The 268,583-nt window shown below is 32.6% G+C and overlaps 23 protein-coding genes, 2 non-coding genes and 2 pseudogenes across 38 annotated transcripts; 14 read left to right on the forward strand and 13 right to left on the reverse strand.

Moving 5' to 3' along the window:
* Positions 1-2,275: 2,275 nt before the first annotated feature.
* LOC125829571 (nudix hydrolase 18, mitochondrial-like) lies at positions 2,276-4,097 on the forward strand. The gene is made up of 5 exons (XM_049508785.1): positions 2,276-2,485; positions 2,603-2,711; positions 2,793-2,882; positions 3,010-3,138; positions 3,375-4,097. Exons 1-5 carry the CDS (start codon positions 2,406-2,408, stop codon positions 3,753-3,755), a joined length of 789 nt encoding a protein of 262 aa, XP_049364742.1. The 5' UTR covers positions 2,276-2,405; the 3' UTR covers positions 3,756-4,097.
* A 5,275-nt stretch (positions 4,098-9,372) lies between these two features.
* On the forward strand, positions 9,373-12,741 carry LOC125830792 (probable inactive receptor kinase At1g48480). The gene is made up of 2 exons (XM_049509969.1): positions 9,373-10,840; positions 11,798-12,741. The coding sequence occupies exons 1-2, from the start codon at positions 9,505-9,507 to the stop codon at positions 12,406-12,408; spliced, it is 1,947 nt and encodes a 648-aa protein (XP_049365926.1). The 5' UTR covers positions 9,373-9,504; the 3' UTR covers positions 12,409-12,741.
* A 538-nt stretch (positions 12,742-13,279) lies between these two features.
* Positions 13,280-32,858, reverse strand: LOC125828019 (probable serine/threonine protein kinase IREH1). Its single transcript, XM_049507325.1, has 18 exons — positions 31,955-32,858; positions 28,652-28,722; positions 28,385-28,567; positions 26,922-28,292; positions 24,818-24,990; positions 24,046-24,289; positions 21,358-21,450; positions 21,140-21,280; positions 20,964-21,056; positions 19,492-19,696; positions 17,277-17,362; positions 15,727-15,815; positions 14,998-15,049; positions 14,839-14,895; positions 14,456-14,629; positions 14,228-14,305; positions 13,608-13,776; positions 13,280-13,516 (listed from the first exon to the last, which is right to left on the reverse strand). Exons 1-17 carry the CDS (start codon positions 32,601-32,603, stop codon positions 13,693-13,695), a joined length of 3,843 nt encoding a protein of 1,280 aa, XP_049363282.1. The 5' UTR covers positions 32,604-32,858; the 3' UTR covers positions 13,280-13,516; positions 13,608-13,692.
* A 21,233-nt stretch (positions 32,859-54,091) lies between these two features.
* On the forward strand, positions 54,092-58,414 carry LOC125830356 (protein TIFY 6B-like). The gene is made up of 6 exons (XM_049509546.1): positions 54,092-54,199; positions 57,295-57,547; positions 57,648-57,738; positions 57,832-58,039; positions 58,140-58,197; positions 58,306-58,414. The coding sequence occupies exons 1-6, from the start codon at positions 54,130-54,132 to the stop codon at positions 58,412-58,414; spliced, it is 789 nt and encodes a 262-aa protein (XP_049365503.1). The 5' UTR covers positions 54,092-54,129.
* Positions 58,415-61,093: 2,679 nt separating this feature from the next.
* Positions 61,094-65,289, forward strand: LOC125829300 (protein C2-DOMAIN ABA-RELATED 4-like). Its single transcript, XM_049508546.1, has 4 exons — positions 61,094-61,243; positions 61,755-62,080; positions 64,484-64,579; positions 64,716-65,289. The coding sequence occupies exons 2-4, from the start codon at positions 61,970-61,972 to the stop codon at positions 65,004-65,006; spliced, it is 498 nt and encodes a 165-aa protein (XP_049364503.1). The 5' UTR covers positions 61,094-61,243; positions 61,755-61,969; the 3' UTR covers positions 65,007-65,289.
* A 5,711-nt stretch (positions 65,290-71,000) lies between these two features.
* LOC125830766 (phosphoethanolamine N-methyltransferase-like) lies at positions 71,001-77,595 on the forward strand. The gene is made up of 12 exons (XM_049509941.1): positions 71,001-71,233; positions 71,646-71,767; positions 74,263-74,400; positions 74,562-74,699; positions 75,357-75,500; positions 75,779-75,889; positions 75,979-76,120; positions 76,325-76,605; positions 76,699-76,860; positions 76,958-77,011; positions 77,131-77,205; positions 77,292-77,595. The coding sequence occupies exons 1-12, from the start codon at positions 71,215-71,217 to the stop codon at positions 77,388-77,390; spliced, it is 1,485 nt and encodes a 494-aa protein (XP_049365898.1). The 5' UTR covers positions 71,001-71,214; the 3' UTR covers positions 77,391-77,595.
* A 1,768-nt stretch (positions 77,596-79,363) lies between these two features.
* Positions 79,364-81,050, forward strand: LOC125831895 (calcium-binding allergen Ole e 8-like; annotated as a pseudogene). Its single transcript, XR_007443211.1, has 2 exons — positions 79,364-79,389; positions 80,334-81,050. The product of XR_007443211.1 is annotated as a calcium-binding allergen Ole e 8-like (transcript).
* Positions 81,051-86,832: 5,782 nt separating this feature from the next.
* On the reverse strand, positions 86,833-87,285 carry LOC125831904 (uncharacterized mitochondrial protein AtMg00810-like). Its single transcript, XM_049511031.1, has one exon. It carries the CDS (start codon positions 87,283-87,285, stop codon positions 86,833-86,835), a length of 453 nt encoding a protein of 150 aa, XP_049366988.1.
* An 8,120-nt stretch (positions 87,286-95,405) lies between these two features.
* On the reverse strand, positions 95,406-98,016 carry LOC125829059 (uncharacterized). Its single transcript, XM_049508335.1, has 9 exons — positions 97,931-98,016; positions 97,779-97,848; positions 97,043-97,110; positions 96,672-96,733; positions 96,476-96,557; positions 96,134-96,367; positions 95,856-95,984; positions 95,712-95,773; positions 95,406-95,637 (listed from the first exon to the last, which is right to left on the reverse strand). The coding sequence occupies exons 1-9, from the start codon at positions 97,979-97,981 to the stop codon at positions 95,532-95,534; spliced, it is 864 nt and encodes a 287-aa protein (XP_049364292.1). The 5' UTR covers positions 97,982-98,016; the 3' UTR covers positions 95,406-95,531.
* Positions 98,017-99,433: 1,417 nt separating this feature from the next.
* On the reverse strand, positions 99,434-109,375 carry LOC125828967 (probable serine/threonine-protein kinase SIS8). Of its 3 annotated transcripts, none has more exons than XM_049508270.1 (14): positions 108,869-109,375; positions 107,073-107,510; positions 106,316-106,416; positions 104,294-105,285; positions 103,967-104,158; positions 103,832-103,872; positions 102,478-102,546; positions 101,611-101,711; positions 101,370-101,448; positions 101,175-101,273; positions 101,014-101,082; positions 100,562-100,611; positions 100,205-100,381; positions 99,434-99,938 (listed from the first exon to the last, which is right to left on the reverse strand). In XM_049508270.1, the coding sequence occupies exons 1-14, from the start codon at positions 109,358-109,360 to the stop codon at positions 99,788-99,790; spliced, it is 3,051 nt and encodes a 1,016-aa protein (XP_049364227.1). In that variant the 5' UTR covers positions 109,361-109,375; the 3' UTR covers positions 99,434-99,787. The 3 variants fall into 3 exon arrangements, with proteins under 3 accessions (XP_049364227.1, XP_049364224.1, XP_049364230.1); XM_049508267.1 differs by having other exon boundaries at positions 103,967-104,185; XM_049508273.1 differs by having other exon boundaries at positions 103,967-104,185; positions 107,073-107,529; positions 108,869-109,067.
* An 8,797-nt stretch (positions 109,376-118,172) lies between these two features.
* LOC125830777 (mitogen-activated protein kinase 9-like) lies at positions 118,173-124,815 on the forward strand. Of its 2 annotated transcripts, none has more exons than XM_049509949.1 (11): positions 118,173-118,705; positions 119,597-120,005; positions 120,090-120,217; positions 120,314-120,373; positions 122,075-122,224; positions 122,441-122,596; positions 122,707-122,844; positions 122,928-123,004; positions 123,406-123,507; positions 123,868-124,108; positions 124,333-124,815. In XM_049509949.1, the coding sequence occupies exons 1-11, from the start codon at positions 118,421-118,423 to the stop codon at positions 124,402-124,404; spliced, it is 1,818 nt and encodes a 605-aa protein (XP_049365906.1). In that variant the 5' UTR covers positions 118,173-118,420; the 3' UTR covers positions 124,405-124,815. The 2 variants fall into 2 exon arrangements, with proteins under 2 accessions (XP_049365906.1, XP_049365914.1); XM_049509957.1 differs by having other exon boundaries at positions 118,204-118,705; positions 119,606-120,005.
* A 1,389-nt stretch (positions 124,816-126,204) lies between these two features.
* Positions 126,205-128,795, forward strand: LOC125829309 (uncharacterized GPI-anchored protein At4g28100-like). Its single transcript, XM_049508551.1, has 2 exons — positions 126,205-126,899; positions 128,275-128,795. Exons 1-2 carry the CDS (start codon positions 126,240-126,242, stop codon positions 128,599-128,601), a joined length of 987 nt encoding a protein of 328 aa, XP_049364508.1. The 5' UTR covers positions 126,205-126,239; the 3' UTR covers positions 128,602-128,795.
* A 1,537-nt stretch (positions 128,796-130,332) lies between these two features.
* Positions 130,333-133,019, forward strand: LOC125828050 (guanine nucleotide-binding protein subunit beta-like protein). The gene is made up of 2 exons (XM_049507356.1): positions 130,333-131,294; positions 132,736-133,019. The coding sequence occupies exons 1-2, from the start codon at positions 130,416-130,418 to the stop codon at positions 132,835-132,837; spliced, it is 981 nt and encodes a 326-aa protein (XP_049363313.1). The 5' UTR covers positions 130,333-130,415; the 3' UTR covers positions 132,838-133,019.
* Positions 133,020-135,490: 2,471 nt separating this feature from the next.
* On the forward strand, positions 135,491-147,206 carry LOC125828486 (uncharacterized). 4 transcript variants are annotated; one of them, XM_049507790.1, is made up of 18 exons: positions 135,565-135,703; positions 135,883-135,954; positions 136,913-136,978; positions 137,931-138,083; positions 138,823-138,934; positions 140,775-140,820; positions 140,931-141,002; positions 143,171-143,233; positions 143,443-143,597; positions 143,682-143,746; positions 143,925-144,075; positions 144,365-144,470; positions 144,555-144,690; positions 145,749-145,813; positions 145,913-146,077; positions 146,403-146,475; positions 146,569-146,649; positions 146,854-147,206. In XM_049507790.1, exons 1-17 carry the CDS (start codon positions 135,616-135,618, stop codon positions 146,625-146,627), a joined length of 1,647 nt encoding a protein of 548 aa, XP_049363747.1. In that variant the 5' UTR covers positions 135,565-135,615; the 3' UTR covers positions 146,628-146,649; positions 146,854-147,206. The 4 variants fall into 4 exon arrangements, with proteins under 4 accessions (XP_049363762.1, XP_049363747.1, XP_049363741.1 ...); XM_049507784.1 differs by having other exon boundaries at positions 135,604-135,703; positions 135,880-135,954; XM_049507805.1 differs by lacking the exon at positions 136,913-136,978 and having other exon boundaries at positions 135,491-135,703.
* Positions 147,207-147,710: 504 nt separating this feature from the next.
* LOC125829785 (uncharacterized) lies at positions 147,711-150,294 on the forward strand. The gene is made up of 4 exons (XM_049508986.1): positions 147,711-147,967; positions 148,613-148,795; positions 148,895-148,954; positions 149,745-150,294. Exons 1-4 carry the CDS (start codon positions 147,749-147,751, stop codon positions 150,039-150,041), a joined length of 759 nt encoding a protein of 252 aa, XP_049364943.1. The 5' UTR covers positions 147,711-147,748; the 3' UTR covers positions 150,042-150,294.
* A 178-nt stretch (positions 150,295-150,472) lies between these two features.
* LOC125829796 (probable glutathione S-transferase) lies at positions 150,473-151,787 on the reverse strand. The gene is made up of 2 exons (XM_049508995.1): positions 151,421-151,787; positions 150,473-150,995 (listed from the first exon to the last, which is right to left on the reverse strand). Exons 1-2 carry the CDS (start codon positions 151,727-151,729, stop codon positions 150,624-150,626), a joined length of 681 nt encoding a protein of 226 aa, XP_049364952.1. The 5' UTR covers positions 151,730-151,787; the 3' UTR covers positions 150,473-150,623.
* Positions 151,788-175,538: 23,751 nt separating this feature from the next.
* Positions 175,539-175,619, reverse strand: TRNAL-CAG (transfer RNA leucine (anticodon CAG)). The gene has a single exon. It is a non-coding gene; the product is annotated as a tRNA-Leu (tRNA).
* A 9,674-nt stretch (positions 175,620-185,293) lies between these two features.
* On the forward strand, positions 185,294-191,498 carry LOC125830406 (protein NPG1). Its single transcript, XM_049509601.1, has 5 exons — positions 185,294-185,494; positions 186,264-186,519; positions 186,618-187,828; positions 189,159-189,306; positions 191,071-191,498. Exons 1-5 carry the CDS (start codon positions 185,321-185,323, stop codon positions 191,388-191,390), a joined length of 2,109 nt encoding a protein of 702 aa, XP_049365558.1. The 5' UTR covers positions 185,294-185,320; the 3' UTR covers positions 191,391-191,498.
* A 1,364-nt stretch (positions 191,499-192,862) lies between these two features.
* LOC125829212 (40S ribosomal protein S7-1-like) lies at positions 192,863-195,368 on the reverse strand. 3 transcript variants are annotated; one of them, XM_049508460.1, is made up of 6 exons: positions 195,267-195,368; positions 194,703-194,787; positions 194,531-194,604; positions 194,295-194,418; positions 193,413-193,595; positions 192,863-193,158 (listed from the first exon to the last, which is right to left on the reverse strand). In XM_049508460.1, the coding sequence occupies exons 2-6, from the start codon at positions 194,775-194,777 to the stop codon at positions 193,039-193,041; spliced, it is 576 nt and encodes a 191-aa protein (XP_049364417.1). In that variant the 5' UTR covers positions 194,778-194,787; positions 195,267-195,368; the 3' UTR covers positions 192,863-193,038. The 3 variants fall into 3 exon arrangements, with proteins under 3 accessions (XP_049364417.1, XP_049364424.1, XP_049364431.1); XM_049508467.1 differs by having other exon boundaries at positions 194,703-194,794; positions 195,267-195,359; XM_049508474.1 differs by having other exon boundaries at positions 194,703-194,815; positions 195,267-195,336.
* Positions 195,369-196,378: 1,010 nt separating this feature from the next.
* On the reverse strand, positions 196,379-196,452 carry TRNAN-GUU (transfer RNA asparagine (anticodon GUU)). The gene has a single exon. It is a non-coding gene; the product is annotated as a tRNA-Asn (tRNA).
* Positions 196,453-201,653: 5,201 nt separating this feature from the next.
* On the reverse strand, positions 201,654-202,604 carry LOC125829757 (VQ motif-containing protein 20). The gene has a single exon (XM_049508957.1). The coding sequence runs from the start codon at positions 202,602-202,604 to the stop codon at positions 201,654-201,656; it is 951 nt and encodes a 316-aa protein (XP_049364914.1).
* Positions 202,605-204,495: 1,891 nt separating this feature from the next.
* Positions 204,496-206,831, reverse strand: LOC125831910 (NAC domain-containing protein 92-like). Its single transcript, XM_049511036.1, has 3 exons — positions 206,651-206,831; positions 205,635-205,903; positions 204,496-204,990 (listed from the first exon to the last, which is right to left on the reverse strand). The coding sequence occupies exons 1-3, from the start codon at positions 206,829-206,831 to the stop codon at positions 204,496-204,498; spliced, it is 945 nt and encodes a 314-aa protein (XP_049366993.1).
* A 5,532-nt stretch (positions 206,832-212,363) lies between these two features.
* On the reverse strand, positions 212,364-213,166 carry LOC125830346 (non-specific lipid transfer protein GPI-anchored 14-like). The gene is made up of 2 exons (XM_049509538.1): positions 212,816-213,166; positions 212,364-212,709 (listed from the first exon to the last, which is right to left on the reverse strand). The coding sequence occupies exons 1-2, from the start codon at positions 213,129-213,131 to the stop codon at positions 212,480-212,482; spliced, it is 546 nt and encodes a 181-aa protein (XP_049365495.1). The 5' UTR covers positions 213,132-213,166; the 3' UTR covers positions 212,364-212,479.
* Positions 213,167-229,168: 16,002 nt separating this feature from the next.
* Positions 229,169-231,077, forward strand: LOC125828991 (uncharacterized). The gene is made up of 4 exons (XM_049508283.1): positions 229,169-229,309; positions 229,460-229,680; positions 229,775-229,841; positions 230,341-231,077. Exons 2-4 carry the CDS (start codon positions 229,496-229,498, stop codon positions 230,638-230,640), a joined length of 552 nt encoding a protein of 183 aa, XP_049364240.1. The 5' UTR covers positions 229,169-229,309; positions 229,460-229,495; the 3' UTR covers positions 230,641-231,077.
* Positions 231,078-234,151: 3,074 nt separating this feature from the next.
* LOC125830425 (kinesin-like protein KIN-14C) lies at positions 234,152-242,253 on the reverse strand. Of its 5 annotated transcripts, none has more exons than XM_049509630.1 (23): positions 242,159-242,253; positions 240,786-240,926; positions 240,529-240,686; positions 240,330-240,440; positions 239,882-240,110; positions 239,422-239,549; positions 239,242-239,325; positions 239,061-239,138; positions 238,892-238,984; positions 238,758-238,787; positions 238,236-238,577; positions 238,075-238,156; positions 237,863-237,958; positions 237,597-237,776; positions 237,388-237,494; positions 237,126-237,305; positions 236,739-236,902; positions 236,381-236,634; positions 236,126-236,289; positions 235,451-235,575; positions 235,053-235,187; positions 234,510-234,580; positions 234,152-234,423 (listed from the first exon to the last, which is right to left on the reverse strand). In XM_049509630.1, exons 2-23 carry the CDS (start codon positions 240,889-240,891, stop codon positions 234,353-234,355), a joined length of 2,988 nt encoding a protein of 995 aa, XP_049365587.1. In that variant the 5' UTR covers positions 240,892-240,926; positions 242,159-242,253; the 3' UTR covers positions 234,152-234,352. The 5 variants fall into 5 exon arrangements, 3 of the variants coding, with proteins under 3 accessions (XP_049365587.1, XP_049365580.1, XP_049365595.1); XM_049509623.1 differs by having other exon boundaries at positions 240,526-240,686; XR_007443137.1 differs by having other exon boundaries at positions 234,342-234,423; positions 235,053-235,122; positions 240,526-240,686.
* Positions 242,254-243,638: 1,385 nt separating this feature from the next.
* Positions 243,639-253,153, reverse strand: LOC125831928 (uncharacterized; annotated as a pseudogene).
* A 1,117-nt stretch (positions 253,154-254,270) lies between these two features.
* On the forward strand, positions 254,271-255,143 carry LOC125829713 (uncharacterized). Its single transcript, XM_049508908.1, has one exon. The coding sequence runs from the start codon at positions 254,271-254,273 to the stop codon at positions 255,006-255,008; it is 738 nt and encodes a 245-aa protein (XP_049364865.1). The 3' UTR covers positions 255,009-255,143.
* The last annotated feature ends 13,440 nt before the right edge of the window (positions 255,144-268,583 follow it).

The raw sequence follows: 268,583 nt of genomic DNA on the forward strand, positions 1-268,583 counted from the left end.
ACAGTTTAATAAGTTGTAGAACTTATTTATATTTTTTCTAATTCTATAGTACTTTTCACTTTTACCACAAAAAGAATAATTGTAATTGTTTCCTGATAATCTGGTGTTTAGATCAGTTCGCACATCTTTAACTAATTTTATAGGTATTTGACACATCTAATCGATCAGCTACATCCAGAATTTTAAAGTTATGATTGGTGGTTTGTCTTTAATGTATAGTTACTACGGATAATAAAGTATAGGCGTAATACATAAATATGCCCTTCAATTTAGCTTCAACTGATATCTATGTCCTTCAATTTTGGGTATGCAACAGTAGACACTTAAACTTGTATAAAATTAAACAAAAAAACACATTTGTCTTATGTAGTGTCATGACAATTTTGTATGTTATATGCATCCTACGTCTTGTTCAATTTTATATCTACTGCAAATTAAAATTAGGATAATTTGTTTTTACCTTTTTCAATTAACTAGCATCCCCTTTTAGTAGCTCGATTTATGTGAGATTTGCAAGAAATATATAATTGGTCTCAAATGCGACTAAAGAATAAGGGTTATTATAGATTTATGATCAAACGATCAACATATAAAAAATCAAATTATGATAAATTAATCTTTTGAGCAACTTGTATATTGTTTATATAATCAATGACTAGTTGTTTGAAATTAAATAGTTAATTGTTACTATACCTTTGTGCTTGATTTTAACGCGTATGTAATTTCAATGTGCTCACTAACGTGTGAACATTGGACTGAGTCGAGTCCTAGGTTTGGGTGACCTTGGTCAAAACAAATATTCTATGATTTGATCATGCACTTTTGGACTTTGGTACTATATTATTTGAAGAGCGCCATGACCCGGGAAATGTGTGGTGTAGTGGATGAAGCTGTTCTATCTTTAGTCGGAGATCTCGAATTTGAAATTTGGATATGGAAAAAAAATTTGGTAGGAAATATTTTTCATGAATAATGGCCCTATGTAGCGTGAATCTGAAATAGTTGGGATTCAGTACGGATATCAATGAGTGAGAAATAAAAAAAAGACATGTGAAAGAAAAATCTTCACTTTCTAGAATGAACAAATATTCAAGCCCACTTTTGTTAGTTATAGGATAAAATTGAAACTTTCATCCTTTAGATAATCGGTTTGAGTCCTATATTCCTGTAAGATTGACATAGTAATAAATTTTGACTTTTGAACAATTAGCTTCCTTGGTGCCAAAGTTCCTTTTACCAAACTGGTGGACAATTTTAAGGTGAGTACAGTTGGGTTAGTGCAAGTGTTTTCGATACATTTTATATATCTTTAATTTAAAATTATAATATTCAAAAGATTTTATGCCTGATTTGACAATCAAATTGAAATGATGGAACGGAGAAGTGGCTTAGCCAACAATGGTCACGCAAATTCAGATGTTTTGAATAAAAGTATGTCACGCAACTTTGATAAACCCACCTTCAGCAAAATAGAAAAAGTTTGACACACTTCAAATTTCCAAATTTTTCTATTTTGTAAAACGGCCAAATACAAACAACCTTCCTAATTGAATGCTTTGAAAGGTTCTCCTCAATTGGAACTTCCAAACAAAAGCATCATTGGCCTTTTACTATTCCTTTATTCTTATCTTAGAAAATACAAATACAAAAGAAACCATCCCCCTTTTCTTTTTTAATCTCAAAGATAATCCGCGGTTGCTATAATCTCGATCACAACCTCTGCCCTTCAGGCTTCGGGTGAGCACGGGGTAAATCATCCACTGTGTAATAGCCTACAAACCACACAGACACTAGGCAAACCCAATCCCTTTATTCTCTATGACAGTGGCTTGTGACTTGTGAAGAGCAATGTCCATTGGTTTATTGTTGACTCTTGTTTGTTTGGTCCGACGTATTTTATTTTATTTCAATTACGGTTGCAAAATAAGATTTATAAATTCGCTTTTTAAGTCGAAAGATGGATGGACGAAAGAACAATTGGAACTTGTTAACGGACAATATGATGCCACCTAAATTAGTGGTCATAAAAATTCTGGATATGCCAAAACGGAGGAATTTTCATAAATAACTATAGTTTATCTTATCTTACTCGTAGATACAAAACGTCTTATTTATTTCTCTTATTTATTAAAAGAGAGGACACACACAAAAATAGCGTACCATTCCCTGTATTTAGCTTCTAGTATGAAAAAAAATGAGATGTAACCCAATAAAATAGCTATCTTTTTTCCATATTTAGGCAGTAGACAATTCACAAAATTATTTCTTCTTATTTTCTCTTTCTATAACCGCCAAATTATAATAATCCTACATATAATTGACATTTCTTCCATTCCCCTTTTTTTTGTTTATGAAGAACAAGAAAATTATAATTTGATTTTATTTACTTCTTAGAAAATTCGAAAATGTTCAAGACATTTTCTATGTCCTCCCGTATGGGAAGAGACTTACAGAGGTACAATGAAGGTTGTCGTCAAGTTGTTGGGTACGTTATTAAGTGAATTATCTCGATATAAAATTTGAAATTAAGCCTATCGTGTGATTATTTGTTACATGTATGATTTTTATTTTTTAATTCTCGATTTTATATATGGTGATGCAGATGCATTCCATACAGATACATAAATAGTTACCAGTCAGGTTACAATATTGATGATTTGGAGTTTCTATTGATCAGCTCACAGAAAAGTCCAAGATTGATGTTCCCTAAGGTACTTTTTTTTTTCTATTGATTGGATAATTGTTTTTATAATATATATATTGATATTATTCGTTTTGTAATGAAATTACAGGGTGGTTGGGAGATTGATGAGTCGTTAAAAGATGCAGCTTTACGAGAAACCTTTGAGGAGGCTGGAGTTCTTGGCGATGTTGATGTTCAGGTGAGTCGATGAAACTTAAATTTTTATAGAATCAAAATCGAAAATTATTGCTTTTTTGGAATGGTACATGTAGTCGATTCCAATTAATTTAAGATGTGATGGAGTTTTGTTTGTTTATTGGATGCAGGACTATTTAGGTACCTGGAGTTTCAAGAGCAAAAGCCAAGGCACATTTCATGAGGGACACATGCTGCCTTTGCTTGTCACTCAGGAATTAGATGAATGGCCTGAGAAATCTGCTCGTCGACGTTTATGGGTTTGTTTTTTTTTATCTCAATTTCTAATTACATCAGAGGGGGATTCAAAAAATTTAACTCAATGTTGTATTTGCCTCATTGTAAGAATCATGTGTTATTAATATCGGTGACTCTGTTCACTAAAACTTAGGTAAAAAGCAATTTATTTATATTTGTCTAAGTCGTGGTGAACAGAGTTAGTTGGTACCTATGTTGGTGGAAGGTAACAGAGTGTTTGGTTAAATTTATTTTGCAGATGAAATTTAACGAAGCGAGGGAAATATGTTGGCATCCATGGATGAAGGAAGCTTTAGATGTTTTTGCTTCTAAGCTTGCTAAGAGAAACAAAGAAGAGCCTCAAACATTATACCCTTTCAAGGAATTGTCAAATGAAGCAATGCCAAACATTGATACAACTGCAGTAGCTAACCAAATGTACAACATTGAAGAACCAAGAATGGACAATGTTGATCAAGCTAATCCTTTGACTTGTGAAGAACCAATTATCAATCCAATCTTTGTAGACGATTCGATGTTCAACGAGACATTGTTTAATGAAGATCTGGGAATAAGCCATATAGCTACTACATCATTGTTCAATGAAGATACAAGAATAAGCATTGTTGCTCATAGCTAGCAACTAAAGGAAGGAGAAACATCAACAAGCTTAGGAAGCAACAGTGGCGGATCTAGTATTTAGACCCTAGTTGTGGATTTCTGAAATGTATCTCTAACTCTATATATACACTTGTTTTTTTGCATATGTATATTTAGTTTGATCCTAAAGTACTACTGAATTCTGTTGAACCTGTAATTAGATCCGCCGCTTATAAATAAAAGTAGGCAGGGGATCAAGAATTGGGGATGCCTATTGTAAATAGATTAGGGACTTAAGGCTACATATAGTCTTTCTTTTGTTGCTTGTTGTAAATACTCCTTGACCAATATATTATGAATGTACAGACTGGCATTATATATACTCATGTTTACGTGAATACTTTCCTTTTTAGTTCATTCCGAAAGGAGTGATACACTTTTAATGTAGAGATTGTTCAGTTTATGTGCATACTTCACAAGTTCTATAAGTTTTATAACCGGGCAATGTAATGTCATATTTTATACCACAAAGCTCAGAAGTCTTTGTTTCTACCTGACTTTTATGTTAATTGAAACTACGTCACATAAATTGAAAAAAAAAAAAAACCTCGGAATCCACGCTTTCAAACTGTCTATTCAAATCGAAGAAAGAGGAGTTTAATGTACAAAATTGGCTTTGCTTCATTCTTTAGTTCATTGAGATTCATACATTGTTTGATTAGTTTAATTGTCTTCAAGAATCATATGATATGATTTCTCATACATGTTTGGTGGGACAAAAATAATCTGTTAATGTACCAACTCAAGACATGGTTGATGGGAATAAAAGAACACCTAACAAAAGAAGAATTATTTTTCCATAATCATGTCACTTGTAAGGAAATTATAGGTGAATTTCATTCATAATCATTAGTTGGTAACATAGTAAAATCAGTACTACTAATTAACTTGCTATCACATATTAACTTATATTAATAGTGTAAAAAAATCTTTACGCTATCAATGTTATGCAAAATCCACAAGTCTTAATCATACTGTTCATAGCAAAAGGTAAGAAGACAATTTACTATCCTTTAACAAAATCAATTTTTCTTTCTTTTTGTATCGACTCTACAACAGCTATATTACTCATAATTGAGGGCCTGCATGACAAGTGAAACACTGTCTTATTATTTGGTACTGTCCCAATCTCGTTATACTAATTACTATCCCCCTTTGTGGTAATTTTATCTTTTTATTTTATTTCAAAATAAATCGTATTTCACATAATCAAAAAGAATTTTTTACTTCAATTCTAGTCTTTTTTTCAAAGTCGTTTAGTAAAAATACATCTTACTTTTAAAATTGAGTAATTTTCTTAACAACTATGTCCAAACTAACACCATATAATTAATAACGTGCATTAAAAGAGAGAGAATTTCCTCTCATGACATTAGACAAAGTGATGACACTATCGTGATTACAATTAGGAAGTGAATTTGTTAGTTGTAGTGCTACTACCATTTTTTCTAAATCTACTTTTACCATATTTAAAGATGGTTTTTTTTTATTATGTTAATATAAAGAAGTTGCAATTTATAGCATTTTTAATATAATTATTAAATATTTAAATTATAATTTTGAAATATTGAACTAGTCTAATGCAATTTACTTTCGAAATTAGTTGAATATAATTCACACTCGAGGTTTCACGAGGGAGTAACATTTTTGGAACTAACTAAAACCTTCACTTTACTACTCCCTCAGTCATTTATGTGACTTACTTTCCTTTTTAATTAGTCTCCAAAAAAATAACACAATTTTATATTAAGTAACAATTTAACTATAAAATGTTTATTTTATCCTTAGTGAAATGATTTACAGCCACACAAATTTCTATCATTCATTTTGGACCACAAATTTTAAAAGTCTTCATTTCTTTCTTAAACTTCGTGTGAAGTCAAAGCACCTCACATAAAATGAGACGGAGGGATAAAAGAATATTTACGTTAACAGCTGTTAAATTTTGTTGCTCATTATTTGCTTTGTTGTATCCAACTATCATTATTTTATTAGTTGGTAAATAAGACACTTCATCCAGTACAAGAATCATCTTGTCTTTCTTTCTTTCTCTCTTTTATAAGAAATCAATTAGTTGGATTTCTTGTGCTTACCATAATACTCAATTGAACTAACTAATTTATAATAATATTGTCAAATTAACACCTTAGAAAATGTCTCTTAACCACAAGCAATTAATATATTTTAATATAATATTGAGTGCAGATAAATTTTTATCATCAATGTCTAAGTGAAGAGAGCAAATATTACTTTTCCTTGTAGTTCTTTGAATATAATTGGGGGTTCAGAATTCTCTCTTTTTTTCATTTTTATTCTTTTTTGGAGTCGTTTAGTATGCTGGACAAGCATAAATAATTTTTGAAAAACTATTTGGCATCAAGACTAATTATCCCTATCAAAGGATGAAGTAATGACAAAAATAACTCTAAGATCACTCAAATTCTCTTTCTATTTTTAATAAACTCAATCAAACAATCAATAAAAATAATAATTAAAATAACTAATGTCAACATAATTTGTCTGAAAACTCAATCGAACCCTTAAAAGTTAAAAGACTTGGGGATGGAATGTGAAAAAGAGTATGAATGTAACCATGCAGAGTTTAGGGTTCTTTATAAATATTTGTTTTTATATTACAAACAAAGAAGGGGGAAAAGGCAAAAAAATAAAAAAATGCATGAGAAACAAAGAATTAATGATGAAATAGTATATTTACTGATTCCTATTTTTGGACAGACGTATATAATAGCACTTCCCTTGTGCAATAATATCCATGTGAGAATGTACTTTTGTTCCCACATTAACTATTCATAACATGATTGGGCATTTTCTTCCAACTCGATATTCATATTGAATTTCAACTAAAGTTGAATTTGCATGGAAAAAATTCATATTGGGAGTAAAACACTCATTAATAAAGACGACTTCATATCTAAAGGGACTTGAATTCGAGACTTTTGATTAAAGATGAAAAAGATACTTATCACTCTATCATAATCCTTTTTCGGTGAATTTTCATATTGATTAGTGCATGAGTTATGAAGATCGTTTTTGGATTTGTTGGGTCCTTTAAAGGACAAAAAATGCAGAATTGGCTCCCACTCCTTTTTATATCGAACATGTCCTAGAATGATAAAAGGTTTTTAATATCTTCTAATATTTGTCTTCATATTTATTTCACTAGAATTTTATTTACCGTGATATGTAATAAAAGTTTATCTATTAAAGTGAATGATTAATAGGTAATACGATCGATAATGCTATATAATGAAAAATATTGAAACAGTAAAATTCAACATATATCCATTATAAGATAAGTGTTATAGAAATACAAATGCTAAGATGAATGTACTGATCAAATAATTAAATGACACGAATTAAGGATAAAATAATGAAAAAATTACAAGAGATGATTTCGTTTGAGCATATTCTAAGTCGATCTGTCGATGCATTGATGTAGTGTAAAACTATTATGAAAGGTATTATAAAGGCATAAGATATAGAACTAAAATCACGTAGTAGAAATTGTCTATGTGAAATCAATGCAAATTTAGCTAAAATAAGGATTCATTGAAAGAAGAAAGATAATTCATATAATTGATACTTGTTACTAGTTAGGAATAAATTTTAGTCTTGCTAGTGCATTGATTTAAACCTATTATTTTTAATTTGAAAAATAATTTATATTCAATGCTTAATCCAGATTCGTGCTAATAGGGCTCCATTTTGGGGATAGAGCTTTCATCAATAAATACATAAATTATACTCACAATTCAAATCTAAAATCTCTGATTAACGGAGGAGTATTTTGGTCTTATTAAACTTACATGCCAGTAAAAATACGGAGTACTATGTTATATACACATTTTATTTAAGATAATGAGACTTTTTTATTTTTGGGAAAATGGTCTGATTCTGATATACCCTTCAACTTTGTCATTTAGAGCTGATATACCCTCGTTAAGTGACTCATATATATCCCTACTTATATACAAATGACTCACATATACCATTTTCCTCTAACTAAATGAAGAAAAAAAAATTAGTTTAATTTTCTATTATTTTAAATATATATATATATATATAATCCCATATGAGAATAATTAATCCTCCTTAAACATTTTATTTTTTTTTACTTTTTTTTGTTTCAATGACTAATTTAGATTTATTATTTTGATGGTCAAATTTATTTATGTTTCACTAATATTCTTGTAAAACTTATTATAGATGACCAATTTTTTTTCTTCAAATACAAAAATTAAATTACAATATAGACAAAAAAAAAAATAGTTTTAAATTATAATATAGTCACAAAAAAATAGTTTTAAATTTTTTTCTTTACACTAAGGAATGAAAGAAAAAATAAAATAAGAATAAGAAACTCAAATAATTATAATCAAAGAAGTCAAAAAATAATTTATGTATGAAAAAAATTAAAATATACCTTGAACTTTGCTAGAAGAATCATATATACCCTTAAATAATTTTAAAGAAAATTAAAAGTCAAAAATATAAATTTAAAACTAATTTCTTCACTTCCATTAAATGAAGGGTATATGTGAGCTCATTTTATAACGATAGGGGTATATGTGAGTCATTTTCATAATAAGAGACATATCAGCTTCAAATGACAAAGTTGAGGGATATATCATACCCTTTTTCTCTTTATTTTTTACATTCTTAAACATTGTGTTATTTGTGTACAACTAAATCAAAGACATATTAAATGAACTGATTGAGATATGACATTTTTTTGTACTTTAGCTCGTTTCAATCTGTATTGTTTTTTACTCAAAGTGCAATTGATATTTTTGTTCATTTAAATTGTTTGACAGATTTGAGAATTAATTTAATAGGAGAGAGGAGATCTTATTTAAATGTGAAGAGGAAAGAGTAACGAGAGTGAACAATTAACCACAGTAGGTTATCTACAACATTTATTTGTTATTGGGACAGGTGTTGCAATTTCAACGGCCCACTGGAGGAAATGGAGGGATCAACTACCGGAGGTGATCCGCTCTACAAAAAGAGCAAGAAAATCGCAAGACTTTGACACTTTCTCTTTGAGAGCATAGACACTATCATGACACCCATCAACTCATAGGTCACCATAATTATTACCTCATTTAACACCTAAGTTTTTCTCTTTTCTTTTACTTGTAGGATGTGCTCAAAATATATTTAATAAAATAAACATTGTTTTTATTTATATTTTTCTCTTTGATTCACAAAAAATATATTTTATATATAATCTAGAAAAAATACAATAAAAGGTAGGGATGTGAAAATAGGGGATACGACATAAGTGAACAAGAGTTTTTAGTTTATGAGTTTTGAATTAAAATTTATTTATAATTGTTATAAATCTGTAACTCAAATGCTGGCTCCATCCCTATGTTACGAAAATGAGTGAAGATAAAGTGTGTTAAAATAACACAATTAAATATGAAATGTTATTTGAGAACTTTTTTTTTTTAGTTGTCAAAAATATTGACCAACCAATACGATAAAATTTAAAAAATTCGTACCAAACACATCCTATTACTACTATACATTTTTCATCACTCCTACAAAGAACACCATTCTTTCTTCTTACTTCTGCTACTACATTTCTCTCTGCTATGAATTTCTAGCAGTTCTTGGTTCTTGCGCCATATTCAGCTAAAACAAGTAGGCACTGCCCATTTCAGTTGGCTAGTTCAATTTCAGTTTCACTGTCAAATTTGACAATGGTGTTGTTAATCATCTTCATAATTCATGTTTTCATGTTTGTAACAGCTTCGTCGGATCTTAGTTCCGACCGTGCTGCACTTTTAGCTTTTCGCTCCGCCGTGGGTGGCCGTACATTTCTCTGGAACACCACCAGTACCTCCCCATGCAACTGGGCTGGTGTACAATGTGAAAACAACCGTGTTACAGTTCTCCGGCTACCGGCGTCAGCTCTCTCCGGTACCCTTCCGGTGAACACAATTTCCAACCTCACTCGTCTTCGTACACTTAGTCTTCGACTCAATCGCCTTTCGGGTCCTCTCCCTTCTGATCTCTCAAAATGTGTTGAGCTCCGTAACATTTATCTCCAGGGTAACTTTTTTACCGGAGCTGTTTCTTCTTCCTTCTCTGGGCTTCACTCTTTAGTTCGGTTAAATCTCGCTGAAAACAATTTTTCTGGAGAAATTCCATCTGGGTTTAACAGTTTGACCCGATTGAGAACATTTCTACTTGAGAAAAACCAGTTTTCTGGGTTAATGCCTGAGCTAAAGTTTTTCCCAAATCTCGAACAGTTTAATGTGTCTTTCAATAGATTAAATGGGTCTATTCCGAAAAGTTTGGAGGTAATGCCAGTGAGTTCTTTTACTGGGAATTCTCTATGTGGAAAGCCTATTAATGTTTGCCCAGGAAGTAAGACTCAGCCTGCTATAGCTACTGATGGAATCGAAATTGGGAATTCAAATAACAAGAAGAAGAAGCTATCTGGTGGAGCTATTTCCGGTATTGTCATTGGGTCTGTTGCTGGATTTTTCATTCTTTTGTCGATTTTGTTTGTGTTAGGTAGGATGAAAACCGGTGATAAAACAAGGTCTCTTGATGTTGAGACAATTAAGTCACCGGAAACAGAAGTTCCCGGGGAGAAACAAATTGAGAAACCCGAAAATGGAGGTGTAAATAATGGGAATTCAGTTGCTGTAGCAGCACCTGCTGCTGCAGTATTGAATAGTGGTGAAGAGAATTGGGGAGAAAATGGGGTTAGGAAAAAGCTTGTGTTTTTTGGAGATTATTATAAAGCATTTGAATTGGAGGATTTGTTGAGAGCATCTGCTGAGGTTCTTGGAAAGGGGACATTTGGAACAGCTTATAAGGCAGTTTTGGAGATTGGTACAATTGTTGCTGTTAAGAGATTGAAAGATGTGGCAATAACTGAAAGGGAGTGCAAGGAGAAAATTGAAACAGTTGGAGCAATGAATCATGAGAATTTGGTGCCTCTCAGAGCTTATTATTTCAGCAGGGAGGAAAAACTTCTTGTCTTTGACTATATGCCAATGGGAAGCTTGTCTGCTCTTCTTCATGGTAAGTTTTAGTACACTCTTTTACTGTCAATTCATGTTGTTCGGACTCTCTAAAAATGTTACCGCATCTGTAAATCATCAAAAAATGCATTACTTTGGAGGATTTGACACGCACTCAGTGGTATGGATCCTCTAACAATACACTACCTTTTTGGAGGATCTCACATGCACTTAGCAGCATGGGTCCTCAAAATATGCACTACCTTTGGAGGATCCAACACACACTCAGTGGCATGGATTCTCAAAAAAAAAATCACTATTTTTGGAGGGTCCGACATGTATTGGTCGATATTTTTAATGAGTTCACGCAACGTAGCTACCAATATCTGGTGTTTTACTTGCTTTTCCCTTATTCAGTAGATACACTATATTTGTTCCAGACTTTGACATTTTGTTAGAATAATTAGTTTGACTTGTTGCTAACAGTGTAACATGCAATGTCTGTAGTATTTGGCCCCTCAATCCAATGAAAATGTGATCCTAGAATTAAGCATTAATTTCTTATCATTACCTTAGTCTTCATTATGTAAAGCATGCTTCTAATATAAGAAAGTATGTTAAATCTAAAGTTGTTTGTAATTAAGAGCAATAAGTAGTACTCCATTTCATTTAGTGCTTTCATTATAGCAAAAGGGTCCTTTGTTCTTTATAGATACCCTGTCCATATACAGGGGAAAGGTGAACAAGCACACATATAATCTTTCACTTGGCCCTACAGTAGTAGGGTCTATCATTATATGTTCTTTTTCTATCTAGAGCATCTGTATAGGACTAGAATTTTGAATCTCCGAAACTAATTATTCAACTGGTGATTAGTTTCCTGGCATGTGAATCTTGCATGAACATGTACATTTTTCGCCTTTGGTATACTTGAAACTTGTTAAGTGACTAAGAAGCTGTAATGAGCTGTATGCTGCAACTCTACTTTCTATTCACTACAATTTCTTTAATTTACTAGGAAGCAAGGGGGCTGGCAGAACACCATTGAATTGGGAAATCAGGTCCAGTATTGCCCTCGGAATTGCACGTGGCATCGAATACCTTCACTCTCAAGGTCCTGATGTCTCTCATGGGAATATCAAATCATCCAATGTTCTTCTCACCAAATCATACGAAGCACGTGCCTCAGATTTTGGCCTGGCTAACTTGGTTGGATCGCCATCCTCCCCTACTCGAGTTGTTGGATATCGTGCTCCAGAGGTAACTGATCCTCGCAAGGTTTCCCAAAAGGCTGATGTCTATAGCTTTGGAGTATTACTCTTGGAGCTTCTTACTGGAAAAGCACCTAGTCATGCCCTCTTAAATGAAGAAGGTGTTGATTTGCCAAGGTGGGTTCAATCTGTCGTTCGTGAAGAATGGCCTTCTGAAGTATTTGATATTGAGCTCCTCAGGTACCAGACTGCTGAAGAAGAGATGGTCCAACTCTTGCAGCTAGCAATAAATTGTACAGCTCAATATCCTGATAAGCGACCTTCAATGGCTGAGATCTCTAAACAGATTGAAGAGCTTCGACGCCCAACCTCACATGATAAACAAGAACTCTCTGATCTTGCCAATGCAACAAAGTGAAGTGGTCATTATTAGTCCCCCTCGAGATGTGCAGTAATTAAGCTAAACTCAGATTCATCACCAATCTTTTTTAAGCATATTAAACTTGTTGTTTGTTGGGGGAGGGGTGTCTCATCTTCTTTCAGTTTGAATTAACTGATCATGGCCCCTTTTTCTCTATGTTTCTGTAGTAGACTAGTGGTTACCCCTTTCATTTTCCTTTAGATGAGGGGCCAAAGCCAATATCTGTACCATTTATTCTTGTTGGATGTATAATGCTTTCTGTAATTATTACTGCTTCTGCTTTTACTTTTGCTTTTTCAGTTGCAACTGTCGATGGCTATTCTGTGTGTATATGAGGCATGCATGCATGTGGTTCTTGATATGCTGAAGCCAGCAGGGAGATTGCATTGAGAGTTTTCATAGATGCTGAGTTGGCCAAATATTGTTCCCACTCGACAATTGGTCTGTGTATGCCAACTCATCATCGAGTTGAGTTGTGTTTTAATACAAAGAAAGAAAGTGATAATTTAATCAAGTACTAGTAACAACAAATGGTTGAGGTATGTTTGACCACTAACTCAAAAGAAATGTAGATTTATATCATCCAAGAAGAAACAGGGAATCCTTAGCAAACCATATTATGGTACCAACTCTTTGTGGCAATATCAATTATTGCTGATAGATTTTAGTTGTGTTATTTTGATTTGATATCTTTTCTTTTCCATTGTTAATAGGCAAACAGTCGAGTCTCTCTGAAAAATTGGCCAGTACCAAGAGAGGACCAGCAGAATTAACAGATACTTTCACAAGAGAAGAGAAACAGAATTAAGGGAACGGAAAAGAGTGATGTAAAGTTGTAAACACCAAAATTTGAGGCAACAAGTCCAATCCCTTTCAAACAGGAGATGTGTTCTCATTGCTGTGGAGGGACAATTACAAAGCAAATCAAAAGCCTGAAGTCAAAAAACCACAAGGCATCTCATGGCCATACATGAGAACAAAAAGAGAATACACAATTGTCACACTAAATAAAACGACGATTCAAAGCACAACCTCACAGCATGAGATTCGAAAACACATCACATCCCCAGTGGTCGCGATCATGATCTTTAAGCTGCTTCTATATCTGTAAGGGAACAAAAATAGGAAAAATAGAAACCGTGAAGAGAATAGAACTATTTCTAGAAATATTGCATTAGACTTGGTTGGATACATACATTTACAAGGTATAAAGACAGGGAGATGATTGGCGGGCGTTCAGTTTGTTTCTAACTTCTCTCACAGGCCCGGTTAACTGGGGAGCTATACATTAGGATTTGACGGATGATCATCTTTCCAACCTTTTGTAAGCAAATCATAATTTATTGATGCAAGCTGGGAGAGATTCTGTTGAAACAAGTGAAGAAAATTAGTGGTAGCATTGTGAGGATTAACTCATGAGACGAATAGCTTTCTAAAATCTAGTTCCATCAACTTTTTTGAGTACCGAATAAAGAGAAAAATTTGGTCAATCAAAGCAGGGAAGATTATGTTGGAACAAATGAGAGAACAAAGTTAGAGGATGCAAAAATTTCATGAGTTCTTTATTAGTGCAAACTAACTTAGTAAAGTGATTTAAGAATGCAGATAATCGATTTAAGAATGCATAAACAGTTGCAGTTCCAAATGTATTATTTAGATTCAAGGCAACATCTGAATCCAATGAAACAAAAAAGGCAGCCATAACCTGACAATTTTCATGTACTCAATCAAGCCTTAAGATCTTCATCATACAAATAACATCCAGCCATCAAAAAGTAGAAAATCATGAATAGGAAGTTGTAAAGCAAAAGATTACCTTAAAAGAGAAGTTATTGAAAGGATAGTTGACAGAAGAGCCTGACTCGAATTCTCCAATACCAGCACATTCATCACCCTGCGAAATATTTCGTCAAAACTAAACCTATTTAGTAAAAAATCAATGGAGATCCGCCAAATATATTGACTTACAACATGTTAAGAGTTAACACGCCAGTCCTTTATTTTATTTTATATTTAATTCATTTTGTGGGTATAACCAACATACCAGTTCATCTTGGCGATTATCCAGACAGCTGCTACTACCACTAACACTACCATCATCGCTAGAACCCTCATATTCACTGCCTGCATATACATGTTCATCTGAAGGATTCCAAGAGAAGCGACTAGTGAAGTAACTAGTATCCAGTGCACCTTCGGATGCAGGCACAAATGCCGCCTGAGAAAAGAGTACAAACATTGATGCGACACCAATCAGTAGAAAAAACAAGATAGACCCACCTATTTATATAACACAACTACGCCTCAATTCCAAGCTAGGAGGGGTCGGTTATGTTTTCATGGCTCGGCGCTAGGAACCATCTGCTAGTACAGACACAGTTAAATGAAAATGAATCACTTCTATGAGTAAAGTATATTGCAGCCAACCTTCTGTCTAGCAAGTGTGTCCCAGTTAATATCTCTAAAAAATGGATGCTGCTTCACCTGCATGCGGATCATAGTCATTCTACAATCTATTCTCAAAATCTCAAATGAACAGATGTAAGAAGGCCCAATATTAAAGTACGTTGTGGAAAAAAACATCACCTCTGATGCTCCTCGTGCTCCAAGTCTCATATTAGGATCTTCTGTCAGTAATCTGAAATTTATCACGACAGCAGCTTTCAAAAGTTGAGGGACATAAACAAACATGTTCTACAATAGATGAGTTACAAAGAGAAGAATAGTTTGTTTATATTATTGCTAAAGCCTGATGATACTAATCTTTGTAGCAACACCTGAAATTCCAGAATCAATTCAGCATCAATTAATTACAGTTCAAAACCCAGCCTGCTAACATTTTGGCAGAACAGATCTATTCTAAATTTATAATTTTCACCATTATCCATTTCATAGCAAGATTCATTTTCTGTTCTATCGGGAAGGATTTGTTTTTCTTCAGGGATCGATGGACGTAATGTGTACTCTTTGGAAATACAGAAGAGTTCCTGAATGGAAACAATATTAACTAAAAGCTTTTGTCAACTAATTGACGGTCATTATTAGATAACCGATTTTGGAGTATTTATAGACAAGTGCTTTTTCGTCAAAAGTCAACTGCATTCTAATGATCCACTGCCTCTCTCAAATTCATCAAACTAATTCCTCATAACTCAAGCATGCCTACTAACATAGAGTCTCCATCTACATTTCTTTATTCCAGGAGTTAAATGAGAACTGGCTAAAAGCTGAAGGTTCTTGGAAAAAGAACTTGCCAACTGAAACTTGAGAAGATAAAAATGGGACTTGAAATAACAACCAGAATGATTCTCTTACTGGTCAATCAGATCTTGTGCGTCACCGCTCATTTCCTCAGAAACCATTGGCCAAGGTATCTTACGATTGAGAATATTATCGAATATTTTCTGAAAATGACCCCAAAAAGAAAAAAGAGAGAGAAACATGACATCAGGAGTGCTTCATAAAACAGTTACTTCACCAACATAGTAAATAAGGAGAGAAACTGCTCAGATAAAGCTACTGTAAGCAAAAAAAAAAAAACATGAAGGTATCAGAATTGCAAACACTAAATTATTTAAACTTAGTGCACATACATTTTATATTATGGTATTAAGTGTTACGTACATCAAACTGCTCGACATCAGAAAAAGAGCTAAAACTACAGATCTTGTTTTAAGCCACTCTTTTTTATTCTTTACTCAAATCAAACAATCCCATCGAAATGCCAGATTTGAGTCAACATTTTCCCTTGATTCCTCTTAAAGTGTGTTGACTTTACTAAAGATTCCATTTCATTGAATTGGTCGTTCACCATGTACGAGGTTGCCATCAAGAATCCGTATTCAGTGGTTTAAGCACACGCTGCAGATTCACAAGTCAATTCCAATTGGTCTTGCATGTAATATCCAAAGCTATCTTAGTACCTGACTTAGTTTATACGAAAATTCTTACAGAAAAAATCTAATTAGCTTGGGATTTAGCTATAGTTGATGTTTTCAACATCGTCTTAACTCTTTATAAAAAGAATGCCCAATTCTAATTTTGGGTGCATACCAGCACAACCCCTCATTGAGTCGTTTGGAATCAGCTCTGTATCAATGGAATCTCATAGCCATATCAGGAATCAAGGTGGTACTACTTTTAGATCCCGTTTGGCTTAACTTTTAAAATATAGCTTTTTAAAAGTAGTTTTTAAATAGTCAAACTTTAGTAACTTTTAAGTTAAAAAATGAAAAGTAGGGAGTACTTACTTTTAACTTTTTTTAAGTCATTTTAAACTTATTTTAAGTTATTTTTAAATTTGTCAAACACTCCCAAAAGCTAAAAATGACTTAGAAGTAGATTTGACCAACTTTTAAGTCAATCCACACATCCTCGTAGTCATATAGCCTTCTGCATAAAAATAAAATAATTCACTCTATAATCGTCAAGTAATCCACACATGCAAAACATACGCATATAAAGAACTGTGTCACGTCCAGAAAGAGTTAGTTTGCATAAATTAGTAACTAGGATATACAAACATTAATACTTTTTTTGAAGACTTCATATTTGGTGCAGTTGCAGGGAGAGAACTTAGACACAGTACTATCTTTTAAAACATTGTAAGAGAAAAATCCTTAATATTAAGCATAAGCAACATTAGTGGCCATTTCTGTACCTCTTGGTACTTATTTCAATAAAATATTTCCTTATCAAAAAAAAAAAAAGCACTAGCAACTTTAGTGACCATTTTTCTTTTACTTTTCATATACAAACTAATCTACAGCTAAATGGGTAGTGTAGTATTCCTTATGACCTGAGGGATAACAAACTACATAGAAGAATAAGGACAAAACATACAAATAAGAAGACAACATATTAACCTGAGGATGCTCTGCATTAAAAGGAGGAACACCAACAATCAACTCGAAGAGAATAATGCCCACGGACCACCAATCAGCCGTGAAACCTGAAAAGAATCATGTAGCCTATGATTAAGAACTAAATGAAAAACAGAAGGGTGCAAAAAATGCTCTCAAATCCAAATTGTTTTTATAAGAATGTCAGGTTAGACATATATTCAAGTTCCTATCCAAGGAAAAAAAGAACAAAGACTCAATGAAAGCATGTCCAGAATTCTAGAAAAAGCACTAATGTGGAGGGAACTCCCAATCCGTATGCCAACTCATCCTCGCTCCCATCCGCATTCTAAGAATTTTAACATGTGTTAAGCATGAGTGCATAGTACCATATTTACTTTCTTTCACCATGGCAAATAATTTTACTGATGTGAGAAAAGGCTCACATACAAGCAGTTCACCAAAAAGTAGAGCCAACTGAAAAATATGGCTCTCCAAAACACACCATTCTTCTACGGTATGCATGAGTGCATAGTACCATATTATTACTGATGTGAGAAAAACCTCATATAGAAGCAGTAAACCATAAGTAGAGTCTACTGTAGAATATGGCTCTCCAAAACACACCCATTCTTCTATACAAACCGAGATCTCATGAGTGCACCAAAATTAAGAATAGCAAAAGTCTATTACTCAAATGTACAAAGTCATTCTCTAAACTTTCAGAAAGCTCTCAGATTTCTCTCCTTCCAACCCACATGAGCTCTCATATTTCCCTTCTGTATTCTAAACACCCAACTATGTATAGTACGATATCCATTTTTATCAACCAATCCCAAGCCTTTTTAAGGCTAAGTAATTTGTTTTATTGAGACAAAGGATTCTTTAAAACTAGAGATTATGAAACCACGCCTATCTCTATCATACAAGTTTCTGATCAGAAAGAAAAATACTTTAGACAAAAATCAAATGTAATGCAATTGTAACAATTAAGGGTAATACAGCAAGTCTGCATTAACTATACAAACATTTTAATTGGATTGTGTTTTTGTTAACAATTAAGTGCACATTGATTCCAAGAGATCACAAATCATTTTTATAGCGGTACCAAGAGATTGCAATTCGATTGAGACAACTACCCTCCTTTAGATCTAACTTATTATCTTTTTTGTTTTAATCATATTGTTATCAACCATATTGCTAACTATAGGTTAGTGAGATCTTATAGGAACATAACCAGACCACCTGATCTCTCACTTTACTTCTAGGCATGCTACTTGCATGCTCCATCAGATGTGATCATTTCCAATCTCGTTCAAATCTGTATGGTATTTGCACATCGATCTTAGCATTCACACCTGACATGTACGCACATGTCTCTTGGACCGACATAACTAAATCATCCTAGGATTTAGTGTCAGTTTTCCTACTAGTTCTATTTGCTGAGCATAAACACTAACAATGTTGATTGTCCCCCATCTCTCCCAATCAATCTTGATGGATCAGTCCTATCACCTATTCTCCTTACATCTACAACTTTATCTTTTAAGTCTTGATCTGCAATGGTTTCCAGCCACGTTTCTATTATAATCTATCCCGCAATATCATTAATTATAACCAATCTCCCTAATATGTTTTCATGTACACTGAAGTCTCTTGTGGACAGGCAGTATTAACCCTTTTCCTTTTTAAGCTATCCACCAATTCTATTGGCTTTCCTGTCCTGTCAATGAGTTCCTACCCATCTGAATGGAAGTCATTTTAGCTTTCTACCCCATCTGAGATGAGGAAATTTTTTTCTATCTAGCACCACATCTAGATGATGATACTAACTATTCTGCACCCTCCACTTTCTATAGTATGAGAACCTTCCTTATAATCCCTCAGTCACACTCGAGTGACAATGCAATGGAATTCCTCGTATATTTAAATTTACACCCAAGGAGCGATGTAGTATTTGCCTAGGTAGACATTGTCACAGCAATTCAGTATTCAGAGAATTCATCATCTTTAGATTATTTTTTACATCAACCTACTGCAATCCTCCTTTGCTGAATTGGAAATGGTAAAGAAAAGTTTAAAAGGGATTTTAAAAAATGATAAAGGAAAAGGGAAAAAGGGAATTTATTTGGTAACATTATCAAGTTGATCATTTAAAATGATTGCTTCATCTGCCAAGTTCAAAGATAATCAGCTATTCATTGTAAATGAAGATAGAAGGGTAAAAACGGATACAAACCATGCCCTGTTCCTAGAAGAATCTCAGGCGCCAAATAGTCCGGTGTACCTACTGCAGAACGTTTCTTCCGCCTTTCTTCCTGATGCTCAGATGCAGATAGCTGAGATTCATCATCTTCCATCATGGATGTTCCACTGACAGCTGGACCAGATAAATCATCTGTGCTATTGATAAGACCAACTTTAGAAAGCCCAAAGTCTGTCAACTGAACAAAATTACACAAATTAAAACTAACTCATCAGTGTGAAACCAATGTGATTTAAAGAAAAAAGCCCAAGAAAACAGGTCATCAACATGTTAAACCACCGCAAGCTCGAACAATGCCTTGAAAATGCTAGACTAGAACCTCAACAAGGAGAAACATCAATGGATATACAGTCAGGGAAATTTTATCCAATGATGAGCTGCTTCGGATTGAGGCGTAGTTGTTGTATGGGCTGCTTTACAACCACGGCAAACAATAATTGGGGACATTATTTAACAAATTGCCTGTCATTATGTCAACATGAACCACAACAAACACTTCTACGATTTAAGCTTGAGGAACACATTAGCAAAAGCACCCATCACATTCCCCAAGTTAAATAGGCAAACAAATGATGGAACAGAAAAAAAAGGTTGCAAGTAGAAACATAGCGTAGGCAGGTTGATTTCTAAACCCCTAACACAAGCCTCAAGAAATATCTTGCCTAAACATTACATGCCCATCTATTTTTTCTATTACCTATTTGTCGATATATATTACATTAAACTGTAGACCTTTTTGTGTAAAACATAAAACTCCTCAAGTCATAATGCAAGGTCTCCTTTGATATCCAGTTCACTGTTGTAACCATCTCAGAAAACACAGTTATATTCATTTGAATAAATAGTTTATTTCACTATAAAATTATCTGAACCTACAATAGTATACTGAAGCTCTATAATCTCTTTACATATCTGCAACTATTATCCAAATAAAAAGATGACCTTTTTTCTTTTCGAAATGGCTATAACGAAAAAGCTAGGCGTTTTCATTTCATTGTTTTTAAAATTGTGGCCTTCATTTACTCGAATATGAAATTCAAAAAGCCAAACTAATGAATTTAAAAACTTTTTGGCTTTCATTTTTTCATATGTAGAATTAAAAAGTTACAAACCTGGCCCTAGTCACTCTTGAAATTCCATAATAAATGAAGGATTCTAAATCATGGACCAACACATTTCCTTTTTTGATCAAGTAAAATATTTCATTGATAATATCAAGGCCATCTTGGACTAACATTTTTCCTTGAGCTATGAAAGCTTATGGCAACAACTTGATTCCAGATATCTAGTTATAGAGATAAGTACGAACAAACATGGTGGATTTTAGAAAAAGCCATCACAGCTTACCTATTAAACGTTGTATCTAAAATGCCCCCACCTAAAACAAGGAATTTGACTATTCAAAATACTTTATGAAGAAGACTCGTTTTAGACACAACTTTTACCTTGATATGACCATCATGTGCAATCAACAAATTGTCAGGCTTCAGATCTCGATGAACCACATGCTGAGAGTGCAAGTATTCCAGGGCAAGCACCTGGCACATCAGAACTTCAGATTTAGGAGTTTCACCATAATGTACAGTACTTTTGAGAGCAAGACAGAGACATAGATACTCACAACTTCAGCTATATAAACACGAACGACTTCTTCATCTAAGCAGCCTAGATTTCTCAACAATGAATATAGGTCCCCACCATTCAAGTATTCCATCACAAGGTACAAGTTTTCACGGCAAGTAAATGAGTAGAAGAAGCGAACCTAATGCAAAACAAAAACCGGTAAAAGAGGTATAATCTTATCTTCAGTAAAATGCTTTGCCATCTCAACATGCTCACCACAAAAGGATTGCGAACTGATATTAAGATATCACGTTCGGCCAAGATACTCTCAACAGCATTCTTGCGTATCATGTCTGCCTTCTTCAGGACCTGCAACTAAACATGTAAGTTGGACTGCCACAAAGAAGCAAGACATAGCATACCTAAGATTAGAACTTCACCACTAGGATAATCGCTACATCTTTAGGTTAAGACTATAACTCCATAAAATTCAAGAGTCTTCTCAACTTTCTTAAACTCTGTGTTGAGTCAAAACCAGACAAACAAATTGAAAAGGAGGGAGTATATCCTTATGTTATCGCGCACAGCCATGAGATGTCCTGTGGTTTTTAAGTTCAGGGTTTCGATCAGTTAGTACGTCTCCCGCTATGGAAATGAGAATACATCTTCTGTTTTGAAAGAGATTTGAGTTATTGCCTCAAATTTTGTTGTTTACACTCTCTATCATCCCCTTAATACTAGTGAGGGAAGTTAAGTAGTCTACTCCGAAAAGAATGAACTTTATTATATTTGTTAACTCACTTTAAACTTCCATTTTACCTTAATGACATACTTTTTCTATAAGATGAAGAAACCCTTAATAGCATACTCTTGTAGCCATGAAAATGTCATCGCATTCTTTTTCTTCTAACAACTGAAAAATTCCGGAGTGCCAGTGTAAGGTTCGAAACTTAATGGATACGGGCATGATCCTCTACCGTTTTTCACTTAAATAATGGGGTTTTGTTGGAGCGAGATTTGAACTTGTGGCGTGCACCTAACCCACACATTATGAGTTGCACTTACCACTACTAAGACACTTTGATCTAGTTTTTACCTGATCAAAAAAGTTAAAAAGGTACTTTGGTATGTATTAAAAGTCTTTAGGAGTCTTTTCGGAGGTAAGTTAATCATGTATTAAATCTTGCATAACTAATAACTTGTTCGTCAACATTCATTTACTATGTTTAAAATTAATACAGGTATAAGTTATGAGGGGATATATGTATTATTTTATGCAAGATAGAATATGAAATACTAAACCCTGAAAAACTAATCTCAACATGAAATAATAAATAGATTTCCTCAGAACTAATATCTGCATGACTCTAACCAGCTACCAAACGACCCCTTATTTCTAAAATATTGTACCTGGTTAATACCTTCACATAAAATTATACCGACAGAGCACTATTTTGGCTCGCATTATGTCATTACACAAAATTCATTATGTTGTACACTCTTTTCTAAAGGGAAAAGTCCTCCCAATCCTAGTAAAACACATTGTTGTTCTTCACTTCCCATAGAGGCATTAATAAAGCCTCAATTAGAATTAAAGTAAATAATCATAAAAGGCCAAGGCATGTTTATATTTACTTGACTAGGATTTGAGGAGGTAAGGTAAGGTATCATATCTCCCTTCTTTATGTACTATGGGATATTCATACGAGACAGACATTAATGTCTTAACCCTCTGGCACCTCAAGGCGGATTCTTCAAAAAAAATTTATAAAAAAACATATTGAAGTAGACTGCCTCATTCACAAACAATTGAGTCAAGATGTATCACTACTAGTCCAGTCAATTCGACTATCAGTTAGAAAACTTACAAAATCATTTCAAGGGCCTAGAATTGTTCATATATTTAAACAAGTTAAGTGGAAGCAATAATGCACACTTCAACTTGAGGGAGAGCTTTAAGAATGTAGATATATCAAGTTCTTTTTTATTATATATATAACAAACCCCCAGAAACATAAACCTTCCTCCTCAGGAGTCTGACAGGACACACATTTCCTGCATTTGTTCCCTTGGTGACTCGAATCAAGGTGGAGGTTAGTCTTTTTTTCATATAAGGGCTGGCTGGTCCTTATCACTAGGATATCCATCCACTGTAAAATTCATACATTGTAAATATGGAATGGATCCCGAACTCCCATTCCTGCTGTAAGGTGATTAGGAGAATTATAGGAATGTATTATATGGTTTTTTTTGTGAAGATTCCTGTACACTCTGTTTAGTCCCCAATAATTTAAGGGAATAATCAAGTTGTGCATTATACAAGCTCCGCTTCTCTTCTCTATACAGGAGGAAGAGCAGAATGGTCTGGTTTCTTACTTGATACCTGAGGCTAGAAACCTCCCTGAATTAGATGATGTCATAAGGAAACTAAGGGACATAATAAAAGAAGCATTTACCATGAAAGACAAAAATGGGAAACCTACAGTTAGAAATGGAGGAATCCCACCCCTCTTTCTGTAACCATACATAGACATCCTTATCAGAAAAGTACATGTAATACACACGTCGATATCCAAATATAGTAAATTTATCACAGGAATAAATTGCCAAAAGCAATAGGAGATCGAGGTTTCATAAGCTCCTTTGGTAATTTTGTTTAAGTAATGTTGCAAGGTAACACAAAATTGTAACGTAATCCTTATATACGAACTCCCAAATATTACATGATATATCTGTTTGCTAGATATGAGACATGCACAGAAACAGATGTTAAAGACATGGAGCAAGGAGCTATCACTTAAAGACAGATATTGTTTTTCGTTTTCTCTTGGACTGGGACGAGGATGGTGGAAGGGGGTTCTCGATGTGCGATCACAGATCAAGCTAAAATCGCTTCAAAAAGGAAATCTGAATGATTCAAGGAATGTTGATCAATAAAACTCAATCACCAAACTACTATAGTACCTTAATTGCAAAGAGATCTCCAGTTGTTCTCTTTTTTGCCAAGAAAACCCGACCAAATGCCCCACGACTAATTGGTTTGATAATCTCAAAGTCATCAATAGACGTACGATCTTTGGAATGAACTGGGCTAGTTCTCAAGCTACGTACAACATCATCTTCCAAGGGAGCATCTTCATCAATGACAGTGCTCGTTAGATCAACTTTGTCATCATCAACTAGCTCACACAGTTGCAAATACTGTTCCCTGGACAGTTGTGAACTTAAGTTAAAGAAACTTTCTGAAGATAGAGCAGAAGCAAAAAAAGAAAAAAGCAAGATTCCTTCCTTTGTTTTCTCCCCTGAGCCCCCTCAACGTTTCATGGTTCTTAGTATTCATCATTTTCTTTTGAGAGTACCCCCAGCAGTATATGGATGTTAGAGTGGGTTAGAGTCTCAAATTGATTGGGTAATGGATTGGTGGTTGCTTATATGGACTTTGGGCAATCCTCCCCTCATGAGCTAGCTTTTGGGATGAGTTAGGTCAAGTGTAATATTTTACATGTATCAGATTCAAGTCCATACCCGTTTGGGCTCCAGAGCCCCGCTCCAGTTGGGCCTGGACGTGAAGGGGGGGTGTTAGAGTTGGTTAAAGACCCACATTGGTTGGGAATCGGCTGATGGTCTACTTATATGGACATGGGCAATCCTCCACTCATGAGCTAGCTTTTGGGGCTAGATTAGTCCCAGGTGCCATATCTTTACAATGGATATAACACAAGAAAGGTCAAATTACCGAATCAGCTTTTCAATACGAGTTCCAAATGTTTCCACGGTAAGTGCATCTAACTTTCTGCGTTCAGTCACAACTTTTAAATCTTCAAGGCAAGAGAGCAAATAAGGCAAAGAGCGATCATCATCTATAGGCGTAGTCGCCACACATCGAGCAATATCGGCAAGTTCAATCATCTGTAATATTAAAAAAAGTCAATACCAATTACCTGCACCTATTGAAGTCAACAGTTAAGCAAATTCATCCCTAATAGAATTAAAACCATCCATGAAATATAATTAAATAAAATGATGTATGCTTGAGTTGTATATTGAAATTGGGATATAGAATGCAGCGTACACTAATCTTTTCACCTTTTGTCAATTTACCCGTCAAACAGATTTTTTTGGTATTGAAAACCTCTTTAACTATTGTAGGAAATGCTATTTCATTAGTTTTTTGGGCAAAAAAAAATTGAGAGATCTCTGAAGAAGGAATACCCAACTTCTGGGGTCGGCTTCAATCATGAGGAGAACTCCACAAGCAAAATGGGAACTTAAAATGTTCCTTCCCCACAAGCCACAAGATCATAGTCAATGAGGTAAAACTAGAAATATGTGACTTCATTCCACTCTACTTGAAAAGGCACAAATATTCACAGCGCCACAAAGATCAGTCTATGAGGTAATATTAGAAATCTGGTAATTTCATTCCCCTCTGCTAGGAAATCCATCAGCTCTTCCCTAACAAGAACTTGCATTTCTCTTAAAAATGTATCACTCCTATATATGATTATCGTAACGTGGAGGAGAGATGAAGGAAAAATGCAAAAGAAGAAGGAAGTATTTTCATCACTGAGGCCATACAAATTGAACATTCCAGAAGCTTAACAGTCCAGAAGGTGATAGAGACCAACAGTTGGATTAGGCAATTGAGGTTTCCTCATGCTATAATTCAAGGACTATCATCAGAAAGGTCTCGAGGAGTAGTTAAGAAGGCAGGAGGTAATAACAGAATTTTGTTAGAATTGATGAACCTAATTCTTATGTACCCGATCTAACGTCCTCTTTCTCATGTGCCCTCTCTCTACTTCTCACTTTTCTTCCCTTTCTGTTCTATCAGTACTCACTCTCTTCTACCTTCCCTCTCTAGCCGAATGCTATAGTTCTTTCGTACATTACCTTCCGTTGTTTTAAAAAAAAAACACACAAAAAAATGGAAAATTAAAAATTATTATATTTTCCTTAATGGTATTTGGGCTGCTAACATGGAGTCTTCGATAACTGACCAACCGGCCGAAGCATGACCAAACCCATTGAAACCCAGCAGTGAGCCCAGTACAATTAAGCAGACTCCTTTTCTTGTTCATGATTCTCTTTGTTATTCTCTATTCTTCTTTCATTCCCCATTCTTCTTCCTTTTATGCTCTCAACCCGGCAACATGAGAAGGAGAGTGTTTTTTGAGCACAGTACTATAACCAGAGTACTTTCTTGTTCATGTTCTTTATTATTCTTCTTCAAATTTTCCTCCTTTCATATCTCACTATGCTGTCATGCAGTGCAGCATGGGACGAAAGATACAAATATGATTAATGGTTGAGGGGGTAGAAGGTGGAGGAAAAGGAGAAGAAGAAAAACTAGCACCAGTAAAATCTTTTTGTGGGAAAGGAAAAGAAAAAAGGGGGAAAGAATTTAACAACTCCATAAGTGAAACCTAACAGAAAGGTGTAAGCTGCAACCTTCTATAAAGTTCAATGGAGAGAATGCCGCCAAAAACAGTTTCATGGCAAAGTTGCCAAAATGCTAAAAACTTTTGAGGCCGCTGGATCAATTTACATTATAACGTCATCAACCTTCTACAAGAAGCACAAGCTTCTCAACCTAAAGGGAAACAAAATCTGTGACTGAACCAAGAGCAAAGAGCACAATTTTTAAAATTTAAATTCATATTATTCACATTACATAACATTTTTAAGAAAGATTACACCTACCAACATATCCACAACCAAAGAAAATACATGCAAGTGCATGCAAACTCTGCTAGCAGCAACAGAGCTCTTTTAGTCGTATCCCCAAAAAAGAAGTGAACTGAGAGGCAAACATACTGAAGAATCATAGTAGTATCTACCTGAGGAAGATCATCATGCTCAGAGGCACAACCTTTTCCTGCCAATAGTAGGTCGATTGGGCTGGTCTTTGGCGTCAGCAAGGGGGACCTAGGTGTCATGCTGCCAGCAGATGATGTTGTCATCCCCTGATCGGATTTAGGTCCAAACCGGGTTCTACATGACATAGAAGGTAAACCTTTAAGTTCATCCATGAAAACAGAGTTATCCACCTCAGGAAGACAGTCAAGCATATCCTCTGAACCTCTGCAAGACCCGTCACTAAGTTTTGGAGAGAGAAGTTCAGATTCCTCAGTTAAAATACAGTTTGATACTTTTGCACCATCTGGACTTCCAACAGCATGCGGGATGTCCTTATGTGCAAATGACTCCATGAGCTTCTCAAGAGTATCTGCAACCCTTAACAAGCGTTCATTAACACTTAGACTTTTTTGATCACAGCGATCAGCAATTGCACAAATTCTGGAGTGGTCTTCTACATGTAATGTAGGGACCTCCTCCTCACAAATGCGACACATTATTGAACTCTCATCAGAAACACTTGGTTGATCACCCCAGTAACCCCAGGAAACATTACGTTGGTGTTTGGAAGGAGGAACTGAAGAGTGTGCAATTGAATCCCTAGCAGAAGAAAGATCAGGATGCTTGACAGTAGCTAGATCTGAAGCAGACGGTCCTTTTTCATCACTAAATAGTTTTGAAGCTTCAATGCCTATATCAATGTTCTCCTCCTTGATTGGAGATGCTTCTTTGGGACTTTTTGCAGGTGGAGTTGGAAATTTCTTCCAAGATGCCATTCGATTCCTACTGCCCGGAGAATCCAATGTTTTTGCAGTTTCAGCTTCCGAGGTCGGAAGGTTACCTAACTGTACAGCTTGATCTCTCTTCCATTCAGAGCCATGTTGTTCCTGACTGTAAGATTTTTTTGTAGGAGGCAACTTTGGGAACTTCAGAGGACCAGACATCTTTCCATCTCTCCGTCTTTCAACGGGCTGCAATGATTGACGAAGCTGAAACAGAGGTTCATCCTCAGCAAATCCACTTTCTTTGTGAAACTGAAGCAAACGTGTGCACCTTGTAAGTATAAAAAGCATTCTAGTGTGCAGCTGCTTTAGTGTACCCATGGGGAGTTCCTGCCGTCTATCATCCAGTTCCTGGACGATGCCCTCACACTGAAGCCAAAATTCCCCAGGAGATGTCATTGCACATCTTCGAGCCAAAACCAGCAGATCTTCAATTGTTTCCTGCCAATCTGGATGAGTTTCTGCATTTTTTTCTAGAACCCCAACCAGATCTGCTGCGAAAACACGCAAATCATTATCCACTTCCTCCTTTGCTTTGTCAAACTTTGCTCTAATCATCGTTAAAACCTCCTGTTGAAATTGCAATATACTGATCAACACTTGCAAAAAGAACACCGATCATTTACAAACTTCAAGAACATAGCGAAAAGGTTGAATTTTACCTCCAAATTATTCAAACCTCGAGGTTTCCAGAATGGAAAAGGCCGTACACCTTTGGAGTTCAGTTCATGCGAAAAACTTTTTATATCTGCAGGAAACCGTTTCCTTGGAGCACTAGTCACCCGGAGTAAAGCTTGAAAGCGCGGAGATTCAGACTCCTTTGGGTTGTCGCATTCTAAAGATGTCTAGAAAGTACATCTAGCATTAGAGTAAGGATAATGCAATAGCAAGAGAAGAATCAATTAATGAAACAGCTTAATCCTCTGTACCTTCAATTCTGGAGTACAAGCATCTGAGCTCCTCAGACCTCCAGAGTAGCCCCAAGATGAACTGACTCGGCCTGCATAACGATCAAAACATTAGAAAGCATAACAAAACTTACACCCCAAGCAACCACGTGAACTTCACTAGTGCAGTCCACATATATATCTTGATATCTCCCAAAACAACTAAATGCAACAGAAGTCTTTATAATTACAAATCAAGTAGAAGTTTTTTTTGAAATAGGTAACTACAAATCAAGTAGAAGTTAAATTCTAGGATGATATCATCCATTGCCCTCAAAAGCACAATTTGCATAAACCAAACTTTCAAAGGCCAAGCATATTCATCAGAGTTCCCAGAACACATAACCAAGCCAGTGACTTCTTAGCAGTCCCACAAATAGCTTTCTTTTTTAAGCTGAATGAAAGAAAAGGAAGAACGCTTGTTGACCTTGGCCAGATTTCCGCATAAAATATTGCATATAGTTAAGAGCAAAGCCAGGTTATCCCAAAAAAAAATGGTAAGAGCAAAGCCATTCATACAATTCCTAGACTGCATGCTGCAATAGAGGAGAACTAGCTCTTACTGGACTTCGGTTGTTAAATGCACAATGATCAATTTACATATCTGTCCATAAATGCACTGCTAAATACTTAGTAGAAAAAGGTAATCAACATTCAAGCATCCCTAGAAAGGGAGCCCCAATGCATAAGGTACAACTAGTTAAAATAGTGAAGAACTACTTCCATGATACTGTATGGACGGAGAAACATAGGATTACCAGACTTATCAATAGGAAAAGCGAGAGAGAGAGAGAGAGAGATAGAAACCAGCCATGTTTGTCCTTTATCAAACCAATGCCAATTTCTCGTCAGAGTTGTATCTATAGGAAACAAATATAACTTTGCATATGACTTCTCAAACTTTATAAATCACGCCTACTAATGGAGATTCAGTATGCTGCAGGGCGAAAGAGAACAGGTCCTTGGCAACAGAAGAGATTTTTGGTAGAGCCTACTAAAGACAATAAAATAACAAATAAGGAACAAATACGAGAGAAGAATGCAAAGCTTTTAGCACTATTTAATCAAGGCAATGGTGTTTTTCCAATGCTTCCTGCTTCTTTGGGTATCACAGAAGACTAGGAAAAACACCAAATATGGATAAACATGCAAACCAGTGTAACTATGAAATTAATCCTAAAAATTGAAAACAATAATGTATTAATCTAATGACAATAAAATAAAAAAATTGGAACAAATACAAGAGAAGAATACAAAAGCCTTTAGCACTATTTAATCATGGCAATGGTGTTTTTCCAGTGCTTCCTGGTTCTTTGGGTATCACAGAAGACTAGGAAAAACACCAAATATGGATAAACATGCAAGTTAGTGTAACTATGAAATTCAAAAAATTAAAAACAAAAATATATTAATCTAAACTCAACATGCAGTTATTACTTTTGGATGATAATTCCATGCACCTAAAAGGTGAAATGTACTGAGTATCACTGTTCAGCCAATGCTTCACTCCTAACTTTGTCATGCATCTTTGACTGTGTTATCATTCTACAGGGACAACTGAGACCTGCGAGGTTAACTATTTTATGTTTTCTTATTACTATTATGTATGCATAATTTAAAAGAGACATTATGCATGCTAAATTTCTTAAACTATTGATACAGGTGTTTTATTGGTTCGTTTATTTCTTTTTATCCAGAGAACTAGGAACAAGTGCCAAAACAGAAGCCAAAAATATTCATAGCCATCATTTCAATTTTACCATACAGTCTTATTGGGTGTTATCACTTATGATGGCACAGGGGTGGGGCACCATGTAAGCCACTTAAAATATCAAGGACGTGGGCAGGACCGTATGTCAATGGCACAGCTGGGGTGAATACCGTCAAGGAGACACGCATGGGAAAGCCCATCGCTGCTCGAAAGAGAGACAGCACAGGGCGAGATGCGACGCAGCACTCAACCAAGAACCGACCACAGCAGAGCAGCCTGTGCAATCAGCCAAGAGCGACAGGGCTGTGTTGGTTCACAGAAGGCTACCCCGTCCACTTAGCCCACTGATTGTAATAGGTTTGAAGATCTTTTCATGTACATGACCATTCTAAACTCCCCCCCCCCCCCCCAACCCCTTTTTATCCCGAAAGAAAAATGGGCCCAACTAAGAAACCAATTATGTTTTCTAGTAGAATCTCTAAACAAGAAATACAGCTGTTTCATTCCATGTTTCCTATTCCGTGAAATATACTTGGGAAGCAAGTGACAAGGTAGAAACCAAACGTATCAATGCTTTGTATTAGCAACCCTCAAAAGTTGGGTTGTAGGTCAGACTTAATTATCAACCAAGTCCTATTCCTCAATAATTTTCCTTCAATCTCAATGGCACTAAGAAAACTTTACAAGGTGAGAGGCACTGCAGCCTCCATCTTCTCCCCATTCCTGAAGAAAACTCACTAAAAAGAAATATTATTGGCACTCCAACTGTCACTATTACCTGACAGATCAATAGATTCACAGAAAGCACTTCAACAAAACTATCACCAAGAATAGCGTGGAATTCTAAACCAAAACCAAGTTACCCCACAAAAAAAGGGTCCCATTTTTCATCTATTAGACTCCAATTAAACATTTAGTCATTTGGAAAATAGAAGCACAACGCACTGCATAACTAGATATTTATTCGAAAGTAAAACCCTCTGAGAATTTCATTAAGCCTTAGCTTCTACCTCATTGTCTAACAGCGTATTGTTTGATTTGATTTATTTTATTTTAGAATGAAAAAATAATCAAAATAGAATTATACACTATAAGTCGATTTGATTAAAAGATTGATATTCTAACAATCAAGATCTCCATGAGAAACCATGTCGCGCCACTGCATGGTTCAGTTTCCTAATGTGAGTCAAAGAGTAACCTAGTAAATCACACAGTCCAAACATAGTTTAAGAACATCTCTCTAGTGTTTCAGGCGTTAGATCATCTAATGCCAAGAAAGTTCAACTGATTTGGAACTAAGACTCTTGTATTGAATTTTTCAGTTGGATCAGCATTTGAGTACTATTTACTTCCCCTGAGTGATAAAAAGTGACCCTTTCAAACACAACTTATTAGTATTCACATTTTAAGCCAGTGGGTGTCTTGAAGTACCACAGCACTCACCAATCTTTGCGAGCATAATCAGATATACATACATTTTAGAAGATCAACTGTAGATATAGCTCAAGCCAGTTGCCAAATGACTACATCCAATACTGTAAATCCTTTTTGTAATAGAAAGACAGCTACTTTACCTGCTTCAGAAGATGATTCACCATTCTGCAGCCTTGATGGTCCAGGTACACGTGGGCTTTGATCCCTCGAACGACCGCTCTCGGAGGACATACTATCTGAATTGCTCCGGTTATCTACATTTTCCGCGGAACCCACCAGTGACCTCTTCTCATCCTTCTTCCTCAAAACAGAACTCGACAGCCCTTCACCACCGCCCCGTCCGCCTGCTACATTCTTTGATAAATTGCTAGCACCTAATGAATTCACCTTATCTCTGCTGGCATACCCAAAAAAGCTCTCTTGTGGCAAGGGCCCAGATCGAGTCTTTATCTTATTTAACCCCAATGATGATGCTACTATCGGCGACACTGATACAGACGTCGGCCTCAGTTCCGGTTCACGGGTTCTCACCGGATTCTTAGCCGAATTGGGACTCGGGCTCGAACTCGGACTTTCTTTACCTTTATCATCTTTATTCTTATCTTTGAAAGTTGAAATTGAAGATGGAGTGATCGGAGAGTTGTCTTTGGAAGTAGAACCTGACTTTGCTTTCTTCTTGTCGGATCGGATCGGGGAATTGGACCCAATAGATCGTGGACTGTTGGAGGATCCATCTGGGCTTGATGGGTCGGATTTCTTCGATGAGAAAAATCTACCTTTGAATACCATCTTCGGAAACTTAGCTGATATTGATTCCTAGGGTTAAATTAAATGACTCTTAATTTCTCTTGTTGTTGTTGTTGAACTGAATTACAGCCCCTTGGGGCTGTGAGGTTTGACTAGAGCATTAATGGAGATTGACTGATTGCAGAGTTTGGTTTGGACTGAAGAAGACACTGTAGTCCACTGTTGCTCTGTAGAATCGGAAATGGTGACGGTGACTGCGTCGAGAGACAAAGAGAGAAAGTATTGGGGGCTAAAATGAAACAATCAGGAAAAGACTTGACCGTCTTGGAATTCTCTATTTATAAGGGGGGATTTCGAAATTGTGAGGTTTTTAAATCTCAAATTACACCAAAAAGGCAAATAAATGAAAATAAAAATGAAAAGATGAAAAAATATGTCCATTTTTTTTTTCTAAAGAAATTAATACTTCTTCCGTTCATTTTTATTTATCACTGTTTGACTTGACACATTCTGTAACGACCCGGAAAATGATAGAGTGAAACTAGAGTCTCACATGTGAGTTTGGAGTCGAGAACTTAATGAAATGGTTATAATTGAATTTGACCCAAAAAGTTCTTAAAATGTGCTTCGGAAGTTATCGAAAACTTGTTTAGCTGTATATAAAAAGATCCGTTTCGTTTTTCGAAAATCCGACTTCATATTCTTGTTTAGGGGGTCAAATTGAGTGGGAAATGGGTCTAACCCAAATTTTAGAGCAACCGTATCAAAATCCGAAATTTCCAAGTGAAGCCTTTTTCGAGGGTCTACTTTGGAGGGTCATATCTCCTAGCACACAAATAATTGGGTGGCCCATAACATATCCATGGAAAGCCCTTTGAGTTAGCTACCTAACGCACTTCGTTTCACCTCATTCGGAGTTCGGACGAAGAAGTTATGCCCATTTTCGTAAAATCTGTCCGGCAGGAAATGCAAATTTCCAGTGACCGAAATTACTGTTCACCCGCCTCATTTTTTTTCTAAGTGTTGGACCATTTTTTCCAAAGGACATATATTATTTCCTAGCAATTATAAAACCCTTTTGACCAAAATTCTTCCATTTAAATCACTCCAATTAGGAAGAAAAAAAGAAACTCTCCCTCTCTAAAAAAAAACTCTCTCAAAACCCCATGGAAGCTCAAGGTGAAAGATGGAGCTAGGGTGGATGGTGGCTGCTGATTTCTTCTCTAATTTCGTTTGGTTCTTGAAGAATAAGGTATGGGGACTCTTCATCTTTGATTCCTTCTTCAATCAAAGAGTCAATCCAAAAGATTTCAAAAGTTGTTCAAAAACTCAAAATCCTAATTTCGATTCTAGCATGGGTTCTTGCATTAAATGTTTTTTTTTAATGATGATTTATGTTATTATTGATGGTTTTAAGAAAGGAAATTCCATGAACCCATGTCTTTGCAAATTTCCAAAAGTTGGCTTATGAAGTGGGGTTATTGTTTATGATTGAATGATGATAGAATTATGCTTAAATTGAGTTGAATAGTTGATTTCTATTATTATCTATGTTTATCTATTGTGAATTATTGGAGAGTTGAGGAATGGTGATTGTGGCTTTGGAAAAGGGTAAGTTGGCCTAACTTCATTGTTAATGTAGAATTGATATAGAATTTTGATAGATTGATGTGTGATCCACTTATGGTGGAGGTGTCTACTTATGGAATGTATTATGATTGAGGCCATGAAGGGCATTATATGAGTGTTATTGTATTGTTATATTATTATATATAAATGAGGCTATATGTAAAGTCCTATATGAAGCTATATGTAAAGTTTTATGTGAAGGTATGATGTGAATGAGTTTTATGTGAAGCTATATGTGAAGGTATGATGTGAATGAGTTTTATGTGATCTTGTGATGATCCTATGTAAAGTGGATAGCATTGTGAGTTAAAGTATGATTTCTCATGATGTATATATGAAATGATGTTGGATTATGAAGTATCCTTAAATGAAAATGTGTGTCTTGAATTGGTAGACTTAGGTGCCTCTTCTTGATACATGAAAGCTATGGAATGTGATCTCTTGACTTGGTAGGCTTAGGCATCCTTCTCTTGAGAAATGAATGTATCTTGACTTGAAGTCTTATTGTATTGAATTGGTAGACCTTGAGTTGGTGCCTCTTCATAAATGAATGAATGTCTAAAATCGGTGAGACCTAAGCATGGTGCCCTTTCTATGAATGACTAATGGGGCATTTTAGACTATGACTTGAACCGGTAGACCTAAAGTTGGTGCCCCTTCATGATGAAGTCTAGAACCCTATGTGAATGTAAAACCATGAAATCGGTAGACCGAATGGTGGTAGCCCTTCTCATGTGTGAAATGATGAACCTTGGACCGGTAGGCCTAAGGCACCCTTCCAGGGGGATTTAATGAGCTATCCTTAATGAACCTTGATCGGTAGATCCTTGTGGTGCCCTTCTTGGTAGATGTGCTATGGGTCGGTAGACCTAATGATGGTGCCCTCTCTAGCACATACATGTGAATGAAATTACTCTATGGGAACTAAGGCTAAGCACCGAGTGGATATGGTTAAGATGGTAGCTCTCCCGAGTATGAGGCAAGAGTACAATGAACATCTTTGGATATCCCCTAAACCATGTGCCTACATGGGATGTGTCCTAGTTCTACCCTTGGCAAGTAGAACACCTTCCACGGTGTAGGGTTTTATGACACCGGATTCCATGTCTAGCTCGCATGGTCTATGTCGGTTAATGCCTATTCCCATCATGTGGGATGTGCACTCTAGTTATTGGATAAGTTCTACAACGTGTAGGTAGTAGTATGGGATGCTATCTACACATGGCACGAGTAGGCTTTGAAGATGCTAAAGTGAGTTCCCTAAGCCTTAATGGCTAGTGTATGAAAGTCCTCCAAATACATGAATGGCTCCAAAATGGTTTCTTAAAGAATGTTGGTCTATTGATGTTATGTTGTAAAGGAAATGTCCTTATCTAAGGTAATCTTGGGGAACACTTAAGTGTGCTTGAAGAGGTTGTATGGGCGGTCACTTCTTGTCTCACTCAAGTGTGTCTTAAGATTATATTAGGTAGAGGTCCTATGGTAATGAAATGACATGTGTTCTTTTAAAGTTAAGCATGGATTGTATATGGACATATGTTGAGTATATGTATGGTTGACTATGGTCTTATATGTTAATGTTGACTTGTATTATGTCTCTTATACTTGTGAAGTGAAGGTTTTATCAAAATGATATGAAAGCATTTACTTCCTTGAAAATGTCCTTTTTGGCACGTTTTTGCATGGTCTCCATACTTAGTACTTAATTGTGCTAACCCCTTTCTTTTCCTTTTTGGACTAAAGTGTAGGGATTTGGAGATGATGACATGTCATGGCTTTGATAGGTTTCTAAGTGTTGAAGATGAAGACTTGGTGAGTCCTCATAGATTCGAGGACAATACCCAATATGTTCTTTTATGTCTTTTTAGTATTGTTTAAGTTGTGTACGGGATTAGTCCCGAATTTTGTACTCTAAAGTATTAGATGGTTTGAGACATCATGTATAAAGTCTAGAAAGTCTTCCGCTTGCTATTATTTTTTTTATGCAATGTTTTCTTGGTAAAGAAAGTTTTAAATTCCTTATGGTTTTAGTGTCTATGCGATGAATGAATGCTAAGAGGCTTGTATTAGACCTCTTCGAGGTCGAGTACGCCGGTTACGACTAGGGGGTGCTCCCGGGTCGTGACACATTCATTAAGAAAACAATTACTCACTATATAGGTATTTTATTACACTATCTTTGTAAATGATATTTAATATTAGGTCTTGCAAAATGATTTGGAAAATAAATATTATCTTCTCTTAATATGTCAAAAGTGACAAGTAAAAATAAAAATTATTTTAGAAATAAGTGATAAGTAAAAATGAATTGGGGAAGTAAAACCAATTTCCCCATTAATAAAATATGGAGAAAATAAGAGATAGCCGTCAAGCTTATTTTAAAAAAGGAAGTACTTTTTTTTATTAAAAAAAAGTGAGATATTAGTCAAATTTTTAGGAGAAAATAGGTATATATGGAGAATAGCAAAAGTTATTTTTGAGATGCTAAAAAAGTAAATATTTTTTTCCTAATAACAAAGTTTATTAAAAATTTATTGCTTAAACACATATTATTTACTTTTAAGAAATACTTTTTTAAAATAAGTTAATTTTAAAAACTTGACAATAGGCTATTAATTTTCTTATTATTGTAACAAAAAAAGAATCAGCAAATAGGTTTATTGAGTTAAAGTATTTTTAAAATTTAAATTATATAATATAATTTAATTCGATACAAAAACTAAGTGAACAAGGGATATTTAAAATTTTACGGAGATGCAAATTATGAAAGTTAATGTACAATTTAATTACTAATGTAAATTGAGACGTTACTTTATTCATTTTTTTTTGTAATTAATATGGATATTATAAGAATGTATTCATATTAATTATTATTTTTTGAGAGACGTGTATAATCCAAAATCAACTAGTAAAAAATAACTAAAGGAGTACTAACATTTGCAACATGCTTGTCATTTGTAGTAAAGAAAAATATGTTAATAGTAATGAAATCATATGAAATGAGACCAAAAAAAGTTGACCAACTTTCACGTATAGAAAATATAAAAATTATATTTGTATGTTATAACTATAATTTGCATAATTACGTTTCATAGCAAAATTTATGTTTGCTATGGAGTTTTTGATTTGTATAATTCGATACAAACATTCAATTTTATACAAATTGTTCAGTTTTGTATAAATTCATTTATACATTGTAATTTGTATAATAAGATCTATATTTGTATAATTATAAGTGTATAAGACGAAAATATATGTATTTGTATTTGTATATACACTTTTCTCTCATTTTATACAAACACAAACGCATTTTATACATTTTATACCGAAATGTATAAAATGACTAATTGTATACCGAAAATGACTAATTGTATACCAAATTAAATGGCAAAAAAAGGGGATGTTTGCTGCGAATTACAATTAAAATAAACTATGGTTATAACATTTAATTTGAATTAATAATTTGCTATTTCATACAATTTTCCCAAAAAAGTTTGACAAAAACAAAATTAGACAAATTTTAAATATATAGTATTTGTTTGCCCCACGTAAAGAATTCTAAAACTGGTTGTTTTTTTCTTTAATGACTTCACCTTCTATACGTTTTGATTAAATTCCCCAACAGTTTTGCAATAACTTTGACATATGTTCGTGTAGTTAGGTTCAAAACCTCACAATTAGGTGAAGTAGTTTTGAAAAATAAATTCTAAGTTATAATGTAATTTAATAAACGACATTAATGGATGATTAGTATTTCTTCATCATTAATTAAAGATTTTATTTTTGAACGTTGAATGAAACAACCTTTAGAAATAAGTATTTTACTTTCAAATAATTTTTTTCCGACATAAAGATAAATTAGTCAAGTCTCAAAACAAATACATAACATCAAAGTGAATTAGGAGAAGGGCTTTAAGAAAAACATGCATAAAACATGTAAAATTAATGTACTACTCCCTCTGTCCCTAATTACTTGTTCATATTTATTTTTTAGTTGTCCCTAATTACTTATCTATTTTGACAAATCAAGAAAGGACAATTTTTTTTTTACCTATTATACCGTCAATTAATTATTTTAAAGAAGGTAGAACTTATTGAAAATCTTAAGTTTTTAAATTCTCCACTTTATAATTAATATGAGTAAAATGGTAAAGTCATTATGTCAATTATTATTTTCTTAATATATGTGTCAATTCAAAATGGACAAGTAACTAGGGACTGAGAGGGTAATAAATACACCAACCGCCAATAGTAACACAAATGTTAAGGAATGATGAGGTTTAGGTATTAGGAGAACAATTAATACTAAGAGAGAATTAATTGCAATATTTAATGAATCAGATACTGGTAATTGAATGTTATCATATGTACTCCTTCCGTTCTTTTTTATATGTCATTTCTTTCTAAAAATAGTTGGTCCATAATATTTGTCATTTCATAGAATCAATGCATAAATTACCATAGTGTTCCCTTTTTACCCTTGTGAGTTATTAGTCTTGAAAATATACATTTGACCAATTTAAAAAAGCTAAGTAAAAGATTCATGTTCATTGGTTAAATTAATTAATCAAAATAAATTAATTCATATTCATTGATTGAAAATTTGAGTTCCAAGAAAATTAAATAAGGATAGAAGGGTAAGTTACATAATTTATTAATACAAATGCAAAGTAGAAAGGTGATTATATAAAAGGAACGGAGGGAGTAACTTTTAAATCTTTAAAATCTAAAATCAATGCCTTCCTAAATATAAGTAACTCATTATGATACTAGTTTTTTCAATTTAGATTTATTCTTTTAATCTCTATTAGACGCACGTAACATCGAGATAGGAAGGGTTTATACTAGTGAGAATCAAACTTAAATATATCGTACATGATACTTCTACTTAGGGGTGTACAAAATCGAACCGAAAATCGAACCAAACCGCAAAGCGAGTCAACCTGAAAAAAAACCCCGATTAGTGATTTGGTTTGACTTGGTTTGGTTTTGAAAAAAAAAAACCCGACTATATTTGGGTTGGGTTGGTTTGGTTTTAACTAAAAAAAACCAACCCGACATTATATATATAATTTTAAAATTTTATTTTATGCATAAAAATATTTACTTTGATATAATTTTTAAATATTTCTTATACTTTTTCATAGTTTTTATCTTTTAATATATTATTTCAAGTTTGAAACTTAGAACTATGAATGAACCAATAAAGATTATAGTCCACAGATGTTGGTAATTATAATAAAGCTTAAATCAAAATCAAATTAATACTAATGCAAAAAGAAAATCAATTCAACACTAAGAATGACAATAATATTGAATATTTGTTCTTTAGTTTTACATTGGTTTAGACAATTAAAATACATAATCTAATTTTAATTTCCTTTAATATTTAGTCATGTAATTAATACTTATTAAACTTAATTTTAGCATGATTTAGTACTTTTAAATTATGATCATTTTCATTATGACTTGTTAATTTGCAATCTTTGTTTTACGCGACCTCATTATTATTATTTTTGTTGGATATTTTAGTGTCATTAATCATATCATATTGTGTTATATTTTTAAGAAATATCTTAGATAGTTGTATTTTGGTAGGACTAAAGAAATATTTGAAGTACAAGTAAATTATATGTTTGTATGAATACTTTACTGGAAAACCCGAAACAACCCGAAAAACCAAAAAACCCGAAAAAATCTGAAAAACCCTGAGGTTGAAAAACCTGAGTTTTATTGGTTTGGTTTGATTTATAAATTTAAAAACCCGACACAAATGATTTGATTTGATATTTAAAAAACCCGAACCAATCCGGCCATGTACACCCCTACTTCTACTGATGAAGATTATAAGCATATACACAACATATGTTTGGATTTCCGAATGATTGTCACATATATCTACTTTTAGAATGTTTTATTTTATAAACACTTATTATATTTTGAGTAATATATAATCCTAAACAACCTTTTGAATTGAAGTAAATAAATAAATAAATCTGATGACTGATCCACAAGCCAAGTCAAGAAGGGAAAAAATTTGGTCCAACAGGGATTACACACTATAGGAAGATATTCCCAAATAACCACTTTATGGCTACTACTTGAAATTTAGCCTTAATTACAAAACTAATCAAATATAGCCACTTCTTTATGGGGGAATAATAATTGGACCGGAAATGAGTGGTCTTAAATTTTTTATCTATGCTTACCGATTGACACATGTGAAAAATCTTTAAGGTCAAAAAAACAAAATGTGAGGACCATGAAAGAGTTTCAGACAAACTAATTCAAAAGTTCAAGACTATTCGCCTACAAAATCGTTTGGATAAATCATCCCTTTATTTCTTCATTCCATAGTTATATTGGCCTGGGCTAGCCCATGATGCTAGTAAACATGGCCCAAATGTTATTAAAAACTATAAAATGAAGTTGAAAGGTGTGAAGTAGACCAAAAAGTCTGAAATTACTAGAAGGTCAACCAAAAGTTAAAGAAAATTATAATCCTTTGTTTGGAGACCAACAATGAAAGAAAGTGTAATAGAGAGGAAAAATGGAATCCTTTGGGGTAGTCCAGGGGTTTGGACTTGAGACTTTCATATTGGAGGTCTAAAGTTTGAGATTTCTTGCCAACGAAAGCAAGAGGTTTGCTTTCTGAGTCGAGCTCGTCGCAACAGCACATAAATTAGACATAAAACGTCAATCTTGAACACCATTACATTACCGCTATGTATTTATTGCTTTCAATAAGGACCGTTCGAAATCACTATGGCTAGAATGTCTCCAGCTAGGACTAATTCTTTACTTTCTAATTTCTTGTAAATAAATAAAATGTCGTCTTTAATTTCTTAGCTAAAAAATAAAAGTTATGTTAAAGTAGCTTAGTTTCTAAGTTATGTAGAATCGACAAACTCAGAATTTGAAGACTTCAGCTTAATTTTCAAGTTATGCACAAATCACAATATATACCAATGCAAATATGAACCAACATTTTTTTTTGGGTACGTAGTGAATAGTGATGAAATCTAAAATGTGTTAATGGATCAGCTATGAGGGCATTGTAATTCAAAATTGATACATATTGGCTATAAACGGCGCAGTAGTACCAGTGTAGCCACTTTTCAGCCATGCAATAAAAAAATACTACTATTATCAGGAAGTTTGAAATTTTATGATAATGTCATGGAATTTTACCCGTGGAATCTCAAATTCCATAATCGTAATTATATTACAATTTCATAAATTAAAAATAGTAATTACTTGTAAAATTTACAAAAAAAAAATGACATCTTGATTTTCAATCACCAACATGATTTTATTGTCTTGTCACTGAAAATATAAATAGGAAAATAAATTTACAAGAACAATAATACTCCACATGTGGCCATCATGTTCATTACAATATTGGGTCTGCACCTAATCATAATATTTAAATTAAAGTTCGTGGCTTTATTTTCATATCGTTGTGACCAGTGATAATAACTTGACGTACTTGAACATATCTGTTTTAACAAAAATAAAACTAAAATGACTTCCACTCAACTATTATTACTCAAATTGTCGTTCTTATAAATCCACATAATATTAAGAGCGAGTTACATATTTGATGTCAATCAAACATAATTAATTATATTCATTTGTCAAATATATATAAATTCTTAATTATATATATAGTACTATTGATTCCTTGGTGCTTCCACGTTACTATTCGCCCCACCGTTTTTGCTATAATATATAATATAAGAATTATTTGCACCAAAAAGAATTCATTCTTGTGGAATTAATTATTCTCCAATTAGCTCATTTCTATTGATCATATATTGAGATCTCTGTAAGAAGCACACACTTTTGCCAACATATAATTCAAATATTGTTGATGCTAAAATTAACAAAATGAATATGGAAAAGTTTAGGCACATATATACGTAGAATAAACTTTTATTATGTAAACATCTAATTCAAATATGTTATTTTATTGTTGAATTGATGCCAACATTAATTAACAAAAAGAAGATTGAAAAATTTGGAGATAATTAGATATAAAAAAATGTTTCAATTTTACATACTTAAATTATTAGAATTGTTCGTTCTCCTCATCTTCGCAATCATTTTAAAAATAATTTTTGAGTAATTTTTGTAATAATCATGAAAATATCGTTTTTTTTTTATGTGGTGATTAGACATGATCACCTAACAACAACTTTTAAGAATGGGAATCATGTAATATTATTATTATCTTTAATATAATGCACTTTTCTTAATTAATAAAATAAAACACGAATATTAAAGGATAGTCATGGGTAGCGTGTATGAGATATTTTAAAAATATTTTTGGTGGTTAGTGCTCATGTAGTCATGTGGATTCATTATTTTATACGTTAGTTTAAAAAATAATATTTGCTTCTTTTGGAATGGTCCTTCCTAGAATATACTACTTTGGGCACGGCTGCTGTTCTTTACTTTATTTAAATAATAAAAATAATAAATTAATCCTCTCTAACTTGCACGGTCGAATTTATTTATTTTTATTTTCATGTACATTATTCATTCATCCATGTTGGGTTTTCGAATAAGGTGTAGTGTAAAATTGAAAACAAATGAAGGTAAATAAAATTTATTTGTCCTGAAAGAGGAAAACTCTTATACTTATTTATAAAGCGCATGATCTAATTTTTAGAGGTGTCAAATGGATGGGTTGAATTAAAATTGAAGATATTCGAAAAATGTAAATTATTTAAATGAGAATTGGTAGGGTGGAGGATTAAAAAGTCTATCTACTATCTAGTGAATAGTTCAATGAAAACTTTGCCTGAATTATTATTCTAATGAATACCAAATACATCTACGTAAATCAAATCTTAAAATGATAGGCATTTTTTAGTGCGTAACATGCTATTTGTAGTAAATAATTCCTCCTTGCAATTTTTAAAGCAAGAAATTATTTGTCAAATTAATAGATGATTATATAATTACAATAATTAAGTGAACCAGATTTTGACACGCCCTATTAGTATATTAAGAACTACTTAATTAGATCTATAAATATTACTAGTATCTAATTTTTTAATTGTACATTAAATCGTGAATCTTGCTACTCCCTTTTTGTCCACTTTACTTGCCATTTTACTTTTTACATACTCCCAAATAAGAAAATAGTAATTAAAAAATAATTAATTAAAATACAATTATTTATTTTGAAATCTTGATGATATAATTCTTTATTTTTTGATTTCCCACTTGGTGTTCGAAGCCAATATTGAAGCCGCAATTAAATTCAAATTGCATATTGCAGGGTCAATGACTCTCCTAAGAGAATTATCTCGGTATTTATTACATGTAACTAAATTTTTTTAAAATAATGAGTATTTTTAGTGCGTAACATGCTACTTGTTATAAAACAACTCCTATTGGGCAAATTTAAAGCAAGAAATTATTATATTTCAAATTAAAATAGATGATTATTTAATCAAATGATCAAAATTTTGACACGCTTTATTAGTTTATTAAAAGCTACTACTTCGTTAGCTATATATACAATGTACTATCTTACATCTATAAATATTATAATATATATACAATGTACTATCTTACATCTATAAATATTATAATCTAAAATTTAATTAGTTTGACCTTCCACACCACTTATTAAAGAAGATGGAGTAGGATAAGGATTCTCATTAGCCATCTATTTATAATCTAAAATTTAATTTTTAATTACATTTAAAATCGTGAATCTTGCTATTCCAATCGTTTTGTATTTAAAAGAAGAAAGAAAAGGGGTAAAAGTAAACTCCTCGATTTTATCGTAATATATATATATATATATATATATATATATATATATAGATAGATAGATAGATATATAGACTTTGAAAAATAATTTGAAATAAATAATTAATATGTAAAGTAGAACGGGTTGTTTATGTAACACCTCGGGTTTCAAAACGAAAAAAATCCTAGTTTTCAGAAAATTTGGTGTCAGTACCAATGGAACCACCCACGGACCGTAGGTGGGACCACAGACCGTAGGTGGGGTTCCGTCGTTAAGTCCCAAATCTTTATAGTCTCTGATCCCACCCACGGTCGACCAATATGATTCGTGGTTGGACTTATGGACCGTAGGTCAGGGTCAGCAACCAGCTAGAGGGAAATTATTGTTGGGTCAACTTTAAACGGTCATAACTCTTAAGGGTCGTTTGGTTTGAAAATGAGTTATGATGGGATAAGTTATGTTGGGATAAATTATGTTGGGATTAGTTATGATTAGGGGTGTTCATGGTTTGGATAAAAACCGATCCAAACCGAAAAATCAAACCAAATCGATTAAATGAACCGATTTAATTTGGGTTTTGGATTGGTTTGGTTTTAGATTGTTAAGAACCGATAGTATTTGGTTTGGTTATATGGTTTTGTTCGAAAAAAATCGAAGAAATAACCGAACCGAACCGAACCAACAAGTTATATACAGAAATTTTATTATTATACATACATAATATATTATATTCATAAACAACTTTAAAGATTTTATATATGTTTCATCAAAATTTATTTTTAATTTACTTATGAAAGAAAAAATGTCCAAGGTGAGAACATTTTTCTTATTGGTTTCATGTATATGAGTGTCTATGAAAATTCTTTGTGGGACTAAAAATGTCATTGTCTCTTCCTTCTATGCCAAGATAGTGAATTTTGAAGTTTTATTCAGTAAATTCAATGATCGAAAGTTCTGTAATGCCAGTCATTCTAACTATTTTTTTGTTTGAGTGGATTGTTGTCACTTTTTTCACGTTTTGAATGAATTGTTTATTTTATTTTTATGTATGGTTAATAACCGAATAACCGAACCAAACCAAACCAAAACCGAAAACAACCAAACTGATAAATGTATATTATATTTGGTTTGGTTTGGTTTTGATAATTTTAAAACCGATTAAGTTGGTTTGGTTTTGGTTTTGACCAATAACCGACCCAAACCAAACCGTGAACACCCCTAGTTATGATGGAATAAGTTGTGTTGAGATTATTTTTTATTGAGTGTTTGGTTTGTTGTATTTAAAATAATAAATTTTAAGAACAATTTATTTGTTTACCAAAATGTTCTTCATTAATGTAAAAAGTGATATAACAAAAGGGTTGAAAGAGACATTTTTGTCATTTACCTATTTTATCCCGGGATTACTATACCACCCAAGGAGAGGGATAACTTATCCCGGTACTAATTATTAATCCCGGGATAAGTTATCCCGATCGAACTTGTCAACCAAACAACAAAATAAACGGTACTATAATTTAATCCCGGGACTATTTGGTATTATCCCTCACACCAAACAACCCCTTAGTATATAAGGATTTAGGTGGCCCATGACCTATCAAATGACAAATAATTGAATCTTCTTTCAAACGCCACTGAGTTTGCTAAAATCCCATCTCCGAGTTAAAATTTATGCTTGTTTTAGTAAAGCCCTGTCGGGCAGACTTGACTGACGACCCCACCTAAGGTTGGTAGGTCGACCTACGGCCAGTAGGTCCCTCCGTGGGTGGCTTTCGACAACTTTTAAGTTAGGCCATTTAGTTCATTTTTCCATGCGTTGGGCACTTAAACTTCGTCGTTTTATGTCTAAACTATGTTGTTTTACTCAGTTTAAGCCTAATAACTTAGTTAGACTTACCCAAAACCCTCATTCACCTAAAATCATCCAAACTTGGAGCAAAACGAAGAGGAAAAGTCGACCAAAACTCCCAAGAACAAGCAACGGTGTTCTTCAAAGTTTCACCCTCGAAATCGAAGGATCTCTCTGTAGATTTCGTCACCAGGTATGTGGTATTTCACTGGTGAATTCCTTTCATCCACTAGGTCCCTAGAATTCAGTCAGATTCTTAATTCTCTATATCATGTTTAGACCTAGGGTTTCTCAAACCTTACAGAATTGTTGTGAATTAGTTGTTATAGTATCCTTAATCAGATTATCATGGTTTCGTAACATTGTTGTTTAGTTCCTTGTATGAAATTCATAACCCCAGTTGTGTATATTCGTTTAATTCATGAATTACACTTGCTAGGTTAGTTTAAACAGATATACATGCTCTCATTACAAAAAAAAAGTGCTTATTGCGACGGTTTTTAAGACTTATTATGGCAATTTTGAACCGTCACAAAGTACTATAACAACGCTTTCTAAAAATGCTGCAATCCCGTCTGTCACAAACATATTACGACGGTTTTTTGAAAAACGTCGTAATATCCCGTTGTTTATGCGACCTTTTTTGTTTTATAAAATGGCGGTTAGAAACCGCCGTAATTGTAAAAAGAGAAAACTTGCAACGGTTTAAAAACGTCGTAGTGTTAGTTCTTGACTGCATAATTTTATTACAATAATTAATTTTTCCAATTTTGTCCATCCAAGTTTACATCCTATTTATTGAATCATATACATTTAAACTCTTATAATTAGTATTTTTAACCAAGCATAAAAGATCAAATAAACAAAATATTCATCATATAAAACAAAAGTACTCTAAAATTACACCATCAAAATACTAATGTTTTGGAGTGTTATTACTTATTCGATGTTCCAAAATTACATCATCTAAATATTAGTTTCAAAGTGTAATTCAACAAAGTATTAAAAAAAAGGGTCTAAAATGATTTGCATTCGATGCTTTGTCCATCATCTTTGTTACTTTCTAAAGATTTCTAATTGATGCAAGTTCATCATCATCATGCCTGAAAAGGGGATAAAAAAGAAGAGAAGCAAGACTTAGATATGTGTTCAAAAGAAAATATGAAATTAAGAGATTCCTCCAACTTGTGACAATAAAGTGACATTCACCTGAAGCATATTTATATAATTTAAAGTGACAAAGAGTACAAATCTCCTAGACAGTTTAAGCACTCGTTCAATTTGTTTATCCTGCTATCTTTCTTTAGTCCGCTTAATGTCTCTTTTCTCTTTTGGTGACTCTTTAATTCTAACCTTTTACGTGACATAATTTAAGATCACAAGATTCATGAGCATTGGTTTAAAATCACAAGATTTGAAAGTATAATTTAGTTTCTTAAACTTGGTGTCATATCAAAATGAGACAAACAAATTGAAAGAGAAAACTATTATATATGTTGAAGCCAAACCAATGAACCATCAGCCTATTTTTGGTTAACTGCACCCTTACACTCTACTTTCTCCTCTGCTACACAATTTGTTACCAAAAAATTTACAAGTTAACCATTTAGAAGGTGAGTAGCTGGTCATTTTGAAGAATAAAGAAATGATGCCAACAAACTTTGCTTTAGAAAAAGGTAAGTTATGAGCTGGCAAGTCAATCTTTTTAAAAGGAACAGAAACGTTTGAGAGAAAGCCTAGTTGATTTGGAAGAGAATATTGATTCCTTTCTTCATTTAAAATATCATTGCATCCCATCATATATACACACTAAAACTATAGGATATTAGAAACCGCATCTAACTAATTACAGTTGTGCATATGATTTGCACTTTATGGTACACTAGCCCATCTATTCCAATCTTGTCTAACTTAGACAACTCTCTCATTTTCAATCAGTATCTTGTTTGTTTCGTCGACACAATTTGCTATACAACTACTAGCTAGTTGATAGTGTTACTTCAATGGCCTTATGTTGTTGTAACAATTCTGACAGAAACCATAGAACACTACAAGAAGTTGCACTTTCAGATATGGGAAGGGACATGTTCAAAATAAGTATCGATTAACCATGAATATGAAGAATACTTACCCCAATCTCCCTAGCTGCTTCAATTACATAACTTCCATCTTTTCTCTTATGAGTTTCAATCCACATTTTACCTTAATCAACATCTTTTCCCTTTGCATTCTGAAATTTTCAAATTGTAAAACATTAGTAAGTAATTAAGAAAATGCGCTATCACAACATAACCAGATCAGGATATTCAGTCGAACCTAATTGATCTTATCAGACTTGAGAACCAAGCGTAATGAGAATTCCAAGTTTCCAACCAAATAAAGGGACAAAGAGAAGGGAAAAAGATATTACCAGAAGACTCCAGCCAACGAGACAATGTTCATCAACCAAATGTCGAGATACAATTTGATCTACTTGGACATTGTCTTTAACCTGCGAGATGAATTTCATAAGTTGCTCAGAACTTCAACTTTTCAACACCAATTAGTGCTCTTTTACTCACCTTCGAAACGTCTGGCTTAATATATAACATTCAATTAATGAGAAATAACCTCCCAACCCCAGACTTATTTGGCCTTCTTCTCTGTTACCAAAGGCATGTATAGTACTCCTTTTATTGGAATGATTATTGAAACATTAGCTAACGATTGAAGTATTTATTCAAATACACATACCTCCACTCTCATCACTTATTTACTGAAACTAAGATAAATTATCTGAAAAAAGCAACTCAAAGCGTGTAACCATCATTAACCTTTCCTATTCTATAAACTTACTAATATTGTGAAAAATAGGTAATAATATTTTATAAACTTCTTTAAATTCTTCAATGTGATGAAGTACTACTGTGTTAGAAACAATGAACAGAGAATAAAGTTTGGGTTTGTTAAAGAAGAGACTAAAAATTTATCAACTTTTTAGGAAAAAGGATGATTATAGGTCTAAAGCCAAAAGTAAGGGATGATTTTGGGCTATTTCTCGCTACAACCACATCTCTGCTCAACAAACAACAAAGACTGGGAATCCTCTGCCTATTGATAAACAATTAACTCTCAATGCGGAGAACTGAGCACCACATATCGATGTGCTTGACATTTCACCATCAGGAGCAGTAAAATATAATGATTAATATCTCAGTAGCTCAAACACTTAATAAAAAAGAAAGTTACGTTAATAAGAGTTATATACCTATCACACGATTTACTATCGAAGTTGATCTCAACACCTTCACCAACAGGTTTTGATGCCTCAACAACCTATCAAGCTCATATATAAATTTAGATTAATAACTGGATTATTCAACAACAAAAAATTAACAAAATGTAACTCAAATCTAAAAGAAAGAAAAGCCCTAACAAAAAACTTGAATCCTACATGCATGAACTGTAACAAATCTCTACAATCTCAAACATGCATGAATTCTAACAAAAAGCTTATCTATCAACTTAGAACCATTTCAGATTGAACGAACAAAAGCTTTGCTGGTGAAGAAATAGTGATGACGGCTTCTTTTCTAGTGAGCGATAAAATTCAAATTGAAAAGTTTTACAATGAAATTGAGAAGCCTATCCTTGTAGATATGAGCTTATCACAGTACACGCCATGGATCGAGAGCTAATTTGGGCGATTGATTTGGAAGATATAGATATATACCATACAAAGACTGATTTGGGGATTGATTCAAAGTGGAAGAGAGAATGAAAATCGTTTGACTGATTTGCTAAATTAACTTTGTAATTAAGGAAAATAGAGTAAATTAAGGAAAATATATTGACATATAAAAGAAAAGAAAATTTGTTGGGAAAATTAAAATATAACTGGCGTTTCAAAACGCCGCAATTTAGGTGATAACTGCCGCTATTGCATATTTAATATGACGTATAAAAAACCATCGTATTATTTTACATTAGTGACAGTTCTGTGAAACCGTTGTAATATAACTGTCGCAATATTTCCCTTTTTTTGTAGTGTCTAGTCAAGAATGTTTCATTGTCAATATTTAAATGTTGCATTCTCAAATTTGCATGTCAGAACATTGAGCTATCCAGTATGTCGATTATGTTGTTTATACATATTTCATTTGGGAGTTGGCTTAGACCGAGTTGGACTAGGGTTTAGCGTACCCTCATAGTTCCAGAACTACGTGTCTCGTAGGTTTATTAGTCTCCTCTGTTGGGCATCAGCTTTAGTGATCACGCCAGTCATGCCTTTATACCCCTGGCAAGGTGTATTGGGTCCTATCGATGGGGCATATACATCGAATAGTCATGCCTTTATACCCCTAGCAAGGTATATCGATCCTGTCGATGGGGCGTATACATCGGACTCCACGTTTAGCTCACGTGATTTTATGTCGGTTAATAGTAGCTCACATAGTCAGACTTCAGTGCATTTGACTAGGTCTCCAGTTATATTCAATATTCAATCTCAGTATGTCATGTTCAGGATTAGTACTTGGTCATTGCATTTAGCTCAACCTTCAATATATTTCAGCATTTACATTTAGTTCAGATTATGCTATTACTCATTATGTTTTGTTCAGTTATGTATTTTATTCAGCTATACTCTATATCCTGCATGCTCAGTACATTTCAAGTAGTGACGCATACTCTGCGCTACATCCTTTCATGATGTAGGTTCATGTACTCAGCATCCAAATCACGCATAGATCTGTTCTCGATCTCCAGTTCAACAACTTCAGTGGTGAGTCCTCATACTTTAAGGACAATAGACATGTTTTACACTTTAGTCTTTTTATTCAATTTTCAGTTTTGCTAGAGTTAGCTGGGGCATGTCCCAGCAACTTTAATCAGTTAGAGGATTTTTCAGACATAGTACTAGATTCAGTTTTAGTTTTGAGTTTGATCCTCCAGTTGTTATTAAACTCATAGTCTTTTATATATTCAGATCAGTACTGGGTATTTCCCACTTTTAGTTATCACTGTTTAAGCTTTCGCATAGAATTTAGTAATCTTTTAGTATGGTTATGATATGCCAACTCAGGGTTAACTTGGGATCACTCGTGATCCTAGGTCCCGTGTTTACGCCCAGGGGACAGCCTCGGGGCGTGACAGTTTATCCAAAGAACAAAGAAAATTTGGATAAACAACAATTGTGTGTTCTTTTTATTGATAGAGAAGAAGAAAAAAGTTTAAAAATCAATGTTTCTTCGTGAAAGTATGATTTAAATTTGAAAATCAACTTATAGCTTGTTTTCTAATTTATTTTTAAATTAATATATAGTACACTCAATTATAAATATTATTCACATATCATAAAAAGTATAATTAATTATTATAAATATTAATATTATTAGATTCGTATATAGCACAAATTATCGTCACTAGTTATTTTATTATATTATATTTATAAGGGGTAAAGAAGGACAATAACTCCATAAGTGATGACCTTATTTTTTATTTTTGTTTAACAATTTTTTTCTAAAATGATCTTAACTTTTAAAAAACTGTCGGCAATTTTTTTGTTGCTTATCAAGCAATCAAGCGTAATATAAGTTTTATTAGTTATTATGTGCATAAGTTAGTTTTTATCTGTGATATCAGAGTTTGAGTGATATATAACTAACTTATGTGCATAATAACTAAAGTTATTATGCGCATAAATTTGATATGACAAAACTAACTTATGTGCATAATAACTAAAACTTATGCGCAGTTGAAGCTTCAATATCATTTGAAAATATAATTTGTTTTGTCATATCAGATTTATTTTAATGGTAAATATAGTTGAGTGATTTTTGAAGATAAAACTTTAAGTTAAATGATTTTATTGATACAAAACATAGTTCAATGACTTTTCTAAATAATTTCTTATAGTTCAGTGACCTTTTAAGATATTAACTCAGTTCGAGTCCATTGGAAAATTTCAATAATATATTGGTTTAGTTACTTATTTTAAATTAATTATGATCAAAGTCAATATTAATTTAGCAACTCGTTATTTCAATTTAAAAGATATATATATATATATATATATATGCAACTTTCACATTTAGCAAACATAAAAATCTTATTTGTATGTTATAACTATAGTTTGCATAATTGCGCTTTATAGCAAACATAAAGTTTGCTATGGAGCATCCGATTTGTATAAATCACTGGGGGCATCAGATTTGTATAAAATTGTTGACAGCCTCTCATTTGTATAAATCGCTGGCAACCTCTCGTTTGTATAAATCACTGGCAGCCTCTCAATTCAATTTTATGTGTTTGTATATCTGCATAAAATTTGAATTTGTATACAATTGAATCGAAATAAAATGCTGGTATATCAAATCTCTCTCTCTCTCGCTTTATACAAACACAAATTATACATTGTATTTTGTATAATCTGTGTTTGTATAAAGCGAGAAAGAGAGAAAGGCAGAACTGACAGAGGAAGATTTGTATTGTATAATTATAAGTGTATATGACGAAGATATATGTATTTGCGTGTGTATATACAATTTTCTCTCGCTTTATACAAACAGAAACACAATTTATACATTTGTGTTTGTATAAAGTGAGAGAGGCGAGCGACAATTTCATGACAACAGTTTGCTACGGGTTACAATTAAATCAAACTGTGATTATATCACTTAATTTGAATTAATAATTTACTATTATATACAATTTATAATGATTAATACTAATAGTTTTTACCAATACATCATAACTTGTAACTAAGGTAAAATACGATAGAGATAGAACAAATCAAGTTTTATTCGTCTTATAACGATAGTAGTCAATTGAGTAGGTTTATTACCTCGAACTTTTTAAAATATTCCGAACTTTCAACTCATATACAAAATCAATTTATTCCACAATTTTTTCAAATAGAATAGCTGAGTTGTAGAAGCAAAAACTATTTTTTTAAAAAAACTAATTAAGCGAGATTGAAAATTCAAGATCATTGCATAGACGCAGAGTCATTCTCGTAAATCACCCGATCGTGGGAAGCACTGACTCACTGAGACGAGTCGTTGGCATAGAAGAAGTGAAGTCGAATGAAATGGCCACACGTGGACAAGTTTAATGGATACTTACGTGCCACAAATCTCGTGTTATCATGGAGCACGTGCTTAAATGACCTGTTTTCATACTCCTTTAATTTCAACATTTACGTGATTATTTAATTGATTACGGAATATTAAAAATATATTCGTATAATTTATTTTTTCCAAATAAGTAGTAGTAATAATTATGCGATTATAAGTTATCTCACTAAAATAAAATAAAAATAAAAATAATGTTATTTTTAAATTAAAAATATAGTAATTATTTGTTGAATTATCAAACTTCTTCCTGAATATCCATCAAACTAATTGTTTGATTATTATTTTAACTATCACTAATCTAAGAGGTGTATAAATATATAATTTTCTAAGATCTATGAAAAAGCTAGTGGATTCGTCCGAACACATTAACCCCACCTAGCTCCGCCTATTAAAAGTCAAATCAGTATATTATTAAATCTGTTGATCTCGTCTATAAGATTAATAATAAACAAATGGAGTAATTTTTAGGGCTATTTGCATGTGTCGTGCAAGGTAAAATAGTAGTAATTAATAACCACTATATTACAATTCCAAATTTTCTCAATTTGCTTATTAAAGCTTATTCTAGTATACTTTTTGCAAATTATTTGTTGAAGACATATCTAATTTCATAATAATAGTATTAAATGATTTGATTGCGTAAATAGTTTTTGCACCGAGCACTTTAACATATATAAGTTGACTACTACAAATTGTTTTAAACTATTGAAGAATATTATAAAATTAAGTTGTCCTATACCATTAATCATAAATCTGTATTATATTGTACTTTCAATAATCAAATATAAAAGAAAATTAATGTACCTATTATTATTATTTTTTCGAAAAACATGGTGCATGCATCAATGTTAAGTACAGCTGTGTAAATCTCTATTTTTTATTTTTATTTTATAAAGTATGAAAACTTCATGAAGAAGACCAATTATAATACGTTGAAAATTAGAATTAAGAATAGCGTGGGAAATTTTCCACGAATCTTTATAAATGAAGCGAGCTTAAGCTTTAATTTCATTTATTTCCTTCTATAGTTCTTATTTCTCTCATAATTTTCGCTTCATCCTCGCAGCACCAATCTCTCGATTAATTATTCTGATAAATACAGTTCTACGCCATCCCCCGGGTCACGTTGAAAGCCTCACTACCTCCCTCGATTTTTCTTTCATTTAAGCGTTTCAACTTTGAGTTGCAGTGAATTAATTAGATCGAATGGAGAGAGATTTCATGGGGTTGACTGTAAAACAAGAAATCCTTGAAGAACCGGCCACGGATCCAGCTGGTATGTAGATACTCCCTTCATTTTAATTTCGTTTTCCTTACTTTTTTTAATTAGTCTGCTAAAATGAAAGTATCTTTCCTTTGTTTTGGTAATTTTTTAAACTTTGACTTTCCATGTAACATGTTGAAAATTATAAGAATATCGAAGATAAAGCTCTGTATCAAGTCAAAAACAGTGTCATCATTTATGCTCCTTCAATTTTTTCTAATTTATTTTCGTGAAATCAATATGAATCTGTTTGACTCCATGCATGTGGATTCTCAAGAAACTAGTTAAACCCAAAAATGGGTATTTGCATGTAGGTCAAAACATATTGTTTAAATCTTGGTTTGTGGAATATTGATATTAGAAATATTGTACTGGAAAATAAAGAATGTATTTTTATTTTTATGATGTTTGTTGTGCTTGTGAATACTATGTTTTTGGTGTTATATTAGAACGTTGGATTCCTTTCAACGTGATTTACTTTTGTATTTTGGCTGAGTTGGGTATAGTACATTAGTAGCATGCACCTCTGAGCTACCTTTTTTTTTATAAGTCTATATAGTTAGGTTACACAAATTATTATAGGATTTAAGTTATATCATACAAATATGTAGTGCATTTTAAGGATTGCTATTACTAAGTTAATCGGTTAAAATTAAATTATAGGCGATTACGGATTATCTCTTTTGGTATAATTATTCATGAGTAAATGCCATTTTTTTTGTAACTTATGAATCCTTTATTTTTTTGTTGAACAAATTGAAAATTTTATGAGAAAACATTAGATAACAGGTTAATGTTTGGCTCATAAGGTTGAAAACTATGAGTCTAACATAAGATTCAATTTAAAAATTTATGTGACACTTTTCTTTTTTGAGAGTCAAACTATTTAAGTTTGACTGGGAATTTGCATATGAAAATCTTCATTTTTTAAAAATGAAATTTATATATTTCTAAACTACATAAAAAATTCTATAAGTCACAATAATTGAGAATTCAAAATGTTTAAAAGATCTATGAAAAATTTATGGTCAAAGATAGACTTGTTTAAATCTCAAAATTTTAAAAATGCTACATAAAATGAAACTTAGAGAGTAATAAAATACATGTCTCCTTATGTTCCCCTTATTTCTAATATTCCCTTCTATTTCTAAAAATATCTAAAATCTCTTATTTCTCTCCTAATTCTAAATTATTTTATAATGTATCCAAGCTAATTTTTAATGTATCCGAGCTACATATTATGTATTCGGTTTATTTTATAATGTATCCGAGCTAGTTTTTAATGTATTCGAGCTAGTATTCGGTTTGTTTCACTTTTCAAGGATTAATGTAATTACGAATTAAATAGGAATAGATTGTAATTTCATATAATTTTATATGTGATTCCTAAAATTTATACTTAAATAAACTATGGTGCTATACCCAAAACAGGAATTAGCAATAAACAATAAGCAATTACGTCTTGGCCACCAGTCCACCACTAGATTTAAGAATGCAGAACAAACACATAAAATATATTTATTTCACTCTTTTGACCAGATCTTGCTTTAATTATAATTTATTATCTCCCATCAGATGCACTTAACAGGCTAATTTTAAATTCCACTGACATGTTCAGCCCCTCTTCTTCAGCCATACGTTGACAAATATTATAAGAAAATATAGAATTAGCTATAAAATTTATCGGTAATTTTAAATTAATTCGTCGTTAAAAAGTTTTGAAATAATTATTTTTTCTTATAATTTGTCGTTCTATATGGGATTTGTATATAATTTTTGTTATTTAGCTATAAATTTTTATCTGTGCCTAATTCTTTATTTTCAAATATCAAGAGCGCATTGGATTATTATTCATCTGAGTAACATTTATCAATATTGATTAAAAGGGAAAAGGACATAGAGATGATTATATAATAACATTAGTATATTGTTTGATGGGTTGGCTCTTCATCTATCTATTCTTAATGTGTATTGTTGGCTGTTGCCCGATTTAATTACTTAACTCCTGTTTGATGGAATTTTGTTCAACTCTATGGAGTTCGGGTTATTAATTTTGTGAGATATATGTTATCTTTCATCAGTAAATAATTCTATCAATCAGAGGTTGGACACATGGAAAGAAATCACTTTGCATACTTTACCTTCGTTAAGATTTGAACCTACCATAGGTTACAGTTACACCCTTATGTATGGTTGTGTTTAATGCAATTAGTACATTGATTCTCATGATAAAGAGTTAAAAATTTGATATTGGTATTTCTACAATAATTAGTACCTTTTTTTGTTTTTTAAAAAATAAAATAATATCAGGTCACTTAAGAGTGAAGTATAGCCTATATACATAATCTTCATTTCACAATCTAAAAAATAAAGTATATATTAAGATGGTATCTTATTCTATTGTGTTACCTATAAGTTAAAATTGTTGTAAAAATAGTTTTGGTTTTAAAAGGTGTGAATGAGTTTTGATTTTTATGAAAAATTGTGACTTTTATGAAAAAATGTGATTTTTTTTTGGAGAGTTTTGACTTTTTATGAAAAATTGTGACTTTTTTTTGAAGAGTTGACTTTTATGAAAAATTCTTACTTTTTTGAAGAGTTGTGACTTTTATGAAAAATTGTGACTTTTCTGAAAAGTTATGGCCTTTTTGATGAAGCACAATAAACATCCGTTCACACTATCCTTTGTTGTCTATAAATAGAAGAATTTCTTCTCATTTTTCAACAACAAAGCAACCAAATTCTGGACTTCTTCTTCTACTACTAAATCTAGTATTCTAAGTGTACTTTACTATCATTGAGTGGTTTGCTGAAATAGTGGTTTTAGGTACCAATACACCGGTGAGTAAGATCGTCCTATCCTGGGAGGATATATTCCATTAACCTTGGGTACTTGAGGGAAATAATTTCCTTATGGACACACTGTATATTCAATGAACTCGATTTTTTTCTTTGAGAAAAATATTTTGTATATTATTTCTAATCTGTTTCAAATCCTCTATTTTCTTTACTAGTTTTAAGTTTCTGGTTTTGTAGATACTATTTAAACGTTGTTGTTTCTTATCAAATTCTTCAAAACTATTATTCTAAGTATCTTAGAAATACAGGATCAACAAGTTCGGCAATGCATTGGTCATTTTCCAACAAAGCTCATCCTCAATACCACCTATCTTTCAAGGGCCAAGAGAATAATAATAATAATAAGCCTAAGATTGGTTTCGAATCACTTGCATCAGCTGGATTGGTGACCATAACCACAACTACTGATATTGTTGATACAATTCATCGACCATATAGTACTCAAATTGGTGCACATCATGTTCCCACACGCAATGATGTTGTGGGCACCACTGAATTGAGGTACGTTAATAAACTCGATTTAAGAAAGTATGTTTCATTTTATATGACACAATAATGACATATTTTTTATAGTCGTAATTAAAAAATGTTTGTACTGTAGGAGTGCACCTAGAACTTCACCAGGACCTGCTCAATTGACCATGTTTTACGCTGGTTCTGTCTGTGTTTACGACAATATTTCACCAGAGAAGGTATATCCTATAGACACAAATCATCAATTTTTTTTGTTAGTATTTGATTTTAATCAGAAATTAATTATTCTTCGATCGATATTTTAATTTCAGGCTCAAGCCATTATGTTACTTGCTGGAAATGCACCAATTAGTACAACAATTCGAAATTTTCCTTCTCTTGATAATAATAATAATAATAAGAATGAAACAACACTTATCAGATCAATCGGAGTCCTAAAATCACCTTCTAACACAACAGAGCTATCCAAAATCGTTACTTATCAAGAATCTCGTCAATCTCCCAGCCATAACTTATCAGGTACGTACGTACCTACATTTAATTTAATTTGGGCGTGATTTATGAGGTAAAAGATTTTTTCGGGCACAATAATGATAGCCTTTTTGTTTGTTTTCTATAGCTGTTCCTCAGGCTCGCAGGGCATCCTTGGCTAGGTTTTTGGAGAGACGCAAGGAAAGGTTAGAGTTTTAAGTTTTATGTACTGACGTGTCAACAATAGTGATAGCATCAGAAAGTGCTGATAGCACTATTTTAATCGTTGTGATATCTGACAAAGCATATTTCAGGGTAGTGAGTGCATCACCATATGGAAATGGCAAGCAAAGTTCACAACATATGATGAACTTTACAATAAACTCCTCAGGCTCCAGTACTCCACTTCCTGCTACAAATTAGTGTCTCAAACATTGAATACCATGCATCACAAAATAATTAATGTTGAAGATTGTAGTAATTTTCTTTCATTTTACCTAGATATGACATTGATTATTAATTATTATAGATGTTTTTGTCCTTGTAATTGTGATAGGTAGGGAGCCAATTTCATCCGAAAATACTATATAGGTGTTTAATTTGTAGTTTTTTTTGCTAGTGTAATTAAGAGAAGTTCTTTTTTTCTCTTTCAAAGTTATGTTAATTATATTGTTCTTTATCTTTTTTCATAGGAGCATGTTTGTGTAAGATAACTCAATTCTAATATCACCGCAAGTTAAAAGAACTATATATTTTTATCAGATTATCAATTTATGTTTATCAAAATTTACTTGTAATTACCTAACAAGTGATCTGGTTATTAATCACCTTCTATAATAATTAAGTTCATTTTCTTTCTATAGTTTTTTTTTTTTTTTTTAAGTCAAGATGTAGGAATTAGGATTTTCTCTCTATAAGTTATTATTTGTTCAAGAGGATCTTCTTGAATTTTATTTCAATGTTATAATTAGTTACACTATCTTAGTTATGACTTATGAAACATGGCATTGCAATCTAGTATATGTCATTTTTTTGTTAAGATGAAAATAATATTCCCTTTATTTTTAACAAATCAAGCACTCATCAGAAGTGAATGCTTTTCTATTTTTTTCGTATAAAAGTTTGAATAAATTTCTCAAATGATCACTCAAGATATAAAATAATAATAAAGTATTAAAATTGTTTTGTTTTAAAAAAAAGAGTCATTCAACGTATGACATAACTTAAAAAATCACGATTGGTGGAGTGTGAACTAAGATTCTCCAGAAAGTGGAAATTCTTAATTGGCATTTTAAATTCTAATTTTTGATTTGGTTGATGTCACTGTAGTAAGATATTTCCAGGTAAACTGCCATCAATAAAATAGTTTGACTTGGACGGCAAAGATTAATATATAAATACAAAAAGTCATGTTGATCTATAGTTTTTTGTCGATATATTTGTGGAGTTAATTGTGCTTGTCTTTTTTTCCCCTTTGATCACTCCGAAAAATGCGTTTCTGTCAATGGTATCTCCTTTTTTTCTCATACTGAGAATATTACTTTGTACAACGTTCAGAGGCGAATCCAAAATATTAACTATATGACTATCAAATTCTTACGTAATTAATGAATTTTCAATATAAATACAGAATTCATGTAAAAGTTACTGAATTTCCGAGAATTATTTTAGTTGTTGGATTCTCAATGTAACAACTAGTTTTAATGGATCCTCAATATAAATATCTCCCTTCTATTTTAATTGTCGATTTAGTAGTTTTTTTAAAAATATTTCAAAATGTGAACAGTTAATTGACCATATATACAGACGACCTGGTCTATTAGAATATCTAATAATTTTGATTCGTTTGTTAATGCTACAATCAATGTAGAGCTAGATCGTAATTCATGATGCCACTAAGATTAACAAATAAAACTATACATATTCCATTTTGGACTTATTCTATGAATTTGCTTCTATATATGACTACTACTTTTTGTTCAAAGCTACTTCAAAGTAATTTTGACTTTTGACCAAATCATTATGTTTAAAATCAGACCAACTTATTGAGTTAAAATATTTTGAGGTAATTTTATGTTTTGATTGATCAACTACTTGAGATGTTGGTGTGGTTCAATTAGATAACAATCTCCACATAAGATTGTAGAATTTGTTATTTGATTGAGCCGTGCCAATATCACATGTAAGGAAAATAACATACCTCTTTTTATGATAACCTTTATATATTGAGGTTTTGGTTCATTTTTATGGTGCTATTTTGATTCAATATAACATCCTTTTCTTTAGTTTCTTTCACATTTTATATTTATAACACTTTTTGTCTTACGTGGTTTGTGAAAGGGCTAATTTAATTGTTTTGGATGTACGTAGGTGCGACCTAATGTATGCTTATTTGGCGTATGATGCACGTGTAATATATGCACAAAAAATATTTTTAGTAAATATACTTGAGATCGATTATTAAGATTTTGTATTAGATCACTATAATTTCATCAAACCGTTTGGTTAAGGATAACATGCATGATTATATTCATTTTTCTATGGCCCTTAATAATATTACTTGTTCATATATATATATATATATATATATATATATATATATATATATATATATATATATATATAAAAGTCTCTATAACAAAAATTGTAATATTAGAATATTAGGGCAGATTGATCCTAGACTCGAGGCTATCGGCTAATCTGTTCGAAGACCAAGTTATGTAGGGGGACTGTGATGTCAGAATTTTATTAGGCTGAGGTAAGAAGAACCAACGTCTCTTCGATTTCAATTCAGCCACGTATCATAATATAATTTGTCTGTTTATCAAGCACAAATTTCACCTCATACAAGTAGATCTTGTTCAAAGAGGTTTAATTCAGTTTTTCCCCGTCTAGATGTTTTTAAATTCAATATTATCATTCGTTCTTTTAGAATAATAATAATAATAACTATAAATAGAAAAGACTCACGATAGGTAAGTGTTATAAATATGGCTAAAATCATTTGCCTAATGGACTAGAATTAAGCACTCATTAAATCATATATAATTAAGAACCACAATTCCTATTAACAACATATTTTCGAAGTTGTTGCCTTGCCTTAAAATTCATCATTTTTCCCCCTCTTTTGCATGTAATACTCCATATCCCCCAAGAAATACACAAAATAGGCATTACCTTAACAATTTCCTCTCTTTCTTCCTCTCCTAATTAGGCAGCGCTAAGCTCCTTTATTAAGAAGATCATTCAAATGTAAGTATTAATTATCAACTTTAATTTACATATGAAAATAGATTTTTTTTTTCCATCTTCTTCAAATAATTGAAATTAAATTTCTTTTTTTTCTCTACTTTTTGTCAAGAATTTTTCTTAGAATTGTAATTGGATCCAAGTCAATTTCAATAACAAATTGGATTGGATTCTTTCTTATTAATGAGGTTCCTAATTCCTTTTACATGATTTGTCATTCGTGATAAACAATGGCGAAATAAAAAGTTCTGATAATCAAATTCAAAGAATTTTAAAATGTCACACATGGAATTCTTTTCTAATTTTTTAAATTTATGCAATATATTTTTTAAATCCCCTTCCTCTTATTTGTGTTAAGAAATTCATTGAATATGTATAAATTGTTAAATTTCGAATCATAAATTGTAAATTCTAAGTCAGCTAATATATATGAAATTCTTCTATTCATACTCCTAAAATATCTAAATTGTGACTATTTTTTCTAATATATATACTTGTTTTTCCATCTTTTCAGATTGACTAGAGGAAGAATTTCACTTGGTGGGGAAGGTGTTAAGGAAAAAAAAAGTAAAAAAAAAGATATTTTTTTCTTATTAATTAAGTAACTGCTATATTACTGTAATCAATAAGTTTTTTTTTTTTTTTCTTTTTGAAAAAAAAATAATATAAAGAGGGGAGACTATATTTTGTTTAAGCAGCAGAGGAAGGAAGAATAGAGCAAAATCCTTAATGGACAATCTTTTTGGACTTTTAAGGATCAAAATTAAGAGAGGCATAAACCTCGCTGTACGTGATGTCCGCAGCAGTGATCCCTATGTTGTTGTCAAAATGGGTAAACAGGTAGGCAGACCTTTCGACGAAAAATTACATTATTTATATATAATTTTTTTTTTATGTATATCAGTATATATATAGTCGTACTTTAAAGCCCTTATTAAAATTCTGGATCCGCTACCGGCTCATTCCCAATTAGATTGGGATTGAATGTCTTATGTTTGCTTGCATTTGATTGTTTCCAAGATTGAGTTTTGTTTCCTCTTTTGTCCAATTTTTTTATAATTCTATCTCAATATGTGTATTTTTTGTATTTCTTGGGATGTTGGGTTGGTTTGGTTTCTTCTGGTTATGATTATCTATGAAATTGCTTTTTTTTTTGTTAATCTTATGAAATCATTGTTTATATGGTGATGGAGATGTATTATATATGATGGTTTGATCACCCCATAGCTACTCTGTTGACTGTTATAATATGTTGTTTTATGAGTGGCAAATGGATTGGTTGATACCATGTTGTTCACGTATTAGTTGTGTGAGACTTTTTTTTTTTAATTCGAAGTTTAAGAACCCAAAAGTGTAATATTTGGGTCTATCAACTTGTACGACAAAAAAAAGAAACCTCAAACAACTAGTGTCAGGTGCGGGAGGTATAAAATAAAGTTTTTCTTGTTACTTTTCTGAAGAGATATTTTAATTTACTTACTTTTGGATCTTTGTGCACTAGAGGCTATAATCAATTATGTGACATTTGAAGATGTTAATTTTAAAGTCTTGTATACCAATTACATGAAGTAAAAGATGTGATTTTTTACCATATGGTAGTTTCGATGTTACATTAACATTTATGAGGATGACCTACCATATGTGGTTTGATCGTGCTTCAACATTGTTTTCTTGTCAAAGTCCGGTTAAGATGGTCCTGTAAGTCATGACTTGTGAAAAAGGGGTTGAGGAAGGATTGTTGAATTCTGTAGTGTTTACAACTTTACATAATTCTATCCACCTTTAGGGTGAGTTAGGTAAGAAGGAGAATGTTCTCTTGAAAAACGTTATCTAGAAAACTTTCCTACTTATTTTCTTGTGTTCGGTAGGCAAGCAAAAACTATTATTCTCAAACCATTTATATATAGTTTAAGCAAATACTATGGGAGATGGGGATGAGGTCTATGGGGGGTCGGGGTGAAGATGAGGTATGTTGGAGGGTAGGGAGGACACAATCAGTGTGGATTGTCACTAGTAGAGCTTGTTTTTCCTCATTTCTAAGGAGCTTGTTTTCCTAGAGAACATATTTTCCAAAATATTTGACCAACCGAACATGGAAAAATTGAAAAATCGAACACACCCTTAGTCTTTGACTTCTAAAAGGTGTGGCAGAGGGGACTAGTAATCATACAAAACTAAGGGCAACTTTCAGTGTGTTAGTGTGCAGTCCCTATTCCCAATCCTTTTGGTTTTGTAGATTTTAGAACTTTGGTGCCATAAGAAGTGCTTGAGTTTCGGAAAGTAGATAAAATGGACTGGATGTAGTCTTTGTCTCTGTATTGTAGCCAATTTTCGGCAGGCTATAAGCAAACAGGAAAACGGGATATGTTCTTCGCGGATCTATGAAAATATTCTGCTTTGTAAACTAGTAATTTTAGGTGATTGCTTATAAAAACAAAATGTACTATGTAATGTTTGATGTTTTTGCTCTTGTATGATATCTACGTCCTTTTTACTTTTGGAAACTGCTATGTAATAGATTGCTTCTAGCTTTCACGTGTCTTCAGCGATCAGTCCTTGAGTTTAACAAGTATAGTACTCCTGAGATAGTATAACAGTTTGAATGATATTCTTTCGCGCTTGGAGTGAGGAAAATATGTCTGAAGGTAAGTAGCTGTAGTTTTAACCCTTGCTATTTTAATATATTGGGATTCAGAATGATGTTAAAAGGTCCAGCTTTCTTTTTCATGATGAGAAAAGATGGGATATTTTAAATTAATTGCTATAAACCATTTGTGGACTGTTTAGAACTTACAAAACTGCTGTAAACATGCAACATAAGTCACAAGCCCCAGCAGCTTGACAGCTTAACCTGTTTCGTTTAGATTCCTCTGATCTTCCAAAAAGAGCAGCTGTGGTTTTATTGATTACATGTGTCTATATTAAGTATCGGAAGGAGTTATGTCCTTAATTCTCAGTTTACTAGTACGTAATGCATGCTTCAGTCGAAATATTAAGCTTTATCAAATGAAGGATTATAATTTATATAGAAGCTATTGTTGTAGTGAGACAGAATCAGATCACACGTACATGATGCAATTATTTTTATTCTAGGCTCTTGATAATGTATATTTCTTGTGAGTAATTTCACACAATCTCCCACTGCTTGGGATATGATAAGTAACTCGGATTTTGGCATTAAATTGCAATTGTTTTTTCCTATTCTGTATAGTCTTTATTGATTACTCTTGTCAACTTATGCAGAAACTGAAGACGCGAGTTATAAAGAAGGATGTTAATCCTGAATGGAATGAAGATCTTACCCTTTCTGTTTCAGACGCAAATCTTCCTGTTAAGCTGGTAAAGTTCATTACTTGCTGGTGATTGTATAAGATTAAACCTATATGTTCCTTTTAGGAGTGCTATAAGATAATCCTTTACGCGTGCAAATTTTTCACTTGTATTGTCCTGATTGTGCATTTATGTTTGCTTTCAGACTGTATACGATCACGATATGTTCAGCATGGATGACAAAATGGGAGATGCAGAATTTGATATCAAACCATTTTTAGATGCTCTGAAAATGAACTTAGATTCCCTCCCATGTGGCACAGTGATCACAAGAGCAACGCCGTGCAGGGCAAACTGTCTGTCTGAAGAGAGCAAAGTGACATGGCAAGACAACCAAGTTGTGCAAGATATGTGCCTGAGATTGAGAAACGTGGAATGTGGAGAGGTCGAACTCCAACTTCAGTGGATCGACATTCCTGGCAGCAAACGTTTATAGAATGCATACATCCAGTTGCTGTCTTCTGTTGTTTATTGTAAGCTGCTTCGCCCCACATCCCTTCTAACTCTTCATGGATCAATCTGATATAATCGAGTTTGACATATATAAGCCAAAATTGATAAATATGCCTTTGTACTCCACACTACAGAAGGTCTGCACTCTGCAGCTTAGTAAAATGTGATTTGAAATGAAACATTCTATATTTTGTGTAGTAATTTGCTGGAATTGTTTTAGTTATATATATGGAGCTACAGATTATATAGTTTAGTTATACTGCTTATACATATTTAGCATGCTATGTCATTCTTAAACAAAATATCATCATATACATAGTTATTTACAAAACAGACAAGTTAAATACCTAAAAGATATGGAATCTAAGGAATAATCACAATTTCAAAAGTGAGTCTATTGTGAAAGGTTTAGAGGCATTTACATTCTATAACACTAATAATCTGTGTGGAATGTCTTAGAGCCCGTTTGGATTGACTTAAAAAAAGTAATTTTTAAAAAGTAACTTTTTAAAGTGCTGGAACTTATTTTTAAAATAAGTAGTTATGTGTTTGGATAAAAATGCTGCAGTTGAAAAAAAATTGTTGATGTGTTTGGCAAATAAGTGCTGGTAAACACTTTTTTTTTTATCAAAATGTCTGAAATACCCTTTAAACTGTTAACATGATAAAAAGTTGATTAATTTAAGGTTTTTATACTTAAAAAAAAAATTAAAACAAAATTAATTTATGTTTTACATCTATAAGTAATAATATTTTTCTATCATTCACATATTTCTTTACCACCTTATAAGAGGAATATAAATTAATATTTCAGAAATAATAATAATAATAATAATAATAATAATAATAATAATAATAATAATAAAAATAAAATAATAATAATAATAATAATAATAATAAAATAATAATAATAATAATAATAATAATAGTACTAGTAATAATAATAAAATAATAAAATAATAATAATAATAAAATAATAAAATAATAATAGTAATAGTAATAGTAATAGTAATAATAATAATAATATTTATAATTATAATAATAATAATAATTATAATAATAATAATATAATAATAATAATAATAATAATAATTATAATAATAAAAATAATAGTAATAGTAATAATAATAATAATAATAATAATAATTATTATTATTATTATAATTATAATAATAATAATAATAATTATTATTATTATAATTATAATAATAATAATAATAGTAATAGTAATAGTAATAGTAATAATAATAATAATAATAATAATAATAATAATAATAATAATAATAATAATAATAATAGTAATAGTTATAGTAATAATAATAATTATAATAATAATACACATAATAATAATAATAATATAATAATAATAATTATTATTATTATAATAATAATTATTATAATAATAATAAACATAATAATAATAATAATAATTTAATAATAATAATAATAATAGTAATAGTAATAGTAATAGTAATAGTAATAATAATAATAATATAATAATAATAATAATATTTATAATTATAATAATAATAATTATTATAATAATAATAAACATAATAATAATAAAATAATAATAATAATAATAGTAATAGTAATAATAATAATAATTATTAATACTATTATAATAATAATAATAAAATAATAATAATAATAATAATAATAATAGTAATAGTAATAATAATAATAATAATAATAGTAATAGTAATAATAATAATAATAATAATAATAATAATAATATAATAATAATAATAATAATAATAATAATAATAATAATAATTCAATATGGGCAATTTGGAAATTGTATAAAAGAATTAAGGGCAAAAAGGTAATATACTTGGTCAACATAAAAGGGCTTTTAAGTTAAAAAAAAAAAAAGCTCCCCTCCCCTAGCTTTTAACTTTTGGCTTAAAATAAGTCATTTTTGATTTAAAATAAGTCACTTTGATAATTGCCAAACACTCTAATAAGTCAAAATCTGGTTTTTAAGCCAGTTTGACCAACTTAAAAGCCCATCCAAACAGGCTCTTAGATTGTTTAGACTCTGAAAATATCGGCTTCTCTAAAAGCAATGCGTTTTCAGAGTATTTGATATGGATGCACAGCATTTTTCAAGAACCGAAGAACATAGCTAAATTCTGTCGATTGGACTAAATCATATATAGTTAAACTTTTCTATAACAATATTTTACCAGGCAATATTTCCTTTGGAACCAACTTTTGATATATATTATAATTTATGTTCTCTAAAACAATATTTCGTTACAGGAGGGCAAAAAAATCAAACCTAAGCATCAATTATTGAACCTATGCATGTAGATGTAGGCCACTATTTTTATAACCAAACACCGCCAAAAAGCTGCTTTAATATGACTTTTATATACAACACTATGTAAATAAACAGAAAAAAGAATCACTTTGTTGCAACTATGCTTTTTTTTTTTTAAAATGTGGGACAATGGACAAACTTTTATGGTGGATGAGTGACATGTTAAGTGAATAATATAGAGTAGGGGTGGATCCAGAGATCGATTACGATTTACATGAATTCAATAACTTTTATTCAAAAATAATAAATATGTATAATAAGAAATCTATTCAATATATGTGACTATTTGTTTGTCAAACCAATTATTATTATTGTACTAACTAGAAATTTTTATAAAAACTCATAAAACTTCAAATTTTGGATTCTTTTCGGGGAAGTAAGGGCAGAGATTATGCATATAATAAAGAGATTCCCAAATCGTGTATAATATAATAATTTGTGTCCAAAGGGTTGGTTTCTTGGATCCATCCAATCGTCTCTTATACGTTATATATATATATATATATATATATATATCTGCACCGCCTTACACATTTTGGAAGGGCTAGCAGATATAATAATATAATATATAAAAGCAGAATATTCCCAAAAGATAATGGAGAAATTTATAAGTAGTGAGTGTGATAAATAAAAATGAGGAAGAAAAATATATTAGTTTTCTTGGATCTTGTTTTGTTGTTTGTGAAATTTATCTTTTTAATATTCAAAAACATGAATCATCAGGGTGTGAGGGAACAACTATTTTTTTTACTTTTTTTTTTATCATTGCATTTTAGTGTTTGGATCTAAACATGAACAACCAAATGTTTCCAAAAATATAGTATATGATACTCCCTCCGTTCACTTTTTGACTAACATTTTACGATATATTTTTTCATCATATTGATATGCAAAAAATATAATTTATAGTACTTTTCGTATAACTTTTGAATATCTAAATTTTTTGTTTAAAATATCTAGTTAATATAATCTAATTTAGCTTTAAAAATTAGTTAAATTGATTTTCAAAATGCGCAACCTGACAATTAAAAGTAGACGGAGAGAGTACGTTTTTCAAATATTTGAACATATAGTGGATTGCACTCTGGAATACTTGGTTGATTTACACACATGTTTGATTTTTAAAGCTACTGTTTAGATTTCATTTCTTAAAATTATGTGAATCCAAGTTATCTTTCAATTCACAGAATGATTGGCACTCTTATTTTTCTCTTTCAGTAATTTTATTACATATACTGACATATTTTGGAGTCAAAAGAAAAATTTTTATCAAAAATTTAAATCAATATTTTTTTCTTACGAAGCGATTTTCCTCTTACACAATATTGATGTTGTTACTCTGTTAAAAATATGGCATCGAAGCACTAAGACATTTGTGAAGACGACAAACAAATTGAAAAATCTCAATTGTATTATTTTATTTTAAAGAAAAACAGAAATGATGATAAAAATGTATGACTCTTTTGTCATTGGAATATGTACCCAAGAAAGAAGACCACAAATATAATATTCTCTTGATCCAATGTTAAGCTTTTAAACTAAAATATTCAGCCACTAGCCTACCAATAATGTAGGAAAGAAAGACTAAAAAATTCAAAATGAACATCACTCACATTTCTCCTAATAAAATAAACAAAAAATACAATCTTTCTCATGAAAGCTGAATTTTACTCATAAGAGCACATGGGGAAATGATAATTTTTTTAAAAAAATATTAGAGATTTAATAAATATTTATGATTTTTTTAATTTTAATTTATGTGATGTTTGAATGAAGATGAAGTTTAACAATGAAAAGACAATCTTTAAAATTTTATAATCTAGAAAAAGCTATAAATATTTATGTGACTATAAATTATCTTATTTAAAATAGAATCAAGAAATATCAAGTTAGAAAATAACTTTTTATTTTCATACATAAAATTACTTCTTTAATACCTGATACTACAATTTTGGACAATAGATTATTCAACTAAATGCCACTGACTTAAGTAGACATGGTACGTCTAAAGTGCAACAAAGTAACTTAATATTTTTACACTATGGGCTCTTTAGGGTGAGGAAACACAATTATTTCAAAATTGTTATTTTTGTTAAAGAATGACAAATGTCCCACATCGGTGGTTAATGAGATGGTTGGACTCTTTATAAGGCTTGGACAATCCTCCTCCCTTTGAGCTAGCTTTTGGGGTGTGAGTTAGGCCTAAGACCCAATTTAACTTAGTATCAGAGCAGAGTCTATCTCACTCGATGTTGGGGCCCCAAAATCAAAATTGCCCACGCACCAAATTCTAAGCACTGGGCGTGAGGTGGGGTGTTAAAGAATAACAAATGTCTCACATCGGTGGTTAATGAGATGAGTGGACTCCTTATAAGGCTTGGACAATCCTCCTCTCTTCACATCGGTGGTTAATGAGATGTGTGGACTCCTTATAAGGCTTGGGCAATCCTCCTCCCTTTGAGCTAGTTTTTGGGGTGTGAGTTAGGCCTAAGACCTAATTTAACAATTTCACCGCACTAAAATGATAATTAGTTTCATAATCAATCATTTGTCATTTATTCTTGAGAAAATGGTCTAAACTCCCCCCCCCCCCCCCCCCCCAACCTATACCCGAAATTCAACTACACGCTTCAACTTCACGGGTGTCCTATTACCTCCCTGAACCTTTTATTTTTGATATTTTATAACCCTTAAACGCTCAACTTTTGTCATTACCAGATATACACATATGCTTGTATACACGCGCTAGGTGGGCCCACTTTCTTCAATTTTATTTTCCTATTTATTTTAGATGCAGTAGACCCCACTTTTTTTAACTTATTCTTTTAATTAGGTTAAAATTCTCAATTCCAAACATAACCAACAACATGTCTACTCTTCAATTGAATATCAACCTTTCTTCTTCTTCTTCTTCTACAATATTCTTAGCAAGTAATGCAAGTCACAATGACCCAAGAATTGTTCTTTTCAAGATTACTTGCTCCGCCACCCAGATAATTTTAACAATGTCATTTATCATGTGATATAATCTTTTAAAAAATAAATAAAATTGATCTTTAAATGAAAAAATGGATCTTGCAAATTGGTATTTTCTAAATCAGTAAATCTTGAAGTTCAGATGTAATGGTGAAGGAGTTGGAGGAAGGTGAAAAAAATGGGTGTACATACGTTGTGGTTCTATATTTATGAATTGAAGAGGGAAATAACTTATTTTTGGGCATTGACATGGAGAAGAAATCTCAAGCTCCATAGCTAGATCTAGTTGACTTTGCAATTTTATATTTATGAGTGAGGAAAATAACTTTGAACCTTAATTTTAGGTTGATTTGGACTTACACGTGGATTCCAAAATGTAGATAATGTGTTTTAGATACATCCTTACGCGCCTAAGGGAGGTGAGAACACCTCCTATGACAGGTCAGCGTTTAAGTGCGTAGAAAATAGAGAAATATGAAGTCAGGGGGTAAAAGGACACTTGTGAAGTTGGAGTGTGTAGTTGGAATTTCGGATATAGATTAAAGGGGTTTTAGACCATTTTCTCTTTTATCTTTATCAAATATGAGAACTCTGTCATAAAATTAATTTCGAGATTATTTATTCCTTATCGAGTATTACTAATTTATAAACCATTTTTTGCTTTCCGCTTGACAACAAAAAAATATCAGGAGCGTTGTGTTTCCAATGCTTTTGTCGTGGTCTATAAAGTGGCAAACCCACAGCAAAACAAATTGCTCAACATATTTTTGTTTAGCTGATGCAGCAGAGAGGTAGAATTAGTAATTGTAAATCAAGGTCCTTTTCTAGATCTCGTCTTGCTGTTGAAGGTTTTTAACCTCTTCAGCTGCTTCCATTTCAACCTTCTATCATGGCTGCCATTGCTCCAGGTAATCAATGTTCTCTAAAAATAATGCGCGCTCTTCAACATGATATCAGAACAACTAAATGTCTCTATCACCAGAGTATCCATATCGGGTTCATCTGAACTAATACTTTTGATGAGGAACATAAAACTCAAATTTAACACTATAACAAGTTCAATGCTAAGAACCTTGAAAATTAAATTAATGCTGGATCCGCCTCTGTCTATGACACTCATCAACAAAAATAATGCTCTGTTTTTGCTACTGAAATAGTCATATCGTGCATAAAGGGAGTGTTGTAAATTGTAGCAAAGTTAATGTGTCACCTATCTAATTGTTATGTTTTTTTAGAGGAGAGAGTGCACTATACAGTTAAACTTTTTGATTTTTCTGTTTTTGTTTATTTGATTTGGACATTTTAATGTGATGTGTATAGGGGTAGGACAAGAGCGTGAGATTCAAAAGAGTTATTGGATGGAGCAAACTACTGAACTCAATTTGGAGGCAGTGATGCTTGATTCTGCAGCATCTGATCTTGACAAAGAGGATAGGCCTGAGGTATATATATATAATATATGCCTCTTTCTGTATAAATTGTTTCCTTGTTCCTTGTTAATGTTATAGTTGTTGGAAAACTATATGCACAGCGGTAGAATCTTTACTGCTTACATGAATAATAGATAATCAATATTGTTTATGCTATAACGCATAATCATGCTAGAACACATAAACTTGCTGAAATTTAATTCGATAAATACCTCTTGAAGATACTTTCAAGCGAATCCACAAGATAGACAGACCTTTAAGCGAATCTACAAGATAGACAACAACTATGGTCTTCTACAGTGATGCCAAGTCACATCCGAACTCTCTCAATACTTGGGTGGGCAAGTATGATTGAAAACTAATTCATCTAGGGCTAGAAGAATCCCTAATTATAGAGATTTCTTCATAGTCCAAAGAGGAGAACCAAAACACACGTTATTTTTCTTCAACCGAAAAATACACGCTAGTTTTCATTTTATAAGAAAACTAACGCCTCTCCCCTCTTCCCTTTAGAATTAGGATTCTGAGTTCTAGTTAAATATGGGCACTGGAGGAACCACATAATTAATTACCGAGGCTTCCTATTATGGAAATAATTCCAAATAATTAATTTGAATTATTCTTACCATAATAAATTACAAATCATTCTACTATAAATTCGTAATTGCACTCCTCTATTTATATTTCGTGATTCCCCATTAAACACTATGTAATTCCCCATGTTAAGATTTCAAATATTAATCAATAAATTAAATTACTGACGAATTTAACTTAATGATTAATTTCCTTTAGAGCACTATTTAACTTATTTCATGTGTTGGATTCATAAATCCACTTGCAAGGTTTGACACGATGAAAACTTATAAGTTTCTCAAAAAGGCATATCAATCAATCTCTATAACGAGACATGGATTACATCAACTAACTTATTATTTCACCAATATATATTATTATCATCCAACTTACCAGGCATATTGACCCATCTTAGAATCTCACATTTTAATAAATCAAAACGATAATTAATATACACAGATCATATTAGTTATATCAGGATTAAGAATATAAGTACATTTTATAGTTTAGAGAATATGTTTTGTCAGTCAGTCTAAAACAACTATCTCTACTCGGTCTCGTTCAATACATACAAAATGCACTAGCACAAGAAGTTAGGAACTATACCATTCCCATAATCAAGATAAATTACCTATAATCTTTTGCTACAATCGTACCGATGACATGTCCAATTTCCATCCTAGATTGTGAACAAAAAACTTTATACTTATAAGAACCGATGATTTAATCCTCTGTGTATAAACTAAAACTCTACACACTAAATCATCTACTATATAAGTAAATAGACATTATAAACGAATATATGATCTATTAAAATTGAGCAAATATTTATTCTATAATAAATATTATTTCTTAACACATGGTTAATAATATATATCCCAACAATAGTTTCAGACTTACTTAAATTGAGTGTGAAATCTTATTAATATACACCGGATTGGTGTCTCCCGTTTACCATATGTGTGGGGGTGCTGCGCTTGTGACCCCTTAGTATAGCAATTCTTTGTCCTCTCGAAAAAAGGGTAGTCCAGTGCCGTGGTGGAGCTAGGATTTTTAATAAGGGGTTCAAAATTTGAAGAAGTAAACCACGAACTAATCGAAGGGGTTCGACATCTACTGTATATACATAAAAAATAATGTTAATCATGTATAAATAATAATATTTTCCGCCGAAGAGGGTTCAGATGAACCCCCTAACTCTATGCTAGCTCCGCCTCTGGTCTGGTGCACTAAGCTTCTGTTATGCACGAAATCCAGAAAAGGCTGAACCACAAGGGTCTATTGTACACAGTCTTATCCTGCATTTCTGCAAGAGGCAAGTGTTTGTCCTCTATACTAGGCACAAATCCTGGATCAAGATTGGCTATCTATTACTTTCTCATGCATGTTACTAGGGGACTTATTTTTCATTAGATAAAGGGTTGTAGAATACCGATGGTTAACTAAAGAAGAAGAAATAACACAAGGATTTAAGGAAGTTCTGTCAAGCCTATCCTCGAGGCTGAAGTAGAAATAGTTTTCCACTATGAAAAAGAAGAAACAGTACATCATCCTCAAGTACAATCCACTTTAAATATCCCAAGTGTTTCCTAAACCTACAGAGTTGGGATGAAAACATACTAGCATTTGGATTCAGGTCGTGTGACCGTGCTCAAGTTGAGCTTCGATCAATAATAAGAAGAGTGATTTTGGTCCAACACTAACTTACATTAACAAAGTTTTGTGGTTATGCGTGGTGGTTTGTTATAAGTTTTTATTGATGTATTTCACTTACTACGACCTCTCTTTTGGAGGTTTAGAATCTTTGACTTAATTTTGTCCAAAAGGTTGTATTATCACATTTTATTATGGTTCATTTTGTGAATTCACAAGATTTGCCGTAAGAAAATGTATTGGCTAATACACTCAAATATTGAGATTTGTCATGTACGTAGGTGCTTTCACTGCTCCCCTCATATGAAGGGAAATCCGTGTTGGAATTGGGTGCTGGCATTGGCCGTTTCACAGGGGACTTAGCCAAGAAGGCTGGGGAGCTTGTAGCAGTGGACTTTATTGAAGAAGTGATTAAGAAGGTTTGTGGCTTTTTTCCCTTTGGGACGTTTGATTATATGAACCGCTGAATGAGTTGGTTCTATGATTCACTTGTTGTTGCTTCATTTTACATAAATATGGTGACAAATCTAGTGAATAGGTTTTTATATACTTGCTTATCGATTTATTTGCTTCTTTGCAGAATGAAAGCATCAACGGGCACCACAAGAATGTCAAGTTTGTGAGTGCTGATGTGACTTCACCAGATTTGACGTTTTTACCTGAATCTGTGGACTTGATATTTTCTAACTGGCTACTGATGTATCTTTCCGACGAAGAGGTAATGTTTTCCTGCTTCCTACATGAAAAGTTCAATAAGGTTCCTCACAGTACAAAATTTATGACCAGTAAGTTATTTCTAAGCTCAAATCCAGGAGGCATGACACGATGCCTAGGCGGACTTCTGCTAATTAAATGCCTATCTTACTAAGAGGATTGTGTAAAAGTCATGGTTGAACTAAAGAAAGAAGTATGACAGACACACACTAAACTATGTCAATAACACAAAATATTTGAATTGACATGATTCATCAATATCATTTTAGTATTATGTCCGATATAACTTCTGTCGTAGTGTCTGCATCTAACAGTGACATGCATAAATCATCATCAAAATGCAGCCTCTTTGCCAGATCATGCTTGCAGTAGGAAAGCTGAAAAGTAAATAATGTTGTATAGGTTATACCAAAGTTTTTGGAACTGGAAAGTATCATCCCTTTAGAAAACTGGAGAATTTGAGTAAAAATTTTCGAACAAGCCTACACTCTATAGTCATTAGACTACTTTCCAAATGTAGATAGGAACATCTATTATGGATGATGATTATGGAAAAATAAATTTCTTAGGATCTCCCTTGCTCTTCATACATGTGTCTTGAATTTCGTATTTGACCGATTACTATATAACATTTCAACCTACTTTTTTCCATTTTTTGCAGGTTCAGGACCTTGCGGAGAGAATGATCAAATGGTTGAAAGTTGGTGGCTATATATTTTTTAGAGAGACATGCTTCCATCAATCAGGAGACCACAAGGGAAAGAACAACCCAACCCACTATCGAGAGCCTCGATTTTACACAAAGGTCATTCTAAGAGTGTTTTTGTCATTCTCACAAAAAATTAGCGCATGAGTGACTAGAGCTTTACATTAGTTCTATGTGTATTGTGATATTTTCTTTTTTCTGAAAGTGAAGGATGAACATTCAATTACCAATATGTCTAGTAATGTTTTCATTCAAGTCCTTACTTTACGACGGCTTAAAAGATCACTCTAAAGTAATCACAAGTTTTTTTTGCTCAGTTTAAACTACTTGATTCTGTTGTTTGATTATCTTCTTCTTCTGATCGTAACTTAATGCAGGTTTTCCAAGAATGTAATTTAAAGGATGATGCTGGAAAATCATATGAACTTTCTCTTATCGGTTATAAGTGCATTGAAACTTATGTAAGAAACAAAAAGAATCAAAATGAGGTATGACTTTGCCATCATCATTACTATTCTGTTAGTTACTATTCACCTGACGTTAAAATCAATGTGTTCTTGCTGCTTGCAACTTGCAGATTTGCTGGATATGGCAGAAGGTTCGTTCCGAGGATGACAGGGGATTCCAGCATTTCTTGGACACTGTTCAGTACAAGTCTAATGGTATACTGAGATATGAACGTGTGTTCGGGGCAGGCTTTGTCAGCACAGGAGGAATTGGTATGCCTCTTGGATTATCACTTCATGCAATAAACTATAGGATCTTTAGTTTGTTTCTCTGGATTATCACTGTGGTTAGGGCTTGTGCACATGTTTCTTCGAACATTTCTGTTTACGAGTTTTATTCTTTCTTTCCAAAAACAATAAGTAATTTAGTACAGAATTAAACTGATATTTGGTTATTCTGTATTTGTTCTTTAACAGACACCACCAAAGAATTCGTTGCCATGATGGATCTTCAGCCTGGCGAAAAAGTCCTTGATGTTGGCTGTGGAATCGGTGGAGGTGACTTTTACATGGCTGAGAAGTATGATGTTCATGTTGTCGGCATTGATCTTTCAGTTAACATGATCACATTGGCTTTTGAACGTGCTATTGGTCGCAAATGCGCGGTTGAATTTGAGGTTGCTGATTGCACAGTGAAAACATATCCTGAAGAATCATTCGATGTGATATACAGCCGTGACACTATCCTGCACATCCAGGTAATTAGCAGTCTCTCATTTCATTTTCTTGGTTATTCTGCAGTCACAATTCTTCCTCGTCCTAACGGTTGAATAATTATCGAGTATTTGCAGGATAAGCCTGCATTATTCAGATCTTTCTATAAGTGGCTGAAGCCTGGAGGCAGAGTCCTCATAAGTGACTACTGCAAAAAGGCAGGACCAGCATCCGAAGACTTTGCAGCGTATATCAAACAAAGAGGTTACGATTTACACGATGTTGAAGCATATGGACAGGTATACATTTATCACATACAATGAATGTGTCCCAATCCTCTTTCTTTGCTAGTCTTTTTTTTGCATGACAATGCTACTTCATAATTTCACATCACAGATGCTCAGAGATGCTGGTTTTAATGAAGTTATTGCTGAGGATCGAACTGAGCAGGTATGTAGTTATCTTTTTTACATCACATTTGAACTTAAAACTCGTATTCTTTCACGTGCTTAATTCTCTTGGAAGATAGTGATGATATGAATCTAAAATGTCTATTACTTGCCTTACAGTTCATGAAAGTTCTCCAGAAAGAATTGGATATTGTGGAGAATGAAAGAGAGTCATTTATCCAAGAATTTTCTGAAGTGAGTGCATTATTGTCATATAAGTATAATTGAAATGTCTAATTATAAATTTCATCTCATTTTGTTTCTGATATTTGTGTATACAGCAAGACTACAATGATATAGTTGGAGGTTGGAAGGCCAAGCTAGTTAGAAGTTCATCTGGTGAGCAGAGATGGGGTTTGTTCTTTGCCAAGAAAAATTGATTTGTCTCATTGTGTGTTGTTTCATTGAAGATAATAAAAATGATTTAAGTTAGATGCTGTAATGATTCGACCTCTACCCTCCGGAGACTCCACTTGTAGGATTACACTGGATATGTTGTTGTTGTATTGATTCGCCCTACTCTGTCAGTTTAACATAATCTGTGAGTTAGTTAAGATCATGTTATCAATAAAAGTTTGCCATAAAGATTTAACTACCTTAGCAATTTAAATTTCATATATTTGATTGTGTAAATTTTTCTTATATTATTAGAGTGTTTTAATTTGTTATAACAAGTAGCCTATCTAATTTTCTAGGTTATTTGACAATGTAAAATTCTTTTTACAAATGCTAAAAGCTCAAATCCAAGAACTTTTAATTTTTTGATAAACAATGCATCACTTTCCTCTTGATTAGCATCATCGATACAAGTGTTATTTGGAGTGAAAAATAAACATACTAAAAATTAACATATATATCAGCAAAATGGAAGTATTAGAGGTTAATAATATACTATGAGCCTTTTTCAGTACAATTCTTTTTGTTTTCTGCCCGATATCCGGAACTTACACTGGAATGTGATTAAATCCAGTTCATGCTGAGAAGTCCCACATTGGAGGGTAAAGTTCTTTCTTACAAAGATGACTCCATAGACTGTATCCAAAAAGACTCAAACCAAAATATCTGATCATAATAGGCTAGGTTGTGTTAAAACTTCAAAATTTTAAATCAATTTGTTATATTCTAGGTCCAATAATCTATTTTAATTTAAAAATTAATTGCAGAAATAAAAAAAATCCACGATAAAGTGTTCAGCTCATTATGCAATATTTTAATCAAATATCTAGTAACATAATCAAATCGGATGATCATAATCTATATCCTCTATCATGATCTTTATAAAGAAGATAATAATTCATTTCCTCTATCAATACTATATGCTTCTTAAATATTTTTCCGCACGCTCAAAACTAAATATATAAAATATGAACATCACAAAATTGAGTAAATCAAGATTATGAATGAGTCTAACTATAATATAATGAAATTTATTGAATTATTAAGTTGTGTTCCTCCACTAATTATATAGAAGAGTTCAGATGAAGTAAGATATTTTCTCTAGTACATAGTTGATGATTTATTATTTATTGCAGACAAGTCAGAGTAATAATATGAGACATAGTACTGTATGAATAAATTATGCAATTATGAGTCGTCAGAAGTTTAGTCGGTTTCGTCAACTCTTTTACCTAAAAAAGGCCGCAACACGCCCTACACACGCCTCACTCCGTACACGCGGCTCACTCACTTCCAACTTGTCACATAGCCCCCACCTCCCTCTCCCATCGATATATTCGGTGTAATTTCACGAATAGTTTTAAACAATATAAGATATACAATTAGGAGCGGTTTAACGTAGTTGGGAGCTTAAAGCGAAATTTCAATTTGAGGTTTAAAATATAAACAAACTTTGTATACACATTTAATCAAATTTTATTTCTATTACTAGTAATAAGTTAACAAATATTGAATAAAGATAAGAGTTAGAACCATAGAATCTCATGAAGTTGATGACTTGTTATATCCCATTTTAATATATTTGTTGTAATGCTTCAAGCTAAATTTTAAAAACAAATAAAAAAGAACTTATAGTTCACTTTGTTCAACACCTTTAAGTTTTCATTATTATTTATTTTTAACAAAGTACAAAAGATGTTAAAATGGGTAAAACAATATATTTTTAAAATATTATACTTTTAAACATAAATAATCAATTTTTTCTATAAATTTTTTAATACATAATTTATTCTAGATAAAAATTTGGGGACCTAAGGCATAAGCCTTATTTTACAAAGCACAGAGCCTCCCCTGTATACAATAATTTTAACAGCATAGCCAATGAGTCATATTCATCCTTCGAAGTTCACTGTCGATTTGGAGGTTGGTCATCCAGACCTAGGATCGATTTTCGTCAATGCCTTCTGAATTGAGGCTTGCTTAGTATTGTTTATAGCTATTATGTAATTTGCAGACTATTACATAAATAGTGAAGGATTTATCCGTTGCGTTAAGTGTATTTACTTTTCTTTTTAATTCACAAACTTTACTCTCCGTTTCCAATAATCAATTACTCTCTTAATGACAAATACAAAATCATTTACTATTTTACTCCATTTTGATTTGCATTAACAAAAACCGAAAAGATACTCCCCCCTCCTCCAATTTTTTGATAATTCCTTTTTTTTAAAAATTGTGGCATTCATTTATATATAATCACTAAATTTCAACTAAGAATCTTTAGGACAAAAGTTATTTTATGGAAATTTAACAGCATTATAAATAATACATATAATCACTTTGACCTGAGCTATCCGTAAGTTTCATATATTAAAAACAACTACTTTAGCACTTTGACGTAACTTTAATATCTGTTCATATTTAACTAAAGATATTACTTTAAAAAGACGATTTATATTTAAAAAAACAAATTCAAATGAAACAGGCAAAAACTACCGACTCATATAATTGAACTTAATTAAATTTGTGTTTTTTTCTATTTAATTTCTCATTGGGTACTCCATACCCTCAACTCAACTCAATTTGAATTTGCATGAAAAAACGTCATATAATGTGTGTTAAGGTAATTTTATATGAGATTCAAATTCAAAATGTCTAAAATAATAACATATTTAATGATTTCATAAATGGATCTGATTATTCCTTATAAGATACATGTAGATTTTATTTTAATTTTTGTTAGGCTTTAAATCTCGAAATTTGAAATGTGGCTCATAAATTGAGATCGAGGGCAAGGTAAATTTGTGTTGGGATGTACTAATATTATCATAGTAGGATTAATATTTTAATGTAAACACTTAAAATAAAAATAATATTTTTAAATGACAAATTAAATCCGTTGGGTTCAACTGGTCACGAGTAATCAGCTCTCTATCTCTAACCCTGCACCTCTCATTCTCTCTCTATATAACTCCCTATATAAATCTCCCTCCATTTCTATAACGTATTTTCTCCATTTTTCTTATACACAATCGGAAAAAATGGCTACCGAAGGTTCCAAGCCCAGCGTTTACCTTCAAGACATGGAAGAAGTGAAAAAAGTATTTGCACGCTTCGACGCCAACGGCGACGGAATGATCTCCGGCGATGAACTTTCCGGCGTACTCAAAGCCCTAGGATCCGACACTTCGCCGGAGGAAGTTGCACGTATGATGGCAGAAATCGATACCGACAAGGACGGTTGCATTAACATAGATGAATTTGCAGATTTTTGCAAAAACGACGATTCCGTCGACGGCGGCGCTAAGGAACTGAAGGAGGCGTTTGATCTTTACGATCAGGACCATAACGGAAGGATTTCTGCTACGGAGCTTCATCAGATCCTGAACCGTTTGGGCCAGAATTGTACAATTCAGGATTGTACCAGAATGATCACGTCCGTTGATGCCAACGGTGACGGCTACGTTTGCTTTGAAGAGTTTAAGAAGATGATGGGTAATAAATAAACCATTTTCTCTTTGTTGTAACTTTTTCAGTTATTTGAGCGGCTGATAACGGTGAGGTACCGGATATTCGTGCGTCCTTCTGTAGTGTATAACTTTGTGGTCTAATAAATAGCAAGACCTTAGCTTTCGATCGGCTTTTATTTCGCCTGTAATATCCTGTTCGTCTTAATTTATGTGATTATTTGTATTTTTGAGTATTAATTTATGTTAATTTAAATATCTAAGATTATATATAAAAAAAAAGGGAAAAGGATTATATTTGCCCTTTAACTCTTAGAAAAGGGTCATATTTACCCTTCATCATACTTTTTTGATATATTTGTCCTTACCATCCAACTTTAGGCACATATTTATCCTTGTACAGTTAAGTATTGTGTCATCATTTTTAATAGTCTATGTGGCGCCTATGTGGCTCTATTTTTATTATAATTATAATTTTATTTTCTATTTAGTATTCTATCTTACCCATTTAGTAAAGTTCGACCCAACCAAAATAAAGACCCATTAACCCGATTCCAATACCCATCCTTTCACATTAATTTAGCCATCAAAACATGATAATATAGAGACACCGACCTTCAACTTTCTCTTCATAGCTTTACACGATCTCAGAAGAAGCACCTTTTTATCGTAGAGAAAAACTTGTTGAGAAGATAAAGTTTTACCAAAGCGTCCACAAGCACACAACAAGCTGATGTATTGCATATGCTATCAGTACTCCATAGCACAACACATTTGCTCCTCTGTTTGGGGTTCTGCATAATTGTATCAAACGGTGTTTGTGTGGAAATAAGCATGCCAATTAGTGCGCGAAAAAAAATAACAGAGACAACTTATAGATTGAAGTCTTCGATAAAGAGAGAAAAGTCATTCATGTTTTGATTCTGCTAATCGATCGGATTTCTTGTCTGTCGCTTTAATTTTACTTCTATAGTTATCGAGTAAGCGTGAATGAAAAGTTTGAATTTTGATGCTCTTCTTAATATCACTATTTAAGTTTTAAGTGACACACACAACAGCTTAGGCTTCCATAAAATAACAATTGCATTAAGCCAAAAACAATCAGAAATTCAGAACTCCTTATAGTACTCAGCAAATTCACACACGCTCTTTGAAATCAGCTAGTTGTTGTCATGTTGTATAAGATGCAACGAGCTAAAGGACTAACATTCTTGAGAGTTGTCAATATCATATACCTGGAAATGGTACCCTTGGGAGTTTTACTGCAAAAGGTATCCAAAATTGCGTTCTTGAAGATTCGTGCAAAAGGATGCATAAGGTGCCAGAATATGTTTCTTATAGAGATCTTTTGTCCAGATTTTGAAAAGATTCAAAGAAACAAATACTAAGGATAAAACTCTTACCTATTGTTGGATCTTCTCTCTCAATCAAGACATGAATGGCTTTTCTCTCTATATGAAGCGTTGCAAGAATGACGAGTATAGAAATTAGGGCTAACAGGTATTGAAATCGGGTTAATGGGTCTTTATTTTGGTTGGGTCGGATTTTAAGAAATGAATCGGATAGAATACTAAATAGAAAGTAAAATTTTAATTATAATTAAAATATATACACATGGAGCCATGTAGGCGCCACATAGACTAATAAAAATGATGACACAATACTTAACTGTACAAGGGCAAATATGTATCCAAAGTTGAATGATAAGGGCAAATATATCAAAAAAGTATGACGAAGAATAAATATGACCCTTTTCTAAGAGTTCAAGGGCAAATATGACCCTTTTCCGTAAAAAAAAAAATGCTATAAAATCGATGAGCATGCTTTCAATGAAAATTCATACGAAAGAAAATGTTCCTTCCTATTAAGAATTCTTTCATACTAAACTTAAATTTAAAACTTTTGATTAAAGAAGGAATAACTTTATCCGCTCCACCATATCCTGTTATAAAAAGTGATAGTTCCCACAAAACAAAAATTTGATGTAAAGGCCATTTTCACAAGTATGTCTGCCACAACGAATTTGCCTCTCTGAGAGATCACTTACCTTCAATACCACTAAAAGTCACCAACAAAATTTTCAATGGAAGAATCATTCCATTTTATTTAAGTTTTACATAAAGTTATTGAATAATTCTTTTACAATAAAAAGTCGTTAAGACTTTGATCAAGTGTCATATAATCTCTTTCATTATTTTTTTTCAAATAAGTTCTTGTGATAGCAGGCAAAAATGAATGACTTTTTGCTTACAAACCTTTTTTATGAATTTTTGTGATACTTCAATAAAAATAATTGAGTTTTTTTCTACAAAAGATATTTTAGTAAATTTAGTGCAATAAAATAAATTCCAAGAACTAACTCCAGTCTTATATATGGAATCTTTACACAATAAGATGAATCTTAAGTAAATATTGCAATAAATAATAATCGGTAATTTCAAGAAATTCTTATTTGCTAATAATTTACTATAATTTGTTAAATTATGCAAGAAAAGCTTTAAATTGACAAAACATTCACCAACTCACGAAGCAAAAAAAAAAAAGAAAATAATTCCGTCTCAATTTAACTATCGTTTTAGCTCCAAATAATTGTACTAAAATAATCATCACTTTAGGAATTAAAATTGATAATTATTTTTAATTATAACCTTAAAATTACAAAGTATTTGCCTTTTTTTGAATAGAAAGCAAGTTAAAATAAGACGAAAGGAGCAACACATACTAATTGTTAGTTTGTTACCTTTACACGTACTAAACTTCCTTATTTGCACTTTCCAATTAGTACTAATTCCTTATATATATATATATATATATATATATATATATGTTGTCCATTTATTTCCTTATTCATACTTTCCTTCTTATTTATGCGTTTAATACATAAAAATTATGCTCTATAAATACTCCTCAAAATCTCAGCTCTCAACAAAATAGTAAACATGGCAGACATAGAAGATGGAGGTTGCGAAGCAACTTGTATCAATTTTTCAGAATGTCTTTACATCATCTTTTATGCGTTGATCGAAATATTTGTTATCAGTTTCATGTTTTACGTTGCATTCATCAAACCACTTGCTTGTTTACCGCATAAATTCGATATATTCATCAAAATTTCTGCAATTGCACTATGTATCAGATTCGTGCTCAGTTTTATTTATCGATTCTGCTGGTGCTGCAGAAGAGGACATTAATTTTGAAGACATCTAGAAGATTATTTTTAAGTTAACTCTACTTTTTATTTTTATTTTTTTGGTTATAAGTTTTAGTAGATTTATAATTCATTTATTGCTCTGTTTTATTTAGCATTCAAATTATGGAATAATTACAATTAGTTTCAGAGTTTTACAATTATATGTAAACATGTTGATTTATTTTTTTCCAATCAAGTCATATACTCCCTCTGTCCACTTTTAATTGTCATGTTGTGCTTTTTGAAAGTCAATCTGACTAATTTTCAAAGATCACATTAATTCAATATTTTAAACAAAAAAATTTACATATTCAAAAATTATAGGAAAAGTACTATAAATTCCATTTTTTTTTTGCATATCAATATGATGAAAAAAATATATCGTAAAATATTAGTCAAAAGTTATTATCGTTTAACTTTAAAAAAAGAAACTATGTCAATTAAAAGTGGACGGATACAGTAATAAGTAGTATGTTTAATTTGTGAATTATTAAACGCATAATTAATGTTGGAAAAACAATAATAGTGTCTCAACTATATTACTTATATCATCTCTTTATATTCTTGCATTTAATTGCCTTTATGGCTTTCTTTATGAGAACTTTTGGACTTTATTATCCCTTTCTTGAATAGCCTATGTTTGACCATTTTTCTAACATAATGTCAAAACGTTAATATTTCCAATTGTAACAGATTTCGTTACTTGGACACAGAGGCGTATTCAGGATTTTGAGATGATGGGTGCACTATAATAAAAAAGTTGATCTATAATATAAATTTGATCGATTCGATATTTAGGTTCTTACTACTGAAAATCGTTAAAATTTTAAAATTATAGGTCTAAAATTAATATATATATATATATATATATATATTAAATTAATTAAAATGCCAAAAGTGCTATCAATTACCACTTAGAGAAGTGTTATCTAATTTTAGAAAGAAAAATAAAACAAGATAAATACAAAATTCAAATTTCTAACCTCTCGGAGAGAGGTGCACCCAGTCACAATCGTGTTATGTGATACTCCGAGTGTGGGTTCACACATCTATATTTCAATATTTTAAAAAAAATATAACATTACTATATATAATCTTGGGAGGGGACCATGGGTTCACGTGAACCCGATGACCCCCTTAGATACGCCTCTGCTTGGACATTATTCCTCTTAATTTTGTTAATAGTCCATTATTCGTTGGAGCTCTTTGACCATATTATGGTATATAATTCATCTACAAATACTCAAAAGTTTTTCTCTATGTAGAAAAGATATCAAAAATACATAAATTTATCCTCCTTCATAATGATAATTTTCATTTTTATCGATTTTTTGTCGGTGGTTTATGTGCTCCTAATTTCTATACCGAATAAATTATCTTTTAAGGAGAGTTTCCCTACAATTTTGTGACTGAATATTTTCCCTAAGATTTCCAATGATTAAGGACCAAAAGTAGAGCCAGCAACAATATAATTATATTCCTTGTTCACGTGTTTAATAATTCACTAGATATGTGTTTCACGTCAATCAATAAAACTATATATCCCATTACATTGCCAAAGTATAGAATTAGATAAATTACACATACTATATAGTATAGAAGATAAATTACAAAATTATTTTTTAATTTATTGCTTTTGAACTAATTAATTGTTAGAATAAACAATAGGAGGCGTGAGTCCTAAAATATAGAGGTTTTGTTTAATAAATTGAATCCGAATTTGTATAGGAATCCATTATTGTAACAACTATAAAATATGACCCTTTTAATTCTTAAAAATTCTTCCTAACAAAGGCGACTCTGTATCTAATCTCAGTTATCAACAATTAATAATTAGGTATGGCAGGACGTCTTCAAGCATGCCTTAGCTTCGTCGAATTTTTTATTAAACTGTTTCTGTTCAGTTTTATTTTATACCGTTCATTCAAACCGCCAACTTGTTTACTCTTCAAAATTATTATAGTTACACCGAGTGTGTGTCCTTTTTGAAGCAATTCTTTGAAGGAGTCCTTGACTTAATCTTATATTTGCATAGCTTCAAGAATCAACAATTAGAAATCCATAGAGAAGATTAGTGATGTTACTTTTTAACTTTTTTTTTTTTTATTATTATTAATTTTCTTTAATATTTTTGAAAAGTTACTATCTAAAAAGTTTTTTGATCCAAATTATTTCCTTATATCATAGGACCTATTCATAACTTGAGAGAGTCAAGTCGTTGCTGAGAAATCTGAGGCTAATGTATATCGTAATGCTTTTGTATTAGCTGATAAAGAAATACAGAGTACATCATAGTGTATTTATACAATTTCAAGTCGTGCAGAGCATAGAGAGTAATACTTCTAATACAAGACAACCATCTAGAGATAGAGTTATACTTTAACATGGACTATATATCTAAGATTACCACTAGTAACTAATAATTATATCTAACTGATCTTATCTCGATCTTTAACACTTCCCCTCAAGCTAATTGGAGGTGAGTTTACTACTCTTAGCTTGTCTCTGAAGAACAGGAATTGGTCCTTTGCCAGTGCCTTCGTGTGAATGTCTGCTAGTTGATCTCTGGATCGAACAAATTGAGTGATTAACTGCCCTTGAGCTACTTTTTCTCTAACAAAATGATAATCTAATTCTACATGTTTGGTTCTAGCATGTAATACTGGATTTGTGGTCATGTACAGTGTACTCATATTGTCACAAAACAGTGTAGGAGCAGACTTGATATATATTCCAATATCTTGCAGAATGTAAGTCAGCCATGTGAGCTCAGTAGCTGTAGCAGCTAAGGCTATACTCAGCTTCTGCACTTGACCTTACAACTGTGTTCTGTTTTCGAGAGGACCAGGACACACAATTTGCACCAAGATATATAATGTAACCAGTGGTGGATCTTCTTATTGTTGCACATCCTGCCCAGCCAGCATCCGAGAAACCATACAACTTGAGTGAGGACTGAGAAGTAAAACACAAACCATGAGTAATAGTTCCCTTTACATATCTGAGTATTCTTTTTATAGCTTGGAGGTGCACGAAATTTGGATTCTGCTTGAACTGACTTGCAAGGTTCACAGCATGAGTTATATCTGGTCTGGTTAGTGGCAAGTATTGTAAGCTTCCTACAATGCTCCTATATACTGAGGAATCAACTGGAGTTCCAATAGCTTCATGTAAGCCATGCTTCTGTACTAAGGGAGTAAACACTTCCTTTGCATCTTCCATGTCTACTTTCTTGAGCAAATCAGTAGCATATTTGCTTTGAGACAAGTGAATTCCATCTAGAAAAATAGGTAACTTCAACACCTAGGAAGAAACTTAATTGTCCAAGGTCCTTCATGGAAAATTCAATGCTCAATTTCTTCACAACTTCATCCATTTGCTTTGAGTTGTTGCCTGTCACGATTATGTCATCTACATATAACAACAGTAGTATTGTTCCTGTTGGACTATGGAGAGTGAACAAAGATGAGTCAACTCTATTGCACTTGAAGCCAATGTGGAGCAGATACAAGCTGAACCTTTCAAACCAGGCTCTAGGAGACTGTTTGAGACCATACAGTGCCTTTTTCAACTGGCAGACATGGCTCGAATAGTTTGGATCAACAAATCATGGTGTGACTCATATACACTTCTTCTGCAAGATATTCATGGAGGAATGCATTTTTAACATCAAGTTATCTAATAAACCAATGTTGTGTGACTGCAAGAGATAGAACAACTCTTATAGTAGTTGCTTTCACAACAGGGCTAAAGGTTTCTTCAAAATCTATTCTTTCAAGCTGTGAGTAGCCCTTTGCAACTAATCTCACCTTATGTCTTTCAATTGAACCATCTGACTTCATTTTGGTCTTAAACAACCATTTGGATCCTACTACATTCATCTTAGTAGTTTTGGAAACCAAAATCTAGGTCTCATTTTCATGCAGTGCTTGCAACTCCTCATTCATAGCTGCTACCCAGTGTGGAATGCTAAGTGTTTCTTTGAGGGACATAGGTTCACTAAGTGCAGTGTTTTTCCTAGTTGCAGATAATGAACTATGAGATAAGTTTTTAGCTTTTGACTTGGTTATCATGACATGTTCTGATGTCGATAGTTGAGATGGAGCCTGTAATTGAGGTTGGACTTGATCAGTAAAGAGTTTAGATAGATCATCCTCAAATTGAAGTCCCCTTCGATCCGCAATGTTGAATTCTTGGGGCTGCTGCTCATCCTCATATAGTTGTGTTTGCATCATTGCAGCATCTTGTGCCTCATTAGGAGAATCATTAGATGAGTTCTCAAGTGATGCGGGAGATGTAGATGGTGACAATTCCTCGGTTTATTGTTGAGGTTCTTCAGGTGCTAGTTCATTTAGCAATATATCAGCAGGAAGATGCTCAGATGAGTCAGACTCCTGGCTTGGCACGTCATCAATTGTGGTCTTTGATTCTGAGAAAATTCAGAGAATGTGGCGAGATGAATGGAATCTGCAGAATCATTTTCATTGTTGTTTCCCTGCACATAAGGAAGAGTTAGTTCATCAAAGACAACATGTCTTGATATAAAGACCCTTCTTGTGGATGGATAATAGCATATGTATCCTTTGTGAAGGCTACTGTATCCAATGAAGACACATGGATATGTCTTTGGTGAAAACTTGTTGCTTCTTTTGATGTAGGGAAAACACCTGTACCCAAACACCTTTAAGCTATTGTAATCAGGATGTGTTCCATAGAGTTTATGGAAATGTGTGTCCTTAAGTACTGAAGATGGTAACCTGTTTATAAGAAACACAATTGTGTAAGGAAGGCTTTCGTCCACATAAATAAAGGCAGTTTAGCGTGAAACAACAATGTTAAATTAGTCTCTACTACATGCCTATGTTTCCTTTCAGCAATACCATCTGCTCAGGTGTATTTGGACAGGATATATACCTAACAATACCACAATTTTCCAAGTGGTTAATGAACTTTGAGCTAGAGAATTCATTACCTCCATCACATTGGAATACCTTAATGCTTTTAGTAAACTGTTTTTCAACCATTTTTTGGAACTTAACAAACACTTCAAAGAAATCTGATTTCCTTCTCAATGGATATAGCCAAGTGTATCTACTATGATCATCCAAAAACAATGCATAGAATTTCATATGTTGTGAAGACTCAACTAGTGCAAGACCCCACAAATCACAATGTATTTTCAGCAATGGTTCTTTCTCAGTTTTATTTCTCAAATTAAAAGGTAATTTACAACTTTTTCCCATTTGACAACTAACACAAATAGTAGGATTTTTATTCCAACAAGTGATATTGATACATTTGTTTTTGTCTAAAACTTCTAAAAATTTAGAGTTTGGGTGCCCAAGTCTGGCATGCCAAACATCACTAAAACTAAATCTAGAACTTAAACTACTCATTCATGTCTGTGTTGTTGCCAATGCTAGCAGATTGTTGTCTTCCAAGGCATAGATACCTCCCCTTCTAGATCCATTGGCCAACTGCTTCCCTGTTACCTTGTCCTTTACATCAAAAGTTGATTCGTCAAACTCAATTGTAAAGTAATTATCCTTAGCTAGCTTACTTACTGACAAGAGTTTCTTCTTAAGTTCAGGAACAACAAGGACCTCATTTAGTTTTAAACCAGATACACTTCCACTACCTATGTGAGTGATATTATGTTCACTTTTATTTCCCACTACAATCTTATCGGTACCTTTATAAGGTTCTAGATTAGATAACTTACCTAAAGAATTTGTCATGTGAGTACTTGCTCTTGAGTCCACTGCATTATCTCCAATGTTAGGATCATTCAGATTAACAGATGCTAAGGCTCAGGGTAAGTCCTCTGATGCTTGGTATGAGAAATTCCACTTATAGAAGCATTTGAGTGCGGTGTGGTTGTTCCTACCACAAATTTGACAAGCAACAACTTCTTCCTTCTCCCTGGAGGGATTTTCAGTGCCTTGTCCTTGAGCAGCTTGATGTGTGCTTTGTCCAGATGGTCTAAAACCTCTGCCTCTTGAGTTGTAGTTCATATTTCCTCTCTTTGAATAGAAGTTTCCTCTACCCCTATAGTTGTTGGACCTGTTTTGATTTACCTATTGAGTAGTGAAGGTTGTGTTATGGTTAACATGTTGTGATTCTTCTCCATCATCTTCCCTGAGATCAAAGCCTCTCAATGCATTGATCAGTTGGTTCAAAGTTGTATAAGGTGGTTTGCCAAGCATGACAGTCCTGAAGGTTTTATACTTAGGACCTAGTCCTTTGCCAAAATTTATCACCTTGATATCCTCATCTACTGGCTTATGTATGGCTGCTAAACCATCACATATGCCCTTGAATTTTTTCAAGAATTCATATGTAGACTTGTTTCCAAGCCTGATAGTTTGAAGTTGTTGCTTCAATTGGAATTCTTTGTCCTTGGTAGCTTGAAGGTAAGTTTCCTCCAAGGTTTCCCACATATTTTTTGCAGTATTGCAGCCTACAATGAGGTACATGGCTCTGATAGTGTACCAGAGATCCAACTTCTCAGCAACACGTCATTCTCCTCCCTATTATCATTTTCAATGCCTTTATCACTGGTTTTGCCACTGTTTTTGTCACTGCTAGAAGTGTCTTCTTCAGTGATAATTGTTTTTGGTTCATCCCAAATGAGATATGTTAGTCTCATGACTTGGATAAGCTACAACATTTGAGTCCTTCATATCAGGTAATGTGAGGGCTTGAGTTTAATTGAGACTGAAGCAATGAGATGGTGAAGTGAGGAGGTTAAGAGTATGTTGGAGGCTGATGTCATTTGGCTTCTAAAACAGAGTTTTAGTAGTCAAGAATTATAGCGGAACCATGTTAAATTAGGTCTTAGGCCTAACTCACACCCCAAAAGCTAGCTCAAAGGGAAGAGGAGTGCCCAAGCCTTATAAGGAGTCCACTCATCTCATTAACCACTGATGTGGGACATTTGTCATTCTTTAACACCCCACCTCACGCCCAGTGCTTAGCATCTAGTGTGTGGGAAATTTTGATTTTAGGGGCCCCAACATCGGGTGAGATGGGCCCTGCTATAATACCATGAGAAATCTGAGGCTAATGTATAGCGTAATGCTTTTGTATTAGCTGATAAAGAAATACAGAGTACATCATAGTGTATTTATACACTTAGAAGTCGTGCAGAGCATAGAGAGTAATACTCCTAATACAAGACAACTATCTAGAGATAGAGTTATACTTTAACATGGACTCTATATCTAAGATTATCACTAGTAACTAATAATTATATCTAACTGGTCTTATCTCGATCTTTAACAGTTGCTTTATGTTTTTAATATAGTACTAGTAAGTGTGTGTGCAAAACACGTGTGTCTTACCTCAAACAATAAAATTATATCAAACAAAATTATTAAAAAATAGTATCGATAAAGTCTTACCTATACATTTCAATCAAATTAATATCATATAAAGATTTATTTATAAACATTTTATAAATAGTTTACCATTTTTATAAACTCAATAAGCGTGCACATAACTTTTAAAATATAATACTATAAATTATTTGCATATACAATTTCAGAGAAATTCTTTGAAGTTTGACCTCACAACACTAACCTCCCACATAATTTATAATATTAAGCTTAGCTCCCTTATTTTTATTAGTAATTTTTTAACTCATCTTTGATTTGTAATCTGTTGGATCAAGAATTCGAGATAGCAATGAATTTAAGAAATAAGCCTTAATAAAGACTAACAAAAATATTAAGTTGATAAAGAGTTTACAATATTTAATTTGGTATGATGATAACATGAATTATATAGTAAGGATTCATGTTTATTAACATCAATATTAATTGAATCCGAATTTGTATAGGAATCCATTATTGCTACAACTATAAAATATGGCCCTTTAAAGTCTTAAGCGCTCTCTAACAAAAACGATTATGTATCCAAACTCAGTTGTCAACTATTAATACTTAGGTATGACAGTTAGTATTGATGCATTTGGAATTATTGATTGTTCGTTACTATTTTGGAAATTTGCAAGCTCAAAGATTAGATCAAGTATTCAACATCCATGGAGATTGGAGAAGATTAGTCAAGTTATTTATAACTCTTTTTTTTCTTATGATTTTAGTAGTTTAATTTGAATTTTTATCTAGTAGCTTGTGTGAGATTTTTTTATTTTTTTTTGAGGTATTCTGAATTACTTACGTACGCATACGTAAAATTTGGAGTTTCTACGGATAATATTTACTGAAATATTTATATAAAAAATTATTACAGTTATGTTATGTATTTAAATATAAAATTATTTTATTTAATCATAATTAATTAATATGTATTTTACTTCATTAAATCACTAAAATATAATCAATTATATTGGTTAATAATTAAACACATGCAGCAGATAACTTTATATACTTCAGCTAGTCATAGAAACAAACATATACATATAAAATTATTAAGCACGCTATATCAATAAGAACAATTTTTTTTTTTAAAATAGCATCTATTCATTAAGACAAAAAAGTGTAATACTCACTATCGCATATTTGTATTGATACACATTTTGATACGTGAAAACACATTCTAACCAATAATAACTCACTATCAGATATTGGTATTGATACGTAAAAACACATTCTAGATAATACGGTATTGATACGTGAAAACACATTCTAAATAATAAGGTAAAAAAAAAAAAAACATTGCTACATGATTTATGAGCATAAAAGAAAACTGTTATCTAGCTTTACATTATGTGCAGCATATATAAATTAAATTTTAGGAATAACAAACATAAAAATCATATTAACGCTCTATAGCTACATGCTTGCTATTATGGAGCATCTGATTTGTATAAATAGCATCTGATTTGTATAAATCAAGCGTCTATGTCTATGAAAATTGTGTTTGTATATGTGTATGTTCTTTGTGTTAGGCTAGAGTGGTGAGCGAGATTAGGAGAGAGGCCAGAGAGTGGTGAGAGGTGACTTGTATATGTATATCGGTTAGATAATTGTATATATGTAACTATTATTGTATATGAATCAAAGATTGTGTTTGTACATTTGCATAAAATTTAAATTTGTATATAATTGAATCGAGTTAAAATACTTGTATTTGTATATCAAATCTCTCTTTCACTTTATACAAAAGTACATTGTATTTGCATAATTTGTGTTTGTATAAAGCAAGAGAGAGAGAAAAGAGAACTAGGTGACGATTTGTATTAGTATAATTATAAGTGTATAGAACGGAGAGATATGTATATGTATTTGAATATAAAGTCTCTCTCACTACGAATTAAAATTAAATGAAACTATAATTATAACATTTATTTTGAATTAATAGTTTGTTATATTGAGCAATTTTATATAAATTGATATATTTATGTTATATTTAACTTTTTCATCCAACTTAACTTCTGTAAATATAATATCACATTAGAAAATAATAATGAAGAACATGTTTTTTTTAAAAAAATAATTAAAAAAAGATAGAATATAAAATAAAACATTATTATTTTGCTATCTTTTTTCGGATCTTTTCTAATAACAAAAAAATAACTTGAGAATATAATAAGATGATATATTGATGAAAGAGATTAAAATTTTAGAAAAGTCTTACCATATATTTTCCTATTATTTATATTAAGACTCCTTAATATTTAAAATACATTTTTCTTCTTATCATATATTTTAGTACTCCATAATTATAGTTCATTAGTTCTCCTAAATTCTAATACCTCTTAGGAGTATCATATATTTCAATTATTATTTTTTTACCAAATGTATTTTAGAAGTTATTAATCATTAATTTTTCTAATACTTGTTATCATATATTTTCCTCTTACTATCCTAGTTGTGATCATTATCTGATATATTATTATTATTAGTATTAGTATAAGTATAGGAATCCATTATTTCTGCAACTATAAAATATGGCCCTTAAGTCTTAAAATTTTCACGATTCTCCTACAAACAAAATCCCTCAAAATAAATAATCTCAAGAATTGATAATTAGATATGGCAGGACGTTGTTGTCTAATTATTCAAGATTGTCTTAAAATTTTCACAATCGTCTTGTTTTTGTTCGTTGAAATATTTGTAATAAGTTTCATGTGTTTGGTTTAATTTGATTTTTATGTAGTAATTTATTTTTGTTATGTGGGAATTACAATTTGTTTCTTTTTCTTGCAAGTTAGAATATTTGAGGTTCTCTGGACTACAACTACACACCTCCTTCAATATATAACTAAATAATATGGCACAAATTTGTCCTTAGTTCTGATGGAGTGATACGAATGGGTCTTAATAAATTATATCATCCTAATTTTTCGGGCATCGGTTCGGCTTTGATAAAAAAAAAAAAAAAAATTTTAAATATCACCTCAAAATATATTATTATTAAAATATATATTTTTTGCAAATATATTCTTATAGAAACACTTTCATTCTTCACCAAGAAGTAAAGAATGTAAAACTTTGTTGCCATATTGTTTGATCTTAGAGTGCTTGCATAGGTTTTGTCGTATTGTTTGACGGAGTATCAATTATAATGTCTTTTAATTTCAAACATAATTAATTAAATGTTAATTAAAGAGTAAAGATTGAAAGTCATTGGAGGTCTAGGACCTAGGTTATATTTACATTTGAATAACTATTATAAAATATATTTATATATTAAATTTAACGTATTGGTAATATATAAAAAATATTTACATACCGGAATGTACTAGGTTCGATGGATTTTTCATATTCTTTCCTTTCTCCGTAAATATAGTTGAAGGAGCACTCAAAATTTACTCCTAGTAGTTTACGGCTCTGTAAATGTGCCAAGTCAAAGACCTCTATCTTTAAGCGCAATATCTGTGTAGCAGCAGGAGTTTGTTATATTGGTATTTCAGCATGCCTTTGCATCTTTTATGGGATTGTAGTAGTATGTAAGATGTAGTAAGGGTATATATGTCACTAAAAGTTGTAGAGCTGGTCGTCTTTCATATCGAGTCGTTGCATCGTGCTATAATCGGAGGGAAACCTCCTTTAGTAAGAATGGGAAGAGGAAATAGAAATCCTACGAGTTGGATTGCTTGTGTGTCCAGGGAACAAATCCTATTTGAAATGGATGGTGTGAATTTGTCAAATGCTGGACAAGCCGCTCCCTGTAACATTTTCCAGAGTCTGTTTGACTGGCTGATATAGCTCCGATCGGAGAAGAGGTTCTTTACTTGGCGCTCTAGATTTCTTCTAAGCATAATGTTCAAATACTAGATCCGCAGATGTTAATGTTAATATAATTACTGACTTTTGGACATCAACCCTGCCAATAAGGCTAGTTTGTGCACTAGGCAGGAACAATGGTCACCACAAGAACAAGCACAATATTCATGAATTTTATAAAGATTGTTGCAACCTATGAATCATATAACAAATAAAGTTGCAGAAAATTTGAAGAAACATTCTTAGTAGAAGATTGAAGTTTTACCAGCTTAGCTCTTATTGGGAAAGATTGCGACTGTACAGCGGAAACTCAAAAAGGAATATAGTTTTGTACCATGAAGGAAGCATTCCATATAATCCAGGGGGCAGCAGAATAAGAGGGCTGAAACAATTCATTTCAAAAGTCATTGTTACCATCTAATTTAATCTACAATCAGAGAAAGATTATGAACTGACCTTGTTGTGTCCTTATATATTATATATTCAGCCACATTTCCGTATTTTTTGTCTGCTGATTCCTGTTATAAGTACACTTAAATGGTATAACGTCATACTCGAATGGGCAACTAAGAGATAGAAGCAACAAGTCAGTGATATCACCTCAAGCAATGGAATGCCACTAACGAAAAGCAGCAACACCATTAAGAAAACTGGTCCAAGCACAACAAGCCATTCAGCACCCTCCAGCACAGGCGTTGATGCCACAAATATTCCCCACCATAGAAAGATCTGAAGATAATATAGGGATCAAAACCTTCAATGTGCTAATGTAGTGCTTGTGTATGCACTGATCCTCAGCATAGAAGCAAATGACTTGTATATCCAACATATTTAGTCCAGAGGATATCAAATTCAGAAATACGAATTGAAAGTATAACCTCGCCAAAATAGTTTGGATGCCGTGAATACTTCCAAAGTCCAACATTGCACCACTTTCCTCTGTTCTCTGGGGAGTTTTTGAATGTTAACTTTTGTTGGTCAGCTGTGATCTCAACTAAAATTCCGATAGACCACATAATCCAACCAATGATGTCTACCGTCTGAAGAGATGGCTGGTGGTCACTTGCATTAACAACTGTTACTGGTAAACTCACAGTCCACACCCACATTGCCTGTAATACAAATTAAACTGTAAAAATCCTATCTTGCTGTAAGCATAAGCCCGCGATCATATGCAAGATAATGTGGTGTATATAATGGTTTGGAAAAGGAAAATGAACCTGCAATAGCCAAAATATTGTCAGTCTCCCCAGATTATCACGCTTATCATCAAAACGTCTATCCTCGCCCCATTGTAATATCCTGAATAGAACAAATAAGTAAAATCTTAGAGGCTGTAACAAGGATCTGATATGAAAAGGGCAATAGTCCTTTTCTCAAACTAACATATGCCATATAGTAGATAGGTATTTTTACCTCATTAATAGAAATATCCCCAGTCGAAGGCCCCATATCACGACAAACACAGACAAAACCACCTGAAAGAATAGACTTCAAATTTTTGATCCGCCTCTTTGACTCAGCTATAAACTTATGGGCACGTTTTATTAAGTAATTAAGCTCATTCTTGATCCAAATATGCACAAAATGCCAACAACATGTGCAGCAAAACTTATAAAACTGACTTCTTTAGAAAGTGAAGCATGGAAGTGCTAGTTGAAGGCAAAATTCCCGTGTGACAAACAGTAGGTAGTGGCAAAGTCCTTTATGAAATTTACTTAACACACACCAAAAGTAACTTGAACCAAATTCAACATTGTTAAATCAGAACTGAGGAAAAAACTTACCTGTCGAAAATTCCATGAACCCTTTAGTATCAAAGTTAATAATGCAAGCACAATGAAATTAGTACCTCCTGTATATATCCAGATGAAAAAAATGACACACAGTAGTATTAGTAAATGTATTACTAAGTAAGTTACTAGTAAAAGTCAAAGATCAGGGTTCATGATTTGGCTGCTTTTAGCTGTACCATTTTTGAACCACGAATATAACATAAATGGTTATGTAAAGGCTTAATACATAACCAACCACTTAAACTCATCTATATATTCCATTTATACGCAAGTGACCATGTTTCAGTTGAATTCCTCAACTCCTAATAAAGTGCTTCAACTAGACATTTTTTGTTCAAATTTTGATATTTGCTCATTCGTCTATTAGATAGTTAAGTTGACCACATAAAATATGTCATTTCTTTTACATATACACATTTACCTAGAGGTAAAACTCCAGACATTTTCTACTTCAGATTAATGTGTACAATTAAGAAATACTAGTAACATATTTTATAAAGTGTCTAATTGTAACATTTCATTAGAAGTTGAGGTGTTCTAGTGTCTAAATGAAATTTTCTCCGGGATTGACTATGTACTAAGTCCGGGGCGGTGCTAGCTTATAATTTATGGGTTCACGTCGTAGATATGTATTAAGAAATTTATAAAATATGTATAAATGTTAATTGTGAATTCAGATATACAAAGTTTTGACAAGAAGTGAAGGTAAATAAGAGTAAGTTGTTACCTGCGAAGTCTGTGACTTTATCGAATTTGAGGAGTGCTGTGATTATAAAAAAGATTAATTGGTAAACCACCTGCAACAATTATTTTTTGTTTGTGAATTGTAAGAAAGAAATAACAAAAGAAAGCTAAAAAAAAAGAGCTAACTTTACTTACTGTAACAATGGCGGTTAGACCCAAGAAATGGGAGTCGATAACTGTCCCCATTCGCACAAAATTCCTTTCTCTGTGTTAATATTTTTTAGTAGTAGTATACTATATTTGACCATGTTCTGAATATGTACTACGTCACCACTAGTATTGTCCTCTGATTTTTGTGTGGTGTAGGATTTTGTCGTCCAATGTTTTAACCTTTTGACTGACATTTTTTATGCCTTTCTTGTTTATAGTATATCAATTTTGATTCTTCCTTCAAAGTTCAAATCACACTACGGGACGGCTATAATTGTCTCATGGGTGTATGTAGTGGATGAGTGGCAACGGCGAGTTTAACTGAATTCAGTATTTTTATTGTGGAGTATAATTTTGTGTAACAATCCATGAAAGTATATATGAACTCATGACTATAAAAATAGAATGAGCTCAACGCTAAGACACTTAGGGATTGTTTGGTACAAAAATTAATAACACAAGAATTAGTAATGCAGGGATTAGTAATACATAGTTTATTTTTATCAAGTATTTGGTTCATTTTTTTCAACCTCATCTTGTGTTTGGATTAAAACTCTATAAAAAGCTTCTTTCCAATTATATCATTGAATTATTATGTAATTGGGTCAATGTAGATAATTGTCGAACAATATTTTTTTATAACATTCTAACTAGCTATGAGAAGAACAATTTTGTTGTGATATTTGCTATTTTTTCACTTGAATTATTTGATGATAAATAATTGTCATCTTAATAAATTAATCACTCACATAATCATTTTTCGATTTAAAAAAGATAAACCATCTACTTTGAAAATCGAAAAAACGGTCAACAATGATAAAACTGAATAAATTATCTACATTTACACATAAAAATTGCGAGAGGTAGTTATAATGTGTATGTAATTTTTTAAATTGTTCAAAATACAAATAATTAGAAAATCACACAAAAAAATAAAAAAAAAATTTAAAAAAATAAAAAAATAATAATAAAATAAAATAAAAAATAAAAAAAAAAAAAAAAAATATATATATATATATGTGTGTGTGTGTGTATAATCACAAACGTCATACACAAATAAACAACTCACATTTCAAATTTGTATTAGATTTATTTAGTAACAAACAACTCTCACTAAATAATTTGTAAGCTAATTATTTAAATAAATTTACTAGTGCAAATATAAATCATAAAATCAAGAAAATAATCAAAATAAATTAAAATGATTTGAGGGATATTTTTATCTTTACATAGACTTATCCCATGGTATTATATCCTATGTGTTACTAATACCTCCAAATGGAAGGTATTAGTAATACATCCTATAATATCATGTAGGAGGTATTACTAATTCATGGATTAGCTATGCATAGGCACAAATTTCTACCAAACTGGTACTAAATAATACCTTACATAATACATGGGCTATTTCTTCTAATGCGGCCTACCAAACGACCCCTTAAAATTGAATTCATAAAGTTTAGATCTTCAAAATATAGTCTAATGTTTGTTCGTCTCAAGAGCTATATTTGCACATGTTTCAATAATAGGTACAAAATATAAATGTTGACCTAAAACATAAATAAAAGAGCTTGAGCTTCTTTTAAGCAATTCTTTCTATTTTTTAATTACAAAAGAGAGTATCAACATGAATACACAAGGGAAGGGCAGATACACAATTTTTGAGAATTGGGGAAACACTGCTAAAAATACTAAAAGGATGAAACAAAAGAATCACAATTTGGCTTAAATATGAAGTATTATGTGATTGTCAGGTTCTTTGATGTCTTCCTTCAGTTTCTTGAGCTCAAATTTGGACCTGTTTAATCCAACGAAAAATAAGTCTATTTACGTTCTTCAGTACTAACCCTGCTCCGCGGATGGATCTTCTATGATTCGCGATGGCTGACCTCTGGCAACTGGTGGTTTTGGTGCATGTGAACTAGTAATAGGCTTTTGTAGTGGTTTCAGAGCAGCCATAATCTCAGCAAATGAAGGCCGTAACTTTGGATCTCTGCATGTACAAAAAAACACAATCACGAATTAGTTGAGGTCAGCTAAATGAACCGTTCTGTTGTATTGTAACCAGCAGGAGGCCTGACCAAAATTTAGTAGTGAAAAGAACGAAAGATAATGAAGAATCTACAAGTCTTCTATGTTGCTTGGACCCTCCAAAAATGCATAACTTTGGAGGATCCAACACACCTCGACAGTATTTTTGAATAGTCTGAGCAAACATAAAGTAAGTGACTTCAAAACTGCAACACCACAGAAACTCACGTTTGCCAGCATTTCCTGATAATGTCTGCAATAGCTGGATCCATGTAATCTGGTATGTCAAGACGTCGGTGCTGAAACCCCACAGCACCAACGACTTGCATTGGATTCATTCCTCCCCATGGTTGCTGTAAAGTACAAAGCTCCCATAGTATGACACCGAAGCTATATACATCACATCTGCAGGGGACAATTGATAATCCCACATCATCAATCATACATATACCAAAAGCCACTGAATGAATCTATTTGTGAAACTGTCACCCTATATTAAAAGTTCTAATTTTTGGCAGTCTATAATCACTCTAGTGCATCATTATTCAACATTTTTCAGTTGGGTAATATGGTTATCGGACATACTTTTCATTTGAAGGTTCATTTCTCAGCACTTCTGGGGCCATCCACTCTGCCTGAGAAACAAAATGACTCGGGGAATTATGAGATCGGATATGGAAAACCACTAAATATAGCAAGCATAGAAAACAACCAAATGTTTCACACTTCAAAGTATGATGGAACACTTAAAAGATACTTAAACAAGCATAAAAAGTAAAAAAGTGCCCAATTTGCACTATATAACCAAAATTGTATGCCTTGCGTGTAAACTTAACTCAAAAAGAAAAAACATCACATGCTACACCTCCACATATCTAATGGAAATTGGTGTTACTACTAATATATAGAAAAGAAATATCAACCATCAATAGATGTCAAACTATATTAGCAAGACAAACAGATCTAAGAATGTACTAAGGAGCATGTTTATTGACAATCATACAGAAAAAGCATTAGACTTCAACCGTCCTGCTTACCGTTCCAGCAGTCGACCTAGAAGAAAGAAATGTGCTGTGCTTCATTCTTGACAGTCCAAAATCACATACCTAGAGTCAGAAAAATCAAAACATATCACATGGATTCTTAAGTGAAAAGCAAGCAGCAAACTCCCTAGAGTTAAGAGTTAAAGGAAGTTCACCTTCACAACCCAGTTCTTATCTACAAGGAGATTTGGAGACTTCAAATCTCGATGAACTATCATGGGAGTGCAGTTGTGTAGATAGTTCATCCCTCGAGCCTGTTAGTTCAGTACAGCACATTCACCAGAAAGTCACAAACTAAAACAGAAGGCTTGAACAAATGGAGAAATTATAAATGAAAAAGTCGAGCATACAGCATCAAGAGCCATCCTCAACCTCCTGCGCTCATCTAGCTGATGGTTGGGTCGATGGATTAATCTGTACAAACTACCTCTGCAAATCAAAAAAAATATTTTGAATTCAAGTAATCATTACCAAGTTTTAGTTCAGATTTCCAAGTTAACATACAACTGCCACTTCAAATTAACTGATGACCATAAAAGTGAAGTATATTTTATATTATCCATAAATTTCTGCCCATAGCTTTTAACATACCTATGAAGAAACTCAGTAACAATTGAAAGATGTGGAGAACGAGTAACAGCTCCCATGAATAGAACAACATTTGGATGTCTGAGCCTTTTCATGATCCGCACCTTGCAAACCACAGATGAATATAGAGAATACAACAAATCAAATTGTAATCCAGAAGTTAGGCTAAGCAACACATCAGAAGATGAAGCACTGTGATGCTATCATCACAACTAGGGGAAACTGGATTGTAGTGTCAGAAACTGATTAAAATGGATTATGCAAGCAATATCTTCTGCTACAGCCTTCAGAAAGCAAATCTCATGAAAACTTTCACGGGCTTTGTTAATAATGCAGCAGAACTGATAAAATAAATAACTATATCACCATGATTTATAGTAAAAAGTGGTAATTTCTGGCTGAATCATCTCGTCTAAAAAATTATTTAAACCCAAATTACCTCAGGAACCAAAATGTTACCAGCTTCGGTAATAATGCAGCAGAACTGTTAAAAATGAACACATGTTGTGCTATATAATATGTATTGATAATTCGTTACCACCGTGTTACAGCAAGAAAACCCCATAGGAGATTATATAATGATCAGGAAAAGCAGAACTACAAACCAACAGGTTTAATGATATGTCTTGATTTCACTAAATACCTATGTATCATCAGGTATGAGTTAGGAAAAAAGTGCCAAGTTATTTATTTTTCTGACAACTTGAAATTTTGATAAATTTGATGAAAACAATAACTTCATTCAAGATTTTTCCATCAGTTTTTAAAATTTGTTCAAGAGTAAGATCTCTGAGGAGATGATAATAGTTACAGAGATTGTAATATTTAAGAACACTGATAGTGGCCTATGTTTGTCAAGAAGGGTAATACCTCACTTCTGAACTCCTCAAGGGATTCACCAGTTATATCTTGATCCAGGAACTTCTTTACAGCAACTTCCTGAAAATAAGAAGGCTTAATATATTTGTCTTAACTCAAGTTGAAGAAAATAAGGAATTCTTAGGTGTAATTTATGTGTTCCCATTTATAGTTGATGACAGTAAGTAATGAATGAATATGAGAAGCTATGGTAAAATATTACGTGTATGCAACAAATGTTTTGACCCAGAACCAGACATGTTCAGCAAATAACTCGGCAGTTAAATTAGCAGAGACATCATCACATCAGATTTGAAGTACAGAAATTCAAGCCAACCATCAAGTGTAAACACTACACAGTGTCTAGAATGTAATGGAAAAGTGGTTAACAAAGGAGTTTTCAAAAGAGGCATGAGACTCCCCAAAATTTATGAAAAAGAAGAGGGAAAACAAGCAGATGATACAGATTGTATATTCACTTCAACAAGTTTATGACAGATTTTTATGAGAAAATAACAGATTTTGACAAATATGCATTATATAGATTAAACCAAGATATCAAAGTATGCCTACAAAAGACTCATTCTTATTTTCCATATATAAACATACACAACCCAGTGTAATCCCACAAGTGGGGTCTGAGGAGGGTAGTGTATATGCAAACCATACCCCTGCCTTGGAAGGTGGAGACCTTGTTATCGATAGCCCCTTGGCTCAAGGAAAAGCAGTTCGAAAAAGAAAATAACGGGAGTGAAGAAGCCGTGGCAATAAACAGACTCATTCTTCTTTTTCATTTTAGCAAATTATGAGAAATAATCACATACATTACTAAGAGCCTGTTTGGATTGGCTTAAAAGTTGGTCAAACCTACTTTTAGGTCAGTTTTTGTTTTTGACTTCTGAAAGTGTTTGACAAATATAAAAAATAACTTAAAATAAGTCAAAAATGACTTAAAATAAGTTAGGAAGTGTTTGGCAAGGTCAAAAATGACTTATAATAAGTTTAAAATGACTTAAAATAAGTCAGAAACCAAAAGTAGTTCTCCCCCTACTTTTTATTTTTTGACTTCAAAAGTCATTTCAGTTTGACTTTTTATTTTTGACTTAAAAGTTACTTTTTTTAAGTCAAACCAAACAAGCTCAGTTGCAAAAAGAACAAGAATCTTCTCATTATTAAGTTCTTAAAGATTTGATCTACAACTCAAATCAATTAGATTTAAGTTCCAATCGATCTAGTTATTGAGATCGATAAAAAGAAAGCTTGGCCTTTTAATGCAGGAAGGACAAAGATGTCACTTAAAACTTCTTTAAGCCAACCCCAAGATACATAAGAAGAAACCTAACTGACACAAGGATAATGAACTTACAGTTCCATGCCACTCTCCACGATAGACCTCTCCATAAGATCCTAGAACATAGAAATTATGAGAAGTGTCAGATTACAGAGTCTAAATCACCTACTTTAAAGAACCTTCAGGTCTGTAACACAATGCAGGTCATACCAAGTCCGATACGCTCACCCAAGGCAATATCCTCCCACGGAATCTCACAATCTGCTACATCATCAAGTATCACATCTGATTTAGCACTATCATTACCGGTTGACTTATCTGACATCCTTTCACCCTCTGAATTTGCTCCTGCTGCCTCATGCTCTTGATGACCACTTCTCTGTTGCTCATAAACAGCAGTATCTGCATCTCCATCAACTCTTTCACAGTCTATATGATTAAGAAAGACAGCAGATTAACGGGACAATGGCACATATCTCCAAGCTTTCATTTTGTTACCAAGAAGGAACAACAAATTCGTTAACAAGTTGGACATACCTCCTTGTGCCTCATATTGCTTACTGACTGCTGCAGTTGTTGCTACCACTGCTGCAGCTGTGGCTGTGGCAGCAGCTGCTACGGGGAGGTCCCCGTGAGGGTTAGTCTTGGCTGCAACAACTACCATCGAAGAGGCAACAGCAGCTGCGGCGGCGGCGGCAGCAGCAGCAACAGGAACTGTTTTCATATGTTTCGGTGGAGCTACTTCAGACTGTCTAGAAACTTGCTGTTCACCAACTTCTCTCACATCTGGATGAGGTTCCAATGATCCACGTGCATTGCCCTTAGAGTATGGACTGTGATAAGGCAGAGGGGGTAAGAAGCGGGCTCGATTCTTATCAGATTGACCCCTGACTTTTTGGAACTCATCTCTTTCCTCTAGCCTGGATTTTCCCTCTATATGAGATACGTCTAGTTGTTCTGGATAGATCTCATCGAACAGGTTTGGTGGTGCAATAACTCCACTCTCAAGTAAAACAGTGTGCAGTTTTTGAGCTAGCTGTGGATTTTCTTTGGCAGCGTCAATCATGTATTGCGAAGCATCCTTTACTTTCATCTTGTGTGCAGCTGGGGAGCTAACACCTTCTGTCCAGGAAGGAGATCTTGCATGTGTAAAAGCAGATCTTGCATGCCCAGCTCTAGAAGATGTTTCCTGTCCTTGCTCCTTAGGACTGGGAGCCTTTGTAAAATCATGGAAGGTATTATAAAATTCTTTCTCCGCTTTTACCTGCAGTTCTGAATTACCAGAAGAGGGAGATTCATTTCCTGCACTAGTGCTTTCCGCAAACCTGGATCTCTTGTCTGCCGTTCCATAGTCTGAATGATCTCCCAATGAAGAAGCAATCCATCTACTATAGGAACCTGGATGAGAATCAACATCTTTGGAGGATGGACTGATGGAGAGAATAGATTCTTCATAGTCTCCATGTACTCCAGATGTGTCAGATGGAATAAGTGTTCCAGGTGCTGCCATCAAATCGACAATATACTCCCTGCAAATGTATCATCTAATTAGTAAATAGAATAAGATAATTCCAGCAGAAGAAATTATTCCAGCAAAAATTTATCCCAAACAATGTATCAACAAATCTCTGCAGCATACAAACAACAGCAGCAATTTAAGACCGTAAAATGCTGTAAATTGTGAAGGAAATTAGAAAAATCAATTCATAGTCCAAATTAATTACTATACATATTTTCTTGAAATGTTTTATCAGCTCAACAAAACAAACTTTTCAAGAATTTAATCTAGAAATTTGAACAGTATGCTTGTCATTGTTGTCAAAGACATGCTTGAGGGGTGCTTAAGCCCTTAAGTGAGATGCAGGGCAAGCTGCACAGAATGCCTGACGGGTGATCGTCTAGTGAAAGCACTAAGGTATGCGGCATAAACCAGCCAACCAACAGCTTTTTCAAAGTTTATGTTAGTTTATGAGCCTCAGAGGCCTGGTGCAAAACAGTAGATGTAGCTTGCGAGAAAATATATTAATTATTAAGGAAACTTTATAAATGAGCACTTTAGCAATTATGAATAGGAACTCAGAACTCTAGAGTTATCAATAAGAAAACTAGTCGCTAGTGAGAAACTTAAAAAGGTATCTTGCATTTGATCAGGAACTTAAGATTGATATTTACTTTGATTGACATGTTTTTCACTTCATTGCACTTCCTTTTCAAGTTTCCTACTAATATTGTTGGTGTTTGTGTTTATAGTATTTCTTTTCAATTATGTAAATCTTTCTTTTTCAGTCTGCGCCTTTTCTCATTAAGCAATGTGTGATGTGCCTTAAGTAGCTCCTACCTTGGCCCTTTGTTACTACATTTCATGTTTGATAAAGCCGATGCTTGCTCTGACTAAGCAACAAGGTGTATTTGTGCAATGCAAACCAACCAAGGAAGAATATCCAAGAAAAGTGAAAATTCTGACCAAGTTTCAATATGTATACCCCACCTGAGAGAACATAAAAGAAAAAGATTGCATCTATAGCATCAAGGAAAGAAGGTAAAGTGAATAGCAGCAACCTTCCATCGATTTTTACATAGTTCATTGCAACATCATCTGAACCTGTATACTGCTTTCCTTTTACTAATCGACAAGGAATCCCCACACTATCAGCTAAAACCTAAATAATTTTCAGAAGCAAAAAAAAAATAATTTAAAATGTGATGTTATAATCAAAGCATAGCAAATGAAAGGGTAAGGCTAACCATTAGCAAGTACCTAAAATAAAAATAATAGTGATGATTAGCATATTGACAAAGAAAAGCGCCATTGAAATGACTAATGCATCAAACCAAAATAAAAACTATGGACAAGTAATATCGTGAAGACAGAATTGATTGCTATCTACGAAAAGGATCAAAGAGAACAATAAGGTACAATCACAGAAGCAATGGATGCAGAATACTGACAAGTAGTTGGAAAGATCAAGAACTAGGGGACAAATACTGGAGTTGATTCAGATTAGAACTGAACCATGCCTATGCTAACGTTCTGCTTAAATGAGTTTATTTTTCTATATGACATTTGCCATCCACAGAACCAATCATCCTTCACGACGAGTAGAATTCCCTTCTTTAAATAGTCATATACATTCCGAGTCTTAGCCAACTAGACAAGTAAATTAGGCCTTAGAAGTGAGATTAGGATATTCAGGTATCTCAGGCATTTTCATTGTCAATAAGTAAGGGATATTACTTTATGAGAAAACTAAAAGATATCACAAACTAATTATAATCAAATACTGCTATAGATTTAAGAGTCCAAAATGCTTACTACCTTGAATAACAATGCACGATGACGAGCCAATCCAATGGTCAAAGAACCAAGAGGCAAAACCATACTCCCTAGAGTTGCCTTTAGATTATAACTAATACTTCTCCATGCAAGCAACATGCTCTCCGGATCCACAACTGGCCCCCCCATGTGGTCAGAAACAAGCACAGCAAGCTTATGTACCAAACTGCTGGCTGAAAAATCCATGAGTTTTGACCTCTCCTCAACAGCAATCTCTAGAGCTCTCTGTTCAAGTTTCAACAACTTGGAGTCCGCAGCTTTACTGACAAGGATGGCTTCCCAACTAATATGATCTGATACTTCCGTTCTTTGCAGATCAATGAGGGAGGGCATTTTCGAGGAATTGGACTCCATGAGGACACCATACAGATCATAAAATCCATCCAGGATCTTGTCATCATAGCTTAGAGCATTGTAATTCTGTGAAGCATTGATAAATCTATAATATGAGATATGTCATGTGTTAGAAAGGAATAAGGACTAGGAAAGGGAAATTTTTGCACAAACAGAAACTAATCTGACGAAACAATAGAGCTACTTATACACCACAAAATCAATCCCTCCATATTTTAGATAATGTAGCTGTCTAATATACCTTCTTGCTGATTGTTTAAGACGGATAAGCTATTGGAACCACTTAAACACCAGACAGGAATATGGAAACGTAGAAACCAGAAAATATGTGCATTGCTATGAGCCAATGACTATGATATCTAGACGGCAAAATATATATCGTCTTTGGCAGTGTTTCCTACCCGCAATTTCAATTTATCCCTCTCATTACAAAATTTCTAGTCCAATAATGTCAGTAGGGTTGAACTTGGCATCTCTCTCTCCTCAATTATATCAATCAAGTCTTATACTCATTGATCACTTAATTCCTCAGTCGAGCTAAACTTTGTTTTCTCTCACTACCTTCACTACAGCATTTTGAATTCTCATATTTCCAGTGACTTATCAGTGTTACCAATAGGCAATAGGTTCTCATTTATACCACGTCCCAGGACCTTATGATATGAGTAATGGTATTGGTGTTCCTTCCATGAGAAAACAGTACGCCTCCTAAATGACACAATTCGAATTTCCTTTTTACTTCTTTCAATATCTCTTTTTGTGACAACAATGGTGCCGGGCCAGCTTTTGCTTAGCTGGATTATTCCACCGGGTACTTCTACCTCCCACCAGCACAAGTACCGGGTAATTTAACCTAACAACGGTTAGGTAGATTCAAAGAAATCACCTAGTGTTTTTAGTCTTTGTAGGGAATTGAATCCTGATCAAGTAAAGTTTCACACTCCAGTCAGCTTGAGGCCATCCCCAGACTTAAAAGATGAAAGCCGATAATCTAAGTGCTTAATTCAGCATAAGGATTAATGAATCTACTAACCAATACCTTTGAGGAATGACAAATACAATCAACAGCAAGGCACAATTACCATTACCATTATAATACAATGCTCGAATTCTAAAGTCTGAATTTGATAAAGAACTAAATCAGTAGATGCCTGTTCAGCAGTGGTCAACCAAATCCTTAAAAAAAAAAAAAAAAGATACAAACTTCAAACTGCATACGCGACTATCTCAGCAAGGTAAGTCAGAACATAAGGGATAAAATGACATGGCCATTTCCTTTTCTTCTTTTTTTGTGAAATAAAATCCATATACAATATATTTACCTAAAAGATAACAGATTTGCTAAGCATTCCTTTAGGTGCCTAGAGCAAAGTAAGCCAAGAGTTGTGATATGAATAAAACCAAATAGACAGAGACGAACATACCCAATACCGATATGCTACAACTTCTGCAGGAGCATTCTCTGGGGCAGAAGAGCCTAAACTGATTTGCTTAACAGCCTCAATTTGAACTGCCTCAGGGTCTTCCTTCGCGCTCAACTCTAGAGCTAACTGAATTTGATACTCCTCCTCTACACCAGGATCCCTCGAGCTGCTAGACTCCGAATCACGCTGTACAGCATCTAAAACAGCATCAGTGCCACCAATACTCACAGAGTCAGAATGTTCCATTCTATTCCCTCTATTCCCATTTGAGGAAGACGGAGGACTAGGACTATGCCTATTTGTAACTGAATTTAACCATCCTGAAATTGCTGAAAAAGGTTTATTATCAGACCCTTGATAGCTTCTAGAGCTTGTATGCTTTTCAGGTGATGAAACATCACTTAATTTCTTGCTCCTTGAGGAGGATGTTGATCCTTCTGAATCCTCCGATTGATTGGACCCAATATGAAGTTTTTTAAGAAAATTCTTCATTGTTGTATTCACTAAACCACAATAATTAGCAGTAGTACTAAAGAAACAAAAAAGCTGGCCATAAACTTCTCTATAAATAAATGGATCCCGAGCCTAACTCAACTCCAAAAGCAGCTCACTGGTGGTGGTTACCCAAGTCAGAGACCACCTATCTCATTACTTTTTCATTCCTCAACACTCTCCATTGTCCCACTCCAATCATGAATCACAGTTACAAATCACTTACCTTAAGACCTGTAATAACAAGAACTACAAAGTTTAAGCTCGTTTTAACCAAATCAAATCCAAGAACCAAACTTTACTTCGTTTCTTAAGAGACCCCAGTTACCACTTCCCTCCTGAGCAGCAAAAAGACTCAATCTTGAAAACAAATTCAAGAATTCAGCCTAAAAACACTCTGCACACACAAAACCAAAAAAGATTGTTCCTTTATCCCTTAAACAACTAGTGCAAACCAAGAAAAGGGTATCAAAATACAAATGAAGATGTAGAAAATGGACAAAAAGAAGAAAGACTAATTGTACAGTTGAAATAAATGTGTCAATTAAAGTGAAAAAGGGGTTCAGTGGTCAGTTTTGGAAAGAGTGGGGGTGAGGGCAAAAACAACAAGTGGGAGTGGGGAAAGTAGGACCTCAATAATCAAGAATGACCCACTTTGTTATTCTGAGGTACCAGTATCACTACACCAACCAATATTCCCAGAAATTTCATGGTCATAGAAAAACAAAGAAAAAGGGTACCATGAGGAATATTTTGCTTGGAAAGGAAATTGAAAAAATAATACAGTAAACAACTTGGCTGCTTTTGATCTCTCTATTTTACACACAAAACGCAATGGTGAATGGCTATTGGTCTGATTTTAGCTCCCGACAGAGTACTAGAAGTGGCAATAAGTGGTTAATTGCTGTAAGCCTGTAAAACTACAGATATAGTAGAATATTTGAAAAAGAAACTAACTTTTCTTTGTACTATATTGCTTGCTCCGTTTCATCTTACTTGACTCTGTAGTTACTAAAAATGAGATTTTCTTTTTTTATTACAGCAATCAAATTTAGAATTAGACTAGTTTAATAAAGTACACTTTTAATAAAAGGTATATTAAAATAACATGGATCAAGTAATATAAAGCTGAGAAAATGGTAAGACACTCTTATTATGTTACTACAAATGAATGGGCAAAATTGGAAATCTCTTTTTAGGGATAGTGCAGCTGTGCAAGAACACTTTTTGTTAGTATAATTATTCCAGCTAGATAATCATAGTGGTAAGAGATTACAAATGACCTTGTTGATCATCTTTCATGTTTCCCTAAATTAGTTGTGTAAGTGGAAATTTATATATAGGATAGGATAGGTACATTTCACATGTGATTTGTTATATTGAAACTAAACGTTTAGTTTATTTGATTTTATAATAATTTAAATGTCCATGTAAAAGTGAAAGGACATAACTATTTGTTAAAGCTAAATTACAAGGGCAGATTCATATTGTAGACATCAAAAAAATTTGAACTCTACCAGCCGAATTCTATTTCAATTAGGGTTTTTGGAGGTTACTCTACCCTAAACTCTAGCTCATGTCTCTATACTAAGGGTTATATATTTTCTTTAAGAGACATCTTGAAAAATCCATAAATTCTTGAAATATTCATAAAGAGATTAAGATGTGGTCTTCAATGTTTGAGAAATACGTTGCTAGCTAACAACCCCTTCGAGAAATATGCTACTAGCTAACAATCCTCGAATAATCAAGGGAGTAACAGAATCGTACTTGCACTACTTATTAATAAAATATTCTTATTTCTTCATATTTTATTTATAATTATAATTTATTTTCTGACGGTTTAAAAAAAACGAATTCTCCTTTATGTTCCTAATCCTATGTTGTCTATTTCTTCTCATAATTTAATTTCTTGAAAGGATATAAATGATAAGTAAGAAACTTAGGAAAGACAATATGAAAGTGACATGCATCTTAATTAATTTACCACAAATGAAGATGTTATATTTATTTATTTATTTATTTGTATTATAAGATGAGCTGGAATAGTGAAAGCAGTATGTGTGGTTTGTAAATGCCCAAAAATTAAAGAAACAAAACCTAATTCTGCAAATATATTATTTTTTCTGTGGTATATATATGTGTGTGGTTGTGTGGAGGTTTCTTCCCATTGTTCACTTGCTACTTTGAGCAGACTTTCCCTAAAATGTTATAAGGCTGAATAAATTTGTCCTTTTATTTATCCAAAACTTAGGATATGAGGAAAAAGGTGCCTCATCTAGATAACAATTCCTCCTATAATCCTACTTGTATGAATCTTTAGTCCTAAGAACTATTATTTTATTATCGAACCAGAGTGACAAATCATGTTTTAGAGCACAAATTTCTCAATGATTTGTGATTAAAAAAAATTATTTTTCTAATATTATTTCAATTCACCAAACTATATCTTTGATGTATGATTTTTTTATTTCTCACGCACAATATTTAATACTTGTATTGAAATCCGACTAAACAACACATATGCATAAGATCAAAACTTTTTATTATCGTTGAAAAAATGATAAATAAGTCTCTCTCTGAAAATGAAATTGAAGGTATGATTTATCATATATTCTTGTCTTTTCTTTTTATATTCGCTCCAAAAAATCTCAATATACACCAAAAATAAATAATATTTCCTAAATATAATTTTATAATACAAATTTGAATCTGAATTCTCTAATTAACAACTCGAGATCTTCTAAAAATCTCATCACACGATCAGTGATAAGTATTTTTTTTTCCTCAGTGCCGTATTAAATTGCACTTTATGACCTATTATTTGGACGGCTGAAATTATTTTTGGTTGTCACAAAGAAAAAAAAAAATTGGACTACCTACTATATCCGTTTAAGTCCATGCGACGACATTTTCATTTTATTATTCCAAAAAGTTTTTTGATAACTTTTAAAATTTATAAATAATTTAATTTGACTTTTCTACTTTATCTTTAATGATTAAAAAAAATATAATCATGGATGTTATGATATGCTTAAAACAAAAATAAAAATTATAATCACCCAAATACTATGATATACTTATGTTACATTGAGTTCTCATACTAATCGAGAAGAGTATTATCGGTCTTCATACTATATTAGGTAATTCTTATTTATCGGTTTTTGTCGTTAATGTTGAGTTAAATTTACACAGTTAATTTTTTTATTACGATAATTAGAAACTCATTTTAATTTGTAGATTATTCAATGTTGGACCCTCATCTTATATTGTTCATGCTTCAGATAATTTAATTTTAGATATTCGAAAGGTGTTAAAATTCTCACATCGAATGTTATTGGTGATGGAACATTCTTGGAAGATGTATCATATTTTTGAGGAGATAAGATGCATGGTGCGACTGAAGCAAATTAAAGAGAGAATATTATCAGATAGGGAATTAATTGTATACAATGAAAATAAAGTTTGGTTCCCAAAAGGCAAAAGTAAGGTTATGGTGACCATCTAGAAAAGGAAAAATACGAAAGTTGAATATATATACCATTTTAAGGAATACGAAATCATTTATGGTGGAGCAACCACCGAAATAATGATCGAGTAATATGAAATATAGAGAGTATTATTTAAATTTTTAACTTGATATAATCTTTGTCTTAGCTTTGAAGCTTTTGTGTACTTTAAAAAGTGATTTTAAATTTATTTTAGAAAAAATATGATGATTTTTAATTTCTGATTTTGCCGCTCTTTTAATAAAAGTTTGTGAACTAAAATATTTTTATTTATGATCTAATTAACTCAACATAAGTTTAGGCCTGTTTGGAAGGACACCCTGATTATTGGATTTGGTGTAAGTACATTGTCTTGTCCTGTTTGGAAGGACAGGTAATTACTTGGTCAGCAGGTAATTGGTGTAATTGGCAGGGGGTAATTACACTCTATAATTCACAAGCAAAGGCTGTGAATTGCTGGTAATTACATGGTGTAATTACCACCTGATTACTTTTAATTTCTTTTTTTTTTAATTTCTATTTTTATTTTTTTGTTTTAATTTTTTTTACTTCTATTATTTTAAGTTCTTTTTTTATTTTTATTATTCTAAAAATTTGCAAAAGTTTATTTTTTATTTTTTATTATTATATTTCATTTTCTTCTTATTCTCAACCTTACTTTACGTGATTCTATGTAATTTTCTTGTATTATCTATTTCTTTATGTCATGCTTATTTTCTCATTAGCATAATTTTATTAGTATTCTAATTTTTAAATTAAAATAAAATTTATTGTTAAGTAAGGTTATAGACTTACGTTTTCTTTATTAAGAAAAAATAAAAATAAATCATATTTATTGCTATGTTGAAATTTGTTATAAGAGTATTATGTTAAATTTTTTGTTTTGAATTTATAACCTATGTTATATTTTCAGTTTCATTTGTTTTAGTAGTATTGAATTTACATTGCACGTGATTTTTAATTAGACTTGATAGATTATATTTTTGTCAAACATTTAATAATTTATGACATTTTATTTATATATATATATTTTTTATCAAACTTGCATTTCACGATGTTCGTAGAAACTTCATACTTTTAGTTGTTACGATCAATTCAATTGAAATATATTAATTTGAAAAAATATAAATCAATTATTTTTTCATAATATTAGTTACAGAAAATATGTTTATTAATTAATATATTTTCAAAAAAGAATATATATCTTAAATATTTAATTTAATGTCATTTATAAAGTTTCTTATTTGTCTAGTATAAATTTTAAATAATTAATTTTTATTTTTAAAATTTATTATAATTTTATGATTGCAATTGTGCATCCAAATAGAACATGTGTAATTACACTGTGACATCCAAACAGGACATGTGTAATTACACTATGCCAACCAAACAGTTTAGTGTAATTACTAGACAGTGTAATTACTAGGCTGATAATTACTACCCTGGTAATTACACCAATTCCAATTAACAAGTGACTTTCAAACATACCCTAAGTTTGTACAAGTAACCCGTTAAGTTTACATGCAAAGTTAAAACATGGACCCCATTTTTTTATTCACTTCAAAAGTCTATACTTTCAAGACCACACAAATTTTATTTAAAAAAAAAAAAAATCTCATTTGATTTTGTATATACGTATTAGAGTGTTATTAATTTGAATTCATAATTATTTTTGAATGTACTTATCTCTTTTAATGAAATTATTTCCATATTCAAAATTTAAATTCGAGGCCTTCTAATCATTTCCTTTCTTAATGTGGTTCAATCATGAAAATATAGTTTTTTTAATTAAAAAAATGGAAAAGGCTCAAAAATACCCCTAAACTATCGAAAATAGCTCAGATTTGTCCTTAAACTATATTTTGGCTCAAAATTATCCTTCCCGTCAAAGTATTGGGTCATACTTACCCTTCTAATTAACAAAAATATGTTAAGTGCCACATGGACGCCACATAAGCGCCAAACATTTCCCACTTCCACGTATACTAATAAGATCCCTAATATCTAGTTTTCTCCTTATTACTCTTAAGATACGATTTCACCAATTTCCCCTCATTTTCGCAGCTACGGTAAGAAACGATTTCACATATTTTTTCAGTTTAGATGACGAGATCAGAGACAAATTAGTTGCTTTAGGATAAAGCATACCATTTAGCAATTGTATGATGGCAGCAACACTTGTATTAAGTGTTGGTTGCAACATACTACCTATAATCATCGCTGGATTTATTGTAACCATATCGAAAGCTTTCTCCTTCACAAACTTCCACGTAGCATCCTCAGCTAATGTTGCGAAATCAACTTCGAAATCCAACCGTGAAATGAATAAATCATTTCTTACCCTAGCCGCGAAAATAGGAGAAATGGGTGAAATCGTATCTTAAGAGAAATTAGGGGGAAATTAGATATTAGGGATCTTATTAGTCTATGTGGAAGTGGGAAATGTTTGGCGCTTATGTGGCGTCCATGTGGCACTTAACATACTTCTGTTAATTAGAATTGTAAGTATGACCCAATGCTTTGACGGAAAGGATAATTTTGAGCCAAAATATAGTTTAAGGGTAAAGCTGGGCTATTTTCGATAGTTTAGAGGTATTTTTGTGCCTTTTCCGTTAAAAAAATTAAAGTTAAAGTCGTGTTTGGTCAAATTTTATATAAAAAATATAAATATATTTTTTATAAAGGCATAGTACATAAATATACCATTTAACTTGGTTTCATTTGACATCAATGTCCTCCAATTTTGGATGTGCATAGTAGACGCATAAATTTGTATAGAATTGAACAAGTAGACACATGTGTCCTACTTGACGTCCTACGTGGCGATACAATTCATGTCCTATGCGACATTCTATGTGGCGTCCTACGTGAATTAAGTCTCGTAGGACACGTGTGTCTACTTGTTCAACTTTATATAAGTTTAAATGCTAACATGTGCACACTCGAAGTTAAATGTCATAGATGCTAAGTGAGGTCAAGTTAAAAGACATATTTATATATTATATCTTTTAAAACATGGTCTACATTCCTCATTTTCTAAAAATTACTTGACTAATTTACCTGAGACATACAACCAAATTGCACTAAAAGAGTAATATATCAAAATAAATAATCGTATAATGTCATAGATTATATCTCATATAAGAGCTACTACATACTATTACAAAAAAAAATCCAATTTATTTTTAAAAAGATTAAGTTGAATTTGTGTTAAGTTATTGATTTTGCAAATAATATTTGATTATTTGAATATGTTTTTTTCTAAAAATAAAATAAAATATGAAATATAATTAAAATGGAGCCATTTTTATAAAAATTAATAATTTAGGATAAAAATTGAAAAAAATATACAGAAAGTTTAAAAAAGTTTTGAATGTTTTTCAAATTTCAAATACAACTTTAAGTTATATTTGTAATTTTTATAATTCGACATTGATTTTCAAATAAATAAAGTGAAATAAAAAGATTGTCTATTTCTTTGTGTTCATTTATTTTTCATATTTATAAAAAATAAATAATCAAATATAATATTTATTATCTTAAGAAATAAGATATAATTTAATTTTCTTTTTCATGGTTATACTACTTTAAATGTGAAAAGTGATAATGTGGTTAAGAAAAAGTAGAACACAAATGAGTAAATAAGATTAATTCACTCAAATTGTTTGTTGAATTATTATAGATGAGTAGAAAAAACCATTAAATTTTAAATTAACTTTTTAATTCGAATGTGTATGTTTGGCATTCTGTTAAAATAACCATTGGATCATATGATATTGCAGTGTTAATTAAGACAATTTAAATAAGCTATTTTATTTGATAAAAATAATAATATTTTATTATAAAATGTGATTTTTATTATTTTACTATCGTTTTTATTAGAAAAAATATTGATGACAATTTTTCTTTTCAAAAAACTAATTAAATACTTATAATACATTGGAACCGCTAATGTATTTAAGATTGTAAATTGTTATATTGGGCCCGTTAACGGGCCTTTTCATATCTAGTTTTTATATAAAGACAAATTACTTAACTACACTCCTTTACATACCTTAATATTCATTTATCCCTATTTATTTTAAAAATTTCAAAAATCTCTTATTTACCTATGTATACCGCATGTATCCTGTGCACAATGCTATGTATCCCGCTATGTGGAATGTATCAAACGCTATGTATTCTGTGCACAACGCTATGTATCCTGCATGTATCCCGTGCACAACGCTATGTATTCCGTATGTGGATTATATCAAACCTAATGTATCCCGTGCACAACGCTATGTATCCCGCTATGTGGAACGTATCAAACCTAATGTATCCCGTGCACAACGCTATGTATCCCACAAATATCATTTTTAAGGGATTTTTTGTAAATAAAAAACTAGAAGGAATATGATGTTATTTAGTACTTATAATATGTGGTTCCTATAATTTATACTTTATATAATATAGACAAATGGATAAACTAAAGAACGTCGTGCTTAATTAATCATGGTTAAAAAATGTGACATTATTATTATTCAATATGTGAGTAGCATGAACTGGAGAATGTGCCAAAACATGACTATGTTGTTTTCAATATTTAATGATCGGATTTGAGAACCTAAGGAGAATTATTTATATTAACATACATTGTAATATTATAGATGCAAACGTCTTAAATCTCAATCTTAAAGATAATAATTAATGAACAACCAAACTTATGTGCCGTTTTAACGTGAGCAACTTCTACATACTTTAAATTTTTATTTGTTTACGTTACTTTTCTTTTTAGTACGTTTTGAAAAGATTATATTTTTTTGATCTTTTTTATTTTAACTTTATATTGACATGTTTATATCACAAAATTAATTTATTTTTTTGACATATATTCCATATTAATTAAATATCGAAACTCTTTACATAATTCAAAATAAGTAATTTTTTCTCAAAATAAAAAAATAAATTGAAACTGCACCAAAAATTATAGCCTAATGATCAATGAAGTGATTGAAAATCCAAATGTCTCGTTCAAAAATCAACACACTAGATTATTCTTCCCATTTATCTTGTCTTGATTGATAGAGTTCGCTGAATTATTAATGAGAGGTGATAGCGTGACATGTATCTCGTAAAATTAATGGATACCAAAGCTGACCGAACACAAAACACTATAATCATCACTTAATGTGAATTAGATCTTAATTTAAGATCACAAGATATAAAAATATTTTGTACTATCATAACCTTGGTATCAAGTTAAAACTCTACAAACAAATTAATCTCCTCTCCCTATTTTTCCTGTAGGCTGGCCTGACATGTATAAAGCCTGCCTTTTTCCTCTTTCCTCTTTTTACTACTCTTCTTCTTCTTCTCTCCCATTATCTTTGCACAACACCAAGAAACTCGGAAGAAACCGCTGTATTTTGTGGTGGCAACTGGCAAAATAGAGAGAGAAAAACATATTAGCGTGGAATGCTGAGATCTTGTGGTGGCAAATCAAGAATCAACACGACAGATTAGGGGAATTCATAAAAAAAGAAAAGACAAGGGGGTGCAGCAGTAGTATATGGGGGGTGGTAGTACATTCGTGGACGGAGTTCGTCGTTTGTTTCATCGTCGTTCAAGTACTACTACTACTATTACTACTATTGTTCATACCAATGCAGAACCGATCTTGAACAATCTTGAAAAATCCATCAAGATTTCAGACTCACAATACCAAGAAGAAGAAGAAGGAGAGCTTATCGTTATTGAAGACTTTGACATTTCGGGTCTTAAGTTTATCAGAGTTCCTAAAAGGGTTGATTTCCCTTTTTCATCTGCTTCTTATCAAATGGATCATCACAGAAAGGTTTGATTTTTCCCTTCTTTTTTTTTGCTTTTTATTGACTTTTTACTTTTCTTTTTTTTTTTTTTTTTGCTTTTTGACTTTGCATGGAGTTGATAAGTTTGACCATCATTTTACTGCTCAATCTGATGTTGATGTTTGTTTTTCATGTATGTATAAACAAATTGGTTTCCCACCTGAGAATTTGGTTGATATATGTAGTAAATGTTGCTAAAAAAGGATGGGGGAAAGTAAAGCTTGCAACTTTACGCATTTTGGATCTTTCTGTATATTTGCTTAGGTCATTGAAATGAAACAGATATTTATTGGTAAGTCACAGTTACTCGCCCCCACCTCAAAAGAAAATAATCTGAACTATCTTTCTTTCCTATCTAAGAATCTTGTAGTCTGGTTGGTCTGAAACCCCTGCTCGTTATTGCCATGCGCTTTTGTCTAGGAGGCAAACAAAAGATGTGTGTGTGTGTGTGTTAGATTATAATATTTGCTATCTTCATAATTGCTTTATCTAAGGAAAAATGAAGTTCTTGCTACCAATGACGAGTGGGATTTCACTTGGTATGTTGTTGTTGTTTCTACCAATGACCAGTGTTTTGTAGAATCTTGTGTCTGTTAGATTTTTTCAAGAGCCATCAGACTTGTCTTGTTCATATGAGGATCATGTTTCAATCATCAGTTTTGTGGTGTTTTTATTTTTTTCTATATTATTGTGTGTTCACTTCCTAGCACATAAAGTAGCGTTAGATCATTATGCAGATTACTAGTATGTGGCATATTAGTGCCCTATGAACTTTTCAGCTCTATGTAGACTTACATGGATAAGGAAATGGGAAGATGCAGCTGTTTTATACTGCAGATATCAGTCACATTTGTTTTGACTTGAATATTGTTATTCAGAACTCACAGGAGGCAGAGTTCTTCACAGAATATGGAGAAGCAAGCAGATACCAAATTCAGGAAGTTATCGGCAAGGGTAGCTATGGAGTTGTGGCCTCCGCTGTTGATACCAAAACTGGAGAAAGAGTTGCTATCAAGAAGATTAATGACGTGTTTGAGCATGTCTCTGATGCCACTAGAATTTTAAGAGAAATTAAGCTACTTCGGCTTCTACGGCATCCTGATATCGTAGAAATAAAGCACATCATGTTGCCCCCTTCTCGGCGAGAGTTTAAAGATATTTACGTCGTCTTTGAATTGATGGAGTCTGATCTCCACCAGGTTATTAGGGCCAATGATGATCTTACACCTGAGCATTATCAGTTTTTCCTATACCAGCTTATGCGTGGATTAAAATATACTCATACTGGTTTGTTTTTATACAAGTTGAAACCTTCTCTTTGACATCTCTATGTAATGGAGAAGCTAACTTTTCCTTGGGACCTCTTAACAGCAAACGTTTTCCATCGAGATTTAAAGCCGAAGAATATTCTTGCTAACGCTGACTGTAAATTGAAGATTTGTGACTTTGGGCTTGCTCGTGTATCATTTAATGACACACCCTCAGCTATTTTCTGGACTGTATGTTTGAGCTCTAGAAGGCTTCTCTTTTCTTGTTATTTTTGTACTCAAAGTTGTGAGTGATTTCTGATATACTTGTTGTTTGATGTATTTAAGGACTATGTAGCTACCCGATGGTATCGTGCTCCTGAGCTATGTGGCTCTTTTTTCTCTAAGGTAACTTAGCTTTATCACTGACATCCACAGTTATAATTGTTAATTCCATTTGCCAAACATGCAATTATTGCAATGACACTTACATTTCACATAGTTTGTGGCAATCAGTATAATGCATTGTGGTCAATGATACTTTTTATACTCTCTTTTCTCCGGTATTTTGGTTGTCTGAGAATTTCTTGGTTGTATGTCACTCTGTTTCTGTCTTCGGAGAAGGCCGGAACAATTATAGATTGAACAATATTTTTATTTACATGGTTCTGTGGCTGATACAGAATGAAGTCATATTCTGTTTTCCCTATAAGTGTCTGCTGGATGCTTATTGACTTATCAGCCTTCAACGATGCCTTCAGAATTTACTTTCAAACTAGTAATGTTTGATCGCAAAGTTCATGATCAGGTGATGGATCACTTGACTTCAAATGCTTAGAGGTTGGTGGCTTGAGAGGGAGATGAAGCATGTCTAGGTTTCTGTAATATGCACAAAAAGATCGATTTTGACAAGATGTAAAAAACACCTCATTGTGAGATTGATAACGTCACTTGTTCTCTATATTTGGTACTTCATTTGGCTGGGAGAATGTTCAATTGAGGATTCAAATTGTTTATTGTATTCAAGTTCTATCTGTATAGAGTCATAGTGTCATTAGAAGTGGAGGGCAAGTGGATTGATGAGGAGCTTATTGTTGGAAAAAGTAATCACCGCTGGACGACAGTTTTGACTTCAAGAGCTTAATAGTAGATTTATTCTTTAAATTGGTGAAAGATGAGAGTTCCCTGTTTATAGTTTCCCAGTATTATGACTATGACCTATTCAACTTGCAGTTAGGAGAAAGTGGCAAGATTAGTAGTTCATCTTAAGTATCAATGAAACTAAAAGGACTGTCCTGAGCATCAATCTCTCACTCTAGTTCAATGCTCAGTAACTCTGTGATATGAACATGCTGTTCAGCTTTCTCGTTTCAAAAGTCCTACAACCTATGCTGCTGGGACTTTTTAAAAATGTCAATGGGTACGTTCGGATTCTCCAAAAGTAATGTATTTTTGGAGAATCTGACACAGGTGCGGCATCGAAAGTAAAGAGTTAGCCTGCAACTGTGAATGAACATATTTGGACTGGTGGCTGTAAATATGTCAGGCTTTAATGCTAGAATATAAACATACATATTTTTATTACTGTGGAGGCATAGTATAAATCTCTTGGAACAGAACCTGCTTGCAAAACAGATAGTTAGGGTAGTGCTTCGAGGGGGTTTCCCAATTTCTAGAAGTATTTTCTGCCCTTATGTGTGGGAACATTTAGCCTAAGACCGTTAATGTTCCGAGTATGCAGATATTTTTTTTGTGGTCTCAGTATCTCCACATCATGGAGTGGTATTTCTCCTAAAAAGTTGAGATTGATACTCTGGGAAGTGCCCTTTTGCTTTATACACTGAAACAATGATGTGGATTTTATTATTTTTTCACTATTTCAAAAATGAGGGTTTGTTACTTTTTACCTTATCAGAGAACAAAAATAAACGAGACTTTCTTTCTTGTAAAGTGATATCTAAACCATAAAATTTGATGACGTGATTTCACTGTGAAGCAACTATATCATATAATATATGTTAAGAGTTTACTTATGTTTTTGACATATCTGTATAGACAGATTTACTTATGATGTGACATGTACTATCACTGAGAGTTCTCTATTTGCAGTACACTCCTGCTATTGATATTTGGAGCATAGGATGCATATTTGCAGAAATGCTCACTGGAAAACCATTATTTCCTGGAAAGAATGTAGTGCATCAATTAGACCTTATGACTGATTTGCTGGGAACACCTCCTCCTGAAACCATTGCAAAGGTTAATTCGCTTATTACATACTTCTCTTTCTTTGTTAATGTTCAATCAGATTAGCATCACTTGGATGATAAGATGTCTTCATTACTTGCTAGTAAGAACATCAGAGAACAAAGGTTAAGACAAAAAGAATAGTTGCTGAGAGGTCCCTGTAAATCACGTTGTATGTCCCACTCTAGTTTTTCCTGTTTTACTAAAGAAATTCTACTGAACTGGCAGATTAGAAATGAAAAGGCAAGAAGATACCTCGGTAACATGCGGAAAAAACCACCAGTTCCATATGCACAAAAGTTTCCACATGCGGATCCTTTGGCTTTGCGCCTACTTGAACGCATTCTTGCATTTGACCCTAAAGATCGACCATCTGCAGAGGAGGTAATTGTTTAAAGTGAATAAGTTTTTATATTGTTCTATCTACCAAAGAAAATCTTGACTCTGATAATGTGACAAGACTTCGACTCATCATTGGTGGTTTTGGTTTCAAGGCTCTGGCTGATCCTTATTTCCGTAGTTTGTCGAATGTGGACCGTGAACCATCTACTCACCCAATATCAAAGCTTGAGTTTGAATTTGAGAGGAGAAAGTTGGCAAAAGAAGATGTTAGAGAGCTCATTTATCGGGAGGTACAGTTTTCTCCATTTTGATGGCTCCCTTTTATGTGGAATGAATTTACTGATTAATTTCTAAATTTGTTCTGAGTAAACAGATTTTGGAATATCATCCTCAGATGCTTCAGGAGTATCATCGTGGCGGAGATCAGACTAGTGGGTTTATGTACCCAAGGTTAGGAGACACCTAAATCTTGCTCCACATAATTTATGTTCTTTTCTAATAACTTTTTTCAGCCTCATTTCCTTGCATTAAAAGCTGATTGTTTAGTTTAGTTAGATCAAAAAATTGCTTGTCTTTTAGTTTCCTCCAGTGGTTGAAAACTATAATGTATCTTTGGAGGGCATTGACAACTCTTTCCAAAATGGAAGTAACCTCAAGTTAATATACAAAAGCATTTTCTTTCCTTCAAGGGCTGTGCCAGCTAATTCACAAAATATATGTTGTGTTAGTGTGTAATGTGTTGTGCAAATGTATCTGCTTGACTGCTCCTACTTTGTGTACATATTGCAATAAATGTTTTGACTACTCTTTGAGAAATACTTTTTGATGGTCTTTCTTTTGTGTCAATTTAGTGGTGTTGATCGGTTCAAGCGTCAATTTGCACATCTTGAGGAGCATTATGGTAAAGGTGAACGAAGCACTCCACTTCAGAGGCAGCATGCTTCCTTGCCTAGGTGTGAACTCTGTACTATTCTTTTGCTCTGGGTGGTAAAGGCCGTTCTTCAATAATAATCTGCTGAATTAGAAGTCATCTGTCTTGTCCGATTTAAGCAGTCCTTATTTTAGTTCCAGTTCTGAGAGACACCATTTCAATTTAAGCCGTCCTTATTTTTGTGCACTTATTTGATAAATGATTGTTTCTAAACAGAAATGTTGTAGGTTGATGCGATTTACTTTAAAAGCTGCGTGTGTTTCCTGAACAAGGTTAATTTTGAGTACATAGCAAGTGCTTTAGGAAATCTGATTTTGTGGTTATAGGCTACAACTTTAGTCATGGAATTAACTTTGTCTGTTTTTGAATACTCTCATCTTAGAGAGCGGGTTCCTGCACCAAAAGATGAAACCTCTTCCCAGAACATTGATTTTGAAAAACGAACTTCAACATCTGTTGCTTCAACTCTAGAGAGCCCACCAGGGCAGTCCGAGGGATCAGAGTACTCAGATGCTAATGTGCAAAATGGACCAAACAAAGCAAACTATAGTGCTCGTAGCTTGCTGAAGAGTGCTAGTATCAGTGCTTCAAAGTGCGTCGTAGTTAAAAGAAGAAATGCAGAGGTAACTTCTACCCCTTTTCTCTTTGTTGAATATCAATGACATTCAATCATTCAGCCATGAAAAAATGTTTTCATGTAAAAGGAAAAAAGACGCCATTCCAATAATGAAAACTCAATAGAATGCCTGCTAATGTCCTTGCTTAAAACCAAAATGCCAATTGTTCCTGCATTTTTTTTGTCATTTTATTGATCTAAAAGGTTGGCATTATATAAATGTTCTGATAGGAAGAGGCAATTAAAGAACAAACCGACGGTGTTGATGGTTTAGCTCAAAAACTTGCTGATCTTCATGGCTAATTTATTACCAGCATACTCTGTAGATCTGATCACCAGCCATTGACCCTTCCATTGGGGTAAGATGCTTACATCACACCCACTTCATGCACGGGGCTCCCCTTCGATAGTTTTGACATTCTTGATCATGTACTCTATTATGTATCTCCTTGTCCTGTAAATCATAAGCTTTTTTGTACTACAAATAGTTGAAGTTTACTACGGCATTTCAGGCAGAATGCCAACAGTTAGGTTTTCAGTTGCTATTTGTACTGTGAATTTTTATTTCACATAGCAGGAAAAGAAAATGTTCTCCAGCTATTTGTGGATGAGATTACATTTTCATATTCATTTGTAAACTATAGTTACTTGTGACAAGTTGAAGTTTGTAATGACTTGAAGAATACAATGCCTAAGATCTATCCCTTGAGGGATATTGTTCTTTCTTATGAACTTTTGTTCACTTTATTGGGAAAATTCACTCATTTCCTTGCAGTAAACAACAACTACCCTCCAGTCCTAGTTGAGCTGATTTCGAAGCCAATTTGTGCAGTGGCAAATTCATAAATCTCTAGCAGTGTAACTTTTTTTTGAGACAAAGACAAGATAATTGAAGAGAGTGTGGATTTTCAGATGAAGTGGGGTAAATATATGTGATATAGAGGCTCGTGAGGAACTCCAATTATTGAGTTTATTGCTCTTCCAAAAGAGTAAGGACCATGTGATCTGCTTTTCCTCTTATGTCATGTCATTTTCCATGTTATACGACAAATGCATTTTTCGTTCAAACTTATTAACGTGGTAAACTGGAACTAATATGAAATTTATGACATTATGGTTAAGAATGGAGTTGCTTTTGGTATAAAGCGTTTTACTCGGACTTCCAAGTGTGAATCTGATTTGAGGTTTTGAAAAATGTGTATTGGCTAGCAAATTAGTGACATAGACATTGGAGGATGTTGAGAGGCCATTGATGAATAAGAGAAGTATATATATCTATCAATTAAATAGCAGGTCATAATCATATTATTACTACACAAAACATCTTGTTTCTTCACTTATTTTTTTCATTCCTTTTTTGTGGTTGTTAACTTGTTACAAGTCAAAGATACGGATCCATCACTAGCAAATGTTTCAAATAGAAAAAATCAATTCCCTTTCATGTTTAAAAATTTCATACTAGTACATGTAAAAAGCAAGTAGTATTAAAGTAACCAGCTGCTTTCACTTGCATGTCATTCAACATGAATTTGCAAATGATGACCAAATAGTATAAGTAGTTGACACAGTTTCATTGTTGCTTTAAAGCATATTATAATCATACACATACTAAGCCTTACAAGAGTAACAAATAAACAAACAAACTTTGTCCAACCTGCCATACCCCACATTACTCAGCCATTAGCTTCCCATTCAGTCCCTTCCTTCCAAACCATTCTTCGACTCATTCAGAATTTGAAATTTATAAGTTGAATTTTAAACTAATAATTTATTCATATTTAGCGAATTTCATACAACAAACATCGAGTTTAAATCAATAATACTAATCCAGTAAAACCGATTGTCAAGCTATACATCCGTATTCGTATGTGAATGAAAAAATTCTTAGCAAGGAGTGGTTTACCCTCTTTTGTAAATTTATCTGACTTGGAATATAAAATTAATCAAATAATGAGTTTCGAATATTAGACACACACAAACAAACAAAATAAAAAATCTAAGAGTACTGTTGTAACTACTCCCTCATCACCACCACCACAAACCAAAGGGAAAAATAAGCTACCATTTATAATCAATGGCTTCTCACTGAACTTCCATTTATAATCTTCCAACTTCCTTCATTTCTCTAATTATAAGCTATGTCCCTTAACTGTTTTTCCTTCTTCTTGTTTACAGTTGTTTACATCACCAATCTAACTGTAATACCTGCCTTTCCAGTTATACCCGAACCCGACCCGACGGAACCCAATCCCCACCCATTCTCCCCAGCCCCTTCACTGCCAGCAACAATCCCTGCTTTCCCAGAACAATCAAACTTCGAAAGCTGTTCTCTAGACATACCAGAGGAGCTTTACAAAGGGATAAAATCATCCTGCAGGTCCAACGATCATTCGGGTCAAATAAACCCGACCCGTTGCTGCCCGGTTCTCGCAGCATGGCTCTATGCAGCCTACTCGAGAACCGCGCTGCACAGAGCCATTGCAAAGTTCCCACAATACTCAACCTCTGTTGAAATGCCTGTGCTCCCTGATGATTCAGAGACGTGTGTGGATTCTTTTGGAAAGGCTTTGGAAAACAGGGGAATTGAGTTGGTGAAGCCAAATGAGACTTGCGATGTGGTTTATTGTTATTGTGGTATTAGGCTGCATCCACTTAGGTGTCCTGAAAATTTCGCGGTGAATTCGCGCGGAGAATTGATTGGTGGTGAGAGTGTGAAGAGATTAGAGAGAGATTGTTTTAGCAGTAATGGATATGCTGGTATTGCTGGTTGCTCCAAATGCTTGAACACTCTTTATTTGGTAAGTCTTGTATTTAGTAACAGAGGAAAACAGAGTACATAAGTTGTTGTAACATGTTAAAATAGTCTGATACATTTTATGTATATACAGTAGACGTTGAATCCTCTTGCCTTTTTCGTATGATTGCTTCTTTATATTTTGAATCCTCTCGATGAAAATCCTGGTTATGCCACTCTTGTAGCGTGTCGGTATAGTCTAGGGGTCAATTGTTCAAAGGACTAAAGAAGTTGCTTACTTGTGGAGGGGACTGGAAAGTTGTTTTTAAATTGAATTATGGTGTGTTTGGGTTGATAACTTGAGATATAATATCAATCAACTATACTTCAATCCAAAGCTAGTTGAGTCAGGTTATACTAATTATTTAGGAGACATCTTTATTGACTATTTGTATGCTAATATTCAAGCTTCCATAACACATAATCCTCTTTCTTTATTTAGATTTAAGACTGGTTTTGGGTAATGTTAGTAGATTAACGAAAGAAGTTAGAAGAGAATTGAGGCATGTTGTGTTTACTCTAGTACAATATGTTCTAAAACTAATGGCAAACAAAGTCTTATGTTCGTCTGCCACTCGCTTCCCTATCAGACATTTTTTATACAATACACGTTTATATGCTAACCTTGTGATTCATTAAGCTGTATAATGTACCACGATTTCTGTGCAAGTGTGTACACTAGACATAGAAGATAGGTGATCAGTAGATATCACCAGCAGTTTGTCTTAGGTAGTCAAACAATCATGAATAAAAGAGTTATCTGATATAGATGGCATTGATAAATGTTACCTAAAGTGATTTCTTCACATGGCGACCTCTGACTGATCAGTCGTTTTAAGGTTAGTATCCTACTCATGACCGTGTGGAGATGCTCTTCTTCTAATTTTTATGCCTTCTTTACTTCCTGTGGTGTAGATAATCAAAATTTTATCTTGCAACTTGTTTTTGGGGCTGACAAATGAATAAGAAAAAAAGTTATCAAGTCTCATTGGAAATATTGGAGCCTGATCCACACAATGTACCTTTAGATGGTTCTATATAACAATTAGATTTCCAGGAAAGCAATATGCCAAAGTTAAGCTTCGCTGATACTTGGCTGGATCGTCTATGTTAGGTGGGATACGATTCAATTATTTGACAATAAACTTACTTAGTCCATATGTTATTGTCCTGTGCTTAGATCAGTTGTCTCCTTTTATTCATTTTGCCTGTAAACTTGCAATGTTCATTTAACCTTGGGGTCAACAGCTGCTCATAATTTCTTCTAGGAGGCATGTTAAAGAGGGTATTTTGTCAATAACGACCGAGCATATATGTCTTATCTGAGTTACAAGTGAAATATTTTATTTATTGTCTAATAAGTTGATGTTAATCTGCAGCTCAGTGACAGCAGATTGGAAGATACAAGCACAACAAATGATAGAAGTAGCAAACTGCACAGCATGGGTTGCCAAATGATGGGCTTAACTTGGCTTCTCAACAAAAATACATCTGGTTACATTCATACAGTTTCTGCTGTTTTAAGGGCTCTAATGATGAGTGAAGACGGTTCGAATCCTCAGTCATGCACACTTAACAGTGACGGCTTGCCACTTGCAGTCGACTCCTCAGAGATCAACGATCAATCTTATGCGACTTTTCTTCAGGCATCGGTTTATTGTTACCTCCTAGTTTTTGTTTTGGCATACATAAACTTCACTGCATAACTGTTTTCAAAATTTTGCTGTAGTTAATCTCCAAAAGACTTGTTCTGTGTACTCGGAAAATACTTCCTGATTCAAATGTCACCTAGAGTAAATACATTCCTCTGTATTCATTGATTCAGGTTCATGAAATTGTAATTATTTTGGTTGTGTGAGACTGTTGAAAAATGAATGGAGCTTCCATTTGTAAGAGTTAAGACTAACATATTTTTAGCGGCAATTAATTAACGAAATAACTTAATTGCTGCTAAAAACATATTTTTAATGTCATTTAACACTCTTTGTAAATGTCCCTAAAGTCTATAGCGACATTGGATCCAATGACAATTAACTAATGGTGATAAAGGCTTTATCATTCTTTATTTAATATGTATATATATTTATTGTTGCTAAAAACTATTTTCGTTCTAGTGCATGCATACTCATAATTTTATTAAGTAGCTCTTAATTTGTAAGACTAAACATGCATACTTATTAAATAATTGAAATTTTAAAAGGGATAGTTTAAAATATATCCGCAGTTAAGTAATTAGTTTACAACAAATATAGTCATGTTTTACGGTTAAAAGTCATACAAAGTATACCATGACGATACAATATAGCTTACATATACATGAATTATACAATGCTTATATATTATGATATATTCAAAAAACTGAATGTAGCTTAACTATATATATATACTCACTATACATGAAGAGTATTATTCAATTTCAATCAACTCAAAATCACTTCTAAACAATCCCCAATTTTAGGTATGAAATCTTCTTGACGTTTCGAGTCTTTTAATATATAATTTGCTCGAAACGATTCATGCTTGTGGTATATCAAATTTTTAAATCAAGGCGGCTTTGAAACTTTAAATCTGCCCTTTTTGAATACCTCTATAACAACTTAAAGTTGAGAAGTCAAGCAAAATCAAGAACCCCACCAGATACAACTAGTAAAGGGTATGAACATCTATTTCTTGATGAGAATCGAGTCATGGATCATAACAAATGTTTATTACTAAGAGAGATTGTAGTTAGAAACTATGTTGCTTGGACTCTTTAAAAATGACGATGGGTACATGTTTGATTCTTTAAAAGTAGTGCCTTTTTAGAGAATTTGACAGAGGTACAACATCAACTTTAGAGAGTCCAAGCTACATAGGCTAATAGTCAAAAATATCTATCTTAGTTGTTCTAACTATCAAAGAAAAGAAGAAGAAGATGCAGGACAAAAAGACACCATTTAAGAAAAAAGAATAAGCGGAATGACTATTTTAGGTAAATTTTGTTAATTAGGCTAAAAAGATGATAAGTTAAGTTTATGCGCTGATATTTTACATAATTTGTCAAAATAAAAAGTACACATAAGTCATCTAAGTCCTAAATGAAAACTTATTTCTATCAAGTCTATTTTACTCCATAAAAGCCCACAAAAGGTTAAAGCACAACAACCCAACTCAAAAAGTCTTTTTTTTCGAACAGTCTCAACGTTCTCGACTCCTCATTGAGATTCACTTTACAAGACATTGGTAATCTCTGCATGATCTTCGAACCAGTAGTATTAGCGCCTAAATTGCAAACAGTGTCAAATTAATGAGATTATAAGGTGCTAATGGGCCTCAGGAGAAGTTGGGTCTTTCATGTATTCAAACAACCCGAAATTCAGTACCCAGACCCGTTTGCCTGCACTCTAAAAAACCCTAAAAAAATTTCTCATATAAATACGTCCGCTTAAAACCCTAGAGTTTTCTCTGCATTTTCATCTCCGCCTCTCCATTCTCTGCCACCAAAGGTGATTTCTCTGACGGCCGCCACCAATCCGACAAAATGTCGCAAGAATCACTAGTCCTCCGCGGCACCATGAAAGCCCACACTGACTGGGTCACTGCTATTGCAACCCCAATTGACAACTCCGACATGATTGTCACCTCCTCCAGGGATAAGTCCATCATCGTCTGGTCTTTGACTAAAGACGGTTCACAATACGGTGTCCCTCGCCGCCGCCTTACCGGACACGGCCATTTCGTTGAAGATGTCGTGTTGTCGTCTGACGGCATGTTTGCACTCTCCGGTTCATGGGACGGTGAGCTCCGTTTATGGGATCTTCAAGCTGGAACCACTGCTCGTCGTTTCGTTGGACACACTAAAGATGTTCTCTCCGTTGCTTTCTCTGTTGACAACCGTCAGATTGTCTCTGCTTCCCGTGACAAGACCATCAAGCTCTGGAACACACTCGGTGAGTGCAAGTACACAATTCAGGAACAGGATTCACACTCTGATTGGGTTTCTTGTGTCCGTTTTAGCCCAAATAATCTTCAGCCCACTATTGTTTCTGGTTCATGGGATCGCACTGTGAAAATCTGGAATCTTACCAACTGTAAGCTCAGGTCCACTCTTGCGGGACACAGTGGGTATGTGAATACTGTGGCCGTGTCTCCAGATGGTTCGTTGTGTGCTAGCGGAGGGAAAGATGGAGTCATATTGCTATGGGATTTGGCTGAAGGAAAGAAACTGTACTCTCTTGATGCTGGCTCCATTATCCACACCCTCTGTTTTAGCCCGAATAGGTATTGGCTATGTGCTGCTACTGAATCTAGTATCAAGATTTGGGATTTGGAGAGCAAAAGCGTCGTGGTTGATCTTAAAGTTGATCTGAAACAAGAGAGTGAAATGTTCGGAACTGCTGCTACCGATTCCAAAACCAAGGTTTGTTATCTTTCAAATATCCTAGCTTTTATTCTATTTTGTGTCAATCAATAATCATCAATCAATTATTATATCAGCTACTTTTGTACTCATTCAAATACTAAGAAAATGATTTAAAAATTATCTTCTAAGGGAACTTTTCTATCACGGGAAATGATTACCAGTACATATGGAAAATCATAAACTGGTTAGGACAATATAGGATACTTGTAGCTTTTGCTGTGTGGGATTTGCTGTTAACTTTTTATTCTGAGTTTTGGTGCCATGAGAAGCTTTGTAGTGAAACATTGCAGGATATGGAGTTTTTCAGTCACTTGTTTTTGTTTGTGGTCAGGAAATTGCAGTTGTAAACTATTGTTGTCCGAATATAGATTTTTTGTAGTATTGATGTTCTGATTTTCAAGTTGTCAATGAAAGGCTGGAAGTTCAGAGACACGGTAATAGTCTAAATGATATTGCATGTCACATTGAAGTGGGGTGGGTGAAATGATGGGGTCTGGTGCGATAAGAATGTGTGACCAAAGGTCAATTTTACAGAGTGGTGGTTAAACCAATATTGTTTAGTTGGGTAGTGTTAGCCAGTCAAGAATTGTGTGGGCATGTTCAAGAGAGATATGATTAATAACGAAGTTAAACAGGGCAATGTAAGAGTGGGTCCTGTGGCAGACAAGATGAGAGAAATGAGCTTATAATGGTTTGGGCATAAGAATAAGAGGCAGATGATCTAGTAAAGAGATGAACCCTAATAGTAGTTAGGAGAGGTAGGATGAAAAATAACATGGGGAGGTGGTTAGACATGACATGAAACATGGCCCTAGCTAGTTAGGGTTGAAGGGTAGTAGGTGGCTGATTGTTGTCACACATTATGGGGGAGAGGCGGGGGTGGCCTCCTTCTCCTCTCTTCTCCTCATTAGTAGTATTATCTAGTAGTCACGTTGTCTCTTATTCTTCAATTTGTATTACTGTTTGGTGCTTCATTTGCGTTCTGTCTTACTATTTTGCTGTCATATTTTTCTTGTAATCCTACTTTCAAAGCATTTGTTTTGAGCTAAGAGTCTATCAGAAACAACCTCACTTACCTCAGTAAGACGGGGTAAGGTTTGTGTATTCTTCCCACTCAGTCCCAACTTGTGAGATTACATTGGGTATGTTGTTATTGTATTGATCTGTGTAATTTGTCACTTGTTGTGTCCTGAAGATTTCCTTCTCTTTTTGGTAGATCAAGCATATTTTTGTGCTGCTAATTGTACACTGTCTCTGCAATGATAGAATTAATATGCCTCTGAATTGTAAAGACATATTTGCTCCTATAGTTTTTCAGTATTCGAGTCTGCAACTTTGTACTGGACTGTGCTTCTGTTGACCCAGTTACTGTAATGTGATATTTCCATTGTTGTGATGTGAATGGTGAATCTAAATATAATTGCATCTAAATTGGCAGGTCATATACTGCACCAGTTTGAGCTGGAGTGCTGATGGAAGCACACTTTTCAGTGGCTATACAGATGGTCTGATTAGAGTTTGGGGAATTGGGCGTTACTAGGGAAGAAGAGGATCCAGGGGAGCCATTTGGCCATACTGAATTAAAGTCATTTAAATTTCGAAGATTCTCCCTGTGTTTCATTGTTATGAGGCCTCAACTGTTTCAATTTTGGATTCTTATTTAGTGCGTATTTGTTACATTGGATATCTGTCTTGCTATAAATCTTAAGTTGTTTTGCTTAATCTTTCGGGTATTGGAGTTTCTTGCTTGTTGTTTACCTCCATCTTCATCAAATCTTCACTTCATCTGTGTGTCTCTTTGCTTGATGATTTTGTATGGTGAAAAGGAGAAGTGATCTCGCATTTTCCCAGCCTTTGTTTCCTTGCCCAATTAACTTGCTTTAGTCACGTCTTTATGCTATAAACTTCTTCCGTGTTTTAGATAAGGATAATTTTCTCTAAATTTTATCTCTGCATTGAAAATGGGTAAGCCCGTGATGAATTTTCAGAAGTACACCATGGAAATGACCAACATGACACAATTTTGGAGTACTTGAGTGAACTTTTATTTTGTTGCTAAAAATTCATAACGTATTATATAGGAAATGGAGTGAGTTTGGTAGTATAATATGTGATAAATAAAATGAACCCCATTGAGCATTTATTTTCTCAACGTGGTATCAACATTGTATAAAGTAGAAATGGGAAGAAATGATTGACATGAACTGTTGTTGATGCAAGTCGCTTCACCTTCACAACATGAAAAAATATAAAAAATACAGAATTGATTACAAGAATGAAAATAAATCAAATGGCAAAAGTATAGTCGCTTTGAGGACCTTCAAAACACGAAAAAGGTATAAAAAATACAAAATTGATTACAAGAATGATAATTATTTTTATAAAAAATACAGAATTAATTACAAGAATGATAATAAATCAATTTGTAGAGCAAACCTTCACACGCTAAATCGATACAAAATGTCAAATGTGAATTACTATCCTTAGAATTTGCTAAGTTGATGTAAGATATGACTTAAATTACTGATCCCAAAAATTTATGAGCGAAAAAAAACTTCTAAGTTTAAAAATAGTCCTAAAGAAAGAAAAAAATTCCTATGAAATAAAATAAGGGGAAGCTTACATAAATATACAACATTAAAAAAATATTTACCATTTATAACAATAGTATTTTTTTCTCATTTGATCACTTTTAATACATATCACAAAGAACAGTATATAATACAAGTTTTATTGATGGATAATACATTTATCACATATCACTTATAATACATTGTGTTAATTTCTTATCAAACAAACATAATATATTTGAAAAACATATATCTTGCATATATAATTTACTTGCAAATTTAACATAATATTACTAAAAATAATAATAAATAAAAAATATCACTAAAATCAATAATTATTTATTAAAAAATAATCATTCAAGGAGTAATTTTTTCATAAAGTAAAATAGTTTGACAGGCCGGTTTAACATCTGAACCGATCCTAAAACCCCAGGTTACGGTTTCAGCAAATGGTATAAAAAAAGAAGCGGGCAGCATCCAATAGATTTTCATAAGCAGCCCTTCAATTTATTGTCACCGCAAGCACAAACCCTACGCGTCCTCTCACTCAATTAACCGCACCATGGGTATGTAGGTTTTTTCGCTGCTGATTTATATGTTATGTATCAGATCTTCACTTCTTCTATCGATTTTTCAATCTAGGGTTTATCGTTGCAGTTAATCCATTATCATTTTGACAGAATTTGCATACTGAGTTAGATTAGAAGCTATTTACTTTGACTGATAATCGAATATCCGTTGCTTATTTAAGAAGAGCTAAATAATTATGTACTAGTCATTTTCGTGAAGATTCAGTAAACGACAATTCGCTTGTTGGAGTGTTTTAATGATAAAAAATCTGTTCACTGATGATACGGTTTTTCAGTGTTTGGTCACCTTGATATGTTTCCTGGATTATGTCCTTTTTTTGTTTATTTGTTGAATAGTATATCCTTAGGTTAATAATGGTGAACTCTGTAAGTTTCAATTTATACTTATTTATTACTATTTGATTTTGGTTCAATGTGAATTAATATAGAATAAAGTTTTCTCTTTTCATAAAAATTCAACAAAAATCTTTTGAAAAACTAATACATAGGCGATTTGTAGCTTAAATAGGAAGTGTCTTTTAACGATAGGACAAAGGAAGTCCTTTTCTTATAATAGCATTTAATTCAATTAGTACTTAGCAGTTATTGGGGTTAAATTGAATAATAACGTCTACAACAACTAAACATATACATTGTAATCCTACTTTGAATAATAACATCTATTTATCGATTATTATCTTGAAAGTTCTTACTTTGTATCTTATGTATTATCATCATGAACTAAATGGTTATGATATGTTTGTGCCATTCAACAACTATTCACTAACAACATGATTTATTCCCTTCAATTTTCATGAAGTTTCTGTTAGTACAATGCATAGATAAGCAAGATGTCAATTGAGATTTTGTTGAAGTAATTAGAGTTAATGTGCTCAAAAAAATATGACAACAATTTGCTATGATTAGTTTTCTTTAGTGTTGGGTTCTAATGCTCATATTACTAATAGCATCATAGATGTATGGTATCTACTTTATAATCAACTAGTTAAAAATGATATGTTTCAAAAGAAAACATTTTTTACCGAAACATGTCAGGTGTTCGATGGATAACATATTCCTCCATACCGAACTCACCTTCTATGGATAATGACTTCTGTGATGGTTTTTTTTTCCCTGTGTTTTCTCCCATTTGATAATAACTTCTGAGATTGTTGGGGTATGATGGATTCATGGATTTCATACTTTTGGTTGTTTGATGTGATAGATATTGAAGAGGACATCAAGGCGCTGCAGCTTGATTCATCTGGTATAACATTAATTACAGCAGTTTTATGATTTATTCTATTCTTATTGCCACCTAGGCTTTCTTAGGTAGTCATAGATTGTTTATCCACTTATCATTGAAGTCGACCATTAATGGCCTACATTACTTTACCATAAGGAAATATGGTTTTGAGTGTCTAATCTGTGATTGATTATCAGCAGAAGATACTGTGTTGGTCAACGTGGAAGACGCTAGACCTGATGAAGCTATAAAACATGACAAAGCTGATGGAGGTTTGTAGCAATTTCAATGATGTTCTTGCCTTACTTGTTCTTGAGTGGCTATTTGCTTGTATTTAGAAGTGGTCTCCTCATTGCGATGGCTCTGATGTCAGTATATTATTGCTAAGTTCATGATATATATTGATTTTTAAAAAAAGTCTATAATTAAATTTGATCCCTCTCCCCCTTCCGCTCCACTCCTTCTCCAAGGATTGTAATTATTATCCACATCATAGAAACTTCTTGTGGTTTAAAAGTAAGGCCTGTTCTTGTGTATATTGAGATGCTTCCTTGCTCCTTTGGGCCTGGGGGTCCATGTAAGACTTCTCTTCTTAGTTTTCCTTGGTGGATTCACATCATTGAAACTTCTTGTGGTTTAAAAGTTAGGCCTGTTGTTGTGTATATTTAGATGCTTCCTTGCTCTTTTGGGCCTCGGGGTCCATGTAAGACTTCTCTTCTTTTGTTTTCCTGCTTGGGAGTTAGGTATTATTCCTCGTAGGATGAATTTTTTTTGAAAAAATCCTTTGTTGGTCTTATATTTATATGCGATCATGTGATGTTACTGTTAACTTTGACATTGTCTTTTTCTAAATCTTGTTTCTTTGGGGGTGGTTGTTTTAAATATCTTTGACAAGGTTAAGAGTCCTTCAAATCACTACTTTTAGTAGGCTTCATGAAAGTTTGATGCTTTTAGTTTTGGATGGTAATGCACACTAGAAACTACCTACAGAGTTTCTTTTTAACAATCCAAAGGAGAGAAAATGTTCCTTTTCTATATTGTAACTTGCAAAGGCTATTAGACTTTGTTATTAGTTTCTGCTAATATCTTTCTAAAATCTATTTTTTGATATCTTGTACATTTGTTCTTTCACATATATACGTCGATATACTTTTTCCTCTGCTTTCATGTCCTACATTGATATTATTAGGAACTTTCTGGATAACGTTTTGATTGTTTATTAAATGGTAGAGGATAGTCTTATGGAAGAAGAGAGGAAGACTGATGATGTTGAAAAACCTGATATGCTGGAAGATGGTAGGTAGATTCATGAACAGATTATGTATCATCTGGTTCTTGTGGAGGTTATTCTTTTGTGTTATTAAGTGATTCTTTTTTATATGCTTGACCGGGAAATCTGCATCTATAAAACAATTTTTTGTCCTAGTTACAGGATTCTGTTTTATCATCAATCCAATCCCCCTTTTTTCTTTTTCTTAAAAATGAATAGATCTCTTTACTTGTATGACTTAGATGTCTCGTATTTTCTCAAAAAAGTGATTCTAGATTTTCATCTCCTTTTGACGGGGAGGGTTTTTGAGGTGGGAGTAGAATCATGCTGAAATTAGCTGAAGGGGCTCATGTCATCTGCGCTGAAATGGTGGCTTTATGTTGCAGAAAGATGTCAGTGTAATGGGGATTGATCCCTTTTTTTTAAACTGTATTCACAAAGAGTAATCTGGTGGGCCTTACTGTTTAAAAGAGGGAGATCAGTTGCTACTTGTGCCTCTCTCTCTCTGGGTTCTGCTCTGCAGAGAGAAGATATACTGGTATAACAGCTTGGCAATTTTGTAGTCACAGACATTGATGTTTTGGTGATTCAGCTTATACGAAGATTTATTTGGAAGTTTATGTTTATTAGTATGACAATAAATTGCCAGAAAAGCTATATATATATATATATATAAATATATATCTGGGAACGTGCCTCGTTTTGGGTAGTATATCTACGAAAATTCACCTTGAGATAATCCTTGTTGAGGTCTTCAAGTACCCACCCTTCAATGATAATTGTTCCTGACTCTCTTGTTGAGATTTCCCTACTTCATTACATTACTCATAGGGAATTTTTGTGTATTCAAGTTTTAAAAAAGGGAGAACTTTTGGGGTATTTAGAGTTTAAATTGTTTTGGTGAAAAATGATATCTTTAGATTACTGAAACCTTTATTCAAACTGTTATGTAATTGTTTACTTCATTGACGGTATCAGAGTTGAGAGATGAAGCACATCCAGACTTAAAGCCAGAGCATGTCGAGCCAAAGGGTGTCTCTGGAAAAGAAAGTTCACCCCCAGAAGATATGCAGGTGGAGGTTGAAGTCAATAAAAAGAGGCACCTGAATGTGGTATTTATTGGTCATGTGGGTAAGTCTTCCTTTTTCTATGTACTCTTTATCCACTTGATGCATGATTGTCATTGTAGTGAAGCTTGATGAGTACAAATCTCCCAAGTATCAAGAAGGAAAATCAGGCAAACAAAATAATATGGTAGAAGAGGAAATGGGAGTATTAAATAATTGTTGGTACAATGTAGTTTTATTTTCCGTCTTTTTTAAAATTCTTTTATGGTACTGATATCGTTTTATCATTAAGGACTTACAGGTCCTGCCCGTTTATTTATTTCCTCCTAAATTGTATGTCATCTTACCTCTCAAACATATCTTGAGCGTTTTTAGGTACTCTGTGGATGTAGTCCTCTATGCATCTTTCCTCAACTTTTTTGGTATTTTATGTCCGTGCATTTTTTTATTTATCTTTTCTCCCCATTCTTGCTTTGGTAAAACATTAGCTATTGCTTGATGAGAATTGAGATGTCGGTGTGGCGTGGAAATAGAAATGGTGATGTTTGAGATTTTGGTTAAGTAGGTAAGCTGTGTCCAACTTATTGAACTAGTAAAATTCATTTCTGCATGTGCAGTATGTCAGATGCAAGATCACTTTTTACTTATTCCAATTATTAAAATAGGATGCAAAATCACTTTCTTCGTTTTTTATGTGAAAGTTGTCGTTCCCAAAGCTGATTGGTAACTGGCAAGATGCGATCTAATTGTTTAACTGAGAAACATCATATATTATTACTTAGAATTCTCCATATCACCTGCAGATGCTGGAAAGTCTACTATTGGAGGACAAATACTATTACTTAGTGGTCAAGTTGATGACCGTACTATACAAAAGTACGAGAAAGAAGCGAAGGATAAAAACAGAGAGAGCTGGTAAGGTTTTACTGGCTTACTATAGTCAAGATATGCTGTCAGTGTTTCTTAATTGATGAACTTGTGTATGACTTTTGCATAATTCATTGTGGCCTCTTGGTTTGTGAGATAACCTGCGATACATTCTAAATCTGAAGCTTGGTTTATCATGATTTTTTTATATTATTTCATCAGTTAGACGGATTTTGGCTGTTGAAGTCACAATCCACTGAGTACCAATGGCAAATGGACCATGACTCTGCCAGAACACTTCTTAAATAAACTACTTGCATTGTCCACTCTTTTGAGGATCTCATCCAATACGTAGGTTATCTGCAATTTATACCTTACCATTATAAAGAAGTATGTTATCTGCAATATTACTTGCAAATTGTGATGGTTTACTTTCTGTGAATCTTTTATACAAATGTGAATGACAAGAAGTGCAGCCACCGATGACAATAATGAGATATGATAATTGCAATCAAGGAAAAACTAGCTGTTGTTCCACTTTTAAAGGATTTGTTAGGTTCACTAATTAGTAATTTAGTTTTGGAATCCGAATTATGTGCTAGTTAATTTGCACAGCTCTTAGAAGTGATCTGATTGCTTTAGAGCATTTTGTTATTTTAGAAAGCATTGAGTATGTTGTTGTGCAGTATTTTGTGTGTGTGGGGTGGGGGATGCTTTTTGCTATGCAGCTCTTGTATTGTAGCTCCTATGACCTTCTGTTGGATAGGCCTGATATGAAAAAATTGCATGTTATTGGTTGCTGTAATCCCTTTTCATTTTTCCTTTCAAAGTTGGTTTTTGCTTCTTTATTATTTTGGTTTGTCACTTGCAGAAATCACTATATTCAGGTTAGTTTCGCTTTTCATAAGCTAACATAGTTCCTGGAATTGGTTATATGGTCTGTATTGAATTGTGCAAATCCTTATAAAGAACAAAGATACATTTTCACTGGAATAATGTTTATTATGTTCTTTTGAATCATCATAACACCTCTATTCGAACTCTTCAATAGCTCACCGTATAAAAATTCATTTTAAGATTGGGAAATAAGACTATCATTATACCATCTAGAAACAGTTCCCTCAAAAGTGTGATTGTGGCTGAAGGGTCTTTTTCTTTTTAACAACAGTTGTTGTGCTTAAGATTCTGTTGCCACCATTAGCTTCTTTGGGTGAATATCGAAGATTTAGCCCATCTATTTGTCATTAAAGAGCTCAAGTTGTAGATGTTCATGTCCTATTCTTATTACAACCCAGTAAAACATATCGTCTGATGTTCAAGTTTAGGATATTGTGGGCATTTTTCTGTTAGAGTTCCATGAAATGATTGTTTTCTTATACAACCAGCCATCTGCAATTCTGCCGGTATTTGTCTTTTAATGGGAGGCAGAATTTGGTTGATGTGAAGTTGTACTATCAAAGCTTGGATCACTGTTTACTGCTAGAACTTTTGAAGTTCCGAGTTTGGTTATGACACATTCGGTTACTAGTTCCTGTTAATTCTGATAAGCTAGGCATATTCCTAGAGTCCAACTGAGCTTTTTATCTGCGAGAGATGGTTGCAAAGATAGATAGATGCCTCATTCCTGTTTTTCTCGATTTCTTTAATTCTGAAGCTAGTTGTGTGTTGTTTGCATGGTTCCTGATATTTCATGCTTGATTATTCTTGAGATAGAATATCTCTTGATTCCTTCTTGTCAACTTTGAGTGCACAATTATCGATAATGAGTTTTGAAGAGGGTCCACAACCAATTTATTTTCTTGCATGTGGAGTGATCCTCCACACCTGGTCTGTAATTAATTATTGCTTTTCCTTTTAGTTCTTAACTTCCCTTTTCAATGTCTTTTAGGTATATGGCCTATATTATGGATACAAATGAAGAAGAGAGGGTGAAGGTATTGCTTTATTTATTACTTAAATTGGTATATTACCTCCTTTTTGGGGCTGGGATTGTGGAGGAGCTTACGAGTGATTCTGTGTTTCTTGGTCGCCACTTCCTTTTCAGGGAATAACAGTTGAAGTAGGAAGAGCACATTTTGAAACAGAGACGACAAGATTTACAATTCTTGATGCCCCGGTAACTTTTTATCCTCATTCTTTCTCTGGTTTACCTTGTACACGTGAGGAAAAGGTGTGAGTATTAAGTGACAAGTTTATGTGCACGAGAGGTGCCGTTTGCCTATATGGTTTCAAAGATCTATAGAAAATTTTCCTTGATCTAAAGTTGTGAGTCTCTATGCCATATTAGTGTTTTTGGTACCATCTATTTTGTATCATTTAAACATTGTTGGAAGCAACAGTGCTTTAGTAATACATCAAAGGGAGTTACCTAGTGGTCACTAAAGTCTCAGGTTCTAATCCAACGGAGACAAACAAACTAGGTGGTTTCTTCCCATCTGTCGAAGCCTTGATAGACAGAATACACATTACATGTGTTGGTGAGAGGTTGCAGGTACCTCGTGTTATCAACCTAGGTGTGTGTAAACTTGCCCAAACACCACAATTATTTTAAAAACAGTGCTTTAGTGATCTTATAATGAGTGATAGCTTGGAAAAAGTCCCATGCTGATCCTTAATCATAAATGAATCCCTTTTGCATCGCTAGAAATTGACATTCATCTCCTCTGCAATTGTCTTTTGAGCCTTTATCCTATATCTACTACACGGCAAGAAGGTCGAAAAGCTTAGGACGAGGCAATGTTGTGAAAGGCGATCGCCTCGTCGCCAATGGCAAGAGGCGAGGCGAGGCGACCCTTCATCGCCTTTTAGCTTTGTGGTGAGGCGATCTTCAAAAGGCAACGCCATGACGACTAGAGGCGAGAGGCGAGAGGCAAGAGGCTAGAAAGGCGTCGCCTGTTGTATTTTCTTATAAAAAGACAACAAATTTTTCAGCGACTCCAAAGTCTAACCAATACATATTTCTTCTTTTCTTCTTCAGATTTCTTCTTCCTTTGTTCTTTTTCCTTCTTTAGACTTTAGAGTCACATCTACCTTTGTTTTGACTTTTGTTCTGTTTTTTTTCTCATTCAAGTTCTAGACTTTTAGTATGTACTATTGATTTTTAGTTTTTGAATTGAAAAATTTGCTAATATGTTACTGTTTGATTATTTACATATGCAATTAAATATTTTAATTTTTTGGTATTAAATGGTGCCGCACTTCAAAAAGGCGAGCGGCGAATGCGAGGTAGACCCTCGTCGCCTTTTATCGCCGTCCAAAACATTGGGACGAGGTCTAGTTTTCTATTTTGTTAATGAAGCCATGTTAGAGTCTTAGAGAGCTACTACTGATAGACTGATGACACTAGGCTAAAATTGGAGTTTTTATGGGATTGTCTTTACGCCTAAAATGAAATACTCTCTCCGTTTCAAAAAAAATGTCCTAGGTTGATTTGACACGAAGTTTAAGATAAAATAAAGAAGATTTTTCTATCTTGTGGTCCTAAATTAAAGTTATGTCGAATGTACCAAAAAGCCTTTAATCTTGTGGTCTTAAACATGCCACATGAGCTTGTGGTCTTAAAGTGTTGCTCAAAAAAGGAAATGGGTCATTCTTTTTGAAAAAGACGGTAAAAGATAGTAGGTCATTCTTTTTGAAATGGAGAGGGTAATAAATAATGATTCGAGATGTAACAGATAGTTTTGAAACAAACTTTCATAACATTTATTTGACGGTGGTGTCAGTGTCAACTTGCACCTTAGTTGTCCCAACAAATACATGCTACCTCCCACTACAGGTGCCGAGTAGCTCTACTCACCAAAGCTTAGAGAGATGAGAAGAAATCACCTTTGTGTTGTTTGCCTTTGCTGGGATTTGAGCTTGAGACTTTAGGGTTATCCTTCCCCTTCATTCATTACTAAGCCACATCCTTATTGTAAAGAAACAAAATAATGACTTTTATAAGTTGCCCCCAAGGCCTAGCTTGAGTGGCAAAAGGTGGAGGATTTGTGACTTATGTCGCAGGTTCAAGCCCCACACCATGCAAAGCGAAGCCCGGTATTTAAGTGGAGAAGGGTAGAGGGGCGGGCCCATTATCCATCGAGTTTAGAAGGCTGTGATTGGTCCAAAGGGCAGACGGATTTCTCAGTTATAAAAAAAAAATGACTTGTTGAAGTTGATATTTACTAAGTTCTGCCTGTAAGTGCATGTAAATTGTGATGTTCTTTGTAATCTTGTACTCTCTTCAACTTTTACTCCTATTCTCTCTCTACATCTTTTTTATTATTGTGCTCCATTTGTCACCAGGGTCATAAGAGCTATGTTCCCAATATGATCAGTGGAGCATCTCAAGCTGACATAGGTGTGCTGGTAAGAGCTTTTGTCGTATATCTTTTAAGTCTTTCATTTTGTGTGAATCAACTCTTTACTTGGAAATGTTGAATCCTGAATTATTGAATTCTGTAACAAAATGGGTCCAAATATAGTGAATTGGACAGTGAGGATTCATATGAGAACTCCAATAGGTTGGGATTGAGGCATAATAATTGTAGCTGATCATTGTTTGCTCTATTGTGAAGGTTATATCTGCCAGAAAGGGTGAATTCGAAACTGGATATGAAAGAGGTGGGCAGACACGTGAACATGTTCAATTGGCAAAGACCCTAGGGGTTACAAAGCTTATTATTGTTGTAAATAAGATGGATGATCCTACTGTCAATTGGTCTAAAGAAAGGTGATCTTCCGTCTACTATTTTGATTTGTATTATCACATCCTGTATACACTAGCAACTAATCTTGATCCAACTTATTCATGAAGGTATGATGAGATTGAGTCAAAAATGGTTCCGTTCTTGAGATCATCTGGGTACAATGTCAAGAAAGGTAAAGAAGGATTATTTACTTGCAGATTGCCTCTTTGTTTGATGTACTTGTTTTTTCATATTTATGTTCATTTATTGAATGTAACTGGTAACTGTTATTCTCTACTTTGTTTAAAGATTTTACATATTGGCTAAGCTGCTGATGCTTGATTCGTGTTCTTTTTGTGCTTGAATTTCAGATGTTCAATTCCTTCCAATCTCCGGGCTTTTTGGTTCAAATTTGAAAACTAGATTGGAGAAGAGTGTATGCCCATGGTGGAGTGGTCACTGCCTTTTTGAAGTCCTTGATGCAGTCGAAGTTCCACCTCGAGATCCTAATGGTCCATTGAGGTACTTCTTTCCTCTTTCTACTTATTTGGTGGCATCTTCCTATTGCTGTTTCCTTCTGCACTCATATTTTCTAATTCCAATGCTAACCTTCTAGGTTATTTTGCTCGAGGAGTAAGACTTGGAAGTTTTGTTTGTAATATTTATTTGATCTTTTATTTCTATGCATCATCACTCTTGTTTCCTTCACCGGATCATAAGCGAGGAATTCCTTCTATTTTTCTTGTCTCGTAACTCCCCTCTACACTTGTGCCAAGTTGTTTACCTATTTCAATTTCCATTTTCTTTGCAGAATGCCTATTATTGACAAATTTAAAGACATGGGAACTGTCGTTATGGGTAAAATTGAGTCTGGAAGCATACGTGAGGGTGATAATCTACTGATTATGCCAAACAAGGTGCTATTTTTTTTACCTTAATTGTATCAAGTTTTTTGATTGATGGAATACTCGAGGAAATTCATCTCACGAGCTGATTTATAGGCTGCTGTAAAAGTTCTTGCCATATTCTGTGACGAAGACCGAGTAAGGCATGTTGGTCCCGGGGAAAATGTGCGTGTTAGGTTATCTGGAGTTGAGGAAGATGACCTTTTGTCAGGCTTTGTCTTGTGCAGTGTTGGTATGTTTTCTCAACTGATCTATCTCCTTGTCATAATGAATTGACATTCCTTATCTTCTTGATCTATCACTATGCCAATTATTCTGATTGTTTCTATTGCTAACGAGTTAAATAATAGAAGAAATATTACTTCTATTGACCATGTGATGTAAACAAGTGGTATGTATCTGATAACATGTCATGAGAAAGAATTGTGTTACATATGACATAACAGCTCACTGGTAATGGACTGGTGAATATGTTATTGTTTTATTTGCTAGGGAAAAAAGGCATAAAAGGTAGCCTTTTTTCACTGGGGTGTGCAAAGCAGTTAGCAGTCTGTACTTTTGTGAATTTAAGAAGGGTGTTATGTTTTTAGATGATACTGTATATGTCATGTTAGTCCCTGATTATGTCAAACCCTTTTACAAATATCAGTTGCACCAGTGGGCTAGCAAGAACAAATAAATACAATACTTGTATTTAATTCTTGTGTTGGAGTCGCTTTCTGTCTAGGCTGTCCACAGTCTCTAGTTTAATCATATTTTTGTGGAGAATTTATGAAGGGTGCAAAAGATACAACTTTTGACAGCACTTCATTTAATCAGGTAGGTTAGTTAGATATTGAGCTCTATGAGAAGCTGATATGTATGATAATTTGAACAAGTCATGCAAATGAATTAAGTTGTAGCAAAAAGCATTCAAACAAATAGGAAATGGTTGCAAGTGCAACTCATACAAAAATATCTTATCAGCTATTTGATAACAAACTAACATTGATATGTAGTCCTTACCTGGGCAACACACACACATTCAGTTGTAGCTGGTGTTGAGGTGGCTTGCACTTGAAGTCAATCACTATGTAGTCTGCTAACAAATATACAGTTACCAGCTTCTTTAAAAAAAAGGCAAGAGGAAGATATTTGACAAGGATAAGAGAGGAAGTGATTTCTTTGTCTTGGTTTAATGAAAATTTAAATGTGGTTTCATATTGTAATCTCAAGTGGGTTTAGACTATCATTTTGTGGTGGATAGCTTTCAAGCGTTTTTGTATTTCTAACAAAGCTTACTGTTTGCAGCAAAGCCAATACCTGCAGTTACTGAGTTTGTTGCACAGTTACAGATTCTTGAGCTGTTGGACAATGTATGAATCCAACCCTAACTTAGCATTTCATTACCTCACTTGGATTCTAAATTGCACATGTGCTACCAGTCTTCTGTTAATGGAATTTCATGTTGTCAGGCTATTTTTACTGCTGGATACAAAGCTGTATTGCATGTCCATGCGGTTGTTGAGGAATGCGAGATTGTTGAACTGATGCAGCAGATTGATCTAAAAACGAAGAAACCTATGAAGAAAAAACCTCTGTTTGTTAAGAATGGTGCTATTGTTTTATGCCGTGTTCAGGTTAGCTGTCTAGTTGAAAACCTGTAGATTGGGAATTCATGGTTCTTAGATCGACTCTTATGGTTGTCTTTCATAATTGTGGGTTACTTCAAGTTATATTTGAATTTGCAGAAGGTACAATTCCTGTATCACAATGTGTTCTGTGTTTTGTCCCACCTTTCTAACAGAGAATGATGAAGATTTTCTAGTTTGAGGACAAAATCTTTGCTTTACCTTGAATTCCCTAGGCCCTTTCAAGTTCACCCTTTTTTGGTTGTTTTTAGAGCTAGATCCTTAGGTTAACGTCTTGTGTTGGTATTTGAACCTCTTGAAACTATCATGCCAGGTGAATAATATGATATGTGTAGAGAAATTCTCCAACTTTGCACAACTTGGACGATTCACTCTTCGCACTGAAGGTAAGAAACCATTGTGTTTGTAACCTCAAATTTCTTTTTATTTCTGTATCATCACACGACATAGGAGGATCATAATTTCTGTCATTTGTGCAGGGAAAACTGTTGCTGTGGGGAAAATTACTGCACTGCCTACTGTTGCTGATAGTGCATAAACAGCATAGGCAAACTCAGAAGGTGGACTTCTTGCTTCCTTTTGTTGCTACTTCACATAAAAGTTTTTTGGAAATAAACATGATTTGAGTTGTGAGATTTTAGGAATTATCCAGTATTGAACATTGATTTTTAGATGTTGTAGTTTTGTGGACCATTGCTTTTGATATCTGGTTTCAAGCCGATGATCACTCACACGTATCTTTACTATTTGAATTGTGTTTTCAGAGGTAAGTAAAGTTGAGCATACAAGGTTTTCATTGCACCCTGCTAGAGCAGTGGCAACACAAACATGTGGTCCTCCGCAGCATTTATTGGAACAGAAGTTGGTCCTTTGTTCAGATACACACATAAATGTTCATCAGTTTAGTGGAGATGTTTTCCACAGCGTGGTGTTGTTTCTGGTTTTTGTTATTTTCACCCCCATCCGATGATGTATTGTTTTCTAGAATGATATCCAGTATGAGGTTATTTGGTTAAACACTTGTGCCATCATAACTTAAAACAAAATTTTGGCATTGGAACTTTAAGTTCATGCGTGCTGCACATCTGTTATTCAATTCTTGACATTGACTATGACTATTAGTTTATTGAGCTGATATTTATATAATCCAGGACCTATATTTTTTGGACATTATATAAAGTATCTTGCAGAAATATTATTACGGTATATAAAATCAACAAGCTTTCCTCTAGTCTTTTGGCATTAATCCTCGCGAGTTCCAGCTACATCTTTCCTTTTTTGTGACCGGTACGATCTGTCTTACACACATTGGGAATATGCATTTCTTGCTTGGTCTAAGGTTAGAGTATGCAGTGAAATCGGGGTGTGCATAAAGCTTACTCGTACCTTTGTTGAGGTAGAGGTAACAATATGGTCTAAAGTTGGTAAATAATTGTCAAGATAGTGATAATTATTTCTTATGGCCGATGTCAAATTAAGATAATAGTGTATGTTAGAATGCAGTAAATGATGTGTGATAAACAATTAAATTATAGGAATTAATTAATTTAGACGTATTGAATTTGTGGATGCACCATTCTATTAGGAGGTTAAAAAAGCAAAAACAAAAGAAGGAAAACGAAGGGGCGCGTCTATCAATTAACTAGAGCCACTTATGAGATGCTGCTGCAATCTTCTTCCTTCTTCTCCTTGAAATGGGGTACATCTTCTCTCAATCCCTCAATCTGCACTTTCCAAATCCCTTGCTGTCATTACTCCAAATTACCAACTCCTCTGAGATTCTCTGCTCTAAAAACCAGAGCCATCCATGACGAAAAGGACCAGAATTCTCAACCTTCCATTCTCATTCAAGATGAAGAAAACGAACTACTTAACCAGGTATAACTCCACCTTTCCCCTTTCTCATGGATTTTTGAAGTAAGATTGGTCCAGAATATTACTATACGAGTTGTAGTGAAAGCTCAATTGAGCTCATCTAAAGATTGAGTTTATACGTGGTCTAAATTGACTCGTAAAAAAACTTATTTTTCTGTTTGATATGTTTTACCTAATAATCATAACAACAACATCAACATATCTATTGTAGTCCACAAAGTAGGGTTTGAGTAGAGTGTACCCAAACCTAAAATTTACCATAGAGGTGAGGTAGAGATGGGAAAATCTCATACACCCTCAAGTCAAGACCAAAACATTCTAGATAAAGATGTAACGGAAGTACAAGAGACAATAGATAGTAATAAAAATAATAAAATAATACACACGGAACCATATATAGCAATAGAAATTGAAGAACAAGAAACTACGAGAGTTGTCCTATGACTACTAGTAAGGGCAGCAAGACAATGCACTCCTACCTACTAGTATGGACACTCCTACCTGCTAATAATCATAAGAAAGAAAAAAGTTTTATTAGTTATTTAAATGAATTATAAGAGAAAAAAAAACCATTTTAGATTGGTTGGATTATTCACTTTCGTTTTCCAACTGGTTGTGTGAATTTATGTTGGTAAAATTTTAATTTAGGAAGTTGAAGAGAGTGTAAGAGTACTGAAAAATGCTGCCAAAACAAGAAAGGTTCCAGCAGAGGAGATTTTGGCTGCTTTGGCTGTGATCGAGAGAGAAAAAATTGATTCCTCCAGGTTTCTTGAAACTCTTGGTGGAACCAAATCGCCTGGAAGGACATGGATGCTCATTTTTACAGCTGATGTTTGTAACTGGTTTTTATTTTCGTTCGTTTTTTATGCTTTGATCAAGTTCCCTATATTGTCCAATGCTTCATTTTAACTTGAAACCTTTATATTGCAGAAAGGATTAGGACAAGGTAGATATTTCCCAATTACTGCCATACAGAGATTTGATGCAGCTGTAAGCTTTGCTTGTCTTTTTTATCCGTCTCTTAACACTGATTATGGTAATTACTCTTAATTTAGAAGATAAAACTAGAGAATATGCATTCTAACGACGACTTAGAGTAATGATTCATATGACCTTTTGGATAACAGCTAAATAATAATACTCTTAATGGGGTGATATAACTATGTTTGTTAGTTTTTGTCTCTCTTCCCTACTTCTTGTGTCATGTAATGGTCGGTACAAATCCAGATTACAATTTCCTTCCTGAACGCAACCAAATAAGCAAGACTCGTGTCTTTGTATAACTTGTGGATTTACCATGGTAGAGAGATGATTAGATCAAATGACAGATTACATGGTTGTTGCATGTGAGAGCAGGGGGTGCTACAGCAATGAACATGAATAACAGATCCTTTTGTTTCTAATTGTGTAAACTGTTAGATGAGATAACATCAAATAATTCAATCTCATAGAGACCTATGGTGTTAGCTAATTCTCGTCAGTTATAAATTGTGTATCTAGTTATATAATGTTACACTGGGGATCTTCTATAAAATGACTATCTTAGTGTACATTTCCCTGCTCGGAATTAACTTCAAATCCAAGAGAAGAAGATAAAGATAAACAAGTGCACACCCGCTATTCAAATATATTTTTTTGTGCTATACAAGCAACCTACATTATCTCTTTAAATATCTGCTTCCTTTAGTTGTTCAGATGATGCACTCCAATTTAACTGCAGAGTGTAGATGCTTTCTTCTTTCAATCCTAAGATGAATAATATGTTTGAATAAAATTCTAGGCGAAGAGGATTGAAAATGGTGTTTACCTGGGGCCTCTTGGATTCTTGACATTTGAAGGGCCATTTTCATGGAAGAATAGGATTCTAGCTTTCGTATTTGAGAGGCTTCGGATAAAACTTGGACCATTCGATCCTTTTGATATCAGTATTAAGGGAAAAGAGGAAAGAGAACCTAGCAATAAGGATAAGGATCCATTTTTCATCTGGTTTTACATTGACGAGGAAATAGCTGTTGCTCGAGGACGGAGTGGAGGGACAGCTTTCTGGGTCCGTTGTAGACGTGTTGGTTATTCCTGAAAGCTTCTGTATGTATGTATAGTTTGACTCTCCCAATGCACATGACGTTGGATAGAAATACTATACTGCTGAATTTATGAAGTGTATGGTATATGTAAAGGAACTAGGAGAGATAATGTCAATATTATAGGAGGCATTCCCTTCCTTCACTGTTTCAGTTATTTTACTTGTGTGTTAATAGGTATTACTCTTAGATTGAAAAATCTTTGTAAACTAGATTACAAGAGTATAGAATAAGGTTCTTATTTGCATATATTTATGGTTTGTAGAAATAATACTATAGCAGGCTCATTTGGTTCAGGCGCGTTAGCAATGATGTTTGGACAATCAAGATCATTGGTGGCATCAGTTTCATCTTGGTTCACACATCATCTGCTCTTGATGTTGCAAATGGGACTGTTGTCTGCTTACATAAAGGTGAATTATATATAACAGCAACTTCAATATAAAACCGCCAGAATAAAGATCAATTATCCTTACAAACCTGAGAAAAGAAGGCTTAGCAACAGACACATAACATAGGAGTTGCACACAGAATGAATAGGACATCACCACAACACTTTAACAATCATAAAAGGAGACTTATTGTTTGTTTGTTTCTAGGGAACGCAAGTAGTTTAGACCACCTTGAAAGTAGTTGACTAGGGTTTCTTGTTGTGGCATGCTTTCGTGTATAATAGGAATCTCTTTGAAGTTTTCAGCCCATTGATGGAGTGAAGGGAACTTCTCTGGATCAAGTAGCTTCACATTTCCTACTTCCTCCATGGCACTGAGCCAAAGAGTTTTCCAACCCATCACTAGATCCAGGTAGCCTATCTGCTCCCCGCCAAAAAACTTCTTGCCTTCAATCTGCTTCTCGATAAATGCATACAATTCTTGTACTGACTCTATAGCTTTTGCTTTTGCCTCTCCTTCATCTTGCATTGCCATAGCTTGCCATGATCCTATGACACACTGAACATGAAAATTAACACAATCAGAAAGCTACCATTTAGTAATTTGCTATTCTTGTCTATGATATTTTATCAGATGCATTAACTTGTATAGCATTATTTCTTAACCATTAAATTGTTGTCAATTGCATTCTTCACACCAAATTACTTGAAATGGTTCCATATATATGATTGCAGTTGACTGAAGATCATGTTTATGGTCTCATAATTTAAGTTATGAACGTTACTGTCTTAGTACATATATCTGCTAGCTTTTGTACAACAACATATCCAGTGTAGTCATACACAGTGGGGTCTGTGGAGGGTAGTGTGTACGCAGACCTTACCTCTACCTCATAAGTGACAAAAAACAGTCTAGGAATCTGCTAAGTTTTTGTATGCCTTATAATATGAAGAATTGGATTATGCCAAGAAAGAAAATCTTACCTTGTCATCAACAAATTTTGCCCAGAAACGAGCTGTAGCTCGTTCATGAGGATCCTGAGGCAACAAAGAGTATCCTTTCCATGTTTCATCAATATATTCAAGGATAACAAGTGATTCAACGACGGGTTTGTCATCGTGTAGTAGGACAGGGATCTTCTTATGGACAGGATTGGACTTGATGAGCAACTCACTCTTGTTCAATAAATCTTCTTGTATATATTCATAGTCAATTCCCTTGAGCTTCAAAGCCCATTCTACTCTGGTGCAAAATAAGCTTCCTGATGACCCTATCAACTTCACTTCTCCCATTTTTTCAATGAAAAATCTATAGAATTTGCTGTGACTGATACAATTTGTTTGAATATTTTGCTTTACTCTCTAGTCTTTATATGCATTAATATAGTCTCATGACGAAGGTGCTATGATGGAACCACAAGTATAAAAATAAAATCTACAGTATTTTTATTTCTTCCATAAATCGAAAAATCTAAGACGACTCATTCAACTTGTATTTTTTAATTAGGTGTTCATACTCTTTTTGGTCTATTTATCATGTTTGACTTTTGCATGTCCCTTAAAATAGTTTTACTAAAAGGATTTAAATTACCTTTGTTTAATCTTTTACTCTATTTAATCTATTGCAGTCAAGTTCCAACAATCGAACACCCAAAAAAAATATATTCGTTGCATCAAAAAGGAGAAAAAAATGGCATTCCCCTCTATAGTCCATTTGAAGTAGTTTATAAATTTAAGAGACTTTTTGGACGTTACGACCGAGTTTATATTTCCATCGTACAACGAATATGCGTTATTTCTGCAATTTGTGTATATATTATAGTGGACACCAAATTTATTGGACTAAATCCTAAATTCAATGCACAATGTTATACTTTGAAATTATGAGCAAAACATTAATGAAAAATGATATAACATACAGAAAATTTGTTCATAAAGAATTGTTATATCGTGGGAAATGCTGAAAAATATTATATATATATTAGGCATCCACGATCTTTTCTGATTGGGAAGTGGACCTGTTATTATATTTTCTATTTCATTAGTCAATGTTATCTTCCAGAAGAATCAATGAAGTGAATCTTGAGCACGTTATTATTATTATAGAAATCAAAATCAATATAGCCTACTTATTTTATACTAAAAGGTAAGACTAATATCAATGGAACGCTACTTGAAAACGGCTCTATAATTCAGCAAAAAGAAATAAAAGAAGAAGCTAATTTATCAACTTAAGTTTTCACATGACAAAATAATCAAGAAAAAACTCTAGCTTATCATATCATATATATATATATATATATATATATATATATAAAAGAAAATCTTAGGCCCGCCTACGTGGCGCCATTACACACCTGAATTACTTTTAAATTTATTTATTTTCAAAACTAGCCTTTCCCTTTCATGAAAAGTTGTGACTTTTATGAAGAGTTGCCACTTTAATGAAGAGTTGCGACTTTTATGAAAAGTTGTGACTTTTATGAAAAGTTGTGACTTTAATGAAGAATTGCTACTTTTATGAAAAGTTGCGTCTTTTATGAAAGGTTGTGACCTTTCCGAAGGATTGCAACTTTTTCAAATAGTTGTAACCTTTCCGATAAGGCACAATAAACATTTGTTCACACTACCCTTTGTTGTCTATAAATAGAGGGATTTCCTCTCATTTTAAAACAACGAAAATTCTAAACTTTTTTTTTTTTCACAATTAAATATTTGTGTACTTTGCTCCTGTCGAGTGACTCACTGGCACCATTGCTTATGTTACAGATCCTGGTATGTATTTTTACAGTCATTAATTTATGCTTATGTTATTAAGGATAAATGATATGATATAATAATTTTCATTTTCCTTTATATTAGTAATGTTTGTTACTACGTAATCTTGTATGTAAGATGATATAATGTTTAGTTTTAATGACTAATAGGTTTTAAGTATTATTTTATAAATTCCGTGATATTCGCACATGTAATTTTACTAGTATATATATATAAAAGAGAACCCTAGACCCGCCTACATGGCGCCACCACAAATTAGTATTCTCTTTTAATTTATTTTATTTCGAAAACTATCCTTCCTCTGTCATGAAAAATTGTGACTTATATGAAGAATTGTGACTTTTATGAAGAGTTGCAACTTTTATTGTGACTTTTATGAATGGTTGTGACCTTTCCGAAGGTTTGTGACCTTTTCGATAATACACAATAAGCATTTATTCACACTATCCTTTGTTGTCTATAAATAGAGAAATTTCCTCTCATTTTAAAGCAACGAATTTTTTTGAACTTCTTCTTATGGACAATAAAATATTTGTGTATTTTGCTTCTGTTGAATGACTCACTGACACCATTGTTTTTGTATCAATACACTGGTGAATAGAATCGTTCTATACCGAGAGGATCTATTCCTTTAAACCTCGGGTACTAGAGGGGAATAATTTCTTTAAGGGGACACTGTGCATTCAGTGAGCTCAATTTTTTCCATTCTGTTGTTATAGATTTTGGTATGTTTTTAACAATCATTAATTTATGCTTATATTATTAATTGATATTTTTGAGTACATGTTTGTAATGTTGTTCATGTTTCTGCAAAGTTATTGTTACAAATATTTGTTAGTATAGATTAAATAACAAACGTTAATTGAGTATTCAAGAAAGTTTACTCTACTGAATTTGTTGAAGGTACAATAAAAAAAACCTCTTATAAATCTCTAATTTCTTCATCAACAATGTCATTCATTCACATACAAGGGTGAGATTTTGTGTTCTTAAGAAAATCCTCTGAGAGTTAATAACTTTGCATTCCCATATTTGTTGGTTTTTATGTTGTTGTTATCTATTTTTACTAAATTTTATCAGTGGATATTATGAATACTTTAAGGATTGAAAGTTGATCGAGGTGTTAGTCAATTTTTTGAGGTATGTTATTTCAAAACCTAAGAACTTTTCTAGTTAAAATGATTTGTTATCATCATTGGATATCTCATAGTTTACTCCCTTTAATGCATGTTTTTTCTCGCTGTTTTGTTGTCTCCTTAAAATTGTATTGATTATTTTTCATTTGGTATGTATATGATCTCACTTGGACAAAGATTTCGTCCTTTTAATGTTTTTCTTTTTTTTCCTTCTCATTAGGCTCTTCTAAATATTTTTGGTGTGAGTTATGACTATTTTTTGACAAGCTTAATTTGAAGAATATGAAACAAAACTTGCTCTAAATAAAAGTAATACTTAAGCTACAAAAGATATGTCTATTAATATAGATTTGTTGTCCTTCTTGTCCCAAGTCATTGCTGAGCGTTTGAGTTATCTAGGTTAGACTCATTTTTAATTTTTTAATGTTCCAGAATATTTCTTTAACATGAGTCTAGAATCTAAAATTTTGATCTACTTGTACTTTCATAATGCAACAATTATACATACATATTACTGAAAAAGTCGTAAAATTGCATTGATGAGGCATCTAGAAGGGCCTTCAGAGCAGCAATTTAATTAAGAATGAATTTCTAAAAGGGTCAACAATATTATTTTGCTGTTTTTTCAAATTTATTTTTCTCCTTCTATAAATTTTGTTAGAGTAACAAAGTAACAATAACGAAAAGTGGTGAACGTTTGACCTCAAACAAGTAGATTGTCTCAAAAAAATTTATTTATGTTGTTGTCGTGTACATTTTTAACGGTCTCAAACAAGTAGATTGCTCCCTTGGTGACTCGAACTCGCAACCTTCGGGTTGGAAGTGAGGGTTGCTTACCATCCGAGCAACTCCCTCTCGTCTTATTGTAATGTTTGAAACTAGCATTTAAAAACAAATAAAAAAGAATTTGTAATTCACTTTGTTCAACACTTTTCACTAATAATTCTTATTTTTAACAAAGTATAAAAGATGTCAAAATGGGTAAAATAATATTATTATTTTTTCTCATAATTAATCAATTTTTTCTATAAAATTTTAACACATACTAATTTATTTTTGATAATAATTTAGGGCCCCTAAAAGACATAAGCCTTATTTTACAAAGGCAAGAGCCGGCCCTGCAAATGAAACGAGTTACATCATTCGAACAGACATATGTCTCCATCGCTTTGAATACACGCACTTGCTATGTGTTGCCTACATACATACAGAGCCGAAAATGTCGTTTCGACTGTGGCAATGATAACTACTTCTTTCATTTTCTAACCTACCCAACTAAATAGGCCCATAACCAACTAACATGGACTTGCTTCCTCCACAGTCCACTCCAAAGCGGGCTTTTGTGTCCACTTCATTCAAGACATTAAAAAAAATATATATTTTCTCTAGTAAACTTTGACCACATAAATCAACATGATAGTAGAATATATACGAATTAATCTAGAATATGTCTTATACTCATATATGAGGAGATATATCAGAAATCTAAAATAACGATATTTAATAAAAGTGTGCACTCTTTTATCATCTATATACGTTTGTACATATAAAATGATCATATAATTCAAACTTTTATTTTAAATGAAAATGCACGAACATGTACACAACATTGTCCCACATGACCCTTTGATGTTTGTTTGTGCATTGAATTATGATACATTTGGCTGTCCACTTGATAATCACATTATAGAAAGTTGAAATTTATGCTCCACTTGCTTTTGACTATCTACTACTATTATATTGTAGTGTTTGTAAAATAGGCTTTTAGGACCACCTCCGTATATCCTGTATTCTTCGTATATAGATAAAAGAAATATATTCATTGAACACAAAAAGTTTACCCTCATTGGATATGGTTTGCTAAAATTGCTACTACTCCAATAATGTACTAAAATATCTAAATAGATAACATTTCAATGTTCAACAACATTAAACTTATGATTTCTTTTTTTATTTATTTATCTTAAGTTATTGGATAAGTCAAACATATTCACATAAATTGAACGAAAAGTGAGGGACAAGGGTTATATATGAAGCCTTACATATCTAGTTATTAGGGAAGTAGACTGAGGAATAGCAGAAATTGCAACTGTACCTGTTGACAAGTCGAAGCAGTAAAAACTCCTTTTCCTTTTTTGCTTTGGCACAAATCCCCATATATGTCTCTTTAACATTGCTACCCTCTTTCCGTCTATTTTTACTTATTCAGTATTTTAGAAATAAATTTTTATTTGTCACTTTGAATATATTATTAACAAGAAAATTATTTTTTTCTTGTTTAATCATTAGTATTTCTTAAGAGACATGCAAAGTTCAAAATAGATAAAGTAAAATAGTAAAAGGAGGGAGTATTAATTAATTCTTATCCACACAAATTGAGGAACTAACATCCACATTTCAATTCATGAGTGTTTCACTTCCTTTTCCTTGTTCCATTTTCAGACTCATGATGATCTAACCTGAAATAATATCATCAACAATAATGTTTTTAGAAGATGAAAAAGAACCTTAACAAGAAAAAATGAAGTTCAACGCTCACTTCTCATCAGATAGTTTCACCAATACTCTTCTTCAGGTAAGAAACTGGTTCTTTAAATTATGATTATTTATGCCGTAGATTTATTATTCTTCCGCGCTAGGGTCATTTAGTAGAAGGTATTAGAAAAAATAATACATATATTATTAGTTTTGATATATTATTTATTAATCCCTTATTTGGTTAGGGTAATATTCTTATTCTAATACACTCATAACAAATCAAACCGTCAATAAATAATAATACTAAAATTATACACCCTACAAAAACCCCTTTTAGTATTTGTGTGTTAATGTGTTAGTGATTAGCTACAAGTAATTAATCAAGCCTGAAGAACAGATAATTTTAATTTCTTACAAGTAGAGTTAGTAATCTGAACAGAAACAAGAGACATTATTTGTTTATAATGGGTTAAAATACACTAATATTTTTTAAAAAAAATTATACTATGATATTCCTTAATAAAATCTTTGGCTTCTCAATACAGAAAAAGATAGCGACGCAAGCTTTCTGTTCGCCAGTAAAATCATACTCTCTACTTAATTTATGTGACACGTTTTATTTTTTATTCTAGTAAAGATTGTTACTTTTCTACTACGCATTAAAAATAACTTAATTTTAATAAAAACAATTTATAAATAAAGTATCTTAAATTTTATGTCAGTCGGTATCACTATACAAATAGTTAGGTCATTGGTGATAGTACAAGAATTAATTATGAGTAATTAATGTAGGTTAATGATATGATGAGAAGTCATAATACGAGGTTACACCTTTCGACTATTGATTGGCTAATGGACGTGGAATTCTCCATTTGTACTAATAAGATTTGACATGTAGGGACATACAATTCTATCTTCTCCATGTCTTTTATTTTTCCTTTTATCCTGTTTGTATCTTTTCAAATAATAGAAACTTCAAAATTCCTAATAATAGTTTCAAATATATATTACTATTCAATTTATCTATCTTACTTTTTAAAATTTTATGCAAAATATTTATGACTAGTTTTTAAAAAAAATTGAAGGTAGAAAAAAGAAATTACAAGGTTGAGAATCAAACTTTCATAAACAAGGTAAATACTTAGAGTCAATCAATTAAATTACTAAAAATTTTACGTGTTCAAAACTATCACACAAGATTTAAGCATTTTAATACATAATATGCATGTTTAATTTAAAATTTTAAGATTCTAAAGTCTATACTATATTCTTAAAAGATGTGTTTAGTCAAAACTAAGACACATAAAAATTAATGTAATGAAGGGAGACTTTAGAAAAAAGTTTTTAAAGATATACATATATATATAATGTGGACAGAAGTGCTCCATGAAAGAAATAATGAAGAGAAAAAAGAGGATAAAAACATAGAGAGACATATTGGTGGCCCCTTTAGGGCTTGAGGGTATGTGTGGTGCTTCATTTTTGGGGTTTTGTTTTGTTTGTTTGTTTTGTTTAGGCTAATAGAATGTGTGATGAATAGTTCCAAATCAGTTAGCACTACCTTTTACGATTGTGGAATGGTCATAAAAGATGTGAATGGGGGACTTAAAGGTACACACCACAGGAATAACTCTTTTTTGTTCATTCATTATACAGAAAGTGACACTATTTTTGTTCTCTAATGTAGCTGAGGCCTCATTTATTTGCACATGATAGAGACTTTGAATGATATAAGTTTTAGAAAATTAAGAACGTCTCTTTATATTGAGAATTAAGTATTTTCTAAACAAAACTTTTACACAAATTATTAAAAGATATTTTTGTGTGAATAATTTTCACATGCACAATCATCAACCACCTAGTTAATCACATTCAACATCACAATTACCAATACATCATTGACCACTATACATAATATAGTCATTACTACTAACATTAGCTACTAATTACAATCACAACTATCACTACCACGTACCAATTGTCATTAATCACACATCACTTACAACGAGCATCAATCATCACCACCACCGTTGCTACGGACCATCTTTATCATCACTAGCAAACATAATATTTATTTATTTTAATCAAATAATAATTTTATTTTTATTAATTTTTTATCTTTTTTCTTATATTTAATTTCTTTTTTCATTTGAATTGTGTATTTATTATATTTAAAAATAAATAAATTTTGTAATTTCATTGAGAAACATAATTAAACAATTAAATATATACGCTTTGTTGTCCCAAAAGATTGGACAATATATAGTCAATAAGCTCTTTTAATATAAACACTTGCATATATTTATTTAATACACAGAAAAACATCTCTTTAATAATATTTCATTATAATGGTAAAATTCTCTTAAAAACATACTTTTGATATTACATTATACTCTATATCTTTCTTAACAATATTTTGTTATGACAGTAAAAAAGATATTCGGACAAATAACAATATTATTACTAGAAAGGTTTGACGGTATATTTTACTTTGACATAATAAAGTCAATACAGAATTTAGTCAATATACATGTTTACTGAAATAAATAAACAAATCTTTGTTTAAAGAGCTCTTTTTGGAAAAAGTTTCGTTCCGAAAATTTCGGCCAACTTAATATGTTTGACTACAAAAGAAAAAATAAACTGTCACACCTTACGTAGCCTGAAATTCAGCTGGCCATCTTTTGAACTGCTTTTATGTGTTCAATTCATTTATCATAGTCCAAACTTATTTAGAATCCGTTTGGATTGATTTAAAAAAATATATTTTAAAGTTAAATATATAAAGTCAAATATAAATAACTTTTAAGTCGAAAAATAAAAAACTAAGGGAGACTAACTTTTGATTTTTGACTTATTTCAAGTTATTTTTTAACTTGCCAGATACTTCATAACTTATTTTAAATTATTTTTTATTTTTGTCAAACACTTTCAGAAATCAAAAATTGATTTAAAAGTAGGTTTGACCAACTTTTAAATCAATTCAAACACACCCTCTTAGTACAAGGGATAAAGAAAATAACTTATTCCAAAATGAACTTTAGAATAAGTTCATCATTTTTGAGATAAAATTACGAAATAACTTATTTTGATATTAGTTATCGCAAGATTATAGAACTATTTTTAAATATATAAAGTAAAAAACAATTTTGAAATAATTATTTTTGAAAAAATTAATTTCTGATTAACTTATTCCCCAATCAAACGAGTCATTACACTTTCTTTCTGCAGTACTAATATTTGCCATTGTTGTTGAGCGATTTGGCTTGACAACTATCATATCTAATTCACCATACAACAAAAGAACAAAGAAAAGAAGGGAACATAAAACTTATAATCTCCAAAAATATAAACATCCAAGACTGAGACATTCAGTCTTCGAAAAATGTTATGGAAGATATATATTTTTATAAATGATCAATTTCATATCTATCAATTATATTATTAACTAACGAAAAAAAGTTTACTTTTGTCATATCTAGTTGAAATGATCCTTTTTTTTTCACCTTCTCTATAGGGAAAAATAGTTGAGGACATTAGTTTAGTTAAGAAATCAGGTACCTAACTAGCTTCTCTAAAATAAAATAATGTGATATAAACAATCTCAATAATAATAATTATAGTGCAGATCAAGATTGAACCTGCTGAACACAGAGAATTTCGTAATTGAAAAGAATAAAGAGTACTTATAAATGGTGTTTTTAGCTTGAACATATTGATTCTTGAAGAAACTACTCATTCATATAAGATAAAGAGTATTTTACTACTTACCCCTAATTAAATGCCTTGAAGAATAAGTGATTCTATAATGATGTACAATTCCATGTATTAAAACAAGAGTAATTTTATAAGAATAAAATCAATTCCTATCAAAACAAAATAAACAGGCCAAAACACCACTTATTTTGAAACGAAGGAACTACAATTTAAACCTTCTCCTTTGTAGAAGTTCAGGAAATTATTTGGTTGATATTTTTTAAAAGAAAAATAGTATTTAAAATTGATGTTGAAAAGGAGTATTTTGAAGTTAAAATTTGTGTTTTTAGTCCTCTTGCTGAAATGCCTTCCAAAAAGATTATTTATTTCCCCTTAAGTTACCCATATCTCAAAAAAAAAAAGATTATTTATTTCCCCTTATTGAAACAAGATGGACATGAAAACAAAGTTCAAAGTTTTGTATGTGAAAACTTGAAATCATTTGTAAAATTTTCCATGTTGTAATGACAATATGAATTAATTCATAGATTATCAATTGAAATGATTATTATTATAATTCAGTTTCATTAGTCCCTTACTGTATACCTCCAATCTTCTACACCAATAAACATTCTTATCAAAACAAATTACTTGTAAATTAAGTGTTACTTATGAGACTCCTTGGAAATATATGTTTTTTCATCAGAACTTTTGGTTCTGCCACTGTGTACTGCATGTCTTGGGAATGTTCAAAATTATTATTAAAACACACAAAGACCAAGTTGAGTAACATCCATATATACTAGTGATATTCCAATTACAAAGTACTTATGAACTTTCTCACACAAAATAATGTGCATCTTCCCCTATTTATATAATGTCACATCTCTAATGTTTTTTTTATTAGAATGATGAGAAATAACACAACTAACATAATATATATCACAATAAATGTATAAAAGACTTGAGAGAAGATACAAAACATTTTGAAAATCAATTTAAGTTTACCAATTATATGGGTGTGAATATATAATTATCTATTTTGAATGACATTAAATACTATCTCTAACTAGGAATGGAATAGACATAAATTGAAGATTTTGGCCCTTGTTTTTAACTTTTTTATCCAAAAATATGTTGAATTCTTCCGTTCTTTTGCCTTCTTTCTTTAGTTTAGTTTTTTAACTACACTTTTATCTCTACATATCTTGAGCAATTTATAACTCTAATGATGAAGAAACACTTTCCATGTGATTATAACCATAAAACTATGATTAACTAATTATTCAGAGATAAAGTTTTTCCAGTTTGTCACACCATATTTATGTTTGGTGTAACATGTGAATATATTAACTCCTAAACATGACATGATCTTTTAGCCCTACAAAGTTCTATTATCATATGCCATAGAACGAATGGTACCTATTTGTTTAGAGTACATATCCATCAAAAGAAATGTAAAAGTTATATTGCTCGGACTCTTCAAAAATATTCACAAACTATGTGTGTTGCATACTAAAAAATAGTCCATTTTTGGAGAATCCGATGAGATTAGATAACATTTTTGGAGAGTCCAAACAACATAGTGTAGACAAAGCATAAACTTAATCCAATCTTTAGGAAAAAATTAAGACATAGTAAGTAGTTAATCTCTCAAGGCAAACAAGCTAAGTAAAAGTTTAACACTTTTGTTTAAACTATTTGTCGAGCTTCAAAGAGGATTACATAATCCAAATAACTAAACCAACTGTGATTACTTTAAACTACCATTCAAAGAGTATAATTAAGAGAAAGAGTAGAGGGTTAATTACATTGCTTAATAACAACATGAAGTATCCTTCGTTGAGTCCCTGGAGATTTGGATCGTCTACCAACAGCTGCAAAGGCATACACATAACTAAAATCACAAAATTAGGTATGGATCGTCTATCAATAGCTGCAAAGGCATAATTTAACTCACAAAATAGTGTTAGTAATTGAGCAATCTAACAACACTTTCAGATCTAATCGACAAAATTGCCAAGCAAGAAATAACATCAAAAGTAGTCTTCACAATCATACAAATTCATGACCCATAGAATTAACACTCTATATAATAATTTTCGCTTCGAAAACCTATACACACAACCTAGCTTCTTCTTTTGCACAGATTTGTGTATGTATTTGACTATATATTATATATACATACGAAGAAAAAAAACGAAAGAGGGCGAAGGTGATGACAGAAGCATAGAGAGCACAAATGAAGTTTGATGCTTTTGCTGCCCAAATTGAATGAAATTAGCATATCATCATTAGTGCTCTCTATCTTCTGTCAACAATTATCACCAACCTTTCTTCCTATCAATTTCAATTATATAACCTAAAAATCAAATACAAAGAAGTAAACAAACTTTTGGGTTTGGGGGAAGAGAAAGGGTGTTAGGGCTATATTTGGGGCTAGAGAAGAAATATTATATAGATAGATAGATAGATATTTGGGGGTTTAACCTATTGAGTTGTAGCAGTAGTGAGGGGTCTTTTTATAGGAAAAAATAGGAGCAAGGAAGTGAAGATTCAGGGAAAGGTTATTATTGGTAAATAAAGAAAAGAAAACGGTACTATCCCCATTTTGTTATAACAGTTTTTCACGACTAGTGTTTAGGTAAAAGGACAACAACATCCACTCTTAACTTCTTAACAAACTCCACTCATATGAATTAGTACGCGTTTGGAAATACAATCGTGATATGAAATTTCACGCTGATTTCTTATCATGAGATAAAATCTCAAATTTTCCATAAAACAACATGATTTGGTGGTTTCCATGTTCACCTTCACCTTTCGAGTTCTTGAACATGAACTGGTTTAGAAGGTAAAAAATTTATAGTAAATGTATATTTTAATTGAATTTTAAAATGAATGTGATATTGAATGAAAAATCAAAAACTAAATCATGCATTGTAGCATATTACCGTCGCTTATTTGAGTTTAGAAATTAATTTTCTTTATTAATTGTGATATTTAAATCAATTTATATGGATATTGATTAGTTTGACTATATATATGTGTACTCAAAAAGCATTTTGTAACTAATCGTATAAGGAATTTTGGTTTATTATTAAGAATTTTAGGTTTTTATTGGATAACAAAGATTAGAAATTTATTCAAAATATTTAATAACTTGATTTATCGTAATAATAAGGTCAATTTTTTAAAATACTTTCTGCGATGTTTTCCTATTTGTCATGTCACTACATAAAAAATGATCTTTAGCGGTAATTAATTAATGGCAATAGCTCAATTGCCGTTAAATATGTATTTTTAGCAGCAATTAGCACTCTTTTGTATATATCCCTAAAGTCTTTAGCGACATTGAATCTAATGCACTTAACTAATGCGGTTAAAGACTTTAGCACTCTTTATTAATGTGTCTATTTATTATCGCTAAAAGTTATTTTTGTTGTAGAGTGTTGTGCTAAATTCACTCAGGAACCTTTCTTGTATGGTTTTTTGATGCAATAGATGGACCTTTGCCTCTTCTTATACATGCTACTACTATGGTGAGATGGGAAATTCCTCCCTTTACTTATCCTATTTTAAGTGATATTTTTTTAGTGTGTTTTAAAAATTAATAATAGATTCTATATTTGTATTTTTCATTTTATTCTTAATAATAAGATGATTTACTAAAATTCTTACTATTTTTTTAAAGAAAATTGAAGAAAAATTATAATAAAAACTTATTTTTATTCATAATAAGTCAATGCATGCATATCTTATATTTCAATAGAAAGTCCTTATATTTAATTGTAATTAATTAACACATATTTTTTCTTTATTAAAGCACTTAATCAAAACAACTTATATTAATTTGGTGTGACTGCCTAATTTCTTTTTGTCTTAAAATGGCCATTGATTTTTTGTCATCTCATTTACCTTCACTCCATCCCCTTGAATGGAAGAAACAAGAGGCTCCCCTGTTTTTCATTGTTAATTATAAGATAAAAAAAGTCAACTAATTGTCTTTTTTAACTATGGAGTTCTGATTAATTCATCAGAAAATTTTGTTTTAATATTTTAAAAATATTTTTGTTATTTAATATACATTAAAATAAATAAAGAATTTTAAGTTTGGAAAAATTGAATTGTGTCCCAATTTTTCGCTTATTTTGTCCAATCTATTTCAACCCAAATAACTTTTGAACAAGTCTTAACGCAACTCAATTAACCGCTAATTTGACATTCTACATTGGGATGTCAAATGGCCGGATTATATTAAATTAAGTAAGGTTAAAATGGATTGAAATAGATGAGATTAAAATAGAGTAAATAATGAGTTATAATCCAATTTGCTTAATTCTAATCAAATTTATACTTTTGTTTGTTTCTCTAATGATTTGTTTATTTACCTAATAAAATTCTTCTTTACTATAATCTACAATAATAACAATAGCATTACTAGTGTGGTCTGAAAAGTGGATTTGGAGAAAATAGGATATACACATTATATATCTATCTTCGTGAAGTAAAGAGAGTATTATCTAAATTAAAGACTCGAAATCAATAAATATTCTAATTAGGAAGAGAGAAGTCATTCAACTACCTAATAGCATTTGATATTGAAAAATATTGACAATTTTTTTTCATTGGTTGAAATGGCTACATATATAGCCTAAATCAACTCTAATTTCATAGTATAACAATATTTTCCGTTTGAGAATTCCTACAAGGGGAGGTAAAAAAACAAAGTGCGGCGCAGTAATAAATTAGTTAGAGTAAAGTAAAATAGTGGACTGACATGAATGGAAGGATAGTATCATATTTTCCAATCATTCAAGATCTTGGTTGTTATCAGTATCTTCTGAGTTTTGATTTTAATTGGTGAGTACACTTCAAGTTGAACAATTCACCTCCCACAACTTCCTTTTCTCCTGCTAAAACAAAAAATCATTTTCTTCATTTTACATCAACTCGTGCCCCCTTCCAATTTTCCATATCTTTCAAGATTTGTCACACCATTTCCCCTTCTTTTTTCATCATTCATGCAAGAGGTGGAGCTAGGTGGAGTTTCGTGAGTTCAGATGAATCTATTAGCTTTTTTGTAGACCTTCTATTTGTACTAGAAAATTAATTAAATATATATGTATATTAGTTTGTGAACCCCTAACAAAATTGATTGACAGATCTAAAGGAAATTTAGAATCCCCAAATTCTTTATAATGGCTCCGCCCCTGATTCATGCCCTTTTTCACGGTATAACTCAACCTCAAAAAGCTAGCTTATGAAAAGAGGATTGTTCAAATCCATACCGTAATTAGCAGATCGTCTGTCTATTTCCTAATCAATATGGAACTTTAACCACTCTATCACAACTAAAACGGATTATATTTTTAAAATAAAATATTATTCCCTCTATTTTAATTTATTTGTCTTACATTCTTTTTTAATTTGTTTCAAATTTCATATGACGTGTATGTTTAAGATCATAAGATTAAAGAATCTTGATATGTGATACATATCTTTTGTTTAAGATTAGAAGTATACTAACAAATCGAAACAAAGGGAGTTTCTAAAAGAACTTTTATATTGTCTTATCAGAAATAATCATTCTATTCTATAAAGATAAGGGTAATTGTTTACGTACATACGTCTTTCCCTTCTCAAACTTCACTTATAAAATTATACTGAATACTCCCTCCGTCCCTATTTACTTGTCCATATTTCCTTTTTTAGTTGTCCCTATTTAGTTGTCCATTTTGACAAATCAAGAAAGGACAACAAATTTTTTCCTATTATACCCTTATTTACACTTCTTGAAAATTGTAAAAGTGTATGTTGTTTCCCTCCAATTTATTTCACTTGAATTCAAATAAGTGGTTGTAATTTTGAAGTGAAAAGTTGTCATAAGGGTAAAATTGTAACTTCACTGTGCTAATCATTGTTGTCTTAATCTGTGTGTCATTTCTAAAGTGGACAACTAAAAAGGGACGGAGGGAGTATGTTATTGGAGTATGAGTGAATTGTTTTTAGAAAGATGAAGATAAGGTGCATAACAAATCCTGTGTAAATATCTTTAAAGAAGGCAACAAGTTGGGTGTGGGGGGTGGGTGGGTGGAGAGATGGTAGCCTGCAACAAAGCATGTGCATTCTATGGTATAGCGACCTACATTATATTAAGACTTCAACTCTTCAATAATTATTCTGACATACCTTTCTATCTTTTGGCAATGCATGCTATCACTTAATTTCCTACTTATTTCCTTTATCAACTTGTTGGAGGCTTTGACCTATATTTATCTTGGAAGCTAATGACCTTTTTTTTCTTCTTCTAACAAAGTTATTCGATATCTATACTGATATAAAAGATTGCCAGACGAAACATCGTGAGTATTTTAAATAGATTATATGTAATTAGTGTATTACATACTAGGGTTATAAATTCTAAGAAACTTTTACCCCTTTTAAGTCTTGTACATAATATTTTTCATGTAAGATATTGTAAGTTTAGTCACTCGGCATCCAAGGATTACGTTTGGCATAGTGGTCAATGAAGTGGTTGAGAGTAATGAGATCTCGCGAAGACAAAAACACTCGGTAAATCTTTTCATTTGTTCTAGTCTTGGTGCTCAAAGTTATTACCATTTACATGGTACATGTTCCTAGTAGGAGATGACAAGTATTCCGTGAAATCAGTTAAGGTGCGCAAAAGCTGATTCGGACAACACGGCCAGAAAAAGGAAAAAAAAGGGTATAGTCACTCAACAAGTAAAGGCTCAGCGATGTCTACAAAGAGGCAAATAAACTAGGGACAACACTGCTATAAAAATTCTTTACTCTAGGAGAGCCTTAAGTAAAATCCAAAAAAATGTATTGGTCCCTAATAAAAGTAGACGACTATTAAGATTTGTGTTTTATCTCTATGATGATCTTTTTATATTATGTAATATTTGTTTCAGATATCCCACCTAATTGATATGCTACTCGTGTTACAATTATTGTTTAATTATGTTATAAGTTTAGAACTCTTGATCATGTTTTTATATAGTCAATACTTCAAATTTTGACATGACATTTGATGTCCCAAATAGAGGAACCACTAGAAATTACCCTTTCCACATCCTACAAACTTACCATATACAGTAACAAAAACAATGATTGTATACCTATTAACATCACAAATTTTGCAGAACTTATATAAAAATATTGCTCAAATATCTCACGAACTAGATGTCCTACGTACTATTGTATGTTTAATTATGGTGTTGTTTTAAAGCACTAGAGAGTAAATTATCTATCAATGGTTATCCCTCACTTTACACATTAATAGCTCGAACTTGAAACTAATTCAACCCAAAAAAAAACTACTAATTTATAAGGAGAGATTGTAGAAACCATATAAAGAGTTTAAATTCTCCTTATCCAGTGATGTGGGACTCATTACGCTGTCTCACGTCCAAGGCTGAATATCTGGAGTAAGGGCAATTTAATATGTGGCCCAGGAGTGGCTCAACAGACTAAAAAAATAAGGCAATTGTCTTAGGCCTCCAAATTTAAGGAGTTCATTTTTTTAAAAACAATAATAGATTATAAATATATTTTATGAATAATATTGAGTATTATTTGTAGAAATATAAAATTTTCATATATGAGGAATTAAAGAATTAATAGATGTTTGACAAATGTAGAATACTATGTCTCAAGAAATATTAAATGAATTGATTATAGTAAACTTCTTAATTTATTAAAATAAAATTTAAGGCCTTCATTCAAATTTTGTTTTAGGCCATTCATATATTTGAGCTGCCCTTAATGGAGCCCAACATCGATAAACAATATATTGTGATGAGTCTGACTCTAATACTATATAGAATAAACCTTGAACCTAATTATTTTTTTTTTAAAAAAAAAAACTAACTCATAAGTAAATTAAAATTAATCATGACCATATAAAGAGTTCAATTTTTTCTCGCTCCACCGATATGAACTCAACAATAACCATAGAAAGCAAAGTAGTGCAAGTTGCCAAGAAACATGGAGAACCTAAGCCAGAAATGTCAAAGCAATCATCGACACACATGTCTTATCCATCCAATTGAAGCCCATTTACATTAAAAGTAGTGATCAATATGGGGACATGTAAATGGGGCGGTGGACCGTTGATAATATATAGTACTAATAAATATGAACGATATATCATATACTCTTTGGAAAAAAAAAAAAAACTATATTCTAAATTAACGTGTCAAAACCCTACAGCTTAATTCAATCATCTTTACCCCATATAGTGGGCCATGAGAATTGATACTGATGCATAAGTATTTCCAATTTTGTCAATTTTGAACTTTGATGGGACTATATATATTAACTTTGTTGCAAAGTGGTACATAGAACAATCTTAACTACAACTAGGGTGTGAAACTTTTTCTGCCAACATCTAAAGATATCAAAAAATGGAATATATATAAAATTAAAATATGATAAAATATGGTAAAGAACAATGTATATTATCGTCTATATATAAATATCTGGACTTTTGTTGATTCTGTACATGCATATTGATAAAGAAAATTTATTGTGGACGAAAACGAAAGTTGATCTAGTTGTCGATCGATAGTTGATCTAGTTGTCGATTGCTTAGTGGCTTTATATAGGATAACATTTCATGGTCCCAATGAAAAGATTCAGGATATATATTCTCCCTTTCAAAATAAGTAATGTGTTTAGTTTGGACGCATTTCTTAATGAACTAACTATTTACTTCAATACATATCTTGAAAAAAAAATATCTCTATAGCAGTTTCTTATCGTGAAAAAAATTGTAGCCTAAATTATGGTGCACCTGAACGGGTGGTCTCTCCGTAAAATTAGATATTTTATGTATATATTTTATGAAATTGATATATATAATATTATCTTCTGACACCCATATTATAAGAAAGCTAAATATTACACTTGGTTGAAAGTTGAATTCTTAACCTAAAAGACAAGGGATCAATTCTTACTTAATATATTTTTTAGTCTCCATGAAAATCCAATATTTATAAGAGATTTTAATTTTTTTTATTTTTTTTTATATATATATAGCCAGCTCCGCCGACGATATTTGAGTATTTGGAATAGAATTTGATTCAATTAAATTTTGGTTTAGAGAAAAATAAGGGGACGGGATAAAAGCCGCAATTACTGTTAGAACTTGGAAGTGTGCTTTTATGATATGTGTTTTTTTTTAGAGTTTCTATTAAATTTGAATCATGTATTGCAAGGTCTATTTGGAGGTGATGCTTTTAACATAATTTTTTGAGCTACTTTCACATATAGCAAACACAAAATTCATGTTTGTATGCTATAGCAAAGTTTGCATAATTGCGCTCCATAGCAAACATATATATGTATAATTCGCTATACATATACAAAAAAATAGTTGTATAATTCGCTATACATATACAAAGAAGGCAGTTGTATAATTCGCTATACATATACAAAAGAAAGCAGTTGTATACAAAAGATCAATTGTATAATCTGTGTATGTATAAAACGAGAAAGAGAGAAAGGCAAAAGAAAATTAGGCAGGGAAATATTTGTATTGTATAATTATAAGTGTATAAGACGAAGATATATGTATTTGCATGCGTATATACAATTTTCTCTCACTTTATACAAACAGAATCGCAATTTATACATCTCGTTTCTGTTTGTATAAGCGAGAGAGGTGAGGGTGGTGAGCGAGATTTGGGAGAGTGGCGAGATGAGATCTGGGAGAGGGGAGAGAGGGGAACGAAAATATATGTATATATACAATTTCCTCTCGCTTTATACAAACACAAATACATTTTATACATTTGTGTTCGTATAAAAAGCGAGAGAGGCGAGCGAGACTGCCACCAAACGAGAGTGGCGAGCGAGATTCCACCAGGGAGAGTGGCAAAAATAGCAATAGTTTGCTATAGGGTACAATTAAATCAAAGTATATTTATAGCATTTAATTTGAATTAATAATTTGCTATTATATACAATTTTCCCTAAACTTTTTTGTACCCAAAATTCAAACTCGATATCTTTAATTAAGGATGAAATAATTTCATCACTACTCTACCCTATGATATGTCTTTTTATTTCTACTCAAGCGTGGGGTTAGACTGCCCACTACCTATTTATTAAAATCAGTAAAAGTAATAGACATATATGTGGGATGGGGACATGTTTTTCTCCTTTGGCAAAATACTCACGCAGTAATTTAAATAAGTTGTCCTTTTTTGAAGAAAAAAATTATGCAATACAATATTAGATTTTACTTGTATATGTTTTAAACAGAAATTGTTAGAATATTTAAATACACAAGTAGTTGTTATTATTGTATATTTACTATAATAACACATAATGTTGCTGTGCTTTGAAATTTTTCATAAGTACCACCATCGTATCAACTAATTTTCTCTAAAAATAATACGTAATTTAAATATTACCAAATTCATAAATATGCTAAAAATGTTTATATATTACTGTGTTTTCGGCGTCTTACTTTTTTTTTTTTCCAGCTTATATTCTCAGAAAAACAAACTTCTAAATCTGTGATAGTGACATGCCATTTCTGTGACTTAATTCTCAAAAACAGTATTATATATCATCTCTTTTATAAAAGTGGTGGTTGAAAATTTGTATGCATTTTCAGTGGTCTTTCTTTATTATTATTCAAGATAGAAGAAGTAATCAATATCTACTGTTAGACATGTCAAACCATTATCCCTTTCTTCCCACTAACAAACCATTATTAACATTTCTTTTTTTCGCTACTGAAAAATTGCTGCATGCTCCTTCTGTTTCAAACTATTTATCGTATTATTTTTTATATGTTCTTTTATAAAAATTTATCTAAATTCTTTTGACTAATTTACTTTTCCTTTATATCTTAAGTTATAATTTCTTTGCATTAAACGTTTAGTATGTGGACTTGTGTGTAGTCTACAAAAATAGTTACTACTAAATGGATCCCTATCCGGTATGAACCTAGATTAGTCGGTCTCCAATATTGATATCAGATCTCGTGAAAAAATAAGAAAATTCATTAATTCATGAAAAACTGTTTTAAGTGGACATAATATATATCAAAAAAGAAAAGACCTTTTAAATAGATAATTTAAAATAAATTATATAATTATGTAATAATATATCTTATTACTAATAAACTAAAAATTTAAAATTAGAAATTATTTTTTAAAATATAAAAAGTAGTTGTGATGATTCTTTGAGTGCCTCGAAAAATGGTCCAACAATTGCTGTTCATTTGGCAGTGGCAGCAATTAGAGTGGTTGTCCCCACAATACTGTCCAAACAGACTGCCTTTTTTGGACGAGATATTTTCTGAGTTTGATGCCATTTTTGCCTTTTTTAGGTTAAACGTTAAGGAACCGTTTGGCAATAAATCTTAGTTTTCACCTTTTTCTAAATATTTTATCATAAAAAAATTAAATTCGGCTTTGATGTTGTATTTTAAATAAAAATTTATACAACTTGTTTCCCACTCACTTTTTACTCGTACTTAAATACAATCAAATATGAATATTATTTTTAAAAAAATATATAAATTAATAAAATTTAACTTTATAATTTTAAATGAAATAAAAATATTTAAAATCTATAACCAAATCCCTGCTAATGCAAATACAATTCATTTCACTTTGTTATTATTCTACTTTTCTCTTTCCAATTTCTCTCCAATGGTAGTAATGTTCAGATTCTCAACAATTCTCAATTGACTATTTATTTTTTGGTTCTCCATTGCGAAGTTAGAATTGTGTGGTCTTAAATTAAATAATGTATATTATATGTAGCAATATATTCTTTACTCGTATGATTTTAAATATGTCATGTTAAATTTTGAAATTTAAAAGTTGCAAAATTAGAAAAGTGACAGAATTTTTGCTAGTTATAGAAGGGATCCGATACAAAAATATACCTTTATTATCTATCATTTTGATGAGAGGTTGTTTATATATATATATATATATTATTTTTTTTTTATTTTTTTTTTACATAAACAACCTCTCATCAAAATGATGAATAATAAAGGTATATTTTTGTATATTAATATATAAAATATATGCATAATTATATATACTTTTTAGATATAATACAATTATTTTGGATCGACCTCTCAGTAACTTTCCTTATATTGTGATATACTAATTCGCATAATTATTATATTAGGTTGACGTTAGAGGTAGTTTTTAGTCATGTGGAAATTGGAAAACATATCTCACAATTCTCAAACTCCAATCTTTAAACGGAAAATTGTATGAAATAACAAACTATTAATTCAAATTAAATGCTATAGTCATAGTTTATTTTATTTGTAATTCGCAGCAAACATCCTTTTTTTTTGCCATCTAATTCGGTATACAATTAGTCATTTATACATTTCGGTATAAAATGCGTTTGTGTTTATATAAAGCGAGAGAAAGTGTATATACAAATACAAATACATATATTTTCGTCTTATACACTTATAATTATACAAATACAAATCTTATTATACAAATTACAAATGTATAAATGAATTTATACAAAACTGAACAATTTGTATAAAATTGAATGTATCTAGCGAATTATACAAATCAAAAGCTCCATAGCAAACATAAAATTTGTTATGGAGCGCAACTATGCAAACTATAACTATAACATATAAATATGAATATTATGTGAAAGTTGCTCATCTTTAAATATAGCTCAAGGGTACTGAGCTTATGAACTGGATGAGCCCAGTTTCTAAAGCCCATACATATAAGTATTCAATAGGTACAAATTTTAGTTGAGGTGTCTAAGTGAATTATGCGGACAACTTTAAGGGATCGCATATGACTTAAGCCTAAAATTTATACATAGAAATGACATTAATCTCTAATCTATCCTATTTTTCGGAAACATCATTTCATGCGATGTATTGAGATGTACACGATGAATCAGAACGTACGTGATATATCACGAGTTAATGATGTATCTGAAATCAAAACGCAATGTATCAAGACATTAAGGGAGGCATCCGAAATTGAGACGTACGTTTTGTGATGTACCCGGATTTCATCAAATTTAAGGTATTTTTGTAATTTGGAAAAGAGTAGAGATAAAATGTAATTAGTTCTTAACACTATGAGATATGTGTAAAACTCCCTATGTTTAACTCTATATTTGTTTGGTAATTTAAGCTTACAAATAATGACATTTGTAGCCAATTTCTCTTCTAAAATACACACTTGGCATAATATTTTTGCCCCTAAAATCACTCTATATTAGGCATACACTTCAGAAAGAATAGTAACGTAATAATAAGAAGCAGAATCCAAAGTTAGATCACTTTCTTATATGTTATATTTATACATTGTATACATCGGGTGATATACATACACAGACACATTTAGTTAAACTAAAAAATTGTTGGGTGTATAAAGAAATATAATGTCCTGTATTTGTAACATGTATATGTATTTAGAGTTGGATTACTGTATGTATGTGCTACACTGTATATATTCTTATCATTTGTATACATAACTTTCATCGACAACGATTCTTCAAAATACGTATATCTAAAAGTTTGTCTAGTCCTTCATAGTGAAAATATACAAATGTATATCTATAACTAAATATCATGTATATATGTTAATTCACTAGATATGCATCAGAATATATATACACACTCATTTATTTAATAAAAGCATGAAAATACTATAAATCATAATTTTTTATATTTACCTATATGGCTATATCTAACTGAGTTGGATAAAGTCTTCGAATGTATCGCCCGGACCCGGAGGGAATCAACATATATTCCATGCTTCTTTCTTAAGCGACTATAGTACTGAAAAATGTATTTTTTTTTATATATATTTATGCCCTCCAACTTTGGGTGTGCACAAGTAGACACTTAAACTTGAATAAAGTTGAACAAGGAGACACATGAGTCATATGTGGCATAATATACGTAGGACACAAATTGTCATGTAGGATGCCACGTAGGACGTGTGTGTTTATTTGTTCAACTTTATACAAGTTTAAGTGTCTACTTGTCCACATCCAAAATTGGAGGGCATAAATGTAAAATGCGATCAAGTTAAAGGGCACATTTATGTATTGTGCCTATTTATTAATATACCAGATGATTACCTAACATGTTTCTGTTAACAAAAAAATAAATCCACTTCTGTTGAGTCAACGAATTTATATACTCCATACAGAGTAAATGGCAAAAGTCTTGTAGCAAAAATATAAAATAATCTTAAACAATATACTAGATGAAGATTATAATTAGTTGCTAAAATCAACCACTCCCAATAATTGACAAAAAAAAAAAAAAAAACTTGCTGTTATTAGAAGAGCTAGCACGAACTTGTTGTGCAAAATCCAATATATGTCAAATCCTAGGCATAGTGAACCAGCATCAGCCACCAGTTGCGGCTGCAATGACGCGGCGGAGTTTATGTGTACATTATGCCTATTATGTGTGTGTTGTCCATTGTCTATCTTTTGTTATTGTGTTAAGACACCATACAAGATTGTGAAGCATGTCAAATGTGAAGTTTGTCGTTGTGGATCGGGGAAAAATATTCTGCCAGAATACTCTTCTGTTTCAGACATGGATATAATCGATTCTCCGAATAAGCTTGCACGTCGTCATCATAGCAAGAAGAAGATGATGAAATTGCTTATGTTCAAGAATTGAATGTTGATATTTTTGATGAAAAAAGTTGTTGTCTTATTGATATGAACACCTTGAATTATTGTTGCAATGATTTTTTTTTGAAGTAGCAATATAATGAATGAGAACAAATTATGATTGGAAAGATTTGAATTTGATGGTGAAATGGTTGAATTTCTTTTGGTATTATATTTGATATGAATGTGATTAGATCAGGTCACTTTATTATGTTGGAATTAATTATCAAAAAGTTTAAGAATATTGGTAGATCAATTTTGTTATAAAGTTTAGAAAATATATATATAAAGGAATTTTATTAGGGGAAAAATGATTTGTCAAGAATGGGTGTCAAGAATGGGATTCGAACCCATGCCCTTTCGGACCAGTACCTGAAACTGGCGCCTTAGACCAACTCGGCCATCTTGACATTATTGTTATATTTATACCATAAAATAATATAAACGCTTTTATGTATTGATTCTTATGAAAAAAATCTATTTTTCTTAAATATTTTGATTTTTGAAATATGCTAATATTTTGACTGAGTGGATAGCTCCCTATTTCATGCTGAAGCTTTGCCACAATTAAGTGTTAATATATATACGAGACGATATGTTAATAACAAAAATATTAGCAATCTGAAAATATAATGGGGAGTAATTTCAAATTAATTCCGTTAAAAAGAAGGTAAATTTGGACGTATTCTAGCTTTATTCAAAATGCTATAAATACAAAATTGATTATGGTGATTACTTAAAACCCATATACTAGAAGTGAAAAACATTTTTAGTTCTCTTATATTAGAATTTATTAGATAGGAAAAACGGCACTTTTAGTCCCTGTGTTAAGGCTATATTCTTATTTTAGTCCTTGTGTTATCTACCTTAGCACTATTAACCTTCAATTATATCAAGTGACTGGTTTTAATCCCTCAACTAACAGATCCAAAAAATTAACAGAGAGTTCACTGCTAAAAGGGGCAATTTGGGTATTTAAAAGTTATTGCTTGAGAGATAGAAAACTTAAAAAAAAATTTCCCTGCATAACCTAGTTCTACACAACGAAGAAGTCTCGATCTATTTGGTGTGGATGTGCCATGGAATTGCATTCTAAAAGTGGGTTGCAATCCACTCCATCAATTACCTTATAGTAGCTCCAAGCCTCCTATATATCCAGATGGAGCTCTAATAGATAGGGACGATCACTGCATAAAGTCACTTTGGCATATGACAAATAAAAAGTTCAACAGGATTAGTTATTGTAGAAAGGTAACAAGCAAATGTTTTCTTGCTCAATTGGATATGTTGTAAAAATCTGCTTGTAAAGTGGTTCAAATCCACTCTCTGCCAATACTTTGGCTGTCAATTACACAAATGTAAGATTATGAAATTCAGTAGTAATAATTTTTTAAGGCTTGTTTTAAACTGCAAGTCTCAATCAAATGATTAAAACGGAAAAATAGCTTTGAAAACTACACATATATCTTGTCATTTGGACATGAAAAGTAGTGATCGGGAGATCAATTCATTTAGTGGATTAAAAAGGGATGATAAATTTACTTTCTTTGAATTATTTGAGTAACTTAGAAATGGCCAAAAGTTGCAGCAATACAATTGAACAACATGCTTCAATAAAAAAAAAATCTCCATTTATGAATAGAAAAACCTAGCTCAAAATTATGAAAAATCGAGAAGAGACAACGAGAGTTAAATAAATAAGAGCAGCAACATACCAAGAATCACAAATACATTGTTGATGTTTCAGTAGATCCAAGTGAATTTTGTCCAAATGTACCTTAGATGACTTCAAGTTCGTCGAACAAAGAGAGAAATCTTATGCCTATATGGTGTGTTTTGTTCAGATGTAGCTCAAATGAGCTATCGTTCGTCGGTGTGAGGGAGGGAGGGTCAATGCCTATCAAGTTAGTTTTTTTGAAAATGTTGCTCAGATCGATGAGCTTGTTCTTCAAGATAGAGACAAGGAAGACTTGAGCTTGTTCTTTAAAGAGAGAGAATTAAAATGAAATACCCAAATTGCCCCTTTTATCAGTGAACTTTCTGTTGATTTTTTTGGGTCTGTTAGTTTAAGGATTAAAATCACTCACTTGATATAATTGAAGGTTAATAGTCAGGGGCGGACCCACGTGTATCTCCGTGGGTGCTCCAGCACCCATTACTTTCGACTCAAGCTCTATATACATACATGTTATTGAGAAAAAATACATAAAAACCAACTATGAGCACCCACAGACACTAAAAGTAGTTTGGTGCTCTGGTTAGCCTAGTAAACAAACTTGTTTTATTCGCTTGGAGGTTGTAGGATCGATTCTGGCTTTAGTCATATAATTATGTGCCTTTTGTTTTTACTCTCTCTTTCATGTTTCTCTCTCTGTTTTTTCTTGAATTGCTTCTCTTCTTTTTCCTTTTTTTTTGCCTTGAATTGCATTTTTCTAATTAATGTTCATCTATTTTTATAAAAATAAAAACAGGTAGATATTAAACTATCATGAGTCATGACAAAAAAAGTACTCCCTCTGTTTCATCGTGACATTCTTTTTTTTAGTCCGTTCCAAAAAAAAGTCACCTTACATTAATAAAAAATAATTTGAACTTTAAAATTCTCTTTTTATCCTTAGTGAAATAATTTTCAACTACACAAATATCTAAGCATTGATTTATAGCACAAATTTCAAAAAAAATCTTTTCTTTTTTAAGCACCGTATCAATTCAAATAGTGTCACATGAATGAGATGGTGGAAATAGTAATTAAACTACCTATTTCCCCACAATAGTAATTAAACTTTTTCTTTTTCCTTCTGTTTCATTCTAGTATTCTGAAATTGAAGGCTAATTTAATATAAATTTAAATTTTTTATTTGAAATATTTTATGTTACTCATTTGTGTAAATAATTTACAAAGACTCAATCTATGTGCAATCAAGGACTAATCTAATAATCTTCCCATGGATTTTGATTATATAGTAATGCTACTATTATTTGGTTCATGCTGAGGACGATTATGAATTTTAATAGTTATTTTAAAAAAATATTAATTATAACTTGTAAAATCTTCTGATCGTAACGTTTAAACTAGTTTTGTACTTACGCTTTGTGATTGCAGTAACTTTATGTTAAGGGTGATGCAACACTTTAGCAATCTACGTATATTTGCTTTTCGGACCTTATTTATGAGATTGTATATGGATATGTTTTTGTTATGGTAGAGCACCCACAAGATCAAAATCCTGGATCCGTCATTGTTAATAGTGCTAAGTTAGATAACACAAGAACTAAAATAAGAATATGGCCTTAACACAGGGATTAAAAGTGTCGTTTTCTCTATTAGATAAGAAAAATCAGCTGATTAAAGTCAAGATTTATGATGTCAACATGGAACTAATTTAGGCACTAAAGGTTGAATTACGAAGGTTAAAATTCATTGATAATATAAAAATTCATTACATTATTTACTTAAACTTTAATTTGTTATTAAACATCCTGTGGAATCTCCCCCTGGAGATGTTAAAAGTATGAGGTGCACCTTTTCCCTAGTTGACAAATCTATTGCCATTTGATGGCATAGGCCTACCACTCAAGGGTTCCTATAGTGGGTTGGTATAAGTAACAAAAGTTGGGTTTTTCTTACTTGGCTAATGCCCTTATTATATTGTGCCACCACCAACAAGATGTTGTTCACACTTGTCTTGATACTGTATCAAAAATATATTTTAGCGACAATTAACACTCTTTGTAAATGTTCCTAAAGTCAATAGCGATACTGAATTCAATAACAATTAACTAATACCGGTAAATGTTTTAGCACTCTTTGTTAGAGTAATATATATACTTATTATGCTAAAAGTTATTTTTGTTATAGTATGATAAAGTTTGATAGAAGCATGGTATAGTAACTTAAAAGTTGATGTAGGATTATCATATACTCAATTTGACTCATTGCTATGATGGCAATGATTTTGATGCTTGGAAAATCACACCTGAGAAGAATGAATCAATGATTTCAATCGTTAATTAATCTCTATGTTGATGAATTAATTTTACCTATTGATCTAAATTTTATATAGTTTTTGAATGTTTAAACTTTTATTTTAAGAAATATGCTAAATGTATTTAGCTCTGAGAATTAATTGGATTGATTTTTAAAAAGTAAAATATGACAAATATTTTTGAATCACAGAGTAGAACTAAATCCATGTGAGAGAAAGTAAAGAAATAAATAGAAATTTTCATTTTCTACTGTTTAACACTTCAATTTATGGTGAAAGATTACCAATAACATGTTATGAAATTAATTAATTAATGGAAACATTGATGCAAGAATATTGTGTACTAATAATTGCAATTATCATAACCGAAAGCAGGTTGCGCATGGAGCATTTTTTAATAATTGCAATAATTAGAAAAGGCTTATATATATATATATATATATATATATATATTTTAAAGTAAATTATTTATTAGTAAATCTGTATGAGGCAAAAATCGTCCCATATACGGTTTGGAGGCTGAGCTCCACCCCAGCAGTAAGAATACGGCATAATATTCAGTCTTTTTTTATGTAAATATTTGTAGCGGTAAATTGAACATTCGTGTGAGATTAGTCTTCTCTTCTGAAATGATTGAAGGTTGGGGAAAGGGATTCTTAATGAAGGGTGAAAAGTTAAGTATGAAAAACATTTTAACATACCATGCTTATTTTGAAAGCTCAAAGTAGTAGCTGACATAGAAATATTTGGGGAAAAAAATTAGCTTAATCTAAGATTTTTACTTATTTGGAAACATTTGCCAAGGCCATTGCCAACAACGGAATTATGGTGCAAATGTGGCAATATATTATTATCGACTATAATTCAAGCATCTCATCCCACTACTAAACTTGAATTCGTTGGAGTTACACCTGTTCATTATATAAAAATGTTAACTTTGGGAGGTTACATACGAGTTCAGTTGAATTCAATAGCTTTTGATCCATACTTGTATTTATTATATTATATATGCAACAATCAATTTCAAAATTCAGTTACTATTTGATGTCGCTATTTTAGAATTTAAAACTCATAAAGTTTAAATACTAGCTCCGCCCTTTTGAATATGCATAGATAGAAGTAGGTAATAAGCAGGGCCATATTTGGAGAAGCACCATGGTTGCACGCGTGTGTTGGTTGAAGCGGAGAATGAACTAGTGAGTTTGGTTTTTGGATTTGGTGGGACACCATAATCTTAGTAATCATATATAGTTTGAGGTAATTAAACATCATGCTCAACTACTTCAACCAAAGCTTTTTCTTAAATACTCAAACGTATACCATTGAGTCGATCGAATATCTTTCAGAAACAATCTCTCTACTAACACACCATCCTCTCCAGACCCGACTTGTAGAATTACACTGTGTATGTTGTTGTGGTTATTATACCAATACCTCCTCTATAAATTGAGCCAATGCTAAACCAACTGCAACTCATCCCAAATTTGCTCCATCAACGAACTCTTTCTCATTTACTAAGCAAACACTTGAGAATGAAGAGAGAATCAAAACTTGTGCTTGTGACAATGCTAGTGCTGATGCTTCTTGCTGAATCACACATCTCACTTGCTGCAACATGTAGCCCAGTTCAGCTGAGCCCTTGCCTAGGTGCTATCAGATCCTCATCACCACCATCTAAACTCTGCTGCAGCAAGATTAAGCAACAAAAGCCTTGCCTTTGCCAATACCTCAAGAACCCAACTTTAAAGAAGTATGTTAACTCTCCTGGGGCCAAGAAAGTCGCTCGCTCTTGCGGCGTTCCATACCCCAGGTGTTAGAAAAAAAACACTAAAACGATCATATACTATATATATATTTCATGAATTAATTATCTATCAGCATTATATCTGTTTTATCTACTTTCTGCCAATTTCAGTACTCTCTGTGACTGACTCTGTCTGCACAAGTTTTATACTAGGTGTTCTACTACAATTTACATAAATAAAGTACTAAAAGTAGTAGTAGTAGTAGTACTATTTATCTTATCTTGTCCCTGTAATCTTGGCTGCGATTTACTTGGAATGCAGATGTATTGTTGGAATGCAGATGTATTGAATATTACTAAGTTGAAAAACTTTTTAAATAGTACTCATATCGAAATTATGGCATCGTGATAAATTTATAATATCGAAATTGGTCGATGATGATTGTCACATAAGTCAGTAATCATTAGTATAAAATTATTGTGTTTATCAAAGATCTTTCCTTAAATTTTATTTAAATTTATAACCTTAACCTCATATGCGATTTACGATGTTAAACAAACAATATTCCCTCCCCTTTTGAATGAGAAACAAACCCCTTCGATCCAAAAGAATTGAAATCACTTAAATTTACAAAATGACATTACTCTCCCTTGTTTATATAGACAATAAAAATAAATATTGTTGCCATACATGTTCACAAGAGTGGTGACGTTACGTTGAGTTTATCTTATAATATTCCCAGTGACTTAATTTACGACTGACACATATGAAATGAATGCAGTGTAGCATATATCACAAATATATATTAAAGTATATTGTTCTTTTTGGTATCACATGACAACTGAAAAACTAACAAGTAAAAGTGATATGAAAATTTATTTTCAACATACAAACCGATCTGAACAAGTAAAAATTAAAATATAGAAATGAAATATGATCGTATCAACTTATATTAATTATCTTATTAAGACTATGACTATCACTAATCAATTTCCAAAAAGAAACTGGAATTAATCAAACTTGATAATAAGACTTACAATAAAGGTCACTCCTTTACTTTATTATCAATCAAACTTGGAACGAAATGTTGATCAACTAAATAAGAAAAGTGAATGTAATATTTAAAATTAATCTGCCTTTTAATTTTTGACATTAATCTGTAGGTGAGAGGTAAATGAAATTGCTATGTTACAACATCAGATGCCTTTTTGGTGGTATTTGTATAAAATGAAATAACAAATTACACCAATATATGTGAACATCTATTTTTAATATAATAAATAAATAAATAAAATAGGCACATAAGCATAGGAGGAAAGCATTTTCATGGTTCTTTTCTTACCACTGACACTAGGGGTATACAAGTCAAATCGCAAAGTCTAACCGAATCGACAAATCAAATTAAATCGAAAAAAAAAATGATTTGTAGTTTGGTTTGGTTAGTTTGGCGGTTGAAGAAAACACCGACCACTCTTTGTTTGATTTGATATTAAAAGAAAAAAAGTCAAACCGAACCCAAACCAAACCGACATAATATATATATAATTTTGTTTTATTTATAGATAAAAAATATTATTTATAATCTACTTTGTTAATATATTTTTAGTAAGTTTATAGTTTTCAATGTTTATATATTTTATTTCAAATTTGGGCTTGGAAAATTTTGTAAATATTATATATATATATATATATATATAATTTTAGTTTATTTATAGATAAAAAATATTATTTATAATTTACTTTGTTAATATACTTTTAGTTAGTTTATAGTTTTCAATGTTTATATATTTTATTTCAAATTTGGGCTTGTAAAATTTGTAAATATTTTATTTTGTATTTAGATCTGAAGTTACAATTATACTGTTATAGTTTTTCAAATTCAAAGTTAACAATTTACATAGAAAATATTTTGTTTTGTATTCAGTTTGCATGTAGCCTTTAATCTTATTAATTTAACATAATGAGCGTTGATATTTCAAAAAAAATATTTTGTACTCATGTGAATTTTACCGTCTTTTCAAAAATTTCTATTCATTTAACATTTTTTAAGTTTAGCTTATCACACATGTAAGTGAAAATATATTTGATCTCTTTTTCAAACACCGTATAGTTATAAAAAATGGAAAAAACCGGAAAGAATCGACTAAAGACGAAACCGAAATAACCGAATTTATGGTTTGATTTGGTTTTTAGATTTAATAAATCGATATAATTGGTTTAGTTTTTTTTTTTTAATGAAAAACCAAACCAAACCGACCTATGTACACCCCTAACTGGCACTGAGTCATCAATCAATTTTGGTAGGAATTTACAAGTTAATAACTTAATATACATATATATTTATTTAATTTTTTTAGTACAAATATAAAATTTATGGAAAAATTATTGTATTCATCCAAACCCATGAACTGCACCGAGCTCCGCCCTGCACACAAGAATATTTAATTTCTTGATCAACAGCTCGGACAAATTTAGAAGCAAACGCATGTGCCTAGTGAACTACCCAATTGTTTTTTTCTAACATTTTTATTATTATTATAAGGAATAAACTACAGAGTATTTTAGATTTGATCAACTGGGAGAGATAGTAGTGATAAATAAGTAATAAGGGCAATGCATTAATCTCACATAAAATGTATACTTCCCTATTCTATATGTAGTACAAATACAAAAGTAAGGTTGACTTACACACATTTCCCTTTTTTGGGTTATTATTTAGATTTTATCCTTATTTTAAAAAGGTTTACAAATATACCTTTAATTTAGTAAGAATTACTATGTTTTATATTTGGGTCTATCACTCTTCTATGTTTACTTATATATTGCTCAATTTTATTTGATAAAATACTATTGTCCATTTGTAATAACTTACCATAAGAATATTCAGTTTGCTTAAAGAAATTTTTTAAGTAGATGTCTAAAAAGGTCCTTAAATGCCAAATGGTAAGAGATTTTTTCTTTTTCTTAAAAAAATAATTATTTACTAAATAACTATTTCATAAAAGGACAATTGCTAAAAATTTCGCCAAAAATAATAAGTGTTACGGTGGAATAAATGAAATCTCTTCGCCTAACAAGAGATTTTAGTTTCAAATCTTAAAAAATGAAAAGCAATTCTTGTAAAGAGTATTTCTTTAATAGGTTTTTATGTTAGTGAATCTTAGATTAAATGACCAAAAATAAAAAAAGATCATGACATATTATTTAAAAAAAATTGTGTCTATGTACACATATAAATTTAAAAGGGAAAAGACATAAATTCACCTTCGAACTTATTTCGAAAAGTCAGTTACACACTTAAACTAATATGGTGACATATTACACACCTCTGCTACTAAATAGTGAATTTTGGATAAGTAATGATATGTAATAGATCATCAATGGTTGATGGGGGAAAATGCATAAATCCCATTATAATAAATACAAAATATTAGCTCAATGATCCAAGGCATTCAAAATGTACCATGACATCCGAGATTTGATTCTTAAGAACTGCATCTTTTTTTACATCTACTCTAATCTTACCTTAGTTTATTATTTAATCATATATAAATTAATATATACATCATCTAGTAATCAATAAAATAGGGCTATACACGTATCAAATTTAAATTTCAATAGAAATAAAACACATGTAATAACTATTATATAGTTAACTTTGATAGGCAAGTTACTCGAACATCAAGATTATAAAAAATAAAAATAAAATGAAATGATACATGAAATTAGAGGATAAAAAATACTAGTAGTTTCAAAATTAATCTCGCTGGCGGTAACTCTAAAATTCCCAAAATGGAGCAATATAAAACCTGAACCGTGAGTACTTGTCTTGTTTTGTTGTTGTTTTTTCTTTTCATAGGATATTCCGAGTAATAAGTCAAAACGCTGTCACCAAAATTCTTCTTCTCCTCTCTCTCTCTCTCTCTTTCTTGATCCAGAAATTTTTTCACCCATTTCGTTGTTTTAAACAATTAACCATTTATCTGCCACTAAAATCAACAACATTTTGAGGTAATACCCATTCCCATTTTCTTGAATTCTTGATTCTTATATATTGTGTTATGAATTCTCAGTTGTTTTTATTTTCAAGATTCATTTTTTATGCGCCTCTTACTGTTTGATTATATAAATTCTTAGCATTGTGATTCAAAAACGGTTTTCCCCCATTATATAGTGTTTTTTTTAATAATGTTGAATCTTTTTCACCTAATGGGTTGGTAAATTTGAAGTTTGTTGTGCATATTAACATCAAGAATGAAATGGGGCAAAGGGATTAACCATTTTCTTGATGCTATTGAAGCTAAGGGATCAAATTTAATGGTTAATGATGTTTTCTTTTTTTAAAAATTGTAGTGAGGAGCATAGAAAGTGGGGCCAGAGATGTCTGGAAATGAATCACCAGAATTAGGGCAAGCTGATGTTGATCGATCAGTTAGGCAAGTTTGTGCAAATGGGATTTGCATGCAAACAAATGTTGTTGAAGCAAAGCTTGATGAGGGAAACATTCAAGAGGCTGAATCTGCATTGCGTGAAGGTTTGTCCCTCAATTTTGAGGTGAGTGGTTGCCAAAGTTTATGTTTGTTCTTTGCATTCCTATTGAATTTTCATTTATGCAGCTATGAAGCTTAGAGCTTATACAAACTCATAGTGATAAGTAAAGAAGTAAAAGTTAGGATAGAATGCTCTCTTTCATTAAATTCATGATTGCCGGCAGAATTCTTTTTTTGGTGGCTTAAATATTTGAAGGAATCCATTGATGATGAGTTTGAGATTCTATCACTTTAATCCTTTGGCTTCAAATGACAGATTCTTGAAAATACCCATATATCTGGTCCTGTCTGTTCTCATATGTTGTATGATTTCCATCTATTATAGGCATAATGCTTTACTAAAAGTTTCTGTGAGTTGTGAGCTTTCTGATCTGTTGTCTTTTAGTGATGCTTTTATATTTCTGGTGAAAGTCTATGTTCAACAACTGTGCTGCATTATAGGATTTACAAACTTCAATTGAATAAGCTGAACTGGTATTGGTTTCTTGTCTAGAAAAAGAAACCAAGGAAGTGGAGTAAACCTTCTTTTGTTTTGACAGGATTTTATGTATGTTTATACTTTGGATTTTGGTTAAATTTGCATGTAAATTCGAACATTAGTCAATGAATGTATTTTATCTTATTTCCCTGAAAGCTCTTTAAGTTGTAATAGTTTATAAATGTCTGTTTCTTCTTCCTTTATCAGTTTATCCCTTCCGCTCTTGATTTTCATCAACATAAACTTAAACATCTGAAGGTATGTGTTTGCTGATGGATTATAATTTTGATCGCAGGAAGCACGAGCTCTTCTTGGAAGATTGGAATATCAAAGAGGAAATGTGGAAGGTGCTCTTAGGGTGTTTGATGGTATTGATCTCCAAGCAGCCATACAAAGGATGCAGCCTTCTGTTACTGAGAAACAACCTTCTAAAAAGGGCCGCACTAAAAGCATTGAGTCTGTGCCAGGTGTCTCACAGCATGCTGCTGGTCTGGTCCTTGAGGCCATATATTTGAAAGCGAAGTCCCTGCAAAAGCTTGGGAGACTGACTGGTAGAAGGCACTTTCAATAGTTTTTATAAAGTAATGAAAAATTTGGTATTTCTTTGATTTGATCATTTACAGATGTTTCTTTAATTGGGAATTTGTAGATGCTGCTCGTGAATGTCTAAGTGTGCTTGATGCCGTAGAGAAGATATTCGATAGTGGCATACCTGATGTACTGGTGGAGAATAAGCTGCAAGAAACTGTGAGCCATGCTGTTGAGCTCCTTCCAGAGCTATGGAAGCAAGCTGGTTCCTATTCTGAAGCAATGTCTGCCTATCGCCGTGCCCTCTTAAGCCAATGGAATCTCGATAATGACTGCTGTGCCAGGATTCAAAAAGCTTTTGCTGTGTTTCTGCTTTATAGTGGGGTTGAGGTTTGCCCACCAAGCTTAGCTGTGCAAATTGACGGTTCTTATGTACCTAGGAACAATTTAGAAGAAGCCATACTGCTGTTAATGATTCTGATGAGAAAAGTCTACCTTGGTAAGATCAAATGGGACCCTTCAGTTTTAGAGCACCTTACATTTGCTCTGTCTGTATGCGGCCAAACCTCTGTTTTAGCTAAACAACTTGAAGAAGTAATGCCAGGGGTACTTAACCGGATTGATCGTTGGCGATCTTTAGCACTTTGTTATTTTGCGGCTGGACAGAACAAAAATGCCTTAAGTCTGCTGCGGAAGTCTCTGCATAAACATGAAGAGCCAGATGACGTTCTCTCATTGGTGTTGGCTTCTAAAATTTGTTCTGAGGATGTCTTTCTTGCAGCTGAGGGAGTGAAGTATGCACAGAGGGCGATAACTAATGCAGAGGGTTCAAATGAACACTTGAAAGGTGTTGGTCTCCGCGTGTTAGGTCTTTGTTTGGGCAAGCAGGCGAAAGTTGCAACCTCCGACTTTGAGAGATCACAACTTCAATCTGAGGCTTTAAAATCTTTAGATGGTGCAATGGCTTTAGAGCATGAAAATTCAGATTTGATGTTTGAGTTAGGCGTTCAATATGCAGAGCACCGTAATCTGGATGCAGCTTTGCAATATGCGAGAAAGTATGTTGATGCAACAGGAGGATCTACTCTAAGAGGTTGGAGACTGCTTGCTTTAGTTCTTTCTGCTCAACATCGCTATTCGGAGGCTGAAGTAGTTACTGATGCGGCTTTTGATGAGACTACAAAGTGGGATCAAGGACCTTTGCTAAGAATGAAAGCTAAGCTTAAAACATCCCAGTCACGGTACATTGACGCTGTTGAACCTTATCGTCATCTCCTTTCATTGGTTCAAGCTCAAAGAAAATCTTTTGGACCATTCAGAAATGCGCCTCAGGTTAGATTGTATATCTAGTAACTTTAGTGGAAACATATGTGTCTCAGATTTTCCTTTTCACTTCCCAACCCCTTGTGCCCCTAGTTGTCTGCATTTGGAACTGAGAACTGGGATAGAAGTAACCACTTCTCAATGAGATTCCGATTCTGAATTCAATAGCTTCAACTTCAAAACCAATTCTTGACTCCACCTCCACTCCTCCAATCTCCCCAAAATTAAAGAACTCGTTAAAGCATTTACTTGGTCCTGACTCTCTTGTTTGCCAGAACCCAGAAGCAGCACAATTCTGTCATACAAAAAAAAAGTTTCCACCAAATCAATAAAATCTTTTCAAACCAAAGATTGTTTCCTCCCTTCTATGCCATATGTGACCACTAGCTGCCACCCACTACTGGTTTCTCCATTGGGATTACTTTCACTCGGCACTAGAAGTGTTTCATCAGTATGACAACCTTGAAAAGTCATTAATGACCACAGTTACCAACAACACTGGCTCGCAAGTCATATTCCAGTTTCAGCCACCTTAGCAGACATCATCAGAACCATAAACAGAGGGTTAAAATCCATGAAAAGCCAGTACTGAGACCATCTTCCAATGCTAAACTTGTCTAATGGTTGTCATCGTATCCACTATGATCTTTTCCACCATGACATGATTTTCTCATGAACATCCTTTAGCTTTTCTTGGCATAAAGACTAATTGTTTTTTTGCGATCCAACAACATTACACACTAGAATCCACAGTCTCTTGTTAGATTAACATGCTACAGATAGATGAGTGTTACCATTTACCATTAAATTGGTTGAACATTTGTAAATTATGACTTTGATGTTCATATCTGCAGTAAAAAGGTCGTTGTATTTGGGTCTATTAAGGTGCATGTTGGTACTGTGGTTTGAGACTTTTGAGTGATTTTTTTGTAATGAGTGGTGGAAAGGGAAAAAGGAGGGGTGAATGGAACTAATGTATGAAAGAATGAATGGGCTCGTCTGCCCAATTCGTTGCTTTATAGATACTACTCTGTATTTCAGTACACTTAATTTCAGCTCCATCATGATTTCCTTATGTTATCAAAAAATGAGATTGAATATGTGCAGATTCCTTTCTAATATTTATTCTAATGGTCTTACAAATGAAGAGAAAAATACATATTCCAGTATAAAACCTGTTTATGTTTGCCTGTCAGAATTCTGTAACTCACTTTGGTGCCTTACCACTGAAAACTTTTTAGCTTCAATCGTGAAACAACAGAATATGCTTTGCCATTCATACGATGCTTCTAGTTCTGACTTCATTGAATTATTTTCTTTTTGTATTTGTCTATTACAGGTGGAGGAAGATAAGGTAAATGAATATGAAGTTTGGCATGGACTGGCAGACTTGTACTCTAGCCTTTCACATTTTAAGGATGCAGAGACATGTTTGGAGAAAGCTAGAGGTCTTATCGAGTACTCAGCAGACACTTTGTATACAGAAGGCAAGATTATTAACTTAACTCACAATGACTGATCCAACTGTTGTTTTTTTTAAAAAATTATTGACTTTCTTCCCTCGTTTTCTTTACTCGATATTAAATTTAGAATAAGTAAGAGTAGGTGAGTTGCAACTAAAGACTGAAAACAGTGGTTGTTTACAGGACTTGGAAAATTACCTCATCAATGCAAATCTGCTCATCTTTGGTGGGTTCAGATAAAGTATAGAATTGGTCGTATACATTTGAATTAAAATGTAGCTTTTTCTTTCTTTGCACCTTATATGACCTGGGAGATAACCTGTTAGACTGGGAACTTCAGACTTCCATATGTTTTTAAGACTGTTTCTTGTGAGATACTGAGATCTACATAACATTAGATTCCTTATTTAGTCATGGAAAGTAGTGTAAATATTTATATAATTGTATTTTTAGTTATAGTAGTAGTAATAGCAGGAGGGTTCAGATAGTGCATGGTGCTTCTCTACTTTGTACCTTGTGAAGTTCGAGCATGTTTGTCTTCCTCCTCCTCTAGCATCTGCGTCCCATCAATGTTTTTGTAGCTGGTATCTGAGAATTTTCTGAATTACTAGTTTTGATGCACACTTGATCCTAATACAAGAGTTCCAAAGAGATATAAAATCTCAAGGGTTTGAAACACAGGAAAGATTCATATAGGTTGATACCAACTAACTAGTAAATAGGATTAAGGCTTAGTCGTGTTTGTACACTTACACTAGGTCTGTTATTTACCAAAGTAGTCAAAAGTAAAAAACCCAAAGAAAGTGCAAAGCTTAATTAAAGTGTGGGCTTTAGCAAAGAAAACCGCCAATGAAGAATAAATTAAAAAATGGAAATGTAATGCAAGAAAAATTAACTATAGACAAAAGATATGTTGTTTCTTCCTTAAAGACAGAAAGTATTGGTGAAGGTGCACTTGCGTTAGCGTCTTGACGCCTGTACTAAAGCAACAATTATCGAGTCGAAGTGCACAAAGGGCCTTTACCAAGCTATTAACAAAACCGGTATTTATAAGAAGTCTTTTTAGTTTGTTTAAAGATTTAATATGTCCACAAAAATGTAGAGAATCTCTACTTAGCAAACCTTTTATAGTATTGGAATGAGATAAATATTGAGAATTCAGTTAACCGACCCCACTATTTTGGAATTTAGACAGTTGTTATATATAGTTGTGTTGTTTCTTCTTTCTTGGGAAAGGGTGTAGAACTTCACAAACTATGGTATCAATGAAGTTGCTGAAAATTTGAGTAAATGTTGCTATAAGCAAAATCTTAATTAGTTTTCTTTTAAAGACTGAACCTGGTGTATGGCATCCATATTCCATTGTGCCATCAAAGTTTTGCAAAGAGTAAGAATGCGCTGGAACTAAAGTTTGAAAACAAGGAGCGTGAAGAAACTTTTGTTTTTAATAGACTTTTTAGGTTACTTGTAGTTGTGTTTCTCATTTCTAGGAAAATGATGACAATTTTTCTGGTTTTCAGACGTCATTGTCAGCAAAGAGCTGACATTTAAAAGAGAGCTAATTTCGCCAAACAAATTCCTCTGTATTGTGGTTATGGTGGATAGATTGTAACTATTGGACCAGTAGTCTAGTACTGATAAAAAATTACCGACATAAGAGGTGTGATAGGGCTGTTTGCATGTACAATAGTTTTTGTCATTGAAACCTAAGAGCTTCCTTCTTAATGGGAGAGAATAAGATAAGTAGGATATTACTTCTGCTGATTTTTCTATGTCAATCTGTTTCAGGAATGATGTTTGAAAGACAGGGAGAAAATGACAAAGCGTTGTCTGCTTATATTAATGCACTATTAGTAGAGCCTAATCATGTGCAGTGTAAGATCTTGCTTGGTTCTTTATTGACTAAAATGGACCCGGGGATGTTGCCATTGGCAAAAGCATTACTCTCAGATGCATTGAGGATTGAACCTACCAATCGTGTAGCTTGGTACCACTTGGGATTGGTTCATAGAGACGATGGACGGGTAGCTGATGCTGCTGATTGTTTCCAGGCAGCTTCCATGCTTGAAGAGTCTGATCCCATCGAAAAGTTTAGTTCCATCCTTTGAAGTTTTCCAACCATCTACAAGTCAAATCTTATTCTTTTATTCTTTATTTATACAGGATTTGGGCACAATGTCCAAAATTATGCTTAGATGACTTCGTTGGTAGGTTTTTTTGGAATATTTTCCTCTTCAGTGTTTTAAGAATTGTAGATTAATTGTACTATATACCTTCATTTTCACTTTCATGGGAAATAGAACAATTTGTCCAATTGGGATGTGATGATTCATATGCATCAACAAAGGTCTTAACAGTTTCATTTTAGGCACATTCTTGCTCTAGTGAAAGCTGTATTTACACAGCCATGCTCCCTCCCTCACCCCCTCCCCCTCTACAGGAATTCAACCTTTTCAGGGTTGAAGGTGTTAGAGAGCTACTAAAAATAATCTGGATCTGCTAATAACTTGTTGTTGTTGAGGTTAACAATTCAGTCCTCTATGGTTGAACTTTCCTCTGTGTACATGATTCTGCTGAAACCATTTATCAACAATTGTCCATATAGTGGGTTTCCCAGTCAACTAAGCAGACGATTTATGTTACTTAAAAGTTGCATTGTAAAGGAGTTCTTAAAGCGTTGTGCTCAAAACTGTAAAACTTACTGGATTGACTTATTGTTTCTTGTATGATGTACATTTTAATCAAATCCATTTCCTACACCAATTGCATATTTCACAATTGTTTGCATCCATCCTTAAGTCCTGTCTTTCCCTCCGCACTCTGCACAAAAGAAACTAAATTTTCATTTGATATATTGGTATTCTAGTCGAGGAATCGTCAAGAACTAAGGTCATTTGATTTAGCAGAAAACAAAACTGGAATCGTTCCATGATAGGGTATCTCAAATTCTCAATAGAGTACAATGTAATTTGAGAAGAAAAGAACATGTATTAACCAATTTCTGATGGCACTGTTCCTTAAGAGGAAGACAAAAGTAGAAAAGGAAACTCAGAGAGGCAGTACTCAGGAGATAGTACTATGATAAAGTTGAACCTTCAAAAATTGTTTGATTGATTCACTTGAGGACATCTGGAAAGTAATAGTTGTTTGTTCCTGAACAAGAAAACTAACATTACCAATACAATCTCACAAGATGGGTCCAAGAATAATGCAACCTTACCCCTACCTTGTGAAGGTAAATGGGTTGCATACAATAGGCATTATAGTGGACTGTAAACCAAGTAGGCATCCTTTTGACAGGGGCTGGAATATATTTATCACAAGGGATTGCAGTATATAGTGCGAACAACACAACTAACAATATCTTTTGTTCTGCCTTTCGCTGATCTTGCAATCAGTAATCAGACAAAAAACTTTCACCAGGAACACAAGTTTGATGACTTTTTGGTAACAAATAACCAGAATGGATTGATAAATCAATCTTGTGCAGACATCTCAAAAGCAAACACCAAATAGACATTGACAGTTACCTAAATAGAGGAAGGGGAGGGGAGCGAGAGAGAGAGAAAATGAAACCAAGTTTCAATAAACAAACTCGAAATCTATGACATAGCAACATGGTTTTAACTTAAAATTGATAGGAATTTCACATAGTTCCCTGCATTCTAAAACAAAATGGAACTGCCAAAATTTCAAAGGAGGAACCGCTAATGTGTAGTTTCACATCAAATAGACGAGGACAAGCATTACATTAACTTAAGCCTCAGTGATGGGGTACTCAAACACAACATCTTTGCCTGAAAGCTTTCTGTAAACTGCTGAAAAGGTCTCCAACTTATACTCTGTGTTGTTTCGTTCCTTGGGGTCCAAGTACACCTATACCCAAAAAAGTGATAAGAAACAAGTCAGGAAAACAAGAAAAGAGCTTGCTGCACTTTTAAAGGTAAAGATAACACAAGTTCTCACTTTAAAATGATATAATAAAGAAAACCACACAGTTAATAGTTCTGACATTTGTGAAAAATGTACAAGCAGTACTATTATTTCACCCTAAAGACTATTCCACTTGATTGCAGCAGTAAACATTTAAGCAGGAAGATACAGATAACTATGGTGCATCACAACGTTACCTTCATTATCTTGGAGCCATCAACGCGATACCTAGTACGCTTCCCAACAATCTCTGCAGGGACAACCAAATCCTCCAATATGGCATCATGAACAGATGTAAGAGTTCTGGTGCGGGGTCGTTGAGCAGCTGAACCTCTCTTAGGAGGTCTCACTATCCTCCTGGTGGCAATAAAGATCACATCCTACAAAAATCAAAATTTAATCAAAGGCAAGGAAGCCCCCACACTACATGGTAAAACAAAACAAGAATAGTTACCCCAACAAATTAATGCAAATACAATGTAACATTTAAAGCTTCAGAATAGGAAACATTTGCCCTCATTGTTTTCCTAACAAAGGGGAGGCCATCTAATCAAATATTTACTCTATTAAGTACTACATATTAAAACATTGAACAGGTAATTGGGGCCTACAAGCAGTGCAAATATTATACAGTAAATATGAACAAGGCCTAGAAAATATTTTGCCATGATTACATGACCAGCTGAATACGATTAGGAAGGTTGGGCTCCATTAAGACTATTTAGAAAATTATGATGCTATTATCAGAATAGCACCACAGATATAATTCAAAAAAGGAGGGGAAGCAAGAAATAGAAAAATATGTCAATACCACTATAGGACTAAACCAAAGTATGTGAATTCCAAAATGCCAATACCAAAAGGTAAACATTGTAGAAACCAAAAGTGCAGCGCCTTGAAGGAATCAATTCTTAAACTAATAATGAAGAATGATTCTATTAGAGAACACCACTAACTTCAATAACCATGGATGAACTAATATAGTATGCATTTCAGATTAAATGATAGATACCAAATTCTTCGGAAATTCTCTAAGGCAATGTTAAAGACAAAAATTACAGAAACAATGTAATAGCTACCTTGCCACTGAATTTCTTCTCCAACTCCCTAACAAGGCGAACATGAACCTTGCGGAAAGCTTTCCTCAGTCTGTAGGGAACATGGATAACAACAGCCTTCCTGTTTCCTGACACATCAATTTGACTGCAATAGCCATGACACAGAGGCAGTTATTACAATGTGCAAAATACATACTACCTACAATATAGAATCGAAGCCATTAAATACAGTAAAACATAGAATACAGCACACATACGTTGCTGAATTGATGTATAGGTCCTTCAATTCACTTTTCAGCTCTTGGTTGGTGTTTTCCAAATCAAAGAAAGCCTGTTCAGAAACAATTTAATAATTTCCTTTAAACATTTATCCAATGAACTATTCAGGTTTTAAATAACAAATGCCATCAAGTAAGAACAAAACATAACCTGTGCAACAGACACTTCAAACTCAGAAGGTTCAGCATCTTTATCTTTGTGAATCTTTTGCTTCGACGTGTACATCTTCACAGATCTGTTCACTGAACCAATCAAAACAGAAACTAAGGACAAGTCCAAATAAATAGCATCAGCAAAAGCCAGTCCAAATAAGCAAAGTTTCATTTGTCCTGAATATACAACTCAACACAGCAAATATTTTTTTCTTAGTTCTACTATAAAACGGCATATCAATCATTCATAATCTACGCCTCAATTCCAAATAAATTGGCCCAGCTATATAAATCCTCATTTCAACCACATTTAATATCAACGCAATGGTCTTTCCATTAAAAAAAAAATCAACCCAATCGATAATCTCAAAAGGGGTTGAGGAAAAACGTCATCTTTCTTCGAAATCAACAAAAACACCTCCCTTAATTTCATCTATTTCATGCTTTTACAAATAATCAATAACACAAAGCTAAAGAAATAGAACTAATCATTTTCTTCAAGCTAAGAGAAATAATGCTAAAAGGTTGAATTTTGCCGTAAAACCTGAAGAGAAGAAAGTACCTGCTAGTGAGAGGCAACTACAGAGCTGATGTTTGTGTGAGAGCCAAAAGCTTTGTTTGCGGAAGTAAGAAGAAAAGCTTTAGGGTTTTGAGGAGTATAAAAGATGAGGCTGTTGTACATTTTATAATGGGCTGGATTTAGTTGATTGAATAACGGCCCATTGGGTTTAAGAACTTGTGAAATGGTTACAATTTGCATGAATAGCCAGTTTTACATATGTTAAAAGTTTTAATATCATCAACATTTAAATTTTAGTCATTATTTGAACAATTGTCAAGGCTGATGAGTGGAACTGATAGAAGTGCAATGTATGTGAAGAGATGATTAGTTTTATTGGCAGGATTAATTTTCAACAAAAATTGGAACCATCTTTAAGTAATGAAGGTTTGGAATACATACTTTTTTGAAATAGAATAATTTAAGAGAATATTCAATTTTTAAACAAAATTAACATTGTGTCTAATTCAAACAAGACAACGACAATTACAAGAAGTACGCATTTTAATCAATGATTGTCAACCATAAAGCAATTTCTTATCATCAATTATCTCTAAATCTATCGTTAAAGTTATGTTAATTTTAGACACTTATGTTATGTCTAGAGTTGGATGTCATTCAAATGCAAAATCAGATGTGTAGGTTTGAATTGACTTTGACAAGCAAAACGTCATATTCGGATATATAAAGTTAAAAAGTTTAACTTTGTGAATTTCAACTTCAATCATGCAGGCATGTTGAAGTGATTAATTAATTCTAATGCGACTTAACATTACTGTTGAATATTTTGTAATTTTCAGTCATGTCTTGCATAACATGTTCTCGGTTGATCCAATTTTCCCCATTGTAACTTGTAAATTTAGACGACTTGATATCATTGTTGATCTAAATATATCATTAAAAACCATGTCAAGAATTTTATTTTTTTTCACTCGATGTTTGCATTAAATTATATATTATGTACCATTGTGCATATCTATTGAGTTCAAGAAATCTTATATAACAAGCAACTAAATATTGAATTTTTGAAATATTCACGTTAAATCAAATAGAGAGAGAAAAAATAGTTGAAGAAATGATACATATGTGACTACGAGAAAAAAGGAAAATTTAAACGCTAGAAGGAGGGGTTGAACCTCCGACCTTGTGGTTAACAGCCACACGCTCTAACCAACTGAGCTATTCCAGCATTGGCGTTATCATAATGAGGAAAGAATTACTTGTAGTTTATTAAGCCATTAGTTACAAAGGTTTCTATTTTGCTTATGCTTTCCTTTGATGAGGGGCAAATTGCTTGGTTTTGTGGTGTACTTATTCCTGTTATGAAAATAAAAATGACAGCTTCAACTTGACTCGAGATCATTATTTCTTATCACTTGCACTAATAGTCGCAATATTTTTTCACGATTGGGTTGGTGTGAGTATATTACTTGTCTAGCCTACATTTTGTGCGCATATCTCAATTTCCAATCTATATATACTATAAAGCTATATAAAAGAAAAGTTATGTGGTACCTCTCTTTGCCTAAGGATTCTATTTATCTTTTTTCTCATTTTTTTTTATAATTATTATTGTTTAAAAATGAATGTGTCAATTACAACTCCACTTATTCATATTATTTAATATAAAAACTTAATTGTCTTTATTTCCATTACTCCCATGACTTTTGATAATCATAAGTACTCCTAATTCATATTCACATAGTCATATTGATGATATCTTTTGGTATTTCATATTATGTCCTATATATAGAGGAATTAGAAAATTTTGTTACAAATGAAATGATCAAACTTATATGTATAGTTGAGCTTAGGGATTAACTAGTTGAAACTTGCTCATCTTTTTGACCAAGAATCACAAATTTTATTGTAACTTAATAAAATAGCATTTTATAGCTTATATATTGCTTTCAGCTTTTTTACTTATATGAAATTTAATTGTTTTCTAGCATGTGTCTTTTTTTGATTGGGAAATATCATCTTCTCCATGATATTTGATAAACTGATCGAATTTCGGTCTGGCAATTTAGTGAGAAAATTTAAACAAGGTCCCGCAAAATTATTGGCGGAAAGGTATAATTATTTTTCTTTTTTATTTACATGCAAGTCATATGCTAAGTCGTTTTAAGTTTTTTTAAACGTTAAACTTAATGGTCTTTGTTTTTATTACTCCCATAACTTTTTTATTATGATAACCTCTAAAATAATTAACAGTCATATTAATGATATTATTTGATACTCTGGATTATATTGTAATCCTATAAATAGAGATATTATAAGCTTTTGTTGAAATGCACACATTGACATTTTAAGTTGTCATGTTTTTAGTGTTTATTGTGTTGATACTTAGATTCTTAAAAAATTATATTAAGACTATTGAATGGCGATTGCTGCTCATGGAAGTGTTTATTATGTTGATGCTTTTCTTACTATTTTTTTTTTCATCTTCTTATTATCAAAATAAAATAAAATAAAATAAAATTAAGGAGAACCATAAATGGAAGAAGCCCAAAAGTTGATAATTGGTCTGTCACGTCTTACTATGCATTAAACATCTCTGTAATAAATAATAATTAAATGAAATAAAAAAGTTACAAACAACCTATATATGTATATAAAAAATAAGTTAAGAAAAATGATTCTTTGAGTAGGAAAATCAGAATGGTAGTGATACATTTGGAGGAATCAAATATGTCAATCAAGTGATGAAAAAGTTTTTGTATCTATTTCACTCAAAGTTTGCAAAAGGCTATGAAGTTCTTATGTAAATTAACAAGTATATTATCTTTATGTTTTTTTTTTTTTTCCATTTCGCTTGTTATTATTGTCATTTTTTAAATTTATTATTATGTAACTTTTCTCTTTAATTAGGTGATGGATATTTACATTCATACTCTATTCAAATAGGGCGAAACGTCGCGGTGACTCGAAAAATAATCAATTAATTCAATGTTAAAAGAATTTTAAGAATAAACGAATTTTAAAGGAGTCACTACCTAATTTTAGGAAAAACTAGGAAATCATTAAGTGATCTACGAAACCAAGATTCTAGGTAAGGGGTTCAAGTTATTTCGAAGGAAAGGTGTTAGGCATCCTTGGAAATCCACAACTGTGGGTCCCGACTGAATTCATTTTTTTCAAATTGGTAAACAAATAGTATGAGAAAGGACCTAATGTTTGCCTATCGTTAACAATATACATAATAATTGAATCAAATAACAACTTTATTCGAATGGCTTCAATGAGAAGCAACTCCGGGTACCTGTAAAGACACTTAGTAAATATATATGAATAAAATAAAATAAATGAATCAAATAATAACTTAAAAATAAAAACTCGTCTTATTAACATGGGAGGCCTTGGAAATCAACGATAATTTCTTCATCGGCCAATTTTAACAAATAAAATAAAAACATAAAGTAAATTTCTGTCTTTTAACATGTGAATGCCTCAAAAATCGACGGAGAATTTTTTTCATATTGGCTAATTTTCACATAACATTTTTCTTTTCAAACACAAAGTAACACAAAGCTAATAGTGATATACAATAACGTGGTCAGTGACCAAATGATAACCACCTAACAACATAATTCATTCATATTCTTATATCTAACAAAATCAACAATCCAAACATGAAATAAAAATAAGCCAACAACAAACCAACAAACACGTAGTTAAAATACTTGATAAAATCTCTTGGAGGAGATAAATCCAACCAGAAAAACGCCCTAACATTATGAACAAAATCAAATCAACCAAACAAGTATATAACAAATTTAGGAATTAAAATATCAAATGACAATAATGCTAAAAAAAAAAAAACTAGGGCAGTTATAAGTATTAATCATAATTTAGAATAAAATTAAATCAACAAACAAAAACAAAGAGCTTAGGATGAATTAGATGTGAAAATTAAATAACACTAGAGCTAAATGAACTTAATAATAGATTTATTGGATAATCAACTTGATCACCGGATAAAAAAAATACTCATACCAAATAACTCTACTATAAAGATACGATAATATAATAAAGCTAAATAAATGAGAGGGAAAACAATTGTCTTAAAAAAATCACCCACGAATCATAAAGATAATCTTAATAGAAAATGATAATAAAAAATAAAGAAAGAAACAGTAAACCGAATAGCGAACCTCGCCGGAAATAGAGTTGTTGGTCTCATTTTGTTGGTTGTTGTTTCGCCGGAGCTCGTGGTCTTGTTGAAATCTGGTTCATGACTGTGGGCTTCTCCCGAGTTCATCGGAAACGGCGAAGGGGCGTTTGGATTTGGTGGCAGCTGGTTGTGTTGTTGTTTGTATGGTTTGGTGGCGTTTCAGGTGGCTGTGTTGTTGTTTGTATGGTTAGGTGGTGTTTCAGGTGGTTGTGGGTCTGGTCTGGTTTCGCCGGAAATGAGGTATTGTTGGCTGTTTCCGATCGGAGACGGGGTGGGGTTTTGAGGTTGTTTGTGTTGGGGTTTCTCGGAGGTTGTTTGGCTGTTGTTTTTGGTCTATTTCAGTGGGGTTTTGGATTGAGGTTTCGCCGGGGACGAGGGTGGTTTTGGGACTGGTGGCTATGAGAGCTTATAGGATGAGAGAAAGATTAAGTTTCTATCTGAAATTGTTTCTCTCAATGTCCAAAATATTATCAACCATCTTTGACCTAATGAATAAGTCATTATTTATATAGAAAATAAAAAGTTACCTATAGTATAATATTATTTTTTTTAAATCGTGCGCCAAAATCACTTGCCTTTAAAAATATCTGTGCATGAAATCTTATCCATATTCGAATGAATTTCTAAACTGTGCAAAATATTAAAATTAATATTAACAAATGTGACAAATAAAATGATTATTAAAAAGTATAATGAACGTAGCTAATGATATGTAAAAAATGCAATTTATCAGAACTAATGATTAATCAAAATGAATAAATATTTGAACGTAGTCAACTGGTTGTGACAAAAAAATAATGTAATTAAAATTAACTGATAAAAAAAATCCTAAATTTTGACAAATAAAGATAGTTATCGATAAACTTATTTAAAATTATAAAAAAAAATGTATTTTAAACTATTAAATAAATAAAACTTAAAAGTTACGAATTTTGAAAATGTTAGGTCAAAATTGAGTGTCAACAATGGACGAGTATACTATATAATTTCTAACGAATATTTTATGGTTTACGGTGCATTATATTTTATATTGATAAATTCAACCTCATTTTTTTGGTTTTTCTTTTCTTTGAATGCATGCATATGATCTCTCTCTCTCTAATATATAGTGTAATTCGTTTGTATTGTGTTCAGCTTTAATTAAAACGTTTATGATAAAATAATCAATTAGTTTTTTTTTTAAAATAATAACTATTTGAATTAATTTATTTTAAGTGTTTTTATACTAAATAGCTTTTAAGCACTTTTGAAGTGTTTAAGTAAATTTATAAAGTACTTAGAAGAACTTGATTTTAAGCTAAAGTGATAAAAATAAGTCAAAAACCATAAATTAAAAAAATTTAACTTATTACTTTTGACTTATAAGTCAAAAAAAAAAATCAATCCAAACGAGCATTATTTCCACCTCGTTTTAAAAAAATATGCAATAATCTTAACTGCATTATGTCTTCTTTTGTTCTTTTTTGGTGTCAAACAAAGTCAATTTGCACATACACTTTAACAAAAATTAGTTTAACAGAATGTAAAATACTTAACCTTTTAACCATATATGCAATGAATTATGATGTTTTTTAAAAAATATTTTAATAGCGAAGCACAATATGATCCGCATCATATAATTATATTAAAGATCAAACTCAAATAAAGTAATAATATTTTTATATCATTTCTCAAAATAAAAGAAAATGTTGAATGTATATATACAACTAAATATCTAATAAAAATGTTGTTAAAATATTTGAATACTTTAGAACTGCACAATTGTGAAGAGAATTCGAATACGTGATCATTATCAAAAATTTAATTAAATTTATTTATCAATTGAGTTTTTTTTTTATATAGATATTTAAAAAAAAAATTATTTCAAAAAATTTATAAGATTTTAATTGACCACGCAAAACACGAATTAGTTAACTAGTAATACAATATAAGCAGATCTTACCTAGAATTAAATAGCAAACTGGGACATTGCATTAACAAGAAATAAATAGAATTTGCACCATACATGATAATCAAAGAGAATAAAGTAACCTTTCCTCTTATTGATAACATAAAAGCAAATGAAGCTAGCTATACAAACGATATCTCATTATTGAAACAAAATTCTAGACTCTTCCGCAAAGAACAAAAAAAACAATTTTTTTGTTTCTTAACTAAAAAAATAGGAATAAATAATTGGAAAATTAAATCAGAAAATTTTCAAAAAAAAAAAAAAATCAAAAATCTGGAATCTCTTTAATACTTTCTGATGAGGATGAAGAAAAGGAGTTTCTCATACTAGGCATAAAAAATAAAGAATCGGTATAGTTACAAAATTGCTGATCTGAGAAAAAATAATCAGACGAATTAGTAATTGGATTAGGATCAAAAGGTGCAAAATTATTATCAAAAAAACTTGGAGAATCACTAAGATTATTAATATTATTATTGTAATTATAATTACTAAAATCTCTATTAGTATCTTTATAATCATTAATATTAGGTAGATCAAAAATTGGAGGAGGTGGAACATAACAAGAAGCTGATGAATTATCTCCTATACAAGAGCTTCCGTTATTTTCATTATTTTCATCCGTGACAACCGAATCATTGTCATCATTCACCAATAAATCATATTTCTCATTAATATTAGTATTAATATTTGTCATATTAGTACGATGATAATTATTTTCTTCATCACCAAGTCGGAGATCTCCAAAACAGCTTTCAGCACCCGATATAGGATGATGATCGTGATCCATTTCCTCGTTTATTGGGTCGGATTTAGGATGATATTGAGGCATAGGCATTGATTGGGGCGGATGATGAGAATGCGAAGAGACCTCTTCAGGAGAAAGACCAGTGAGTTTTTGGACCAATGCCTTGAAATCACGCGGATGCGTGTGAATGACTTTTGGAGAATGAGTGTAGATGATAACCGGTTGACGTTGTTGTTGATGATGAGGGATGAAGGTCGTTGTGGTAGTGGCCGCGACCGCCGCGTTGTATAACGAGGACGATGAGGAAGAAGATGGTAATGAATTTGATAATTTTTTGATGTGATAAGAGGCTTTGTTGATCTTCAAAGGAGAAGATATGTTATTGTTATTATTACTGTTGTTGTTGTTGTTGCTCATGACCATGGCATCATTGGTGTTTGAATGATGATAGAATTGTGCATGGTTCATGATTGATTAAACACAACTAAGTGGATTTTTGTGGTGAATTTATAGAAGAAAATTGAGTAATTAGTTGATTGAGTTGGAATATACAATCTATAATAGTGTGAGTTTAGTTACAAAACAAGTGATAAAAAGTATAAATCTGAGAGCTTAGCGGAAAACAGTTACGTAAATTATTTTGTGTAAAGAATTGCTTATTCATAGGCTAGGAAAATGCATCACGTTAAGTGTGAAACAAGGCTCTAATTTTCACGACAAAAATGAGAAATAAATTTTCTAACCGATTTATATGTTATACTTTATCTTTTTATAAAAGTTTTTTTAACTGATAACATCAAGAATTATCTTTTACAACAACATAGTAAAATTATCCATTTATTACTTTTTTTTGGGTGATATAATTATTAATAATCTTAACAGAAATAGAAATATCTCCAAAATTACCATTAATAATAGATTTAAAGATTATGATAAAATATTTTAATATTATATAAAATATTATATGAATATATATTTCATTATAAAAAGATTTTTCTTCTTTATATAAAGTGTATTAAGTTTAGATATTGATAATTTTTGTGTTTATAACAACTAAATATTATTTAAATCTCAAATGTGTGATTTAAGTTTAGATTTGGAACCAATAACATTGTTGTTGAGAGACTCGACTTTAAAAGCGTATGGTTTAAAATTCATGTTTTATATTTTATTTTTTATCAAATGTATTTTCAGAAATCTTCATTAATTTTTCACTCTAATGTCTCAAATTAGTTATATTTTAAGAAAAAACTAGTAATATCACTGTCTCTCCATGAATAAGCATTGGAAGATTTTTATTTTCTAAATAAGTTTTTCCTAGAACAATATAGTGTTAGTTACGTTTTGTTCCGCAACAAATTAAAAAGAAACAAATTAATTGAAATATGCGTAGCAAGATCATTTTCACAAATATAAATTGAGCGTGTTTTGAAAATAAGATTTATATATAACTACAGCCTAATAATGATCATTTTAGAATAGTTTGCCCACTTTTATCACAACTTTTCACTATTTATCCAATTTTGAAATATCTATTTAGTAAGTAATTATCTTTTTGCAACTTATCAATTTCTTAATTACATTTGTTGTTGGGTTTTAAAAGGTTTGAATGAAAAATGAAGAGTTGCGATTTTTATTAAGAGTTGTTACTTTTATAAAAAGTTGTTGACTTTTTTGAAAAGTTGTGACTTTTATGAAAAATTGTGACTTTTATGAAAGGTTGTGACCTTTCCGAAAGATTGTGACTTTTCCAAAGGTTTGTGACATTTCCGGTAAGGCACAATAAGAACCTTTTCACACTATCCTTTGTTTTCTACAAATTGAGGGATTTCCTCTCATTTTAGTTAAAACGAATTTTCTTGGACTTCTTCTACTACTACTAAATCTAGTATTCTAAGTGTACTTTACTGTCGTTGAGTGGTTCGTTGACACCGTGGTTTTAGGTACCGATATATCAGTGAGTAAGATCGTTCTATCCTGAGAGGATATATTTCATTAACCTCGGGTACTTGAGGGGAATAATTTCCCTAAGAAGACACTGTACATTCAGTGAGCTCGATTTTCTTTCAGTGAGAAAAATATTTTTATATTATTCCTAATCTGTTTCTGATTCTATTTTCTCTACTAGTTTTAAACTTTGTTGTTTCTTACCAAGTTCTTCAAAATTTTGTTCCAAGTATCTTAGGAATAGAAGATGAACAACATTTGTTTTATACAAATGTAACTGCGAGCTAACTTGAATAAAAGATACAGAGACTGAGAATTTTTCCCAAGTCAATCATTACTAGAAATGTAACTTTTTTCTATTACAAAAGATTCTGAGATATAGTTTTATAATCTGAAACTAATTCAGAGCCAGTTACTCCCAAACGTTAGAGTCCAATTTGTATGATTGTTCCGGCTGAGGTTGAAGAGAATCGAACGCCAAAGAGGAAGAAGGCGGCTCCAGTAGATGATTAAAATTACCCATAGTATCTTGTGATTGAATATTATATGGGTAATCGAGTGTATTAATAATTGTGGTAGATGGATCAATATCCCTTTGTTGATAATTATAGTTACCCCTGAATTGTAATGCCCTAAAAAGTAAAGAATTTACTGATGGAAGAGCATCCAAGTTCACGATATTCATATTTCCCTGATTGGTGTAATTTTGTAGAGAAAATATATCACCTTCAATTGATGGAGGGGCGGGAACGTTGAAATTTGGTTGGTGATATTCTACAAATTCTTTGGCTAATGTGTAAGTGTCACAAGGAGATTCTACTTGATCAGATTGTTGGGATGATGATGTTGCATTTGATTTTTTTACACTTGAGTTTTTGTGAAACAACCTACAAACTACCCATTCCTCCTGAAAACAAAAATAAAATAAAATTGTTAATGACAATGTTATGAGGAATTTGTAAATGAGCTTACCATCATTCTATTAATTAAAACGACGACATTGGTATGGCATAAAAAGAAAATTGAAATTGAAGTTGAAAAAAATATTTGAAAAAGGGTTTAGGTATTTGAACATGCAATTTAATTGTTAAAAGGTTGAAAGTTGTGAGTGACAAACATTATATCACTTGAAATTAAATATTGTTCAAACTAATTTTTTAAATTTCAAATTCCCTAATTGAAGTTGACATAGAAATGGTAAATTAAATTGTAAAACAAACATCAATCTGAAAAACAAATAATATTTCAAGTTGAGATTAAAGAAACAAGATACAATACAAAACTTGTCGCTTAAAAAAATGTGCTCATTTCCTTTCATTTTGTCTTATATTAATTGAGTATCTAAAATATATTGAAAATTTTGGAATGTTATAGTACTCTTAATCTAAAGGAATGTATTGCACGTTTTAATCGATTAAAATACATAAATTGGGGAGCATAAACTAGTAACCAATTGCCATATAATCGGTTAAAATACGCTAATAATGCATTTACAAATTCTTTTTTTTTTTCTAAAATGTATAGTACTAATAGAATAGAACTGCTAATTACCTTAGGAGGTTTAAATCCAAGGTTGGATTCTAGCCTATATTCATGCATAACCCAATTGGTTTTTTCACCCTTAGGAGCTCTTCCTTTGTAGAAAACAAGTGTTTTCTTCATCCCAACAAGCTCGACTCCACCGCGAAAAATCTCTTTATCTTTGCCCGTTGTTTTCCAGTAGCCAGCTTCTGTAGCTCTGTTTGTGCGAAGACCCGTTGGGTACTTTCGATCTTTTTGGCTAAAGAAGTACCATTCTTTTTCTCCCATTGAGGCTTTGGCTGTAAGATATTACAAATTATTTCCTACTTTCCTTTTTTAATCTATTCGAAAAAACTCAAAACATGATGAAAGGTAAATATTGTGGGTAAGAATGCCCAAAGCTTTGCAAAAAGAGGGAAATAAAAATGTCATTTTCTAATTTTATTTTTTTTTTCATTTCGTTTCTTGTTTTGTTTGACCTAAAAAGAGTGCTTTCTAAAAAAAAGAAATAGTAAGTTTTTCAATTCCAACATTCAATTACATGTTGATATAAAATGAGAAATTATATAAAAAGATATATACTACTTGTTAATTGTTCAAAATCTTCAAAAATATTATGATATTTGTGTTGGATTTTCAAAATGGTTAGAAAATTAAACAAAATTAGAATCAGTCAAAGAGCTCTGAATTGAGTTGTTTAAGTTCTAGAATTTCATTTCTAGTTAGGGCTTTCAATTCAAAAAAATGTGGTAGTGGGTTCATCTCTCTCAAAAAACTCAAGTAAGAATGAGTAAATTTAGCTCAAACAAAGTGAGAAGGCTGAAACAGAAGCTCGACCTACAAGGAGATGGAGAGGAGATCGAAGGGACTCGGACTTTCAATCGCTTCTCTATGGTGGGAGGTTTCTTTCGTATCAAAAGTGTGTTGGACAGACCAATTGAATCAAGACAAATTAAAAGAAAAGAAAGATGAAAATCAAGATCAAGATCAAGAAAGAAAATAAGTAAAATATCTTCATTGAATTCAAAGATTAGATATAGAATTACCAGGAAGGTCCCAAGGCTCAGATTTGTTGAGATCAACATCAGCAATAGCTCTAGTAGTAAAGCTAAAATCAGAAACTTTGTTACTCAAATAATATGTTATAAGTTCTTCATCACTTGGATGGAACCTAAACCCTGGAGGCAGATTTTTCTCATCCATTATATTATATTGTTCTATCATCATCTTTTTTGTGTGGAGGGCCAGCCAACATGCCCTATAAAAAGGTGCGGTATTTTCTGTATCAAAACTTGAGAAAGAAGTAGCTATTCTTTTTGTCTTCATTTTTACAGCTACCATATTGACATTGATAGATGCATCAATCAACATTTTAGAGTTTCTTATGTCATTATCTTATTATTATAATACCACTATCACATGACTTACTATGCTTAATTTTGACATTTGTATGTACTTAGCTTCTTCCTACCATCATAAGTCACTGTCTTACAGCCTTTTATTCAATTTTCAGCATTTTACTCAATAATCATATTAATCAATATTGTTAAGTTGATGATCGTGGTGTCTAAGTCAGCTTAATTTTGTGGACCTCGACTAATTTCATGTGATATCTATCACCTCCCACCAGCAACATATATATCAGGCAACTCTATATCCACCAGCTTAGGACAGATAGGAAGAATCACCTAATGTTTTTTGTCTTCGCTGAGTTTTGAAAATGAGACCTCAGGATTCTCAACCATTTTATTGACCACTAAACTACACTCTTGAATTTATATTAGTAATTAAACGTGTGTAGATTAAACTACATATATAGTTTTAAGAATATTTATTAATTAAATTATTGTTTACGATTCGCCTTTATTTGGAACAAACCTGTACTTCTCAAACTGTAGAATAAAGTTTAAACCGTACTTTGTGCACTCTTAACATATTGTATATATATGTACATATAAAACGATAAATAATTTAATTAGAGAAAATAAATAAATGATTAAGAGATATATTCTTTAATAATCAGTAGTATGTCCAACTACCTTCACCCATTTCTACCCACCCTATGAATCAGTCTAGATCCTCAATTAGTCTGGTCCAATTAGAAATAAATCTCCTTCTAATTTTGTCATCCTCAATATTAATTCTATTAATTAATTATCCCATCCCCTTAGTAATAATCCCAATAAATAAGAGTAACTAAATAAGTACGAATATAAGTTTTATACTCTAATCATCATTTGGTAGAGTGTATTAGCAAAAATAATTATGTATTGGCTCATGTATTAGTATATAGTCCCTTGTTTGGAACACTTTTTCAAGTTATGTCTAACTAATGCTACACTCTATTGTGTATTGAGGAATGCATTAGTAATACCAAGGATTACTAGGTATTATTAATGGAAAGTCATATAATTGTGGAGGATATTTTTGTAAATAAATATTCTTATACAATGCATACTATATCAGTATTTTAATACACCAAATCAAACAATGTATAAGAAATAATATATGCATGACTAAGGTAAGCATTACTAAAATACTCTATTTGACATTATTTTTATGCACTCTACCAAACGATCCTAATACACAGAGCTAATGCATGCATTATTTTTGCTTATACACAATCTACTAAATGACTTGTATAAATAAAAAATCCCGTGGATATTAATGTAATTTAACCTAATATAACATGTTATTTACCATTTATTTTAGGTTAGTAATCGATGCTATTAATTTTTTTTACAAATGATCATCTTTTGAATGACCTGATGAAAGAATGAAAAGCCCTCTAATTACCCCGTGTTATATGTGCTTTGGAGTATCACTACAACCAAAATAACTTTTAATGGTAATAAATAGACATATTAATAAAGAGTGTCAGAGTCTTTATTAGCAGGGGCGTATCTAGCGGGGGTGCCATGGGTTCACGTGAACCCATGCTCCCCTCTCTAGATCATATATAATTTTTTATAAAAAATTTAAATATAAATGTGTGAACCCACGTTCAAAGTATCATACGATGATGATTGGGTGCACCTCTCTAAGTGATGATAGAAATTTAAATCGTATATCTATCTTGTCTTTTACTAACACCTCTCTAAGTGGTTATTGGTTACACTTTTGGCGTTCCAACTAATTATTCTTTTGTTTTTTCCTTTAATCTTTCAAAATTTTCAAGTGTGTTACATTGAAAATTCCTAAAATAATTAGCACTGTAAAATTTTATATAATTAAATCAAATTGTATAATAAAATTTAAAACTAGTAGCATTATATGTTTTGGAGCTATGATTTTTAAAATTTAATGGTTCATATTAAAAACCTAAAAGTCAAACTGATCAAATTTATATTTAAGATACATTTTTTTGTAATTGTGCACCCATCTTGCGGAAATCCTGGATACACCTCTGTTTACCAGTATTAGTTTAGTACCATTAGATCTAGTGTCACTAAAGACTTTAGGGACACATACAAAGAGTGCTAATTATCCTTAAAAATACATATTTAACGGTAATTGAGATATTATCGTTAATTAATTTCCGTTAATGACATTTTTGATGAGTGGATATATATATGAACGTAACAATATAGTATATAATAATAGGCGCAGTTACGTACTTCTTATAATATATAATCATTAGTTAACGAACTGAGAATAGATTATGTAAATCTATTCAGATAGTTAAGAATTTGAGATAGATGCCAAACTTCGTCTTTTTCCTATAGTTTTTAGGCAAGAAAAATGTCACATTGGGTTACGTTTAAACCATGTGTGAATAGCTAGACACAATACTAACAGTGAATTAATTACTACCATTTATATATTGGGGTGACACCACACATGTTTAACCTAATATTATTGATTTTGACAATTGATTAATTACTTGCCTAGTGGCTAAATTGATCACCAACCATAAGACTCCCCATCTATCTTCCTCCTTTATTTCTGAGTCTTATATTTTTATGATTTTTGATTCGATGTTCAATTAGAATTTGATTAAATTTTGATTTACGAATTTTAGGATTCATTTTTCTTAGGTGTTCGATCAAATTGAAAATTAAGAATAGAGAGACTCTAATAATCCTGTCACAATGTATGTTGGTTCTTCATATAATCCTATCAAAGCTTTATTTATTTACCCAACCCTCTTTTATTCTTTTGAATATTGATTTTGCTTTAAACTTTATTATAAAGTTATAAGGACCGTGTAATTTTATCATATATATATAAGGGGTGAATTGTAACTTGTAACAGCAGAAGTTACTTGTAATTAATTTAGAAGTCAAGTGACTAATTCATTAATTGTATAAATATTTTAGTGCATAAATTAAAATTTGAACTGTTGGAGATGCCATTTTTTTCAATCCTAACGTAGGAGTCTTTTGTGAAATACCACCACACGTGCTCATCAAAAGCACACAGAATTAAATTCTTTAAAACCAAATTAAAACCTCCTTTTCAGCTCAATCAGATTAATTATCGTATGAAAACAAATATGTATTACTTTCAACTAATATCTCTTATGTACCTACTAATTAATTAATTATAAAGATTAAGTATCATCTTTATATGATATAACCTCCTACCTCCGTCTCAATTTAAATATGTCGCATTTTTCATATTTCAAAATTCAAACAAATTTATTTTTGACCATAAATTTTTTATATTTCTTTTAAAAATTTTGAGTTGTCAATTATTATGACTTATACTTTTTACATAATTTACAAATATATAAATTTTATAAAAATTTCTAATTAAACTTAAATTGCTCTTTTAACTCTCGAAAAACGAAAATTATTATATCATACTCTAGTATTAGTAGTTATGACCCTTATGCAGGTGCCTAAATATATTTAATATTATATGCACAACATCTAAATTGATAAATTTCTCTCTGTGCGTGCGTGTCGACCTTTGGATGGATTTGTCAATGATTTGTCAATACTCAATAGTGACTTCATTTTTCTTCAAACTATTATACCTTATTTGTTAATGCTGACTATATTGTTTAAAATAAGAAACAACCCCCCAGGGATGGGAGTTAATCAACTGAAAAAACACACAAATTTTATGGATAAAATAATAAAAAACTATGGATTGTTGTATGTATTCATGTTAAGAATATAATTAATTAATAAAAGTTTTTTTTCTTCAATAACTTTAATTTTTAGATGAGATGGTCACACACTTTAATATGATATCAGAGCAGACATGCTAGCTAACTATTACTTCATCAATTTTAATTTGTTTTGTCTGATTATATTTTGACACGAAATTTAAGAAATTAGAAAAATGTGTATCACGTGGGTAGCTAGAAACGTACCCGCAGAAAACTCACTGAATCCATGGAATTACGTGGGTAGATAGAAAGCTTATATCACAAAATCCATATATAGCTTCACCCACCCCTACCCACCCCTCTCCCCAATTGAAGGAGTCAAATGTGTCGGCAGTAATACAAGCAGTAAGTTTATTTGTTGGTTCCATCTGGTGTCCGGTATGACTCCGACTAATTCAGATTTACATTTCATTTGGGAGATGCGTTCCTTATGAAGTACCTTTTTCATAGTAGGGGCTTGAAATTGAGACATGCGATTAAAGAAGAAGCTGTCGATCTTATCCATTGCACTAAATTCTTTGGTGATTAAGTATTATTTGATAACACTCTAGTGGCTCTTCGATCTGTAAATTAATATGTATGAACTTGTGCTAAGGATTGCTATATTAGCATGCAGATACATCCATGCAAGGTTACGGTCCTTCCAGATCCGATCCATTTCTTAAACGAATTAAGAAAGATGATACATTTTGAAAAAAGTAATATTAAATAGAACTAGTATAAACGTATTTCACAGAAACGTATTAGTAAAATAGTGCCAAAGACGTTATTGTGAAATATATTTATATTAGTTTTGATTCTTTTAGAATATATATTTTTTGGTAAACAATTTAAATAGTAGATTATTTCGATAAAAAAAATCTCTCATAGTATAAAAAAGGGATGGTTTCAAATATATACAATACAATAATTAGTTTATAGTAAATATAATCATGTTTTTCTTTACATAAATTATCGCCAAAAATCATAGAAATTATTCACTGACTATATAATATAACTTACTTATACATTGAATATATATTATAATACATTCAAAGATGAATATAGCTTAATTATACATAGAAATATACATTGATTATACATGAGATATACACCGACTATTCAATCTCGATCAACTCAAAATCACCTCTAAACAGTCTCAAATTTTATACATACAATCCTCTCAATATTTTGAGTCTTTTGACATTATAGTCCGTCGAAACAATAAAAAAGTTTTGAAACTTCAATGATTGATCATGGAAGTGGAAGGAAGAAGAAGATGCAAATTCCACCAATTCCGATAATATTTATATTTAGGCCAATTTTCTTGTAAAGCAAATTTCCCCTAAATGAAATGCAAACATGTAAATAAGTCCACTGAACTAGGGTTTCTCTCTTACACACATTATGTATTGGGCTCTAGGCCCAACATTTTACCTTGTTGTTTTTCTTTCTTAAACTCAAATAAATCCTAATATGTACATTATCTCTTATCTCGTGAAGATAGAGAAGTTATTTCTGAAAGATCATCGACTCAAATAGCACACAGATATAATAGAGAAAGCATAACATAAGAGTCATAAAACAATAGCAATAACAAAATTTATTAACTTCCATTGGATAAAAATCAAGCATTAGTCAAACAAGTATTATTGCAAATTGATATTTTATTTGGACCTAAGAGTGAAACAAGTTAAAACAAGAAACGAAACTAACAATAGAAATAGAGATGATCCCTAGCTAGTTTCCATAATTAATTAGCCTTGCTCAAATTATTCTAAATAAAGATCAATGCAATTACTGTAAGTGCCATAGTCAGTATAACGTTGGTGCTGATCTGCTTTGCAACTCCACTGGTGCTTGTAGGAGTAGTACTCTTGGTATCTGAAGTAGTACTCTTTGTGTCTGAACTAGAAGAAGCAGGGGATGATGAGGTTGTGGTAGAAGCTGAATCAGTTATTTTAAAAATCTTTGCATCTGGTGAATCTGCTGGGATCTTCAGTAATGCTGCAATTAAAAACAAATAAGTTAATTTTAGAAGTTTGACCAAACAGACTAGACTGTGCGATAGCATGCTTTCGTATGATCAATAGAAAGGAGGTTAATTATTTACATGGGCAATCAGATACTTTGGCATCAATTTTGCAAGCAGCTGGCATTTGAAGAGCTAAAGTAGTGTTAATAGGTAGGCCTAAAGATGGATCAGTGCTCTCTTTAATGAGAACACAAAGGCATTTAGGCTTAGCAGCTTTTAATTTCTGAGTATCCTCACAACATTCAGGTGTTGGCATTTTTGCTGTGCCACTAACATATGGTATGCATGATGCCAAATCTCCAAGTTGTTCTGCACAATCTTTTACATCATCTTCTATATTACCCATTGCTAATGTCACCAACACTAACATGCACAACACTGATAACTTATTCATCTTCACTAATATTTTCAACTCTTTGCTAATTAATTTTGTGTGTTCTAGCTAAGAATATGTAAATGTGTTGCTTATAGCCTAGCGGTTTATATAGTGTTATTCTTAGACTAACGTATTTATTTCTTTCTTGCTTCCCATCGATAACAAAATTTATGACGCTTGGAGAAATGTAATTCCGCTTTCCAAGAAACGACATACTTCCTTCGTTACAAAAAGAATGATCTACTTTTCTGTTTTGACAACACTTTAATTTTAGTTTTTAAGGCCACAAAATCAAATGATATTTTAATACATTTGACATGGATAAATGCTAAATGGCCAGAAAATTTGGCCAGATAAAAAAACTATAATATCTTGTTTTATTTTAAAATAAACTGATTTTTTTTCCATTTTTTAGTTAAAAGGTATTAAAATTAAAAGGGTAAAAATGTTTTAAAAGGTAAAATAACATTCTGGCCAAATTTTCTGGCAAAAAGGATTTTTTCAAACCTTAATTTAGGCTCACAAGATTGAAATGTCTTATTTTTTTTCTTATATTCTTTGTGTAAGTCAAACTAGGTCATTTTTTCTTAAACGGAGGGAACATTTGAACTTAAATGTCATGAGATTTGGATTCCCAAGAATTCACCATAGCCTCCAAATTAATCCTCAGGGTTAATTGGTCTCTGCAGTTCATGTTCAAATGTTGGGAAATCAAATGCTCCTCTTTAATGTTCCTGTATTCCGCACTCCCATAATAATAAGAACCAAGGTGAAGTAGATGAGAGTGGCGACTAGGCTAGACATAAATAATTACTCCCTCGCTTCATTTATATTTATTGGAGGAGTTTAATTTTACAATAAAGTTAAGGGTGTAAATGTTTTTCACCCCATTTTTAATTTATTGAAGGTTAAAACTAGTCCAATCGTAGTACAAGTCGTATACTTGTAGTTTTTCTCATATGTTGTTTATTGTGATTTTAGTTATCACACTATTTTACTATTGTTATTGTTTCTTTTCTTATTGACTTTACATTGTTTTTTTTAAAAAAAAATATCCCATCTATCCAATAATACTTGTCCACTATTAACTTTGCACGTTCTTAAGAAACTATAAATAGAAGGTTAATTTTACTATATTATCCTTTGAATATAATAAATACAATGTTTTGAAAAATGTAATAGAGAAATAACTATAATTAATAATAATGGTAAATTAGGAACTAAGTGTAAAATTATCCATTAATTTCATAAAGTGGACAAGTATTATTGGACATCCCAAAATAGTATAGTGGACAACTATTGTTGGACGAAGGGAGTAATGACTATACTTTCTTCATTGTTTTCTTCTTCTTTTACTTGGGTTTGATGCACTTGAGCCGAGAGTCTTTCGAGAACAACCTCACTACTTTCACGAGGTAATGGTAAGATCTGCATGCACTCTAACCTCCCACTACTTAGTGAGATTTCACTGGATATATTATTGTTGAGTTTGATACACTTGAGCCAATGATCTTTCAGAAATATTTTATTTACCTCCATTAGATAATAGTAATATCCGCATACACTCTATCCTATACCCTCCCAAAACTTGAAGGAGATTTGAATAAATATCTTATTGTTGTTATGGAAGGTTAAATATAGTCAATCATATGTCAGAAGATAACTCAAAGTTTGAATTATTCATAGCTGAAAACCTAAAAGTACTACTCCTCATAACTTATACTTCCTTCGGTCTCAATTTATGTGACACTTTTCATTTTTTTAAAATCAAACAGATTAAATTTGATTGAAATTTGTGCATGGAATCTTCATTTTTTTAAAAATAAAATTATATATTTGCAAACTACGTAAAAACTACTATAAATCACAATAATTGATATTTCAAAATGTTTAAAAGATCTATGAAAAACTTACGGTAAAAAATAGACTTGTTTGAATTTCGAAATCTGAAAAGTGGCACGTAAAATGAAACGAAGGGAGTAATACTTTTTCATATGATTTTTAAATATGCACATTTTAGTTTCAAACTTTAAGAATCTATTTTCAAATTCACGCCAAACATAATTTTTGTTCCTTAAAAATAAGAATCTGAAAGCCATTTAACAATAAAGAAAGGAGTTGCAGTTATTTAGATTTGAAAATCCCATGGAGTAATTGCACCCGCTAGAAAGAGAGTACTATTTAAAATCAAGTCGACTCTCTCCGTGGATCATTATACTAAAGATAATTGTCACATATTAATTGATCACTATGAATCAAAAAAATATTAATAATAATAAAAAATGATTAATTAATATAAAACGAGGGAATAATAAACTAGGAAGGCTGAACCATTAAACTACGGTAGATGGCTAACCGCGTCTCATTAATCTTTTTTTCTTGTCATTAATTGTGTGAGTAGGTATACGGAAAGAAGCAAATATGTTTATTTAAAAATAAAATATGATCATGAAATTGCAACTATTTTTACCTTTTTAGGTTGTAGCTTGTATTTATATTAATATATATCCAACTAAATCTAAATTTGGATTGAAAATTTTCATATTAGGGCCAGGGTAAAGCGTTAATTGGAGCCGAATAAATTGTGATCGTTAGGAATCGAAAAAATGCTATTAATTTACTGTTATTGGGTTAATACATTTTTAATGATTTTATAAAAAAAATTAGCAGGTTATTGGTTCAGTTTTGGTTTTTTTTAATATTGGGGTATTAGTAAACATATTTTTAATGGGTTTTTTTTTTTAAAAAAAATTATGGGATTATCGATTCATTTTTTATTTTTTAATATTGAGTAAACTGATAACTCATTAAATCATAGTAATTTACTATTTTAACCCTACATAAATATTAAATATTAATGTGCAACTTGCACATATAGCAAACATAAAAATCATATTTATATGTTATAATTATAATTTGCATAATTGCGCTCCATAGCAAATTTTATGTTTGCTATGGAGCTTTTGATTTGTATAATTCGCTAGATACATCCAATTTTATACAAATTGTTCAGTTTTGTATAAATTCATTTATACATTGTAATTTGTATAATAAAATCTGTATTTATATAATTATAAGTGTATAAGACGAATATATATGTATTTGTATTTGTATATACACTTTTCTCTCGCTTTATACAAACACAAACGCATTTTATACATTTTATACCGAAATGTATAAAATGGTTAATTGTATACCGAAAATGGCTAATTGTACACCGAATCAGATGGCAAAAAAATGGGATGTTTGTTGCGAGTTTACAAATAAAATAAACTATGGCTAAAACATTTATTTTGAATTAATAGTTTGCTATTTCATACAATTTTCCCAATATTAATATTAGTATTTTATTGGTTACTGTTTTTGTCATAGTAGGCGTTTGGCCATGCGATACCATATCACGATATGGTATCGTGAGATGGAATCAGTGTTTGGACATACGATTTTACGCTGATTCCATATCATGAGATGTGATTCCATATTCTCCAAAAACCATGATATGAAATTATATGAGAATTCCACATCATGATTTGAGATATTTTAATACAAAAATTGATCCAAGAGTTTATATTTTGTTAAAACAACCCCACATTTATAACTACTAACCATTTATTTCATATGTAAATAAAATTTATAATCACATCATTACTTTTTAAAATTTATTATTCTCACAGACATCAAATTTATTAGTCTCACCAACATATAGTCGCTTTAACTCACACCAACCAATTGTTGAGTAATAAATTTATTTTATGGCATATTTATATTTAATGGGTAAGTTATTAGTATTTAGTTACATATTTCCTATCAACTTTGTTTAAAGAGATAATATTTATTTTATGACTTTGCATTGTCTTGGAAGCACTATTTTTATTACTCTTACAAACATTATTTTTACGAAGTGCATTCTATAATGCTTCCAATTTATTTTATGTTCACTAAACTAATATTGATGTATTTTTTATTTGATAGGATTGTGTTGGTGCGATTGATGGAACATATATAGAAAGGGAGGTTCCTAAAGCGGTGCAACAAGCATATCGTAATCGCAAGGAAGAACATCACAAAATGTCATTTGCCATGATATCTTGAGACATTACAACCGGAAGAATGCATCTCCTAGATGTCTTATGAAGATAGACTTGAAGAAAGCATATGATATGGTTAGCTGGGAATTCCTGGAGGAAGTACTTATTCATTTTGGGTTTTCTGGACAGTTTGTGAAGTGGATTATGTTGGAAGTAACAACCACCATGTTCTCAGTCAAAGTAAACGGGGGAAGCCATGGGTTTTTTGCAGGTAGAAGAGGATTGAGGCAAGGAGATCCAATATATCCTTTGTTGTTTGTACTTGTGATATAGTACTTGTCTAGAACACTACATACAATGAGTCAATTGCCAGACTTCAAGTACCACCCAATGTGCAAAAAGCTGAAACTTACACACTTTATATTTGCTGATGATCTGATGATTTTTTGCAAAGGAAATGTGGACTCAGTGAATAGAGTGATGGAAGCATTAGCTCACTTCAGTGCTGCTACTGATTTGGAGGTCAACTTGGAGAAATCTAATGTGTATCTAGCTGGGGTAGATGAGAGTGTCAGAACTCAAATCCTAGCCAAAACTAGATTTTCAGAGGGTGTGTTTCCAATTAAATACCTAGGACTCCCCTTGTCACCTAAGAAATAGAAGTATTAGGACTCATAGTCCATGTACTTGTAGGACTCTATAATCTGTAATTTGTGTTGTACTAGGTTACCTATTCCCCTTTGTATTCATTATATATATATGAACAGATATGCAACCTCGGCTCATCGAGCCTTTGATTACTTCTCTGTACATGGTATCAGACGTTCAGGGAAATCTAAGAACAAATCAATAGTCCACGACTTTCTTTTCTGTCCCATTAGTTTCTCCGATAATATGGCTTCTCAGTCGCTAGCTTCCTCCTCTTTAGATGTCTCACTTCCTTTTTCTACAGCAGATACTACATCTACCCAATCTACATCTGTTGTTTCATCGGGATCATCTCCCTCATCCGTTTCAATTCCTCCTCTGCCTTTTTTTTCTCATTCTCTTCCTCTTCACACTGTTGGGCCAAGTATTCTTCCAGCTTCTTCTATAGGCCAGATTAGCCTACCTTCGTGTATGCCTTACGCTGGAACAACAGAACCAACAATTCCATCTCACTTCCACTCTGTCGCGGCTTTGGCAGTTCCCAATATCACTAACTTGGTGACTATAAAACTTAACTCCGTTGAAGATTATCTTACTTGGCGTACTCAATTCACCTCCTTGTTGATCTCTCATGAACTTCTTGGCTTTGTGGATGGCTCTACACCTCAACCCACTCAATTTTTATGTAATGTCTCTGGCAATCAGCAAGTTAGCCCACTCTATCGTTCATGGGTCAGAGTTGATCAAAGTGTACGATCTTGGTTATTTGCGACATTGTCTCGTGAGGTCCTTGTTGATGTTCACTTGTTACCTACCTCGCGTGATATTTGGCTATCCTTACATAGACACTTTATGGATGCTAGTCAGGCCAAATCCATAGAACTTAAGCGCCAACTAACTACAATGCGCAAATCTGAGTCTATGACTATTGATCAATATCTCCGAGAGGCTAAGACGATAGCAGACTCCCTTGCAGCAATTAACTCTCCTGTTTCCTCTCAAGATCTTATTGATCATGTCCTTCTTGGGTTAGGAAGGGAGTATGACACGCTAGTCGGTATCATTACTCATTTTCCCGGCCAACTATCTCTTGAAGAACTTCGCACCAAACTTTTGCTTCATGAGCAAAGGTTACAACGCTTCAAAGAATTAGATTCTGGTGTCTCTCATCAAGCCTTTGCTGCTCAGAATGTATCCTTGAATTCCTCTTCTGCATCTCAAGGGGGTCGTGGCAAAGGCCGGTCTTCCTCGTATAGAGGCAGGGGTCGTGGAGGAAGAGGCCGAGGCTCATTTGGTGGTCGCAATCAACAACATTTTACTTCATCCAACTCTCCACGTAATAATTTTCAGGAGCAGTCTTCGTCAGGTATGGGTAGTGTTTCTCCTATTCCTTATAATTCACAATCTGCTAGCTCAACATCACCATCCTCGGGAGTCTTAGGAGCGCACCCGTCTTCTACCTCTTGTCAAATTTGTGGGTATCCTGGTCATTCTGCATTACAATGCACTAATCGTTTCAATCACGCTTTTGTTGCTAATGATCTTCCTAAGTCTTTTGCTACTATGTCGGTTGGTGAAACAAATGATGCTACTTGGTACTTTGACTCTGCTGCGTCTGCTCATATGACCCCATCTGAAGGTAATTTTTTGCGAAAATCCCCTTATACTGGTCTTGATCGTGTATTGGTTGGTAATGGTACTTTACTTGATATTAAAAACATTGGATATTCTAAGTTACCCTCTATATCTCGTCCATTACACTTGCACTCCATGTTTCACGTTCCTCAACTTCGTCATAATTTAATTTCTGTAAAGAAGTTGTGTAAGGATAACAACTGTTCCATTGATTTTGACTCTTCTTCCGTTTCTGTTAAGGACAAAGCCACGGGTCAAACTCTCCTGCAAGCTTCCAGTGAGGGTGATGTTTATCCGCTAGCATCTTCATCAGTGTCTTCTCATTCTCAAGCATATGTTGCTATTCGTCAATCTGGAGATATTTGGCATCGTAGATTAGGCCATAGTGGAGTTCAAATTTTAGATTGTCTTATGAAAAATAATTACATTAGCTTGCTCAATTCTGTTCGTAGTGATTGTGTCCCTTGTCGGCTCGGAAAATCGCAACGCTTACCCTTTAAGTTGGTGGATCACTGTAGTTCTTCTCCTTTAGATATTATTCACTCAGATGTTTGGCAATCACCTGTTTTATCAAACTTGGGATTTAAATACTATGTTGTTTTTGTTGATGATTTTTCTCGGTTTACATGGTTGTACCCTATGAAAAATAAATCAGAAGTGTTTTTACATTTTTGTGCTTTTCAAAAACTTGCAGAGAACATATTTAACACTAAAATAAAGACTTTTCAAAGTGATGGAGGCGGCGAATTTGATAACACATCTATGCACTCACATTTTTCTAACTCGGGTATTTTCTTTCGTAAGTCGTGTCCCGACACTCCTCAACAAAATGGGGTTGCTGAACGGAAACATCGACACATTATTGAAGTAGTGCGTACTGTTCTCGCAGAGGCTAATTTACCATCACAATTTTGGGTTGATGCTGCCTATTATGCTGTTTATACCATTAATAGACTGCCGACACCTATTTTACAAGGACATTCCCCCTTTGAAAAACTTTTTCATAAATCACCAGACTATAATTTTCTTAGAGTTTTTGGTTGTGAATGCTTTCCTAACCTTTCTGCTCGGGTATCTCACAAGCTTAAACCTCGTTCGATCCATTGCATTTTTCTAGGTTATGCATCTAACTCTAAAGGATATCGTTGTCTAGATCCCAAATCCGGTCGTGTCTATGTTAATCGCCATGTTGTGTTTCATGAGTCAGTATTTCCGTACACTGCATTATCTTGTCCTTCAAAAGTCTTCTTCATCCATCTCTCCAGATTCTCTTGTGGTGACATCGCCTTTATTTACTCCGCAACCACATGTACCCGCAACTCTCTCTAACCTTCCTTCTTCTAGTTCTCCTCCATCTGCTCCTTGTTCTACCTCATTAACTCTGGAGCCACCTACAGATCCGTCTAGTGGATCACGCTCTAATAATATTTCTACATCTTTATCCACTGTGTTGCCTATCACCAGTTCTTCCGCATCCGCATCTACCACTACAACTCATCAAATGCAAACTCGTTCCAAATCTGGTGTTTCTAAGCCTAAAAGTATATTGTCGTTGAGTGCTGCTCTTCATGATTATGAGCCTTCTTGTTTCTCTCAGGCTGCAAAAAATCCTAAATGGCAACAGGCTATGGCAGATGAATTTAATGCTCTGTTGGATAATAAAACTTGGGTGCTTGTTCCTTTTCAATCACACATGAATTTAGTCGGTAGTAAGTGGGTCTATCGTATTAAATATAATTCAGATGGGTTAATTGAGCGTTACAAAGCTCGTCTTATAGCACAAGGTTTTCACCAACAACCTGGTATTGATTACCATGAGACTTTTAGTCCTGTTGTTCGGGCTACTACTATTCGTATTGTACTATCTTTAGCTGTTTCTAACTCTTGGCCTATTCGTCAGTTAGATGTCAAAAATGCCTTTTTACATGGTATTCTTAAGGAGGAAGTCTTTATGAAACAACCTTCAGGTTTCATTCATCCCGACTTTCCTCATCATGTTTGCAAATTGACCAAAGCGATTTATGGTTTAAAACAGGCCCCAAGAGCATGGTTTCATCGTTTTAGTACATTTCTCTTTTCTCATGGTTTCACTTGCAGTAAATCTGATACTTCTATGTTTGTTCATCGTTCTTCCTCAGGTATCCTTGTCCTATTACTTTATGTTGATGATATTATTCTCACTGGTAGTTATTCACCTCTGCTTGATCAGTTCATTAGCCTTCTTTCTCGTCAATTTGCCATGAAAGACTTAGGAGATCTGCATTATTTTCTTGGTGTTCAAGCTGTTCGCTCGTCCAACGGCCTTCATTTGTCTCAACAGAAATATATTTCTGACTTGCTTCTTAAGTTTCACATGCATACTTGTAAGCCAGTTGGTACACCTTTAGCTTCTCGCACTACTATTTCTCTTATGGATGGTGAGTTACTTTCAGAACCTAGTGAATATAGGAGTATGGTGGGTGCACTTCAATACTTGACTTTGACTCGCCCTGATATTGCCTATGCTGTGAATGTCGTTTCTCAATTTATGCATGCCCCTCGTACTACTCATTTGCATTGTGTGAAGCGTATTTTTAGGTACCTACAGGGTACTACTAACCATGGACTTTTCTTGCGTGCTTCGTCATCCAATTCATTGGTAGTTGCTTATTCTGATGCTGATTGGGCCGGATGTCCTGATAGTAGGCGTTCTACTACTGGCTTTGCTGTCTTCTTGGGTTCCAATCTTATTTCTTGGCGTGCGAAGAAACAACCCACAGTTTCAAGATCATCTACCGAGGCTGAGTATAGGGCTATTGCCTATACTGTTGCTGAAACTTCTTGGATTCGTCATGTTCTCTGTGAGCTTGGTCTTTATCTTCGTGAGCCAATTCGAGTGTTGTGTGACAACGTCAGCTCAACATACATGTCGCGTAACCCAGTATTCCATGATCGGTCTAAGCATATTGATATTGACTATCATTATGTTCGTGATAAAGTTGCTCAAGGGGATCTTGTTGTCCAATATGTGCCTTCTCACTTACAACTTGCTGATATGTTTACAAAGGGATTATCCTCATCCCGTTTTTGCTTTTTGCGTGACAATCTGTCCGTGATGTCACCACGTCCAGATTGAGGGGGCATATTAGGACTCATAGTCCATGTACTTGTAGGACTCTATAATCTGTAATTTGTGTTGTACTAGGTTACCTATTCCCCTTTGTATTCATTATATATATATGAACAGATATGCAACCTCGGCTCATCGAGCCTTTGATTACTTCTCTGTACAAGAAGAAGATCGAGTGTTGGTCCCTGATAGACAAGATTACTCACAGAATAAAAGTAACATACTCTAAACAACTTTCATATGCAGGAAGATTGCAAGTGATTAATGCAGTATTTTTCTCAATTCATAGTTTTTGGGGAGCATTATTCATCCTTCCCCAGAGTATTCTCAAGAAAGTAGATCAGATATGCAGAGATTTCCTATGGGGAAACAGTGCTAATAAGAAGAAGGTAGCATTGGTTTCATGGGATAAAATGTGTATTCCAAAAAGACAAAATGGTTTGAATATTAAAAGTTGTAGCAATTGGAATAAGGCATATGTGGGCCAATTATTGTGGCAAATTATAGTTAACAAAGAGTCATTGTGGGTTAAATGGGTTCACGACATATATATGAAGAATGACATTTCAATATGGACTCATAAAACTCCTATTGACTGTAAATGGTATTGGAGGAAAATTAATGCATTCAAAGAGCACATGCATGGCTGGTACAATCACAGAAGATATATGCTGACTCAAACTGGTAAGTATTATATTACCAAGAGCTATCAAGCACTTATGGATCCTAAGCCTAGATGAAATATTGTTGAACTAGTCTGGACGTCAATGACTATATCAAAGCATAGATTCATGACATGGTTAGCAGTTCAAAAAAGATTACTCACACATGAAAGAAAGTTGAGACTGCAAATTCAGGTGGAGGATACTGCATGTTGTTTATGTGAGGAAAAAGTAATAGAGACTAATGTTCATCTCTTTGAATAGACATCAGCTGTGTGGCAAGCTATGCACCAATGGACAGAAGTACCAGTGCAAAATATTGGTATTGTACATGTCTTAGAAAACATAAAAGGGAATCGTTGGAAGCAATTCAAAAAAGAGATCATGGTAGCTATCTGCGGAGCAATCATATACCACACTTGGCGTGCTAGGAATTTGAAGAGATTTAGAGACATATGTGTACATACGGAAGAGGCAGTAACACAGATAAATAAGGAAATCAGTGAAAGATTACACTTACTTAGTAGTTCTAAGAGAGCAAATAAATGTAGACACTTTATTCAACATTTGTTATGTAACTAGTTATTTTGTTTTGTTAGAGGCCTATTCTCTGTTTCAGAAATAGGTGCTCTTTTAATTGTATATGTTCTTTGGTGGTTATGGTAATATTTTACAGTTGTTATCAAAAAAAAAAAAATCACAATATGTCTTATGTGCTTGTGATTTTGATATGCGATTTACCTTTGTTGTTGCTGGTTGGGAATGTACTGCACATGATAGTAAAGTACTTGAGAATGCACTTGTTAAACCAATGTCACAATTTCCATTTCCTCCATATGGTAACTTTAAATTACATCCTTAGAATAAATATTATTTATTTACACAAAGCTGTCTCATTTACGTCACATATGCTTTTAGTAATTCTTTATAAAGTGTTTGTTGGTAGATAAATATTATATTGTTGATGCTGGTTTCCAAAACACAAAAGGATTTTTAGCTCCATACAAAGGACTACGCTATCATTTGCAAGATTACCGAGGAAGTGAAAGAGAGCCTCAAAATCCCAAAGAACTATTTAATTATAGGCATTCATCTGTGCGCAATGTGATTGAACTGACTTTTGGAGCTTGAAAAAATAGATTTAGAATACTGAAACAAGACATGAACCATTATGATATTGATACACAAATGAAAAATGTCATAGTTTGTGCAGTGTTACATAATTATTTGCGAGAATACCAAAGTACTGATGACATATTTATGGCTATGAGCATAAAAATATAGTTGCGGATGATATTGACCAACAAATGGCTCAAAGTAACAATGTTGATTCGTCTTCTCGGTCACATGATCGAGAAATGCAAGTTCAACGTGAGGAAATTGTTCGTACTATGTGGGAGGATTATATTAAAGACTAGTACACTACAATTTATGTTCAATTTTTTTTATTAAATTAAAGTTAGATGAAACAATTACTTAAGTAGAGAACAAATAGCTTTGTAATAATTTATTATGCGATTTTATAAATTTTTGTTTATTTGATAAGATTGAATAAACAATTGGGGCTATTTTCATAGTTTTACAATTTATGAGATTTTTATGTTTATGAGAAAATAAACACAAAAATTTCATATCGCATGTCCAAACAAAACTTCAATTTCATCTCATGATTCCATATCATGATACCATATCGCATGGCCAAACGGGCCCTTAGACTTCGATTCACACTTCACAATAACTCTGAGTTCACAAGTTCACATTATACAAAATGACAAAATCTAAAGTAAGTACCTTATTCCTTTTATTGTCTCGTCTTGCCAAATTGTTGGAGAAATCATATATTATTATTTTATGAATATTATTTTATTGGTTAAATCAAAAATCAAATGGTTAAAAATCAAACACTGATAAATAAAAAATTGATAAAAAATATATTTTATTGATTAGTGTATTTAAAAAACTAAATATTAATAAACTAAATTAATAATACATAAAATTGAATCAAACTGACCAATGCACTCCGCTATCGATCATTAATCAATTCTTTTTATATTTGATAATGTTTCAAATGGGGAAATTTATGTGCTAATTTGCGGTGATGTATATTATCTTAGCTAGTGATAGATGAAATAATGAAGTATGGCAATTTTGAATTTCAAATAATTCAGTTTCTTGAATTAATTTAACGTGTAGAAGTGCATAAAAGGACAATTTTATCAAATACTATTTTGGAACGTCTTAAAATGACACAGGTCATGTAGACTGGAAAAAAATATAAAAAGATAATGGGGATTAATTTCTGCCTAGCAAAAACGGGACTCAATTTTCCTGTTCCTTTAGGGGTCGTTTGGTTGGAAATAAGTTATTTCAGGATAACTATTTTTGAGATAAGTTATTCCACCATATATATGGGATAACATATCAATTACTGTGACAAAAATCGTGGGTTAACTAATCCAATGAATACCTAATACCTCCAATCAAACATGAGATAAAATAATTCTACATTTTATTAATGTATATAGAGCCAAATAACAGTTTCTTTGCAAACTCACTTTCTGTTTTAATTTAGGTGATATATTTTATTTTTAAAGCGTAAATTTAATTAATAAAATTAAATTATATATATTTTTTAAATTAAAATATTAAAAAATTATATAAAATATACTATAAATTACAATTGTTTTCTTGTTTTAAATATAATAACCAAATATATTTTAAAATAGTGATCAAAGATTACATAATTTGCATCTAACGAATAAAAGTAACATATTAATTGAAACATAAGAAATATTAATTATCAGCCTAATGAATACTCCCTCTATTCCTCTCTTAACTAAATGAGGAAATGCATATTTATTAATAGAAAAATTCATTCAAAGACCTAATGTAAGTTTTTAGATCATATTCTCTACTATTATTCTTTATGAAATTATAAATAGTACATTATATTTAGTGTAATTTATCTCCTAAAAAATATCAAACTTTAAAAGGAAAGAACTAATATAAAAAATATTTTAATAGTCATCTTGAACTTTGAACAGTTTAGCTATTTTGAACAATAAAAAAACCTTAAAATTTCACTTAATATAAAATTAAGGAAATATTTGAACACTAACTTTAACTACACTAGATTACTGATAGTAAATATTTATTTTCTTTTATGTAAAAATTGATCAGATAGCAAGTGGAAAGTGTTGGATTCAATCCAAGAATATGGATCCTTGTACCATCATTCAAAAAAACAATTCAATGTATTTGAAAACATCAAATTCCAACCGATTATAAACTTAACAACAAAAAAAGTTTTAAAAATAATAATAACAAAATAAAGACAAATAAAAAGTGGTGTATATAGCTATATTATTATTATTATTATTATTGTTATTATTATTATTATGGAAAGGACACAGAACACACATGTTATGCACATTGACTGTTTTTAAAAGAAAAAAGGGTAAAAAAATGTCCTTAGATTTGTAAATTGAACAAAAATGTCATCTGTTTACAGTTCGGCTCAAAATTGCCCTTACCATCAATACATTAGCTCAAAAATTCCCTTAAACTATGCGAAAGGAACAAAATGTCCTTGCCGTGAATACTTTGGTCCAAAAATGCCCTTATTGTTATTTAATGGATAAAAAATACTCATATTCCAAATAAATAATATTATTTTCTTTTTAACACATTCTTTTTCTAATAATGTTTTTTTTAAAAATAAAAAAATAATAAGCAAATGTTTATCTTACTTCAATTCAGAAAAAAATAAAAAAATAATTTATTTTAATTTTTCATCGTTATATAAATATAAATTAATGATAGATATGTTATGATCTTATATATATGACATATATTATCTGTTGAAAAGGTACATGACATTATTCTATTTTAATTGATAAAATGAGATTAAGAAGAAAAAAATATTTCCTACATTTTTATTTGTTAAAGTGATTTTAGAAGAAAGAAAACAAGAATAGTGTTGTTTAATAGTAATATTTTAATTAAGTAGAAGATGTGTTTAAAAAGAAAAAAATAATATATTTATTGAGAGAACAATATTTTGACCCATTTTGTAACTATAAGGGCATTTTTGGACCAAAGTATTGACTGGAAAGACATTTTTGAGCCAAAGTATTGACAATAAAGACATTTTTGAGCCAAACTATAAATGACACTTTTTTTTCTTTCACATAATTTAAAGACATTTTTTGCCCTTTTTCCTTTTTAAAATTAAAATTACTTTTAATAATTCTTAAAAATGTGTACAACACACATGTTATGCACAATCAACCCACATGGAGTGAGTGAGTAATACACTTGTTTGGATTGTATTATATAGTGTTATTATTTTAAATATAATATTTATTTTAATTATTATTAAATTTTTATTGCATCGTTAATTCATTACTATATGATAATGAAAATTTTATTTTGTATAATAATTGATTTGGTGCGATGTTTATTACCTTATGATCTTTCTCCTTTTATTTTATTTTAGCTTATTGTTATTAATTTTATTGTTCTTTTTATAATATTTTTAAAAAATAATAACTCTATTCCTGTATTATATTTTTATACTTTTAATTATTAATATGTAACATACATAATATCGATAATATAATAAAACACAATATTAGTATAATACATTATAAAATGATTTATAATAATCATTCTTACAAAGTGTGAAAGGTCGTCAAATGCAAAATGCATAATACATAAACACGTTCTTTGACTAGATCTTTGATGATATTTATTTCGTCTAACTTTGAATACGTACAAAATAAGTATCAAACTTATATAAAGTTGAACAAATACACGTCAATAGGATATGATGATTCCTAATAACCATCCTTACAAAGTGTGAAAGGTCGTCAACGAAAAATGCATAATACATAAACACGATCTTTGACTAGATCTTAGATGGTATTTATGTCCTCTAACTTCGAATATGTACAAAATAAGTATCAAACTTATATAAAGTTGAACAAGTACATGTCAGTATGATAATGATGATTCTTAATAAACAGTCTTACAAAGTGTGAGAAGTCGTCAATGCAAAAAAGCATAATACATAAACATGATCTTTGACTAGATCTTAGATGATATTTATGTCCTCTAACTTCGAATACGTACAACATAAGTATCAAACTTATAAAAAGTTAAACAAGTACACGTCAGTATGATATGATGAATCCTGATAACCATCCTTACAAAGTGTGAAAGGTCGTCAATGCAAAAACGCATAATACATAAACACGATCTTTGACTAGATCTTAGATGGTATTTATTCCCTCTAACTTCGAATACGTACAAAATAAGTATCAAACTTATATAAAATTAAGCAAGCACACGTCAGTATGATCTAATGATTCCTTATAACCATCCTTACAAAGTGTGAAAGGTCGTCAATGCAAAAAAGTATAATACATAAACACGATCTTTGACTAGATCTTAGATGGTATTTATGCCCTCTAACTTCGAATACATACAAAATAAATATCAAACTTATATAAAATTAAACAAGTACATGTCAGTATGATCTAATGATTCTTTATAACCATCCTTACAAAGTGTGAAAGGTCGTCAATGCAAAAAAAACATAATACATAAACACGATCTTTGACTAGATCTTACATGATATTTATGTCCTCTAACTTCGAATACATATAAAATAAGTATCAAACTTATATAAAGTTAAATAAGTACACGTCACTATGATATGATGATTCCTAATAATCATCCTTAGAAAGTGTGAAAAGCTGTCAATGCAAAAAAAATAAAAATACATAAACACAATCTTTGACTAGATCTTAGATGACATTTATGTCCTCTAACTTCGAATACGCACAAAATAAGTATCAAACTTGTATAAAGTTGAACAAAATACACGTCAGTATGACGCGATAATTGGTGTGATATTTTTATGTATTTTAATTAATTTAATAAATAAATAGTAAGTACTAATTAGTTTCTCTCTCCTAAACTCTTTCTCTCTCTTCTCTCCTATGAATAGTCTGCCCCAATCTCAATTCTTTTCTCTCTTTTTATCTCCGCCTCACTCTCCCCACAAATCTCTCTCTCCCCTCCACAGGCATCCACTTGTTAGCCCACCAGGTAACCCCTACCTCCTCCTTCCTCATCAACCCATCTCTTTTTTTTTCTTCTATGTTTATATATAGTAATTTCAATTTTATATATATATATATATATATATATATGGAAGTAAAGATCTCAAGTTTTTATAAACATTTTTTTGATTTTCAGGCTTTGGATCTGTTGTGAACGTGAAAAAAGAAGTAGATGAATATGTATGCTTATCAACAGAAGGCCTTGGTGGGTTGTGTTGGAGTTGGAGAAACAGGGAGAGCAGACATTTCTGTGTCGAACGGTGTCGTTTGTCCCAAGCCCCGTAAGCTTGGGTTCTTCGATTCTGACTCTGTTAATGTTGAAGAACCCATCAGACCTTATCAACTGATGCAATTTATGTATGCCCCTTTTCTAACCAACATTCAATTTATCTCCTTTTTCTTCTTCTTTCTATCTCTTGCTTATTTGGTGTTTTTGATTTTGGGTTTTTAGAAATGAAGAAATGGAGGCTTGTGAGTTGAAAGCTGGAGCTGAGCTGCTGGATATCATCCTTACAAAGGTGACTTTTTTAATAGAAAAATCTAATCTTGTTCCTCTTTTTTGGAAGTGGGACTCAAGTAGATCTGCTTAATTTTAACTCCTTTGGATGAAAAAAATATAGTTTTATGTAGGTGGCTAACTGAAAACTTCTGTCATACCTCTTTGTTGTTGCACATTTTTTTGGGGGAATTTCTAGTGAGCAAAGGGAGTTTGGGAAACTCATTTGAATTAAATAGCTGAGACCTAGGTTGCAGCGTTGCGCAGACTCTTCACTTTCGATGCTGCAGTTTTGACATTTTTTGAAGAGTTCGAGCAACATAAGCTTGAAACTACTATAACTTAGTGATTTTCTGCTTTGTAAGAAATTTTATAGTACTAGTTAATTTGAAGATGTAAGACATTCTAAACAGTGTTTTCAAAGAAAAATAGTTGATTTGTTTCTGGATGATCTAGTTTGCTTAAGTTAACAACTTATTCAGTTACTGGTAGTTGACAAGTTCTAATTTTTCTATGAACAGGGGAGCTATGAAGTTGATAGAGCCAATTTTGAGGTCGATTCATCTCCACCGTTCTTTTATGGATCTCCACCCAGTAGGGCTGGGAATCCCCTGATCCAAGATGCCCAATTTGGCAACCACAATTTTGTTCCCATACTGCCAATCCCAGAAAGAGCAGTGGCACCCTCACCACCACCACCCTCCTCCACCATCATGAGCGGAGGAGGCTGTGTTCGAGTGAAGTTTGGGAACAAGCAAGCTCCTGTGAGGATTGAAGGCTTCAATTGTCGCGGTAACTGCGGCATCTCAGCTGTAGCTTAGGTAAATCTACTGACACAGAGATGTTCGATGTTGAATAACCAACATCGTAAAAGATTAGATATAAAGAAGAGATTTTTGGGGAAAGGCGCAAGAAACCTACACCAAATTCATTTAGCATTGTATATATAGAGTGACAGAAAGAGAGTTTAGTCCAATTTGCTGATGAGTTTTGTTCTCTTATCATTCAAATCCAGTAATGTGTATATTGTGAGAGAAGGGGGTGAATGAGTGTTTTATGTCCAAAAGAATAAAACTGTAATAGTAGCCCCAAAGAAAGAGATAAGACTTTGGGAGTGACTAGGTTTCCTTTATAGCATTTAGAACAAGATATGAGTTGAGAGTACTTATTGTAGCATGAAGACTCAAAGAGGGAGGAGTTCTTCCTTCGTTGTAATATTAATCTGATGGGAAAAGATGGTCTTCTTAGTTCTTACAAATTCATTTGTCTTGTATTCTACTTAGTTCTAGTTTTCTATTCTTGGCCTGCCACTACTTTGTGTCATTCAGAAACAGTCTCTCTACCTCCATGAGGTAGTGGTAAGGCCTGTGTACACTTTACCCTCCCCAGACCTCACTTGTGGGATTTCATTGGGTATGTTGTTGTTTTGTTGTTGGCCTGCTACTTGCTTTGTTAATGAAAGTGCAGTACAGATGGAGTGAAGCACGTGTTAGTGAGTATTTTCAACTTTGATAATGAATCATGTTCAAATTATTCAATGTTCAGTAGCATGATTATCGCCACTACTATGTGATTCTGTTCACAGATTTTCAACTTTTATAAAGGGTATGCCATGATTCCTTTGCTATTAAAAATAGCTTGGAAGGGAATATTTTGTGATGGGGAAACATTGGAGACTACGTGGATTGATTTTTTTTCTTATAATATATGGTTATTTGATGTAGTTGGTTGAGTTTGTCTAATTAATCTCCTCCTGAGATTAAGGAAGAAAATTAGAGGCGTGGGGTGCTATGTTTAGCAAGTTGTCGCATTTAAAGAAAAATTTGATTGCTGACTAGTTTGTCTATAGGCTAGGTTGGCTCTGTTGATGGGCTGCCCATCTCTTTCTTGACTATTATGCATTTGGTTTTTTAAACCTCTCGTGTTTTGGTCAGTTTGTGTGCATCTCGATTCTATGTTTTTAATCAATTTTATTGACTAGAAGACGACACCTTTGCCTGCATATTGTGTAAACAATTTATAAAGAATGACGTGAGTCTGTTAATCTGTTTGGTATGTGTTTGGTGCTTTGTGGTTGTGAGTCATTATGTATATTTTAAAAAAAAGAAGATGCTCTTAACTTAGGTACAAGTCTTATCGTTGTCACGATGGCCCCATGTTTATACAACATGGAGAACCAATCCAACTTGTGAATGATAATCTCAGACTTTAATATTTTGGTCCCCCATTATGTTATAACTTTTGTTTACAAGTATCTTTTTGGTGGATATGGCAGATTCGAGCCTGCTTTGCTTTTTCACTTTTTGAGTTTTGTTTATACATAGACTACATGGACTGATTTTTTTATTTTATTTTTCAGTTCTATTTAGTCCTCCTCCAAATATTAACTTAAAAATAACAAAATTCCAATAATGGTGTGTTTTAGAGCTAAAATAAGCTTTTATCACTTTTGGAGTGTTCAGATATATTAAAAATGTGCTTATAAGCACTTGATTCATGTTAAACTGATAAAAATAAGTCAAACACCGTAAGTTAAGAATTCTTAAATTTTGACTTAATCCAAATCCAAACAGGTTCAAAGAGTGAATAGTCTCTTTATGTCCTACGACCGGGGCGGATCACTGCGTTTAAAAATGAGTCATCCGTCTTAGGCTTTTTTTTAAAAAGTAATAATAGAATTATTATAAGTATTGTTTTAACAAAAAAAAATATTGCGTCTTTCTTCGTTTCCAAATATTAAAGAATGTTTTTTTCTTTTTTGTCAATTTTTTAATTTAACTTCCACATGACATGTTTAAGACCGTAAGATTAAAAAATACTTTGATTTATATATATAGTTTAAGACCATTGAAAAAATAAAGATTTTTCATTAAAAATGAGAAATAACTTTGGATTTCAAGAATAAAAAAAATAAAAGCTAGGTCTTCGACTCATTTTTGGATTTAGGCCACTAATTAACTTGAATCACCACTGACTAAGACGACTATAGAAACTAAAGTCTGATGGAGTTGAAGAGTTAAACCCAAAGATGGAGTCAAAATTTGATTTTATAGGTTTTATATTTTACAATGACGATTTTCAAATGTATTGAGTTCTAAATTTTAAATTTACATATTTAATGCATTTCACTACATATATAAAAGTTTGTGGCAAATCTATTGCACGCCTTATTGTTAGCCTTGTGCATTTTCCGACAGTGTCCGCGCCTTAGGAATTATGTGTACGATACTTTATTTTAAAGATTCCTTTTACATATTTGACTATAACTTGTATGCCGTTGAGAAAAATATGATATGTTATATAATAGAGTATTTGATGATTTTAAATATTATTATTACTAATATATAAATATCCTTAGTTGCAACAAAACTTTTTTTTTTGGTTGTTTTTGCTTGCTTCTAATAATCTCTTTTGGTAAGGAATTGGTGGTATTAAATTCACCATACACCAAATATATGATTTTTGCTTTAAATTGAATGTAGAATTAGGTGGGGAAGCTTATGGAAAAATCATTAATAAAGCAAAGAATATATGCCAAGTGGTACTTGATTGCCCTTAGATTTTTCATCCTTCGCTTTTACTATGTAAATAGTTCTTCGCCAAAAGTTAGAAGACATTAAGACATTTACGTACATGGCACATTTTTGTTACAAAAAATATTTTGGCAACTTTGGTACAAAAAAAGTAAAAGTTGAATTATCATTCGCGAAATAGGACTTTTGCCTATACATTATCTTTATTGAAAATGTTTGAAAGATTGAGCGAAAACGGTTAAGAGAGTGTACAGACAAGGAATGTAGTTCTATGCCTTGACGCTCACATATAGCTCATTCACTTCTTGAACATCATATCTGCATAAAAACACTTTTTTTTTTCCTTCAAAAAAGAAAAAGAAAAGGGAAATTACACTTTTTTTCTCTTAGTTATTTTCTATCCTAAGGAAAGATAGCCTCTTCGACTGTGTGTATGTTCACTGTCATTATGGAGGAATATTTTCATGAGTTGCTTTTGGGAGAAGTTTTTAGTGAAATGTGAAATATTTCAAGTTTCTGCAATAAAATGGTACATTTTGTGTTTCAAACTGAATTGCAAGTCATGTCTCTTTGATGACCTTAATATTCGAGAAGCAGTGACTCGAAAGGCTGCTAGAAGTATCTCCATCAAAACAAGATGTTGAAGTATATGCAGAGTAAGAGTAACAAGAAGATAAATTACTGATAAAACCAGTATGTTACAACTCAACAGACTTTATATAAGCTTTACTCACTGAATTCCTTATAAAAAAAGAAACCTATGAAAAAAATTTGAGTGTAGTACATCACAACTCGGTCCTCCCCCCTGCATTTCCATATAAAAGAGAAGAAAAATAGCAAAAGGTCATGTATAGTCCTAGACTCTAAGAGGGACTCCCTGGTTAATGAAAAGAATCTGTACAGTTGAGAAGTGTAGGGAAAACTTCATGAAAGTGCAAATGCCGATTAAGGGGCTGCACAAGAAAGAAGGGAATTTGATAAGCACAACTGCTACATCATATTACTGCCACCTACTGCCACCTTTGGTAGATTTAGCCAACATATTGGCTGCACTGGTCGACTTCCGCAGACCTGAAACATATTGAAGAAGTTCCAATTACACTACTAATCTTTAGCCGAGGGGTTTTCTTTGAACATGTCATGCTTAATCAACATACCGTTTGAGGCTTTTGGAGAATCCCTCTCTGATTTTTGTGGAGGTCTAGGAATCTTATGTGCAGTTTTGTGTCTGCAAAAGGCCGTGTAGGATGATAGTCAAGCAATTGGGTTAAGTTAATCAGAAAAAATCCACTAGTTCAATACTCTTGGTCCAGAAATTGGAATACCTTAACTCAGAGGAGTGATGTTAAGTCTACGAACTTCCTGTATCTTTTAGTTTCATCATAAGCAATAAGTATTACTTAAATTATTGATCAACTTGCTTTACTTTTTCCCATATAATGAGTTGATAACAACATTTCAGATGACAGTTAAGTCCCTATATGAATCCTTGACCTACTTGTTTTACCTTTTCCATGTAGTTAATAACAACATCTAAGATAGTTTAGTTTCTATATAAAATTTCTACATTAGCCAATCAGGGTACCTGGAGTTACTTGAATAAATAAGAATAAAGCTCTAGGATCTTTATTCTCTTACGATGACTAAAGAAATTAACGTTCTGTAGAAAGCACAAGCATGCCAAGATGATGTTTACTTACTTATTTGTGTTCTCTGGTCGTTTGTATCCTTCAGGGAAAGGATTGGCACTTTCAGCACATTCATCAGTTTCTGTGCCCACAGAAAGACCACTATCAGATAGCATATCACTTAGTCTTTCCTCATTATCTGCGTCGCTGAACACAAATATATCAGCATCTGCAGAAATATTCTGACTTAAAGTCCGTCCAGCAGTCTCAGTCGAGACTTCTTTTGGTGTCCAAACTCATCAGTCATCACTATAATTCTTGAAACTAGCTAAATAATTCTTATCACTACTCTTTAAGCCCTTATCAGATGCTGCTTTCTCACTAAGTGTGGAGTCTCATCTACCAGAGAATTTCATGCTACATGCTAAGTCCCCTGAAATAAATGTTTGCCTGGAGATGAAGAGCCATACCTGAATGAGCTTGGACTGCGTTTCTCACCATTGGCTTCTGGAGAAACATTCTTTTGAACTTTGAGCAGCTGTAGTTGCTCAATCTCCTCATCTTTCTTAGCTATTGTATCCTTGAGAGACGCGACCTGGAAGATTAAAAGTTAACAAAGGACAATATTTCACATGCAGGAAATTGGAAGTCAGGCAGTAATATCATCTTTCGAAGAATAAGGAAAAGCTCCAGCGAGATAATAGAATGAAGCTGCTTAATGGAAAAAGCTCTTTCTGAAAAAATCCAGGTTATAGAAACCCAGTAGTCAAACTACACTACTCCTATGATCTTCAGTCTCTAAACAAGATCATGGGTAGTTCTACTGGTATCCTGCCTAAAACTCTTATGAAAATTGTTGCATTAGATTTTGGTGTTATAAATATGTAAGTAAATAGCTTTGAACATCTTGTTTATGGTACTATAACCGATCGCCAACTAATATATTGCCAGACCATAGTCTCGTCTTATTGCCAGCTTACTTGAATACCTAAATTCTCTTCTTTAGTCCAAAAGTAATTTACTCGAGAGGGTATACTTGCCACATGTTTAGGTAATTGGACTAAGAAAAAAGATATTGCATCATCAATTCTAGTACAGCAATTAAAAGTCTCTAATCTAGAAGAACTACAAAGTTAATAGAGCACCTGCTCCATCAATTCTCTGATATCTCTGCCATCCTTGCTACTTCGAGCAGCACCTAGCTCTACTCCAGATGCTCTTTCAGCAAACTTTAATGTGCTCATGGTTTCTGAATATGAACCAATTTCAGGGTTAAGCTGCACAAACATAAGTGTCTTTGCCTGACCACCTGTACAACAAAATAGAATTATAAATTACTGCAAAAAGAGAATTACCAAATGAAGTGAAAGCAAAGCCTTTTTGTATAGAAAGAGAATTACCTAATGAAGCCTGAAGGACTTGAGTGAGCTTGCTGTTTCTGTATGGAATGTGAGCATTCTTTTGTGCCAAAGCAGATATGACATCTCCTAAAGCAGATAATGACTTATTTATATGTTGTGCCTCTTTTAATCTATCTCCTGTCACCTCGGAGCGATCTACCCTTTCACTTCCAGCAAGATCCACCAAATGAAGACTACTATGCATTGATGAGCCACTCTTTATATCCTTCCCTTGGACATGGATAGTTACAATACTGGCAATATATTGCAATAAGTTTATTTATGTCACCTATCAAAATTTAAAGGAAAAACAGGTATTTTTAAATATTGAAATTCAGAGATGATTAGTTGTCTGAACCTGTGTGATCGACTACTTCTTTCATTCATGGCAGTGGAACCTTTTGCTCGATTTCTCAATCCCGTATCCATTAAATCTAAGACATCAGCGGTTCCATTGACAGGGAACATGCTTGCTTCTGGGACAGCTAACCCATTGGCTTGAGAGGTAGATAGAATCCCAAGTGTGTGCAAATCAAGGAAAACAGTTGAAGATGCATGATATATATTGCAAACATAATATCGATCTTTTGTGATTCTTTGAAATTGTAGGAAATGCAACATGGGAGAAAAGAAAGGGACAACTAAAAATTTTGGTAGAATACTTTTTGAATTGACAATTTGTTTAATGTAGAAAAATGGAGATAATGCCAAGAAAGGTAAAAAGATTGAAATTTAGTAAAGGATATCTTTTTTGAGAACCATCACTTGACAGTAAGTCACGAACTTGTTCATTATATATTTCCATCATTTGAACTTTGATTTCATACTTGAAAGTGCTCTCTCTCATTTGGGAAATTCTGAAAAGATCATTCAAAGCTCGATAATTGACTCCCCAATCCTCCTCACTTGCTCCATCGGGACCAGTCTGGAGGTTAATTTAACTTGCTTCAGCAATGTTAAACGATGTGTAAACATATTTAACAGATTACACAGGATGTCATTCTTACCATGGTGTACGTTTTTCCCGAGCCAGTTTGTCCATAGGCAAATATACATACATTATAACCATCCAGCACAGACTGTACCAAGGGCTGAATATCTGAATACACTTGAGCTGCAGAGATAGAGATTGTGAAATTATACATTGCATGAAGTTAAATTTACAGAATATGTATAGAATAATTTTATCTGGCATAGTTTGGAGGAATCTGAAAACCTTGTGCTGAAGCTGGACTGTAGACTGTATTGAACTTGAAAGACCTACGGCCTTCTTTCCCTTGTTTGGAAGGATTTACAACAACTAGCTCCCCATTTTCTCCGATATATTCTATCACTGTCTGTTTCTCCTTTTGTCCACGAAGGAATGGCCTTATCCGACAATACACTCTAATATTTCCTAATTTAAAAAAGATTCATAAACAACAGTAAAAGGAGAGAAATCTTCCATCCTCTTAATACTAAAATTTCGTGATATAACAACACCTTTTAACTCCTGCAGCTCATTGTGTAGTTTGCGATTCTCAGCAAGGACGACAGAGTAGTTTGCAGCTGCATGGTCTAGTGCTCTAAATTTTACACCTGTCATAGAAATTTAACTTAATAAGAAAAATCCAACACAATTACTTAACTGTAAAATCTGTTTTGACATCTTACACCTATATGCTTCCAATAAATGTTATTCATACAGCACTGACCTAATTGATTGAATTCCTCTGCATAGCTCCGTTGTGTTTTCACTACTTCTTGCTTTATTGACTGAGAAGCAAACTTCAGTTCCTGAAGTTTATGGAGATCCAGATCAGATGTGATAAACAACTAACTATACACAAATTAAGAGAAAAAGATCAGAGCATACACGTAATGCACCAAGCTGGAATTCTGTAAATATTTGGTACACATTCTCCTTCTTGCTCCACTTCAGTGATTTTGATTCAGAAAATGTCTCGAGTTCTTTTGCTCTGTGTTGTGATTCTTTTAAAAGGATCTCAACGTCTTTCAACCTCTCCTCAAGCTTTTGTTGAGTATTTCTGGCCTCTTTTTCCATTTCAAGGCAGCGTTCTTCATGTGCTTTCTTAGCTATTTCTAGTTCTTGCTTCAAAGCTGCGATCTCTTGACTATGATCATCCTTCTCCTTCATCAATCTAACCACATCCTGATCCTCATTTCTCTTTTCCGCATCCATTTTGATTTTTACACTCTGTAATATGATTTCAATTCAAAAAAGGATGCTAAACTTTTAAAACCGTGGAAAAGAATCATAATCAGCTAAATATTCTTTGCAGAAACGAGTCTCATCAGATCCTTTTGAATCAATAGCAAATTTCATATAGCACAAGTAATGATAAATTGTAAGCAGAGTAGAGAGGTGGTGAACTACCTTAATCTGCTGAAGTTGGTTCATGACAATCTGAAATAAAAGACTGTGTGGGTGAAGGATGCATTAACTCTTGAAGAAGTAAGATTTTCTAAGACTTCAAGAACTTTTTCACAGAAAGGGTAGTTTTACACTACCTGCGTCTCTTCACTAGTCCCAGTTGCAAGGGCTTCCAGGACTCGGATCCGTGACTGGTATTTCTCCTCACGAGTCTTGAATAGATTGTTTTGCTACAGGCAGAGTAAATGTCATGAGCAAGGTTCATTATCAAGAGAATTTGGGGGAAACAGCTAAGGTATATTATACCGTTCTAAGATGTTCAGCTTGAGTAGAGATTCGCCGCTCAATTTCTTGCACTACTTTTCTCAACAAGCATGCTACACGCTGACAGAGTTAAACAACTAAATGATGTTAGGCCATGATTTTATTTATTTATTCGGGTAGTAAAGAACATAATCATGAATATCTTTATCTCTAGTGTGCGTACATGAGGTATCTCTCCATTCTTCCGCTCAATGCTTTCATCAAGAATCTCATTCACAACACTTAGAAGTGACTGTGTTGGGGCAATCTGGGTGCAAAACAATCAGTTGCAATAAGTATGAATTCAAAATTTCAGATGTAAAATCTAGTCAAGCTCACTGACAAAAAAGAACATGTTACTAACATCCAAGCTGTTAGATTTCATCATTTCGGAAATCTTTGAGGGGGGAAGATCAGCATAGCCCCCTTGTTTAAGCTGAAATACTTCATGGAACTTGTGTCCAACGTGATGTAGTAATGCAGCTGATGGCTCTATATAAAGTTCAAAAGAAGTCAACAATCTAAGGAAAAAAAAATCATAAGTGGAGTTTTAGAAAGTAGTTAGAACATAAAGATCTAAAACTAATTCACCAATAGTTTAATTCTTCAGCTAAAAAGACCAGAAGAGGATTGACAGTTTCAATACAAATGTGAAATAGAACACTTGATGAATAATGACATTGAAGGAAGGCCCTGCCATGTTATACCTATTGCATTTTCTTTAGTGAATCTTTCAAATGAAACAATTTATAAGAGGAAACCAAGTCTCCATCTTTCCCTCATGGAAAAGAATGGGTCAAGGGATGAGATTTAAACAACCAGACCTGCCATCACGGGCCTTCTCAAAGCACGCTGGAACTTTGAATCTGATCCTATCTTTCGTCTCCCTTCTGCTGAGGATGGGGAAGAATGAGTACTCGACAGTTCTTGTCTGTGAGCTACATCAGAACCAGATTTGCGAGATAATGGTGTGGTCGAACCATATCCTCCAACATCCGGCATAAATTCTCCTCGAAGTGTCAAAAGGCACTCCAGAACAATTTTCATGAACCCCTGGATAACGTATCAGAGTGAATAAATTAATTAAAAGCAGAAAAATGATGTGTAATTTGTACCTAAAGGTACAGAAAGTTACACTTCTCTGCATATTATAATACATACAACTCTATGGCCTGTGAATTAACACATTCAACCATTTAGATAATGACAATGAGACACAAAATAATGAACATATATTAGAACACAAGAGCACAACTCTATATTAATGCTAACCTTTTCTAAATCTGATGCTTGAAACCTTGGCAAGCCCATTTTATCCATAGCTGACAGAAACCGTTTTACATTTTCTGAGCCTAACGATGAAGAAAGGCCTGAACCACCAAACTAGAATGAAAGATGCAGTAAGTCAGATCATCAAAACAAAACCAACCCTAGCTTCTAATTACTGTAAAATCTGATATATTACTACTACCTCTGGTATAAAACCTGGTTTCAACTTGTTCAACAATTGACACAAGATAGTACCATCAACCAAGTATGATTGTAACTCCTCGTCAGAAGCATTTACTGGCAAACATAAGGAAGGAAGAAGGCCGTTTATCCACACTACCAAAGTTGCCCGTAGCTTAGCTGTAGACATAACAAAGTGCAGTCCAAGAGAAAATCAGCCCAAGCAAGAGTTTGTTCAGCAAATACATGGTATTAAATGTTTTGGATCTTCAGCCTCACCATTACTACTTGACGAAGGCTCAAAGATGTCCCCACTAGTGGATGGACTCGAGCTATTCCGTCTACCACAGTCTTTAGCTACACGATCCAGGATTGAATCCATCATGGTAACTAGAGTGTGGTCTTCAATTCAGAGAACGTCTGAATCACATAGAAAACAGACATTATGAAATCAATATATCCCTGACCTCCATAAATCAAAAAAAGGGAAACACATTTCATCCAAAAGGCTGTCTCAACAACAGAAGCAGCTTGCAAGTTAACTATACACAATTATCAGACAGTTTGCCAGTTCACTATACACAATTATCAGACAATTTGTGTGTTCACTATACACAATTATCAGACAGTTTGCGAGTTCACTCTATGCAATTATCAGACAATTTTCACGTTCACTATACACAATTATCAGACAGTTTGCGAGTTCACTCTATGCAATTATCAGACAATTTTCACGTTCACTATACACAATTATCAGACAGTTTGCGAGTTCACTCTATGCAATTATCAGACAATTTGCACGTTCACTATACACAATTATCAGACACTTAGCAAGTTCACTATTTGCAATTATCAGGCAGTTTGCAGGTTTACTATAAGCAATTATCAGACAGTTTGCAGGGTCACTATACACAAATATCAGATAATTTCCAAGTAAATATACAATTACCCGACAGCTTATCCCTTGGTAATTCGAACCAGCTCAATCATAATACAAGGAATTCCAAATTCATCTCAACAACTCAGAAAGAGTTGCCACTCAAATTTTTTTTCCATATGCACTTCAAACAACAAGCAACATTGGAAGTGAAGGAAATAAAATCAACATTGAAGTTGCATCAACGTATACTTATACTATCTCTGGTCCTAAAAATTACTACTAGCTTCAATCTACAGCATAAAGTGATCAAGACAATGTATAAAACATCACATCATTTGAAAGATAGAAAAAGGACATGAGAAAAATAGCAAAAAAATTATGAGAAGCAAACACCTTAGGCTACATGGAAAAGCAACATAACCAATAATGATACATAATCATCAAGATTGAGCACTTACACATGCAAATGAAATTAACAATTCCAATACCATCATAGAATAATTCGCGAAAAAAATCATGAAAACAGAGAGTTCTAATACCTTCAATTTTCAAGCTCTAAAATTAACCAAGACTCAATTTTGAAATCAAGAAATCAACTCTAATAATGATCACATGCAAATTAAAAGCCAAGAACAGAGAACCCCACAATACATCAATCACCATTACGAAGAAACAACATGAAAAAAAAAAAAAAAAAGACATACCCCATCAACGACAAAAATTTCGTCAAAAAGGAAAAGGACTAAAATTGTTGAAAAAGAAGAGAAAAAACCTGTAAAAGGCATAGATATGGAAAGGCATAAATGTGCACGTTCTCTAGGAGAAGACCAAAAGCAATGATTAATTAATAATTCGTCATTATTAGTATTAACAATGAATATGGAAACATTTTTTTTTCTTTCAGAAAATTTTCTCTAAAGGAATTTGAGTATTCGGTTGGTCTCCCATTTTCCGTGTATCGTTAGTCTCCTGAGGTAGGTTGATAACCTGACCGCCTACCGTTAATTTAGGACAATTCTTTAAACTCACCTTTTTATTTCTCTTTTTAAGAAAAACATCATTATATTGTTTTATTTTATTTTATAGGGAACAAAAATAATAATACTCTTACCATTTTGAAGAGAATTTAGGCGCAACTAGAACTTTGATTTTCAGGAAAAACTAAACAAATTATTTTAAAGTAGTTTTTTAACACAATAACAGAATTTAAGTCAAAGTTATTAAGTTTTGTCGAACCTAGAGAACCATAGCTCCCAATAAGAGCTTCATAGGAATCGAAATGGTATACGGGTGTGCAAAAAAGTTAGTCAAATTTTTATTTTTTTACCCTCTTGACAGTGGCGGAGTCAGTAATTTCCCAAAGATTCGAACACGTAAGCAGCCTAAGCACGAACTCTTTCAAGGCGTCTAAAATTACTAGGCTACAACACCATGTTTTGTCAAGGTATCCAAAATATGTTATTTAATCACTTCATATATCATTATACTTATATATACGATATTATTTTCCGACGAAGGGTGTCCAATAACATAGCTACGCTCCTACCTCCTAAAGTAAAGATGTTTATCCGAGCAACTCCCTCTTTTGTTATGTAGATTTTATCAGGGAATTTATAGTAGCTTTTTGTAGTCTTTAAAGTTGGTTTAATTTTTTTTAAAAATTGATATTTAAATTCACACCATAAATAAAATGTGTTGAATCTTGTACTAGATGTCTGCCTTGCTCTTGAATGAGCAGTGTTTTTGGAAAAAGTTTTTGTTTTCCTTTGTAAAAATAATTTAAGTAATTTGAATGTGTTTTAAAAACTACTTTTAGATTAGGACGCTCCCATCGTTTTCCAGAAAAACAAATTTGTCAGTCATATTTGAAACTTCTATGTACTTGGAATGTGTCAACATGTGTCAACCTTATTTTTTCCAATTAGAAAAAAGTGCAAATCATTCTACTTGTGTTTTTTTTAATAATAAATACCTAGTATATTGCTGCAACCTTTGAAAATGGACAATCCATAAAGAAAAAGTCAAATATCACCTTCTTAATCTTTCAAGAAAAGGCCAACTCCACTAAATTCTTGACCGGAGAAAGTTGGATTACCAACTAATCCTTCATTGCATTGATATGAAACTTAATGACCAAGGAAAAAAAGACAAGAAACAAAAATATATTTAAATATAAGAATAGAATACATGTGAAATTAAGATGACATTATAGAAACTAAATGTAGCAACAAAAATCAGAGTAAGGTACAAGTTTACAAAATTTTCCATTTGCGCTCCACAACATTTGTGATCATGGATATGCAGTAGGCAGCACTCATTGGGTAATCAGAAACTGCAAGATACATTAGATGATTAATTAGACAAGGTTCAACTCCAGAAAAGATGCAAAAATTTCCATGATGATGGTACCCCTTTAGAGAAAATAGCATGGACCTAGTTTAGCATTTAATAGAACATGCACGCATACCTCTCGTCTAAAAGAAGTTATAATCGGGTTAAAGAGGATAGAAGTAAAGGTGACTATACTAGAACTCGTCAAGCTTATCAGTAAAAGTGGGCTATGGTATATGGCAGTTGACATTGGAGATCAGAAGCATTATGTTAAGGTGCATACGTGCAGTGTGGAACCCCTATTGTTAATGAATACTGAACCAAACAACTCATAGAAGAGAGAACAATCTCTAACATGTTTAAGATTCGAATTTTCCAACTATATTCTACTGCAGTGAGAACCTATTTGCTTTTCAATTGCCAAAGGCATAAATGTCACTTGAATACTACCTTTACATTGAAGAAGATCAATAATATCCGTGTGATCGTGTCAACAATTGTTGAGCATACAAAGACACAAATAACAAATGTTGACATTCCTAAGCATTAAAGACCAGACATGTACATTTTTTTATAACAGCAAAATCCCGAGGGCCAATGGCACACGGTTCTAAACTCAGTGGATAATGGGCCAGTCTTTCAACCTTTCTCCACTTAAACACCAGACAAACCCCTAACCGTGTGCCTAACCCACATAAGTGTTGCAATCTTACCACTAGACCAAAGCCCAGCCATGTAAATTGAAGACAAAGGAATAGAAAACAAACTATGGAACTCTAATTAATAAATATTAGATGAAAAATAAAGAAGAAAAATTAGCTAACTTGATAGATAGTCTTCGACATAATCTTTCTCAATTTTTCCACGGGCCATTGCCCCAACCTGCATATGTCAGATATAAACTGATCAAGTAAGCTATAACTTCCCACAAATTTATCAGAAAAAAACAAAAAAGAAATTAAAAAAAAATACATATATACCCACAAATCGAAGTTGTCCATAGAAAATTTCACTAGAACTGTAGAACATACCACAAAAACAAGGTTCATGTCATTGCTAATTCCATTTACATAGTCCTGAATGTCCACCAGTTTATCAGAACTATGAGAAAAGCCTGAAGCATAAGAGGAGAAGTAAAAGTATTAGTCAATTGAAAAGGACATTTAATTAGAGAAGGGAGGAACTAAGAACACAAAATTATTCACCTATCTTCCGGCAGCCAATGGGTAGGTATTGTGAAACAGGGTTTTTTTCTAACACGTAACAGTTTCTCTCGTTTACCTACAGCAGTTATGCTCAGCTTTTGTAGCAGCTGCACTGAATTTGAAGCAACATCAGAAAACAGCAGAATTTGACAAAACAAAGATGGAATGAAAGCATGAAAACAGATAGGGAAGAAAAGTTTCTCAAGGTGATAACTTACACATGATACCAAAGAATCGGCTAAATGTCCTAGGGATACAAACATGAGGTTTTACTTCAAAGAGGACGGACACCTTTCCCAGTCTTCACATACAATGCTTTTAATCACCCAGCTTTATTTACTCGGCTATCTAAAATGGCAAGCATTGCCTGTGGAAGGAAAGAAGTATCATAAATTGAGAAATGGAAAGTGTATTATAATATGGCACCAAGGAGGTGCTGTCAAAAATATTACAATTACCAACAGAAGAACGCTTCCTATTCTTAAAGGGATTCTATGAGTTCTATCACTGCTTCAGAATCATTTACAAATTTCTGTTTACGCAAAAAATGAAACAAAAGTAAATAGTTCATCTTAATCTTGTGAACAGAGTTTCCTTTATCTTCAAAACACCTAGCACTTCATTCCCTCCAAACTGCCCACCATATACAAGATGGAATGGTTATCCACCCAATTCCTTTGATTGGTTTGCCTATGATGCTCCAGCATTGCAGTAGCTCACAAGTACACTCTGCATGCTCCATTTTAGTCCCACCATATTAAGAAAGAGTTTCCATAGCTGGTCCGTAAAATGACAGTGCAAAAATAAATGATTGATACTCAAAGACTTGTCTCCACATAGATAACATCTCCAAGGATTCCTTTGTTGCCCACCAGAACTCAAGCGGAAGTAACAAGACTTCACTGTGAAGTATCCCTTATTATGAATCTTCCATTAAAGCTTGTAACAGTTGTTATTGTCCTGACCATGAAAAGGCTCCAGTAATCAAGCTTTAGTCATATTGGTATGTTTCTTTGGGTCCCATGTCCTGTATGAGCTGTTTAGTCTTGTTAGATATTTTCATGCTAGTAAAGGTAATACTTTGTGTTATAACCTTTTCTTTAAAGATATTGGATGGAAACAAGTTTAAATGGAGCGACATGGATAGTGAGGCTCACATTGGTCAACCCCCACTAGACTGGGACCGAGTCGTAGTTGTTGCTTGTAGATTTTTTCTTCTTTTCGGAAGGAAATGGGAGGGGAGGATTTGCTTAAAAAGTTGTTTGGAGAACTAAAAAACATCCCTTTCTTATTTCAACAAGAAAATGTATACTTAAGAAGTGTCAGTGATGCACAGCAACTCATTTCTACTACAGTTCCAACAAATACAAAGAATCTGAATCAGACAGAATTATAGCAGAAGCAAGGTGATGTAACTTACTAAAAGAACTAAGAAAATGGAACAGCGATGCACAGATCTATAGCATAGAGAGAGATTGAGTTGCAGAATACTGTAGGCCGGTGGGTGGACAAGGCATCTAACTTTTCATATTAGTTTCTCTTTTTCTTTTTTGGGTCCGTGAGACACTTAATCATTGAATGTATGTTGAAGAACTAAGTGACTCCACCTGTTCTTTTCCATCCATAAAGATTGTCACCTTTATATATTTGAAAACTAATTTTTACACTCCATTCTCTTTTCCTACATCTTCTACTATTTCATTCGTCCCATTAACATGACTTGTCATGAGTCCACTAGACACATAAACAGATACTTCTATACAGAGGATAGTCTTGGTACTTTATACATATTTAGCTTATGTGTCGAAACTCTTCCTTCCCATTTTTTTTTGAGAAAGAACTCTTCCTTCCTTTTTAAAATCCTATCCAGACAAATACCATCAAATTGGACAGAGGGAGTATGCTTTAGTGTCAACTAATTGAGCTCCAGGAAAATTCATACACATTCAGTACAAAGCTAAATTGTGTTACAGCCTACTTGTTTTAGCTTTGGCATGCCACTCTACCAGACATCTCCACAAAAAGTTAACAAACATTGAGACATCAAGTTTTGCTGGTTACCATTACGAAATGTCACAACCTATGCCCCACTTCTAAATATTGCCTCAAAGGACAAAGTTTAATCTGAACTCTACAGGAAGGTCATAGTGTTTATACTATGATGAGTAATAAAGAACAAGATTGGGCCAATAGTTTCAAAGTCGACTAACCTGATGAGCAATATCAGGCCGATAATCAGAAGGGTTTCGATTATTTTTCTTCAGAAAGTTGGAATGTTCATCTGAGTTCAGAAGTTGATATGTCTGCTTGTCCAAGAGGATATATCATTAAACATCGGTTAACTTCCTTTATTGAGCAGTATATGTGATACTAAAGACAATTTAAAAGACAATTTCACGAGCAATTGGGTAAAAAAACATAAAGCAGTCAATAAGCTAAACAATTCTTCTAAAGCAGACATACAAAGGAAAAACAAAAAACAGTAAGTGGATGAAAATTGAAAAATGGCATTGCAAAAACAGACCTTTCCAATTTTTGCAATTTCCAGGGAAGCTCTGTCGATATGAAAATAACACCAGGTTTAGTGCTTTGATCGGTAGAAACAACTGGTATGCCAGCTAGTAAATCTACAACTCTTTCAGCTGCCTCAGTGTCTGAGGCAGTGTGTTGTGTTTTCACTCTTTTTGCTGATCCTGTTGACACGTCGTCCACAGATTCCTCTATTTCCTCTTTATCATAATTCTCTTCTTTCTTTTTCCTTTTTTCCCCTTTACTTTGTAAGGCCTCACCATATGTTCTCACTACTAAAAGTTGGTCAGTACTCTATACTTCAATAAAGGGAAAAAATTATCAAATATGCATACTCACAAATAATCTGCTATACATATATTGTCGCATTATGCACGAATGGCAGAGAAAAAAAAGCAAATACAGTTCCAAGTTTTTTTTATTTTTCCTACTTGTCAAAATCCAATTGTGAATGCCGAAAAAATAGAAAGGTAAAACATTGTTATAGCAACAGAGAGGGCAGGAAAAGACAGACTTACGGGCCGAAGAAGATCGTCCACACAAAGTCGCTGACGCCCTCACTGAGAGACATCGCCGGTCGAAGTTCACAAAATACAGAAAAGGCTGCCGAATTATGGGGTTCTGGGAGAGGTTATTTTTTGACGGGTAGAGAGAGGTGTTAGGGGATTGGACTCGAGTGGGTTTTGATTCTTTTAGAATACTCCCTCCGTCCCTATTTACTTGTCCATATTTCCTTTTTTAGTTGTCCCTATTTAGTTGTCCATTTTGACAAATCAAGAAAGGACAACAAATTTTTTCCTATTATACCCTTATTTACACTTCTTGAAAATTGTAAAAGTGTATGTTGTTTCCCTCTAATTTATTTCACTTTAATTCAAATAAGTGGTTGTAATTTTGAAGTGAAAAGTTGTCATAAGGGTAAAATTGTAACTCCACTGTGCTAATCATTGTTACCTTAATATGTGTGCCATTTCTAAAGTGGACAACTAAAAAGGGACGGAGGGAGTAACTAACTAATTCGACAAACATTCTACCCTATTTACTACTCCCTTTGTTCCATTTTATGTGATGTAGTTTGACTCAACACAAAGTTTAAGAAAAAAAGTAAGACTTATAAAACTTGTGGTCTAAAATGAATGATAAAAATTTGTGTGGCTGTAAATCATTTTATTAAGAATAAAATAAACATTTTATAATTAAATTGTTACTTAATATAGAGATGTGTCATTCTTTTGGGCTGACTAAAAAGGAAAGTAAATCACATAAATTGGAAGAGATAGAGTATAATTTTAAGAGTAAATTTTAGGTTTAGCAAACATAAAAATCATATTTGTATGTTATAATTATAGATTGTATAATTACGCTCCATAACAAATTTTATGTTTGTTATGACTATGAATCTGTATATTTTGGTATACATATACATAAAAAATCTGTATTTATATATTTTGGTATACAAACTAAAACATAGTAATGGTATATAAACAAAATTGCTACATATATACAACACATAGGTATACCGAATGGGTCTATTTGTATATTTCGGTATACAAATGGGTCATGCAATTAATTTTTATACAACACATATGTATACCGAATGGGTCTATTTGTATTCGGTATACAAATGGGTCCTGCAATTAATTTTTATACAACACATATGTATACTGAATGGGTCTATTTGTATATTTTGGTATACAAATGGGATGACAAAAAAATGGAATGTTTGTTGCGAATTACAAATAAAAGAAACTGTGGCTATAACATTTAATATGAATTAATAGTTAGCTATTTCATACAATTTTTCCTAATTTTAATTACGTGTTTTCCTCCTAATTAATAATTATAATTTCAAGTTAAATAAATTTAGATATAATTTTTTTGCTATTAGATACATTAAAATAATGAGATAAGCGAGTGAGGTAGTCTGTGTATTCTAGATGCATACAAATTATACTAGATATATATATTTGGAATACCTAATATAGGGATTGAGGCGAGCAAAATAAGAGAGCAACAAGTGAGATAGGAGGGAGACAAGTGAGAGAGTCAGATGCATGCGAATCAACTTGAACACAATGTATCTAGAATAAATTAAACATAATTTTGATCTTATGTATCTGAGATACATGTATCTGACTAAAGTCCAGTTTCTAATAAATTTCGTAATAATGAAAAGTAAAGAAAATAAGGTAAATAAATACTAAACTAGTAAAGTTTATGTAAGTTAATTACCCAATCTTTTAAGCAAAAACTCAAAGGGTTTATTTATTTTTAAAATGTATACCGAAAAAATGGTTTAATATATATCTTAAAATTAAAAAAATTGTAAGATATAGGGAGGTTGATGAGACTAAAAGTCATCCAGCTAAGTTAGTTACAAGAGTTAGTTAGAAGGAGTTAGTTACAATTTGTTAGTTTGTTAGCTAGCTTGAGTATCTCTCTCTCTATATATAGATTTATTTGTGATTCTTAGTTTTTTAATTCACATTCAATGAAATATATTTTTCCATGCAACTCTTCTCTTCTAGAAGCTTCCATTCTGATATGATCTTTGGCTCCATTAATGGAGGAGCTCGATGTTTAGCAGTTAATTATGTTGATTTTCATATGGTATTAGAGTCAGGTCCATTCCAATTTGTTGTTTATCGATGTCCAGCTTCCGTTTAGAAGTGTTCACGAGGTATGGCCGTGCGGGGAGTGTTACGAAGTCTCACATCGATAGAGGGACGGAAATTTGATCTCCTTATATGGACTTGGACAAATCTCCCTTCATGAGCTATCTTTTGGGATTAAGTTAGGCACAAGTTCCATCGTTATGTAACTGAACCAATGGTAAAAACAAGGGATCCCTAAAAACAAAAGTAAAAATTACATTTATATGTAATGTAATAAATATTGTATTGTATAAATAGTTATGTAATGTATTGATATTATATCAAATAGTGTATAACTAAATATATATTATGAATATTGTTTATATAATTGTTTATCTTCCTCAATAAATTTATTCAATAAAAATGAATGAAAGCGAGAGGACGGAGGCCCTGAGGGAAGCAAATAGGGAGGCCTCTGAGTGACTGGGAAGGTGGAGATCCAATATCTAATGAGTTGTGTTGACCCTCTCAAATTATGAGACAAGCCTTTCTTCTTTTTCTTCCTTTTTGTTATTCATCTAATATAAGTATTACTTATTAGGGAAAAGACATAAAATTTCCTCTGAACTTGACACGAAAACTTACTTTAGTACTTAAACTATACAAGTATTTATATATCCCCTTAACATTTTTTAAGTGATTAAAACACCCCCTAAGGAATGATGTGGCAGAGAGAGTGAGTGCACTCTCTTGAAAGTGCGTGAAAAAAGAAAAAAAAAATTGAATTTTTAAAGCCCTACACATGGCTTTTTTTTATTGTCCAATATATAACAAATTATTTAAATAGGTTTTTTTATATATATTAAATCTTTAAAATATGTAAAAAAAATTCTTATTAAGAGGTAAATGAAATTAGTGGGTCCCCTTTTTATTTTCTTTAATTTTTTTTATTTTTATTTTGTTGTCTTCTTCAATACACATTTTTCTCCATTGAAACATCTCTTCCTCCATCTTCTTCCCCACCTCTATCCACTATTTTCATTTCACTAATCTTTTACTAATTCGTAAAATTCAATAGCAATGCCATTTTATTAACGTCGATTTCACTCTATTATTTGTATCGATTTGGCAAATGTAAACTTTCTTAAATTTTGAGCGACCCATTTTGATTTCTAGATCATTCAAACACTTCTAATAAAATTTATATTTTTTTGGATCAACTTTCTTATGCAATCTTCATTTCTTATTTGAGTTGTCAAGAAAAAATTGGCTTTCAAAAAAATCCATTCTCCAAGAGGGTAAATTTGTTGGGAGGGTTCGAAGAAGATAATGTGAATTTCTTCTTTAAAGTGACTTAAAAAATTGTTGAATAGTGAAGAAGTAGAAAAGAAAATATTGAAGGTTGGAATAATGGTGAACAACAAAGAAGAAGAAAGAGAGAGGGTGGGGGTGGGGGTATGCATTTATAAATTAATCAATTGATATAATTAATTTTAAAAAGTGTTTAAGAAAAAATAGTGAATAAGCAAAAAAGAAATAAAGATTAATGACATGGTGCCTACATGGTTATGATGTGGCACTTACGTGACTATGATGTGGCGGGTGAGAGTTGTGTTATAGTCTCAGAGTGGAAAAAAAATCACTTCAAAGATCTTAAGGGATTATTTAAATACCCGTGTACTTTAAGTACTAAAGCAAATTATCCGACCAAGTTCAGATTTTTTTTTTTTGTATTTTCTCTACTTATTATTAAATAAGCTTATAAGGGTAAAATGAGATTACTCATCACTTATATAATCACATAATCCTTAAGTTGAAATTGTCTATTCATCCAAGGAAAAAAGGAATTATCTATCCACAAATATATTTAATTGTTAAACCGTGATCATCTCATAGTCTTTTATAGAGAATATATATTTATTTATTTAATTATATACTTGGGACATTTTTTAGAAGAGGTCTAAGTTTTTTCATAGAGTAAACACGTTTTAAAAAAAAAGTCTAGATCAATACTTGCTGTCTTGCTCATCAAATAAGTCAGGACAGAGGGTTAGGCGTAGAGCCACGACATGATATGGTACCACGAGGCCATTAGCTTCACTATATCATTTCCAGTAATAATATACTTCTCAACACAATAAAATATATAGTAACTAATAGTAATACTAATATGCAAATTAATGTATACTCCACTGTCCGTAATTAATTGTCCACTTTTGAGTTGACACACCTAGTGGCGGATCCAAAATATTCGTTTAGGGGGTTCGAAAAATAAAAATATAAACGTGTAAATAAGCCTTTAGAAATGGAAACCTTGAATTTTGTTGGGTTTAAAACCACACTTTTAGCACGTTTTTTAAAGTAAAAAAAAAACACTAAAAAAAAATGAAAAACAGAATTGAAAAAGAAAAAAATAAAACGCTTTCACTGAGATTCGAACTAGTGACGCACAACTTAATTCTGGGGGACTTGTCACTGCCATCAACTTCTCTTTGTTATTTAGGGTGTTCAAAATATATATATCTACAGAAATACAGAAAATTTACTTTATATATATCGAGTAATTTTTTGACGAGGGGGTTCGGGTGAACCCTCTGGAGACCACGTGGGTCCGCCTGGACACACTTATTAAGAAAATAATTATTGACATAGTAAGTTTATCATTTTACCCCTATTAATTATGAAATGGATGAATTTAAAACTTAAGATTTTCAAGAAGTTCTATTTTTTTAAAAGTAATTAATTGAGGATATAATAGATAAAAAATATTTATAATTTTTTATTTATTAAAATAGATAAATAATTAAGAACAACTAAAAATAAAAAATAGATATATAGTACCCCGTAGTCCGTATATTATTTCTTCTAAATTACTCTCTCTACCAAACGGACCTAAATCTAACAAAGTTCTATTAGCTTTTGACACGATAGAAAGGTTGAAAACGTATAAAAAGCAACGCCCGTTTCAATTTTCAAAGAAGAAGATTAAAAAGGTACGAGCGGAGCAGTTCTATGGGCGGCGGCTATCGTGTAGGCTCCGCCACGTGGTGATATGTGCATAGACGTGGCGCCGTGCATGGGCGCAAATGCTGACCCAATTCCACTCATCCTTTAACATCTCCTCCTTTTTTCTAACAAATACTAGTATTAAATTTCTAGAATGCCATGCCGCCCACGATACGGCTCAGTTGTTTCATCACATCACACCGTTTGAGAGTCGGGCCATACTTTGACAAATTAAATTGGTTTTAATTTAAATATACACAAAATTTTAAAAATGTTTTTGTAAAATATTACGTGCTTAAACTAAAGATACGACCAAAATATCATTTGACTTTTATGACTTAAATAAATATACTATGTAACATGTTAGTTTTTTTTAATAAAAAAAAGTGACACTTAAAAGATATTTACGAGATATATAGATGATGTAAACAAATAGTTTTATTATTAAAATCATTAAACTTCTTTTAAATGTATAAAACCGTTGAATGAGTTATTTAGTTGTTAGTTGAAGTAATGTAGCTATTAATAATGTAAATAATTATTTTACTTTTTAAATATTTATATCTATATTACGAGATAAAAATTTGATTCTTTACCTAATATGACCAACTTTTCCATTATTGAAGTTGAAGTTAAAATTGAGTTTTATTTCTTTTTCATGTGCGAATTCTATATATCAACTAAAATATCATCAAACATAAATAGTACTAATCATCCTGATTTTTTTTAATAGTATATAATAAAATCAAACGACACCTAAATTATTAAGGGACCGGCCCTTGTTTTGTTTGACAAATGACAATCCATTCGCCCGCCCATAATAAAATATCAAGGGGAAATATCAATGACCGAGCTATTGTGAACCACTATAATCCAAGAGATTTGACAACAGACCCACGACACGTCTTTAAACGGCATCCAATCGAGAAAAAAAAGGTATGGAGAGAGACAATTGAAAACGTCATTGTAGATGTAAGAATAGGGAAGCATTCAAGTTGAACGTCCACCTCATATCTCCTCCTAATTTCCCGCCCATCATTTCTTCTTAAAATATCATCACCTAAATAATCCCTCCTACTCACTTCTCTCCACTATATAAATTCTGAAACTCCTTCATTTCCTCTATCAAGCATCTCAACTTTTTACTCTCTACACTTTATAATATTTATCCCTCAACTTAGTTCATCTTCATAAGATCTTTTGATCTATTAGATACATAATGGAAGAGTATATACTACTTAAAGCAAACGGTAACAAGCGAACCCGAGAGGATTCGGGTTTGGACTCAGTGTTCGAGTCGAAGCGAGTCCATATTGAGGCAACTGCAGGTTCGAGCTCGGTTGAGTTGAACCGAGTTGAACTGGAATTAGAGGTGAATTCTTATGACTCGTCCAAGTCGAATCAGGAAGGTCATGTCAGTTCGCCGGATTTTGATGAATATGATACAGACGTAGACGTAGATTCGCCGGAGGCTAAGCAGATTAGAGAAGATATTCTGGATATACTTGATGAGCCAGAAACAGTGGGCGATGGTGTACCAGAAAATCAGGACCTTGACTCTGTAATCAAGAGTTTTGAAGAAGAGATCCTTCATCGTTCAACTCTGCCATCTCCTCATATCTTAATTGACCTAACGTTGTCAGATTCCGGCGAATCTCAATCGGATCTCGGCTACCTTCTAGAAGCTTCGGACGATGAGCTTGGCCTCCCGCCCAGCTTTTCCCCCGAAAACCATATTGATTCCGAATCGAGATTGGAAAATACGATTGGATTTGAAAACGAATTACTGAGATATGACTCATTCGACTTGGGGATGCTTGCCGGGATCATGGACGGAGATAATTACGGCAGTGAAAATGACGGTGATTTTGTCACAGTGGGCGGATTATTCGATTATGCAGATCCGTCAAATTTTTTAGAGTTGTCACTGCTGCCGGAGTCCCTACCGGCTTTGTAGACATAGGTGTGTCGCGGCGGCCTGTTTCACCTTTCCGGTCGAAATCTAATAGCTTTAGAATATTAGTTTGCTGTTTGTACATTTTAAAAAGATTGAAAAAGGAATAACGATGCTAAATATTAGTATAAGTTGCTATTTTTTTATTTTATTTTTTATACAAAGTCGTTAAATACGATAAATGTAATGTTTTGTCAACTTCAACGGTTAAATATTGGTACAAAACATTTCATTCAACAATCATGGTTAAATATTGGTACAAAACATTTCATTCAACAATCATGATAAAAAAGAAAATAAAATTGTTAACTTAAAAGATTATGTAAGCAACTAAGCACATATCAGTAATTGATTCCAACTGTGTACCATTTCAGGTGTTTATGGTTATTGTTTGTCTTGTATAAAAGATTTACTAGCTAACTATATATATAAATATTTGTTCTTTTGATACTAATGTTAAAATGAATTTTGTTATCGAATAAGTTGATTTTATTATTTTATAGCTAAAATTAAGGGCATCTCAATAAAATTAGTGGCCTAAAGTCAAATTATAATAAGAGGTCTTAAATATATAACACGCATAAAAATACTACTATTAATTTTGAATTCCATTTTTTTGATTCACTTGTTTTTAGTACATATTCTTAAAGATATGAAGCATATAATTTTACATAATAATATTATTATTTATAAGAATAAGAACTAGTATTAGTTAATAAGAGGTTAGATATTTGTTTGCAATTCATGGCGTTGGATGTTGATATAAAAACTTTATTTATTAATATAAAGATTTCAGTTGTTTAATTTAAGTTCTAAAATTAATATTCTTGATAACAAATATTAAGTAGTTTTTCTTTATTTTTATAATGTTCAATATTGTTTCAAGTGAAATTAAAAGGGAAAATTGTACATAATGGCAAACTATTAATTCAAATTAAATGGTATAACCACACTTTGATTTAATTGTGTCCTATAGCAAACTGTTTGTCAGCGCCTCTCTCCCTCAAACTCTCGCTCGCCACTCTCCTCTCTCGCTCACTCTCTCTGTGCTCGCCTCTCTCGCGTTATACACAAAAGTGTATAAATTGCGTTTCTGTTTGTATAAAGCGAGAGAAAATTGTATATACACATGCAAATACATATATATTCGTCCTATACACTTATAATTATACAATAAAAATATTCCCCTGCCCAGTTCTCTTTTGTCTTTCTCTCTTTCTCGTTTTATACAACAGAATTGTATAAATTGTGTTTCTGTTTGTATAAAGCGCGAGAAAATTGTATATACACATGCAAATACATATATATTCGTCCTATACACTTATAATTATACAATAAAAATATTCCCCTGCCCAGTTTTATGCTTGTATAATGTATAATTTATGTTTGTCAACGATTTATACAAACGAGAGACTAACAACAATTTATATGTTTCTGTTTGTATAAAGCGAGAGAAAATTGTATATACACATGCAAATACATATATATTCGTCCTATACACTTATAATTATACAATAAAAATATTCCCCTGCCCAGTTTTATGCTTGTATAATGTATAATTTATGTTTGTCAACGATTTATACAAACGAGAGACTAACAACAATTTATATAAATGGTCTGCCAGCGAAATTATACAATTTTGAAGAGGAGCCAACGAATTATACAATTGCTTCTTTTTGTATATATGTATAGCGAATTATACATATATATGTTTGCTATGGAGCGCAATTATGCAAACTTTGCTATAGCATACAAATATGATTTTTTTGTTTGCTATATGTGAAAGTTTCTCAAATTAAAATCATAAAATTCACTTTTAATTTTCTTTTTTGGAGGCCTCAAAATTTTGTGGGGCCTAAAGCAAATATTTTACTAGCTTTACCCTTGAGCTATCTTAGGCTAGAAAGACACTCTGTGAAGGACATTGGGATGACAACTGATCTTACTTTCGGACTTTATCGCATCACTATTGAGCTTATAACATTGGGAAATATGTTTGAAAGTTAAAATTATTTTCCGTCAAGTTTCTCATTAATTTTATCTATTAGCGAGCGATTGTCCTAATTAGATTAAGCTAAAATATTGGAGACTTATTATGTCGTAAGGGAGTTGTTAAGTCTTTTTTTTTTTGTCAAAAGCTTTTACAAAAATATTATTTAAAAAATGATATGAATATTAAATCTTGTACTCCATTCCTTTTAGGTATATACTTGTCAAGCAACCATGTTTATGAAAAGGGTTATACTATTATCAAATTGGTGTCTTTTTATGAATCAAGTTAAGCCTGCCAGTCTCCTTTTGAGATTCTAAGTGATTAATTTTCTAAACTGAGTAAAAAATTTCGAGTCTATTATGAATTTTATAATACCATATGATCGTATTAAAGTTAAATGAACTCACGAAGATTCCTTAAGCACTTTAAGATTTTTATGAATATCCTTAGGTTTAAGTTACCTTTCTAGAGTCGGATTAAGTGTTCATATTTATTCTTAACGCCTATGAGGTTTTATTAGACTTTACATGTTATACAAAATTAAGTGATTACAAGTTTATGAGAATAAAAGTATGGAAGAGTCAAAATTGGCTAAGTTCTTGTTATGACATATTATGTGCATTAAGAATTCATATCATGAAATGTTATGCATTCATTCCGAGCTATAATCGGAGGGAAGGAAACCTATTTTCTCAAAAGAGTATATATATTGTACAGATGACCACATGTTGGAAAATATGATATTAGTTAGCTATCGAAACATACCGTCATTGCTAGCATTTTGTTGGATATTTCATGCATTTGCATCTATACATACATATTCACGACATGTAATTATTCGAGCATACCATACATAGTTGATTAATATGAGGTCATATGTCAGTCATGAAGGCTATCAAAGTTTTAGTTTCAGATAGTATCTCTATTACCTTTTTTATTGCATCTATTTATGATTTTACTTTCCGTCTTATATACTAATAATTTTCATTTGTACTGGTGTTCCATTGCTTGGGACGCTGCATTTCGTGTTGCAGGTTCACATAAGTCTTGATCGACCTTTGCATTGGGGGTGATGTCTCAGCTGAGAATTGATAAGCTTCATTCTTTGTGAAGCTGTTGCTTGTCTATAGGTTTTGCACAGTTGAATTTTGTATATAATTGTTGGTATCATTAGGGACCTTTTCTCAACCATTTGTTGTAATATTTACAGAGACTAGTGAACATACTTTGTTGGGTCTTCTCAGCTTTAATCCATATCCTTATCAGCTTATTATATATATGAGTTCGATTCCAGCCTTATTAATTTGCTAGTTCTTTATCAGTGGCTTGTCAGCCATTTTATTATGTTGTTGATATTGTTGTGACCTCGCTGGTCTAGTTATCTTGTTTTAGCAGTTAACTATAATGGCCTTGTCAGCCCTCATTGTCCTTTTTTTCATTAATGTTTATGTGGCTAGCTTGGTCAAATAATGTACTGAGTGCCCGTTGCGCCTCCCCTAGTTTGTAGTGTGACATTTTTTTCCTTTCTAGAAAATTTCTATACTAAACAGTATATATAAAACAATAATGACATACTCAAACATGATCTTAATTATAGGTGAGATTTAGAATGTAGAGTACATGCAAATTTTATCTCTACTTCGTGAAGGTAGAGAGAAAGACTCACGGTTTAAGTAATGCATATCAAAGCCAGTAAAAAGGAAAATATATATAGAGAATTAAAGAGATAGTAAATAATAAGAAAAATAGTACGTAGTATTCAAAGAAAAAGAAACTTTTAGGAAAGTGAGACAATGTACAATTAACTTTCTATTTTAATATGTGATCTCTACACCCATTTATCTATGTCCTCATAAGTTGAAGATGCACTATATAATATGTCTAATCATTTGATAAATTGCAGAATCTAAGCTATATTCTTCACATACAAGATGCAGAAATTAGATGCACCATTAGAAAGAAAAATCCAACTTCATTACATTTCCTTTTGAATGGTCAGAATATTATGTATTGTGTTGTTCTTCTACATTACAAATGCACTCATTATATATGAAGTGCACCGACTTATCTTTTGTAACTAACTCATGTGCAACATATGCTCTGCCTAACAAATGTCATAACAAATAATCAGTTGGTTTATTTAACTAATAGTAAGTAGGACTTAATATGTGACTCCTTGCTTTTTTATCTATTGAATCTCAATACTCCCCTTCAAGCTGGTGGTTGAAACACATCTAACACATCAAGCTTGGACAATAAGAACTCATGTTGTCCTGTGCCAAGCTCCTTTCTCAATATATCAGCTAACTGCATGTTGGAACATATAAATTGAGGATCTATAAATCCAGACTTTACTTTGCCCCTAATGAAGTGACAATCAATTTTGATATGCTTCGTCCTCTCATGAAATATGGGATTTTTTGCAATCTGAATGGATGACTTACTATCGGAATATAGTTTAATAGGGACTGATATAGGCACATTCAACTCTTGCAATAACCCTGAGAGTCAAATCAATTATGAAACCACTGTTGCCATGCTCCGATACTCAGCTTCAACAGAGCTTCTACTTACAGTTTGTTATTTTTTGGACTTCGAATAAATCAAAGACCCCCCTTAATTTTATCATATAACTAGTTAAAGATCTATTGGTGTTTGGGAAAAGAGGCTCAGTATGAGTCACAATACCCTATCAAGTCTGTAATTTCACCCTTTTTTAAAAAAAACACCAAAGCCATGAGACTTTTTGATATATCGCACAATTCTAAGGGTTGCATCCCAATGTGACACCCTGGGATGTTGCATGACTTGTCTTAGAATTTGAACTTCAAATGTTATGTCTGGCCTTGTTATTGTTAGGTAAATCAGTTTCCCTATTAATTTATGATATATTGTAACATCAACCAACTCATGATCAGAACTGTTTCCTATGTGTTGATCAAAAGTCAGACAAGCAAACTTATGATTGAATTCAACAGGAGTACTGATTGGTTTTACACCACTAAGATGTGTGTATGCAATGAGTTGTAGTGCATATTTCCTTTGGTTTAGCAGGATTCCATCACTTCCATACCTAAAAAAATATCTCAGTTTTCCCATATCTTTCATCTTGAAGTGTTGATGTAAGGTAGACTTAGCTTCAACAATCATCTTAGAGCTTGAGTCAGTAATCAACAAGTCATCAACATACACCAGAAGCACTACAATATCACCTCATGCTTTCGGGTGAACAAAGAATAGTCACAAGCATTTTGACTATATCCAGCTTCTAGTAAAGCATTAGCGAATTTAATGTTCCACAGCCTAGAGGCTTGCTTCAAACCATATAGAGACTTTTGTAACTTGCACACTTGGTTGTTCCTTATTCTGTGAAATCCAAGAGGCAAGTTCATATAAATATCCTCATGCAGATCACCCTGCAGAAAAGCATACTTACATCCATTTGACATATGTCCCAGCCGTAGAAGGCAACTTAACTGATAACTAGCCTAATTGTTGCCATTTTTGCAACTGGAGAGAAAGTCATAGTCTAGTCCTTCCCTTTGAGTGTACCCTTTAACCACTAGCCTAGCTTTGAATATATCCATTGTACCATCAGACTTGTACTTGATTTTATATAGTCATTTTGAGCCAATGTATTATCTTCAAAGGCCTTGATTTCATTCTGCATAACCGATATCCATCTGGCATCATGTGAGGCTTCTTTGAATGTTTGAGGTTCAAGTAAAGCTGAAAAAAATTGGACATAAGCCTGATAATTTTTGGACAAATGGGCATAGCATACATGGTCAGTGATGGAATAAAGACTAGATTTAAGTGATACAATATAATCTTTGATCCAGATGGGAGGCTTGGATGTCCTGCTAGTCCATCTAGGTACAGAAGGAATAACCAGTTATAAATCTTGAGATAGTGCTGTAGGTGCCATTCCATCTTCAACAAGATGCTCAGGATGTGTCTCTTGATGTAAAGTTTCAAGAGCCATAGTATCTTCAGTAACTTGTTTCAATGTCTCTGCAGCAAGAGGAGAATCATCAGAAGATAACTTTGAAACTTCTGGTGATATCTTTGATTGTGCAACATTTGAAGGTATTGCATCTGAGGTGTGATCTGATAAAACACATACATCCTGTAAAAAAAAGGGGTCTTGGGATTGGTCACCTTTAAAAGGAAAAATATGTTCTCTGAAGGTCACATCCTTACTAATGAATATATTTTTAGACTTCAAGTCATATAATTTGTATCATTTTTGTGTGGAAGAGTATCTAATGAAGACAACCTTCTTGGCTCTTGCTGTAAATTTATCTCTTTTAGGCAATGCAGTGGCAAAACATAGGCAACTATACACCCTCAAGTGATCAAGATTATGAGCCCTTTGATACATTATTTCATAGGGAGATTTCCCATTTAACAGAACAATAGGCAATCTATTTATGAAATAAACAACAGTCAATACACATGTACCCCAAAATCTATTAGGTATATGTGATTGTATCTTTAAAGCTCTGTGTATCTCTAAAATATATGTGATTTCTTTCAATAACACTAGTTTGTTGAGGTGTGTATGGACAACTACTTTGATGAACTATTCCATGATCAATCAACAAGTCAAAACTTAGTATCATTATCTGATCTCACTACTACTACTTCTTTCTTAGATTGCAACAACATGATCCAAGTGAACTTACTATAATCATCTACAATAGTCAAGAAATAGTATTTTCTATCATATGTAAGATGTTTATGAGGACCCCATACATCTAGGTGAATCAATTCAAATAGACTTGTAGACTTAGAAGTACTAACTGGAAATTTTAACCTATATTGCTTAGCTAATGGACAAACCATGCACTCTTGAAGTATAACATCATCTACCTTATGCTTTAAAGTCTTCATAACTTCTACAGGCGATATCCTAGCCTTACATTCCACAGTCTATGATTATCTTCAGCCTTGACAACAACTCCAAAGGTTGGTGTTGTGTGATTTTTTAGGATGTAAATTCCATCAACTTCTCTACCTATCCCAGTCACATTCCCATTGGAGAGCTCCTGCAATACACACTGATTAGAATAGAAGGACACCATACAATTGAAATCCCTGGTGAGTTTGGAGACTGACAATAAATTGAATTTAAAATCTCCCACATGCAGTACATTTTTCAAACAATGATTTCCTAGAATCATTGTGTCTCCAATGTGTTCTATTTGGATTTTATTTCCTGCAGGGACTTGTACCTTATTGTTCCTAGAATTATCTACTAATTTTAGCTAATTCAAAAGTTCTTCACAACATGTTACATGATGTGAAGCTCATGAATCAATTATCCATTTTACAGCAAGACAACTATCACTTCTTACAACATTTATACCTGTTTGTGCATTGGCCTTGCAACTACCTGTTGGTTTTTATTTTTGTTATTCCTTATATTTACTCTAATAAAAATACTTCACAAATCTCCTATAAATCCCCCAAGTGGCCTGTAATCAAACTAATGTCCCTGATAAGTATGGTAAGTCAAGCCCATGTTTGAGCTTCTTTCATTTCTTCAACGAAATTAATCACTAGTGCTATTATTATCTTTTACAAAATTGTTGAAAAGTGTGTATATATATATATATATATTCAAGGATTCACGAAAAATTTATCTGAAAGTCATATCACCAAAATATTCATGAGTGTTACACATGAAAAAACTGAGAAAATAACCTAATTCATGTAAAGTTACCTTAAATGCCCAACTCCCTACGGAGATTTCGGTAAGGTTTTCACTGAAAATTCGCCCGTAAGCAATATATTACCGAATTATTCATGGACGTTCACACACAAAAAATCACAAAAATCGCTTAATTCCTGTAATTCTCCCTAAATACCCAAATCTAAAAATAGTGAGATTGAACGTACTGCTCCATCAGTTTATGGAGAGTTCCGTAAACATTTTGTTGATGCCCAATTTTGACCCTCCACAATATGAATTAATTTTCAAGCTTCTTTAGTTTCAAATGATTTGGAATAATTAGTTTTATAAAAAAATTCAAAATATTTTTTTCAAGTTTCAAAGTGATTTAGTCATTTTTATAAGTTTCACATAATAAATATATTTTATATAATTGTTTATATAATTAATAGATGTTTTGAATATTCAAAAATCATCTCGAAAAGATTTTATTTAAGTTAAATATTTCATTAATTTAGTTTAGTTCAAATTATGGTTATAATTTTAAATTAATTATTTTAAAATTAAGTTAATTATTCTATTTCGTTAAGATTATGAAGCTTGTTAGTTAATTATATTAATTCGTCCTATTTAAATTGTAGACGAATTTACTAAATTTAATCAATTTAGCTACAATCTTAATTTCGAATGGCTAAATTGTTAATTCATTTGTCCATTTCTTGAGCTTAAGTGCGAATATAACTAACTTTTTTTACTTCACCCTAAACCCAATTCAAGATCGAGATTGGCCATTTTCAATCAACCCACCAAACACACCAAAACTTGTAATTATTTTAGATTTTATGGCCCATTTATATAGTTTTCCCAATCCCAAAAGACCCCACTTAGCAGCCCATCAAACACACCAAAACCGACCCGACCCGTCCGGCCCATTCTTTTTCTCTTCAATATTCTAACGTGCTCAAGACCCAGCAGCATACAACTTCAACTCCAACGGTCACAAAGAACCAGTTGTCCCTCATCCATGGAAGAATTGGAATTCAAAAATTCAATAATTCTTATCCAATTTCCCCCCCAAAAATTCGAACCCAAAAACCCCATCTATAAAACCCCCCTCTTCTTCCAAAAGTTTTCTTTACAATCTTTTTTCACCATAAAAGATTCATGAAATAACATCAGAAAATCAGAATGCTCTACATTTTCGACAACAACGAAAGTTTGAGTTGAAGTTTCATTGGATTTTATCTTCGTTGACTTCAAATGTTCTCGTTGGAAGAATTCACTAGTGGTGGAATAGTCTCCAGCAGCTCTAGTTCAAGTTTCCTGTCCAAAAAGAAGTAAATTCTTTTCTTAATTTTGTTCTATTTAATTCCTAGTTATTCTATGTCTCTTGTTTTTAAGTGTTCTTGGCTCTGTTTTAGTCCTTACTTTTAAGTCAGCTTCTTGATTGTCTCTGCTATTTTATATTGTGTTTCTTGTAGATTTCGTAAGTATCTGTTGATTACGCTTTGTTGTAATTTGCTTTCTTGTTCGAGTTTGGTTGTTGTTTCATGGCGAGTATAAGGATTCATGTGGTTTAGCCTAGGTCTATGTATCATTAGTTTAGATTTGTGTTCTGTTAAGAACTTTCCTCAATCATGTTTTGAGCTTTATGTTTGTTTGAATTCATAGTCGCTGTTCACTTGTCTGCTCTAGTTCAACCTTTTCTTGTTGCTCGTTTAAACTAAAACTTGTTCCTGTTCTGATCTAAGGTCAATTCATTTCAAGACTCGTGGTTGTTTAAATCTCCTTTTTTGTAGTCGTCTAAGCTCTGTTTCTTTACTACTCGTTATAGCTTAGTATCTTATGATTGGTCTTCAACAAGATTTTCTCGTTCATATGCACTCTTTACGTGGTTAAGGAAATAATCAATGGTTTCGTTTTCTTTATAATGTATGATTATTAGTTGATTCGAGGTTCTATAGTTTACAATTTGACAATATCATGATCTGCCACATTTAGTATCACGTGGTTGCATACATGAATTTCTTATTGAATTATTTCAAAGATTATCGATTACACTTGATGGATTGAGATGTATGTTTCCAGTAGCAGCACTCTAGATACATCTTTTTCTCCCTTAAGATTGTTTATCATTCCTCTCTTGGGGAAATCCTAATTTTAAGTTCAATTTTAGTTGTTTGGCTGAGTTGATAATGTTGCCATAAATATTTCAATGAGTGATTGTTGTTTGATGTAACTCTGGTTTCTAGCATTTCGCTGCTACTAATTTGCACCATGAGGTACTGTAAATAGGAAAATTTGGTCGTGATTCATTAGCTTATCCATTATGCATTTTTAATTCTTCCCACAAATGTTATAATGCTTATCCTATTTAAAATTGATTCATATCCATTAGTTCATAGCGATGTTTCCAGTGAAGTCCTTGAGTATGCATTTTAGTTGTTTGTTCTAGTCGTTGTTCGATTAATTAATACCTTCATATGTGAGAAAGTTCGATGAATCCACGTTTTTTTATTAGTAAAATTGCTTAATGACAATCTTGGATTATTCTCATTATTTCTTTCCTCTTCACTTTTTTTACATGTGAATTCGTATGGAGTCCAAGTTGGATCCAAATCCATTCTCCTTGCATTTCTGATGGCTACGAAAGCCCAAACTCGTTTATCGAAGTCAGCCTTAAATGTTATTCGAGAAGGGGAAGTTGATGTACAAGAAAAGGAAACTGAACTATAGGGAAAGCAAAACGAGTTGAAATGCAGGGTTGTATACACATAGATACAGTGATATACAATGAATATATACAGCGAAAATGGGCGTAAGCCCAAAGACAAAGCAGCAATAGAAAGGCATAAATCTCAGCCCAGGTGGACAGAAACTGAGATTGGGCCTATCAGATTTATTTCTGATCAAAATTAGGAATCTTTTCTCCTTATTGTTTGATTAAATGATTGTAATTTATTTTGACTCTAATGTTAATTAATTTAATTAATCCCCTAAAAGACTAACCATTTTTGTTATATTTTAAATGATTTTACCATCTCTTCACCTGATCATTTTTGTAATAAAGTTTACTTTCTTTATAAATTATTTTAGGTGCTTTAAGTTAATTTATTTTCAAGGGATTTATATTTGTCTTTATTTATTTTAAGTATTTTCTCAAAAACTTAGTAAAATAAAAATATTTTTCAAGGTTAAAAGGTAGGGTTTGCCCCAAGGTCGCTTGCCTCAACCCATCTCCCTTGCCTCGAGTAAGCTTACCTCAAAACGCTTACCCCAAGTACACATCACTGAGTACGCTTGCCCCAAGTATGCCTGCACTAAGTACATTTGCCCCGAGTATGCCTTACCTGGGAACACATGACATGAGAATGCCTGACCTGAGAATGTCTGACCGAAGGACGCCTGACCTGAGGACACCTGACCTGAGAACGCCTGACCTGAGAGCGCCTGACTCGAGAACGCCTGACCTGAGGACGCCTGACCTGAGAATGCCTAACCTGAGAGCGCCTGACCTGAGAACGCCTGAACTGAGAGCGCCTGACCCGAGAACGCATGACCTGAGGACACCTAACCTGAGAATGTTTGACCTGAGAACGCCTAACCTGAGGATGCCTGACCCGAGGACGCATGACCTACAAACGCCTGACCTGAGGAAGCCTGACCTGAGAACGCCTGACCCGATAGCGCCTGACCCGAGATCGCCTAACCTGAGAATGCCTGACCCGAGAATGCCTGACCCGAAAATACATGTTTTGAGAATGCATGTTTCGAGAATACCTGACATGAGTCTTCATTTCCAAAAGGGCTTCGACATCTTTGAAATTGGAAAGATGAACACCTGACCTGAGAATGCCTGACTCAGAACGCCTGACCCAAGAATGCCTGACCCAAGAACGCCTGACCTAAGAATGCCTGACCTGAGGACGCCTGACCCAAAAACGCCTGACTTGAGGACGCCTGACCTGCAAACGCCTGACCTTAGGACGCCTGACCTGACAATGCGTGACCTGAGAAATGCCTAACAGGGGTCTTTATTTCAAAAAGGCTTCGACATCTTTGAAATTGGAAAAATGAACACCTGACTCAGAACGCCTGACCTGAGAACGCCTGACCGGAGAATGCCTGACTTGCAAACGCCTGACCTGAGGACACGTGACCTGAGAATGCCTGACTCGAGAACGCCTGACCTGAGGACGCCTAACCCAAGAACGTCTGACTTAAGGACGCTTGACTTGAGAACGCGTAACTTGGGAACGCCTGACCCGAGAACTCCTGACCTGAAGACACCTGACCTGAGGACGCCTGACCGAAGAACGCCTGACCCGAGGACGCCTGACCTGAGAATGCCTGACCCGAGGACGCCTGACATGAGAATGCTGACCCGAGAATGCCTATTCCGAGAATTCTTGCTTCACTTCAAAAGGGCTTCAACATTTTTGAAATTGGAAAAATGAACACTTGACTTAGAACGCCTGACCTGAGAATGCCTGACCTGAGGATGCCTGACCCAAGACTGCCTGACCTGAGGACGTCTGACCTAGGAACGCCTGACCTGAGAACGCCTGACATGAGAATGCCTGACCCGAGGATGCCTGACCTGAGGACGCCTGACCTGAGACGCCTGACCTGAGAATGCCTGACCCGAGGACGCTTGACCCGATGACGCCTGACCTGCAAACGCATGACCTAAGAATTCCTCACAAAGGTCTTCATTTCAAATAGGGTTTGACATCTTTGAAATTGGAAAGATGAACGCCTGACTAGAGAATGCCTGACCCGAGGACGCCTGACCTGAGGATGCTTGACCTGCAAACGTGTGACCCGAGAACGCCTGACCTGAGGACGCTTGACCCAAGAACGCCTGACCTGAGGACGCCTAACCTAGGAATGCCTGACTTGGGAACTCCTGACCTGAGAATGCCTGACCCGAGGACGCTTGACCTAAGGATGCCTGACTTGAGAAAGCCTGACCTGAGAATGCCCCACGGAGGTCTTCATTTCAAATGGGGTTTAACATCTTTGAAATTGGAAAGATGAACGCTTGACCCGAGAATGCCTGACCCAATAACGTATTCCTCGAATATGCCTGCCCTGAGAACACATACCCCGAGAACGCCTACCCCTGAGGATATCTACACGTTTGCCCCGAGAACGCCTACCCTGAGGACATCTATCCCTAGGATGCCTGCCCCGAAGATGCCTGCCCTGAGAACTCCAGGCTCGAGCACGCCTACCCCGAGGGCGCCTACCCCCGAGGATGCCTACCCTGAGTATGCTAGCCGCGAGAAAGCCTTCCCTTGATGACGCCTACCTGGAGGATACCCCTTCTACTCGAGTTTTCTTGCCCTAAGAACGCCTACCCCAAGAATGCCTGCCCTAAGGCGCCTACCCCGAGAACGCCTGCCCCATGAATGCTTGCCCTAAGGACGCCTACCCCGAGAACGCCTTCCCCAAGGACCCCCCTTCCCGCTCCTCGAGTATGCCTGCCCCTGAAAGTACTTGAAGTGTCCACTAACACGCGGTTATCCGACTTTTTAAAATATTTGGCTAACTTAGGAAAATAGGCAGGCTTGATTTCTTTAAGAAATAAAACTTTTTACATTTAGGGGTCGTTTGGTAGAGTGTATAAGAATAATGCAAAATAGGGTGCATTAGTTATGCAAGCATTATCTCTTATACATTGTTTGGTTTGATGTATTAGAAATAACAAATCTTACATAATTTCTATTAAAAAATATATGTTTACAAATATACCCTTCACACTTTATTTATTTGTACACTTCCTTTGCAACAAAGTTCTTTGCTAAAACATCAAAAAAAAATCTTTGCTAAAATATCATTAGCTCTTCTTCTTTTTTTTTTGCAAAGATAATATTAAATAGTTGTACTATTGCGTCAAAAAAAT

The sequence above is a fragment of the Solanum verrucosum genome, unplaced genomic scaffold (genome assembly GCF_900185275.1).
Source record: "Solanum verrucosum unplaced genomic scaffold, falcon-dt-bn FXZP01000102.1, whole genome shotgun sequence".
Lineage (NCBI taxonomy): Eukaryota > Viridiplantae > Streptophyta > Magnoliopsida > Solanales > Solanaceae > Solanum > Solanum verrucosum.

Excerpts from the sequence above, each read along its gene's own strand:
- LOC125829571 (XM_049508785.1), top strand. The coding sequence starts at position 2,406 with ATGTTCAAGACATTTTCTATGTCCTCCCGTATGGGAAGAGACTTACAG. Across the intron at positions 2,486-2,602 it reads GGTTGTCGTCAAGTTGTTGG|ATGCATTCCATACAGATACA; the intron begins GTACGTTATTAA and ends ATGGTGATGCAG. Across the intron at positions 3,139-3,374 it reads CTGCTCGTCGACGTTTATGG|ATGAAATTTAACGAAGCGAG; the intron begins GTTTGTTTTTTT and ends TTTATTTTGCAG.
- LOC125830792 (XM_049509969.1), top strand. The coding sequence starts at position 9,505 with ATGGTGTTGTTAATCATCTTCATAATTCATGTTTTCATGTTTGTAACA. Across the intron at positions 10,841-11,797 it reads CTTGTCTGCTCTTCTTCATG|GAAGCAAGGGGGCTGGCAGA; the intron begins GTAAGTTTTAGT and ends TTAATTTACTAG.
- LOC125828019 (XM_049507325.1), bottom strand. The coding sequence starts at position 32,603 with ATGGTATTCAAAGGTAGATTTTTCTCATCGAAGAAATCCGACCCATCA. Across the intron at positions 19,697-20,963 it reads CACATGATGGTCATATCAAG|TTGACAGACTTTGGGCTTTC; the intron begins GTAAAAGTTGTG and ends AATTTTGTTCAG. Across the intron at positions 14,896-14,997 it reads GAGCACGAGGAGCATCAGAG|GTGAAGCAGCATCCATTTTT; the intron begins GTGATGTTTTTT and ends ATCCGCATGCAG.
- LOC125830356 (XM_049509546.1), top strand. The coding sequence starts at position 54,130 with ATGGAGAGAGATTTCATGGGGTTGACTGTAAAACAAGAAATCCTTGAA. Across the intron at positions 57,739-57,831 it reads ACAATATTTCACCAGAGAAG|GCTCAAGCCATTATGTTACT; the intron begins GTATATCCTATA and ends TTTTAATTTCAG. Across the intron at positions 58,040-58,139 it reads TCCCAGCCATAACTTATCAG|CTGTTCCTCAGGCTCGCAGG; the intron begins GTACGTACGTAC and ends TGTTTTCTATAG.
- LOC125829300 (XM_049508546.1), top strand. The coding sequence starts at position 61,970 with ATGGACAATCTTTTTGGACTTTTAAGGATCAAAATTAAGAGAGGCATA. Across the intron at positions 62,081-64,483 it reads TTGTCAAAATGGGTAAACAG|AAACTGAAGACGCGAGTTAT; the intron begins GTAGGCAGACCT and ends CAACTTATGCAG. Across the intron at positions 64,580-64,715 it reads CAAATCTTCCTGTTAAGCTG|ACTGTATACGATCACGATAT; the intron begins GTAAAGTTCATT and ends GTTTGCTTTCAG.
- LOC125830766 (XM_049509941.1), top strand. Across the intron at positions 75,890-75,978 it reads ACAAAAAGAATCAAAATGAG|ATTTGCTGGATATGGCAGAA; the intron begins GTATGACTTTGC and ends TGCAACTTGCAG. Across the intron at positions 76,606-76,698 it reads ACACTATCCTGCACATCCAG|GATAAGCCTGCATTATTCAG; the intron begins GTAATTAGCAGT and ends GAGTATTTGCAG.
- LOC125831904 (XM_049511031.1), bottom strand. The coding sequence starts at position 87,285 with ATGGAAGATGCAAAGGAAGTGTTTACTCCCTTAGTACAGAAGCATGGC.
- LOC125829059 (XM_049508335.1), bottom strand. The coding sequence starts at position 97,981 with ATGGGGACAGTTATCGACTCCCATTTCTTGGGTCTAACCGCCATTGTT. Across the intron at positions 97,111-97,778 it reads TAAAGTCACAGACTTCGCAG|GAGGTACTAATTTCATTGTG; the intron begins GTAACAACTTAC and ends GGATATATACAG. Across the intron at positions 96,558-96,671 it reads GGGATATTTCTATTAATGAG|GATATTACAATGGGGCGAGG; the intron begins GTAAAAATACCT and ends TGTTCTATTCAG.
- LOC125828967 (XM_049508267.1), bottom strand. The coding sequence starts at position 109,360 with ATGAAGAATTTTCTTAAAAAACTTCATATTGGGTCCAATCAATCGGAG. Across the intron at positions 102,547-103,831 it reads GTGGAGAGTGGCATGGAACT|GAAGTTGCTGTAAAGAAGTT; the intron begins GTAAGTTCATTA and ends TCTTATTTTCAG. Across the intron at positions 101,449-101,610 it reads GTTACTGAGTTTCTTCATAG|AGGTAGTTTGTACAGATTAA; the intron begins GTATGTTAAAAG and ends TTTGATTTGCAG.
- LOC125830777 (XM_049509949.1), top strand. The coding sequence starts at position 118,421 with ATGGGGGGTGGTAGTACATTCGTGGACGGAGTTCGTCGTTTGTTTCAT. Across the intron at positions 118,706-119,596 it reads AAATGGATCATCACAGAAAG|AACTCACAGGAGGCAGAGTT; the intron begins GTTTGATTTTTC and ends ATTGTTATTCAG. Across the intron at positions 123,508-123,867 it reads CAGCATGCTTCCTTGCCTAG|AGAGCGGGTTCCTGCACCAA; the intron begins GTGTGAACTCTG and ends CTCTCATCTTAG.
- LOC125829309 (XM_049508551.1), top strand. The coding sequence starts at position 126,240 with ATGTCCCTTAACTGTTTTTCCTTCTTCTTGTTTACAGTTGTTTACATC. Across the intron at positions 126,900-128,274 it reads GCTTGAACACTCTTTATTTG|CTCAGTGACAGCAGATTGGA; the intron begins GTAAGTCTTGTA and ends GTTAATCTGCAG.
- LOC125828050 (XM_049507356.1), top strand. The coding sequence starts at position 130,416 with ATGTCGCAAGAATCACTAGTCCTCCGCGGCACCATGAAAGCCCACACT. Across the intron at positions 131,295-132,735 it reads CTACCGATTCCAAAACCAAG|GTCATATACTGCACCAGTTT; the intron begins GTTTGTTATCTT and ends CTAAATTGGCAG.
- LOC125828486 (XM_049507784.1), top strand. The coding sequence starts at position 135,616 with ATGATGGATTCATGGATTTCATACTTTTGGTTGTTTGATGTGATAGAT. Across the intron at positions 138,935-140,774 it reads GATAAAAACAGAGAGAGCTG|GTATATGGCCTATATTATGG; the intron begins GTAAGGTTTTAC and ends AATGTCTTTTAG. Across the intron at positions 146,078-146,402 it reads TTGTTTTATGCCGTGTTCAG|GTGAATAATATGATATGTGT; the intron begins GTTAGCTGTCTA and ends CTATCATGCCAG.
- LOC125829785 (XM_049508986.1), top strand. The coding sequence starts at position 147,749 with ATGCTGCTGCAATCTTCTTCCTTCTTCTCCTTGAAATGGGGTACATCT. Across the intron at positions 147,968-148,612 it reads AAAACGAACTACTTAACCAG|GAAGTTGAAGAGAGTGTAAG; the intron begins GTATAACTCCAC and ends ATTTTAATTTAG. Across the intron at positions 148,796-148,894 it reads TGCTCATTTTTACAGCTGAT|AAAGGATTAGGACAAGGTAG; the intron begins GTTTGTAACTGG and ends TTTATATTGCAG.
- LOC125829796 (XM_049508995.1), bottom strand. The coding sequence starts at position 151,729 with ATGGGAGAAGTGAAGTTGATAGGGTCATCAGGAAGCTTATTTTGCACC. Across the intron at positions 150,996-151,420 it reads CAAAATTTGTTGATGACAAG|TGTGTCATAGGATCATGGCA; the intron begins GTAAGATTTTCT and ends TTTCATGTTCAG.
- LOC125830406 (XM_049509601.1), top strand. The coding sequence starts at position 185,321 with ATGTCTGGAAATGAATCACCAGAATTAGGGCAAGCTGATGTTGATCGA. Across the intron at positions 186,520-186,617 it reads AAAGCTTGGGAGACTGACTG|ATGCTGCTCGTGAATGTCTA; the intron begins GTAGAAGGCACT and ends GGGAATTTGTAG. Across the intron at positions 189,307-191,070 it reads AGACACTTTGTATACAGAAG|GAATGATGTTTGAAAGACAG; the intron begins GCAAGATTATTA and ends AATCTGTTTCAG.
- LOC125829212 (XM_049508460.1), bottom strand. The coding sequence starts at position 194,777 with ATGTACACGTCGAAGCAAAAGATTCACAAAGATAAAGATGCTGAACCT. Across the intron at positions 193,596-194,294 it reads AGAAGAAATTCAGTGGCAAG|GATGTGATCTTTATTGCCAC; the intron begins GTAGCTATTACA and ends TGATTTTTGTAG. Across the intron at positions 193,159-193,412 it reads ATGGCTCCAAGATAATGAAG|GTGTACTTGGACCCCAAGGA; the intron begins GTAACGTTGTGA and ends TTTTGGGTATAG.
- LOC125829757 (XM_049508957.1), bottom strand. The coding sequence starts at position 202,604 with ATGAACCATGCACAATTCTATCATCATTCAAACACCAATGATGCCATG.
- LOC125831910 (XM_049511036.1), bottom strand. The coding sequence starts at position 206,831 with ATGATGATAGAACAATATAATATAATGGATGAGAAAAATCTGCCTCCA. Across the intron at positions 205,904-206,650 it reads TGAGCCTTGGGACCTTCCTG|CCAAAGCCTCAATGGGAGAA; the intron begins GTAATTCTATAT and ends AATATCTTACAG. Across the intron at positions 204,991-205,634 it reads TTGGATTTAAACCTCCTAAG|GAGGAATGGGTAGTTTGTAG; the intron begins GTAATTAGCAGT and ends TTTTGTTTTCAG.
- LOC125830346 (XM_049509538.1), bottom strand. The coding sequence starts at position 213,131 with ATGAATAAGTTATCAGTGTTGTGCATGTTAGTGTTGGTGACATTAGCA. Across the intron at positions 212,710-212,815 it reads CAAAGTATCTGATTGCCCAT|CATTACTGAAGATCCCAGCA; the intron begins GTAAATAATTAA and ends TTTTAATTGCAG.
- LOC125828991 (XM_049508283.1), top strand. The coding sequence starts at position 229,496 with ATGAATATGTATGCTTATCAACAGAAGGCCTTGGTGGGTTGTGTTGGA. Across the intron at positions 229,681-229,774 it reads TATCAACTGATGCAATTTAT|AAATGAAGAAATGGAGGCTT; the intron begins GTATGCCCCTTT and ends TTGGGTTTTTAG. Across the intron at positions 229,842-230,340 it reads TGGATATCATCCTTACAAAG|GGGAGCTATGAAGTTGATAG; the intron begins GTGACTTTTTTA and ends TTCTATGAACAG.
- LOC125830425 (XM_049509623.1), bottom strand. The coding sequence starts at position 240,891 with ATGATGGATTCAATCCTGGATCGTGTAGCTAAAGACTGTGGTAGACGG. Across the intron at positions 236,635-236,738 it reads AGAAGTAGTCGATCACACAG|TATTGTAACTATCCATGTCC; the intron begins GTTCAGACAACT and ends ATATATTGCCAG. Across the intron at positions 235,576-236,125 it reads TCAGAGAATTGATGGAGCAG|GTCGCGTCTCTCAAGGATAC; the intron begins GTGCTCTATTAA and ends TTAATCTTCCAG.
- LOC125829713 (XM_049508908.1), top strand. The coding sequence starts at position 254,271 with ATGGAAGAGTATATACTACTTAAAGCAAACGGTAACAAGCGAACCCGA.